Raw genomic sequence first — 288,358 nt, 5'->3', positions numbered from 1 at the left:
GTGCAGAATGATGCTGCCAAAATATGGTGATGTGAAAATTTTTACAAATTAACTAAAACCCTATTAGTGGTTTGAAACCTGTATAAGTGCTATAAGACGCTTACAATAACTGAGTGCATATGGAATATGATTGTGCTAGATATTATTTTCCGTCGGTCGAGTATTTTAGCATAGTGTACAACAGCTGTATTTTATGTTTACAACTGTAGTATTACTACTGTTCAACCATAGTGCGCTAAAGAGTGGGTTATAAGAATCGTGTATCACTGTGATACCCACTTTAAGATACTTATAAATACAACATACAACAGGGTTGTGAAAAACCCGTTTTTTTTTAAAAAAAAAAAAAGCTCAGCCCAGTGGGTCTTATTAAATTTTGCACATACATTTAAAGCCATATTCCTACTTAAAATACCATATGAGCATTCATGTTCTATTGTACAAACGGAACTTTGAAATTCCTCGTGGAGCCCCAGCGATTCAGCGCTTTTACCAAGTGCGCTTTGTAGTGGACAAATATCATGTGCATGTATTTTCTCGGGAATCTCCCATTTCCTCCCACTTTCATTATGTCACCATTATCATTCATCTCATCATCATAGTCTTCTTAGTCCCGGTGCATAATCATAAGAAATTGAACTAAACTTAAAAATAACAAAGAAAGAAAAAAGTCGCGAAATCCGTGAAGCCCATCTGTGTTTCGTGGGACACAAAGTGCACCAGTGACACTCGCTTATATTTCCCGGCGGGGACACTCGTTCGAAAGTGTAAAAGCTTTTTCAGACCAGCCATCCTGGGTCAGATTTTCCTGGGGTTTCCTCATTCATACCAGGCAAATGCCGGGATGATACCTAACATACACGTCCCAGGTCAACCCCAATCCTTTGTTCCCACCCTTTCCTCAGGTAGTGTGATCAGCTAGGGACGTCATCCTCATACGTGACGGGTTAACATGGCCATAGATGCCAAAAGCGCAGAAATCTAATTCCTAACCTAACTCACTTATATTTCGATTTCTAGAAAGAAAGAAAGAAGTGCACGATTTTCTAGACTAACAAAGTGGTGGATAATTTTATGTAATACAAAATAGGAATAAAATCCCCTCTTACATTCACGATTCAAATCCTTAAGCCAGCCGTCCTGACTAATGATTATTTAGTTTCCCTCAAAGCACGCCAGGCAAATACTGAGATAGTACCTGAAGTTCAGGAGCCAGAGATACAAATGGCTCTATTGAATGGATGTTGTTTTTCTAAAACAAATAAAAAAATATATATTTTTTAAGAACTGAAATGTTGAGAATGGATTTTTTTTCCTAATTTTCAGTTGCCAATTTGCTTTCTTACAATAGATTTTACGATTGAGGGGCTTTTGTGCCACACTATAAATTGCATTGTACTTCACATGCTCTACAGATAAGCAAGAAGAATTAGGGAGTTTCACGATCTGATTGCCGTTAGTGCTGAGAAGATAGTAATTTCCTTTTTCAACTGAAACGTTCACAATTTGTAATTAACTGACATGGAGAAAGTCATTTTATTATCTGTTTATATTAATACACAAGTATGTACTACAAAAACAAAGAAAATGCAATCACATTTACTTTTTATTCGATACCAGCTGAAATGACCATTTTTAGCACGCGGAGAATTAGGTTTACGGAAAATATTCGATCTCCCTCTCTCCCTTACGATACGCATATAAATTAAAGTATTGCAATAAAAACTCCGTAAGACTCTTTTTGGCATGAATTTTAAACCCCTTTCTCCCTTAGAATACGCTCTTTAAAGAAAGTTACACGATAAAATCCCAGCTTGAGGTACCGGTAGGTACTTAACTATATTGAAAAACTCATTTCAAACTGTTTAACCATTTTCCAGTGAAGCAATCACAAACAGGCATCGTCATTTTAAATCTGAAGAAAGAAATTATAGAAAATGCTCTCTTTCTTTCCTTCAGAAACAGGAAGTGACATGCCCCTTTATTTTTAATGACGTGTTTATATATCGAATTTCATTTTCTAACATGACTACTCTTGAGATACTGTAATTTTGGTTGAAATTTAGAACCCTTTCCACTTTCATTAATATACACCTTTTACGCAAAATAACAATATATATACATATATATATATATATATATATATATATATATATATATATATATATAACAGAAGCTTTTGTCTCTAGTTCTAAAAGTTGATACAGGTAAAGATAATTTCGTATGTAACATTTCAGATTTTTATCTTTTGATTTAAGGGTCCCAACTTTGAGTTAACAATGAAGCTATTATTGGCATATGATAAAAAGTAGTTTTTTTTCTGTTCAGTAGGTTTATTGTTCTAAAACATGCATTAATTTTTTTTAAAGAAGTATTACTTAATTATCTGCTTTCAGAAACGCATGCTTAGTATCCAAATTTCCTTCTTGATTCCTCGGATGAAGCAATCATTCCATGTCTGGCTTTATGACCAAAAACTTTTGTGGAAACCCTGGAAACTTCTTTTACGACTCGTTCAACTGCTTGTGAATGACATTGAATTCCTGTAAATTCCAGTGGTCCTATTTCAATCTTTGCCAGCGATTCTTCATCTGACATTGAGTTTACAAGTGGAGGTGGCGTTGTGACGAAAGCATCCCAATCAATCATCTTGTAGTAGTTTTCTGCTTCGAGATGAATCATAATATTTGATTTACAAAATTTTCTCACTCCAGTTTGATTGGTCGTTCTTGCAACAACAATCTTGTTTACTGCATCTTTTCTTACTTCAATGTCTGGATCTGCAACAGCTGCAAGAAGAATATTTTCACTGTGGGCAAAATAACAATTTAACTTTAGAGATCTTATTGCAGCTTCCTTCATCTCACTATCGGGTAAACTTCTAACTTTCTCCAAAATAAAATAGAAGTTACGTGATCCATCAATGCAGTTAGAATGGGTTTTTATCTCGAACCAACTTGGAGCATACACTCTAACGATGTAGGTTACAAGCTGCAATAGGTTTTTGGATGGATTTCTTGTGCTCATGAACAAACGAAGGGTTCGATTGGCGAGCGTCAACCACCTGGCGTGATTAAGGGCGCCTGGAGAAGCAGTTTGTAAAAATTTTATAACAGCAGCATCAGCGTTGTCCTTTCCCTTTTGTACTGCGATGCAAGCCTTCAGCAAATACTTTTGATCAGCGCTAAAATCTTTTGTGATATTCACACAAAATTCCTTGACATTTCCAGTGACGGGCTGGAAATCAACTATTGGAACATCCCGTGGATCAAAACTTAGCATCTTTCCGATATGCCCCGAAAATCCCTTTGGACCAGATGTTTTGCCATCAATATTTTTAAAAATTTCTCTTAGTGGAAGCTCATTCAGATGCAATATACAAATGAGCCACTGTACAGGTCGATTTAAAGCTGTTTCCAGTCGACGTATAATTCCAGAATGTTCGCCGGTGTTTGTATTTGTTCCATCACATACCACAGCACGCAAAGTAGCTGTCGAATCCGTGTCACGCATAACAGAGAGTATTTCATTTGAAATATCTTCTGCTTTGCCACTTTGTGGAGCAATATGATCCACGTATTGCTCACTAGGATATGCAATAATAACGTAGTGCTCCTCCTTCTTTCTTAGTTGTCCTCCATCTGGTCCAAATAGTCTGGTTTCATCTATGCGCTCATCAAAACCAACACAAATTAACCTGCGCAAGTCAAACGAACGAGATTCTGTTCCCTTGTCTCTCCAATAAATTCGCTGTCTCCGCAACTTTGTTGGTTCTAGTATATTTTCCTGTTTATCCAGTTTCAGGTCTTTCAGGCACGCATTAATTAATTTGCAACCATCTCGGTTATTAACGCCAGTTCTTTCCATCATTTGGCTTAAGTTCGGATACTGATGCCTATTTTGTGCTGGCCGTTTTTCGGAATCTGTGTTAGGATAAAAATGCGTTAATTGCATCGAACAAACATTTATTTTAAGCAAAACAAGAGAAAAATGAAAACATGTATAAACTATAATTAAAATATGTGGTAAGGAAATTCTGCAATTACACGCAAAACCTTTTGTTTTACAAAAATACACTGACATTTGTGGTGCCATCTAGCGAGAAATTGGAAAATTACAAAATAATAAAATTACTGAATTAAATTCCAGTTGCGACCAGTAGAAGTGTGATTTTTTTTAGAAATCATACTGAAAGTGTGCTTAGCACATGCAAGAGCAGCGATCTTCATTAAATTTGCATCAATTAATTTTTTTGACCCGCCTTAATATATATATATATATATATATATATATATAATAACTTATGTTCCATAATTCATTTCAAACTGTTCAAACGTTTCTCCGTGATGCGATCACAAACAACACACAACATTGCTTTCAATATGAACAAATGAATTATGGAAAAATTCCCACTCCCTTTAAAACGAAAATTTTCGAAATCGTTGGGACACATGCCCATTTACTTTTAATGAGGAGTTTATATACCAGGTTTCATCTTCCTAACTTGGCGGGCTCGTGACATACTGTATTTTTATGCATGATTTTTAAACCCCCTTCCCCTTGCGCAGTGATTTATTTGTGGATTTTGTAGAAGGGGGGAATATTTATGCAATATTGTGTTCCGTATAACAGAACAACTATAAAGTGGGGTTGGGACAACGTTATTTTTAAACCTATCTACTTTGAAATTATGGTACTAGTTTAATAGGAGACCCTCCAAGTTCATCATTTTTAAAACTTTTTTTTTAAAAACAATTTTATGATAAATACGGATATGTACGTTAGATAAGATTTGGTTAGGTAGATTAAATTGCATGCGTTAGTTACCTTACTACTTTTTGTCCTACTGCTGAGGACAAGTGTAAAAGCCCTATAATTGCGTTGCAATCTGCACACCTTGTGATAACAAGTGTCACATTCCTACGTAAAACGGTTTTGCTATGACAGGTAATTCTTAGTCTGTTCTAATTTGGTCCTTAAAGACCAAATTCCCCGCCCGAACAATAAATACAACAAAAGGTAAGAGTTTACTTTGGGCAGAACAGTGATAGGTGCACATATACTTGAGCCTAATTTTATTAAATAGAAGGGGAAAGACGCTACTAAATGTCATTCATCATTATTATAATTAAGTTTTCGTACCATTTTGTTCCTTGTACTTAATAAAATTAGATGCAGGGATGTGTGCACCTATTAATGTTCTGCTAAAAGTAAACTTTTGGCCAACGAAACATACTGGTGTTAAAATGAATCCAGAATTGAACAAAGACAGGGTTAAGCTGAAGCATGATTAACGCCATGCTATCTAACACTGTCTTTAGAAATTAACAATACTTTCACACCGTACCTCACTTTAGAGTAGTGTAGCAATACGAGGTTCTTTTACATCGGATACCGTTTTTCTCCCAGTTGGTTTGTTGGTAGTAGCATGATGTCCATTTTTTATCCAGCTGATGGCATACTTTTCTGTATTGAACGAGGTAATATCTGGTCCATTAACGTTTATGAAATGAATAAATTCGAGGGTTTTTACAGATAAATGGTTTCTAGTATCAGTATGCTGGAAAAGCCTCTCTTACACTCTGAAGAAAAAAACTGGAAGAACACTGATTTCCATATTAAGATTTTGTAGATTTTGGCCAATATTAGATTACATCTTATGCTCTCGAAATTCCTACAGAATTTTGGCTGAATCATCAGAAGAAAACTTTAATTCTTTTATTTTATTTTTGAAATTTGCATACTTCTTTGTCCCCGTTTAACTTTCTTGCAGACAATTCTTCTCGCCAATTGGATTGTAGCAAAACCTCGGCCCCACTGAACGTTTCGAGCGTATGTTATCTGCTAGACTCTTGCAATCTTATTTTCTGGTACTTCTCAAGAGAATTGTCTAAAGATTTTGCTAGTGAGACTCCACAAAACTGACCAGTTTCTTCAAACTGACGTAATTATTCCATGGACATGCCCCTTTTTCTTTCAACGCGTCCAGAACATTTACAGTTTTTCAATTTTGCTTATTACCTGTACAATGGATGCAGACTTTTCTTGTAGAAACAGGCTAAGAATATGTAGAGGTTCCAGCGCATCTCGAATCATGAACATTTCATAAACAAAGTTCCACTTAGTGAGTTTTACGTACAGATCTGAAAATATTGCACGCTGCTGAAAGCTTCTCTGCAAATTTGTAGAAGTTTCTCAAAAGTGTTCCACTACAGCAGGATAGGACTTCTCGCAATGCTTCTACTGAACGGTATCAAGAGCCTAACCACCATACATCAAAAACTTTAGTAATATTATAGAAGCGAATACTTAGTTCTCCTGATATTAATTCGATTTCTCTCCTGTTCTTCGGGGACATTGAGTAAACAACGTGCAATCGCTCTACAAGGCTTTGAAAATGAACCATATCTGAAATCGTATTTACAACGTTCTGAACAGCCAGTTCCAGCTTATGACTTATGCAGTGAAACACGAATAAATTGGCGTCTAATTCTCGCTGGAGTAAAGAAACGGCACCATTATTTCACCTTGCATGTTATTTGCGCCATCAATACAAACTGTTATAAGTCTTTCCCGTAATATCATTTTGGAAAGATTCATACTTTCACATATTTTAACTATGGAATCACAATCCTCTCTGCCTATTGTTACCTATATCTCACCTAAAAATATATTGCTACACACCTGATTAACTACAGTACGGATATACACAATGAAAACAGATTTATGAGATACAGTGGAGGATTCGTCCATCATTAGCGCGAAGGGTTGATCGAAATTCTCAAGATACTGGGTCATTTTTCGTTCATTTCTGTAGCTACAAAGTCAATAATATTTGAACACGTAACATTAGAGTAGAGAACTTGTTCGTGGTTCATTCCATTTATTTCTTACTATTTAATAAGATGCACGGTAAACGACAGACGATTTTGCGCAATAACATAGGCAGTTCTAAATATCACAGTTGTCTTTTTAACACGAATTTCATTCACAATTAACACGAAAGCTTCTTACTTTCTTACTTTGTGTAACGGAATTACTTGCCTTTTAATCGTCAGGAGCTTTTCCTTTATTAAAATATAGTCTAATATCCATTTCCTTATGTTCTTTTTAAGGTGCTTGTCAACAAAGAAACTATTAATTCACAACTGCAGTGACTGCTCACTACTAAATGAAAATGTTTTTATTATTATTATTATTATTATTATTATTATTACTGTGCTACTCAGATGAAGTATGATAATCAGTGGTATCAGTTGCAAGATTTTTCTTCGGAAAACAATTCTATAAACAAGACCAGAATAGCTCGCAACAATAAACATACTAAAAAATAAAGAATTGTTACTAAAATATGGAGTTGAATTATTGTACTTTAAAACCGATTGTATAGCCTTAAAAAGGTGGAAAATATCTTCCCAGACTGGGAAGATAGAATTAAACCTAGAGACATGGAAACCAAAAAGAAGGGGGGAAATTCCCAGGCTTCCCTGGCTACAAATAAATCCCTGCCCTTGCGCTCTTGAATCAAAATAATATGCTAAAAACCCAGATCAGGGTAAGTACTAACTACTGTATGTTCAAAAGTTAATTTCAAACTACTTAACCGTTTCCTCGTAATATGATCAGAAGCAACACGCAACATCGCTTTCAAATTATAGAAAGTGCTCCCCTTTCCCCACTTAAAATGAAAATTCTGAATAGCGCTGAGACACGGATCTACATATTTTTAAAGAAGTTTGTATAAATAGATTCATCTTCTTAACTTGAAAAGATTGTGAGATACTAGGTTCGTAACATAGATTTTGACCCCACGCTCCCTCGTAGAACATGATTAAAAACCCAGTTCGAGGTACGTGGTAACTACATCAGAAAATTCATTCCAACCAGTTGAACCGTTTCCCCGTGAGGCGAGCACAAAACAAGACATTTCTAATCTTCATTTTTATATAATAGATTACAGTTGAACACTGTTACAGCGTATTTGATCGAGTGCAAATAAAATTTGCTATGTATGATTCCGAAGCCTTGGTTTTTTTTTTTTTTTTTTTTTTTTTTTTTTTTTTTTTTTTTTTTTTTTTTTTTTTTCAATGGTGCCCTGTTCCGGTGATAAACACACATTTTAAGCTAATTCTGAGACTATGTACATATTAATAAGTACGATTAAAGACCGTAATTATGATCCAATTAAGGTTTTTTTTTTTTCAATTCATGTTTTGAAGTATATTTTTGAGGTGGGCTTTTTGGGTTTAATTTTTTTTTATGCGGGTTTTACCCCCCCCCCCTAAAAACACTGGGAAATATTGACTGGGAATAATAACAGCTGTATTTAAAGTTTACAAATGTTGGGTTACTAGTGTAAAATCATTACAAGTGCTTTACATGAATAAGATAAGTAAGTGCAAATGAAAGATAACTGTATTAGATACTATTTTCCACCGGCGGTGTATTTCTGCATAGCGTACAGAAGCTGAATTTTACGTTTAGAAGTGGAGCGTTACTAGTAAGAAAACGTGACATCGAAACATCGCCAAAACCTACTTTTTTTTTCATTACCCTTGCTCACGTGTATACCCACTGTACGTACCTTCTACCTTCGGACGTACTCCGGCGCTATCGTGCGGGTCCAACTGCTTCGTCCTGCCCTGAATTGGTTGGATAGAATTTGTGCTATTTAGTACCTATCTAGCATAGGTTGAATTGAGTTTCTTGCATTGTACTTTTTATGCCATTCATCCGGACACCGTATTTATGCGCAAATCGTAAAGGAATTGTAATCTTTAAAAATTATTTCTGGCGATCCCCTTGAATTTTATCTATGCTAAATGGCGCAATGTCATGTCGCCCACGTAAATCTTTTGGAGAACAATAAGAAGCAAATCAGTGAAAGAATTATAATTTTTCAACAATCATTTCAGCTTTACTGGAGCAGAAGGTTCTGCCAAATTTTAACATTTCTTACATTTTCAGGTTAGGTAAGAGTTTTATATTTCTTTTAGCAGAGAATGCACTAAATGAGGAGCTCCATTACTACTTGCATACTGACTTCAGAAGGACTTAGTATAAATACAGTGTGGACTTCTGGTATAAAATCTACAGTGCATAAAACACAAATTAACTTGTGCTAAGTGGCAACTGAAAAGCACGAATGCTACCTAACCGAATCAAACAGGAACGCAGCAGGGTAGCCCGAGCGGTAGCGAAGGGGTGCGTCCGTAGGGAGCAGGCGCATCAGGGACATGAGCTACACGCATAAACGAGGATAGTTGAAGAGCACACTTATACATACAACAACTTCAATATCACTCAAAATTCATTTCAATATGCTGTGCACGGGAAGGTTCTAGATTACTGGACCCCCATGTAGGTTAGTAGCTGGATGGGTTCCTTTCTGTACTAAAGTTTATACATTTAATTTACAAAGTACTGCGGAGCGAGCGTTAGCGAGTGAAGCCGGGTTAGAGCCCCGCAGGGCACGTTGTTTTCTGTCTTTATTGCTGCTAAGTGGGAAGGGGTACCAGTAATCTAGAACCTTGCCGCTGTGCACTGACAGTAATTACTTCACACTCAGAATATTCACTTTCTCATTCATTCACGAAAAATCTGCTCGAGTGGTGTGCCAAAAGTAAACGTGTAGTTTTTTTTTTTTTTCATTAATAATCGTCTTCATAGTACTCGAAAGAATTTCACTGCATTTTATTTTATTTTTTTTAATTAATATAAACCACGGGATAATAACCTTTAGAAATTTGTCATGGTAAACTGCTCATCCGTAGTACCTGACAACCCCCTGCTTCCTTTATACACCACTGAAATGCTATTTCCTCTAGTACAATACAATTATGGAATAAATTATAAGTAGTAAGTACTAACCTCATACTCGTCTATCTCTTTTCTAACTCCAGCCATTAATATGTACTTATGGCAAGATAAAATGATTGTGATCCAATTATAAACGATGATGTAAACAAACAAGCAGACACCCTACAGGGTATGCGGGAGTCCCTTGTTATCAGGGTTGCTAAACTCAAGACTCGCGATGATGCCAAACACGAACCTGAATTTTCCCCATTGAATTTAAAGACCCACCCCTACTTATCTTTATTACTTTAACCCCTTCAGACCTGAATTTGTTTTAAGCTTGAAAAAAAATATTTGTTGTGGTTTTTAAACGCATTGGAGTCTTCTGATGCCATTTTGCTTGAAATTTTGTTTTTGTTACCCATAGTTCTCCAGATATTTTATGTGCACAAATGTGTACATCTGGACTCCGCTGTCATATAAATTTTTAGTTTTTGTATAGCATTGGTGTCCCGTTGTACACATTTGTGTACATTAAATATTTCTACGTACTTGATTCGCTCCAATACGCTTTATTGTCCGATCATCTAAACTTTCTACAAGCGGTGAATCTTCCTCGGTTTCATCTTCAGATAAATCGAAATTAGAAATGTCACCTTTCTTCAACATATCTAAAATTTTCTCCGTGGAGAGAGATGGGCTGCTACCAGATGGTTTATCCATGATTCTAATTCGTGTACTATTACACACTAACTCAATGTACCATATAATTTATAAGAAAATTTTGGTCTAATGTCGTTGATATAAGTCCGATCGAAGCTAAAACAAACCAATTCTTACTAATATTATCACCCAAAAACACATACTCAATGAGCTTTCATTGATAATGCATTTGTTCATTACGATCCTCTTGGGCACAATTGTGTACATTATATTTCAACAACAAATAAAGTTATAACGAATTGCTTGTCATATTTGTAATTTTACCACAAAAATAATACAGATATTCACAAACACACGCAAGCACTTCATAAAGATAGTTCAGCAACGAGAAACTTCTAATTATTGTAATAAAATCGACGAGGTAGTACCTGTTGATAAAACTACAACACCATGGACTATTTACAATACTTTTATCACATACTACTCACTAGAATGCAGCAGCTACTTGTATAACAGTGAAGCAAAGCTACACAAATGTAAACAAATGGCCTGTATGCCCACAACAATGCTTTAAGTAGAATTAATGCAATAAAAATTTAATGTACACAATTGTGACCGCCAGGTCTGAATGGGTTAATGATATATTAACTGTATCCATGTACTAAAGAATTAATATGACCGTCACTGACGATAATGAAATAAATTTAGTAGCTAATGCATTATGTCTGTTCAGTTGCAGTTTGAATACACTTGAATGTATTTGTATCTTTGTAGTTTATACTCTTATCAAACACCGAAATTATAAAAGAACGGATATTTTTTAGAAAATAGGGTCCAAAAAATGCCATTCGGTTTTCTTTCATCCACGAATCCGCACTCACATTGCTAATGTCAATGGAATTAAATAGGATAGCATTCCAATAAAACACGAAATTCCTTAAGGTTCTGTATTAGCGCCGTTATTGTTTTAAATTACTTATAAATGATTTAACACTAAATATCTCAGCGAAATCCTTTCTTTATGCTGATAACACAACCTTGTTAAATACTAACAATAATCTTACGGAGCTAATTATATATAATGAGGAAACCTTTATAGATACCAAGAAATGGTTTAAGGCAAACGGATTTCTTCTTAATGAAAATAAAACTACTAGACAAATATTTTCATTGAATAATGCCGGCAGAATCAAAGAATGTAAAATTTGTTGGTATTATTTTTGATAAGCAATTAACGTTGAAAGCACATGTAGAATACGTATGTGTAAAACTTTCGAGAATAATAAGTTTAATACGAAATTTAAGAAGTGTAGTCCCGAATAACTACATAAGATCAGCATATTTTGCTTTTTTTTTAAAAAAAATCCATAGTATATGGCAGCGTTTCCCAACCGGTGTGCCGCGGCACACTGGTGTGCCGTGAAAGGGCCGCTGGTGTGCCGCGAGAAAATCGAAACAAAATTATTAATTCTATAGTAATCAAATTGCAAGACACATAAACAATGTATATTTGTATTTCATATTACCATGAACTTTTACAATAGAAAAATTACTGTAATTGTTGTATATTATTATACCTACAATACTGTGCAAAAGATAGTACAGTATTTCGGTAATAGAATGTTATTTGCCAGATCCCCATACACATTTTCACGGTTAGCTGCTACGTTACGCTTCAATTGAAAGTCCATAAAGAGAGATGGAATGAACTTTCAAATTTATACCGTTTTCATTTTGTAAAGCGCTCTCCCAAACAACTGAGGGATAAAATATATTTGATATAGTAAGTGATTATTTTGATGCATCAGGTTTGTCATGGAAATCTTGTTTGAGTGTTGGCACAGATGGCAATCCCTCTATGACAGGTTCCGTAAAGGGATTTTTGGCATTAGTAAAGCAAAAGAATCCGGAGATAACATTTACACATTGTTTTTTTCCGTAGAGAAGCACTTGTTTCAAAATCACTTGTTCCTGAACTTGCAAAAGTATTAAATCAAGTGGTAAAAATGGTTAATTACATAAAGCCAAGACCTCTTGAAACAAGACTATTTTCAGGTCTATGTTCTGCAATGAATTTTGAATACAGTCAGCTGCTTATTCACACAGAAGTAATTGGGCGTTTACACTTAGTCGATTTGCGTTCGATTCAGTTGAATTGACGTCACTTTCAACTTAATCGACCGTGTAAACGGGATTTCAACTTATTCGCTTGTTGATCAAAGGCGACTAATCGACTGGCAACTGAATTAAAAGACGTTCTATTTTCTGTGGTTGAAATAATTGAACACATCCATCAATCTGATTCGGCCTAGTTGCTTCAATTTAGTGGCAAACGCAGCGAGTCGATTTAGTCGTGCGACTAAATCGACTAAGTGTAAACGCCCCATAAGGTAATTGTCTCGTGGTCGCATTTTGTAAAGATTTTATACACTCAAAGAATAAGTTCTCCTATTCTTTCTGTCCGAAGAAAGTGAATATGCCGATTTCCTTAGTAATGATTCTTCTTGCAATAAAGTACCTTTTCTTGCCGACACATTCCAAACATTGAATACACTAAACCAAAGCATGCAGGGGAAAAAACGAAAATATACTAACTTTAAGTGACAAAATTAACTCAACTCAACTCAAAATTTGTTCATTTAGGAAGAAACTCTCACTTTGGTAGAACAAAATTAGAAAACACATCTAATGTGACATTTTTGAGCTTACAAAGTGCTGTAAAATTGACACAAACCTCTCAACAGTCATTTCAGACACACTGTCTTTGTTGCGTACCAATGTTGAGAAGTATTTTCCTACACTTCAGTTGACTTCATTTGAATGGGTGAGGGACCCCTTTGCGAATTCTCTCCTACAGTCAGCAGAATTAAATGTTCAGGAAGAAAGTGAATTGGTCGATGTGAGGAATGACCGAGGTTTGAGGCTCTAGCACTCACAGCAAGACAGGGCATCATTCTGGATTTCTCTCCAGCAGTCCTATTTCTACAAAGGCTGTGAAAGTTCTCATTCCCTTTTCTACATCCTTGAAGCAAGATTTTATGCATTGAACGCGATTAAGTGTAACAACCGAAAGATATGAGGCGGGTGTTTATCAACTATCCGTCCGCAATTGAAAAAGATCATAAAAGAACATCAAGCTCAATGAAAGATTGTTACATTACTGATATTGTATTATTTAACAATAACCTTCATATAATATTTGAAAATTGTCATGTATATTAACCATGTTAATAAATTATAAGTTTCCTATTGTGCTACTTTTCTGTACATTTTTAATGTTAAAAACAGTATTTACCACTATTATGACCATTATTGCTTCATTATTTGCAGACTATTTCGTGACTTGAAATTTTAAAATACCGCTAAATCCTTTCGACAAAGCAAACATGCATACAAATTGCCTACATTTGTGTCTTAAAAGTACAAGAGATTTGCTTGTTCGTTCGTTATTTAGTGATATTCCTTCTTAGTGAAAGATTGGATACAATTTTGAAAAAGAAAGTGCATTTTTAAAAAAACAGTCTATTTTTATTGCAATTATTTTCTATTTTTAAATTAGAATGAAAAATAAGCATATTGATTTACCATGGGAAAGAAACAGTGATCGAGCTTTCTTCTCTGCAAGAAAGAGATCAGTAATCACGGAAAAAATTGTATTTTATACTTACAAATAATAATAATAATATTTATGAGTGTGCCGCAAGTTGAAAAAGGTTGGGAAACGCTGGTATATGGAATATTGTTTTGGGGTAACAGTAACTACATAAATGAAGTTCCGCTACATTATCCATGAATATTCAACATGGAGAACACAAAATTGGAAGTGATTTTTTTCTTTATGAATTAAAACTCGACATTCTGCACAGGAAGACAAATAAAAAGTGCATTTGGTCCAGGAAAAGCGAATGAACTCACCATTCACCGTTAATTCGTCAAAGTTCGTGCCGGTGATACAGCATCATAGATGAACCTCATGGCATCGACAAACATCACTTTCGGATGAGCTCCTAGAAACACCATGGAACAAGACACTCAGGAAAATATTGGAGCCATTGCAGATTAGTTTCGCATATTTCATACCAGTGTCATTTGGCGACATCGTGTAATCAGTAAGTGAGAAACATAGGTGTTACATGAGTTGATACAGGCCAATAAGAATTGATCTCCGAATGTGTACAGATCGTGAGTGTAAGGCATGAGTGGGAAAGTTTCCTGCATCAGAATCTCATTTTAGATGAAAAATGGATCTGCTATGATAACTGTATATGCTCAGAATAATGATTGGATCATGACCAACGTCCAGAACGCTTTCCTAAACCAGCTCTACCCACAAAAACTATTTATAGGGATGGCAAAAATGTGTTGGTGCATACTACGATTATTTTAATTAGACAGGTATTGCAGTTTCTATTGATTTGCCTCTGGAAATGACCCACATGGATTGGATATTTCATTCGCACAAACCAAATACTAACCTCCCAAATTCGCACAAACCGCCTTTTGGTAGGTTCTGGGACTAATGAGGCTTTATTTATTTATTTAGATCAGTAGCGTATCCAGGATGTGTGTTTGTGGGGAGGGATCAAGTGCTGTTATAGGCACATATAGAAAAATTACAAACAAAAAAATATATAAACATAAAAATATATAAAAAATTACAAACATCAAAGTACCAAAGTACATTGTCGGACCTCTTTGGGGTGCCCGGCCCCTCTGGGCCCCCCTTCCCTACGCCACTGATTTAGATTTATGCCTTGAAATGTTTCTTCTACTTTTCTCGATCATCAGCTCCCTCTTTTAACTCCCAATGTTTTCTTCTATCGTTCAGTTTATCGATCACTTGTTGTCTTCTTCCTATTCCCCGCTTTTCTTCTATCTTCCCTTCTATGGCGGTATAAAGAAGACAATTTCTTTGCAACATCTGTCCAATCCAATTGGCCTTCCTACGAAGGATACTGGCTAAAAGCGTTTTCTTCTCTCCTATCCGTTTTAAAACATCTTCGTTTGTTGCTCTCTCTGTCCACGTTCTCTTCTCCATCTTCCACCAACACCACATTCCGAAGCTCTCTAAATATTTCTTCTCTAACTTCCGTAATGTCCGAGTCTCTGAACCATAGGTCTATAGTACAATATTCCATATATACGAGTAGCACTTGATCAACTTCTTCCTTAGTCTTCTTCTCGTGGAATACATTAAATAACCTTTATTCTCTTACAAGGGAAGAGAGGGAGATTATATATCGAAGTGGAAGATGGTTTAGACATCAATCGAAAGCACTAATGACACCTATTACGAAACTGTAATAAAAATTTTCCGAATGCATATACTGTGCGAGTTATATTAATATACAGGGTGTCTAGAAAATCCGTTGCAAGTTCCTAGAAATCTCAAACGGTACTACAGATGCCAAAACAGGAAAACACGTGTTTGATCATTTTAAAAGTACAATGTATCAAAGCAAAAATTGTTGTCCCAGGCCACCCGCAGGGCCCCAGGCGGGGTCCACTTCAAAATTTACAAATGGTGACGAGATCAAGTAGCGTATCATTGGAAAGCTGTTGGGAAATGAACAAAGACGAAACAATTCTCTACTCTCTACAATTGCCATGTGCAAAATGGTAGCCGGTCAAAATGTCAGCAAAAACGTCATTGTAAAATCTATGACAGACGGGGACTCCCAACTGAAAACTATCAAATTTCAAGGGGGGTCAAGTAGCATATTGTTTGAAAACTGCTGTTAAATGAAAGTAGATAGAAGAAGTCTGGACGTTCTACGATAACTCTGTGCAAACATCTTGCGTTTTAGTTCTTTTTTTCTGTAGTCGGGTGTTCGTTTGTTTTCACTTTAATTCGTGAACGCAACGTAAAGAAAGGAAATTCTGAGATTCTCCTCTTCGGGGCCCATTAATGTGTAAAGAAAGAAAGAAAAAGAAAAGAAACGACAAGAACAAAAAACGAAAAGGGACGGAGATTATTATATTGAAGTGGAAGATGGCTTATACACTAATCGAAAGCACCAACTATGCTCATTAAGAAACTGTAATATTATTATTGGTCCGAATGCATGTACGGTGCGAGTCATATGCGTGTTTAATTGTAAGTTTTCCCATTTTCACCGAATATTGTATCAGATAGCATCGGAAATGGTTTGCATAAAGTCTGAAACTGATTTTCTAGACATTTGTGTTTGACAAAAGTTCTAAATCGTAGTTCATTTTACATGCACAGTGAATAACTACTTCCATACACATGTAGTTGTTTCATTTAACAACAGCTTTCAAACAATATTCTATTTAACTCCCTTGAAATTTGAAAATTTTGAGTAGAACCCCGTCTGGGACCCTGTGGAGGACCCTGAGACAAATATTTTTACTTTCAATCATACTATTTTAAAAATGATGACTCACATGTTTCCCTGTTTTGACATCTGTCGCACCATTTCAGATTTATGAGGATGGCCATAGATTTTACAATGACATTTTGCTGACATTTTGACCGGCCACTATCTGCACATGGTAATTTTAGAGAGTAGAGACTTGTTTCGTCTTCGTTCATTTCCCAACAGCTTTCGAATTATATGCTACTTGATCTCGTCACCATTTGCAAATTTTGAGTTGGACCCCGCCTGGTACCCTGCGGGTGGCCCTGGGCCAACAATTTTTGCTTTGATATGTTGTACTTTTAAAATGATCAAACACGTGTTTTCCTGATTTGGCATCTGTAGTACCGTTTGCGATTTCTAGGGACTTGCAACGGATTTTCTAGACAAACTGTATATTAATATAACTCGCACAGTATATGCATTCGGAAACTTTTTATTATAATTTCGTAATAGGTGTCATGAGTGCTTTCGATTGGTGTAAAACCATCTTCCACTTAGATATATAATCTCCCTCTGTTCCCTTGTTAGTTTCACGAGAAGAAACTTTCAATTTTGACCATTGAACTTCCCTCACGAGCCGCCTCTGATAGTAATTTTGGTCCAGGTTCGTGAATTCTTATTGAATACTCTTACCAGTGTATCATTTGTGAAGTAAGATATCAGTTTAGAAAATTGTGGCACTTTAATTGATTTTGAACCAATTTTTACAAACCTCAATCATTGCATACGTACAGGAATTTGGTGTTGGGGAGAGAAAGAAACCTCTCCATATTTTCCTCCTTGAGGATCTACGGCTGAATTTTAAAGCCTTCGTTCCAAGAAGTCCTTCGCAGTATAAATTATTCCTAAACAATTTCTGTTCCATTGATGTTACATCACTTCATTAAATAATGAGAATTGAAATTATTTATTACACTGGAAATTAACCTGCAAGTGAGATACTAGTTTTTATGAAGAAATAATTGTTTTCTTCTAAGTTCTTTGGTTTAGGTTGCTTTCGTGTTTCGTCTTTAGTTATTAAAAGAAGAAGAAAAATCAGGTAGTTCATTGTGGTCGTGAGTTCTTGCAATGTTTATGGTTTAACATCGTTACCTAAGCGATTCTGTTACAAATAGTAATAATACATGTTGTTGTTGTTTGGATCAATAAGTCAATGATTAAGCTCTCATTTTCCCCTGTTCTTGTTTCATACTTTTAGTTTCTGGGGAATGATTAAAGGAGTAACTGTCTTATAAAACAAGTAAAGAATCAACTGTCTTTGTTTACAAGCAATAATACCCAATCCGAGGGTAATTAACGATTTCTTACAATTTTTTTTCTCAATGTAACCAAGTTTCCTATATACTATTTTTAAAAGAAAATATCATCTAATATGAAGCAGATAATATTGAATGAATGCCGACTAAACGGTCTACAGTACCATCTAAAAGACGAGCTTCTTCGTGGCTAAGTGGTTAGCGTATGCGCCTTTGGCGCGGGAGACTCGGGTTCGACTCCCGGCGGGAACTCAAGTGGTTTGTAGTCCACGTTAATCAATAGGTCCACGTCTCATATAGCCTCGCTACTGAACGAGACGTCAAACTTAAATTTAAACTCTGTTATAACAACATTTATATATATGTCTGTATTTTCATTAATTTCGATCGTGTCTGAAGAAGGATATGCTAGATATCCGAAACAGTTACAAATTATAATTTAAAATAAAGTAAAGTTTTAAGCTTTGGTCAGTGTCTCTTTTGTTAAAACAATTAATTCAAAGCCATGAATAGTCTTACTGTCAAACTTAAAATCAAATATTTAAAAGATCATAAATATTTGCGAAGTACCATTTATGATTTCTTTTTAAATTGACACTATAGACTTACGATCCCAAATCATTTGGTGAGATTTATAACAGATACATTAAGAAAAATAAAATTAATCAACTACTTGTAAAATCTGCCCGATTTTAATAAAAACTTGCTCCGTACCTTTCTCTAACCTTCTTTAACAATAATAATAATAATAATAATAATAATAATAATAATAATAATAATAATAATAATAATAATAATAATAATAATAATAATAATAATAATAATATAAAATAATAATAATAATAATAATAATAATAATAATAATAATAATAATAATAATAATAATAATAATAATAATAATAATAATAATAATAATAATAATAATAGAAAGTAAGACCTACAGCCACTAGATTTTGAGCAAAAATATATCTTCAACAGATCTAAGCGCGTACAAAGCATTTTCTAGATCTTTGACACGTGTTGTGTGTATGTACAGCGAAAATGCGAAAATGTATGTAAGTTTCTCATGATTTCTATGAACTCCTTGCCTGTATGCAACCCCTTTACATGTTAGGTGTGCGGACTTACATACCAGCAGCAGATAAATACTCAGACAAAGGACTTCTCTCCTTTTATACAGGTTCTGAATTATAAGACCCAGCAACGACAAGTGTTTGCAGCTAGAGGGAAATAAGCTTACTTGTTTGGGGTTAAAAATGCGTTATAAAATAAAAATGTAAAAGGGAGTAAAACCCATCTGACGTTGTAAGTTTGTACAAATACACAGTGTAATCGTAAAACAATTTTCCAGCGTCGGTCGCTGTGTCTCAATGCCGGTGAGTAAAAGTTAAGTGGCCTTAGGAGTGAGGCTGACGATCATGGTATGAAACTCATTAAGAGTTCGAGTTCTTTTGTAACAGCATGGGTGAATTTTTAGCTATTCTAGATGTTTCTGTGTTCGTCTCCCTGTTCAGGACGGTAGTCTTCAACACTTGAAAACAGACTCGGGATTTTTTTAAAATTTTTTTAAAGTAGCCAAGCGCTCATCTTTGGTCTATGGGGTTTCAAGTTTGACCCTACCTCACGCGCGGACATAATAGCAAGCGTCACTTAAGGTGAGATTGAGTTATTAGGTGAAATTGGTTGGAATCGAACCACAGGACAGTATATAAATATTTTAATTTCCTAAATGAACCCGCAGATGGCAGGAGAAGCTTGTTTGGTATATCATTGCATTGAATTCAGGGGCGTCATTTAGAGAGGGCAAGAGGGGCAATTGCCCCCCCCCCGATAGTTTCAGGGATACATATACTTTAGTCGATTGTCTACTAATATAACTACTAGAACAAAACGTAAAAGTCTTATGTTTGTGGTGCTCTTACACCCCCTCCGCAAGCAAAGTCTGAAATGACACCCCTGATAGAATTGCATGGGAATGTTGAACCTTGTTCTCCAGTTTACTCAAATGTTAGAAAATGTGACATACTAATATGCTTTCCCGAGCCGTTCATTTACTAAATTGTATATTCATACGTACGATGACGTTTATATACGTACGTTGAAATAATTCACGTGTACGATTACAAAACTCTCGACAATTTTTATCTTGTGCGATACAAGAAATAAAAATGTGAAGGTAAAATTAGATGAAATCTTATTTTAAGATCCCAAGGTTATACCTTGTAAAGAAAGTGGGCGATAAATCCAGCTAAATAGTGAAGGAAGAACTGTTAGTATATATTAAAAGTAGGAAATGGGAGAACTCAAAGAAAAACTATAGACCCTAGCATCACACTTGGTACCTCTTAGGTAGACTTATGGTCGGCAAGGATGGCAATTGGTAGGCAAATGGTCGACATGGTTGGAAATTGTTAGACTAATGTTTGCATGATTGGGAATTGGTAGGCTAATGGACGGCATGGTTAGAAATTACTAGCCTAATAGTTGTCGTGGTTGAGAATTGGTAGGCTAATAGTTGGCATGATTAAGAATTGGTAGGCTAATTGTCGGCATGGTTGGGAATTTTTAGGCTAATGGTCGGTATGGTTTGAAATTATTAGCGAATGGTTAACATGGTTGGGATGGTAAACTATAGTTGAACGTGTATATTCGCCAGCCAACAATTTGCCGTCATTTATCTCGCCAAAACGGCCAATTACAACGTAGTCCCAACTTTGGCAGTTGGTTAACCCAGACGTTCACAACCAGTGTATCGCGACACACTGGTGTGTCATGCTGTCCCGTAGAGAGTGTCGTGAAATTTTAGAATTTAAAAATCATGAAACAACTAATAATCAATTAAAATCAATTTTAAGATAGATTGTAACAGATGCTCAACAGTAACAGATGCAGTAACAACTCTCAGTACTACGTAGTCACTACTTCACAGACACTTATAGTCTTAAATTTAGCCTATATAATTAATAATAGAAATAATCAAGTGTGTGTGTTGTGATGTCGTGGATATTTAGTAAAGTGCGTAGTGAGTCAAAAAAACAATTTGGCGAAAAACTGCGTTAACTACCATTTCCGACCATTGGGCGTACAATTTGTGTTGTTAGAAAACACGCTGTTGTCCATCACAAATTTCTTTGACCTTAGAAATGGAAATAAGTGTCATGCCATTCCTACCATGCCATCTCCGCAGCGCTTTTTTCCGCGTCCATCTTGCCGTGAAATGTCAGTCTTACTTCAATACATTTTCTACAATGCAGATTCAGTTTCCGCGTGGTACAAAAAAAATAAATAAATAAATAAATAAATAAATAAAATAAAAAAATAAAAAGATGTTCTGCCAAGAATTCATTTTATTCTTAATTGTATAACTGATTCATTTTTGAGATAATCATCCAGAAAATGTCATTCATATAAATAAACGACCTCTTCTGGATTTTTTTAATAACTAATGAATTATGTCATATTACATACGTATTAATGAAACATTTATTTATGAAATACTAGCTAAAGTGCACATTCTTCACATGGAGAGGATAAGGTTTTTCCAAATTACATAAAAGTGACAAAGTAAGTGAAACCAACAAATAAAGAAGAGCAACACATTTATCCTTTTTGTTATGTAAACTCGCTAACAAATATTGTTAGTTGTGTACAGGCAATATGTATTTTGGAAACACCAAAAGCGTGCCTAAATTTTGATTTGTCCCTCCGATACCTCCACTGGAGCCGAAAATCAAAAATAGCTTCGTGCACGATTAGATATGATAAAGATTAATCTATTTCACAAAGTTTGGAGGCTTTAGGTGACTTCTTGTTATGCGAAAAGCTAATGACACACACACACAAACACAGTATTGTGTCAGTATTGCCTACTAACGTTAATAAACAAGTTTTCGCTTTGAAGACATTATAAGACATTCTTTAAATTTTGATGTGAGAAGTAACGTACGCAAGAGGGTTTCGGAGTTTAACTTTCCCTAAGACAGATATTATGCAAAAATCACACTTTCCTGTAAAGATGTGACATTGAGTGCTTGAACTACTCTGATGAAATTTTCCGTACGCCACTAGATGTGACGTACAAATATTACAGGAAAACTAACACCGACTTTCTCATTGCATAATCATGTATCCAGTATATGTGCCAAATACAGAATTATTTAATTTGATTTTGCATCTTTTATTTAACTTAGACCTTGAATTCAAGCTATTCAAAAAGTGGGAAATAATTGATGTAGCCAACAGTATTCAAACTACAGTATTTCTTCATTTGAAATTCTCAATGTATTCTGTAAGAATAACACATATACTTATTATTCTGTAAGACTTGCTGTAAGGCTTGCTAGTATTTCTTGCTAGTATATTCTGTAAGGCTTGCTAGTGTTTCGTCAATAGTTACTGGGGTAACAAAAATACATTTTGGATAAAAAGGTATACAGTGAATGTAAAAAGTATTCATACACCTCGCAAGATGGTAACATGTGACACATCATGATGAACAAGCACCACTTGAACTAAAAATTTGTATTTTATTTCTACAACTGTAGGAAGCAGAACACAAAAATACACTGATATGAAACAAATTGGGATTGTTGCAAACAAAGAAGCTAATATTCTTCCAGGAAATTCAAAAATGTATTGAAAAGGAGGAAATACCAATCAACAAAAAGTATTCATATATTTCACTTAGTGTCTTTGTTTTCGTCATATTGGGCAACTTTTAGTACTTCGTAGGATATCCTTTTGCTGCTATAATAGATTTAGTACGCTTTGGCATTGACGTTGCAAAGTCTTGGTTTTTGATGAGGGAATTTTCAGCCACTCCTCTTGCAGAGCATTTTGCAAGTTTTGTTTATTTGAAGTCGGTCGTTTTCTAATCTGTTTGTCAGGGTGGTCCCATAGAAGCTCAATCGGATTAATATTGGGAGATTGGAGTGGCGTTGGCGTGTACTTTGGCGCATTGCACAAGATCCAAAGGCGTGTGTTTAAAGCGGAATGCTTTGGATCATTGTCCTGCATGAATAAGAAGTTATATCTAATCCCCATTTGTTCAGCAGATGAATGGAGTTTCAATTTCAAAATGTCAATGTACTGATGATGGTTCATCGTACCATCTATAAAGTGCAAGGACCCTACACTAGATGCACTCATACACCCCCAAACAATGATAGAATTACCACCATGTTTTACTGTGGATTTTCGGTTTTCTTTTCGAAACTCTGTATTCTTTTGCCTGCACACCATGGTTCGTCCATCCGATGCAAAAATGTTGAATTTGCTTTCATCCGCAAATATCACACGGTTCCACAGTCCTTGTGATGTATTTCGGTGTGCTTTGGCAAATGTCAAGCCTTTTCTCCTATTGAATTCACTCACAAAGTATTTTCTTTGGGCTACCCGACCATCAAAGCCACCCTTTCTCAAGTAAATGCGAATCGCAGAATGTGATACATGCAATTTAAGTTCATTATAAAGCTCAGTTGCAAGCTCTAGCATTCTCAGACGCGGATGCTTTTTTATTTTTCAAACTATCAATGACTGACAACGCTTATTTAATTTACTGGACGACCTGTTCTATGTGCATTTTTCAACGTTTCTCTCTATCCACTCTATCAATAATACTTTGAATAGTCCCTCTAGGCTAACCAACAGTGCTTGCAATTTCAGAAAGTGACTTACACTGGTTATGCAGACGAATTATAATTCTTCGTTCCTCTCTGTAGTTTCACGACCTTTATACCCCATACTGCCGCACACCCGAACTCCGTAATAACCTTTTGAACTTGAATGCACTGCAAGGGAATATAGAGCAAACTAGAGTGCCTTTATACATTCGTCATTAGTTTCTGTACAATACGAGTGAGGTATTTCTATGGGAGTTGTGGTACTGTATGAATACTTTCTGTGCATGGATTTTCAGACCTTTCCCTTTTTCATCTCTGTAAACCAAGGTCTAAATAGCTTTTGTTGTTTATACTTCCCCCAAGTCTTCCTTTCGGAACACCTTTTTCTATTGGCCCAGTGAGTTGAATCTACATATAATGGAGATGGGACAAAACCTAATTCTTTACAAAAATATTGCCTGTATGAATACTTTTTACACTCACTGTATTTGAAGAACCACTTGTACAGCGGGGCACACTTCTAAATGGTACACCTTAGCCGTAAATCTCCATATGGCTGTACCATTTAGAAGTTTCCCCCGCTGTACCAGCTTGGTGGGATAGAGCACCTTGATATTAACCGTTAATTTCGTTCATTTTGAAATTGTTGTTTATTGACACTATATTCTCCTCTTTTCTCCTTGTGTCTCAATGTGTAAATTTGCACAAATATTAAACAAATCACGAATCCTCAGTTATATTTGCAACCTAAGGGAAAATACGCTTAGTACGGATAAGTTCTCCAACTAGTTTAAGTGTTATCGAATTTTGCATTTTTAATATTTACAAACAAATTACTGCATAATAATATTTAGCATTTTCAAAAGTCATTTAACGAATAATGAAATCAGACAATTTCTTCTTTCGAAGAAACATTACGTATCAATTAGTTGCGCCGGACCCTAGGAGCTCAGGCCCTGTAAGATCCCCAAAATTTTCATTAGGGGCTGGGTTCTTCCCCTGAATGATCAATCCATACTTTAATTGATTTCCAGCTAGGACTACTGTGAATAGTTTTAAAACTCAGCGCAAGGCTTTGTGTTTACTTTAAAAAAGAAACTAATACGTATACGCATAATCTATCCGTATATTATTTGATACGTATATATGCATAGTCATTTGAAGTAAGTTAACTTGTTTATATAATTCCTCATTTGAGTTAATTATAAGATTATTTAAGTCTCATCGGCGCCTCTGGTGTCCGTATATATATATATTTTTTTTTTCTGGCACTGTGCTATGTACTGTGAGTACAAGTATGCAAAAGCTCCCTTTTGTCATTTCATCAGCCAGCGTTTTGCCTCACTTCTGCACAAAAACATTCTTTACGATTTGTTCTTTTAACAGGTGTGGGCAACTTCATGCTGCTGTTCTAGTTGCTCTACCAGGCGTAATTAATCTAGGAGCGGACGTAAGTTGGGTTGCCTAACTCACGAATTTTGTACCTCAAGAATTTCTGTGGCCCACTGTACATAGTTTCCGCGATAGTAGAGCAGATATTGTCCCCTGGTGATAACTCTGGTGAATATTACGCGGGAAGTAGTCTGTGAATATGTTGTTTTGCAAGCAGGGCTAGAAGCAGACAGAAGATAGGCAGGTCTGTAACACCAGCCATACACTGACGTATTTTTCAGTCGTAGCCATAAAATTTCATGCGCTAGTCTTGTTAGCAGCTGTCAATACGTTAGTGTATGGGACCTGGCGTACGTTTACGTACCGAATTTTTATACGCTTGAAAAGTCTGGCTGCTTTTAATACCTGCCATACACTGACGTATTTTTCCGCCGTAGCCATAAAATTTCATGCGTTAGTCTTGTTAGCAGCTGTCAATACGTTAGTGTATGGAACCTGGCGTACGTTTACGTACCGAATTTTTATACGCTTGAAAAGTCTGGCTGCTTTTAACTTCGAGCGTAAATACGGCGCGTAAAAACGGCTCAGATGAAAGGGTTTTCGAGCAGCAGGTGGTCTCTTGCCCTTTCCACGGCCTTCTCCCTGGTCTGGTCTTATTGTTTTCAGAAGAGAAAGCCTGTTCTTCAGTTGTCCTCGCGAATCGTTGCTGAGGTTTGCTGGTAGACTCACCAGAAATCTTCATTCCAATCTAGTTTCAGTCTTTCTATACAATACATGATTTCGGCTAAATTAATATTTTCTATTGTACAAAACGAGATATTATTTCCTAATTAAAATTCATAATTAATTTTCAGTACATAGAGGAAAAGGTATTTAAATCCAATACTTTCTAATTAGAATTCCCAAATGATGAGAGCTTCTCCGTGGCTATATGATCAGCGTAAGCTTCTCCGGCGCAGGACATACTGTTCGATTCTCGGCAGAAGCTCACGCAGTTTAAATCTCACTTCTCATATAGCCTCGCTGCCTGAGAGGTCGTTAAATTCAAACCCAATCCAATCGAACATGATGTCTTTCGACTACGAATTTAACATTAAATTTAATATTTGACAATTAGCCCCCCCCCCCCCACACACAGAGAGGTCAAGATGGTTATAAAAATGAAGTCACACCTTTAGAGTTGCTCATATTCTGATATGAAAAAAAGAAGTATAACATGACTTTTAATAGCATGTGACCAATTCCAGCCAAACTAAAAATGCCATGCTATTTAGAAAAGAGAGAGAAAGCAAGAGAAGGGAAAGAAGGTTAGGGCAACCAACAGAAGAGTACGCAGGAATTTATTTCGGGAGCGGTCCAAACTCAATATGAGGGTATTTTATATTAAAATAAATAAATTGTCCCTAAAATTAGGCTAAATTTACACAAAAGTCGAAATTTCGGGGGGGTCCGGACCCCCAAGACCCACCCCCTGCGTACGTCCCTGGCAACCAACATAAAATGTTACTTCCATATGTAAGTGAACATACTTTCTCGTTCACTTGGTTCTCTCCGATCGGATATGAATAAAAATGTCCCCAGTAGCAAAGATAAATTACATTTCACTCTTATGAAGAACACTCCTTCACCAAATAATGTTCAAATTCAGCATTCTGATATTTTGTTTTGTCCCACGCTACCCGTACAATATTTTTGAAAAAAATCACTACCAGCATAGAGGCTATAGGTACCTACTAGGTATATTTAAGAATAAAAAGTAATAATCCTGACCTTCAACAAGATATTATCTCGATATCTGCCTGATAAAACAGCAAAAAATTGCGTTTGACTATCGAAATTCGGTGAAAATTTTTTGCTATTTCGACCACCTGCTGCTTGTTATTTTAAGTACTTTCTCAATTTTACAAGAACTTTAACAAAATAGGTTCAGAAAGTCACTATTTTTTTTCCCGTGATCTTAACATTACTCGTGAAAAAGAAAATGTGAGAAACCGCAATACATGGCCTAATGTTTCTTTCTTTGTGAATTATTTCAAACCTCAGATTGTACATATATTTAAATCTAATAGACCTAATAATCCTATTTCACCATTAATCCTCACATACTAAGTCTAAATAGCACAATCATTGTACTGCTCGCTTTAGTGTGCTTGCTTTTCAGCCTAAAAGTTCTAGTTCAATCCAGGGTACCAGCTATGTTGAATATTTTTCAACATTTTATTATATCTCGTCATGATGGGGACTGTACCAACACTTATTTGAAAAGCTTAAGTAGACTCAAAATAGAACATACCTAACACCAAAATTGAAATGACACCCATTTGCAGGAAACGGGATTACACTCATAATAGTTCATGTTAACTTGTAGTATACCATTTAAGCATTTCTCAACTTTTGTGGTGTGGTTACTATCAATTCTTCCCAGATAAACGTTAACTTAAAGTCTATTACCACAAAATATTAAATAACAATGAATATCTGACACTTAAATAATTTCTTTCAATCATTTTACTGAGCTCCTCTGTGGCTAAACGGTTAGCGTGCGTGTCTTTGGCGTGGGAGATCCGGGTTCGCTTTCCGGTGGGAGCTCATGTGGTTCGGATTCCACGTAAATCAGTAGGTCTCGTCTCATATAGCCTCGCTGCTGAAAGGGACGTTAAATTCAAAATCAACTCAACTTAATCGTTTTATTATGTTTATAAGTAGCATGTCCATCAGTGTCAGGAGAATTTATATAATAATTGACACAACTTCTTACTTAATAGTGTTATTTTAGTGTCATTTTTACTACTAGAGCTTCGAAATTAATTGATATTTAATTGTTTTCAGTTTCGTATAACATACAAGTTTGTTTACATTTTTCTTTTTACTTTCTGCTTAATTCCTTATAACTACGCTTTCTTACAGTGAAATATGTCTTATTCAATGAATACAAGAACTATGAGTATTAAAAACATACAATTCGACGGATCTTTACACTGAGAAAAATGAAAATTTAAAATAAAACAAATTGTTTATTTTCTGAACCAGTAAATGGAAACTCTTCCGACATAGATTGCTTCAAATCATTGGTTCATAAGTTGTGAAACAAATGTAATAATAATAATAATAATAATAATAATAATAATAATAATAATAATAATAATAATAATAATAATAATAAATTTAAACGAACGAATGGATTTGGTTCAAAGTGTGTTTAATGAGTTAACAGTTTAAACTTCATTTGAAAAAGAAATCTGAACTAAGATTGGGTAGCTCAGTTAATTTTAATAAGCAGTTGGATATTTGTACCAACATGTAGTGAAATTTAAACAAACCAGTCGTTCAGAATAGTTTAACTTTGTTTGAAAATAACCTAATCTGAGTTGAATTGGAGAATAGAGTGTTGTGAATAGCTAATGTTTGGACCGAATTTGACTAAGTTCGAAATTAAATAAATTAAGGTCTATATTATGGTAAAGCTTCGTGATAATATGCCAAATATCATAGCTACGCCAAATTCATGAAACAGCTATAATCATTTGTAACAACTTCACATTTTATTATTTGCAGTTTCTTATGTTTCCATATAACATACACGTGCAAACCCTTTTTTTAAAGACAAATTTAATATTTAGTATACTAAATAACTATAATAATTTTAATCAAGCATTAAATTTATCTTACTTTCCGTAATCAATTGTAGTCTCGCAAAAACACAGATCTATTCGCTTGCAATGGAAAGTACCATGTTTCTTATGTTTCCATATAACATACACGTGCAAACCCTTTTTTTAAAGACAAATTTAATATTTAGTATACTAAATAACTATAATAATTTTAATCAAGCATTAAATTTATCTTACTTTCCGTAATCAATTGTAGTCTCGCAAAAACACAGATCAATTCGCTTGCAATGGAAAGTACCAGTGACGGCAATTGGGTATGAACACTAAAAAGGGGGACAAAACACTACTAATAGTAAGGGGGCATGTAATTAGGTTATAGTGTAAAGTCAAAAAAGTGGGGGCAGCAATTACCTTCACGCCCCTAATCGCCGATGGACAGCACATTTGTTAATAATATTCCTAATTTAAGGGAATTTTAAGACTTTGTTGAGGTATAATTTTAGTAGTATTTAATTAGATCTACACGCTTTTATTTGAATCACTTCACTTCAGATTTACAATTAGTTTCATTATATTTTCATTAACTGTTAATCATCCAACGATGCGTTCAAACGTAGAATATTCACTAATAGTCATTACATTGGCCAACAACTTAAATTAATTTGTTTACAATTAGCTAAATTATTTTTTAAAAACCACCAAATTTGTTATATTTAATTTGAACATGTGGCTTGGTCCAGTCATTTGAATCAATCATTTTTTTTAAATTTAAAAGTTGATTTACATCGATCAAAAGTGTCTGCTTACTGTGTCAAAAGCTTTTCAGTAGACCTTACATTGAATGCTGTAAATTTCTTATATCTTATACATTAACAATAGAGGCGGACATAGGGCGTATTGTGAAATTATATACTCAGAAAAAATGTATGTGGCGTACTTAAAAACGTAGGTTACATGTGTAAATAATGTAGTTTTAGGACTTAACGTACAGCAAATGTATAACTGAAAAAAATACATTTTATACATACTTTCCGCATACATGTTTCGAATAAACGTACTTTCTGTACGAACGAAAGAACTGTATATAGGTGGTCAGGATCTCACAAACAGATATACGCATGTAACATTCAACTGGCGTATGTAACATACGTATACGTATGTGATATATGGAAGACTGTTAGATGTGATACATCCTGCAACGGCATGATGTAACATCTAAGCGGGGAATGTCTGTAGCATATGGATAACGTATGCTCCGTGCAGGTTTCTGTAGTAAACAAAATGATTCCGTATAATTGTACAATATACCTCTGTCCGGATAACGGACTTTTCTCAGTGTATTAATGAATAAGAATTTGCGTCCGGTGAAGAAGAATACTAAAAGTTCGAAAATTATATTATATTATATATATATATTACAATAATGAGGAATATCACAGTCGAATCGATAAGTGTTAGTAAACAATACATATATTTAGAAGGTGGATGAAAAACAGAGCCGTAGCTAGAGATTTCGGCGCCAGGGGCGAAGTAGAATTCGGCGCCCCTACACTCACCTTATCAAGCTTCCTTCCTTTATTTATTTATTTATTTATTTACAAATAAGAGAAACAGCTGTTCTTGTTATACTACGTTGAATTTTTATCATGCTGCTTGCACAGACTATTGCAACAACTGAAAGTGATCATTCTCTATTCTTTTACAAATAAAAGCTGTTTTCAAGAGGCTTATTTTGGACTTTTTGTTAAACTTACCAAATTGCCTTTGCTGTACACAAATCCACTTTGAGAAAAGTTATAAAAATTTACAACTTTTTACGTTTCATACTATATATAAGAAATGCAATTTTAATACGTTAGAAACTATGTGATTTAAAAATGTTCGAAATGGGTAACAGCATCAATTTCCAGTAATAATTGTAAACTTTTGTATTTTATTCTGTATGTGACCACATAAAGATTTTAATTTTGATCGTTTTACGGTCAAAAATATTTTGTGAAATGTAACGAAAACTCTGAAGAGACCTTCTTTGCAAATTTCTTAATATTGATCGATGGAGGTAAAGAATATGTTTAATGTTCGTACTTGAAATCCAAAATGTAGTTTGGCTACTACATACACTATGTGATCAAAAGTATCCGGACACCCAAAAAACATACGTTTTTCATATTAGGTACATTGTGCTGCCACCTACTGCCAGGTACTCATTATCAGCGACCTCAGTAGTCATTAGACATCGTGAGAAAGGAGAATGGAGCGCTCCGCAGAACTCACGGACTTCGAACGTGGTCAGGTGATTGGGTGTCACTTGTGTCAAATGTCTGTACGCGAAATTTCCACACTCCTAACCATCCCTAGGTCCACTGTGTCAGATGTGATAGTGAAGTAGAAACGTGAAGGGACACGTACAGCACAAAAACGTACAGGCCGACCTCGTCTGTTGACTGACAGAGACCGTCGACTGTTGAAGAGAGTCGTAAAGTGTAATAGACAGACATCTATCCAGACCATCACACAGGAAATCCAAACTGCATCAGGATCCACTCCAAGTACTATGACAGTTAGGCGTGAGATGAAAAAACTTGGATTTCATGGTCGAGCGGCTGCTCAAAAGCCACACATCACGCAGGTAAATACCTCGCTTGGTGTAAGGAGCATAAACATTGGACGATTGAACAGTGGAAAAACGTTGTGTGGAGTGACGAATCACGGTATACAATGTGGCCATCCGATGGCAGGGTGTGGGTATGGCGAATGCCCGGTAAACGTCATCTGTCAGCACGTGTAGTGCCAACAGTAAAATTCGGAGGTGATGATGTTATTGTGTGGTCGTGTTTTTCTTGGAGGGGGCTTGCACCCCTTGTTGTTTTGCGTGACACTCTCACAGCGCAGACCTACATTGATGTTTTAAGCACCTTCTTGCTTCCCACTGTTGAAGAGCAATTCGGGGATGGCGATTGCATCTTTCAACACGATCGAGCACCTGTTCATATTGCATGGCCTGTGGTGGAGTGGTTACACAACCACAACATCCCTGTGATGGACTGGCCTGCACAGAGTCCTGACTTGAATCCTATAGAACACCTTTGGGAGTTTTGGAACGCCGACCGTGCCAGGCCTCACCAACCTACATCGATACCTCTCCTCAGTTCAGTACTCCGTGAAGAATGGGCTACCATTCCCCAAGAAACCTTCCAGCACTGATTGAAAGTATGCCTGCAAGGATGGAAGCTGTTATCAAGGCTAAGGGTGGGCCAACACCATATTGAATTCCAGCAGTACCAATGGAGGACGCCACGAACTTCTAAGTCATTTTCAGCCGGGTGTCCGGATACTTTTGATCACATAGTGTGTGTGTGTGTATTTTGTATGTATGTAGATAAATAAAAAATATCACACAACTAGATACGTAAGCACAAAAAAGAATCCTGGCGATACAAGTAGTTAATGGAGAAATGATCCCAATAAATTTCTTTACATTGGAAGCATTTCATGTCAATGAAATAAAAAAAAAAATTAAAAAAAACACTGGTAGCGATCAGTCTTTGAAAAAGACGAAATTCGTGGAGTAAAGTTCTGACCCATTAAGACCCTATTCTACAACTGTTTCGAATTCAAGAACGTTATTATTCTCCTTGTTTACCTTCATTTTTAATATTCCCGCGCAAACAACAACTTGTGTGTCTCTTCACTCCTTTCATTTTTCATACCTTTATTCTCACCGTCATGATTAAAACGATTGGTTAGAAAAACGTGATTAACTAACCAAACTCATCATCATCAAAATGCCGAATACGTACGTATTTAAGACTGTGACCGTTTCTGATTTTGAAAACGCTCTTGTTTACACTGTAAGTCATTACTTGGCAGCATGTATGTCACATCGTCATTAAGAAATCATATATAATAGCTTTTTTTTTTTTAAAGTAATAAGTAAAAACTTGTTCTAACTCTTATTGAAACATTTGGATTGCGGGCGTAGTGAACAAGAAAAATTTTAACAACTCTATTTTCATATCCAATACTTTCCTTTCTTCTTGCTTCTTCGGCACCCTCTTGCTTCTTCGGCACCCTGGGGCAACCGCCCCGCTGGCCCCCCAACTTAGCTACGACTCTGATGAGAACTATTCTAAATATAAAGCAATCTATTCTACAGTTGCTAAATGGATGAGGGATAACACAAGCACTTATATATTTAAAAATTAGTTGTATTAAAAGATATTTTAACTTCCAAAAACTTCTTATAGCACGGCCAACAAGAGATGGTCTCTGACGTTTCTTATCACATGTGGTGGGACATTGCAGCCCCTACTTTGATACCAGTGTTACCAACCACAATCACTCTGTCTTATACCATTAATTAAATTGCCACTACAGTTCCACCGAAAAAGGCCTTGACACGCGAGTAGTGGCAATGTCACTGCGAGCTGTCAGAGACGTTCTCTTACTGGACGCACTATAGTATGAGCAAATGTAGCACGGTGCCAATGTAATGTAGCATGGTGCATTAATATCGTCACTGTTAGAACAAATGCTATGCTTCAAAGATTGTGAAAGAAAACAGGAGAGTGAATTAATAGCCGCATTTCATATTAGTAAAGTACAACAATACAATTGCTATTGTTTTCATTTGGTTATGTTATATCCCAGATTAAGTGTTAATTCGTTTTCTAAATATAAAATATTAATTATTCTAGATATTCTTTGTAACTTTTAAATAGCTTGTCAAGTCACACTTCGATATTAAAACTTGGTTTGTTTGTACTTGGAGACGGTTGACTTTCCTTCTTTTTGTTGACCCTTTCATTAAGGACTAGATTCTACAAGAGCAGCAGATGTGCTGAGCATATATTACCCAATAGCAGTGCGCGAATTAGGTTGTGTATATTTGAAGGGGGATAAAATAGTTCCTAACAGGAGATAGTTGATTGCTTTGTGAGGGACCAATGTTTCAATTTGTTGCTTTTGGAAGGGATTAAAACAAAATAGAAGGAAATTCTGCCCCGGGATTCGCACCCTGCCCTAAAGGCATGAGTGGCACAAGCTGGATGGTAGGCCCTGGTTCCATGAAATATGTTACGCCACAGAGGGTAGATTTATTTATTTATTTATTCGAGAAATCTAACAAATTTAGTGAGAAAAGTTATTAAATTGAATTACTGCTTTCGCAAAATCATGGATTTAGCTTTTGTTTTTCTTTCTTTCTTTCTTTTTTTAAATCTGTCTGATTTAACTTTGTTAAAACATTCTATGGGAATTTTCACATTCCGATACTATGAAAAGAAATAAAAAGTACTCCTACATTGAATATCACTTGCTAGTCCAAATATTTCTATTGTTTTGTTCTTTCTTTTTATTCGTTTCCTTAATAGCATAATGTTTATAGGACCTGCATTTAAAGCATAGATCTGTCCTGTTCAAACAACTTGAGCAAACTGGAAAACGACCGCGTGCTGAAACAACAGGCAAAAGGAAGAGCGAAAACTGACCGCTTCTTTTTCTTCTTCTTTTACGCGCCTATTTTTACGCTAGGTGTATGGGCCAACTTACGGACCGAAATTTACGACATCATTTTACGGACCGAAAATGCGCGCTGAAAATACGCTAGTGTATGTTGGCCTTAACTTCGAGCGTAAATACGGCGCGTAAAAACGGCTCAGATGAAAGGGTTTTCGAGCAGCAGGTGGTCTCTTGCCCTTTCCACGGCCTTCTCCCTGGTCTGGTCTTATTGTTTTCAGAAGAGAAAACCTGTTCTTGAGTTGTCCTCGCGAATCGTTGCTGAGGTTTGCTGGTAGACTCACCAGAAATCTTCATTCCAATCTAGTTTCAGTCTTTCTATACAATACATGATTTCGGCTAAATTAATATTTTCTATTGCACAAAACGAGACATTATTTCCTAATTAAAATTCATAATTAATTTTCAGTACATAGAGGAAAAGGTATTTAAATCCAATACTTTCTAATTAGAATTCGCAAATGATGAGAGCTCCTCCCTGGCTATATGGTCAGCTAAGCTTCTCCGGCGCAGGACATCCTGTTCGATTCTTGACAGAAGCTCACGCAGTTTGGATCTCACTTCTCATATAGCCTCGCTGTCTGAGAGGTCGCTAAATTCAAACCCAATCCAATCGAACATGATGTCTTTCGACTACGAATTTAACATTAAATTTAATATTTGACAATTAGTCCCCCCCCCCACACACAGAGAGGTCAAGATGGTTATAAAAATGAAGTCACACCTTTAGAGTTGCTCATATTCTGATATTAAAAAAAGAAGTATAACATGACTTTTAATAGCATGTGACCAATTCCCGCCAAACTAAAAATGTCATGCTATTTAGAAAAGAGAGAGAAAGCAAGAAAAGGGAAAGAAGGTTAGGGCAACCAACAGTAGAGTACGCAGGAATTTATTTCGGGAGCAATCCAAACTCAATTTGAGGGTATTTTATATTAAAATTCCTAAAATTGTCCCTAAAATTAGGCTAAATTTACACAAAAGTCGAAATTTGGGGGGGTCCGGACCCACCCCCTGCGTACGTCTCTGGCAACCAACATAAAATGTTACTTCCAGACATGCTTTCTCGTTCACTTGGTTCTCTCCGGTCGAATATGAATAAAAATGTCCCCAGTAGCAAAGATAAATTACATTTCACTCTTATGAAGAACACTCCTTTACCAAACAATGTTCAAATTCAGCTTTCTGATATTTTGTTTTGTCCCACGCTACCCGTACAATATTTTTGAAAGAAATCACTACCAGCATAGAGGCTACAGGTACTTACTAGGTATATTTAAGAATAAAAAGTAATAATCCTGTCCTTCAACAAGATACTGTATTATCTCGATATCTGCCTGATAAAACAGCAAAAAATTGCGTTTGACTATCGAAATTCGGTTAAATATTTTTGCTATTTCGACCACCTGCTGCTTGTTATTTTAAGTACCTTCTCAATTTTACAAGAACTTGTAACAAAATAGGTTCAGAAAGTCACTATTTTTTTCCCGTGATCTTAACATTACTCGTGAAAAAGAAAATGTGTGAAACCGCAATACATGGCATAATGTTTCTTTCTTTGTGAATTATTTCAAACCTCAGATTGTACATATTTGGTCTAGGAATTAATTCGTGCGGGTGGACAAGAGATGGCGCAACGAACGGAGTGTCCCACAGTTCCGTGTATCCACACATGTGTTGCAAACCCCTGTCATCGCGTATCGTTCGTAGTATAGGGCAATGGATTAAAGCGTCAACAACACCAGTTTGTAGTTAAGTGAACATGGCGCAATTTGTGCCTGATAAAGTGTTTTTGCGGGGTGTCCTGCTGCATTACTTTAACATGCAGAAAAGTGCGACTGAAAGTCATCGTATTTTGGTGGAAGTGTATGGTGACCATGCTCTAGCTGAGCGAACGTGTCAGAAGTGGTTTGCACGGTTTAGAAGTGGTGATTTCGGCTTGGCAGACCAAGAGCGAGCTGGACAGCCAAACAATTTTCAAGACGAAGAATTGACAGCATTGCTCGAGCAGGATTCGTGTCAAACGCAGGAACAACTTGCAGCAGCATTAGGCGTTGATCAAACAACAGTCTCCAAACGCTTGAAAGCCATGGGAATGATTCAAAAGATGTCACATTGGGTTCCACATGAATTGAAAGACAGAGACGTTGAAAGACGAAAAACCATTTGCGAATTGCTGCTTCAACGACAGAGCAGAAAGGGGTTTCTGCATCGAATTATTACGAGTGATGAGAAGTGGATCCATTACGAGAACCCTAAACGAAAAAAGGCCTGGGTGAAACCAGGTGAACCAGGTCCATCACAACCAAAACGAGATATTCACTGTGCAAAGGTTATGCTGTGCATATGGTGGGATATGAAAGGTGTGGTGTACTATGAGCTGCTGCAACCGGGTGAAACTATGAATGGGGAACGTTATCGACGACAATTAATGCGTTTGAAGCAAGCTCTGGCCAGAACACGACCAAAAAGGGAGAACAGACATGATAAACTTATTGTTCAACATGATAACGCTCGCCCACATGTCGCAAAACCGGTCAAAACCTATTTAGAAAATGTCGGATGGGAAGTTTTACCCCACCCGCCGTATTCACCAGACGTTGCTCCTTCGGACTACTACTTGTTCGATTGCATGAACAACGATTTGATTGGACAGCGGTTTACTTCTTCAGAAGATATCGAAACATGGGTCTCTGACTGGATCGCTTCCAAGGATGAGGACTTCTTTCGCCACGGAATCCGTACATTGCCTGACAGATGGGCGAAAGTGGTGGCTAGCGATGGACAATATTTTTCTTAAGGTATTTATGTATTTTGTGTTTGTACTACAGCTTCAATGTGTGCGTACCAACCGCACGAATTAATTCCTAGACCAAATATATTTAAATTTAATAGACCTAATAATCCTATTTCACCATTAATGCTGACATACTAAGTCTAAATAACACAATCATTGTACTGCTCGCTTTAGTGTGCTTGCTTTTCAGCCTAAAAGTTCTAGTTCAATCCAGGGTACCAGTTATGTTGAATATTTTTCAACATTTTATTATATCTCGTCATGGTGGGGACTGTACCAACACTTATTTGAAAAGCTTAAGTAGACTCAAAACAGAACATACCTAACACCAAAATTGAAATTACACCCATTTGCAGGAAACAGGATTACACTCATAATAATTCATGTTAACTTGTAGTATGCCATTAAAGCATTTCTCAACTTTTGTGGTGTGGTTACTATCAATTCTTCCCAGATAAACGCTAACTTAAGGTCTATTACCACAAAATATTAAATAACAATGAATATCTGACACTTAAATAATTTCTTTCACGAACAACTCAATCATTTTACTGAGCTCCTCTGTGGCTAAACGGTTAGCGTGCGTGTCTTTGGCGTGGGAGACCCAGGTTCGCTTCCCGGTGGGAGCTCATGTGGTGTGGATTCCATGTTAATCAGTAGGTCTCGTCTCATATAGCCTCGCTGCTGAAAGGGACGTTAAATTCAAAATCAACTCAACTTAATCGTTTTATTATGTTTATAAGTAGCATGTCCATCAGTGTCAGGAGAATTTATATAATAATTGACACAACTTCTTACTTAATAGTGTTATTTTAGTGTCATTTTTACTACTAGAGCTTCCAAATTATTTGATATTTAATTGTTTTCAGTTTCGTATAACATACAAGTTTGTTTACATTTTTCTTTTTACTTTCTGTTTAATTCCTTATAACTACGCTTTCTTACAGTGAAATATGTCTTATTCAATGAATACAAGAACTATGAGTATTAAAAACATACAATTCGACGGATCTTTACACTGAGAAAAATGAAAATTTAAAATAAAACAAATCTGTTTATTTTCTGAACCAGTAAATGGAAACTCTTCCGACATAGATTGCTTCAAATCATTGGTTCATAAGTTGTGAAACAAATGTAATAATAATAATAATAATAATAATAATAATAATAATAATAATAATAATAATAATAATAATAATAATAATAAATTTAAACGAACGAATGGATTTGGTTCAAAGTGTCTTTAATGAGTTAACAGTTTAAACTTCATTTGAAAACGAAATCTGAACTAAGATTGGGTAGCTCAGTTAATTTTAATAAGCAGTTGGATGTTTGTACCAACATGTAGTGAAATTTAAACAAACCAGTCGTTCAGAATAGTTTAACTTTGAAAAAAAACCTAATCTGAGTTGAATTGGAGAATAGAGTGTTGTGAATAGCTAATGTTTGGACCGAATTTGACTAAGTTCGAAATTAAATAAATTAAGGTCTATATTGTGGTAAAGCTTCGTGATATGCCAAATATCATAGCTACGCCAAATTCATGAAACAGCTATAATCATTTGTAACAACTCCACATTTTATTATTTGCAGTTTCTTATGTTCCCATATAACATACACGTGCAAACCTTTTTTTAAAGACAAATTTAATATTTAGTATACTAAATAACTATAATAATTTTAATCAAGCGTTAAATTTATCTTACTTTCCGTAATCAATTGTAGTTGCGCAAAAACACAGATCTATTCGCTTGCAATAGAAAGTACCAGTGACGGCAATTGGGTATGAACACTAAAAAGGGGGACAAAACACTACTAATAGTAAGGGGCATGTAATTAGGTTATAGTGTAAAGCCAAAAAAGTGGGGGCAGCAATTACCTTCACGCCCCTAATCGCCGATGGACAGCACATTTGTTAATAATATTCCTAATTTAAGTGAATTTTAAGACTTTGTTGAGGAATAATTTTAATAGTATTTAATTAGATCTATACGCTTTTATTTGAATCACTTCATTTCAGATTTACAATTAGTTTCAGTATATTTTCATTAACTGTTAATCATCCAACGATGCGTTCAAACGTAGAATATTCACTAATAGTCATTACATTGGCCAAAAACTTAAATTAATTTGTTTACAATTAACTAAATTATTAAAAAAAACACCAAATTTGTTATATTTAATTTGAACATGTGGTTTGGTCCAGTCATTTGAATCAATCATTTTTTAATTTAAAAGTTGGTTTACACCGATCAAAAGTGTCTGCTTACTGTCAAAAGCTTTTCAGTAGACCTTACATTGAATGCTGTAAATTTCTTATATCTTATACACTAACATGAGAGGCGGACATAGGGCGTATTGTGAAATTATATACTCAGAAAAAATGTATGTGGCGTACTTAAAAACGTAGGTTACATGTGTAAATCATGTAGTTTTATGACTTAACGTACAGCAAATGTATAACTGAAAAAAGTACATTTTATACATACTTTCCGCATACGTGTTTCGAATAAACGTACTTTTTGTACGAACGAAAGAACTGTATATAGGTGGTCAGGATCTCACATACCGATATACGCATGTAACATACAACTGGCGTATGTAACATACGTATACGTATGTGATATATGGAAGACTGTTAGATGTCATACATCCTGCAACGGCATGATGTAACATCTAAGCGGGGAAAGTCTGTAGCATATGGATAACGTATACTCCGTGCAGGTTTCTGTAGTAAACATAATGATTCCGTATAATTGTACAATATACCGCTATCCGGATAACGGACTTTTCTCAGTGTATTAATTAATAAGAATTTGCATCCGATGTAGGAGAATATTAAAAGTTCGAAAAATTATATATATATATATATTACAATAATGAGGAATATCACAGTCGAATCGATAAGTGTTAGTAAACAATACAAATGTTTAGAAGGTGGATGAAAAACAGAGCCGTAGCTAGAGATTTCGGCGCCAGGGGCGAAGTAGAATTCGGCGCCCCTACACTCACCTTATCAAGCTTCCTTCCTTTATTTATTTATTTATTTATTTACAAATAAGAGAAACAGCTGTTCTTGTTATGCTACGTTGAATTTTTATCATGCTGCTTGCACAGACTATTGCAACAACTGAAAGTGATCATTCTCTATTCTTTTACAAATAAAAGCTGTTTTCAAGAGGCTTATTTTCGACTTTTTGTTAAACTTACCAAATTGCCTTTGCTGTACACAAATCCACTTTGAGAAAAGTTATAAAAATTTACAACTTTTTACGTTTCATACTATATATAAGAAATGAAATTTTAATACGTTAGAAACTATGTGATTTAAAAATGTTCGAAATGGGTAACAGCATCAATTTCCAGTAATAATTGTAAACTTTTGTAATTTTATTCTGTATGTGACCACATAAAGAAGATTTTAATTTTAATCGTTTTACGGTCAAAAATATTTTGTGAAATGTAACGGAAACTCTGAAGAGACAGTATTTGCGAATTTCTTAATATTGATCGATGGAGGTAAAGAATATGTTTAATGTTCGTATTTGAAATCCAAAATGTAGTTTGGCTACTACATACACTATGTGATCAAAAGTATCCGGACACCCAAAAAACATACGTTTTTCATATTAGGTACATTGTGCTGCCACCTACTGCCAGGTACTCATTATCAGCGACCTCAGTAGTCATTAGACATCGTGAGAAAGGAGAATGGAGAGCTCCGCGGAACTCACGGACTTCGAACGTGGTCAGGTGATTGGGTGTCACTTGTTTCAGAAGTCTGTACGCGAAATTTCCACACTCCTAAACATCCCTAGGTCCACTGTGTCAGATGTGATAGTGAAGTAGAAACGTGAAGGGACGCGTACAGCACAAAAACGTACAGGCCGTCCTCGTCTGTTGACTGACAGAGACCGTCGACTGTTGAAGAGAGTCGTAAAGTGTAATAGACAGACATCTATCCAGACCATCACACAGGAATTCCAAACTGCATCAGGATCCACTCCAAGTACTATGACAGTTAGGCGTGAGGTGAGAAAACTTGGATTTCATGGTCGAGGGGTTGCTCATAAGCCACACATCACGCAGGTAAATACCTCGCTTGGTGTAAGGAGCAAACATTAGACGATTGAACAGTGGAAAAACGTTGTGTGGAGTGACGAATCACGGTATACTATGTGGCCATCCGATGGCAGGGTGTGGGTATGGCGAATGCCCGGTAAACGTCATCTGTCAGCACGTGTAGTGCCAAAAGTAAAATTCGGAGGTGATGATGTTATTGTGTGGTCGTGTTTTTCTTGGAGGGGGCTTGCACCCCTTGTTGTTTTGCGTGACACTCTCACAGCGCAGACCTACATTGATGTTTTAAGCACCTTCTTGCTTCCCACTGTTGAAGAGCAATTCGGGGATGGCGATTGCATCTTTCAACACGATCGAGCACCTGTTCATACTGCATAGCCTGTGACGGAGTGGTTACACAACCACAACATCCCTGTGATGGACTGGCCTGCACAGAGTCCTGACTTGAATCCTATAGAACACCTTTGGGAGTTTTGGAACGCCGACTGTGCCAGGCCTCACCAACCTACATCGATACCTCTCCTCAGTTCAGTACTCCGTGAAGAATGGGCTGCCATTCCCCAAGAAACCTTCAAGCACTGATTGAAAGTATGCCTGCAAGGGTGGAAGCTGTTATCAAGGCTAAGGGTGGGCCAACACCATATTGAATTCCAGCAGTACCGATGGAGGACGCCACGAACTTCTAAGTCATTTTCAGCCGGGTGTCCGGATACTTTTGATCACATAGTGCATGTTTAAAATTATAGTACTTACTTAATTTCTTAATGATTGAAAATTCTGAATTTAAGGTTACTTTTATTAATAAAAATATTAAAATACACACACACACACACACACACACACATATATATATATATATATATATATATATATATATATATATATATATATATATATATATATATATATATATATATATATATATATATATAATGTGTGTGTGTATTTTGTATGTATGTAGATAAATAAAAAAATCACACAATTAGATACGTAAGCACAGAAAAGAATCCTGGCGATACAAGTAATTAATGGAGAAATGATCCCAATAAATTTCTTTAAATTGGAAACATTTCATGTCAATGAAAAAAAAAAAAAAACACTGGTAGCGATCAGTCTTTGAAAAAGACGAAATTCGTGGAGTAAAGTTCTGACCCACCCTATTCTACAACTGTTTCAAATTCAAGAACGTTATTATTCTCCTTGTTTACCTTCATTTTTAATATTCCCGCGCAAACAACAACTTGTGTGTCTCTTCACTCCTTTCATTTTTTATACCTTTATTCTCACCGTCATGATTAAAACGATTGGTTAGAAAAACGTGATTAACTAACCAAACTCATCATCATCAAAATGCCGAATACGTACGTATTTAAGACTGTGACCGTTTCTGATTTTGAAAACGCTCTTGTTTACACTGTAAGTCATTACTTGGCAGCATGTATGTCACATCGTCATTAAGAAATCATATATAATAGCTTTTTTTTTTAAGTAATAAGTAAAAACTTGTTCTAACTCTTATTGAAACATTTGGATTGCAGGCGTAGCGAGCAAGAAAATTTTTAACAAATCTATTTTCATTTCCAATACTTTCCTTTCTTGCTTCTTCGGCACCCTCTTGCTATCAGCGCCCGGCGCAACCGCCCCGCTGGCCCCCCAACTTAGCTACGACTCTGATGAGAACTATTCTAAATATAAAGCAATCTATTCTGCAGTTGCTAAATGGATAAGGGATAACACAAGCACTTATATATTTAAAAATTAGTTGTATTAAAAAGATATATTTTAACTTCCAAAAACTTCTTATTATGAGCAAATGTACTATCCAATGTAATGTAGCATGGTGCATTAATATCGTCACTGTTAGAACAAATGCTATGCTTCAAAGATTGTGAAAGAAAACAGGAGAGTGAATTAATTGCCGCATTTCATATTAGTAAAGTACAACAATACAATTGATATTGTTTTCATTTGGTTATGTTATATCCCAGATTAAGTGTTAATTCGTTTTCTAAATATAAAATTTTAATAATTCTAGTTATTCTTTGTAACTTTTAAATAGCTTGTCAAGTCACACTTCGAAATTAAAACTTGGTTTGTTTGTACTTGGAGACGGTTGACTTTCCTTCTTTTTGTTGACCCTTTCATTAAGGACTAGATTCTACAAGAGCAGCAGATGTGCTGAGCATATATTACCCAATAGCAGTGCGCGAATTAGGTTGTGTATATTTGAAGGGGGATAAAATAGTTCCTAACAGGAGATAGTTGATTCCTTTGTGAGGGACCAATGTTTCAATTTGTTGCTTTTGGAAGGGATTAAAACAAAATAGAAGGAAATTCCGCCCCGGGATTCGCACCCTGCCCTAAAGGCATGAGTGGCACAAGCTGGATGGTAGGTCCTGGTTCCACGAAATATGTTACGCCACAGAGGGTAGATTTATTTATTTATTTATTCGAGAAATCTAACAAATTTAGTGAGAAAATTTATTAAATTGAATTACTGCTTTCGCAAAATCATGGATTTAGCTTTTGTTTTTCTTTTGTTCTTTCTTTCTTTTTTCTTTTTTAAATCTGTCTGATTTAACTTTCTTAAAACATTCTATGGGAATTTTCACATTCCGATACTATGAAAAGAAATAAAAAGTACTCCTACATTGAATATCACTTGCTAGTCCAAATATTTCTATTGTTTTGTTCTTTCTTTTTATTCGTTTCCTTAATAGCATAATGTTTATAGGACCTGCATTTAAAACATAGATCTGACCTGTTCAAACAACTTGAGCAAACTGGAAAACGACTGCGTGCTGAAACAACAGGCAAAAGGAAGAGCGAAAACTGACCGCTTCTTTTTCTTCTTCTTTTACGCGCCTATTTTTACGCTAGGTGTATGGGCCAACTTACGGACCGAAATTTACGACATCATTTTACGGACCGAAAATGCGCGCTGAAAATACGCTAGTGTATGTTGGCCTTGATGAGCCGTTTTTACGCGCCGTATTTACGCTCGAAGTTAAAAGCAGCCAGACTTTTCCAGCGTATAAAAATTCGGTACGTAAACGTACGCCAGGTCCCATACACTAACGTATTGACAGCTGCTAACAAGACTAGCGCATGAAATTTTATGGCTACGACTGAAAAATACGTCAGTGTATGGCCGGTGTGTACTACTACACGGCGCGAGTCTTTGGACTTTAATTTCTCATGTGGCTGTTACTCCTACGCTTCTATAGGTTGATGCAAGGGAATGGATCCAGCAGAGGAATAATGTTCAAGGTTTTGCGAGACGCCTTGCTTTCTGTCTTTGATATCGTCGAGAACAAAGGAACGTGACACCATTTTCGTAGGTTTACAGGCGAGAGGACAAAAATATCATTCTCTTAGAAAGATGTGTTTTAAGAAGATTGTACTTGAGCTACATTACAACAGATGATCGACAAGGAGAACAGATGGCGTTACGTTCATTTACACCAAGTGGGGATTTCAAAATCATGTCCAAACATGAAGAAAACGAAAACCGCTTTTTTTGAGTTACGTTCCTCTGATTCTCATGTGACGATATGGAATCATGTCCTAGAAAAGTATCTAGTTTCATCCCAGAAAAAAAGGAAATTGTAAATTCAGAATCTTTAAATTACAAAATTTTAAGTTAGTAATTTAGGCTTAATGGCTTAATACATATAAAATTCTTAAGGGTAGACGCTGTCTATCCTGTCTCCCCTTAAGCATCGCCACTGATATTTTCACAATGCATTGAAGTATTCGATTTCGATCGTTTCTAAAGCAATTGAGATTTAATTCAGCCATTCATTTTACAGCACCAAGACGTAGACTTACTGTTTAACGTACGTATAATGTGAATCATACGTGCTTCTACTGGGAATCGAATCTTGATATCCCGTGCGAACAGAGCTGTAGCAAGTAATCCAGTAACTTTAAGCCAAAAAAGGCTTGAATTATTGGGGAAAAAATAAAGGAGATATGAAAACTTTTGCAATAGTCTAGTCTCAGTTTCATATCCAAGTTAACATACTAAAAGTCCTCAAAGCTCCGGGCAGTGGAATCGGAGTTATGGCGTCATCAATATGGCCACCGTAAGAATTTCAAAGGTATTTTTAAAAGCCTATAAACTCACACAGAATTAAAGTAGAAAGGCCATTTTTGCACCATATTACAGAGAAATAACTGAAAAATGTTTATGTAGCAATATATTACATATACGTTGTGTTTGTTGTGTTTGAGTTTAACGTCCCGTTCAGCAGCGAGGCTATATGAGACGTGGACATACATCTAACATTTCTTCTGAGTTATTTTAACCAAAAGTGAGAAAGTGTCATTTTTTTCAATCTTTTTTTTTAAGCTTCTCTATAAATAACTAGGTAGTTATGGAACAAAATGACATATTTTTCGTTAGTTAGGAAATACATTCTTAGAGCTGTAAAATGGTACCAATCCGTTTGCTCTACCATTAATAGTAAGGGAGTTCTATGAATTTATTTACCACGAGGTGTGATTATTCACTAGCCAGGCTGCACAACGGTAATACAGTACAACTTTCTTATGTTAGAATTTTAAGAAGACATATTTTTAATCCCTGGTCAATAATTGTTAGTACACATTCTCAAGGGATAGTAAAATGCCTGTTCTTCTAATCATGTCACATGTCTCAACGTTTATTCTTAAAATTAAGTTTAGTATATCTAAATAATACAAAGCCCTAATTTGTATTTAAAAAACACGTAATGATAGGGATATATTCTTCTTTTTTTGTCTTATCAATTTTTCTTCCTGGTTAACAGTGAGACGTACATAATTTGAACAAAAAATAACCATATTGACAATATTATTTTCTTATTGAACCTGATAATAATGGCGCATTGTAACCAACAATAATGCAATAATTGTTGCAATACAGGTACATCCATTGACTCCACAACGGAGGGTATGGCCTTTCCCTAGCAAATAAATGAATAGTTTGTATTAAATTTCCGGGCATAAGTAAATATTTTCTGAATTTAATGCTGCAGTAGTTTCTTTCTTTTTCTTTTTTTTTACGTTTACAACTTATGTTGTAAAAATAGATATGTCCAGGGACATATCTATTTTTACACACACCCCTAGGCGTAAAAATATTTTTTCTTTGATTTTGTGTAAAAATTTATGTCATTATTCTGGGTGCAAACCACTTTTATTTTGAACACCCCACTTTAAGTAAACGAACTCCTTTTTGGCTGCATACGCGCCTTTGGCGTGGGAGACCCGGGTTCGATTCCCTGCGGAGCTCATGTGGGTCGAATTCCACGTTAATCATTAAGTCCCGTCTCATATAGCCTGGCGTTCTTACTGATTATGTCATGTGATACTACCATGAATACCGAAATGGTATCAAATAAATCAGCTTCACTGTTACTTCTTTGCAGTACCGGTACTAGCTATATTAAAATACAAAACCATAGGACAAACTCTGCTCTCTCCTGCGAAAAAAACCGCGCATTTCATTTTTTAAATCAGGTCAGGAAAACCGAATATGTACTAGTGCGTACTGAATGGGTGGCTGCTTACGAAGGTTTGTCTTCTAACTAGAATAATCCAATGGAAAATGTTATCCATCTTCCATCAATTCCTTAAGGTTTGTGATTGTCTCATCACCATTTTATTTTCTCTGCAGTCGATAACGATTTCAAGCTGATTATACCTTTCGATGTTCTCACTAGTGTACATTACGTTTTCCTGATTTGAATTCTTTCAAAACGATACAGCGTTAAGAAATCTTTGAAGCAATGAATTCATATCAATACGCATTTCAGTATGTCTTACAAATATAAACTTATGGAAACATAGACTTCACCACTGTATTTCTCGTAAAATTCTATCCCATTTTGATGTTTCAAATGATCCCCTTCCTATTTAAAAGAGTCGAGCGAGATACAAAATGGCTGCCATGATAAGAATTCCCTCTAATAGATGTCTACTTCCAGTGTCGGTTAATGTGTTTCTGTTTTTCATCCCTTTACACGTTTTGCAAATAAAATTAAACTTTCAATCTTAAAACACATTGTTATGGCTTATTCCGGTGGTTCTCAAAGTGGGGTCCGCAGGACCTAGCAAACGGGTCCGCGACGCCTAAAAATTAATAGGTCAATGTGTTTTAATAAAATGGAACTCACAGCTGTTATGCAAGAAGTATTTTTAAGATTAAGAAACTGCAGCTGTGGGCAGTACGAGTACAATACAATAACTATTCATCATTTCCAAGAATTTCATTGATTCTTCAAGTGAAAAACTCTGTGCTGAAAGGCACAAAACACTTGTAGGGCACTTTGAGAGCGTTACCTACAAATTATCGAGAATATTTCCCTGTCTCACAACCTGCTAATGGTTGGATTAAAAATTATTTCACTAATATAGAAATCAATTACATACAAGGTACAAATCTCTCTAACACAGAACAAGAACAGCTATTGAAACTAGCTGCGATACTCATGGAAAAAAAAGTTTTCAAAGAAAATGAACTTTGTGGTTTTTGGTTGCATGTGGTTTGTGAGTATGAAGAGTTGTCTAAAAAGGCATTGCGACATTTGATGCCTTTCCCTACCACTTACTTGTGTGAGCAGACCTTTTCTGCATTTGGCAGTATTAAAACCTTAAAGCGAAATCGTCTTAATGTGTAATCGGACCTAAGATTGATAGTGACAAAATTTATTCCAAATTTCAATGAAATTATGGAAAGACACAAAGAATTTCATTCCTCACATTAGTGTCCCCATATTTGAGATCATTGTTTATTAAGTGGGCTTCCTTTAACAAAAAAAAAAAAAAAAAAAGAAAAAAAGAAACGAAAGAAAAAATTATTTTCAGTCTTGAAAGTTACTGTACTTTCAATTGCAGTTTCGTTCATTAGGAAACAATCATATATCTTTGGAATAAATTACTTATTGCATTACTTTTCTTGATCTTTTTCTTGTCAGTGGTAATTGTAATTAGTACGGTATAATTTTTAATACCGTGTGAAATTTCAGATAGCATTGCAAAGGGGTCCCAGATAATTTTTTGAATGAACAGGAAGTCCACGTTATCGGAAAGTTTGAGAACCACTGGCTTCTTCTGATCAATTAGTTTTTGGCCACTACAGCTGTCTTTATTGACGAAAGCACTTTATATTTTGCTTACGCTCGTTTCTTGATATTCCACGCTTCCCTGTCAAGTTTGCTAAGAAACTAGATTTCGACATCGATAGGTTACTTGTAAGAGAATAAAACTATGAAATATTGGTACAGAACCTTCTTAAAAACTTGTGAGACACAAGGTGAAATATGTATTTTAAAATTCATTTACTGTCTGCATTTCCATTTGAGTTATTTCTATGAAAAATTAGTGGCTATAAGCAATGAATAGAAGAGCGTTCTCACCAGAACACTTTGCAGATGGAAAAATGTTATATGTTCATAAAGGGAAATGGGTTTAACCACTAAACCAGCATGCAAAGCACGATATATACATATATATATATATATATATATATATATATATATATATATATATATATATTTGGTCTAGGAATTAATTCGTGCGGTTTTACAAAAAGATGGCGTAACTAGCTTATTGTCCCATAGTTTCGTTGATCCAAACATGCGTTGAGAACTACTGTCATTGAGCATCTTGTTTAGTATATGTCAGTTGCTTGAAGCGGAAACAACAACATTTTTTCTTCAACTGAAAATGGCGCATTTTGTGCCTGATAAAGTGTTTTTGCGGGGAGTTATTCTTCATTGCTTTAACATGAAGAAAAGTGCTACCGCAAGTCATCATATTTTAGTGGAAGTGTTTGGTGACCATGCTCTAGCTGAGCGAACGTGTCAGAAGTGGTTTGCACGGTTTAAAGGTGGTGATTTCAGCTTGGAAAACCAAAAGCAATTTGGACAGCCAAAAGAATTTGAAGATGAAGAATTCAGAGCATTGCTTGATCAGGATTCGTGTCAAACGCAGGACGAACTTGCAGAAGCATTTGGAGTTGAGAAAACAACAGTTTCCAAACGTCTCAAAGCCATAGGAATGATTCAAAAGATGTCTTATTGGGTTTCACATGAATTGAAAAGAAAGACGTTGAAAGATGAAAAGCCGTTTGCGAATTGCTGCTTCAAAGACAGAAAAGGAAGGGATTTTTGCATCGAATTGTAACTGGTGATGAGAAGTGGATTCATTACGAGAATCCTAAACGAAAAAATGCCTGGGTGAAGCAAGGTGAACCAGGTCCTTCACAACCGAAAGGAGATATTCATTGTGCAAAGGTTATGCTGTATATATGGTGGGATTTGAAACGTGTGGTGTACTATGAACTTCTGAAACTTGGTGAAACTATTAATGGACACCGCTATCGACAACAATTAATGCGTTTGAAGCAAGCTCTGGCCTGAAAACGACCAGAATGGAATAACAGGCATAATAAACTTATTTATCAAGATGATAACGCTCGACCACATGTCGCAAAACCGGTCAAAACCTATTTGGAAAATGTCGGATGGAAAGTGTTACTCCACCCGCGATATTCACCAGACACTGCTCCGTCTGACTACTACTTGATCGATTGCATGAATAACGATTTGATTGGACAGCGGTTCACTTCTTCAGAAAATATCGAAAAATGGATCTTTGATTAGATTGCGTCAAAAGATGAGGAATTCTTTCGACACGGAATCCGTAAATTGCCTGAAAGATGGGAGAAAGTAGTGGCTAGCGATGGACAATATTTTTGTTAACGTATTCATTTACTTTGTTTTTGAAATAAAGCTTCAATTTTTATTAAAAACCGCACGAATTAATTCCTAGACCAAATATATATATATATATATATATATATATATATATATATATATATATATATAAAAGGCGCATCCAAGGGGAAGTTAAGGGGCTATAGCCCCCCTTGACGCTCAGGTTTACACTGGATAAAATGGACTTCAATCCTGCTTTACACTGGATAAAACGGCAAACTATGGTTTAGTCCCTCCCTTGGTCATATCCTGGATCCGCCACTATATATATATATATATATCAGGGGCGTCCGAAGAACATTTTCTAGAGGGGGGCCATCTCCATGGTTGCTATATTACGTCTAGTATTTCTGGTATTTAATATACGTGGTTTGCTATATTAAGTATACATTTTCGTGAGCCAGAGGGGGGCCCGGACCCCACCCTGCTCCTACCTTCGTGCGCCCATTATATATATATATATATATATATATATATATATATATATATATATATATATATATATATATATATATATATGTTGGTTCTACAGATCTAGATGCAAGTTAGTTGTGAACCTGGGGCCCCGCAAAATGTTCCCAATCGGGCCCGGCACCACCTAAGGCCGGCCCTGGTCACGTAATCCCATATGATCTGTCACGAAATCTTAGAACTTAAAAAATCACGTAACATTTAACGTTGGATAAATGGCGACAAAATGTTGGATAGTCAACATAAACTGTTGAATAAATGTCAAATTGTTTGTTGACTAACATAAACTGTTGAATGAATAAATGACGCTAAATTGTTTGTTGTCCAACCTAAACTGTTCGATAAATGACGGTAAATTGATTGTTAGCCAACATAAACTGTTGGATAAATGATACCATACTATTGGTTGGCCAATATACACTGTAAACTATATTGGGCTAACCTATTTTTCAATTTTGTTTTTCGCAATTACCAACTGTGAACAATGTCTACATTAGTTTACCTAGGATTTACTAAGGGATTATGCTTTAATGATGTTCAGGATAATCCTATTGGCCTTTGTTACCACTTTCTTCTCTGCCAATCCCTCTTGTATTGTCCGCAAACAATGGCAGGGGATGGTGGCTCAGTGGTAGAACGGTTTCCTCTGGGGCGTGGGCCCCTGGTTCAATCCCAGTCCAAGCAAATTTGTGGTGAATAATATCATGTCTCTCAGTTTTCTCGGGGTACTCCCATTTCATTCCACATTCTCTTCCAATAATTCTTCCATCATCATTCATTTGCCTTAACCATCCGTCTCCATTAGCCTAAAGGGCATAATCATGGGATGTTAAACTGAAAACTTTTATTTTGTACCCTAAAAAATTAATTACAATATATTCGTTTACTTTTAGTCAGTGGTATTTCTCATACCGGTATGTAATTAGAAAAGGAAATGTTGTTACGGACTTTGTAGTCACCCTGCAGTATGAATTTAAAAAAAAAAAATCTGCAAAAAAAAATGCCGTTTAACGCATTCCTATTGTAATTGTCATGGCTATTTTGAAATGTTTTCAGCGTATAAAGTCTTGATTCTACACAGACTAATTTATCAATGGAGTTTCCAACACATGGTGTGTATGTAGAAATTACGTGGAGCTGTCACATTAAAATGATAGCTGTGAAGATAACGAAACACGATAGCTTAAGATTATACACAGGCTTAAGAGAAACAAAAGAAGTCAAAGACGTTACACGAATTCTGGTACAAGTTGTAAGCCTAACACAAGAAGGAAAAAAAAAAAAGCATAACATCTATGGTGCTGGCAAATTCAATAGAGTGCACTTCATTTCAAAAGCCATTTCTAGTGTGGAAAAGTATTCTACTTATGAGTGTTAACTAGTTCTTGTTTAGAATTCAATAGAAATTCTTGCAAAATACTTTATCTAACACCAATGATGTAAAAATGTCACTGAAAAGTTTTTTTTTTTTTTCATGATTTAAAGGTAGGCCTATCACGTCTGCAGAGGATAACAAGTAATCAGAATGGTCAGGGATTTGAATCCTAAAAGAGCCATTTAAAAGTTCAATTCGTACGTTTTTTTTTTTTAATAGATGTATCATAAAGAGAAGGGTTGTATGACTTAAGTCATGACTATAATCATGACTCATAAATCCTAATCAACGTATTTCCAGAAGCCAAAAGTTATTTTCTATTCTATCCATTGTCAACAGACTTTCTTCCTGGAAATGTTTTTCAGCAAGGGTTCACGATGGGATCTACACTGTAGCACTATTTCCTAAAGGACATGCAAGGGCGCTGATCCTGGAGGGCCCGGGATCCCAATGCTCATGTGGGGCCCCATGTATTTTTATAAATATTTATTTTTTATGTGTATTGTTATATGTTCTTTTATGAATATACACTATTTGGCATAATTTAAATTTAATATCTCTTAAGCTTTTCCTATATGCTTTCTTAAACCCTTGTCTGCAACCAAACACACATCTGAATGCCCCCGCTCCTCCAAAGTTACTGAGAAATCGGTGGCCTTGAGGACATGCCCTGCACAAAAGTGGTATATAATTTAATTAATCATAGTTCTGGAAGAAAACTTGTTCACTCCGAAAAAAAAAAAACATACTTCCCAGATGTATGTATGCGTACACACAGATTTTTAATGTGCATAAAAATGATTTACTTACCTGTAATGGCCCTTTGTCAATATATAAATGAATAATCCATTAAACATGGACGCATTTTTATTAACATTGTCACATCAAAACATTCAACTGCGAAAGTGGAGGTTACTTATATTTTAGCACGGTATGTAAGTTTCAATTTCAATTTCAATTTCAATTTAATAAAGAAAGGGTTAAGGTTCATGCGCTACCTTTCACTCAATCTAAGACAAAGTTACATCAATGACAATAAAGAGAAAAGAAAATATTAAAGGAAAAATATTAACGAAGTATGACGGGTATATTGAAAAGAAAAGAACATTTTAAAAATATTTTTACAGTAAAAGCATTAACCCTTTTAGGATTTTTGATAACAAAAGTTACTATGGCGTAGTATTGTTTCTGACCGCTTATTTAGGTTCTATAACAGGTATTTAAGCCGGATTTTTTTATTCGTCAGGTCAAGGATGGACCAAAGAACACCCTAGATGTGTCTTGGAACCGGATGGACAACTTGGCGACTCCAAGTGGGAACGAAGGGGCGTGACTCGTTATTTTTTTTCTTAAAGCAAATTTTAAAACTTTTTTTACGCCTTTAGTTTTCAAGATATCAAATTGAAACTTTGCATACGGATTGTGTGTACCTTTGGGTATTTTTTTTTTTAGATCCCTACGCGAAACCAGGGCAGGGCCCGAGAAACGCAAGTGTTCCGAGGAGGTGATTTTTTCAGAAAAAATTCCGGTTTTCCCGATTTTTCTGGTTAAGATGTACGATACGGACATGTGACTGGCACCGTTGGAAAGAGCTTGTTATGCTGAAGGAAATGAAGCTTGAACCATGACCATTGGCGTCTCTGGCGGGGGGACGAGGGGGACGCGTTTCCTCCAATATTTTAAAGTACAAAATATTCATTATTTTATCTAATTTAATTTATTTACTAACGACAGAATAACATATAAATAATAGTCTAATAATTATATTTATTTGGAATGTATTATTCAGGCTGTGAAATTTTTAGCCGATTATAACCGAGTTCTTTATATACTTTAGGGAGTCTATGAAGGTAATGAGAAAGGTAACAAATGTTGTCGAAGATAATAAACAGGTTGGGTTAGGTAAAACCATTTAAATCACTTTCTTTGATGCCTCCCCCCCCCAAATTTTACATGCCAGAGACGCCAGTGACCATAACTCTAGGCCAAATAGTAATGACGCAGTAAATTTTCATTTATGTATGGCCTAACTTCAGACTTCCAGCAATTTTCCGCTCTTTGTTTTCCATATGCAAGATTGAAATTTTACATACGTATTATGTATGTAACAACGTATTTAAAAAAATCAGATCCCTACATGAACCCAGGCCCGCGCCAGAGGGGCGCAAAAATTTCGGAATTTTTTTATTCAAAAATTTCCGGTTTTACCCGATTTTCCCATTTCTGGTGTATAATAAGGACAAGCGAGTGGTACCGTTGGAAAGTAAGCCTTATCCTAAAAGAAACGAGGTATGAAACATGATCCTACGATAAATAGTAAGGAAGCAGGCAGTAGCTGTTTGAGTGAAAGATAAATTTTACCTCAAAAAGTGGAAATCCTAAATGAGTTAAACTAGAAAATAAAGAAAATAATATTTATGAGAATAATGACAGTTAGACAGAATACATAAAAAATACTTATTTATGGATACGGAAAAAAAAACTCGCGGCCAAAACATTGCCGCCCAAAATCTCGCGGACCAAAATCACTCGTGGCGAAAACCTTGCGGGACAAACTTTCGCCGGGCCAAAACCTCGCCGCCCAAAACATCGTGTGGCCAAAACTTCGTTGCCCAAAACCTCGTGAGCTAAAATCTTGGCCGGTCAAAACCTTTCGGACTAAAATCTAGCTTGGCCAAAAACTTGCGGAATGAAACCTTTCCTTAAAATTTACCCACTGAGTTTCTTAATATGCAATTCCATATTACAAATAATAATAATAATAATAATAATAATAATAATAATAATAATAATAATAATAATAATAATAATAATAATAATAATAATAATAATAATAAGAAGAAGAAGAAGAAGAAGAAGAAGAAGATGATGATGATGATGATGATGATGATGATGATGATGAGGTGGGCTTTCTCGGAGTATTCCCGTTTTCTCCCACTTTCTTCATTCCATCATTTCCTTCATCCTGATCATCTACGTCTCCTTTAACCAACAGGACATAATCGAGAGACGTAAAAACTCAGATATTACTTCATACTTTCATAAATATTATTCAGTTTTGATATAATTTCCTAAGATCACCGTCAAAGTGAAATAAAAACGTCCCAGGCTCAAACTCCATCTATGTTGAAAATTTGATCGAGACCGGTCGAGTGGTTCAAGAGTTCTTAGGGTCACAAACGCAGCCACTTTCATTTTTATGTACTTCTATATGTCTCCCCATTCCCCTCTGCCTTCCCGTCAGAGTGAAACGATAAACACCATCACAGGCCCAAACTTCATCTATGTTGAAAATTTGATCAAGATCTGTCGGGTGGCTCAAGAGGTATGATGTCACAAACATAGTCATTTTCATTTTTATATATACAGATTCTCAAAGCACGCGTTACAATATTTTCTTGTCATTACTTTAATACAATTATGTGTTATTACAAAATATATACATACAGAAATATATAGAGCATTCTGCATTGAAGAAATAGTCGTGACGAGGTTTTTATACTGACGACATTTCTTCCCGGACGAGATTACGTCCCGCATAGTTTAGACCAGGCGAGATTCTGTGTCTCGAGATCAGAGCCGCGAGGTTTTGGCCAGACGAGATTTTGGGACGCGAAGTTTTGGCAAGGTGAGGTTTCATTTTAAGAAATGTAAACAGTTCCTTGTATGTTCGTTCTATTTTATGTGGCATCAATGCATACGTGAGTGGTATAATTAATATCTTATCATGTGTGGTTCGTATAGCTGCATGTATGGTGTAAATTGGGAAAAATACTTGAAACTAGTATTAATTCAATTGTTTGTATTTATTTTAATTTGTGTTTGCTTTGTGTCTGTTCTTACTTGGTTGACATTTGTTCTGTCCTCCCACCCCCTATAGTGAAAGCGGTTTCAGGATGAATCACATGATTGACAGGTGGACCGTGTGAAAATGCACAACACCTACAGAATGATTAATCGGTGTCCCGACAAAACGTACCAGCGACAAAACGTACCACTTGAATTTTCGCGACAAAACGTACCACTTTTGACGACCTGTCATAAATGACAACCAGTCATGGATTAATTAAAGCATTTCTGATATTTATTCCACGACAAAACGTACCACTTATATAAATTACAACCTGTCTTGGACTAATTAAGACATTTCGGATATTTAATCCGCGACAAAACGTACCACTTCAAGCTTTTTTTTTTTTTTTCAGCGTGTTCACAGATTATTCTCCAGATCGAACAAACTTCTCTTAAAGGTTCTGTACGTGACAAACGTAACATTAAACACGTTTATCAGCGAGTAAGAGAACTCGAGCCTTCCAAAATACATTAGACCAATGTGGTGCTTACATATCTAACAAAAAAAGAACATAATGTTAAGGAACTACTTCCTCATGAGCAGGTAAAACAACGGCAGTATAAGGTTAAAAAGAACAGACAAGTAATGTATCGAGTTGTCAAAGTGTAGAAACTTATTGGTAAAAGAGGGCTCATTTACAGAGGAAATGTAGCAGCCTATAAACTGAAAGACACAGCTATAGATCATGGAAACTTTTTGGGTATTATTCCTTTCTTAAGCAAATTTGATCTTCCGCTTAAAAGTAATTTAGATAACGTCACCGAGAAGTCATATACAAGGAAGTAAGCAGGATAGTGGTCGCATAACTTTTACTAAACACGGTGAATTTTGTTTTGAATGCTTTCAACACACTTATCAGAGAAGATATTTCGAAAGAAGTCTCTCAAGCTTCAATATTTTCTGTTCTATTAGTCACTACTCAAGGTATAGTAGTTTCAGGCCAGTGCTCTGTTGTTTTACGGTATGCTGTTAAAATGGTTGTTAAACAAAGTATTGTTGTCATTGTAAAATGTATATCTACCACAGGCCAGTGTCCTTGCGGTTTTTACTGCTGGAAATTCTGCAGAAGTTGAACTTTGATATTAAGAAGTGTATTGGAAATTCAACCGATGGCTCAAGTAACATGCAAGGACAATATTAGTTTTTTTTCAATTCACCTATGATCAGTTACACTGTGATTCAGTTGATTTTGAGTTTAACGTCCTTTTTAGCAGCGAGGCTATATGAGACGGGACATACTGATTTACGGGAAATCCGAAGCACATGAGCTCCCGCCAGGAATCGAACCCAGGTCTCCCACGACAAAGGCGCATACGCTAACCGCTTAACCACTAAGAAACTCAGTTACACATGTTGTGTTACGCTCATATTCTCATCATGTCATATGTGATCTGACAAAAAATTACATTGATTCTGTGTCATTGTTCTGCTGAATGACTGTGCGATATTTATGCGTGAGTCTTATCAGCGAATGGACATTTGGAAGATCAAATGTTAACAAAGGCGTCTTACAGTTATTGCGGAAACAAGATGGTAGAAAACACACTGTTTTTCAGAAAAAGTTTGGTCATTTTTCGAACCCAGAAAGTGCTTTGTATATAGAGTTGACCATAATAATTAAGAAAATTGCTTCTACAGAAAATATCAAACCAAAAGCTAGGTGTAAAGCGAAAGGGTATATAAAAGATCTCAAGTTCAAAACAACTCGGACAGCATAAATGTTCCTTAAGATATTTCAAGTGACGACCTCTCTGTCAAACTATCTCCTAATAGAGGGTGCTGCTAGTGTAGTCCTATCGGATGGTGCAGACTACTCTGTTCCAAGTGAAAGAGTAGAGAGATGATTTTGAATCCGTTAAGAATGCAGCATTAAGCTTTGCAGAGTGGACCAATAACAAATTTGAAGACTTAGAACGTGATTTCTTTTTTTCTATTGACCTGTCGACAATTCGCCTTCAGAGATGGACAAAGATTTTCCTGTGAATATGAAGATGAAGCTGCTTCTATGCAAACCAGGTATTGCATCAAAGCATTCAACACAATATTGGACATTGTAGTTTCGAGTATTTCTTCAAGATTCAAGAAGCAATGTACTTTATGGATTATTTTGGACCCTAGACACTTCAACCAAGTAACAGAACTTCCAGACGCGCCTTTCGATAAACTTAGATTTTCTGGAAAACTTAAGTTAAGAAGTTTCCAAGGATACTATAAATGTATTCTCTTGAACTTTTGAAGGATGTGGATATCCTTGAAAGTCAGTCTTGATGACGAGCACAACCGAGGAAAAATGACTGTGCTGATGGTGCAAGTGATTCAGAATTAGGAGAAAACACATTTGTTTACAAGGAAAGCGAATGCAAAACGTGTTGCAAAATTGTCCAATGTGCTGCTTTTTAATTTTGCAGAATTGTAAATTTTGCAGTAATACTTATCCAGGTTTCCAGCATACAAATTTTTATTGACTTTGCCCGGAACTCAGGTAACATGTAAAAGAAATTTTTCAAAACTTAAATAAACTGAAATACATTAAAAATAGGCTAACGAGTACCATGTCTCAGGAACATTTGAAAACATTTATGTTGATGACTATTGAAAAAGATTTATTAAAAAAATATTTCGAATACAAAGGTGATAGATACAGTAGCATCAAAAACTAGTACACTAAAACATCTGCTAATTTTGTAATATAGTATACGTTCTCCTTGAACTTCATATAATATTTTGAACAATTCAGAATAATATACTGATGAAAGAATATCAGGTTTTAATTGTCAATTGTTAATACTATTGACTTACTGTAGAAAGAAAACTGTGCAACTTGATTTGTGATTGAGATGCTGGTGGCCCTTGTGGGAGAAAGTGCCCGCGCTCCTCTAATAATACCTATCCCTCCCTGGTCCAAAGCCTGGATAAAGTGTGATGGAAATCAGCAAATATTCAAATATTGCATATGCAAGATTCTTGCTGGTCTGGCGAGAATCTTGCAGGTATGGTCTTGGTGTTGCGACAATCTTGCAGTCATGGTCTTAGTCTTAGTCTTTGTCGTAGTCTTGGTCTTGCATCGGTACTTTCCTCACCACCAATCTGTTCAACTTTTAACCTTATTTTGGCCGATATATGTATATACTTATATGCTGTCCTATCAAGTGGTACGTTTTGTCGCCTGTCGTTATTTGATGGCTGATTGGAAGACTCTTCGCAAGTAGCCCTCCAGGCAAGTGGTACGTTTTGTCGCTTGTCATTATTTAAAGTGTTTTTAGAAAACCCTTCACAAGCATCCCTCAGGGTAAGTGGTACGTTTTGTCGGTGGTACGTTTGTCGCTAGTACGTTTTGTCGCGTATTCGATTAATCCGCTAAGGAAGACAGTACGAAATTGCTCAATAATAACCACGGTGCGAAATTGCACTTCATCTGGTCATACTGGCCAACCAGGCCAGTATTGGTGACAACTGAGTCTGCTTGTATGAGTCATAGATGTTAATAAAGAATACTGTACGTTTTTGTAGATAAAACGAAATACATCTAACATGTTTTATGTATATACAAGAGTCCAGGTATGATTATGGGCTTGGACATTTAATTATATAAAAATATTATGGGTGGGTTCGAGGAGATATCCTCTTCCTTGGGATGCTCTTTACATAAAATAAATGCAGTGGCCAAGGAATTTGGCTTATCCATCCTCATCTCAACACTTTTTGAGGCTGATGAACTTGGTTGCACTTTTTGCACTTCTGGTGTTTTTGTTCAGATTTCAGTTCTTTTTGTAGTTCGCCATGTCAAAATCGTATATTGGGGTTCTCAATTGTGTCATATTGCTGGATTTAAATTTAGAATTGTACATTTTTAAAGGAGTCATAATTGTCACATGCAACATTAGTTCCCAAGGGCTCTTCCACCGGGAATCAAACCCAGGATCCTGTAGAAGAAAGGCGAACATGCTAGCCACTAGACCAGCGGGAAGGATTTCTTCTATTAAATGTCTGTCAGAGAGTTATGTCCAAACGAGATTTTAATTCATTTACCCGAGCTACAAAAATCACGATCGCTAACATCTCATTTTTCATTGCCTAAATACGAAGAGTATCAACAGGGCCCCAAAACCCTTGATACTGAATCCTCGCTGCTACATCACTAGACAGACATGGCTGGTGTTTCAATATACAGTACTTAGTTGTTCTCTATCCTTTCACGTTGCGAAATTACGGAGTTCATTACCTGACGCGCACGTTGCGCAGTTTCATACTGCCTTGGGTTTTCCTTCCAATGATATACACCTTTCAAATAGCTTGTAAATTTAATTATATTTGCCATCAATATATCCTACATGAACTGACATAAATTAAAGGTGTGCTTCCGGTTGACATGGAAAGTTGAAATGATGAAGAGGGGATGAAGAATTTCCCTATGTTATTTAAATGAGTCTTTTTTTTTTTTAGCTATAATCTCATATTTTAAGAACTTGGAATTGGAATAAAAACTTGAAATTCGGTATGCTTGCTCGTTTTCGTTAACATTACCTAAGTAAATCAGTAAAAATAAAAAATTTCAACTTTAGAGTGGTTTTATGGGGAGCTGAAAGATCTTTCCCATGTTATTTATATGAGACATCTTTTACACCCCAAAATTATAGGACACTTCCTGTAAGGCTACAATGATTAAATTTGACATGATTGTAAATTTGACATAAAAATTGCCAAATGTCAATATTTTTAATTTTTAAGGAGTCTAAAGGGGGATGAAGAAATCCCCAAGTTATTTAAATAGGCGTTCTCCGGGGATACAAAATTTTATCTTTTAGTTAGTTGAAATAGGAAAAGAAACTTGAAATTCGGTAGAATTTTGGGCTTAAGAGGCGTGAGGCCGTAGGCCGAGCAAAGTTGAGAGTGTGGCGGCTAAGCCCCCAGTTGAGCAAATTAGGAAATATTAAGAGCAAATGCACGACATTCACTGTTGATGAAAAGGCTGATACTTTAGACATTCACAAACTGTTTACAGATATAGACACGAAGCATCAAGAACATTTTTACATAACGACTGTGGTAAGCATAATATAATTCGTGGTACCAATATATTTACGAAATCGGTTACATTTTGTTGCTAATCTCACATAAAAGTAGAACAATTGGATTTCTCATTTCTTGGAAAACTTCATTAATTCTAAATATCCTCACCTCCACATTCTTTTACTTATCAAATTAATTTCAATATCTATTTAATACCAATTACTGCAATAAAAAAATATTCACCGAAAAAAAAAATATTGACTTTCCTTGTCTGGGTTTCCAACCACGAAATTTACAGCAGTATGTACATGTCTTAGCCCAAGTTTTTAAAAGTTAATGAGAAGGTGCATCATTAACTTGCTTAACTACTTATTACTAGCTTTCACTTATTTTACTCACATACTGAGAAAAAAATGTATGTGGCGTACGTAAAAACGTACGTTACATGTGTAAATCCTGTAGTTTTTGGACTTAATGTACACTAAACGTATAACTGAAAAAGTATATTTTAAACATACTTTCCGTATAAGTATTCCGAATAAACGCACTTTATGCAGGGACGAAAGAACTGTATGTAGGCGGCCAGGATCTCACATACAGATGGACGTATGTAACTTATAGCTGACGTACGCAACATACGTATACGTACGTAATGTACGAAAGACTGTTGTCAGACATCCTGCAACGACATAGTGTAACATCTAAGCGGGAAAGAGGGCAGTACGTATGTAGCATATGGATAACGTATGTTAAGTATTGATTTCTGTAGTAAACGTAAAGATCCCATGTATATGTACAATATATCGCTATCCGGATAACGAATTTTTCCCAGTGAGCTTAGCTCGTTTTTCTATTAACCTAGAACGACAGGGACACGAACACGGAAACATCGAGGAGAGTTAAGATTCCAAAGGTTCTTCCACCGGGAATCAAACTCGGGACCTCATACATAAAAGGCACACGTGATAGTCAATAGACCACTCACTTGACCCCTCGAAAGGACACCCACTCGATCACTCGGACAATTGACAACATTATCATTATGTACATGATGTGTTGAATAATGGAATCGTTCCCGATTTCTGATTGTAAGGACAGTTTTTTGCCAATGAAAAATTTTCCACTGCATATTCCTCAAATTTCATACTCAAGCCGTTATAGGATATCTTCATGGAGAATTTCACATCTTTATCTCATTAACAAGTACCTAACGGCTATGAACAGTTTTTCGCCCATTGGAACCTTTTACTTACTCAAGTCATTACGTAAGGTAGGTACCATTATGCCGAGTTTCATATCTCTATTTCATTTGGAAGCACCTAATCAATGATGAGTGAGTGAATGAACCGATCTCTGTTTGGGTAAGGACTGTTTTTCGCCCATAAAAATAATAACACATTCCTTAAACTTTGGACATTTTTCATATTCAAGTCATTATAGACATTTACATCTATATTTGTGTAGACATTCATATCTTTATCTCATTGGGAAGTACCTGATGGCTACGGATAATTTTTTGCCTGTAGGAAGTTTCCCATAGCACATTCCTCTAATTTCGGACCTTTTCATTACTCAGATCACTATAAGGTACCTTTATGCAGAGTTTCACGTCTCTATCTCATTAGGAAATACCTAATCAATTTGATGAGTAAGTGAGTGAAACGATTTCTTGCTTGACTAAGGACAGTTTTTCGCCCATAAAAAAATTCCCATAGCACATTCTTCATATTTCGGACTTTTTCCATGCTCAGGTCACTATAAGGTACCTTTATGCAGAGTCCCACGTCTCTATCTCATTGGGGAGTACTTAATCAATTTGATGAGTGAGTGAGTGAAACGATTTCTTGCTTGGCTAAGGACAGTTTTTCGGCCATAAAAAATTTCCCATAGCACATTCCTCACTTTTCGGACCTTTTCCATATTTAAGTCATTACGGCGTACCATTATGCAAAGTTTCACGTCTCTACCTCATTGGGAAGTACCTAATTAATTTGATGAGTGAGTGAGTGAAATGATTTCTTGCTTGGTTAAGGACAGTTTTTTGGCCATAAAAAATCCCCATAGCACATTTCTTGCACTTCGGACTTTTTCCATGTTCAAGTCATTATAAGATACCTTTACGTAAAGTTTCACGTCTCTATCTCATTGGGAACTACCTAATCAATTTGATGAGTGAGTCAGTGAGTCAGTGAGTCAGTGAGCCTGACAACTGCATATTTTAGGGGTCCAATACTCAAATATGGTAGAAGGTAGAAATATGAGATTTAGTATATGAGCACATCTCTCGGATATCTCCTTAAATTCTAAATCCCATGTACATGATGTGTTTAATAGAATCGTTTTTACAGAGCCTCGAAATCGGCGATTTTACCCAAAACTCTTGTTCGTGTATAACATGCTTACGGCAGTATAGGTCAGTTTTCATTTTTTTCGCGGAACTTGGCTGCCATGCACTGCTGTGCATGTTGATTTTTTTAAAGTTTGTCTATTTTTTCTACTTTTTTTAAACCTCAGTAGTTACTTCGATACCTAAGTTAAATGATACTAACATTCTATAAAATGATTTGGTCTCTGGAACATGAGTGAACAAATATTAAAAAAAAAAAAAAAAAAAAAAATCGGTCAACGTGTTGCGGAATTACACGTGAATATACAAGGTGTGTTCAAAAAGTATTGAACCTTATTTTTCCCACGCAAACCAATGAGCGCGGGAGACTTTCTTCAGTGTAGATGTAGAGGGAACACTCATGCGCAGTCGTGATTTTTTTCCCGCCCGCAGAAAGCGTCAGTCGTTAGCAGTCGGCCAACGAGTGAAGACAAGGAGTGAGCGGTCATCGAATTTCAGTTATTTGTAAAATGACAGAAAAACTTGAGCAGCAATATTGCATCAAATTTTGCCAAAGCTTAGCAATACCCAAGCGGAAAACATTCAATCGGATCGGTACATTCAATTTTGAACGAGAATTTGGGAATGAGGAGAGTGCCCGCGAAATTTGATATAGGCTTTCATCGCCAAATACAGCATTGCTGTTTGTTGTCAGGCTCTGTACTCGCACCCAATATGACTAAATGTGACTTCTGATTATTTCCTGAAAATTCAACTAAAAGGAGCCCAATTTCAGTCAAGAGAAGACATAATGCGAAATGCGACGGCACGGTTGCTCACCATTGCAAAAACTGCGTTCAGAAAGTGTTTCCAACAATGGCAGGAGCGCTGGGAGAAGTTTGTGCATTACCAAGGGGCTTACTTTGAAGCGGATTAGTGATTCGGATTTCCTTTGTTGTCACCCGAAGGTTCCATAATTTTTGAACACCTCGTATACACGGTCTTAACATTATCAGCTGTTGAGAAGTTTCACATACTGTCTTCAAAAGTGATAAAATTTATATGAAACCTGCCAATATATATATATATATATATATACTGTATATATATATATATATATATATATATATATATATATATATATATATATATATATATATATATATATATAGATATATAGATATATAGATATATATATATAGATATATATATATATATATATATATATATATATATATAGATATAGATATAGATATAGATAGATAGATAGATAGATAGATAGATAGATAGATATGGAAATTTCTATTCTCTTTGTTTGAAACTAAGAAAGAACAATCCAAATCGGTACTCCTATTTTGAAGTTATGGGTGAACATGCACACAATGAAGTCAGTTAATTACGACATTAGTTCTGTCAGCCGCAGACAAGTTTCATGAGCTAACTCCAAAGATTTATCAAATACTAATGAAATTTATATGAAAACATAGTCTTCCAAGCCAAAAATATAAATAAAAAAAAGCTGGTGCAGGTATATCAAAGTTTATGCGTATCATACACGCAATTATGATAGCTGCATAGGAGTTCAATGGTTTAGCTGCAAAGACTATGGTAGATTCTCATGAAACCTACGTAACCACCGGAAAAATACACTATTTCAAATAAACAAACAAACCAACAAAAAATCATCAAAATCAGTTTGCCTGTGTTGAAGTTGTGTGTGAATATACACACATTAAAATAGGTTAATTATAGTTTTCACACTACAGCTCTTGAGTTGTTTCATGGTCTTCCTCGGAAGACTTATTACATCCCAATGCCACTTATAAGGGACCACTGGGAAAGTACACACTTTCAAACAAAAAAGAACCACATTCACAACGGGAAGTTAGAAAATCGTTCTTTTTTCTCTCACACTTAAACAGCCTTAAAATAATATTAAGTTGAGTAAATATCATTTTTTTTTTAATTAAAAAGTAACATTCTTTCTCGATTTTCTACACGACCAAATAAATAGCTGTTGATTTGAGAAAATTGTACTAATTTTTGGCTTTAGTTAATCTGTCAGATAGTCTTATTTAAGAAATTAGGTGAAAAAATATTTAAAAAAAAGAACAGAAATGTTCCAGATTCTCGAATGTTTGTGTAGGTTGTTGAACTACTTTGCTGGAATATCTGTATAGCTATACAAATTGGCGAAGGAAGGAACGGATACTCCAGAGTTCAGTGCGTCCAAAATCTCAAGAACTCAGGGGTAAAAGTGAGGGAGGACGTCGTCCCCCACTTCCAGAAAATATCCATGGCGTCCCCCCACTTTCTAAAGAAAATACAATGAGCAAAGATAGACACGGCGTGACGTCATGCGTCCTCTACCTTTTCAGATCCACTTTTACTCCTGCAAGAACTTATTATTTTTTCGTCATTTCAACGTCTTTTGAATTTGATTTGTATATTCCTTAGCTTTCAAAAAGCAAATTTACAAACTATTATTCTTCAGTATTTCTTGATTTATATATTTTTTAAATCTTGATTTTAGGAATCCATCTTTTTACACTCTTTTTCTCATGCCATTTTTTAAGTCTCAAGCTCTATAGATAGAAAGCGGAATATGTGCACATCTTGTCTTGTCCAAGTATGAAAACTGATATATATTTCTGTGTCAAATGTAGTATACATGTATAGAAGACACAAATTGCTTTATGCAGAATTAAACCAAACAAGATGGTTTTCTATAAATCTTTCTTCTACAGTACTTCAGCAACTATCCTTGCAAAACTAAGGTATAATAATGCAAATATACAATATCCTAACTTATATTCTGAAGTGCATTGTATGTAAATCATGCAAGCACACTGATGAAATAAAATAAAGAGGTTGTAAATTCTAATAGTGTACATGAGAAATGGAGTATTCGTGATGTTGCCAAGAGACGAAAAATAAACTTTTTCAAAAAACCAAGAGGAACATGACAATTCTCGTCTTAATTTCGAGACGAAACGAGAAGCTACACCAGCCTGATAAACACTAATTCACCCAAGTTTTGGAATTCAAACATTCTTTTAGTGTTATATGATTTATAGAATAAAAACTGCAAATATTGATAAAGTTATTGTAAATAATAATAATAAAAAAGCATTTTTGTTTTATGCCAGAACGGTCGACATGGGATGCAATATTCGTACTTAGGATGATAATGGAAAAGTACAGAAAATACCAGAAGGATCTCCATGTGGTTTCATCACCTAAGGAAAGCGTATGATAGAGTTACGAGATCTTATTTGGTGGATATTGAAGCAGAAGTGTTTTCCAAACGCATACATCTATATAATTCAAGATATGAATGAGGGATATAGAACAGTGGTGAGGAACAATTGTGAAATAACAGAATAGTTCACAGTTAGAGTTGGATTTCAACAGGAATCTAGTGTTAGCCCATGTCTTTTAAAAGTTTTGATGGACGAGCTTACAAATGATACCCGAAAGTTAGCACCTTGGAATACACTATTTGCGGACGACGTCGTACTGATGAGTGAGATCAAAACAGCACTGCAAGATAAATTAGCAGGAAAGGAGCATTTGGAAGGAAAAGCCTTAAAACTGGTAAAATAATGATAAAGTATTTGCATTGTCCTTTGAGGAAAAATGTAATCGAGAATACAGGAATACGACTGGATAAAGTAAAAGTTGTAATGACGAGGAAATTCAAGTATTTGGGATCAACACTGCAGGAATAGAAGATGTAAACAGCAGAATAAGCAGCGATTGGACAAAATGGAGAAAAAACAGCACTAGTATTGTGTGACCTTAGGGTACTAATACCCCTTAAAGGTAAATTTTACAAAACAGTAGTGAGACTTTCTGTATTATACGGAACTGAAGTTGGACTACAAAGAAGAGGGAGTGGAATAGAAGCTGCATGTTGCGGAGATGAAGATGCGTGCAGTGGATGTATGGAGTGACGCAGAAGGACAAAATTAAGAATCAAGTGACCCGAGGAACAGTAAAGATAAGACCAATAGTAGAAAAACTACAAGAAAGTAGAGTTCGATGGTTTGGACATGTAAGAAGAAAACCTTCGGACTACATAGCTCACCGAGTGAATGTCATACAACCAAATGGGAAATAAGCGCGAGGCCGGCCAAAGAAGAAAAAATGAGGAGATTGTGTTAAGAATGATACCTGTCACATCGGATATGACACAAGATAGAAATAAGGTGTGGAGGACAGCCGACCCCAGTGGGAAAAAGATTTAGGAGGAGAAAAAGAAGATAATCGTACTTCATTTCCTACATAATTGAAAATATCCGAATATATATAATATATTCTAAATATTTATTTTTTTATTGTAAGCATATTACCTAGGTAAATAAGAAATAGCAAAGGTCTGAAGGTAAACGCTCGTCTCGTATATCATTTCATGATTTAATAGTTGCAGGCTTAAACTATTTATGCAATACTATTAAACTATTAAGCTGCTTCAACTATACATGTGGTATTCAGACATTATTTATTGAGGAAATTATTTTCATGTTAAAAAATAAGACAGCCTATTTTCTATATGAATTAATTTTTCACTTTGCCCAATATTTGGTTAATTGTAGGTTAGAGGTTTAGTTAGTATATTTGTATTTTATATATACTCCAAAAACTTGTCTTGTTAAAATCAGTTATTAGTAATGCTGATGAGCTTTGAATAACTTTTATGTTCGTTTGGATGTAAACATTGATTAAGAAACCTAGATGATTTGTATCTCTTTTAATTACTGCTAAGAATTCAACAGTTGCCGCCATGTAGCATTTGAATTTCCTATTACTATACAGAGTTGGCGTGGGTCAATGAAAACTTGACCCACGACCCACTAACCCACCACCCACCGTGATCATCGACCCACTGACCCACCACCCACCATGACCCACTCTGACCCACGACCCACGGTGACCCACTCCGACTCACCACCCACCGTGACCCACCACCCACGGTGACCCACTCTGACCCACCACCCACCGTGACCCACCACCCACCATGAACCACTTTCATCCACTTTGACCTACTCTGACTCACAAAAATCCATCGTCATCATCATCAACTCTGAACACGATCCACGGCCTCTTCTGAACTAACTAAAGTGTTTACACTTGTAATAAAACAAGACTGTGAAATTGTCACTAATCGGAGTTTGAATTTCTAGTCAATCGCTCAAGCACCACTGTTACAATAACGGTGGATCTGACCTTTACGATATCAAATGGTAAAGTGTTTTTCAGTGAGGAAATTGAAACAGTTCGAGGTGGGGAGAAATTAGTGTGTGCCTAAAATATACTTGTACTAAGAGAGTATTCTTGCAAGTGTTAATTTCTGAACGCATTCCACAAGAAACTTCTATTCGCAGGAAAATACCCCTGTACAATATGGAAAAGGTTATGGTTTCTCAGTTCACAGTATTTTTCCCACAAAAGACTTGAAAAATCAGTTGTTCATAGTGTATAAACGTGCTCGGGTACCCTCTGTGAGAGCATTTCCATAAAGTATGCTCATAATTGTAATTTGTGTAATCACTAAAACAACACGTTAAATTTAAGTTACAAATATGCATAATTGCTATTATTATGAATATTTATTCAAAAGTAGTTTACCTAAAGCAAAGAAGAGACTTACTAAAAAGTAGGTACAAAGTTGAATAACACAAAAAAGCCATTAGTAATGCAAGGATACATTTTCCGTAACTCGTAATTTTCCACCTTAAAACAAATCTGAAATCGGATTTATTTCCTGTCGGTAACATTTCGGCGGTAAATCATCCGCAGTGGAATGATGTTTATCCTTCAGCCAAGAAATAACTAGCTCGTCTACTTTGAGCTTGTGTAGCGGTGGGCCATTAACGTTGATGAGCACCAAGTTAGACAATGTTTGAGCACTTAATCTATTTCTAATATCAGTCATCTGTAAATTCATAAGGAGAAATCCCCGTTCGCACTCTGTCGGGGAATTGATAATACTTCTACCCGATTTCTGCAACTTCTCATCGACAATCTACCTGTTAGACTTAAGTCTGATAACGTTTTTTCTTGGTCAGGTTTGAAATACTCAGCAAGAAGTATCATCTCTCTATCACCATACAACATCTTTTCCATATCGACCATGTCAGTTGGCAATGTCGACCCATGTAGAACAGAAACTTCATCTACCACGCCTTTGATAGGGAATCTTGTGAATAAATTATCAATTAAAGCCTGATAAACTGACGATTTCTTATTTGTTTATAAATTTAATTTTTGTAATTACACATGAAGGTTTGATACCATTACCAAGTTCCCTCCCCCGTCTAGAAAGCGAAAGGGAACGAGGTTTCTGGAAAGTATTCAGAGGTGAATGGGAATTTCCCTCCTTCTTCAACTTCAATTACCACACTGCTGTTTCCCATGTGCCAAATTACGATGAATTTCAATTAAATTATCATAGTATAATTATTTCCTTGTTGAATTATCAATACTTTTCAGTGGAAAAAAGGATGAAATTTCAAAGTTCCAAATCAAAGTAAGTAGACCAACGTAAAGGGAAAAAAGTGTAAAATTTTTCATACACTTATGCGTACAATCCAAACTTAAAATTTCCGTGTAATTAAGCTTACAGTAAAAATTTTATGCCTATTTTTCTCACAACTTTATGGGTTGATTGCCCTGTGCTGTGAGCGCTCCATATAATAAACATAAGCTTCAGCAATTATTATAGCAGAAAGCAATGGATATATGAAGCCAAGCACTGTATTTTTTTGTTTCTGATTTTTTTTCCTTAAATAACATCGATCGTTTTCGATCATTTTTACAAACCAACTCACTACCAATTTTCCATATATAGAAAGTGCCCCACCCCCCAATTAAAGGAGAATTTTAAAAAATGCTATGACACATTCTGTTTATTTTCAATAAAGAGTTAATACACTGAATTTCAGCTCCGTAAGTTTAACGGCTTGCGAGATAATCGTTTTTTTTTTCCGCAAAAATTCGGATCCTCACTACCTCCTTAGGATATTATGCATTATAAAAGCAATATAACATCCCAATTTGGATTAAGGCCTAACTATATACCAAAAGTAATTTCATTTGACTTTGCAATTTGACCGTGATGATCAGGCACACGTAGTTACATTCAATTTTTTATAAATAATTTATATATTACAGTGATTCAAAAATGTATTTTTTCCAGTAGTTAGCTCTAAAGACCCACAGGTCTCGAAAGCCAAGTTGTAGTGTAAGTCCTATTGCTATTACAAATATCAATATCCGAAAGTGCCTGAAGTTCTTTTTTCACTTGGTTAGATATACTCACCTCAGGTAAGTAGACAGGAACAAGTGGAAAAGAAAGGGAAATGAAGGTCTTGAAAGTAAAACGGAGACAAATTTACCAGTCTTCAGAAGATACTCTCTACAATGCAGTAAGCAGAGAGGGTCGGTAGATCATACTGAGTCGGTGGGTCGCAGTGGGTCACGGTGGGTGGTGGGTCACAGTGGGTCATGGTGGGTGGTGGGTCGCAGTGGGTCACATGCTGTTGACCCACGACCCACTGACCCACTCAGAAAACTTGACCCACTTGACCCACTGACCCACTCCATCTCTGATTACTAAGTACGAAATTTTACCAAATGAGAAAGTTTTTTTTCTTTTTTTTAATAAATAAGACAATGATGAGAAAGAATCTTTCTAGAATCGAGACGAGACAATATTTCCACAAAATTTACGAGACGAAATGGGACACACTTATTTCTCGTCTCGTCTTGTTTACAACATTAGGTATTCATGCGAAAATAGAGAGATTCGTTTCAATTAACGGATTCCAATTGTAAGGCATAATGAATATATATCTACATTAATGCATTTGAATCTTTATAGTTCGTATTTTCATAAAAGGCATGGGATGGGAATTCGAGACATAAAACAAGTTACTTAAATTTCAGGAGAGATGGAAAAAAATAGCTTTAAGTCATAATAAAACCGCCAGCCACGATGACAGGGATATATCACTCGATCAATCAGCTGATGCTTGTTCGTAAAATAGAAAAATCTGTCAATATATCAGAGTTTCATAGGGACAATGGGCAGAGCGATGGGAACGACAGCTTGGAAACAGCGCCACTTATCGAGTGTTCACGAACAGCCGTGGTTAGTGTTTTCCAAATGTGAGAAACAGCACCAAACCAGAAGACGTGGGTCGTTCACATTTTATTAAAGATATTTGAATTCATTGATTGTCGCGGTGGTAGGAGAATAGGATACGAGTTGTGACACAATTAACAGCTAACTTTAACATACTTAACAGTGGAAAAAGCAAGAGTATATCTTAGCTTAGGTATGGGTCTCTGCAATGTTAACCACACGACACAGTCGATTATTTCGCTGAGCAATGGTATGACGTTGCATGGTCTGATGAAACACAATACACTTTCATTACATCGGTGGCCGAGTCAAAATCCAGCGTTTTCCAAGGAAACAGCTCTCGAGACGTGCACAATAAGAAGAGAATAGGTCGATGGTGGCTTCATTATGACTTGGAGAACCTTTACATGATCATCTGTGGGCCCGGTAGTGCGTATGAAGAGAACCGTGATGACTCCTAGCTGTAGGCAGGTCATAGCTGGTCATGAACACACATTCATGTGGGCCAAATTTCCAACTGGGAATGACATCTTTCACCAAAACAACGTTCCTTGTTAGACTTCCAAATTGCGCTGCAGTGGTTCGAGGAGAATAGTGGTAAATTTCAATTGCTGCAGTCCTGCGAGCCAAAGGTGGATATACCAGAGATTAGGTAAGTGGTCATAACGTTTTGCCTGTGTCAGTGTAGATTTCACTGGACATATTATAGAGTTTATTTCATTCTTTTAGTTCCATATTCTGCAATATTATTAGCGTCTAACGAAAAAAAAAAATCCAAGGACGAGATATATATATATATCAACGAACAGACATCATTGAATTGAACGTAATGATATGGGTGAGTGTAAATCTCCATGCGTAGTTTTCGAAAAAACCCTGTAGAAATGATTTTTTTTTAAAATATAAAGCTAGAAATTGATAATGTACAATAACCACGTCAGCTATTAAAATGAAACTGATACTGAAGTACATACTTGTCAAATTTTTCATGAAACCTGTAAAATGGGAAGTACACAGTAGGATTAATGATTGTAGCCCGGATTTATATGCAAAATGCAGAAATGTATGGAAAATACAGTAGAGCGTCGATTATCCGAAGTAATTGGGGGACATTAGTGTTCGGAAAACTGGTTTGTTTGGATAATCGAACTGTACATGTTTATTTGCCATGCGCGGAGCGGCACGCCTCAACTCTAAGCTGGCGCAGCTGTTGCTGTGAACAGCTTTTATACTGCCGCTACTTCTACAGCCAGTGCCAAACCGACAGAAGTGTGCTGATTGTTGAAACACAGCGACTATGAAGGCCCCATTAGAAGCAATGTTCCGCCAGCGGTGGCTCAGTGCGGCGACTACTGTGGGAAACTTGGTTTGGGAGTGAGGGGGATGATGGACGGTAGGGTGGGAGAGTAACAGGTGCGAGCGAGTACACAGTTCAGTTAAGCGGTCGTTCGGTTGACCGACGTTCGGATAATCGACGCTCTACTGTAGTTTTTTTCTCTTTCTTTCCGACGAACTTGCGAGGATTCGTTTGAGACGCATGTGATAGTCCATATAAGTGCATATTTTGAGTGACTTTCGATGTGTATGCATATTTTGTAAACTTTGTAGGATACTGCATATTTTCGAATTTTATTGTTGCATACTAACATATTTCAGAGTACCGTATATCACAAGAAAGTAGGCTTCATTTAAAGTGAGCTGAATCACTTTGTAAACACAGTTGGAGGATAAACTGTTGTATAGAATAATAGAATAAAGTGTTATATTCTAACCTGACTTGTCTTGCACACCTAATTAGTCCACCTGACTTGTCTTGCACATTGTCTTCATCACCACCTGACTTGTGGTAGCAGAAACAATCAGATGCCAATATTCGGCAGTAGACAAACTTAAGGAATAATATGCAGCATTTACTCTTCTTGTTGAGCGAATTTATCGCAAACTTTGTCCAGTGAAACTCACGGTGTTACAAAAACAGCGTCAGATGAACTTTGCCAAGTATTAGGGAAAAATCCTGGGTACAAAACAATGTGCGACATTGCAATATTTCATAGTAAAAACATGGAATTGGAAGAGGACCTAACAAAGGGAGACATTTGATGTTTTTCAAGAGTACCAGCGACTTCTGCTGATATAGAAAGGAACTTTTTTGATCTACAAAACGTTTTTCACTGATAAACGCAGAGGGTTTTAGAAGAAAATCTAAGGAAAACGTTCATAGTTTGTTGCAACAGGGGTTATTAAAATAAAATATTTCTAAAAGAAATTAGCATTTTATTTTCTTAGTGTATATTTCAGTGCGTATATTAAAAATTTTAATGCATATTTTAGTTATATATATATATATATATATATATATATATATATATATATATATATATATATATATAAATTTCGTGAATATTTGCATGGATATCTCGGGGTTGGTATGTGTATGGAAATCCAGACTCTATTAATGAGATATAAACCAAAATTATAATTAACTCTTTCACTTATTTTTGAAAAATTATAATATTGTTCAAAGAAGAAACATATATCAATCGACAGACTACATTGACTTCAACAAAAAGATATGATTTAGGATTAACCCTCTCACTACCAAGGAATTTTATTGTAACACGGACTACCAAGGAGGGTGTCATTTTGTACGTATATCTCGTAAAAGAAACAAATTAGAAATTCTTACAAAAATCTACAGTAACTGAAGTGAACAAGTACACGGAATAAGACTAACAGATATTTATTATACTGCCATCTAGGAGTGACACTGCTAAATGTCAGTTACATCCACCACCAACGGGGAGGGGGTACTTTGTGCTCACAAACCTAAAATAGCAAATTTATGAGACCCACCAATATGCTTTAGCTAAACATGTTGAGCAATAACATTTTTTTTTCTTTTTGCAATTTTAAAGAAACAATTAGAAGAGTCATTACAAAAAATATATTGTGGTGAGCACAAAGTACCCCCTCCCTCCCTGTTGGTAGTGCGAGGGTTAATCTTGATGAATAGGTTTCAAAGAAACTGAACTAAACGAATTATTAAGGAGCTAGAAAGTATTCGTTGTCAATAATAAATGGCAATTCTTAATTTACTGCAATAAATTGTTATTTATTTATTTATTTATTATTTGCCTCTTCTTACTTGTGACGCACATATTACGTGTAAGTATGATACATATATTTACGTTATCTTTCTTATAGTTAACAATTAAAAAACAATCTCAGTTGGAGTAAGTATCGACTTTTGCTTATAAATAAACTGGTTATATGTACTACAAGGGCGGGGTGAAAAGTTCTCGGCCTGACAATGAAAGACTGCGAATTTCAGTTCAAAAATGATTTTATTTTTCGACATAATCTCCCTTAACTTCAATATACTTGGTCCAGCGTTTCTCCAACATTAGTATTCCTTCCGGAAGTGAGAAATTGTCATCCACGACTCTTTCAACTTCTTCATTCGACGTGAAGCGCTTCCCAGAAAGAAATTTCTTCAAGTTTGGGAACAGATAGAAGTCCGATGGTGCCAAATCAGGAGAATATGGGGATGGCCGAGCAAATCGTACCCCGAATCCCGCAATTTTCCCATCGTCAACGCAACCTTGTGCACAGGTGCGTTGTCCTGGTGAAAGATGATTTTCTTGTTCTTCAAACCAGGTTTCTTCTCGGGAATTTTGGCATCCAGCTGATCAAGAAGGTTGGATTAACATTCGCTTGTAATTGTTCTCCCTTTTGCAAGGTAATCAATTGACAGGATCCCTTTCGCATCTCACACACTGACCATGACCTTTCCGGCCGATACGATCGTCTTCGCTTTCTTCGGCGCTGCACCACCGGCTTCCACCTACTGCTTGGACTGCTGTTTCATTTCTGGCGTGTAGTGGTGAACCCATGTCTCATCCATTGTCACAAATCGCCGCACAAAATCGGTCGAATCCTTTTTGAATCGGCCCAAAGATTGCTGCGAAAATAGTTTTTGCATTTGCTTTTCGTCGGCAGTCAGCAAATGCAGCACCATCTCGCGCAGAGCTTTCGCATCCCTAGTTCTTTGTGAAAGATCCGTTCCTCGGATAGCCCCACACTCTCAGCTATCTCACTCACCTTCACTCGTCTGTCGCCCAACACGATATCATACACTTTTTCGATTGTTTTCGGTGCGGTTGCGGTTTTCGGTCTTCCTTTACGTGGGTCATCTTCGAGGGATGTGTAACCACGTTTAAATTCAGTTGCCCACTTTTTAACGGTTAACATGGAAGGAGCAGAGTCCTCGTAAACTTTTGTCAACTTCGGATGAATTTCCGTAGGGATTAATGCATCCAAAATGAAAAAATTGATTACCGAATGATATTGAAGTTTATATATTTTCACAACTAACACGCAAGATGTCTAACTGCAACAATACGTGCACACAAACTACTTGAGAGAACAAGTTGACAATTGTTATACGAACAACTGAAAAGCGCTCTAGGCAAGAACAATAAAATTTTGCTGATTGGAGCGCCATCTCTGGGTCAGGCCGAGAACTTTTCACTCCGCCCTCGTACTAATAATAAAAAAATAGTCGAGGACGTACACAATAATTTATTTTGAGGGTTTCAAATTCAATATGAGGATAAATTATATTAACATTTGTAAATTTACTCTTAAAAATAAAGCTAAATTTACAGAAAAGTCGGGATTTTGGAGGTCCAAGCTCCCAGGACCTCCCCTACGAATGTCCCTGAAATTAGTAACAGTGTTGCCAGATCAATCAGTTGGAAAAGCAGGAGATTCGAAGATAAAAAACAGGAGAAAGCAGTAGACACAGTGGTGGCGTTTGAATGTAAATCCGGGGGGAGGGCAATAAAATTTGCCATTATTAAGGGGGCAGTAGTCAAAACAAGCAGTCCAGAATTCATTTCCGATTAACTACGTTGAGCAAATAAAAGGGAAAGTCCCGATTTATATTAATATTATTTGATACACACGTGTGTGAAGTAAAACGTAGTGAAAAAGCAAAGTGGAGTGGGAAAATGTGTTTTCATGCACGTAGCGATAACGTAGCTATATGGTACAGTCACACGTGATCGTGGCGTGAGACGATTTCTTGCTGACGATCGTTGAGAAATGATCTAAGCCACTCTTCCAACCCAAGTCCCAATCTAAACAACACTTACTTGTAAATCTTACAGAAAGTCAGAATATAGACGAATCTTATAGAAGATGACGTACAGTTGTATTCTTTGGATTCATATTATATACAGTAAAGCTCTATAACTATATGCTCTACAGAGCTTTGTGCTATGACAGAAAAATTTCATCTTTTTATGTGAGGAAACATTGAAAATTCAATATTAATGAGTAATATATTTCTTCAACTCCTCGAAGTAAGGAAAAAGCAGGAGATTGTTCACTTTTCATTTTCTTTTGCAGTAGATCAGTAGAACGTAGAAAAAACAGAAGATATCCTGCAAAATCAGTAGATCTGGCAACACTGATTAGTAATAGTTCATCTTCAGCCGACGAACGGCTATAGCCAATCAGATGGCTCACTTTCAACTACTAGATGATTGTGTAAGCATTGCTTTGGTTTTGCAGCGCCATTATTTTTGGATTTAGGCGGCTGGGAAGAGAGAACACACCCTAACATTGTCGTTAGAACGCTCTGCAATATTGATCCTTTTAAGATCTCAAAAATAATCCCTAAATTTTAGTACTTAAAAATAAAAAATAAAAAAAAAACTAGAAAAACACTGTAATGATAGCAAGTAACTTATGAGAGACTTCAGAAGTCAGTCAAATATATCCAAACATAGGAAACAATAAATATACAAAAAGAAAGGGTTATTGTAGGAAATCTGAAAATCAAAGTTAATATGGGCGCAGCTCAGGCCCGTAGCCAGCCCAAAAATGTAGGGAGGGCCCGGCTGAAGTTAGGGAAAGGCCGATTCAACCATATTATAGTTCATCACCATATTATAGTTCATTTGCAAGCCTAACGTAAACATTTAAGGGGGGCCGGCAAAATTTCAGGGGGGCCCGGCCCCCAAGATCGTCCTAGATACCTGCCTGGTGCAGCTGCACCCACTGTGGCACCGCCTATGGTTTCTAGGCCGGAGTTCGCTACAACTTAAATCAGGTTAAGTTAACCATCTCACGATTTTTGGTCAATGCCGTAATTTCTCCTCAAAGAGAATCGAACCCAGAATCATGCTCATACAAGTTCGATTACACTGGACATTTATTATTATTATTATTATTATTATTATTATTATTATTATTATTATTATTATTATTATTATTATTATTATTATTATTATTATTATTACAATGCTTGAATTACATAACAGATTTCTCTCTAAATTTCTTCACAGAATTTTCACTTTTTTATGCATTAGCAAAAGAAAGGCCAAGAGGTATTTATTCAATAGAATATTAATTAATATATTACATTAAACGTGGTGTAAGGCACGCGTTTCGCACGTAAGAGCTATAATACCTTTCACTGAGAGAATAAAAAGCAATTGTAATTGTTGTTAAAACCAGGATGTCCGCTTTCACAATCAAACTGGCAAAGAGAGGCCTTTCTGTTTCTGGAATTGTTTGTTGTGTTTTGGCACGCAAAAGGCTACACCTCTCAATTGTACACAAAACGACCACAAAAGGTTCAAATTGTTAATACATACGGTTTTAAAGTTATGCAGGTCTAATCTTACAGAAACTCCTTTTTTTCTTTTTGAGTGTGTATTTCAAAAATTCTTTTGAAGTTGAGGTTATCAAGAAGGACAAGGTCAATCGTATATTTCTTTTTCATTTTTTTTTACTTCTTTTATTTTTTATTTGTTTTCTTTTTTTTGGTTGAATATAACAACTGGACTTTGTTACTAAAAGAAGTTCCTTTTATGTTTCACTGGTCGGTTGTAGTCTATTCTGGTTTGGCATTTCGATAACAAAATGTTCTCTAGTTTCTTCCGTTGGATATCTTATTCTAAGTAAGTCTAGCGTTCGGATTTAAGTAAGCGTCTAAATAGTATATATTTTTTTAGGTAAGTGAACTCACCTTAAGAAGTCTTTATTAATTTATTATTAATAATTGTGAGTTTGTTAAAAACAAAATAATAATGACATGATATATCTTATCTTATGAAGGTAATTATGGAACTGTCCGTAGGATTCTCATGTTTCTTGACTTTTTTTTTTTTATTTACTCCGAAAGTAATGTTGCCTAGAAGAAGAGACTAGACCAGAATTAAAGTTTCCTTATCTATTCTGGTTTTGTAAATTTATCAACTAAATTTGTGCCCTAATTTTTTCACTTAATTTTATCTACAACAGGGTCGGATCTAGGATTTTCTGAGGGGGTGCACCAATAACTACCAGTACATTTGAATTGAATTGGATATTTTTAAAAATGCCTTTAGGCATCTGTGAGATGAATGAGGAAATGCTCTGGAAATGCTAAGTGTCTGTTCTCGGTGAATATTTTTCTTTCAACTTATAGAAAATTGACTTAAACTATCGATTTTGCAAAACTTCCCTTTGTTTTGACAAAGGTAAACATGTCAGCAAAAATTTTCGAAAAGTGTTACTATTTTCACTGCTAGCTTCTCACTTTAGGTAGTGTATATTTACAACGAAAGGGGAAGGGGGAGTTCACGTGCACCTTTGCATCCCCCAAAATCCGACCCTGATCTAGAAGTTATGAGAATCCTTCCTTGTCACGAGAGATCCACAAAGGGTATGATATAACAACATTTTGACCATATTTGTTATTGGAGTAGCTATATTTTCTAATGACTTGCGTGTCTCGAAACGTTGATAAATACTCTTCATTGTGTTCACACAATCACTTTACCCATTTATAGTTGATTTATTTATTTATTATCATCAATCATGTTACACTAAAACAGTGTTTGACATCTAAAACTTGGGTGAACTCGTGTTCCTCACGGAAATCGTGAAATTTCTTGTCTATACCGAAACGACAATTTTCAACTTTCATCTCGCCGGTAACACCATTCGAAAGAATACAATATAATGTCAAGGGCCACAACAAAGTTGTTTTGTCTGCTTTTTTTCTCTTTTTAGTAGGTTATTTAAATGTGAATAGCTTAATGACAATAAAGAGGTGTATATACGTCATTTATGTGTATAAGACAAGCGCGCACCCAGAAATTTTTGTTCGGGGGTCCAATACTATAAGCCACTACATCTATAAGCGGGTATTATTCTGCACCCGAAAACACGATAAATAATTGTAAAATTTTCCACCTATATTTTCAGAAAAAAAAAATATAGAACACGATTGTTTTTATAAGAGAAAGAGTGCAGATGAAGTGTAAGATCAAATTTTCATGCTACATCAAACATTTTCCTGTTAAATAAGTATAATTTTATTAAGAAAGTGTACAAATTAGAGATGGGCACGAGTCGAGTCAAAAGTAACTTTCTCGAGTCGAGTTCCGAGTCGAGCCATTGTTTTGAGGTCAAGTTTCAAGCCGAGTCGAGTTTGATAAACGGCTCGCTTGTTCAGCTCGTTTTAACTTGTTTTGAAATCATTGTCTGGGTAGACTGGAAAGTGAAAGCCGTGAGAAATGTTAAGAAGTTATGTGGAATATTTTTAGTCTTACTTACGAGATTATATTTTTTTTTATCAAAACTAAAACAGTTTTGAACATGTTCGGCCGGCGCCCTATAACTTTTAACAATTTTTGGCTCGTGCCCGAATACTTGCTCCTCCGTAACTTAAACCATGAAATTCGTGAACGATGTCCTTGAATATTCTAGACTTCACGACTACCGAGGACAACTAGTTTTTTGCATTCAGATACAAACCACCTGTCTTTCATATTTATACACGGTGTTTTATAATAATAATAATAATAATAATAATAATAATAATAATAATATGGTAATGATGATGATGATGATGAAGAAGTAGTAGTAGTAGTAGTAAATAGTATCAGTAGTATCATTGATAATAATTGTATTGTCTCTGTAGGATGCTTGAAGAAAGTACTTGGAACTACACACAGCATTTGGCTCGATTTGGCTCGTTTTGGCTCGACTCGAGTCAAATTCGAGTCGAGTTTCAAGTCGAGTTGGAAGAAATATCTCGAGTCGAGTTCAAAGATGTGTGTTTCGAGTCGAGTAGAGTTTTAAAATGAAAACTTGCTCGAACTCGCTCGTGCCCATCCCTAATACAAATATATGTTGAGTTAGGATTTTTTGGGGGGGATACAGACCCGGTGAATCCCCCATGGGTACGCCCCTGATGTAACATCAGCATTTCATACTGCTCATAGGAAGAACAGTGTTCTCATACGAGTAGTATAAGCCTACCCTAGTAGCAAGAAAGCTTTCAGTCAGTTGGCGCGTGCTTGGCTTTTGGCTATTTACGCTTGCACTTAAAACACATGCTTTCATACAATCTGCCTTTTGTTGTACTTGCAAACGATGCTTTAGACCCTTCGCAGAGCGTCATAGCATCAGTGGCCGTTCATTGGCTATTGTAAAACGCTTGAGTCAAACTTAGTTACCCCTATGTAACTTCGTTACTGGAATCCAGCTTGTGGCATGCTTGCACGTTTTCCAGTCAAGCTGGATACAAGCTTGGCCGACTTGCAATTCAAGCTTGCAGCAAACGGTTTGCGAGTTGCCTCTGATACTAGGGTGATGTTCTATTTAAATTATTGAGAAAAGTCTGATTCAAAAAGCTAAATAAATAAATAAACTATGTCCTATTTCATTAAGAACGCTATAAAGTGTTTCATTCCATTAAAATCTCTATGTTGCATATGCTACTTCCAAATAATAAAAAAAGGGGTAGACTAGGAGTGAGTTTTCTTTGAAGTTTTCTGAGAATACCCATGATAATTTTCGTCGTATTTCATAAATAAATGTTTCAGTAATAACTGCAGCATGACTTGATATAATTTAATAAACGCGAGCGAGAAAGTTTAGTGCACTGGTCCGTGGCGTTTATTCCTTCTTGAGTTACTCAACTTGAAACATGTAGGTATAACATAATAGATGTAAATATATTGTTTCATCGACACTACATGAACGCAGAATGCTTTACTTATATCGGAGGAATATTATTTGACGTTTACAAGTGACAACCTTTGTAATGAACCCATAACTACCAAGTTTTTGTATACATGGTACCTCTACTCCTAATTCTCAATTTATCCGCTTATTTCCAGTTTGTCTAGCACTTTACAAACCATAGGGGAAAGAAACTGGTCATTCTATTCCTGTTCTCTATTGTTTAGAGGCTCTACCAAACTACTTTAGGATAAATGGGCTAGAACCTGCCTTCAGACAGAAAACTCTGAAAACAGTATTTGTAGAATCGTAATTATATTAAAAAGAAAGTAACATTGTTTATTATTATTATTATTATTATTATTATTATTATTATTATTATTATTATTATTATTATTATTATTATTATTATTATTATTATTATTGAGCTTATATTGGAAGAGATACTGACACTATTTTATCTTCATGAATGAATGGCTAATGCGGATACTTTCTATGCGCATGGTCCCATGTTCGATTTCCGGTCGAATGCTTGTCTTAGATGATACAAGCCCGGTAAGCAGTCGCATATCCTCAATGCTGGAAAGGCATTTGAAACTCAGTCATTCAATCTACTCGTTTCCATCACATTTATCTACGATACAATCATGCCCTTTAGGAGACCATGCTGTGGAATCAGTGTTTGGACATTGTTGAGAAAGGAGCTTTTAGGATTTAGGATTTAGATGTCTGGGCTTTCGGCATCTATTGCCATTTAGCCTGTCCCGTTATATATATATATATATATATATATATATATATATATATATATATATATATATATATATATATATATATATATACAGCCGCGGATCCAGGATAAAATCAAGGGAAGGACTAAACCATAGTTTGCCCTTTATCCAGTGTATATCTGGATCCACGTCTATATATATCGCCTGTTTATTTCAAGAACGGCATAACTCAAAAATCGCCCTTATTGACTTTATGGGCAAGAAAATGAAAGCTAATCTTTGTGTCTATCTCTGATAAAAGTTTCATAGATGTGATTCCAAAACTGGGTGCTAGAGAGCACTTTGTGTCGTTCTTGCGCCCAATTGTTTTCATTGCGTTTCGAAAGTTTAAACTCTTCTCATGAAGAGTCGTTCTTGAAATAAACAGACGACAAGGGCCCGATCCTGAGGGGGGCGAGGGCCCCCCAAAGCTCATGTGCCCCCCATTGTATTTATGAATATCAATATTTGGCATAATTTCAATGCAATTTGTCTTAAAATCCTCATATTTATGCCTTCTCCATCTGAATGCCCCCCCCCCCCAAATTTACAGAGAAATCGGCGCCCTTGACAGGCGAGATATATATATATTGTTCACTCACCTTGCTTTAGATGGTCATTTTCTAGCAATCGTACCTAGGAATTTCTGTTGAAGATCTTAACTGGTCGAAGAAAATACAGGTTGGTTTGATTTAATTCCAGGTTTAGGTAATTGTGTAGGGCTTTTCAAAGAGAGATGGTGGCCACGACTTTGGAACAAGACTGTATCTGTACTTCCGATGTGTCCAATGAATATACGGACAGAAAGGACTTCTAAGTGTGTAAACCATCCTAACACTATTTAAAAGTCTTTTATGCGTCCGTATACACAGAGAAAAATCCGTTCTCCGGACAGTGGTATATTGTACAAATATACAGTATCCTCTTGCTTACTATAGAAATCAGTACGGAGCATACGTTATCTACATGCTACATAGGCACTGCCCTTAGATGTTACATCATGCCGTTGCAGGATGTCTGACATCTAACAGTTTTCGGTATATCACATGCATATACTTATGTTACCTTCGTCAGCAATATGTTATATACGTCCATTTGTATGTGAGATCCTGACTACCTACATTGTTTCATACGGAAAGTACGTATAGATGAAACACTTATACAGAAAGTATTATAAAACATGCGTTTTCAGTTATACGTCTGCTATACGTTAAGTCCAAAAACTACAGAAATTACGCATGTAACTTATCTTTTTAAGTACCGCCACCTACAATTTTTTTTCTCAGTGTATTCACTAGGCACATCTGAAGTTCAGGTACATTTTGACAACACTCCTAGGGCGATTCCTACTAACTATTTAGAATGCACTGATATTCACTGCATATCAACTTATATGCACTGATATGCACTGATATGGCATATTTTTGTTCACTGGTAGAATAGTTTGGGATGTTTTGGGGTGGATATGTTAAACAATGGTCAAAGGTCCAAATTGCCAATGAACAAATTACAGGTAATTCAGGAAGTTAATCAGTAATGGAGAGATTTTGAAATTATAATCAAAGAATACACTGTTGATGATGGGAAAAGAGAAATAATGGATATTGATTCGTAACTAAATTGCTATGCTCTTTGTCGCGAAACAGGTTCTTGTTACTTATCTATTTACAAAATTACGTGTCACATTCATATGCATATGCATAATAAATTTCTGAAATTTCACAAAGAGTGTGAAGAAAAACTAGTTCGAGAAAATTTACCGCCCCCCGAAACTTGCCTACCCGGACCATGTTGGGCCATGCGTAAATAGGCTCTGCTTATAATACCACTGATAATCTGGGTGGCAGAATTTAATTAATCTTGAAGGCAAAGGAAACAGCGCTATTTAGAAAATCAATCAAAATAGGCTTACTCGTAACGTCTCAATCAAAATAGGCTGTAAACCGTCTATGTTAATTATTAGATTTTATTCATGAATTATGTTTTACCTACGCATTTTAGATACACACGTATGGCATTCCAAACATGTTATTTTATTGATGTTTTAAATCCTTCTATGAAAACGATAATTATTATCTTGATTTTGATCTACATAGTACTAATATTTCATTTATTTAAACATTATTCACTTGAGTGTTTGTCTGTTTAGTAGCTATATAAAAATAGGAGAAAAATACACTTATAACACTTCGTTCAGTGCTTGTACTTGCGAGGTTATGCGTCACCATATGCGTTGATAGAGAAAAACGCTCTAGTTTTCTGTGAAATACTGTCTTTTAACGTCACACAACCTGCCTAGGAAAGATAAAACTAATATTGTTCTTTCTTTGTTATCAATTCTTAGTGCACACAATCAATGTATACACAAGAAATCGCTCTACCTCCTGTTTCCAAATCTTTTCTTTGATTTGTGATTGCGAAAGTAAACATCAGCCTTATCTTTCAAACAACCATTGATAAATAAATGTATCAAGCTAGATTGAAAAATTATGAAGGTTTAAAACGTTTGAAATTCTAGGGTTAGCTTCTTTTTCGTTATATTTCTGACATACGTTAATTTTAAATCTTCTGAGCTGTTGATGGATCTGCAGGGTGTAGTATAGTTTAAAGGTTGATAAGAAGACATCTACGTATGTCGACATTGCCTTCGATCGATCAGGATCGAAGATAATCTCTATCGTTAACTCACGGCGATCATTTACAAGAATTCTCACAATGAATGTTTGAACTATGTTTCTTTGTTTCTAGTTTGTTTAGTTAAGTTATTTGCATATATATATATATATATATATATATATATATATATATATATATATATATATATATATATATATAAATCTTATAGTAATGCAAATAAGTAAATATTACTCCTCTTTCGGGAAAGACCGTGAACGCATAAGGGCTGTGTGTGTGGAGATAAAGGCAGTGGTGTTAAGTGGTGTTATTCTATTTTCTTTTTAAACAAACGATTTTTATATACATTACAGGGCGCAAAAATTTTCAGTCAGACGCACTCGCAAATCCAAAAATGATAGTCGCCAATATCTCTCACGTACAAATTATAAGTGTCTTCTCCCTCCCCATGTTCTTTTGTTTGATAAAGAAAGAACTTAGATTAGGGCATAAAATTTCAAAACCCAGACAATTAGATTCAGGATAATCAATTTTGAATTGGAGAATTCATATACATGTTAAAAATATCTTACCTTAAGACTTCACGTTTGGGTAACGCTTTCTCTCTGCACTGAAGTAGGCCTACCAGTTATCGATTACAGTTTTCGAATCAACGTCCGTAAGTGAAGGGCCATTGATAGAAATTGTCAGCAAATCATCCAGTGTGTCAGTATTCCGTGAATTCCTTTGGGAGTCTTAATTCTGTTAAGACTGCTGAAGCCTCTCACATGAAGCAGTACTCACAGGTAAAACTGCACAAAATGTGACAATTGGAAGCAAATTTGGAAATCTCGTAATTAAGTTTTCGATTGGGAGTGGGAAAGGAGGGTCAAATTACAACGTTGTGAAGACATCACTTTCCATATCCGTTGTGAAAACTTCACATTCCGTGTTTTTTCTCACTCACGGACAATTATTTTTGTGCGAAACAAAAACTGCACAGAGAGAGAGAGAGAGAGGAAGATAGATATAGATCTATCTTAGGAAACAAACGATACAAAGTAAACATTTTTTTTTTACTGGATACCATTAGAAAAGTGACAAGTAGGGACCTACACAGCATCCTAATACAAGGTGGTGTGACGAAATTAGGTAGCACTGCGAATATCTTGGAAAATTATCTAAGATAGATGGTTGTCAAAAGTATTGGAAAGACCTTAATCCAGTAATGGGTCGAGAATTGTTGATAATGGTACCGTATATATGCGTTTCAAATATAAATAACCCTCACCACTACACTCATATGATCCCAGTTCTCATTCTTGATATCTGAGCTTTTGAGATTAAGAAATAAGCGCTTATACTTTTTTTTTCTGATAAATCATATGTTTAAACCTCTAGCTGTAAGAATTTGTAAAAACAAAGAGAGTTAAACTAAAATTTACTGTTCCTGGGTATAAGTGGGTAAAATTACTGTTATATCTAGCTATAACAAACGGTTCTGGGAACTCGAAATATTTTAACAACCGATTCTAGCGAACTGCTGTGAACCGGCTGAATAGCACCATGGATAAATGCTCCATACTTTCTTTACTTTGGCACTCATGAGTACGGTATAGTCATCATCATCATGTTTCAGCCTTCCTTGTGTGGATAAAACGTATGTAATTCTCTGGGCGTTACTGTAAATTAATTTATTGGCAAATTCATTCTCACTTGCTTAAAAAACACACACACACAGGAACAATGAAGTCTAATGGTTCCTATACTATAGCAGTCATCTTTCTAAACAAAATATAGGGCTACAGCTGATAGACGATACACATACATACACTGGAAGGGTTGTAACTACAGAAAGAGCAACATTTGCGGTAGCGACATTTGCGGTACTTCGAGTATTGGCATTTGTGGTTCTGAGTCATTTGCGGTACTATTCATTTTTTTTTCCAAGCTGGGAGAGGATATTTTCTGATATTCAGTTAGAGGATAGGCACACAGTATCAACTGCTACACAAAGACAAAGTTTTATCACATTGGTGTAGTCAGCAAATTGTTCTAGGGGGAAATAACATGACGTTTTCAGGTGACCCAGATTTTCAGCACACTAAAAGCAGACTAAAAATCTTCTTCCAGAATAAGAAACCATCACCATACATACATACAAACCTTTCACACAGCACCTAACATAAGAACATGTAAACGAAAATATAATGATCAATTATACAGAAATGAAAGAATGGTTACATGGTAAACACGTCTGAAAGATTCAACAAGTGCTTCTTTGTGCGATTGGCCAAAACTAGAAAATGTAAACAAATCCTTATCTCTGATTGGTCGAACGCCCGACCATGATATTTTTTTAAAAAAAAACTTCTGTATATATATATATATATATATATATATATATATATATATATATATATATATATATATATATATATATATATATATATATATATATATATATATATATATATATATATATATATTTGGTCAGATCTAGCTCGAAATAAATATAAGAAACAAAGTCAAAATTAACGTTCAATGAATTAGTAATATTTATTTTCATGATTTATAATAAGAGTTCAATTAGTACATTAGTAGTTAGTTTCTCTTCTGAACAAGCAAAAATTACTCCAACTTTTGAATGTGTGCATTTTCCTCAAGAATTTATTGACATCTTTTGAGGATACATATTTAAGTTAATGCGTTTTCTATTCTTCTGTCCAATCTTATGTACTGACATGGTTTACGTTATGTAACGCAAGTGTCCCACTGCGTAAAGGAAAGTTTTGAACAGTACCCCAAATGTCCTAGAAAAACTAGTTTCCTTATTGTACCGCAAATGTCCTAATACCGTAAGTACAGGGTAGCTGGGCTGACAAATGTCCTAGGGGCCACCCGTGACTCGGTTTTTTAAATTCTTCGTTCAAAAAAAAAAAAAAAAAAAATCTTAACTTTGATGAGTTTTCTTAACATTAAAGGATAAAACACATGGTATTCATTTCAATAATTATATAAATACATGTCATTCTTAAGTTATTACTATAACGAACTCTTCAATAAGAGTGATTACTGTAATAATGAAACAATAATAAGTGCATACAATTACGTATATTAACGGATTCCTCTCTTGTTTATAAGCAATGGCGATTTGCATGGTACACTGGATGAAGAACTAGAAACTATAAATAAACATAAGTCACTTTGAGGTCAATGTTATAATGTGCAATTTACAATTCCGACCGTACAGAGCGTACATAAGCAAGAGAAATGTGGTAGTGGAAAGGAGTTGGACAAAGATCGGCTTTCGCTTATGATAGTCATAAAAAGTAAAAGTGTTCATAGAAGCCAGTATATCGTATGGATATAAAGTTCAAGTATTAAGCGTTACATATATGTAAGAAGCATGTGCAAAATATTGTAGAAAGTCACCTAATGAAACCCCGCAAACAAAGTGTAGTTGTTGATATTCTGCCAGTTTTAGACTTTTTTTTTCGAACTTGTAACAATACTTTTACTGTGAGATGTTTCATGAACTACACTACATGAATACTTATTAATAGTAAATTTATTAACGCTAGTCATCACGTACACAGGAAGTACAGTGGTGCATGAAGCACCTCATACTAAAATCGTTTTGCAAGTTCGAGAAAACGTCTAAACTGGCAAAACACCAACAGCCTTGCTTTGTTTGCGAGATTATGTGATTTGCTACAGTATGTTTCATATGTATCTTACATAGATGCAGCCTTTAATGTTTGAACTTCATACGATATACTGGCTATTATGAACAGTACTTTTTATGGCTTATGAACAGTACTTTTTATGGCTATCATAGGCAGAAAAAGGCTACCTTTCATTAACATTAAAGATTTGCTAGTCATGTAAACCAAGTATCTCTGTGTATGTAAGATGTTATACAAGAAATATTCAACAAATCACAAGAGGGAGGGGCCATAAAAGTTTGGTAGGAGCCTGCGAGCCTGAGACGTGATTCAATCTTATTACAGGTAGCCAATGATATTATAGAACGAACACTGCCAATTAAAATGTTAACACTGTTCAGCTATAATTAAATCGTTACAAAATGACCTGTAGCAATATTACTATTTTTAATATGAAGTATTCTATAAATATCATGGTTGTTTGTAATTAAGGTAAGCTATATAGTATCATAGTATCACTGTACATAGTATCACCTATATAGGCCTATATTATTTATAAGGATGATTTTATATATGATGAAGGTACTCCTACAGTATTCAAAAACGATACACTTTATTGTTTTCAAGCTAGTGGATATAATCAGGGATGCCTACAGGCGGGTTTTAGGGGTGAGTTTTTTTTGGGGGGGCAGGGGTTAGGAAATCAATTTTTCATTAAAAGTGACACAGTGCAACTTCAATTATACCATAATGACGCTCTTAAGAACGGCGAAAATTCTGTCTTGTTAGATGCTATTGGACAAATCTGAATGACCATTTCCTCCCCCCAAATAAAATTATACAAAAATCGGTGCTACTGCAGAATATGTTTCCTATCTTTCTTTCTTAGAAAAGAAAAACGAACTTCATTCCATACCGAGAAAATTATCGCATAAATTTTAGCATACCCAAGAACTAGCTTTGTACTTACCGGCTCCGACGTACAGTATCTCTGGGAACAGCAGAATCTTATTTTAACTCTTAAATAGTATTTGTAGATATTATCGATCTCTAAGACCGCTTGTGGTTTTAAAATTCACAAACTTTAGATTGTTTTCTTCAAAGAAAAATTTAAAATCACATTCAAAGAGGTCACTATAATATATATAAAGTGAGTTCAATAAGTTTAGCGCAAAATGGTTATAATATTGTTATTAGTTGCTATATGATTATGAAATTTTAGTGAACATACTTTGATCTTTTTGCTACAAGATCATGCCACTCAATGTAGCCTCCATCCAGGCCCGTAGCCAGCCCAAAAATGTAGGGGGGGGGCGGCTGAAGTTAGGGGGGCCCGATCCAACCATATGATAGTTCATCACCATATTATAGTTCTTTTGCAAGTCTACTGTAAAAATTTTAAGGGGCCAGCAAAAATTTAGGGGGGCGCCCCCCCTAGATCCCCCCTGGATACGGGCCTGCCTCCATCTGCTGTGACGCATCTCGTCCAATGTTCTTTCCATGCCTTGAATGCACTTTGATAAAATTCAGGTGGGTTGACTTTTACACTATTATTTCACACAAGAAATGAGGACCTTGTCACTGCCGAATATTTTTCCTCCCAGGTCAAACAGGAAGAAATATGAAGGAGCCAAGTCTGGACTATAGAAAGGCTGAGAGACAATTTTCCTTTCCATTTTCATTATTTTTCTTTTGTCATCATTGTTGTAAGAGATTTGGCATTGTCGTGATGGAGTTTGATGTCCGGTCTATGGGTCTGTCATGTCTTATCCAGTGACAAACACTAACATTCCTTGCTAATCGTGGAGCCATATTCCAAGAAGTTTTTGAAAATGACACTGCACTGATACTAGAAAAAGGAGGCCATAATTTCTGGTCTAATCTGGAAAGTCTAGTTCGTTTCTTTCTTTTTCTTTTCTTTTCTTTTTAACCGCCGCAACTAGTGTTGAATATTAGCGCGGTCTAATGCATGATTTCCATAAACTGGAAGCAACTTCCTATGAATAGATGTGGCTGATTCGTCACCACTTTCCAGTTGATTCCTGCTGATTCATCAACAGGCGTTCCATTACTGACCGTTGTCGGATCCTGGTGTCCACTTTAATGTCCATTGTGGTTGTTTACCAGTGAACAATAGGAAACAACAATTATACGATTATTATCATTTTGAAGCCAATTCATATTACACCCGTAGTTCACCCAAAATTTCATCATATATTGCAGCGTTCCCCAACCTTTTTCAACTTGCGGCACACTACGGGTGTAATATGAATTCTCGCGGCACACTCATAGATTTTATCATTTGTAAATATAAAATACTGTGGTATTCTTTTGTTATTACTGATCTCCTTCTCACAGAGAAGAAAGCTCGATTACTGGTTTTCACCCGTGGTAAATCATTATGCTAATTTTTCATTATAATTTAAAAATAGAAAACTATTGCAATGAAATATTGGATTTTTTTTTAATGCGCTTTCTTTTTCGAAAATTGTATCCAACCTTTCACTAGGAAGGAAGATCACTAAATAACGAACGAACAAACAAATGTATTTTATTTTTAAAACACAAATGTAGGTAATTTGTATGCATACATTGCTTTGTCGAAAGGATTGAATGATATTTTAAAATTTCAAGTTACAAAATAGTCTGCAACAATAAAGAAGCAATAATGGTCATAAGAATGATAACAAATACTTTTTTCAACATTAAAAATATACAGAAAAGTATAACACGGTACGAAACTTAAAATCGTAGATTCATAGTAGGGGTTCATAGTAATATGAAATACAAATATACATTTTTCCTTATGTTTTGCAATTTGATTGCTGTAGAATTAATAATTTTGTGTTGATTTCCTCGCTGCACACCAGCGCTACATTCACGGCACACCAGTGTGCCGCGGCACACCGATTGGGAAACGCTGATATATTGCAATTAATAGAAATATTATACCCGTTTCAGCACAAAACTTATTGAAACACAAAACACACATATATGAAAACATCATTAGCAGTCCGAGAGCACCTATCATTAGGTGTTGATGGTACAGCATACCATCTAAGGGTATGAGATAAACTTTTAGTAAGTTGAGAGTACAGGGTACAATAATTACCAGATAAGTTAATTGAAAATTATTTTTGAATTTGGACAAAACAAAGTACGTACATAATCACAGATGATTTTCTCATCAGTGTAGACATTTGGTGAATTATTATAATGACAATCTAACATTTTGAACATTTATTGTATTCATTTTTCATAACGTTAATATTCCGAGCTAGATTCGAACCCATGATAGACAAGCAAGCATAGACACCTCAAAACGATCAATATGCCAGCCTGCTGACATTCAACAGAAAATGCATTTTGTTTTATGTTATTGTTATCAATAATAATAATAAAGCAACTGGATCATGTGTGTGTTACAAAAAATATAATCTTTCCGCTCAATTTTGTTGAAGATATCCTGTTTCCTAACAGTGGATATAAAATTGTATCTGACAAAAAAAAAAAAAATAATAATAATAATAATAATAATAATAATAATAATGACAATAACTTTGCTGAAGTAAACTAAATCTATGATTCCTGTAATGTGACATACGTAAGTGTTATAGCCTATTCATTGGTACGGAAATGTCGGTGATGTAAATTGATTACTGTCACTTACTTTCAACTTCACATAGCAGTTTACCGGTAATAAAAATAGTACTAAAATAGAATGTAAACTCCAATTTGTTCACAACATTAGAAGTGAAAAAGAGCACTGCGTCATTTCCGGCACTTATGGAAGTAACAAGGATTTTTATTGATTGTAGATTTATTCATGATAAAGTTTCCAAGCATAAAAATCGGCTACCAATGGTGTGGAAAACAAGATTCGTGGAAAGGTAAGAAATCTGTTAATCAGAAAACTAGATAATTTATTTGAATATAAAATACAATGTGAGCATTGATATACACAGGGTGTCCCACATAAAACCAGTACGCCTCACGCACGAAATTCAAGTAACACTTTAAAAACAACAATAAACTAACAATGAATAGATAATAGTAACGTTAAACAGTTACTTGTTTATAAAAGATGCTGGAAGTGGTGGTTATGGGCATCCAGCATCGCTGACCTCATTTGATGATGTTGTGTGAGGATTGTCAGCATACACTTTGCTTTTCAATGTACCTCATAACTAAAAATCACATGATGTTAAGTCCGGGAATTTTGGGGGCCAAAGGCTTTCATCGAACACGTCGCTGATGTGCGCCATACTTTGGTTACATGTGTGGGCGGTTGCACTCACTGCTGAGTTGCTGCACTCAACTTTCCGATAAAATGCAGTGTAGTCAACTTTCGAGACAGTGTTGTCACACCACAAGCAATTTAACTAGAGATGATTTATATATTTATTTATTTGCCAAAGTTTCAGCCAGGCAGCCATTTTACACTGAAACTATATAACATAGAATATAAAATTAACAATAACAAGTGTAAACAAAAAGCTATATAAAGTTCCATAAGTGTAGCAATAACAAATTGAAATAAAACTAAGGTTCCATAAGTGTAGCAATAATTTCCCGTCGGAATACATTCTCAGATTTAAAAATATCCACGTCAGAAGCAATGGAGTTAAATTCAGAAGCCAGTCCATAGAACAAAGAACGTTTAATCGATAATCGAGGCGTGTTGCAAGGAAGTAGTTCACTATTTCTAGTTCTTCTTGCAGGTACCCGAATATTAAATTTAGAGATTAGTTCTTCAGTTCTAAGTTTCCCATTTAACCGGTACGTGAGGCGTACCAGTTTTATGTGAGACACTCATGTACCGGTATCTAATATATATTAAATGTAAAATCAAGGCCATCTCGGGATGAGGCAAGTGGAACGGTCGTCCCAGAAGGCTTTGCGCCGTAGGAATAAAAGTGTTAAGCCCTTCACTAAATGAAAAGTAACAAGTTTACGATTTTTAATTCATTCTTGGGTTTCAACTTACTTTGAAAAATGTATTAAATTTTCATGTTTTACGTCTTCATGCAGCACCAAGGTTATGAAGGACAGGGTCTACACTATTAATTTGAGGTTTGAAAAATGACCGAGGCTTGAATGCAGTTGATGTTGGGGGCAGACGATCATGCTAGATCAACTCTCAGAGTATATGCTGTTCCCAAGTATAATAGTTCGCCCTCAATATTTAGGGATAGTAAGCCATCTACAGAGGCGCGCCCACTTGGTAGGTCCACCGGGTCCGCCCTCCCCCCCCAAAAAGTCTTCCTAACTTAACATACATTTCTACACTTTCTTAATAAATATATAGGCCTACTTGTTTAACAGGGAAATGATTGTGTAGCATGAAAATTTAATATTACACTTAATCTTTACTCTTTCTCTTATAAAAATTATCTAGTTGTATCTTTTTTTTGTTTTTTTTAATACATGTGGAAGTATTTTACAATTACTTATCGTCTTTTCGGGTGGAGAATAATAGGCCTACTACATAGACGTAGTGGCTTGTACTATTGAGCATCATCCTCCAAGCTTATACCTCTTCCAACAAAAATTTCTGAATGCGTGCCTAGTCAGACGGCTTCCTAGATTATAAATTTGTTAGTAATAATTAATTTCAGCATTAATACGTGTACGTAAAAGAGGACCCGAAGGATAGATAGAAACCAAAATGGAACTTATCCGTGCAATACTTATCCCATATTACAAAACAGTTTTCTCCTATCTGTTATCGATTTCGCTCTGATATGCAATCAACAGAGAGACATGAGTAATAGGTCAGTAAAGTCTTTCCAGCCTTAGAACAAAGTAGACGTAAACAAAGCGAAATGTATTACTCTGCGGCTCACACGTGCTTCGGCAGTGAGAGACGTGAACAGCAAGATCGTCTGCTAGCTTAATGTCGTCGCATAATTTCCAAAGTGTAAGGCTCCGTTGGTTGTTAAATAATAAACGCACTGACACTGACTACTGTTATGTTGGAAATATGCATTTTCTTAAATCATTATATAAACGTTGTTTTATCTGTTTCTATTGTCCTCTTTTGTCCTTTATAGCATGAGACGAAAATGGATTATTGTCACTCATCGTTGTCATGAAACTCTGTATTCTACAATTTCAAATGAGCGGAGTCGGCGCGCGAACGCATACGCATGCGCAGTAAATACTATATGTCCAAGTTGAGTGAGATTGAAATAAAGTTACATCTGTTGTTAAATATTACATTTACTGCGTTTCTTATCACAAAATAAAGGATAAATTCAGATATTTTTATTCAAATTAATATTTTAGTAGGGATTATATTGCGGTAGGATACTAATGCAGTGAAACCAACAACCAATCACTAGTCATCGACCCATTGGTAGTCAGGTGTGTTTGTTTACATCTACTTTTTTCTAAGGCTGGAAAGAGAATAGTAATAAGCTAACTTTTAGTGTTAGGGTCTCTGGTTCGATAACCGTTTACATGAGTTTGTGGTGGAGAACATATTGTCCGTCGGTTTTCTTTGGAGGCTCTTCCGTTTCCTCCCACACTTTCATTCCACCAATTATTCCATACTCATTCATTTCCATTAATCCATCTCGTTTAGCTTACAGGACATAATCGTGGGACATTCTAAAGCGTATTTCATTTTTCAACAAACAAACAAACAAACAGACGAACGGTCTTAGTGATTCTACAGAATTCCGTATGTATGCATTGCTAGTTTGAAAGTACAAAATTTGATAATGTCTATATCTGTCACAGTAATAGTGGATATTAATAGCAAGGATTATCAATAAAGATCTCTGTGATTAGCTGTAGCTGTGCTGAATAGTGACCACAAAACTTCTAATTTCCTTAACATTGAAATTTGCATTAAGACATGTAACGCTATCAATTTATTATTAACAAGGTAAGACTTTTAGAGACAGTTTCTATGTGAGAAAAGGAAGAGAAAAGTTGCACTAAAAATAAGACGAAAAATGAGTAAAAAGAGGGGGAAATAAGGTCTGTTTTCTTTGTTTTGACAACTACTCAATATGAATTAAGTATATCTCCCTTATATATATTGAATAGGCTTATATTATTAAGGGAAAATATCATGATCCTTTTCTTAACATTAAACATATTGTAAATGTAAGTGTATATTTCTATTTGCAGAGAAAACGTCTTTGCAGATGCTAAATATTCTTTTCACATACACAAAGACCAGAAGGGCAAACATCGTATTTACTCAGGATGGCAGCACTGTTGATGTTACAAATTTGACAACATTCGGTTGTTTTGAACACTAACCTCAACTTTTCCATTAGCAAATACATGCCTCATTGAAGTACACAGCTCATTGTTCCTTTTTTTTTTTTTTTTTTTTAAAAAAAAGTGGTACCCGTTACATATTTGTGATTGTAGAAACAAAATAGTTCTGTGTGCAAATGATGAATCATCTCTGGCTGAAGAACTTGTGTAGCGTCTTGAAATTCGCATCTGCAACGTTTCGGTATAAAGTGCAAACTGCTTGATCTTAATCAAAATGCTCCCAGAAGAAACAGCACACTAAATCCACTATGCCCGGGAAATTTGAAATAAAACTCAAAGAAAGTAATAATACAGGAAGAGGAAAATAAATTTTTGGGGGGCAGATTAAGCCCTGCTTCACACGGACGGCCTACATTCTGTCCGAAATGCAATGTGGGGAAAATGCTGACACTTAGCGAAAAAAGTTTTACATCTAATTGTCCAATCAACATGAATGAGCTGCAAGTACTAAAGAAATGCAAGAAAAAGAGAATGTATTGGGTCTAGTATGTTTAGTGATTAAAACCAATAAAATACTCTATTTAGGGATAAATTATGAACCCCTTTATTCCCTTAAAATGCTTCCTTCAATCAAACTAATATGATAAAAACCTAGCTGTAGGTGGGTACTGACTATGTTTCAAAATTCATTGCAAACAGTTCAACCATTTTCCTGTCATGTGATTCAAAAAGCAGACAACGTCGATTTCAATTTTAAAAGAAAAAAATCAGGTAACTGGGAACTCCATCCCAAGATCCTGCATTTGCTCAGCCTACAGTGTCGCACTTCTCATATCCCTAACATACCTTTAATCTCAAGAGATTTCGAGACAGAGCCATGTTATTTTGACAATTGCAACCCCCACCCTTTCCCCCTCCTTTTCCATTCCTTCTAAGGGAAACATCAAAAATGCTAAAACACGTCTTTGATTAACATGTCTCTATTCTTAAGAGATTTCGTGATATGGCTATATTATTTTAACAGTGACAACCCCCACCTTTCCTTCCCATCAAAGGGAAACACCAAAAAACACTGAAACATGTCTTCTATTATTTTAAATTATGAACCTAAATACCAACTTTCACGCCTCTAATCTTGAGGGATTTCGAGATATGGCCATTTTATTTTAACAATTTCAATCCCGGCTCTTTTTTTTCGGATTTTTTCTTCCCATCTAGAGTAAATATTTAGAAAACCGCTACAATATCTACTTAATTATTTTAAATGAAAGATCTAAATACCTAATATGAATATGGAGATATGGTTTTGGAATTATAACAATTGTAACCCCACATTTTTTCTTCCATTCTAGGCCATATATATATATATATATATATATATATATATATATATATATATATAAGGTGAAACAGGTGTCTATTTTAAATTAGAAGTCCAAATACCGAATTTCACGTCTCTAACCTTCAGAGATTCCGAAATATGGACATTTTAAAATAATAATTGTCACCCCTTTTACATCAGTGGGACCCTGCAACTCAAAATCAAGGCCCTGTCCAAATTTCAAGTTTTCTAGCTTTAGCGATTTTGCCTGAGCGTTGATCAATCAGTCAGTTAGGACTTCTTTTATGTAGAAAACTTATTCGCTCTCCCTTAAAATGAAAATCGTAAAAAAATACTGAGACATGGGCTTGTAAGATACTGTATTTTTAGCATAAATTTTGAACTCCCTTCTACCCCTTCTACCCCCTGTGAATAGTCTGTTAATCGAAGTAACATGAAAAAGCTTGTGTTGACTTAGGAGGTTTTTTAGGGAGTCCAGACCCAATGGTAGTGGTCTGCACGGGCTCGGCCCGGCCCGTGGATTTATAATATTTTTCCAGACCCGAGTCCGAAATACTGTATGTTTTCGCCTTTAGGCCTGATCCCGGCCGGAGCTCGTGTGATAATCAAATAAGCCTGAATTACAGAAAATTAATAGTTAACGCAAAAATGTATTTTTATTTGCAACAATTAGAGGTTTAATTTTGTGTTTTAAAAGCTTGCATGATTCAGAGAGAATAACAAAATAAAGGTTACCCTTTACACTTATTAACTATATGAATTCCCTAAAGAAAGTGGTCATTTATATAAATTCCGCGTCCCTTAGCCTCGGTGCATAACTGTTGGACGTTAAACTAAATATTTCATTTCATTATATAAATTCTCATGAAATTGAAGCATGAATACCGCAAGTATTAAAAAAATGTCAACATGTGTAAATTCTTACGCAAACGGATGTGTACTTAACTAACAAGACAGTCCTCAAAGCAATCATTATCAATTGCTATGAAGAAAAAGAATGGAATCCACATTTTGGCTGCTCAAACTTTCACTCACAGATAAGCTAAGCATACTTGTTTCTGTTACTTTAACTCTTCTCTCCACCGCACAGTTAGCTTTACTCTCAATTACACAATGATAATCAGATTTTTAATGTGGGCTTCTCAAGTTACAAATTTAGATGTGCTTTAAAAGTTCTCTAGAAAGAACGGTCCGATAAATACCGTTGTACAATATATTTACAAAGTTAGACCCAAAAAGGCCCAAGAAATTTGATTGTATATTTGAAAATTTACAGCTCGAGTCCGGTCCGAACCTGAGGTGATCTATGCTTTGTAAGGCCGAGCCCGTGTAGACCTCCACCTGATGGGTGCGCCCTGACCCTAAATTAAGATTTAGATGAGATATGAAGGTGTACATATGCTTACCAGGCCCGAACCCTTCCAGTGCCGTTTCTCACCCTTTTGTATAACTAACGAAATATAGCATAAGTAATGGGGCCCTTTATATACAGGGTGTTAATGAACTATACCGACAAACTTTAAGAGGTCATATCAGAATAAGAGAAGAATTTCATATGGACCTATGACGAAAAGTGCATAGTTTCAGAGCTAGGGCTGTCCAAAATCTCGTAAAAGCCAAATTTCAAGAGGCCGTATTTCAAATTCGAGAGACTGTGGATGGTGGTCCTTACCAGCATAAAGGAACTCACTCATAAAATAGCATACGCAATCCAAAAGTGCATATTTCATTAATATTCAATTGGTGTACAGAGTATTCCCTGTAGGGTGAAATTCCCAGGCATGCCATCAACCGAATTTTGAGATATGCTCTGACTTTATGATTGGTCCAAGGAATCCTTTGGCGCGATGTTGGAACTGTTAAGAATCGTCAGCAGCACGGTTTCTCGTGCTCGGGAAAACGCATGGTGCGATGTTTTCTTTGACACTTATAAGTGAAGAAATCGTGGAATATACCTTGACGAAATACATATCATCACACGTTATTTCAAGCGCAATGAAACACGGAGCTGCCCATTCCTTACACTTCCGACTTCCCTCCGAAGCATTGGATGTCCATTGTTGTCAAGGTTTTCCTCCTGCCTCCATTGGAAACTTTTTGAAATCAGCGTATATCTAAAAACTCTATTGAAAACATTTGAGAATTACATCCTACGGAATAACCTCTACCCCAGGAATGCAAATAAGCAACAAAATTTTACTAGCCCAAGAAAAAAGCTACAAGCCCACATCCCACAATAGAAATCATTTACTTACCTTCGGTATGATATTAAATACTCGCCCCGCACCGATGAACCACTCGCCCCGGGCGAGTGGGTGAGTGCTTATTTGTATCCCTGCTCTACACCAATTGACAATTGATGAAATATACACTTTTGGATAATGCATGCGTGGCTTCCTTTACGCTGATAAGAACCACCATCCACAGTCTCTCGAATTCGAAATAGGGCCTTTTGAATTTTTTTCGCGATTTTGGACAGCCTTAGCTCTGAAACTATGCACTTTTTGCAATAGGTCCATATGAACTTCTCTTATTTTGATGTGAGGAATCACCTCTTACAGTTTGTCGGTATAGTTCATTAACACCCTGTATATATATATATACTAGCTGAATATACTCATTCTTCCCATGGGACAGATAAAATATTTATGTAAAATTCATGTAATATTTACGTATAATTATGTAATATTTATGTAACGAAAAACAATATCGGTAATTTTATACTTCTTTTATATATCCCGGTAAACGCCCCTGGTTCGGGCGAAAACTACGGTTTTGACACTGATATCGGTCATTTTGGATTATTTTTTACATGTCACGGTATGCACCCCCTCTCCCCGGTGACGACCGGTCCACATACAATGGTAGCTGAATTTGCAAGTCACCGCTAATGGAAGTGCCAGCATTGGTCTCAGCGACCGCGAAAACTATGGATTTGACACTAATATCGGTCATTTTGAATTATTTTTACATGTTTAGTATTCCCCCGGTAATCCTGGGTCACATACAATGGTAGCTGAATTTACAAATCATCGCTAATGCATTTGACACTAATATCGGTCATTTTCTACTACTTTTACATGTACCGGTAAACGCCCCCCCTGAGACCCCCTGGTTCGAATTTTGAAAAAAGCGCGCCGTCTTGGTCTGGGGTCTGGCCCAAGGTACTCGTGACCCAAATTTGGTAACTCTCGGTCCCCTCATCTGGTCCCCAGACTGCACACAGATAGACAGACAAACACACAAACTCTTTATTATATATATATATATATACGATTTTTCAATAAACCCTTCCGAAAATAAATTGTCTGCATTGTTTTATGTGCCCTAATGCATGGCCTTTTACTGGTAAGTTGTCACTGTCCACAGAACTACTACATGATGTTGGTGTGCATTTCTATATGGCGACGCCGATTTATCTGGTGATATAAATTATCTGGTGTGAAATCGTTCTAAGGACTTTTTTTTTTTCAATATCAAGATAAAGTTGTTCTACTTTATTTTTAAAATTAACTTCTCACATGACAACTTCGTTGATTAAACACTTGAGATTATTTTGCAACACTGTGCTTCACCTGAAAAAAAAACAAAGTTATTATTATTACTATTATGCGCGGCTGCTGTTATAGGTTGTACAGTTGCGGAACGCCTAGCATATAAACTTAAAAAAAAAAAGTTTTTGAAGTCTTAGGGTATAGTGTTTGAGTACAAATAAAACTTTAATTATAGAATATACTTTAAGCTTCACAATATATCCTACATTTCATTTATCAGATTTAATAAGCCCTTCTACTTTGACAAAATTCCATGACCCGAAGCTGCAGATTACTCGAAAAGTTTGGCTGAAATGTAGAGTTGCATAATGGTATAAGCTAAGATGATCTCATGTCCATTTTTAAATGAGATGTATAGAACATCTGCTCTTACTTAAATTTGAGTTCATTTCAGAAAATAACAATTACGAAAATCCCGTAAGGTGCTATGTTTCCATATCCATACTAAACACTAATGTACGCAGAAGGAAACTATCTGCTGAAGCTCCCTTTACTATTTTTTTAAAAATAGTTTTAACGTCCCACGAATATGATCTGACGCTTAGGGAGACGGTGATGATGAGATGGTGTTAACGATGAAATGAAGAAATGAGAGGAAACGGAAGAACCCGAGAAAACTCACATGTACGGTGTTTGTCCACTACAAAGTTTACTTGGCTCAAGCTCGAATCAAACCGGGGACCCTATGCTTCATAGGTTAGCACTCTATTACAAAACCAGCCCTCCTTTACTGTAGTGAATCGATAATGAATTCTGTTTACATGCAATATGTTTAATTTGTGATCTCGATGTTATATATATATATATATATATATATATATATATATATATATATATATATATATATATATATATATATATATATAATTTATCATGAAATTCAAATATTGTACATGGGAGACCCGGGTTCGATTCCCGGCGGGAGCTCATGTGGTTCGGATTCCACGTTACTCAGTAGGTCCACGTCTCATATAGCCTCGCTGCTGAAAGGGACGCTAAACTAAAATCAACTCAACTCAAATATTGTACAGTCATATTAAAAACAAATTGCAACAAACCCTGTCTTTGATCCTATATACGATTTAAGCAAATTAGTTATATTTAGCTATACTGCATTCTTCCGGTTTTTTTTAAAGCTCTTTCTCGATAATGACGTGTATCAAAACTTACCATCTGCGGGAGCGGATAGAGGTGGATAGTCAAGGGTTTAAACAAATATGCAGTATATAACTGAGCTTCTGCTTAATTAAATTGTTAGCGCGCGTAACACCGGTGTGTTTGCTAACGTGTTTCTATTCCCGATAGTGCCACTTACATTTTCAAGTGTTGACCCAAGAATATGAGGTAATTTGGAAGCTACATGAATGAGGGTATATAGTAAGCTGCAGCTCAAAAAGCTAGTAATAATGTCGTTTGTCTCGATGTGCTGACCGTTCGACACCAGTCGAACTTGGGCCATCTCGCCAGGCGTAGCCTTTCATGGGCTGTGATACGAGATAGTTTAATTTAGCACTTCTGTCTATTTGTTGGCTAACTTTATCAGTATTTTAATACCATGTAATTAATGAAAATTAAAAAGAATGCGACTTCTACAACACACCATTGATCCGTAGAGTTAGGAATTTTGTCTTTCTTTCCTTTTTATTTTTTATCCTTTCTTGTTCCATGATTAAAAAATGCTCAAATTAAAGAAAACATTAAATAAACAATCTTAAATGCGTTTTGGTTGCATTTGCATTTTTTTTATTTTTGTTTTTCGCTCCACCGCATTTTATTCCTATAATAATTAAACAAGGAACGCTGAATCATCATCACTTGAATCACTTCAGTGCAATCCCTTTGGCGAATGTTATTGAATAGGGAGTAAAGGCAGGTGGCAACATTAAACTGAATCACGGCTATCACCAATCAGTGTTGTTGAATGTTTTTTTTATTTATAAAAAACATTTATTTAGTGACCGAAAAGGCAGGTGCACTGTAAAAAAAAAAAGTATTAAATATTGTGTTTTAACAGTTTTCAAAACTTGTTAACTTAATTGAAATATTAAATGTTGTCCGTTCTGACAGTTTTCTATCTTGTGACTTTGATGACAATGTACTCTGAAATTTGTTTTAGCCAGGCTCTTTAATACATGTGTGAATTTTGAGTCATTATATATGACGTAATTAGTTTTCATGGTGTTTATATGATTATTTACAATTGAAATTTGCACTATCTTTTTTTTTAAAAAAATCTGCATTTTTTTCTTTTGTTACCAAAATTTTGTCCCTTTTCACCAAAATTTTGTCCCTTTTTAACCAAAATTTTGTACTTAAAATTCCTAGCTCTAGCTCTGTAATAAAAGCGTATCGATTTTGTAAACTTAAACTAGACTCACCTAACTTTTTTCTTTTTCTTTTCTTTTTTCTTTTTTTCTTTTCTTTCTTTTATTTGCAAAGTGAAGGAGAAAAACATCACTTTTCTATGTTATAAACAACATGTTAACATATAACTGATTTTGGGTTGAAATGAAGTCAAAAACATTGTTCTGCATTACGTAACTCTCTCACTTCCTCTTGTTGCGTTTTGTAACTCGTATATGCAAAAAATAACATGCTTTTTTTACTCGTATTCAAAATAATTGTTCTTTTGTTTTGTCATCCGGCATCAACGTACTTTAAATGAGTGTTAGCGTGAATTGTTAAAACTGAATTCAACAAGGATAAATTAGTAACCTATGTGTAATTAGAACATTTTGGCATATAGCTAGCTACTGTACATAAGAGGAAAAACCTGCCATATGTAATGTTTTAAATGAGTGGTTTCCAACCTGGGGCGATAAACAGTGAGCAAGGAGGTCACAAGCTGACAGAAATAAACTACATTCTTAATTATAAATAATATGGCTGTTGTAACAAAGAGTTGTTAAAGTAAATACCGTACAAACACAAAATAACTATTGAATAACAATTGTGGTTCCAATAATAAGAAGAGGGCACAGTGGATCAGTGGTACGAGCACTTATCTCTGGTGCATGGAGACCCTAGTTCGATCCCTGGCTAAGTACGTTAGTGGTGGACAACATTGTGCCCGTGAGTTTACTCGGGATACTCCCTCCCCCATTATCATTCCACCAATTCTTCCATCATCATTCAGTTGTCTAAATAATTCATCTCCCTTAGCCTAACAGGCATAAACGTGGAACATTAAACTAAAAGATTTCATTTCATTTTCCATTAAGAACAAAGCTGATAAAAAAATAATAGTGCATTATAATGATATGTAAAAGTTTTCTGGAAATGTAAATTTATTATTATTATTATTATTATTATTATTATTATTATTATTATTATTATTATTATTATTATTATTATTATTATTATTATTATTATTATTATTATTATTGAAGATTTGAGAACTTAATGCTACATCTAAAATTGCAAAAGGCGTTGCAACGAACAGCATGGAAGGGGACATGAATATGCAATGTCACGAGGATGAGCACCAGATAAGCAAGGTTGGGAACCACTGTTTTAACATACTAACAGTGTCCTTAGAGTTTTTTTTTTTTTTTTTTGTACGGCTAAAAAAAATGGCAACTCACTAGCAACACGTTTAACCTTCGATGGTTTCCCACATGCCTTCCACACAACTGTAATTAAAATTTTCGCAATTCTGTTTATGAATCTAGATCATCTTACATGATAAGCCATGTTCCATAAACATCAAGGTAATTTATGTAAAACCTACCTGAGCACTAGTGCTTGGATACTGCCTAGAAGCTTCTCAGCATTGCAATAGCATGGCATGAAAACGTGTCTTGCGGAAAATAAACGTTTTCAACGTTTAGGCCACGGACGTACGCAGGAGATGGTTCCTGGAGGTCTCTAGACCCTCCCTCCGAAATCCCGACTTTCAGGTAAATTTAGTCTAATTTTAGTGATGATTTTACAAATTTCAATATAATTTATCTTCATATTAAATTTGAATCCTCCTCAACCGGAATAAATTGCTGGGTACCTGCCTGCTTTAGCCAAATAGTTTAATTTTATTTTTCCTTTATTCCTCTTTCGTTCTTTTTCTTTCTTTTTTTTAACTAAAAGATAAAATTGAATAATTTCCAAAAGATTTTTGTAAGGAAAAAAGGAAGGAAAAAGAAAAGAAAAGAAACCACAACTAATAATACATCGTATTAGGAGTGAACTCAGCTAAATCAGAAGAAAGAAAGCATCTGAATTAAGAAGTGTCAAAATGTACTCAATAAAATCTAACAAGTTCAAATTTAAAAAAGAATAGCAATATGAAATCTGTACATAGGAAATCATTGAGACCAGAAGCCTCTTCGGATCGTAACAGGCCTGCAACCAGCCACAGAGGTTTTGGGGGCCCATGGATATGTTGTGAGGGGGACCAAATCATTAAACATTCTCTTATCAATAGCTAAATTGTGTCTTTTGTATTAATAATAGCATTTTGTGTTAAGGTTTGGAGGGGTCACGAAAAGTTTAGTGGGGCAGGCCCCCTAGCCCCCTTGGTTGCGGGCCTGGATCGTAACCCGACGCAAAATACATTTTTAAAGGGATTATGGTGACAAATTTGTCGGGGTGGCGGGTGATCGTAAAACACAAAATTTGCATTACTGACGACATAGTACAAAGCCACAAATTCAATACGTAGTACCAATTATTGCAAATGAAAATGCAAATTTTGCGTTGCATGGACTCAAATCATATATAGTATAATGGGCTTGCAGAGGTCAGCAGAACATATAGCTAAACTCCAAATATTGTGCGACTAGGCTATAGTGGACTTAATTACGGGTATCCTTGGCGCTAGCATTGCTGTCAGTGTTGTTAAGCAGCTGAGACTAAAATGTGTTGGTAACAGCTCAAGTTTCAGTTGATGATAGCTGTGGAGAGGGATTAGAATGCTGCATGTTGTGTTCTGATGTTCTCTGTCTACTTTTAAATAAACCAGACGACCAAACAAACAACGCCTGAAATACAATATTCATGCGAATTACGTACATGCATTGGCTGGCCAAAATGAACAAATGAATAAATTAAATTAAACAATCATTGGATAATTTGTCGCTGAAAGTTCGGTGGTGCTATGTGTTTCTTGAAGGATATGTTCATCGTATTGAGAGATATCAACATTGAGAGATATCGCAAAGCTAAGCACACGGGTGCATACGATGTGTTAGGGGACTTTAAAGATTGAGATAAGGACTTGATGTCAAGTAAAGCGGTACGTTATGTTAATTTTGATATTTCGTAGATATATTATCGGTTATGTCATTCAAAGTAATTAACAATGGGGTCGATTATTATTATTATTATTATTATTATTATTATTATTATTATTATTATTATTATTATTATTATTATTATTATTATTATTAATTTACTTTGCCATAATTAATTATTAACAACTATATTAATACTGCTATTATAGATCAGTGACGTATTAAAGTTTGAGATATACAAGTGCCATTTTTTCACCTCCGTTAACTCACCAGAGGAGAACCAAATGGGATGACGAAACGGAGATGAGACAATTGTACTCTAGATATGATCCATTCTCCACACTGATAGACAAATTGTCGTTGAATTATTATTGTAAAGTAGCAAGTGTGAAAACATATCTATTGCAACTGAAGCGCTCGTCAAGTGTGAACTACGTGATTTAACTCGATTTCACCAAGAGGCAGCTAAGCTCCCTGAAATTCCAAGATCAGGCAGTTCAGAAATCATAATCTACACTGTTCACAAACCCTATGATTCACACCTTTATCATGTCGTCTCCCGCCACAAAATTCGACCTTTTGGCTCCTCTCATCATTTATGTCGGTAACTCCTTCAAACTTCCTGCAACACTCTTGCACACAGCCATTAACTTTAAAAGTTCACGCCGTAATCCTTACTCATTCGACAACAAATTGTGGTTGTATTTCGCCCTTCTTCCTGGAAAAATCGAGAAACATCACATTGTTCACACTTGGCGGGCACGACGATTGTACTTGATACGTTTTCACGCTCGCTTTTTACTATAAGCTAATTGCCAAATTTGTCCTTTGTAGACTTCTAATAGATTTGGTCAAATGTTTAATGTCAGGTCTATAAGCTTGAACAAGTTTGCATTTACATGGCTGCAGACCTAACAAAGGCTATAGCAAATTTGCTAGTTCCTCTATTGCAAACTTCTTTCAGACTTGACAGTAATACATAATATAAGGCTAGCCTTAAAATTCCTCTAAATTGACACACCTGTCAAGCATGATTTAAAATTTACAGTTGACAAAGTCATGCAGAGAGAACCTCTAAGGCTAACATGCAAACATTCTTACGCAACATTCATTCTTACATCTAGTCTAAGCATACGCAGGTTTATACGTCAAAGTTATCTGGACTTCAGAGATGACTTATAATTTACACTTGACAAAGCCATACACAGAAGAATTTCTAAGGTTAAGTATATCAAGGAAAATTAAGGCCAAACTTAGATTTACTGTAGATGTGCTTGCTTACTGGGGTCTATTAGTGCAGAGAATGAGTGACGAACGACTTTGTTTTATCCCCGTTTTGTCATCCCCTCCTAGCTTACCAAGGGTTGAAAAAAAGACTTCGTAATACATTTTAATCCAGTGTCTCCCAACCGGTGTGTCGCGACACATTGATGTGTCACGCAGCCCCATGGTGTGCGAAATTTTAGAATTTAAAAAGCAATATGGTATTGTCATCCCTAGTGCCTCAAGACTTTATACGACACATTTTATTTTTACCATGAAGCCTTTAATAATGAGTTAAAAATCACTTTCGAGACAGACTGTCTATCTATCAAAGGTACCAACAATGCTCAACTCTATTTGCGGATACTTAGGTACTATGTAGAAATGTATAGTCCTATCAGTTCCGGATTTAGGTTTAATGAGGTTCTAAGCTATTGAAAGGGGCCCTTTATAAGTCAAGCTTTCTTTTACGACAAAATATCGCCCTTTTTTTTTTTTTTTTTTTTTTAGGTTTGAGTATATGCTATATGCTAATTTATGGACCTATGGGCATTTAAATGGAAACAAGAGCTAATTACAAGCAAGGCTGGGAAACGGGGGCTCCATTATAAGCGAAACTGGATATCAGGGGCCTCATTATAAGTGGGGCTGAGAAATAAAGCCCTATTATTTGCTTCATAAAAGCCTAGTACATAATAATGCAAAACACCAAGTGGGTGTTATCTTATTTGACTTTTCTTGTTATTTGGAAATTACAATGTTTCTTTTTCTTTAAATTGTTTTGGCCCCCAAGCGAGTGGAGCCCTAAGTTATAGCTTGTTTAGCTTATACGTAAACCCAGCACTGAGTCCTATACTAATACATATTAGTACCATTAATTTAAAAAATCTAATACGTATGTTGCAATGTTGTGAGGTTCTCTAAAGTGTATCGTCATTCAAGAAAGATTGAGAATCATTGTTTTAATCAATAGTGTAATAATTTAATAATGGACACCTAAATTTTGGGAGGATACATAGGACCATCTTCCTTAAATTTTGAAAATTGACAAAACCAAACATTTGGAATGTAATATAGGATGGGGATATGCACCTCTATAAGTTTTGTTGGTCTATCTCGTTCCCTTTTATGAGTAAATAATAATAATAATAATAATAATAATAATAATAATAATAATAATAATAATAATAATAATAATAATTGCTGAAAACTATGTAATGAATCAGGGACGTACACAGAGTATGAGTCCTGGGGTCCAGACTTTCCCGGAAATCACTACTTTTCTCCAAATTTAGCTAATTTTAGGAGTGATTTTACAAATTTTAATGTAATTTGGCCTCATATTGAATTTCGACCCCCCAAAAGCTTCTGACTCCTTCCGAAATAAATTCCTATCTACCATGAATACTTGATGGTAGAGTACCTTATGAATCAGTCCTTGGACGTTTTCTTTCCATGGCCTCTTCTCCTATCCCGAGTGAAGTCTTATATGCCAAAAGAATATTTAAAAAACTACAAAGTTTGCTCTCTCCTGCGAAACATACTGCTAATGCCCCTATAAACAACCCACATTAATAAAAACCTTTATATGAAAATGCGAGTGATAAAAGAAGTAGTAAGTACCCACAAAAGAATGGTATGGGTATAGAAGCAAACATTTCACGCTATCTTGTAATAATTACAGATTTCGACACCTAAAATCGGAGCAGGGGCGGATCCAGAACAGACTTCTGGGGGGCGGTGGGTTGTAATACTGCCACTTAGAGTTACTTTTAAGAGCTCCAAACTCTGGGATGGGTTTTGTTTATATATAAAATAAGAAAAATTTCCCTTTTCTGGGAAGGGGCGATCACCCCCTTGGATCCGTTCCTGAATCGGGGTACACAAAAATTTCTTTCCTATACGATGCCATCTTGAAAACAGTCTTGTGGTCCCACAGCACGAAAAGCTTACTAACGCAAACGCATCAGATTCTTGGACATTTACTGCTTCTGACGGTGTATACCGAATCCATGTAAGATGAGAAATATGTTTTCCAATAAATAAACTAATAATAACAATAATTGAAAAAAAACAATTATTTTGTGAATACTCTATTTTATTTTCCTCGTGTACCGTTTTAGCGCTTTAAATTCCTTCGTTGGTGGAACAACTTTAAAAGAGTTTTTAGTGGCAAGGGGAGGTGTTACCGCTGACATGACATTGAAAACAGACGAATGAATCGAGGAATCCAATTGATATTTCTTTTCTTTCACGAGGTATAGGAGTTACAACCATTGTAGACACTCCAAAGGTCAGACAAAGGGAGACGTCCCTCTTTCAGAGCCGCTAAAAACTAGTATCGTCTAAATTACTTGTAAAAAACAGTCCTTTGTGGTTGAAATTCAATTTACTTTTCCCAAAAATGTGATTGCCTCAATTTTTTCTTATTGTTAAACATCATTAAATAACAAGAGCTTGACTTATTAACTCTTTAAAGATGAAAAACTGATGGCCTAAAAGATAAGATCGTGTAATAATCTCCTATTAAATTACTAATTTGACAAACTAAATGCAAATGAAAGTAATAAACCACACCCGTCATATCTACGTACATGTGTTTATATACCAGACTCATGTTCAACGAAACAATGGGCTACGTGTGTTTATATGCCACACTCATCTTTAAAGGGTTAAGCACGTGTCTTAATAATATGCCACACCCGTCTCTAAAGGGTTGAGTTGATTTTGAGTTTAACGTCCCTTTCAGCAGCGTGGCTATATGAGACAGGACCTACTGATTAACGTGGAATCTGAACCACATGAGCTCCGGCCGGGAATCGAAACCAGGTTTCCCACACCAAAGGTGCGTACGCTAACCGCTTAGCCACGAAGGAGCTCTCGTCTCTAAAGGGTTAAGCACTTGTGTTAATAATGATATGCCACATCCATCTCTAAAGGGTTAAGCACCGGTCTTAGTAATAATCAGCCACACCTGTCTCTAAAGGGTTAAGCAATTATCTTAGTAATAATATGCTTCACTGTCTCTCTAAAAGGTTAAGCACGTTTTAGTAATTATATGAAACACCCGTTTCTAAGACTTGAAATACCTGTATTAGTAATATGTTTAAATTTTGTGTGTCAAACTTTCTTAAGGATCTTTCACTGCGCTTCCTACTTCTTCATTATTATAAATATAATTATTATCATTACTTATTATTACTACTACTATTACTGCTTCTATTAATACTATTGCTACTAGTACTACTACTAAAATAATCTCAATAACTAAAAACAATGTGGTAATTTTTACAAGTGCAACACTTAATATTTTTAAAACTTTATTAAATGAACTTATGTACTAGTTATCCTTAAGACCTTTCAAATAACCAGTGGCAGATCTAGCCCGGGGCCGGGGGCCTAGGCACCCAGTTTTTTGAGTGATAAAAATGCAGTAATTGAAGCTATTATTTATATATTTTTGACAGTTTATTGTAAAATTATGATATACTTATCATAGTCTAGGCTCTGGTTGCTTCGTCTCCCCCGTTTTTACCTTCTAGATCTGCCTTTGCAAATAACACTGCAAGGAACTCGAAATTTCAGTGCTCCACAATTATATGATGCCGTAAACTACTCATCCAAATTTTTGGACTTCAACAGAAGACCTGGAAACGGTTATTCTTTTATTTCGCAGCACTTTAGCTGTATTATCTAGCTTACTTCTCTTGCATTTAGGGCTACCAACTCTGAAAAATAAAATTACAAGCACACGCTCATAATCCTTAAAACAGATCAAGAATAATCGTATTTTAAACTTCCAATATTTAGATGAGCCTGATAAAGTACTAGTCAGTTGGCAACCTTACTTACATTAATAAATAGGGAAAATGGGTAGCAGCGTAGGCTCTAAAGAGTAAAATCTATGTTGAAATGTCTATTTCTAAATTTGAAGACGTAATAGAATGTATCTTGCAGAGGCGGTGCGTGAGGAAAGCAATATGTGTAACGCTTGAAGTTTTATCGCTTGAAACTAATAGAATAAAGGCTATCCAATGTGTTAATTGTTGTATGTAACAATTAATAAATTAAGAGTTTTCATCTTTTAATTTCAAGCAGAAATCTTTATCTTTATCGATGTTTTATTTATTTAACAATCACCAGATAAAGCTCAAAGACCATTTTATACTAAATATCTAATAATAACAATAACAATGGAAAGGATTTGCGAAGGTATCAGCCAGGGCCTGTTTAGTCGGTACCATTCCGGCATTTGTCTGGTAGAACTGAGGAAAAACTTGGGAAATCTCAGTCAGGATGGTCGGCAGCCGGAAACGAACCCACGACCTCCCGAATGAGAAATCAACGCTCTAGAGCCTTTCTATTTGAACTGTGCCCCTTCTGGCGCTGCTGTCGATGTGTGTTTTTCCCGTATCTCCCTCGAAAGATGAGGGACAAGTTCCTGCGGTCCAGATCTTTCAATTGTTGGATGTGGAAGCGTTGCCACAATTAATTATTTCACAGACGTCGCTGTGCTCTATCTTGTTACACATTTTAAGTAGCCTACGATCTTCACTCGTCAAGATCAAACGATTGAAGGACAAATTGGCAACACAGCTGAGGTCATTCACTTCTTTTCCTTAAGCAAAGGGAGGGTTTCCTCCGTCAGAGGATGGTGGGAGTGGAGCCTAAGTATGTTTCGCATGTTTTTCGAGGTTACATATGGAATAGATATTCTCTCGCTCTACCACTTCCCTCACGAGCCGCTATCTTGAATTTGTAACTGAATAAATTCCTATCACTGCGGACAATACAAGATGCATGGGTTAGTGATTGATTTTCTTGTGCAGTCATCAGGATCTAGTAGGAGCTTGAAACCGGTGGATGATCAATTTAGAAAAAGGTCTTTTCAGGATTCTTCTTTCATTCTATCAAACGAATTCCGGGATGGAAACTTTAAACGTAGTCTCTGCTACGTCACTTCCTTTCTTATTGTTGCCAGTTGTAATAGTTGTGGCTAACGCGTATACTATCTGTGTCCTTGGTCCCGGGTTCAATTTCCGAAGGAAGCACTTGCTCCGGAAACAAACCAGAGCAGTTTGAATCCTACTTTAGGTACCGTGTCACATAGACCCGCTGCTGGAAAGATAACTTGAAATCAATCAAATGAGTACTTAATAATTGTATTATAAATTTTCCTTCCGTGCTGAATCAATAAGTTCGTTAAGTAAATAAATTAAAGGAATCTTGTGCAGAAAGCGAGCAAGAATTCATGTAATACGTGATTTTATTCAATAACAGGTATTGTTTTTCTTCAAATGTTTTTCTTTACTCCCCCCCCCTCCCCGCCTCAAGGATAACCACTTCTTTCTTTCTTTATTCTTATTTTTCTTGTTTTCTTTCCGTTTTTCCTGTTATCATCATTGTGTTAGAATTTGCTCTTATTGATAAGGAATAATAATAATTTTGTGGTATTTTATAACATTATGATATATTGATAACACTCTAGCAATATATTAATTTTTACTTTCTTCAGAATAGAAGATGTTTCAATCATCATTACAACTTGGACCTTGCTGCTTTAAAATATGTATTTGACCCGCTTAAAAATAATCTCTGAAATAGTGCGAAAATTGAAGAGAACGAACTTGGATGAGTTCCCTGCAACCAGCATCCTAAATAGCGAGAGGGACTTGAACAACAGTTCTGTGGTGCCTAGCACTTACTTTCATCTACCTTTGATTCAAAATACAAATCTTGGGGCCACACTGGCTCAGTGGTAGAGCGTTCACCTCTGGTGCATGGGGTCGCGCGTTAAAAAACCCTGCTCCTGTCAAGTGAACTTTGTGGTGGACAAACACCGTGTGCGTGAGTTTTCTCGGGGTTTTCCCGTTTCCTCCCACTTTCTTCATTCCACCATTTCATTCATTACTCATCATCACCGTCTCCTTTAGCCTAACCGGCATAAGCGTGGGACGTGAAACGCAAAAAAATCATTTCATTTTTGAGCTCTCTCGTGGCTAAGCGGTTAGCGTACGCGCCTTTGGCATGGGAGACCCGGGTTCGATTCCCGACGGGAGCTCATGTGGTTCGGATTCCACGTTAATCGGTAGGTGCACGTCTCATATAGCCTCGCTGCTGAAAGGGACGCTAAACTAAAGTCAACTCAACAACTCATTTCATTTTTTTCAAAATACAACTCGTACGCCTTTTTGACGAGCGGGGAAATGGGATGTCTTTGGGATTTTGTCGTAAACTCACCACACACATAACAGAAACTATTTGGTGAATTATTCACACATTTTCTAGACACACTACAGGCATATACACTGCGCATGGGCGTCCGAAGAAAATTTTCTATGGAGGGGCCCATCTCCCTCGTTGCTATATTACGTTTGCCATTTTTATTATTTATATTAAGAAAATCTTAAGAAATCTAAGTTGTTTTCGTGAGCCGGAGGGGGGCCTGGGCCCTACCCTGCCCTCACCTTCGGGCGCCCATGACACTGCGTGATTCAACTAGCAAATGAGTGACGCAAACCAGTGCAATTCCACCACACCGTTACCAAGTGACTATTTGGTACTTATCCCTTCCTTCTTTCCACGCAATGTCACTAACACCCTAGTATACTTCGACTCACCCGGCGTATTATGTTAACACCCAGCTGATAAGCGCTACGCCGTAAAAAAAAAAAAAAATACAAAAAAGCATACAGTTTACGCTGATAAACTTGCGTTTCCAGAGAGAAGTTTACCTGGTACGAACAAACGGTTTTCACTATCTTCATTAGGGCACTGAACTTCATAGGAATAACAGATGTTTGTTTTGCAGCAATTTTCATTGTCGCACAGTGTTATCAATTTAAAATTAACAAAAATTAATTAATTTACTCGTTGATTTTTCATACAGGGTGAAGCATTTAAAACTGTTCTTGGAAATATATACATAAGTTTAAGCATGCGAAATAAATATTGCTTTCTCTAGATTTTTTTTTTTTTAAATTCAGATCTCTTTATTAAATTAAATTCAGATCTCTTTCCCTCACTTGTTCATTCCTTGTGTTCAAAGATACAAAATACTTCTTTGTAGCTAGATCACTCTCCTTCGCTCCCGAGTTCGAAGACCTAGTTCGATCCCAGCTCGCACCATGTGAACTTTATGGTGGACAAATACCGTGTGTGGGGGATTCCTCGGGGTTCTCCCGTTTCCTCCCACTTTCTTCATTCCACCATTTCATTCATTTCTCATCATCACCGTCTCCTTTAGCCTCACCGGCAAACCGTGTCTGGCTTTACTGGCGCTGCTCCTGCCATGGCAGAAGAGCTGTAATCTGTGTTGTAGTGCAGATTTTCTGTAGTGTATTGGAAGGAGTACAGCCTATATGGTATATGTACTTGCTTATCTTTGTACGTAGGTTCCGTACAGATTTTCTATTTATAGTTGCTGTTAAGTACACAGGTTTTCCCCATGTTTATTTCCGGCCAGAAGAAAAATCAAGATCCTACACAAGAATAGGACTGTGTAACGTAATGTTTATCAAAGACAGTCATTTCCTGTATCCAGCACGTGCCAACCGAGGACACACATGATTTCCGTTTATTTGCGGCTTTGCAAATTGGTGTATATTCAATTGCATGGTTACTCGTTACGGTCAGTGCAAGGCAGTACCCCTCTCCCAGAAAATGTCTACAGAATAAGTATCATTATCAGAGGAACTTGAAAATGTCACTTATTTAGTATCTATAAAATTAAGCACTCAGAAGGTATGACATAATCCGTGTCGTCCCACTTGCGACATTCCTATTAGCGACAGGAACTGTTAACTGTCCTATGAGCGACCGATTCGATCTGTTAACTGCTCTATGAGTCACCGATTCATTCATATTAAGATAATGGAAGAAGACAAGGTTCTCTCTTCTTTAACTTGTTTCATGCTAATGCGATTTAGAACCTAACAAAATGTACTATGAAAAATTTCGCTCTACCTGAATTTAATACGTGAGACTACTCTCATTACACTAACAATATTTTCTACGTTTTTCCTAAATATTTTTGAGTTACTTTCTATGAATGCAATGACTATATCAAGAGGAAAACTAACTAAATATTTAGAGTAGCTCCACCTTTGTCTATGATTCTAATATAATTAAAAATTTCATGTTAAAATGATGCGGAGCATAAGTTTAGATTGAATATGTTTATGGCATAAGAAAGAAATCAGAAAGAGGTAGGGGCGCCCGAAGAAAATTTTCTAAGGAGAGGCATCTTCATGGTTGCTGTACCATGTCTGGTATATCTGGTATTTAATATACGTGGTTTGCTATATTACGTATACATTTTAGTGAGCCAGGGGGGTGATCCCTGCCTTCCCATCGGACGCCCATAGAAAGAGGGTGTTCACCACTTGAGGATATCAAAGAAATCTAAAAAAAAAAAAAAATGTATTCGAAGAAATTATTACACAAGTTACAAATCTCTCGCAGGACTTAACAGTTCGTCTAGTTATAGTATAAGGGATTACTCGTATTTCAGATTGCTATACGGCAAGCTTTTATGTATAACTCAAAACAAGGAAGGAAGGCAAATTAAGCAATTAGTTTACGTTTTTGTAGCTTACAATAGGGAGAAAGGTAGTTTAAAGAGTTTGTTTACCTTTTGGATTGTTTAGAGTGAACCAGTGGCGGCTAATGTTAGTGTTGCAGCGTTGCGCAACGACCAAAGTATTTCAAGAAAAAAAAATTATTATCAATAATAGTAAAGAACAGAAAAAATACTTTTTAATACTTGCATATATACACTTTAAATAACATATTTTTTTTACTTCTGTAACTGTCCGTTCCGTTAATCCGTTTTAAAAAGCGAAAAATAATCCGTCACAGAGTCTCTAATTTATATTGTGTTGCAGCGAGCATGCAACGACCAGATTCCTTCAGCGCGGCAATTGGAGCAAATGTTAAGTCTCCTTTCCCCTATCTCAGAAGTTAAACGGACTGGTCGTTGCAGTGCTTCTGCAACACAGGACGGTTTCCAGTGAACGAGAAGGTTTTTCGCGCTAAATAAGATTTCTGCATTTTCTTTTACTAGCAATTAACAAATGGAATTTGTTTTTATGCGTTCATATATTTAAATTACGGGACCATACTGAAGCAAATCAATATAATGACAATTAAAAAAAGTGGTTGCAAAATCACAAAATAAGAAAGAAAATATCTAGTAGAGGAGAAAACAAATGAAAGTAGATCCGCATTTACAAGTTAATTCTTAGCTTATATTGATAATGAAGGCTTCTTCTACAGTAATTTGTAAATCAAATATTAATAAGTCTGTATACAGAATCGCTCCCCCCCCTCTGTGGATAGTATTTTAGTATAAACATATTTTTTTTATATAAAATATATTTTATACTCTTGATAATTTTCATATAAAACTGTATGATGGGGAACGCCACATTGAATTTGGGACTAGTTAGCAATGCTCAGGGGCGTAGCCACGAGAGGGGTCCACCGGGTCCGGACATCCCAAAAATTTCGAAACTTGACTAACATTTGTAGATTTTCTTAGCGAACTATACTTGTTTAACAGAGAAACGATTGATGTAGGTTAAATATTTTATTTTACGTCTCATCATGTACTCTTATAAAAGTAATCGTTCTATATTTTTTTCTAAAAATATAGGTGACAGTAAGTAAGAATTACTTATCGTCTTTTCGGGTGTAGTATAAGACAGGTTCCATATTATGTAGACGTATTCGACCTTCCTCAAATACTTTGGACCCCTCCCAGTTAACATTTCTGGGTGTAGAACTGGTAGTGCTGTTTGTTTTGATGTTCTTTGATTTTTTTGGCTTTTGTTACATGCTGATCCTTCATCTGGCGGGTTTCGAGGTTTCCTTTCCAGAACATATCACTTTGGTAAGCATTGTTTCGCCTCATGTGCAAGTATATTGTGTTCATCGTGCATTGTGTAACAAGTAAGACGGATGATTAGGAATGTAGTTTTTCTTTTACGCACATGTGGCTGTGTGTTGATGTATGAATATGTGATATTCGGAATTCATATACCAGTACCTATTTTGTATCAGCTGGTTTGGCTTTTAATTATTAGGTTTAATTTTATTGTGTGTGCTTTAATTCTGTAAATAACCTACAAATTCTGAATGAATTGTGTACCATGACTTCTGTAAATAACTTACAAAAAACATTGACCAGCTTTCAACTGAGGAAAAATTTGCAATTAAGGCTTAGACAAAACAAACAAAGGGCAATTCAGAAGAGTGTTCGAAAAAAAATCCAGTTTAAATTTACAGGATATCTTATGCAGTAGTGTTGTTTGCACCAGATACATTTCCTCAATTTATTTTAAATTTTGCTGGATAAACTGTGAATAAAGTGTGTTCAATGTACATTTTTTTATAACACTAATCTCTGCTACGAACTCTCTTCAGTCAACGCTGAAGAGGAATTCGGATCACTGTCAGGGACTGAGTTTGCTAGAATGAATCGTTCGAAATAATCTAGAAAAAATATTTAGTGAATCTACAAAGCTTCTGAAATTAATATTAACTGTACCTATGGCGTTAGCAAAAGGCGAAAAGTTTTTTTTCCACATAAGAAAGAATTGACACTTTCAAGGAATTGAATGTCCCAAGAAAGGTTATCACCATTGGTTATGCTTTCCATCGAAAAAGACCTGACAATAAGAATACCAGAGTTCAACCAGCATGTATTAGACAGATTTGCTCCAATCAAAGAGAGGAGAATGAACTTACTAATTAATTAAGGTGATTAATCGGATAAAATGTTCTGCATTTTTTATTTTTAAAAAACAGAATTTTATTTAATTTAACATGTCACATAGCATTTGCATCTAAAGTTATGTTGATTAGTCAGTGAGTCAACTTTATATCTTCTGTCTCTTATCGTTCGTACTGCAACACACGAAACCACAATCCACCGGCCGCCACTGGAGTGAACTGCATTGTAATTGGTGAAATTGGTTGAGAATTGCCAATCAGATGTAAAGGATCTCAAAAGCTGTCTTTTATCATTGACTTTTTTCATTTTATTCAGTGTCTTTGGAAGTCTAAAAAGTAGATAGTTAGCGAAACTGTTACACGTTTAAGTTTTTCAAAATAAAATATATTACTGTGCTTAGTGAGTAATTAGATTTGAATCAAATTAAGTACAGAAAACAGAGCTTTTGAAGAAAGGGGATATTACAACTGGATTTTCAATAATTACATAAGAATATACTTTTCATGGAAATGTCCCTGTTGTCTCGCTAAGTTATATGATATGTTTTATATCAAATCTAACTCAAAATTAAAATAAGTTTTATTTGCACTCACTGTAGAGTGAAAATATATTTGATGAACTGTATTACTGGCGCGTATATTTTTCGTAGCAAGATTGTTCGGGCGCTAATAACGCCAGAAGCAAACATATTTCACGAGAGGGAATCATATCATCTTCCATCATCTCAATGTAAATGAATCAGTCGCTCATAGGACAGTTAACAGTTCCTGTCGCTAATAGGACTGTCGCTTCTGGGACTAATTCGACATAATCAGGGCCGTATTTACGAACGAAACAGGCAGGGGCTCGAGAAAGGGGTGACAAATTACAAGGGTGGCATATTTAAATAAAAATAGAGATTGAAGTATGGTATGCAGAAAAAAAGAGGCTATCTATGAGTAAGAGAAGTAAAGCAGATTTATGTATACAGAAAACAATGTTGGTGACACAGCGCGATCTAGTTTCGTCGTCACCCGGCGCTAGAAAGAGCTGATATTCTACTATTGCTAGACCTAATATTATTTATTGGTTGCCAGCTTAATTTGTACATTTGATTCTGTAAACCCTGCCACGTTGCTGCTGATTCAATGTAAGTGAATGCGGCTGTATTTTTAGACTTATACCGAATACAAACAAATAAGAGGGATAAGCGTAAAATTATCTTAGGGCTAGAGTAGGTTGCACATAATTCTGTTTGAGTCCAGGGGCATAATATTTCTAAATACGGGCTTGGTTGTGATTGCTATTCCGCCTTTAGTAGGCCTTAGCTGACGAGAGAAGGGCGCGATGCCACTCAGAGATAATTCCACCAAATTTGGTGTAGGAGTAGGTAATGAGAATAGGAAAGAACGTGTGGAAGCATTCGTTTCACAGGCGTTTGGAATCAGAAATAATGGACCCTACAGTTCTGAATAAGTATGGACTATCAATCAGATATTTATGGGGCGGAGCGTTTTCTCGCTGTTGCCGCAAAAGCAGAAGTTAAATAAAGTAGAATGAAAACAGAAAAGGTGAGCTGAACAGAAAATGCTCCAATGTCCACCCTCAGCCCCACCAGACGAATGCCAGGGTACAAAATCTATCAACTGCCTTTCCCTTGCATTTACCATCACTATAGTTAGCTTAATGAAATATTTTTAAAAAATAAAGAAAATATATACGTAAATTAATCATGGGCGTCGCCAGAAGTTTTCCAGGGAAGGGGTCGAAATGAAGTTGCTGTATTTCTTCACACTATACTAAGATGCTGTCAATACGTAAGTATTAAATGTTTGAACCCACCAATATTAACTGGTTTCATTTGTACGGGTGATTGATATTTACGACGTGGCGCCCATCAAAATTCGCATGCGTGTTTGTGGGCGAATTTAAATATATATATTTCGAGATTAGTGATGCTTAAAATGGGAACGACTGTGGACGGCCATAACAAAAATAACCATTTGAATACATGCAAGACTATTATTAACACAAATATGTTAACGCAAAGGATAAAGGACATATTTGAATTTGGTCTACTCACCACTGGAAAGCAGCAAAATGTATTGGACAGAAACGGCCTCGTAACAACTGCGTTCAAGACTCCAAATATAACTCACGCATGTTTCACAAACATTACACTTTAATATTATGAACACAAAATGAACATGAGCGTTTTACTTCTGTTGACTAGCACACATGAGACAAAACGTCTTCACTGTCTACACACATACCATGTTCGTAAAGTTAGCTTCCAAATTGGTCTCAACAAGATTAGAAAATACCGTAGTTAACCTTAATATACCGTACAGTGAGTTATATACTGTTTTTTTGACATAATGAAACAGTTAACAGAAGCATTACAAACATAACAGGCACACATAGAACCAGGAACTGTATTCAAAACAATAAATATGCTAAAAACCAACACATCTTCAGTGTGAAACAGATGAGCTTTTTTTTTTTTTTTTTTTTTTAATGTACTTCAATTTCTCTTTACAGTGAGAAGGTAATGGTAAGAGTAGTTGATGATTCAGTATCCCGGCATTCACCTGGTGTGACTGAGGTCGGACATTGAAGCATTTTCTGTTCAGCTCATCTTTTCTGTTTTCATTCTACTTTATTTAACTTTTGCATTGGTCGCAACAGCGAGGAAAGGCTCCGTCCCATCAATATCTGATTGATAGACCATACTTCTCCTGAACTGAAGGGTTTATTATTTCTGATTCCTACCGCTTGCGAAACGAATGCTTCCACACGTTATTTTCTATTCCATTACCTACTCCTACACCAAATTAGGTGCAATTATCTCTGAGTGACATCACGCCCTTTCCTCGTGAGTAGTGCTCTCAACGGGTCGGGTCGGGTCGGGTTGAAGACCAACCCGACCCGACCCGTGACCCGAATTGACTGACCCGACCCGATGACCCGACCCGACCCGACTGACCCGAACCGTGATCCGATCTGATTGACCTGACCCGATAACCCGACCCGAGCTGACCCGGTTGACCCGACCCGACAACCCGACCCGAATAACCCGACCCGACAACCCGACCCGAGCTGACCCGATTGACCCGACCCGACAACCCGACCCGAATAACCCGACCCGAGCTGACCCGATTGACCCGACCCGACAACCCGACCCGAATAACCCGACCCGGCAACCCGACCCGATCTGACCCGACTGACCCGACCCGACAACCCGACCCGAGTAGCCTGACCCGACAACCCGACCCGACTGACCCGACCCGACAACCCGACCCGAGTTGACCCGACCCGAACTGACCCGATCCGAGTCGGGTCGGGTCGGGTCACGGGTCGGGTCGGGTCAACCCGACCCGTTTGAGAGCACTATGGTCACGACACTGGGTGAACGCCAAAATGCACTCACATTGGGAAACTAGTTTTAAAAGCATAATTTTAGAAAATAAAGCATAAAGCATAATTTAAAATATATAGCACAATTCTTGGAAGATTCTCTTTAACTGAAAGTTTAACATACTGTGTTAATATTTTTTAAAGCCAATATTTACAATGCAAAATCATTGAGAACATAACAATGCAACAATGAAAAGCTTATTTTCATTTCTGTAAACTTATCGGTGAAATCCTTTGATGTGGAGAAAAGAAAAAAGTAAAAGAAGAATTTTTTCTGCCAACAATGAATAGTATGCAAGAACTCCATACTATATTGTTACAGTGACGACGCCAGCTTTAAGTTCTTAGGGGGGCAAAGGAGGGGCAGATACATTTTCGGGGGGGGGGCTATTTGCCATACCAAAAATGACATATTTATTACTTTTGACTTATTTTACATTACATTGTGTATTTCGTTGCTGTTTTTATGTTAGATCTATATGATTATAAATTAAACTTATTTCAAATAAAATTTGTAACTAACAAATAAGTAACGTCTGCACATGAAATATTTTTCAATGAAACTTTTGAAGCCTAAACATAAATTGAATTACTTTCGCGTAAGCTACAAGTAACACATTCGTCTATATGCTACGTCTCTCTCTCTCTCTCTCTCTCTCTCTCTCTCTATATATATATATATATATATATATATATATATATATATATATATATATATATATATATATAGCCAGAGAGAGAATTTACGAGGAGCTGCTGAAAATGTCGTAGTCCAATCCAGAAGGAGTGTAGGTACTAGGTAGAAAAATGAAACCGTAGTTTAGAAAAACATATCTATGTATGTACAAATATAAATTTTCATATTAATAATGAAATTCTTATTGTTTCTCAGGCCTCTGAAGTGATTATGTGTGCCCAAACAGATAATTTCACGAACATCCAGATCCTTACTGTTATAACATTTTTGTTCCAGCAAGGAAAGTCACCGAAGTAAATTAATGAGGAAATCAGTGAAACACCACGGGACTCTCCTCCGTTATATATGGTGGTGAAGAAGTAAGTGGCTTAGTATAAACGTAGCAATTTCTCAACAAATTATTCTTTACATCCAGGATGATTAAAAGCAATGACTCTTCCTGGAATCATGGATGCAATTTGTGACATTATTCTTGAAAATTGCAGCATTTCACCCAGTGGTGGATATAGCCCGGGGCCGGAGGACCTAGGCCACCCCAGTTTTTGTATGACAAAAATAATTTAAGCAAAATATAGGCCCTATGTCAGGAGAATAAAAGGGTAACGGCATTAAGAGAAGTCTTCTTCCAATTTGACCGTAATGCTGATCAATTTCGCTGACGAATAGTAACCATAGATGAAATATGATTGTACCACTATGATCCTGAATCGGAACAACAGTCAATGGAGTAGTAGCACTCATTTCTCCATCGCCCCAAGAAGTTCAAGACACAGAAGTAGGTTGAGAAACTGTTTGGAACATTCTTCTGGTATAAGTATGGAGTGGTAGACTACCTCCTCAATGGTCAGATATTTAATCCAGAATCTCTACATTACTTACAAAACTGAAAGAAAAATTCAAAGTTCAACGCTGCGGAAAATGAAAAGAAAGGAATTCTGTTCCTTCAGGAGAATACACCTGTCCATCAAGCCCCTGCGAACATAACTGACATTGCATAATCTAGGATTTCAATGTCTAGATCATCATTCTTATTCCGCAGATTTAGCTCCGTCTAACTATTACGTGTACTTATTTCCCAAACTTAAGTAACACTTGAAAGACGCCATTTTAGATCTGATAGGGGTAGTGCTACGAACAGTGGTGCGAGGAAATCTAGATTTTTTTAACTTTTCTGCAAAAGCTGGAACACTGTACAAGGTAGTATATTGACTCTCGGGGGAAAAGAAGAAGAAGTAAAACTTCACCAATCCACGTGCACTCCTTCTGGGTTGGGCTACGAATTTTTCAGCAGTTCCTAGTCAATATGGTAGACGTCACGTCAGTACTTTGAAACAAAATAAGTAAAGGAGCACTAGTATAAACCAATTACTAACTAAAGATCAGCACTCTGACAATACATTTTATTGGGAATCAATTTCTTCCATAATTTTATTATTATCATTTGCAGGAAGCGAAAACACAACTCTTTTTATCTCCTTCAAAAAATTAAGCCCTGGTAGTTGCAAACTAAGCTGTTATAAGCACATCCTCTGAATATTGGAAGCCGAGAATAATGTTTCAGAAAAAATAAGTTTTAAATAAAACAAAATATGAAACTGAAAACTTCAAACCTGGATAAATACAAACAAGTTACGTAACTGGTTTTACCTTTCTTTTGTTTCCAATCGAAGTTGATCCAATGAGAAGAAAACAAGTCGACCAAATCTACTATTGTTCGCTAGGCACAATTATTAAAAATCATAAGAAAGAAGTATAACTAAAATTTACCTCAAAAGGGGCTAAATTAGAAAACAGAAATATGCGTGTATACCCAGACGCTCAAAGAAGAAAGCTTGAGGATTAATCTGCCACATAGTAAATTCATGGAAAGTAGACTACAATTTGTCAATGAGATTGGTTATGATACTGATATAAAATACTACGTGAAGAATGTTTAAAGATTGTACGAGTCTGGAGGGGCAGTCTAGGTGGCAGTCAGGGGGGCAGAAGTAGCTACTAGGGGGGCGCTCTCCCCCCTTCTCCCCTCTGGCGTCGTCACTGTATTGTTATGTTTACTTTTTGAACTTAAGCACTTTCTGTACTTTTTGGTGGCATCTTTTACTTTCCCTTTCTGTATATATGTACACCTTGTCTCAAAAAGGTTGAGCGCATTCTTTACTGGTGTTTTGAGGCAATAATTTTCTAAGTCCAGCTTCGGGTATCTTCGGGAAAAAGTAAGCCAGGTTCGAACCTCCAAGCCAGCCTTTGCAATCGGGAAAAAGTTTGCAGATGTGTTTTTCTTCTTTTAAATATAATAAGACTTGTTACCAAGTGTTAAAAAAAAGCAACATTGATTGAAATACTTAATGATACAATATTTCGAAACCTTTTTTTTCAATCTCAGCACATGCTTGTTTGTCATTTAGCTCTCCATACGTAATGGAACATTTAAATACGTTAACGAATCTTTCCATATGCAAAAGAATGCTCAAAGTTAAGAAATAGAACATAATTATCGCCTGAGTACTAAAATAAAAGTCAAAGTAGAACAGAAACGGCGTTTGTAATGGATATGAATGTCATAATTATCTTGAGATCCGTTATACACCGCTAGAAGGTTGTGTTAGCTCATTGGTAAGCTGTCGGGTTTCAAATCATAAGGTTGAGGGTTCGAATCCCGTCTAGGCTAATCCTTTTTTTAAAATTATATTTTCCGCAATGCATGAAAAATTATATAAAATAATTACATTAGAATACATAAGTTGTGTATATATAACATAATCATTGCAGAACATAGTAATTATTATGTTTAAAATATAACATCTGAGATAATTTTCACAGTAGGTCGGTATTATATATGAGGATGTAAATACAAGTTAAGAAACTCGTTCAATAGCAATAAATAAATCATGTAGTGTATTTATTTGCAGCTATTTGTCATATAGAGGGTAATTCTCAACATTCATAATACAGAATGTCATTTATGTTTTTGAAAAGTTATTGGATGCATAAACAGAAGGTATAAACAGAGAATCCAAAGTCGGAACGCTCGCAAAAAAATTCATGAACCCCAAAGGTCACGTGAGCAGACTGGAATTGTCCTTATGAAGCATGCCACAGCAGAAAGTCTTTACATAGATTTTCAATTCAATTCCTGATATATGCTTTTGCAATGTGGAGGTGGTGATGCCTTGAGTCGCCCTCTCTCGCTCGCTCGCTCGCTCACTCTCTATTTATACAGAATATAAAAGTGGATTTATGTGTGTATTTCAACATAATTCTGATATATCTAGAGCAATTTTAACTATATTTCTTACAGTCTGGAAAAAGAGTACTGTCGGGATACATATCAAAAATGCTAGAAACGGGTCGATATTAGTATCGAATCTATAGTTTCGTGGTCGCTTAGGTGAATAGTTCTACTTTCAATTCAAGTCCAATTAAGCTTCCATTAGCACCCAGGGTGGTTACGTAGCGACATAAAGATATCGAAATCATTCGATATTAGAATCGAATCGTAAGTTTTCAGCGCCGCTAACAGTGCAGCATTTCCCATTAGTCCACATTAGTCCACATTTCACATTAGTCCCATTGCCTAGAGGGCAACATATTTGCAGAGTGCAAAGTTTAAAACTTGAATAATATTTTAATTTTTCCGTATGAAAAAGTTATAAATCAAGAGCAAATATACTATTTCACGAACAATCCTCTTTTACTATTTTAATATGTTTAATAATAGCATAAGAAATCTAATAGTAATTCAGAACATGTTTCACAGTTGTTATTTTTTGTTACATAGTTGTAGCTGTAGCATGTAGTGAGTGGAATTTAACTGTAATAAATTCACTAATTAACCATATTCGAATTAAGTTTTATTTTTAAGTTCGGGATGAAGGGGTGGAGAAATATGTAGTTATTGGGGGCACCGAGCTTTTCTACATTTTACTTTCAAGATCTCCATTTTTCTTTTGTCATTTGTTTCTAATAAAAAAAAGTTCAGTCACTTTTGGATTGTCATAGGATAGTAGGAGTTGGATTTTGGGATGCAGCCTGTGAGATTCCAGAGGAGCTAACTGCTTGAAAAAATATTTTTGAATCATCTGTAACATATGAAATAAGGATATGTATCATAAAAAATTGAAAGTAACTATGTCTGCGTAATCATCACGGTCAAATTGCAAAGTCAAATGAATTGACGTTTGGTATATAATCAGGCTCCATTCCCAACTGGGAAGTTACCATACGCGTGTCACTTTCATTATAATACATATCCTTAGGGGGAGTAGAAGTCCGAATTTTTGCGAAAAATTTAGTATCTTACAAGCCGTTCAACTGAGAGCTGAAATTCAACATATAACTCTTTATTAAAAATAAAGAAAATATGTCCTGGCATTTTTTAAAATTATCTTTTATGAGCGGGGGGACGGGGGTGCATTTTCTATATATTGGAAATTGGTAGTGGGCTGATTTGTAAAAATAATCGAAAACGATTGATATTAGTTGAGAAACAAATTGAGTAATGCAAACTAAAGTTCTTTTTGAATTTTATACCCACTGCTTTCTATTTATAATTGCTGAAGCTGGTGCCATAAAGTTAGAGAAAAATGGCCATAAAATTTGTATTCTAAACTTAATTACATTGGCATTTTCAATTAGTACGGCATGCTTAATTATATAGAAAATTAGTTTCTCTCTCTTTTTTTTTTTTTTTTTTTTTTACGTTGGTCTACTTTTCCTTGATTTGAAACTTTCAAATTTCACCCTATTTTCTACTGAAATGTGTCTGTAAGGCAACAAAGAAATATATATATATGATAAATTTAAATTCATTTTAATTTGGAAGATGAGAAACACTTTGCCATTATATATCGTAAAGGTCAGACCCACCAGTATTGTAACAGAGAGGTGCTTGAGCCATTGACGGTAGAAATTCAAACTCCGATAAGTGATAATTTCACAGTCTTGTTTTATTACAAGTGTAACCTCTTTAGTCAATGGAGAAGAGGACGTGGGCCATCGGTCAGAGTTGATGTCGATGGGTTTTGGTGGTTCGGAGTTGGTCGCAATGGTTCAGAGTGGTTCATAGTTGGTGGTGGGTCAGAGTGGATCACGATGGTTGATGGGTCAGAGTGGGCCAATGGGGCATTTGGGTGGTGGGTGATAGTGGGTCATGGTGGGCCGTGGATCAAATTTTCATTGACCCACACCATCTCTGGTTAAAATTGTACTAAAGATAAGAGGGACCGAAGATGTATGTCGGCTATTATGCTCAAATTTTGCTCATGGATAGTACTCCACCAGGAAGCAATAAATCTGAAACGGTTCACGGTATCACCTTCTAGAACTCGAGATGTAGGGGTTTGTCTGATTGGCTAAATTAAGACGTCAATGATTTATCCTTCAACAACCAAGCTTTTTATGATCGTTTCCGTGGGGAAGTCAGGAGAACACGTGCCTAGTAATCGTAATATTGATAGTTTGCGTCCACCCCGGGTATTTGTTTTGTGTTTTTTTGATTCAGCTAAATATAAACAAAACACACATATAGGCATTTTGACATATTTCGGGAGAGTAATTTTGTGGTTCGTTGGCGTTTCATCGCGTCTCTGCTGCTGGTGGTAAAGTTTTCAAAATGGAACTTGGGCCACCACGGATCGTCGCTGCGGGGCCACCAATTTCTGGCGAGAGGTCAATAGTTGACCATCTGTAGTCCACCGACGCTTACAGCTTAGAGTAATGAACGATGTCTTTGCCTTGTAGAGTTCATGACTACCGACGTCGGCAGTCAACTAGCTTTTAGTATTCCTTTACTAACCATCTATTGTTCATGTTTGTACACGGTGTTGTCATAATAATAATAATAATAATAATAATAATAATAATAATAATAATAATAATAATAATAATAATAATAATAATAATAATAATAATAATTATTATTATTATTATTATTATTATTATTATTATTATTTGTAGTAATAGTAGTATAATTGATGATAGAATAATTATTGTCTATGTATTGTCTAGGTAGGACTACACACAGGATTTGGCTCGTTTTGGTTCGACTTGACTCTAATCCGAGTCGAGTTGGAAGATATTTTTCGCGCCGAGTCCAAGAGTAGACCTCAAAGATGTCTGTTTCGAGTCGCGTCGAGTTTCAAAGGAAAGTCGTTCGTGCCCATCCCTACTAATGAGAGCTTAATCGGAGTTAAGCGAAATTGAAAGTCTCACTATTTATCTAAGCGACCCCGAAAACTATGAATCTAATATCGATCATTTTCTAGCAATCTTTTATATGTATCCCCCTCCCATTCACCATAGGTAACCCGACAGCAATCTTTTTGAAACTATAAGAAATGTGGTTAAAATTACTCTAGACCAGTGGTTCTCAATCTAATTCCTATCACGATCCCCTTTTATCACACGCTCTTGCCAGCGACCCTTTTATAATTTGTTTTACCTATTTCTATAATGGTAGAATCCATTTTTTTGTTTATAGTGAACAGTGCCATGGAAAATCAGTGCCCGGGGCGAGAGTATAGTACGATGTCACCGTATATATGAGTGACGTCGACAGACTAGCTACGAAGCGCCACCATGGTTGGCACGAAGCTCAATAACATTTTCAAAATAAACCCTACCTTTCCTTAATTTTGAGCACATTTTATTACGTTTTTCCTTCTATTTTACACATGTGCACATGTACTTTCCTAACATGAGTAACACACTTCCTCCGAAATGTGTGGCCCCTTTTTTCGGCGCCCGGCACTGACAGTGGATACAGTAACTGTAATATCTATATTCCCAATGTCGAAGGTGCTGGTTCAAGATGGATGTTAAACTCCTTCATTGAAGAGGCCATTAACGTATCCGATCTAAGCCCACAACTTCTTGACCAAATAATAGAATGATCATGCGACAAGTCTTTGCAACTGTAACGAGGACTTGGACTTTTTTGTAACGAAGACTTGGACAAGTTCTGCCTGATGAGGAGAGAAGAATATCCTGGTCTGGGGATTGCTGCTTTAAAAGTAATAATTCCATTTGCTATATCGCACTTGTGTGAAAGTGTGTTTTTTTATGGTAAACATTAAAACAAAGATAAGAAATCGCTTATCAGTTGAAAATGGTTTGATAATGTTCGTCATGAAGATTGAACCGGACATTGCTGCACTAGTGAAATTACACCATGCTTAGGTATCTCATTAGGTTTTAATTTTAATTGTATTTCAATGTGCAGGTTTTGTTGCATGTGTATTTTTCTAGTATTTCTATATACAGTTCTCATTAGTTTTATATCATACCTCTTTGATTTAAATTCATTTTTAAACAACTCTACTAACTAACTAACTCTATGGCCTATGGAACCCGGAGGTTCAATGCCGCGTTCACAAAAGCTCTGCACTGACTTCTATCCTTAGCCAATTGGATCCAGTTTCTACTTTGTATTCTTATCTCAGCGAGATCCATCTTAATATTGTCCTCCCATCTGCGCCTAGGTCTTCCTAATGGTCGTTTTCCGATTGGTCTTCCAGTCAAGATTTTGAAAGCGTTTCTACTTTCTTCCATTCTAGCTACATGACCTGCCCACCTAAGCCTTCTAGACTTGACAATGTTGGGTAAACCGTATAAATTATGTAGTTCCTCGTTATGAAGTTTCCGCCATTCCCCATTCCCGTTCCTCTTGGGTCCGAATATTCGTCTAAGGATCTTGTTCTCAAATACTTTCAGTCTATGTTCTTCCCTCAGAGTAAGCGACCATGTTTCGCAACCATACAGAACAACAGGCATGATTATCGTTTTGTATATTTTAAGCTTCAAATTTCTCGACAGAATTCGCGACGACAAGAGACTTTGAACCGAATAGTAACACGAATTCTACACCCTTTGAAAATGTTCAGTAGACTTATTTTTTATTGTTCTTTACAGTGTGTATAAAAAATAAAAGTATGCTTATCAGAACAAAATTAAAAATAATATTTAAAAATAATATTTAAAAATAATTTCTGGTATTAGATTCTAACTACATTTATCTCTTCCGCCTATCTTCGCGATTCCCTAGGGGCCGCGACTCCCAGGTTGAGATACCCTGCTCTAGGCATACATGAGTTATGTTGGAACATACATACATACACTTTTATGTGTATAAATGCAGATAAGAGAGAGATGAGAGAGAGCGATTAAGGAATTGCCGCTTTACTTTTGCGGTTCGCGAATTTCTTGCGTGACAGTTTGGGGCTAGCTAGTTTTTTGTCTTGGACCACGATCCGATTTTCGATATGCTCTACCTAAATGCTGTAATGCGAATATTGAGAAGTTATCTGCGATGAAAGTAGCTGCAAATAAATACATTACATAACTTATTTATTGCTATTACACGATTTTTTAAATTTGTATTCAATATTCACACATAACACACCGACGTTCTGTCAATACCTCAGATGTTATATTTTAAAGATAAGAATTACTTATGTCGTGAAATGATATGAATATATATATATTCAACTGATATATACAACTGATGATATGAATATATATATTCAACTGATATATACAACTGATGAATTGTAATGTAACTATTTTACATAATTTTCATGCATTGAGGAAAGTAGAATATCATAAAAGAATTTCACCTGAACGGGTATCGAACTCACGATTTTAGCGCTCGGTGGTGTACCACTGAGCTAACAGGACCGCTTTTCGGAAGCTGCTTCTGAAATATAACTGAGCTCATACGTAAATGCTCTTTTCCGTATGGAAATCACAATGACGAAACGAGAGTGTGAATACATAGTCTCGAAATATTGTATCATTAAGTATTTCAATGTTACTTTTTTCTACACTTAATACCATTTCAACATGTCTTATTATATTTAACAGAAGGAAAAACATATCTGTACATCGTTTCCCGATTACTAAGGTTGGCTTTGGAGGTTCGAACCAGCAGCTTTAGTTTACTGTTTTCCGAAGATACCCGAAGTTGGACTTCGAAAGTGTTTGTCTCAAAACAGCTATCATCATATTGCTCAATCTGTTTGGTATATGGTATATGTTTTTATACGTGTAAAATCAGTATAACAATTCATTCTTTAAACAGCTTTTCGTATGTATTAATATTTCTTTATAAAAACTGTTTTTAATATTATTATTACGGCGCACCATTTTCAGATTTCTTTCGCGAGTCGTTGACCAAGTCGTTCCCCACCAGCGTTGCCAGACTCACAGCTCGGAATTATTCCAAAACCTGATCGAACTTATGCTAGATTCGGTCAAATTATGCTAGATCCTCATAATTACTAATTCAGGAGTTTGAAAAAACGAAGTTGAGATACGATAACGTAACTTAAAATACACAGAGAGCAAGAATGCATGGATAGAACTCAATACTTCACGCACCAAAATTTTAACTCAACTAAATTAATGCAGTCGTTGCCAGATTCAATGGCGTATATGTCGTATAAATGAATGCAAAGTTTTTGTTTACATATTTTGAAAGAAAATTACTTCGCAGCATAAGCGGAGTTGGGAATCGTCTGCTGGGGGGGGGGGCAGATTTTTGGTCGGTCTCGGAGCTGTCATTTCAGGAATAAATATGATCATGAAGTCAGAAATAAAGATGAAGTTGTCAAAAAGTTGGGGGGAGAATGGCCCCCATAGCTCCGCCCACGCGTCGGAGTTAAAGGATTAGAAAACCCTGGGTGGAGCCACAAAAAAGCCCAAAGACGTTTCGAACTTACTTCGAAAAATAAGACTGCCTGTATGGTTTACCGACTGTATGAATCAATGGAAGAGGATACATTTCTGCCGTTCTTTTTCTTCCCACGACCAACTTCTTTCTCATCTCCAGGTTTTACGGCTTTTCGATAAACTTGCTGAAATTGTGCTAGATTTGGGCAGGATGCTAAAAGCAAAATGCTAGATGCTAGAGACATGCAAATTATGCTAGATCTAGCATCATTATGCTAGATCTGGCAACGCTATTCCCCACAATAGGCGTGTCGTGCAAGTAACCAATCACACGTCAGGTACTAGCTTTTACCTATTGCTTCCTTCTCACAGCTCAGAACATTGGTAACTATGGATAGACGTACAGTAGTAATTACTTTATGGAGTTGGAAGGTTATTCTGCAACTGCAGCTAGCAAGCGAGTAGGTGTCCCGGCCTCTACAGGAAGGCGATGGATTCGGAAATATGGTGCTACAGGTCAGACTGATAATTTACGATCTCCTGGTCGTCCGCATGTGTCAACCGAAGCCCAAGATGCGAGATTAGTAAACGAAGCCCGGTTAGACCCACTAAGGACGTCTAGACAGCTAAGGGAAGTTTCTCTCTTTCCTGGTAGTAAGCATACAGCTCTGCGAAGGCTTCTTCATGCTGGGTTACGTGGCCGTGTTGCTGCCGTGTAGGAAAAACTCTCAGGCGACCACAAAATTTACCGTCTCGCGTTTGCACAGGCGAATGTGGCTCTCAATTGGGAAAACGTAGTTTTCTCAGATGAGTCCATATTCACAACATCAAAGGAGGGACGCCGTTTTGTGTATCGTCCGAGAGGCACCCGATATGACCATGGATATGTGGCTGCTTGCAATCGCAGTGGCCATGTATCTATTTTATGTTGGGGTTGGATTTCTAGTCGCGGAGCAGGACAGCTTCATAGAATTGAAGGACATCTGGACAATGCTCAGTACTAGACATTATCAGTAATATCATGGTGCTATCTGTACGAGTATTTCAGCCTGATGGTGTAATTCAGTTCCAGCAATACCAGTCGCCAATACATACTTCCCGTGTGATTCAGGAATGGTTCGCAGGGCACCCTGAGATTGATTTAATCGACTGGCCGCTCGTGGAGCAGACCTCAATCTCATGCAAAATATGTGGGCAGAAGTGAAGCGTACTCTAAGGGAAAGTTGGCCTGAGGCAGATCCACCAAGAACTCAGGATGACCTGTGGCATCTTGTTTCCGAAGCATGGCTGGAGGTAGGGGAAGGAGATAGATTTGTCACCCATGTAATAGATTCCATGCCCAGAAGAATGGAGCGTGTAATAAATTCAGAAGGGTCTTGGACACAATATTAATGTCCCCGCCTTAACTCCCGAAAACAGCCCTTTTCAGGGCTACTTAAACGCTTCTGAAAATATTTCTAGAAGTAAACCACTCCTTGTATCCGATTTCTGTGCAATCCTACCAACAAAAGAATGATAATTAGCTGTAGGCTTTGAACTCAAGACCTCTTTATTGGCAAGTCCGTACTCTACCAGTGAGCTAACATGAACACGCAAACCCAATCTGAAGAAACACGATTTTCAATTTCTGGTATTCGATGACAATGGGTGATATCAATAAAAATAAGTAACTACTCCTGAGAAGTCCTGCTCGAGAATCGGAGTAACTACAGCTGGAGTAATCTCCTCCCTCAATTTCGTATCAATAAAACAAGCCACTACTCAGGTCTAGTCTGCTCCAGATTTATGAACGTTTACTCGCGCTTCCTCTGCACGTAGCACTGAGTCGTATCAATAAAAGAAGTGATTACTCATTTCTCCCATTCATCGCGCAGTCATTTCGTTGTTTTTAATCTATGGCGTAGTATCTTAAAAGCCATGGAAGGGGCAAGTAGCAACGATAGCTTCAATCAAAGTGCATTTGTGGATATTGTAAAAGAGTTTCCAGTGGTACTTTCAAAGTCACAGCTACCAGAAAGTAAACGAAGGAAAGCCGAAACTTTGAATGTAATTACAGTGAAATGCACCGAAATATCAAATACATCTACGACTGAGACACAAATTCAAAAGAGAATCTTTAATATTCGAGCGAGAATAAAAGAAAAATAAAAAAGAAGAAAACAATTAAAAAAAAAAACGGGAAAGAAGAAAGTAATACTAAAACCATGGGAATGAATCTATTTGAGCTGATGGATGTTGATTGGAATCCAGCAATATCAAGATTAACACGACAAGCGCATATCACGTGTTATCCAAGGTCTTTGTAGATTGTTTGGCTTTAAGAACGAAATCAGACACTTGGCTCCTTTGTTTTCTTTTTTAAAAAGTCCAGCCACCCACGTCATAAATCACGTCCATCTGATTGCGTTTTCCACACCATACGTGTCCCCTTTCGCCTTGACATAAACTAAATACATTCTCATGTATACACCCTTATACACCCTTTCTATCAACGTTGAGTTGAGTTGATTATTAGTTTAACGTCCTTTTCAGTAGCGTGCCTATATGAGACAGAACCCACTGATTAACGTGGAATCCAAACCACATGAGCTCCTGCCGGGAATCGAACGCGGGTCTCCTATGCCAAAGGCATGTACGCTAACCGCTTAGCCACGAAATAGCTCTTCCTATTAACGTATTACTCTTCAAAATACTAGGTTTCTTTAATGCCACTTGTGTATAGTCAAGTGCTCCGATAGCACCCGGAAATGTATATTGTTCTTGCCACTCTGCCTTTCCTGTTTGTATATTACGCACACTTCCGGAAACAATCCATTTTCAGGTAGTCATAGACAGTACTTTGAGCCATACCAGAATCCCCTGACATTCCGACCTGGAATCCCGGATCACTCACGTAACGCAAGAAAACCCAGGGCACCGATTTCTCTGTAAATTTGGGGGGGGAGGGCATTCAGATGCAGAAGGTATATATATCAGGATTTTAAGACAAATTGCACTCTAATTATGTCAAATATTGTATATTCATAAATACAATAGGGAGCCCACATGAGTTTTGGGGAGCCCGGGCCCCCTCAGGATCGGCGCCCTTGAAGAAAACCCGCATCTTTTCATCATTACGTAGTCTATCACCCCGAATTTCGGTTGATGATGCTGATATACTTGGCAAATGTTGTATTCAACTTGGGATATTCCGCAACACACACACACACACACACATAAACAAAGCGAAAGAGAGAGAGAGAGAGAGAGAGAGAGAGATGAATATACAAAAGCATATTCAACGTATTCGAATGAGACTCTAAGTAACGACATTCCGTTCTAAAGAGAATTTGTGTTTCTTCCCGTGACGTTAAGGGGATCGGGAAAAGTTATGTGTCTTGAAGCAGGATACGACTTTGGATACTCTGTTTATACACTTTCTATATCCGTAGGAATATATTGTATTTCACGAATGTAAATGACATGCTGTAATGAGAATATTGATATCATTCATGAGAATATTTGTCATACATCTGTATGACAAATAGATGCAAATAAATACACTACATAACTTATTTATTGCTATTAAATGATTTTCCTAACTTGTATTTACATCCTCATATATAATACCGACCTACTGTGAAAATTATCTCAGATGTTATATTTTAAACATAATAATTACTATGTTGTGCAATGATTATGTTATATATACACAACTTATGTATTCTAATGTAATTATTTTATATAATTTTTCATGCATTGCGGAAAATATAATTTTAAAAAAAGGATTAGCCTAGACGGGATTCGAACCCTCAACCTTATGAATTGAAACCCGACAGCTTACCAATGAGCTAACACAACCTTCTAGCGGTGTATAACGGATCTCAAGATAATTATGACATTCATATCCATTACAAACGCTGTTTCTGTTCTACTTTGACTTTTATTTTAGTACTCAGGCGATAATTATGTTCTATTTCTTAACTTTGAGCATTCTTTTACATATGGAAAGATTCGTTAACGTATTTAAATGTTCCATTACGTATGGAGAGCTAAATGACAAACAAGCATGTGCTGAGATTGAAAAAAAAGGTTTCGAAATATTGTATCATTAAGTATTTCAATCAATGTTGCTTTTTTAAACACTTGGTAACAAGTCTTATTATATTTAAAAGAAGAAAAACACATCTGCAAACTTTTTCCCGATTGCAAAGGCTGGCTTGGAGGTTCGAACCTGGCTTACTTTTTCCCGAAGATACCCGAAGCTGGACTTAGAAAATTTTTGCCTCAAAACACCAATAAAGAATGCGCTCAACCTTTTTGAGACAAGGTGTACCTGTAAGGCGCACACAAATGATAGAAAAAATTTATTCGAGCAAAGCACATCTCTTTACAATGAATTAAGTAGAAAGTTCATTAAATATGAGAGAAACTAGTTCCAAAAAAATATCAATAAATAGATTAAGATATTTAGAATATTTAATGTATAATAAATATACATTATACACGATTAATGTAAAATAATCATTGAAATTAACAATAAAGCATAATTTTAAAAAAAGCATAATTAAACAAGAAATAAAGCATAATGTGGGTTGCTCTAACAATTAAGTTGTATGAAGACGAGAAGAAAACGAAAGCTGATTCCTTAACGAATTTCGTTGATCTTCTTTGTGTCTACAAAAACGAATTCCTAGAAACCTACAAGCTAGGTATCATCTCTGTGATTATATCAGTTTCTAGTGCTACATGTGAAAGGTCATTCTCTTCTTTGAAAAGATTAAAGACTTGTATACGCAAGTCAATGACTCATGATAGGTTGAAAAACTTAGTGTTACTTTATATTGAGAAGAAAATTGCTAAATCGTTAGATCTTTAACAAGTTGTGGATATGTTTGCTGCTGCCCACACGAATAGAAAGATCCTCTTCAAGTAGAGGCATGAACCTGTAAGTTATTTTCTTTACCTGTAAAAGTGTATTTGCTTCCACTTAAGTCAACCAGCTACACATATTTTAAACGCCATGATTAAATAACTATTTACTTATATTAGAAATCAATTGCATTAATGAATCCTAGTTGTTTGAGGTACTAAATTCTTATATTTTCACTGTTTTCCAAAGAGTAAAATCATGAACAATAAAGATGGAAACATTCACCTTGAATACACACACACACACACACACACACACACATATATATATATATATATATATATATATATATTGGAGATGTCCCCCTCAAAATCCTCTTGGGCCCTTCATTCCCCCCCCTGAAAAAAAACTCTAGCTACGCTACTGGACACCATGCACCAGAGATGAATTCTCTACCACTGAGCCACCGCGGCCCTGCTTGGGCTTGGTCGTCCATATCCAATATCTCTTTTGGCGTTGCTTAAACAGTTTTCTTCTAAATCCAGAGTCCATATTGGCGTAGATATTAATATTACAGTCGATTGGTAAAATCAATCTTCCACATTTAAAAATTAAAGTACACACAAGTAGAAAAATAAGCATTTATCATAAAAACACTAGCTGCAAGTGTTCAAAATAGATTTATGGTTTCTATAAAATCAATTGAAAATTGCTATTTTTAATTAGGCAGCTAGTGAAAAACAGCAGCTTTCGACTCCAGCCGAGTTTAAACTCAACCTAAACTCAGTTGACCAAAGTGAACTGACCCGACTAACCCGATCCGACAACCCGACCCGATAACCCGACCCGACAACCCGACCCGACTGACCCGACCCGACAACCCGACCCGAGCTGACCCGATTGACCCGACCCGACAACCCGACCCGAATAACCCGACCCGACAACCCGACCCGAGCTGACCCGATTGACCCGACCCGACAACCCGACCCGAATAACCCGACCCGACAACCCGACCCGAGCTGACCCGACTGACCCGACCCGATAACCCGACCCGAGTAGCCTGACCCGGCAACCCGACCCGAGCTGACCCGACTGACCCGACCCGATAACCCGACCCGAGTTGACCTGACCCGACCCGACCCGTAACCCGACCCGATCTGACCCGACCCGACTCGGGTCGGGTCGGGTCGGGTCAACCCGACCCGTTTGAGAGCACTACTCGTGAGTATATAAACCTAGAGATGCAAGGGCTCGAAAAAAAAACGGCTTTTTTGAAAAAAAAACTCGGTTTTTTCTGCTTCGCTTTTTTGCTTCGGAAATTTTGGGCTTTTTTCAAAATTCTGCTTTAAATCGATAAAGCAGACTTTGTTTCGCTTCTCTATAACACAGAAAGTCATTTAATTAGTGGTTGATGCCGATAATAATATAAAACCTCGAAAATAAACCATGAATTTCGAAAAGATATTTTAAACAATTTTACTTCAACATTTTTACATTATGAATTCCAAAGGATTAACCAATGTATATAATAAACACATTTTAACCTCCTATATACAAAAGTAAGCAGAGTTGGCAAGAACCATGGTTGTTTCTGAAAATGCCAAAAAACCCGTTTTTGGGGGGCAGTTTAAACCAGGCTTTTTTGGGGTTTAAACCAGATTTTTTGATTTAGATATTTTGCTTTATGTATTTATATTACATATTCACAGAAATAAGTTTGTTTCGCCTTGGTGTTATTATTCAATAACGGGGTTGTGCTGGAAGAGGTCCCATAAGCTTAAAGAAGTCCGGTTAGTAAATTTCTTAAATTGAGAAACTCCCGCCCTAGCCATCGGGAAAATCCCGTCATTCTTTTAAATGTAAAACAATAACGGGAAAATCCTGTAAAATTTAATTTGCACGTAAAATTTAAAGGTCAACGTATTATAATCAGTACGCTAAAACTGAGGTATTAAATTACAAATTTAGTATGTAGGTATCATTGAAAGTCCAATCCAAGCTAATGTTGGAAGCTAAGTAGGCAATCGATAAATTTTACCAATTTTAATCAATATATTTAAGCAACCTTCGCTTCTTTATAAAACAACAGACATGCAGAAATATATATAATTTGGTTTCGTTTCGTATGTTTAGGCTTAACATCCTTACGTAATACCGAGGTTATCAAGGAGAAGACTTTCGCTTAAAGTGACATCCGAAAGAGTACTTGGTTTACACATGAAAGATGGGTTGTGGTTCGACCGAGAATTGAACATGGGACACCTTGATTAAAAGGTGAAAAGGAAATAAGACTAATGCAGATGGTTTGACATGTGAAACGTCACCATGAAGTTCACACGATTCGCATTTTTGTTCTTTTAATTTTTTTTAGTTTAAACCAGTTATTAAAAAAAAACAGCTGGTGTAAATGAGCCAACCCTAAGAGTAAAAACTTCTTTTAAAAAAATACACAAATAACTAGCAAAATTCTATCTAGTATTTTTACTTCAAAATATTCCATACCCTCTTTTTGAAACAAAATAAAATTAAAATAAATCATAAGAGAATTACTTAGATTTATATGATACAATTAAAGGCTGCACATCTGGAACTTTTGGTTCTGTATATTCTTGAAATTCTACAGTCAAGTTTTTTATAACCACCATCAAGGGCGCTCATCAGGGGGGTTAAGAGGGCGCTTGCCCCCATAGACGAAAATGTACTTCAGAATATTGAAAATCCAATAGGATTTTTACATTAGTTGCAGCAAAATTTGAAACTATTTTTGAAACGTCGCTTATACTTGCCCCTCCTTGGAAACCACAACATGGGCGCCCTTGACCACCATCACGGTTTACCCAGTCCTCAAGTTTTCTGAATTTTTAACAAGAGGGATTCAACATATCATTACGGAACTTAAAAAAAAAAGACTACGGAATATATTTAAGTTAAGCTAAATACAACTGCACAACAAACGTGACTGAGTGGTTGGCTTTTGCGCTTCTATCGGGAAGTCCGGGATTCAACCCAGCATTCGACCATTCTGACAAAGCCTTCCTTCATTCCATCTGAGAATGTAGAAATAGTGCGTGTACTGGCCGACTGGCCGACTAGGAGTGTAGGAGTTGGCTGACTTCCTTTCTTATTGTTTTTAAATCGTTATTATTACTAATTACCAGCAGTGACGGTTTTGCGAAGGTTAGAGGATCGGTCTTTCGGACTGAAGCCTGTTCTCCAAAGTTGTGGAATGTCTAAAACGAACTAAATATCTATTATTTATGCCTTTACTCATAAACTTTAAGCTCCCGACAAATAAAAATTACGAATGTTTAGAAAAACTAAACATTAGTAGTAAGAAAACCCCTCCCAAAACATTATTTTTTAAATTCGCCACTGATTCTCAGTATAAAATGATCTTCAAGGTTGTATCCGGAAGATTATTGCTAAACATATAAACGAAACGAAATATTAGTTATGCCTGTACTCATAAACTTCAAGCACCTCCCAAATAAAATTAGGACTTTTTAGAAAACGAAACAATCAGAGAAACCCCTCCCAAAGTACTTTTCTAAATCCGCTATTGATTATTTGTATAAATTGGTATTCAAGGTTGTATCTGGAAAATTATTGCTAAATCATTGCACAACTACAGTATAACAGAAATGTGGAAATACGGTTTGACGGAAATATTGAAAAACGTATGCTTTGACGGATATACAGAAAAACGTAAGTTTAACTTTCGTGCTAGAAGCTGGAGTACTAAGCTCTTAGAAATGAAACACGGATGACAAACTAAAATGATCTAGAGAAGGAAAAAAATGTCGAAAATTCAAAAGTTAAAATAAAGTTAAATAGCCTGTAAAATTGCCTTCAAATACTACATTCTTCATGTTAGCTTTAATTCGTAAAATATGTGCTCCATCCATCTTGATGGTGAATTACAGAGCTAAATATTTCATTCAGGTCGTGGAAATCTTATCTAACTATAGAATATACTATAAGAAAGCTATTTGGATAGAAAAATCATGAAAATGAAAAAAGCCAAAATTTCCAAAATTCTCGGTTTTTTTCCAAAAAAGCCGGCTTTTTATGTGAAAAAAACCATCGATTCAAAAAAGCCGGCTTTTTTGCATCTCTATATAAACCTACTATAATGAAGTGAAATGTTCTGAATGTGAACCTTTGATATAGTGCTAGTGCTAAGACAGACATGTTGCGAATATTTAGGTTTCGATTCCTAGTGCAGATCAAACTAGCCGATTGTCGGTACTTAAATAAGCAATATTCCTAGATGTTTTTTCCCTCCTGTCCATTGTTCAGAAGAAGTAACGATGTGTGTTAGTAGAATGAGTATAATAAACGGTGTAACTCCCTATATATATATATATATATATATATATATATATATATATATTATAAGGCTCTGTAATCAGGGTCATGGATTTGAGGAGGTTAAGGGGGAAATTGCCCCCCTGAGCTTGAGAAATATATATTTTTTAATTGATTTTATGCTTATAAAAAACATGAAAATTTTATATCTATGGAGACTCTTGTCCTCCTGGCAAAATCTGAAATGACGCTCTTGTCTGCAGTGACGTAACTAGGGGAGCAAACGGCGCTTCTGCACCGAGCACTTTATTGGGAGGGGGCAAAATTGGGCAAATATTTGGGGGAGCGTTTTGGTTTGATTGGTCATGGGGAGAGTTAAGGCGAGTTCTTGGCCCGGGTTACAACTAGCGTAGTTGCTTCACTCCTTGTCTGTAATCTTTACAAAGTAACTAAAATTACGACAATAAATCTGACAATTTTGCTTTTCATTATTTAGTCTATTTCTGAACTTAATGAGTGAAACAACTAAAAGATTATCTTCCACATGGTCTTCCTATCTCTTTCGAGGTCAAAAGGTGAAATAAAAGAATGTTTGATTATATATATAAAGTGCAGTGCATTTAAAATAGCAACACTTTTACTACAAGGTCATCAAAAGGTTATTTTCGTATCTTATCCAGTGTATATATATTCTAATTGGCCTGCTGAACTAGCGCTAGGCGGTTAGATTTAATTGACCTTCCGCATAGTCATGTACGTGACGTGACGTCATTGATTTTATTACTTAACTTTTCTTTTTTTTTTTTTTTAAATAAGAATTGCGCAAATGAGCAAAAGAAAGGAAAGTGAAAGTCAGAATGTAGGAAACTATTTTATGAAGCAATCAATAACTTGAGGAGGAATGCCATTCATAAGAATCATAGATGACGAACTGAGCACAGGCTAAATGGAAATATAGAACTTTTTACCAAACTAGGATTCAATTATAGCGAAATCTGTCAATCTTGGCTACCATTGACTCCACTGAATAGGCAAATAAGACAAGGGAAAGACAATGACAAATTACATACAGACCGCATACCGTATAACAGTATTTGATTTCCGTTTCATCCACGCGTTGGCGTCTTTCCGCTCTGGAATTCCTCAAACAGTGCATGCTGATTCTTTGTATTCATGTCTTTCATTCTATTGAACCTATATGTAATGTTATTGGTTCAATTGCAGATCACGCACACGACACTTTTTTGAGCCTTGCATAACTTCGTTTTACTGGGCAGTTGGAGCTCCACGCTTCTCAAAATTCACTTTGCTTCTTTTTCTCCCCGCCATCTTCACCTACTACAAAGGTAACCAAGAAAATTCACCCATCACCTTCGAACATCGATATGTCACCTAAGACGTATCTGGAAGATCAAAAATAGTCCCCAGCAGCATCGACGATCTTCTGTCAACGTTCTGGAAGGCCATGGATTCCATCACCGTAGAACTTGGTGGGCCGTGAAGGGAAGAAGGTATCAAGTGCATTTTGTACCTCTACTAGGATTTGAACTAACGTCCTCTAAGGTAATTGTCCAAGGAATGGAACAGGTGATAATGGATGGTGCAGTGTCCGGGGAGTACGGCGCATGCAATAGTGTTTCCCATCCAAGGCGTAGAACGGCAACTAGATCGACGGCAACTAGAACGGCAACAATATTATGTTATTTGCAATAAAACAACTAGATCGATTATCTAGACCGAGTTTGTCAGTGGAGTTAATTCGTTAACAATTTAATGGGTAACGGTGGCTATCGATATCACGTTGAAAATCTATATTTCCTAGATTTTATGCAACCTGCACAGTAGCAAAGAAATGTTGGTTGCCTATAATAAAAAGGATGTGTAGCTTTTCTCGCTAAAAAATGCCCCTACGAATATATCTCATACATACATGGAATAGCATGATCTTCTATTCTGTCTTTGCTGGATTTATTGATATTTTGAAAATTTTTCACAGATTCTATTAACGCGTGTGTTAAATTTCCATTTTCATCCAGCCAGGTGCTAGTTGCTCACCAGATTAAGTTTTTAAACTTTTCTTTCCCCTCTAAATTAAATGAAATGAAATCTTTCAGTTTAACATGATGTAAATAAATAAATAAATAAATAAATAAATAAAATAAATAAAAATAAATATAACATACCATTTACGGCGTATAAAACGTTAAGGTTTATTCTTTATTTCTTCCACTTATGACGATGGTTTGAGATAGATCCTCAGTTTCTAGAAATACTTAGAATTGTCACTCTATTTTACCCCATCCGCTAGAAAACCAAAGGCGGCTCTTAATGGTGCATTGTTCATTCAACCTACTGATAAGAATTGCCTGGCAAGCAGCGGAATAATAAGAATTGGGTTGTTATCTTTTCAATGGTTTTTACATTTTGCAACATGAATCCGATCGTCATTTACTAGTGAACTGATAGTACCTTTGCACAGAAAAATTCTTAGAACACGCGAAGAAAACAAGGAAGCATACATAGCTCAATGAATCGTCTAGAGTAGGCTACCAATAGTATTTAAAATACAGTATCTTCGTATACTTACCGACAATAGACATAACAAGCAATAAACAGTACGATCGTCTGTTCACCTCCTATACTTTTAGACTAGTCTCTTTTTATGCACAAATCTATCCCCTTTCTACGTTGAATCATATTCTGGACCATATGTCCAAATGCCAAAATACGGACATATATACTTCCATTTGACTAAGTCGTGCCATTGTATAATTTCCACCAAAAAAATGATAAGTTTTATTTTCAAGTTGTGTTTAAAATATTATGAAAAACATATTGAATAATAGTGGCTGTAGAATTCTATAACAGGGAAGTTATGTAGACAATGGCAATAAAACTGACTTTGTACATCCTTCCCCTGTCGCAAAAACATTCCCTGGCTTTGGGACCTCCACTGTTGTTTTACTTTGAAGACAATTCTTTAATTCTGATATTAAGTACAAATATTGCAGGAAAAATGTGATATTATATAGTCATATATCCATCCTCGTATCCTGGTATGTCTTACGTACAGAATTATATAACTTTATTTTTCAAAATTACATACTTTATTCAGCATAAATAATTCAAGTTATTAAAGAAGTGAAAAGCACAGTAGCGGTTTTAGCAGGTAGGCACTGGCCTACCCAAAAATTTTGAAAAATATATAGCTAAATGATAAAATATACAATAAAGAGTAAACATATTTTCCACTATTTATATTAATGGTAGGTAATTATTTAACAAACAGCATCAACCACTACTGTAAAAGTAATTTCCCAATGTCATTAATCGATGAAATGAGCATACAGGGGCGGATCCAGGACCGACTTCTGGGGGGGCGGTAGGTTGTCATTCTGCTACTTTTAAGGGCTCCGAACTTTGGGATTTGTTTTATTTCTATATATAAAATAAGAAAGATTTCTCTTCTGGGGGGGCGGTCGCCCCGATCGCCTCCCCTGGATCCGCCCCTGTGAGCATATGTAACCATAAGCGAGGGAAAGGGCTTAACCAAAATTAAAATCCTGCAAAAACAATTGATGTTGTCAACATTACTCAACCTTGAGCTCCTTCGTGGTTAAGCGGTTAGCGTACACGCCTTTGGCGTGTGAGATTCGGATTTCATTCCCGGACGGAGCTCATGTGGTTCTTATTTCACGTTAATCAATAGGTCTACGTCTCATATTGCCCCGCTACTGAACGGGGCGTTAAACTCAAAATCAACAACTATTCAACCTATTTCTTCAACTGAATTTTTCTCGATCGATTCTGTAAATGAAATGAAATTTTTAGTTGCACGTCCTATGCCACTGCCTTTTAGGCTAAATTAGATGGATGAATTAATGAAAGTGAATTATAAATTAATTGGTGAGTGAGAATGTGGGAGGAAACGGGAGAACTCGGAGAAAACCTGCTGACACGATATTGTCCAACAGAAACTCGTGTGGGCAGGGATAAAACCTGGAACTCATATACTAGAGATGATCATTCTATAGCTGAGCCATCATACTTTCTCACAATTAATTCTGTAAATATCATTCGGTTACATACCATATACACACTTACTTAACAGGCCGGTAGCCAGCCCAAAAGTGTAGAGGGGGCCCGGTAGAAGTTAGGGGGGGGGGCGATCGAACCATATTATATTTCATCACCATATTATATTTAATTTGCAAGCCTTTCATGAAAATTTTAGGGGGCCCGTAAAAATTTAGGGTGGGCGTCCCCCTAGACCCCCCTTGGATACGGGCCTGTTACTTAAAATTGTAATTTGAAAGGAGACGAGCAATAAGTAGTACTGGAAAGTTAAGCTTCGTTTATCGAATAAGTATTTATTACTTCTTAAAAAAGACACGGAAATATTTTCGTAATGCATTCAAACAAGTATGCATTCACTTTCGATCGTTTCTAAACCAGGCCCGCAACCAGAAGGGGCTAGGGGAGAGCTGGACCCTCCTAAACTTTTCGTGGCCTCTTCAGATCTTAACACAAAATGCTGTTATTAATACAAACAACACAATTTAGCTATTTGTAACAGAATTTTTAATGACTTGGCCCCCCCTAACATATTCATGCCCCCCAAACCTCTGTGGCTGGTTGCGGGCCTGTCTAAACCAAATGAGTAAATTCATTCAACGGTTCATTTTTAACATTAAGACGTAGACCGACTACCTAATGTACAGTCTGATTGACACGTATAACCATCGAAAATCGAATACTGGTATTCCATACCGAAGACTCATTTGCAAACCATATTCGCACAAGCAAATTTCAAAATATGCATGAAGTTCCGGAAGTCTACCAGGGACTGAATTTACTGACTCTGTCTGCCTACCTCACATGACTTGATAATTGACTATTCTCCACTTATTGTTATTTTATAGTTTTGAATTACAAATGTTACAAGTACAGAGTGATTACAAATTCCCGTTAGCCCTTATCGCGTGTCTATATAATGGATGGTCGCATTGCATTAATGCGGGATCATGGCGGAGAACAACTTTGAGATAGTGTGACTATTCTGTACTATTTATATTCCAGAGTGTCTATGTGTACACCATTGTTTCCATAACAGAGTATGATTCTCCTCAACGTACGACGTAAAATTTTCCTCAACATTGCTGGCCTGAAAGCCGTAAATGCATGTCGAACAGCATCCTTAAGTTCGTCAACTATCTTGTAACGTATGGCAGCAACCTTTTGTTTTATGAACCCCCGTAATGTATTATCGCAAGATAACAGATCAGGACTTTCGGGTGGCCATTCCAAAGGTGTAGGCAAACGGACAGAACCGCGTCCAATCCATTTATCAGGAAATACCTCATTGAGATATTCTTTAATGGCAATAGCATAATGGGCTGGTGATTCATCCTGCTGAAAACATACACAACCGAGCAGTTCCCGATCTTGCTGATATGGAATAAACTAATGACGTCACCAATCACGTGAGATACGCAATGTGATTCACAGCACCGTTAGGTTGCGGACATTGCAGTCCATATCATGACATGTGGTGGGTTGTGTTCAAGTTCTTCATAAAAATAAGTGTTTTCTTTACTCCAGAAATAAACGTATCTGGCTTTTGCATTGTGATATATTGCACACTAGTCCGACGAAAACACTTTTCCCCCTTGAAAGAAGAATTGTAAACACATTGAGCATTCGATCACAAGCCTGCTGATGTTTCTGCATGTCACTATCACTCAATTCGTTTACAAACGAAGGTTTAAATACCTTAACTGCGAATCATTCTTCATATGTTTTTGTAATGCCGAGTATGGAACATCCAATTCCTGTGACCGCTTACGAATGGACCTTTTTGGGGAACGCTCGACAGAGGCTGTCCAGTCTTGTTAGTGATCGTCCTGAGCAGGGCTTACCTTTCATGCAACTAGCTGTAAAGAACTTTTTCTTCCATCATAAAATTGTTGGTTTTAGAGGAGAAGGCTTCTGAAACATTACAGCGAAATCATGCTGAATATCTCTAATTGATTTTCCTGTATGGGGTTGTTCGTGAGCCCACGTGTTCATTACGATCCGTTTCTCCATGGTGTAAGTGGATCCATCAGCCATGATTTAGATGTATATTAGCATCTACAACAAATCATTAACATCTATGTAACACATTGGGTGTAATGGGACTTTGTGATCACTCTGTACATATTTGTCTGTGGCTTCGCAGGTTTCTTTTCACCAATATTTCAGTGATAAATCAATTTAAAATGTAGTTCAAGAATAGTAATTTGTTTCCTAAACATTTGAAAAAAATCCGTAAACAGACATCAGATGTTATTAAATTCCCAAATTATAAAGTACACTAAGAAAGTGTTCTTTCTTCATAATAATGTGAATATGAGCGTTGCAAACAAACACTGATTAGAAATTCTACTGTTGTTTCTTCTCATATTTGATATAATATGAATTATATTTTTGTGTGTGTACGAGAAGCGGAACAAATTCATCTCACTTCACTCGGGTTAAGTGCGTCAGCATAACCACAGAGCTTAGGCTCCGCCCTATTTCTTGTTTTCTCACAGTCCCGTCTGCAGGTCGAAATGGGTTCTTTTTTTCGGTCACGAAAAATGTGTATGTACTGTACATTGTACTTAAGGACAAGTGCTTAAAGACTGCCTTGCTTCTAAGGTACGTAATCACTAGGAAGAGCCAAGCCAGAACACGTGAAAGAGAGTAACATCAAGATCGTGACTAACACTGTGTTGTCGAATCTCTCTTAGACATCAATCAAAGTTTCAAACTCCATATCAATTGAGGTAAATCCCAGGCGCCATTATTTCTGGCTTTCTGAAGCAAAGTTTGCTTTATAATAATTCAGCTCAATCTCCAATTGCCTCATTGTACAGGATCAACATCCCAAAGTTGTGGTGGTCCCATCAAAATAAAACCAATAGCTACGAACACCAAAATCGCGCGCACTAACAATTCGGGTAAGGAGAAAGTCTGTACAGCAATATTAAAAAACATACATAAATAAATAAACATCCACTTTCTTTTTTGTGCTCTGTAATTTTACGGAAGATTTTTAATCTTATTTTTATGTTGATCAAGCTACACTCTATCACTAGTCTTGACTTTTTGGTCATTACGTCATTATTGTGGCATACATACATACATACAATATAAAGCTAATTTATAAATGGTAATGTTCTTTCATAAAGGAATAGAAAGTAAATTTACTATAATTTTTTTGTAAATCGCCTACACAACGCGCATCACCGATTTTATTTTAACAGTAATTAATTCTACTTTAGTTTTAGACGGAAGCATTTCTCGTAGCATTTCTCGTAGCAAAAATCGTATCATCGATATCCTACCGTGTAAAGTAGCAAATGCTATAGCATTTCCCATGCCATGGCATATCCTATGGCATTTCTTGTCGATAGGACCTGCTCTATTTCGTAGCATTTTCCCCAGCATTTCTGCTCCGATTGCAGCGCCGTGGTGTGTTAAAAGGAAGCGATGTGTGGGAAATTGAATTGTAGTAAAGAAAAATGAGTTGGAGTCGAAATACTATTATTATGTTGATTAAAAAATATGAGGAACCTCCTTGTTTGTACAAAGTTAAAAGCGTGCAGTTTCACTATACGGATACACACAGAAATTCATTAAAAAATCTTTCTCGTTTCATTTATTGGTGTGCTCTTGCATTCTCCGGTGCAGGTTCACTTTAACAGGTGGTAACGCGTAGTTTTACTATACGGATCCATAGTATAAGTAGTAGTAGTAGTAGGAGGAGGAGGAGGAGGAGTAAGTAGTAGTAGGTGTATTCATAGTAGTAGTAGTAGTAAGAGTAATAGTAGTAGAAGTAAGTAGTAGTAGTAGGAGTACTTAGTAATAGTAACAGTAGCAGTAGGTGTAGTAGTAGTAGGAATAGGAGTAGGAGTAGGAACGGGTAGTAGTAGTTGTTGGAATAGGAGTAGTAGTGGTAGTAGTAGTAGTAGTAGTAGTAGTAGCAGCAGTAGTGGAAATGGGTTAGAAGCTCCGAAGGGGATGGTTGGGTTCTGTTTTCGATACAAAATGGGGAAATTACAAACTTGCCAAAATTTTATGGCAGCTTATTGAAAATTACGTGCATTTCAGGTTCGACTTTAATTTATATATTTCCACATAAATACGCATCTCAGATGTAAGTGCACACCATATTTCCATTACTTATACACTACTCTATTAAAACATTAGAAATTTCTTCTGTAAATTTTAAAATCTATGGATCTGTATAGTATAACTGCACCGTTAAAAGCCCTTTGTATCATAACCATATGCGAAAAAGGGCTTTAGAAGAATAGTGACTGAAATATCTGTTTTTAGTTTTGGAGCCATAATTGCGCTCCTCTCCAGTGATTTGTTTGCTACGTCACGACAAAATGCTTATCAAAATGCTACCGTGTAAGAACACAGTATATTTTTGATGCCATAGAATATTATATGAGATTTTTGGCAGCACATCTGCTACGAGAAGTGCTACGATAAATGCTTTCGTCTAAAACTGGCCTTAGTTTTTAATTTGTATGGTACTTAACGACAGATAAATATATTCTTCTTATTCGTAGTTGCCTCTTTTCCTATGTCTTTCGCTGTTAACAAAACGAAGCGTTTGCCGACCCATGCTCACTAGAATAAAAGCACTGGGAGCTATTTAATGTTCAGGCGATACCCGTTCTGTATGCATGGAAAGTTTAGCCCTCAATGTTACGAATAACATTCAATGCTTTAGGTCAGGGATGCAAATAAGCAACAAATTTTACTAGCCCAAGATAAAAGCTACTAGCCCATATCCCACAATAGAAATCATTTACTTACCTTTCAAATAAATAATAGTGTTATTAAAAACTCGCCCGCACCGATGAACCACTCGCTCTGGGGGAGTGGCCGAGTGGTTGTTTGCATCCCTGCTTTAAGTCTTACTATCATTTCTTCATTTTATCCTTTTTAAATATTTTCTCCTTTTAAGTGCATTTATGATAGCATTATTTTTTATTTTTTAACGTTATTATACGTGATTCAGGTACACTACTACCCTAGTATATAAAGTTAACTCATAACTATGCACAGACATCTCCAGTTCCGATCTGAGCACTTTTAATTTTGATACGAGGTGTAATCAAAAAGTACAATGAATCATTTTATTACGAGCAAAGTAATAAGCTCAAATCAAATATGAATCAAGTTCCTTCGAAGTACTCCCCTTGGCTTGCGACACACTTATTCCTACATTGATTCCACGATTGGAAGCACCTCTGGATGTCTTCTTCTTTCAGGGTCTTCAAATGCGCCTAATTACCCTCTCAATTGTCGAGAATGGTGCCAAAACGCCTTCCTTTACACAGATTTTTGGGAAGCGAAAGAAGTCATATAGTGGTATACACAAAGATTACGGAGGATTACAGACGAATATTTTTTTCGGCCAAAAACTCGAGATCAAAAGAGAGGTGTGGAGAACAAATTCCGCATTCACTTTTTTTAAATTTGCAAATCGGTGGTTAAAATGCCTTGCACGGACTCGTGCGTGATATTTAGTTATTCGGAAAGCTCTCAAATAGTGATTTGTCTGTTTGAAAGAATCATTTGTACTACTTTTTGCACGTTTCCACCTGTTTTTGACCTTTGAATGACGTCCCAATCATTGCTTGTATTCAACTGGCTGATTGCAGCTTTTGAATCGCTCATACCACTTGTAAACAGTCTTCAATGCCACTACTTTATCGCTATACACTTAGTTTTACAAATTTTGTGAGCTTCTTTGACACTTTCTTGCAGCTTAAAACAAAACGTAGTTTTTTTACGGGTTGCTCGAAATTCATGATGCGCGACAGACACTCTTAACACGTCCTCACTGCCTCTGGAAGCCAACTAGCATGTCACAACTCGTTTAATCTCTACATTGATTGTCCAAAGGTTCAAACTACCGGGTTTACTAGTTGAAATGAATAACACGTCGACAGGTGGCACTGTGCAACCTCATTCACCATACTTTTTGATCACACCTCATATATAGCATAGATTTGCAAGAATATTATCAGACGTTCGTCCATCTTGTAAAACTTTGCAAAGTCCATCGCTCGTCTAGTATCATATTTACTTTTGAAGCGTGTAAACAAGGGCCTGGTTTCAAATGAATCTGTATTGATTATTTTATATACCATCTCGTTTAATTTGAAGGCACATTGATGATTCTTCGTGTTCATGTATCCTTCTCGTACTCCATTTCAGAGAACAAACTCCAAATAATCACCCTAGTAATTGTTACACTTCAACTTGGTTAAATTGGCTTTGTCTCATATAACCTTGGTGCTGATAAGGAAATTTTAATTCCAATTAATCATTCAATGGATATAAACAGGATTTTCTAATAGCTAAAACCTTGCTAGCTGGCTTTGGCGTTTCCTAGTTTGGGAATCACTGTTTTTAGCTTCCAAACTACTATGGATAAATGTCGGAAGTCTTATAGGACAGCTCTGCCCATCTGATGACAAGTGTCAGAGCAAAAACGTAAAAAGATATCGAGAAACAGTTTATTTTAATTGATTCAGCGTCCCAAGAATAGGTATCATTTCTTCCAAAAACCCTCTATTCAAACCGGAAGTAGTTCAAATTAGCTATTTCTAGTTTTAACATTTATCGCCACAGAAGAAGAACGTAAAGGATAACGAGAAACGGTTTCTTGCAAACTATTTCGCATCTCAAGGCAACATTCTATGAATATTCATAACACTTTACCAAAACCGGAACTACTTCAAATTTACTATTACTTTCGATTTAAATATTGGTAAGTGGTATCGAAGAGCGGTTTCTGCAATCAATGCAGCATCCCAAGAATAGGTTTTTATCTTTCACGTTAACCTTTTAAGTTCAAACCAGAAGTAGTTCAAATTCGATATTTCTGGTTTCAATGTTTATCTTCGTAGAACGAAAATGGTAATACATAGCGTAAAACGATTCCTCGTCTTAAAGCAACATACTGCAGCTATCAGATACGTTGTACCAAAACCGGAAGTGGGTCAAATTTGTTATTACTTCCGGTTTCAATACTGATTTCCATAGTTGAAAACAATAAGAAATATAGGAATGGATTTTTTAAAAAATTGATTCGGCGTCTAAAGAATAGGTTCCAACTTCTGCATTACTCATCTATTCAAACCGAAAGTGGTTTAAATGACGTATTTCCGGTTTTAACACATTGCCATAGAACAAAAATTATAATAGATAGCGACAAGTTTTTTTTAATCAATTCAGGGTTTCTAAAGAACATCATATTACCCCATTACTAGTGGTCAAAGTGAGACGGTATGCGGTGGTATGCCATACCACCTCTTGTTTTTCAGTGATGAAGGTATACCGTCTCCGGATTTCCAATGACATACCGTCACTGCAAAGTAGATGCTAAATACCTTTAATAAATGCATTTTTATACACAGTAATTGACGAACAGCTTTGCACGTAAAAGGTTTTATTTCTTATGTAGAAGTAATTTCCAAGTTGACAACACCGACATTTTTCTTATCTTTTTCCTACCTTTTGTTTTTACCATGAGGTGCCTGCAAAGAAGTTCACTTAGTTTATATTTTGAATTGTTGAATTGTTTCTTTGTTATATATGTTTGTATATGTGTGTCTTCTTGCCTTAATGCATATAAATGCCGTGTTTTGAGCATGAGCGGGTTTAGGAGTTGTCTGCTGTGGGAGCGGACCTTGAGGTGTTTGGAATACCCCACAGTCGAGTGGGGGACCAGGAGTTTTCCCACAGGAAATTATTAATATCCTCATTCAGTTTTTGAGCATTTTCGTGTATAATTCTCTATAATACAACATAAGGGAATATTTTGTTCCAAAAAGTTGGAGGGGATCAAAGTCTCTCCATGCTACAGAGAAGCTCTCCAATGTTTTTCAGTCATTATGTAAATTGAAATGCAATCTTTTCGGCAACACACCCTCACTGCATTTCAACATTTAGGTGGCCGGTATATCAAGTCAAAATCGTAATAAAACATACCGCCTCTGGTTTTTTCCCACTTCGAACACTGTTCAACACCCTCCAAATATCAGAAGTTGTTGAAATTTACTACAAGTACCGGTTTCAGCACTGGTTTCTATAGAGCAAAAACGGTAAAAGATATCGGCGCGTCCGAAGAAGAGGCTCCAATTCCTTCGTTAACCCTCTAGTCAAATCAGAAGTGGTTAGAATTTACGATTTCAAGTTTCAGCCTGTATCGCCATAGAAGGAAAACAATGACGGATAGCGACTGTAATGACTTTTTGATATGGATTTAGCATCCGAGGAACAAGTTCTATCTGTGATCTTATTACTCAATTGGAACCAATAGTTTTTAGATATACTACTTCAAATTTGAGTATTGAATTCGTATAGTTTGAAAGTTTACCGAAATTTTACACTGTGAAACGAAACTCATATGTTTAGTGCAAAAATTTTATGTCTTCAAATAGATGTTTTAATAAATTAACATTATTCTAAACTAAACAAATACTTCTTCTAGACTACAAAGGAAAACGTAGAAAATCCAACAAGGAAAGTAATAATTTAGTATTTAGAAACTATTGCTTTTCCTGAGCTAAATAATTTGTTTTATCGTTTTAATCTATTCATCATAACAACAGGAAGGAAGGGACACTTTGGCTTAACTTCGTGACATATCTCGTTTTCCTTTTATACTATTCATACAGGTATGCAGTAGTCACTTCCACAAGTGAAGAAAAAGCTTAGGTTTATTCAGAATTAGAGAAAAATATAGCTAATCTTCCTTGAAAGAAATTAAAAACAACTGTTGTTTCCTATACACGCACTTCCTGAATTACTACATAAAACAAATGGAATGTAATTTGTTTGAGTGTTGTTACAAGTATCATATGACAATAAGTGAAATGGTGGGATGAAGAAGGTAGGGGGAAACTAAAGAACAAGAGAAAAACCCAAGCAATTGTGGATGCCCCTCACAAGGCCCACTTAGCGCGAGCTGGAATCAAACCAGGGACCCCATAAACGAAAAAAGAGTGTTCTACTACTGAACTATCGCAACACTTCAAAATGATGAAAATGAAATTCTTCAGTTTTACGTCCCACGATTATGCTGGCTAGACTAAAGGAGATGGTGATTCTGAGAAATGAATGAAATGGTAGAATTAATGAAGGAGGAAACAGGAGAATCACGAGAAAAACCACGCACGCGGTGTTTGTCCATCACCAAGTCCACTTGGCGCGAGCGGGGATCGAGCCACCGCGGTCCCATTCATAATGGTGAATCAACACCACCAAAAAAAGTTAGTGGTCCAATTCGAAGTAGAACTAAGGACCATGCAGGTACTAACAATTCAACTAAGCAGGTCTATAAATTTTATTAATGTTGAGAAAGAGCACCTTTCCCCCAAAAGAAGAGAATTCAGTAGGGATGGGCACGAGTCGAGCTAAAACTCGACTTGACTCGAAACTCGAAGCGAATTCGAGTCGAGTCAAAGGTAATTTTCTCGAGTCGAGTTCCGAGCCGAGTCACTGTTTTGAGGTCGAGTTTCGAGTCGAGTCAAGTTTGAAAAATGGCTCGCTCGTTTTAACTCGTTTTGAAATCATTGCCTGATTAGACTGGAAAGCTAAAGCTAAGAGAAATGTAAGCAGTAATGTGGAGTATTTTTAGTGTTGCTCACGAGGTGAGACACTGCTCGCATCTCGCCTCGCCTCGATTAACAAGACGACAATAGATTTTTATAACGAGACAGTCACAAATGTCGTGAGCACTAACATAAGTATATACTGTAGTTCTCACCACCAAGGCTGAGACCTGCACGGTGAAAGTTTTCAGTCGAAGCAGAAGCCAAACCCCTGTAGGGATGTTAACCAGCTTAGCTCGGTTCAACTAAGCGAACAGCTCGAGCCGGCTTGGTTGAGATGAGGCACCAACTCGGATTGCACGGGAAAAACCTCTGATAGGGAACCGTAATGCTTTTGCTTGATACCAGTGGTGTCACGAACACGTAGCATGGACTACTTCTGATAACCAGAAATGTGTGGTATGATCGGATAAGTTATTTCAAACCATCTGCTGTTTAAGTGTATCAGACACCCAAAGAAGCGTATTATGCGCAGTATCTCCTCCCAACCGTGAAAGATCGCGGTGACTCTATGATGCTGTAGACTACGATATCCTGGTTCTAAGTGCGTCCTGTGCTGACGCTACATTCTCTATCCATTCTCTTTTCACATCCATTCTCTCTTCCAGAACTGAGTGATACACTGCACACGGAGTGGCATAACATTCCACTTGTTCTTGATTCCAAGCTCGTGCTAATATTGGACAAACACAGCATGCCTGTTTTTTTCCGTTGTTTTCCCGTTTGCCCCTACTATCTTGAATCCATAATTTCATTCATTCTTATCATCACGATGTCCTTTAACCTAGCCGACATAACCGTGGACGTAAAACTTTAGATTTCGTTTCATTCCTATGACTCCACTTCATCGCTTCAGAGCCAATTTAAGGGAGCAAGGTGGTCGAACGCCATATTAGTCTGGTATCTTGTACTGTTTTCAAGTGTTTCTATTAAATAGTAGATAAATATCTGTATATGCTATAAAAATCATGAGCTTCGATGCTTGAATCTCCCACCTTGATGATATTGTATACGCCACTGATGATGGAGTAAGAATGCGGTTCGTATCTCCATACTTTTCATCACGGCCTATAGTAGATTGGAGTCTAGGGAGACATATTTGGCTCCCTCTTTCCAGCCTTATATATTACATAATAAATTAATTCATTATACTAGAAAATGTCTCCTAGGTAGGAGGCTCTGTATTACAGACACTGTTTCCTTTTTCGATTGATCCTGTAATACAAATGTGTAATTTTTTGTAGCCGTGACTGAACATTAAATCCATTATCGACAATTTGGTCATTGCAATTTGTAATATAAGAACTGCATTTTTTTTGGGGGGGGTGAAGAGAAGGGGGAGGGAGTGGCTCCTGAAGTACGAAGATTGGAACTTTAATAGTGATTTAGCCGTGCTACGCAACGCCATCAAATAATGTCTCTCGTTACCACATGTTAGCTACATACTATATCTATTTCACTTCAGCAAAAATGAACTCTCTTTTCCGACCTCACGCGTAAGGGCCTGAACGAGAACAGATCCTCGTGTAGCGGACGCTCTATGTTACACACAAACATGCACACGAGCGGTGTAAGGCAAAGAAATTGTTGTCACGATGTTTACGAAACAAGAACAACGGGGTTGGATAAAAAATTGAAAGTGCCAGAGGCCGTACAACACAAGAGTGTCATCAAGGTCTTAAGATGCTTGCGAGAAATCTGGATTATCTTACAGAACGGTGCCAAGGAGAGAACGCCGAAATGTGGAAGACTTGCAACGACTGATCGTCTCCGTGTCAGTGAAGAAGATGTGAATTCTGTTACTGCGTCACTGGACATTGATCGACGTCATACTATTTTGTGAGCTGGCCCAAGAGATAGGATTAGCACATACAACTGTTCTGTACATTCTGAAGGAATGCTTGGCACGAGAAAAATTGCATCATGATCGATTCCACATAACTTGTAAATGTAGAAATGGATATGACACGATGCTGCTCCTATCTACTTAGAACGCTACGAGCAGGAAAGAGAAGCATTCTTACGTCGTATCATTACGCTGGATGAAGCATGGGCCAAATGAAACACCAATCAAATGAATGGCGCCATAATGGGCTACCGCAAAAATCCAAAGTTCGTCAATACCCCAGCAATGTGAAAGTTATGATTAGTGTACAATTGGGATTGTATAATCCTAACACATACCATTTCTCCACTTCAGGCCATTAATGCACAGTATTTTTGTTCCATTCTGGAACACGACTTACGACCAGCATTGAGAAAGAAGCGTCAACACTTTTTGCTGAACTTACCTATTATTTTGCTGGGTAACGCTCGTGCGCATATAGTGCAAAATGTGACTGATTTGTTCAGTCGATGGGGGTGGAGAATGCTGTATCACCCACCCTACTCCCCGGACTTAAGCTCTTATGACTAACTTGATTTCTAAGATGAGGGAACGTCTTCGTGGCATTCGTTTCAGAACTGTGCAAGAGATTCTTTAGGTAGTAGACCGGTACATTAGAACTATCAATACAACAGGTGATGCTACAGGTATCCAACGACTTCCACATCACTGACAACGAGTCATATGCAATACTGGTGCTAAACGCCAATCTAAAATTAGTGTTCCCTGCTCACCCCAAGTGAACTTTGTGGTGGACAAACACCGTGTGCGTGTTTTTTTTTTGGTGGTCTCCTGTTTCTCACTTTCTTCATTCCACCAATTCATTCATTTCTCATCATTACCATCTCCTTTAGCCTATACAGCATAATCGTGAGACGTAAAACTGAAACATTTCATTTTATTTCATAAAATTAATGTTCTATGTCCTATATAGAGTAGATTTTTTTTTTAAAATTATATACTTTCGGAAATGCGCTCCAGGCTAGAGAAAAATCATGCACATCAGTGATTTGTGTTATATTACCCTTTGAATACCATTTGCTCTCACTTTGTTTTTCTTATTTTTTTTTCCCTCTGAGATGTTGCTATATTGGTATTCAATTTGATTGCATTCAACGTTCAGTATAATTTATTATCTTTCACGACACTGAGGAGACTATTAAAAAAAAGAAGAGAGAGAGAGAGAGAGAGAGAGAGAATCTATTTTAATTCTCATTGGAAATTAAGTGTGAAAATATGTTGACTTATGAGATAAATTCCATGATCAGATCTCATGAACTAGGAATTTCCTTCTTCGCTCATCCTATCAAATTATCAATCAACTTTTATTATGTTATGACAACGTAAATGCAGTCCTTTACTTCGTACGATGGTAAGAACGTAGCTAAGATTCTAGTTAAGACTAAGCTGAAGTTTTATTTTTAAATATATTTGAAGAGTAACTTTCCTTTTTAAATAAACAAATGAATAAACATTACTTTTGTTACTTTTGTTTCCCAGTTCCCACTTTACTAGGAGGAAGATACTCGCATTCTCACATGACAGTGACGTCGCACAGTGATAACAGCTATCCTATGAATCATGTTTCGTTTCGTCACTGTCTTATAAATGTATATCAATTTCCGGTAGACATTTGCTTGCAGTTGCAGCAGTGTGCACAGCTAGTGCCGGTGTGAACTGTAGATTTAGGCTTGAAGTAAATGTGTTAGGTGTGATGAAAGTTTACTTTTGAAACGTATTTAACAAAATAATGGAAGCAGAATTAGCAAAATACAGAGTACATAAAAGAAGAATGGAAAGTGGGAAGAAAGTTAAAGAATCCGTATACAATATTCTAACCTTGAAGTTCAGTGGAAGCAGGAAGGACGGAGAAACGTCGCCTTCAGTGAAGAATGTTAGTAGTTTTCTTTTTTCTGTACGGTATTATAGAAGGTAGCACTTTCTATAATTTTATAGGTAGTTTTATTTTTATATTTACTACATAAACTTGGCATGGGGAATTAACGAGAAGAAAGTACGGTAATGGCAAACGGTAACAAATGTCTCACAAACAATTATGCGCTATGTTTGCGTGTGACAGCTATTGCTTATTTTTATATTTATCATGTTTTAAGTAACTTAATCATAATTAGTACATCATTTGTGCACTAATTTATAATTTAAAACGGGAAATACCGTAATTGTATGTACGGTATGATTTATTTTAGATCGCAAATGCATGATATTACAGATTGTTCAGATTCATTTATTTACACACTGAATAAACAGTTAGGCCCTATATAGTATATAGATAGATAGTGCTAATCAGAATGGGTGGAAAGAATTGCAATAGAATAGTTGAACCAGGTTTTGATGAGACGTTTAGTGAACATGGTAAGGAAGAGCTTTGCTTGCCATGTGCAAATTTATCTGGTTCCCACGATTTCTCCTTACTTTTTTTTTTTTTTTTTTTTTTTAATTTTTTGAGTAAACTGATGTGCATCACAACCCAAAACCTTCATCTGTAACATGATTGCAAAATAAATATTTCATGGTTTGGGCAACGAATAAAGCAATATCATGCGCGATTTCTATCTGTTTCCGTTTGCAGATTCATTTGTTTAGATGATCTCTCACTGTAGAAATTGCATTTTGCCAAACGCACCCAAAAGATAAAGACAATATTTGTTTTTGCTTGAGACATTTTCCGTTCTGCAGTCTCTTGGTAATTGTAAGTGCAAGGGAGAACACTTATGTGAAGTATTTGACATAATAGGTAGATCTTTTTCGATTTTTCTTAACTCTTCGATAAAGGTACGACAAGAAGCCTTCCTATATGTAGATAAATATGTATATAAACGTATGCCACGATTGAAGAAATGTACAATATTGGTGCACAGTGTTAACCACCACAGGCTTTACCCTTTCCTTAAAATCTTTTGTTGCGATAATATTTAATTATGATTGTACATTTATGAGGAAAACTACCAAAAGTGTGCACATGAAATGCTTTGGGGCAGCACAGCAGATATGTGGTGCTGCCTTGCTTAATCATTACAGACTTTTCACATGCAATTTACTAAGTATATGTTTGAGTAAAGGGATCGGGGTGCAGATTTATTGTTTGGATTCTTATATATAAATTCATTGTATAGGCTAAATAAGGCATTACTACTGTATCGCCGGACCACAGGAAAATCGGAAAAAAGGAATATTGTTTAGTTGCTCCTTCAAAATGCTAGATTGTGACCCTGGCTCGGTTGGGAGTGATTGTTGTTCGTAATATAGTGTGCATAAATAAATAGTGCATAAAACATGAACCAACTCGTACTATGTGGCCACAAAAAAAAACCCGAATACCATCTAACCGAGTAGGAGCCCACCAGGAGTTGTGTCCATAGGGAGCAGGCGCGTCAGCGGCGGCGGGTGTACGCATAAGCGAGGATAGTGGAAAAGCAATTTATATCTCGTAAAATGTATAGCTTACGTATTGCACAGCTTTGGGGGAAATACTAAGTGCCATCCGAAGTGTACTTAATGGGTTAGATTCGGTTAGATGTTCCACTTCCTTTCTGTAATTTCAGTTCGTTTCCGCACTTACAATAAACAATTCGCCTGTTTAGAACACCGTGACTTTCACACAATTTCAACAACTTACACTCGTTATGTTTTTTGTAGAAAACTCAAACACGATATATCATAATCTGGTCATTTACGCACCATTTCCACACTGCCTTTTCCATATATCATAAGTCTACCTCTCCGCCAAATAGTATCTTCCGCCTCCATATATAGTGCCGCTTAACCCTCGGACTTCTATATGTTTATATGTCATAAGTTAGCACACGGACTTCAGATATTTAACTTTACTTTGTATACTGTGCTTAATGGCCACCTTATGGACGAATTCGTGCTTAATAGTTTAGATTTTCTTCACTTTGTTTCTACGTAGGTATACATCTTGCAGGTAAGAATACAATATATTTCGATTATTTACACACTAGTCTATTAAAATATTACTACAAATGTTCTGTAAATTGTACAAATATATGAATCCGTACAATAAATCTGCACCGGGGTTTGTTTCGCCACAAACTGGAAGTGTCTCAAGCGTGAGTGAACGAAGTTAGGGTTAAAGGGTTAGCGAGGGGACTGCGTGTGGAAACGGTTAGGACGAAATTGGTGGGCCGAAGGGTAAGGAGTGTTTATTGGCTGCTTGAATATGAAAAATTAGAATGGCTAGTTCGACATACCTTCATGACTAACACAGTTTGCTTTTCCATTATTTTAATTATTTTGTAAATAACTAATTTTCCATGTTTCACACGTAGTCTGTATTTTCACAGTTTGCGCATTGATCATTCTTTGTTATTATTGATCATTCTTTGCTGGTTCGATCCCAGCTCGCGCCAAGTGGGCGTTGTGGTGGACAAACACTGTTTGTGTTTTCCGTTTCCTCCCACTTTCCTTATTCCACCGTTGCATTCATTTCTCATCACTGTCTTCTTTAGCCTAGCCAACATAATCGTAAGACGTAAAACTGAAAGATTTCGTTACATTTTCATTTTTAGCTTGTTTATTGCGTCTTTAAGAACTTTCGTGATTGGTTGTAGTTACTTGTGCCGTGACTTTTTCCAACAGATAAAATCACTCAAGATCGATTCACTTCATGAAGAATTTTGCTGTTAAGGGTTCTACAGTTGAAAGTTGAATCAAGTTACCTTTTGATAAACTTGTTCCTGTAGAGGGGTATTCTTCCAGAGATTCCTCGGTGGAAAATAGGAATTTTTTCAGACCTAAATATACAAGCTCTTAGTGAATTTAATTTAGATGACACTTCTTCTTTCTTAAGTATAATTTTACTCTCTGTAATTGTGACACATAATTAAAAAGTAATAGGCCTACACAAAGTGTACGGGAAAATATAACTGGGATTAATTGTTAGTGTATACGGTAAGTTAGTGTGTAATATTATATAGTCAATAAATATCGTATACTAGTTTGGTGATACTATCAGTTGTAGGAAATTAATAATTATTCTGTTAATTTTGTGTTATATGTAGATGTGCAAAATTATCTTCAACAAAAGCAGTATCGCCTAAGTGAAACACACACACACACACAGTTCGGGTTTTTAAGTTTGTAAAATCTACAGTCTTTCACCAACGAATATGCAAGAAAGATATTTTCATATAATGACATGATCTTCATGAATGACTTCACCTGTTGAGAAAGTTGAGACGTTTTCTAGATTATTACAAGCACGAAGAAAGGCTATACGAAAACGAAGAAAGGAGATGGTTAAATAGAACTGATGATTCTCATATACATCAACCAGGGAGAACATTATGTTGTATCGAGAATATTATGAGCTAGTAATTTTATTATTGTATTTAAACCATAATTTGTTGGAAATCTAATCTTCTCTAAACTATTATTACCCGGTTTAAAATTGTCACCCAATCTCTCTTTGTGTCCCATCGCATGGGGATTCTCGTTTCGTGGGTGCTGTGACCTTTCGAGTTCCTCACCATTAAAAACTGACTTAGGGAGGAATATTGAGGAACATCGGTCAGAGTACAAAAGTTAGTTTATGAATAATTCTGTTCTTCAGAGGTAGACTATGCTAAGTCACTTCTGTTCTAAATTGAGTTTGAATACTTATCTTAATAATTCAAGTATGTTCTTTCTTGGGTTTGATAATGTAAGTTATATTTTTATTAATACAGAAAATTACATTCTTACAATTAGTCTAATTGAGCATCTGAGTTAGAGATAAACTGTGCTAAGTAGCAAGTTTCATACACTTGTGAATATAAACCAAAATGCTTTGCTTAGGGCCATACTCACTTGGGAGTAGATTCCCAATATACCATTAAACCTGTGAGATAAGTTCATCCGAATTTTGCTTTAATTATACCCTGGGATTTCAGCAGCTGGTTAGAAGTTGTAGGGAAAAGAATCCCTTTATTGTTCTCAATATGGACATGGAAAATTTAAATCCCCGCTCAAGCCAAGTGAACGTTGTGGTGGACAAACACTGTGTGCGTGGGTTTTCTCGAGGTTCTCCGGTTTCCTCCCATTCTCTTCACTCCACCATTTCATTCATTTCTCATCATCACCGTCTCCTTTAGCCTAGCCGGACATAAGCGTGGGACGTAAAACTCTAAAGATTTCATTTGGAAAATTTAAAAAAACTTTCAGGCATTATATGATCATCGTTTAAGTCATTTGCGTCCATGCAAGAAAGGTGACAGTGAACTGGCATGTAGACCTATATCAAAAATTGGACATATTCAAGTGCTACAACAATTATTTTTGGAAACTTTACTTTAAGAAAAGGTTTGCAGAAAAAAAAAAAAAATACTTGTATGTGCTTCAATAAAGATACGCAAGATTTCGTGAAGCTATATGAAATTCGTTAGTTAAGTGATGAATGAGATCCTGTATGTTTCGCGAAATAGAGATATCTCCTCATATTACTGAAATGAGTTTCAAAAGTTTAGCACGAATATTGTACAAGAATGTTCCTACCACATGCAACTAGCATCAGTTCTAAGACCTGGGTGATATATTTGCTTTTTATATCAAATTACACAGCATTTTTCAGTAATCTGAGAAGTTATGGTTAGGTGAGCTTTTTTCAAGTTTAAGCAGTAAATCTATGGTAATATTTAACACAAAATTTTATGGTAAAGTATTCTGAGTCATTTTACTCTGACACTAGCAAAACCGTTGTTCATAAAAGCAGATAGCTATAATATTCATGACATAACAGAAAAAGATTGAGTTTGTACTTTTAAAGCATATACTACTTCGTGAGTATTAATATAACGTTTAAAAATATTTCCACAGATTCTTATTTTTTTAAAAAAAAATGAATTTATGACTTGGTTTAGCTTACCTCTGAGGTACAGAATACTGGTAGAAACTATAGGCTACATATTATATAAGAACCAATGACAGAATTTTTTACCGCTGGGTTTTAATATTTATGTGGTAAATAACCTCGATATTTCGATCCACTTTGGAATAATTTCCTCTGCTTCACTGAAAACTCTAGTTTCTCCATCCTTTGCTATGAAAGAAAAATTGAGACCCACAAGGTATTCCGAAAAAACGTGACTACATAGCTGTTTATAATTACCTTACCTGATTTCACATCTGTCTACTACCAATTTGAAGAGAATTGTAGTTCACTAGTGACGGTTTTCGTGTGTTTTCTTGTGAATTTTATTTATTTACTTACGAACACAATTCCAGATACAGCTGAACGCCAGTTTATACTGGAATACCTAACAAATCGAAGAGATGAAGCATGATACAATAATAATAATAATAATAGTGACATAGGAATAATAGGAACAACAACAAAATAGCAATATGTAAATGATAGCAAGAAGGTTGACAATAGCTGACTAAAGCTTATCCAGCAAAATGAAGTCGTAGTGAGAGTTATATGCAGCTTCAGAATTAAATAAATCTATGGATGTATGTGACATTTCATTGTATAATTTAGGAAGCCTGTAGAACAGAGAACGTTGAACTATTGAAAGTCTAGGTCGTACTGTATGAAAAAGATGTGTGTTGGGTGTTTGTTTGATTCGGAAATACAATTCTGAGAGTAGCGTTTCGGACCTGAGTTGACCATGTGTGAGTTTACTGATTTTATGATGAGTGTCAGGTAGTTGAATATTTAGTGTTTGTAACAATTCATGTTTTGTCATCACATATGTGCGAGGTACTCTAGGCAAGGATGAAGTTTAGAACTGAGTTCAGCCGGGATAGGTTTGTAGGAGCTGCCATTGTCCAGATAAGTGAACAATATTCCAATTTATGAGAAATTATTGTCTTATAGAAAGTTAAGGAAGAGATGTTCCGTATTTATTTTAATATGCACAAAAGTCCTAGAAGACGCATCGAGTGCTTAGTAATAGTGTTTGTGTTCTGTAAAAGTTAGTTTTGCGTCAAAAGTAACTCCGAGATCCTTATGGCTATTTACTCTCGTAATGGGCAAACCATTCATGTTGTATGAAGTGTGTACAATATTTTTCTTTAGGGAAATTGTCATGAATTTACTCTTATCGGGATTAACTTTTAGAAGACATGTTTTAAACCAGGAGGAAAAGTTATCTATGTAATTTTGAAATAGCTCAGAATCTTCTATACTGTTTACTTCTCTGAATATTTAGCAGTCACTTGTAAATAATGGAATTTGAGTTCAAGCAACTAGTCATGTAATCCATGTGCAATATGAATAGAAGTGGTCCAAGTACACTTACTTGTGCTGCTCCGGAAGTTACAGGTAGAGGGTTAGAAATCGATCCCGCCAAGACAACTCTCTGGGTGTGACTTTGTACGTAACTATTCAGCAAAGATAAGAGTGCCCCATGAACACCGAATCTATTGGAGATTTTGTAAATTAGATAGAATGGTTAATGGAATCGAAGGTATTAGATAAGTCGAAATAGATGGTGTCAAGTTGTGCATTGTTGGGAACTCTATTTATAGCGTGATTAAACAAATTACTGAGGTTAGTGAGGCAAGAGCTATTTGACACGAAACCATGTTGGGCTGTGTTAATATAGAAAGAAGTGTATTTCAAAAGTCTGTCTTTGATAATTTTCTCGCAGACGATGGATATGTTTGAGAGTAGCGAGATAGGCCTGTAGGATGACACACGATCTTTCGGTCCGGATTTATAGATGGGGAAGACATGTGCTGTTTTCCAAGAAGAGCGAAAATAGCCTTCTAAGAAACATCTATTAAAGATGAGCGAAATAGGAAAGAAAATAATAGATACTGTGGAACGCCGAAAGATCGAGCTTATATTGTCAGGGCCAGAGGCTCTCTCGGGCCGAAGAGATAATGAGAGTGACTCAACCTCTGGTGCTTGGAGTCCCGGGTTCGATCCCAGCCCCGGCCAAGTGAACTTTGTGGTGGACAAACACCGTGTGCGTGGGTTTCCTCGGGGTTCTTCCGTTTCCTCCCATTTTCTTCATTCTACCATTTCTTTCATTACTCATCATTACCGTCTCCTTTAATCTCACCGGCATGAGCGTGGGACGTAAAACTCAACCTCTGTTGGAGTGATAAATACATGAGATAACGTAAATGGCAAACAGATTGAACAGGGGAGTGAGTGAGTGGTGTATTTGCGTTTGATAATTTGTTAGAAAAGAATTCATTTAAAAAAATTCTGTTCTTTCGTCATCTTCTGCACTTGATACATTGTTGTACCTAGATCTGATAAGAGACCAGAATTCTTTAGGGTTGTTGATGCTGGTGTCGGAAATTTTTGATCTGATATGACATAACGTATGTAAAAACATAATTTCGACATTAATTTCCATCCCAGTGTGGATCGAAGTATTGAGGTTACTTAGTACATAAGTATTAAAAACCAGTGCTACAGAGATCTGTCAATTGTCTTATTTTGTGAACAGGTTAGAAAATAGTGCTGTATACCAGATTTCTGCTCATGTCAGATGTATATAGGAGAAAGTATTGATACTAGAATCGAGAGGCATTTGGGAGACTAAAAGATGAACACACAACACTTAAAATGTGAAAAAGGTAATGATATAGTTATGTAATTGCAATAGTAATATTAAAAGGCTTCCTTTTTGCTTTCTTAAATAACAACCAAGAATCCGAGAATAAATTTAGAAAGGGGACAGTTGGACAAAAGCTGGATTCTAATTAAAGATATTGCTGCAAAATGTAGGAAGTGTGCCAATGATCTGTTTACTGTCAACTGTGATTCAAAGCAGTAGAGTAGGAAGACGACATGTACAAAGGCGTCGGACGCGTCTTATAAGTAATTATCGCTCTACCTTTTTCTTTAACAAGTTCACACTTAGAAGTAGGTAATGGGCGCTCTTCAGGGAAGTCGCGTCGGTTAAAAAAAAAAAAAAATCGTACAAGCAAAGGAAAAAAAATACAGCTTTCTGAAGCTGAATACAAGATGTAATACATGAGATAAGCTTTCTTCCCTTAGCATATAGCGATGATAAAAAAAATACTGATGTGACTTCCCTCAGCTGTCGTCACTGATATTAGGTGTTCTTTTATATACTGCTGTTATAAATTTAATGTACTGTTTCGGTATTCCCTGACACTTTCCTCAGCAGATCTATGAAACTCCTCACTACTTGGAATTTTATGTTGCACTATTTTGTATATACGGTGCACTTCTGTTTGCTGGATTAAAAAATCAACTGCAATGTTACTTCGTAGTAAATTGTTAAAATATTTATTATATAATGTAAACATATACTGTATATGTTTTGAACAATTTCGCCAAGTTAAAGAAGTGTGTGCAATAATCGAAGTTTAACATAAGATAAACGTTTAATGTAGATTTGAGCTTATTGCATCATCTTCACAAGTGCCTGTTCGAAGTGAGCAAGATTTTTATAGACTAGCACAAAATTACATGTTTTCATAAGAATCTACATAAGTGTTTTCTCAGCAATAAAACTTGGAAGATTCTAGTACAAGGAAGTGACAGAACAGTGCAAGAGAGGATTGTAAGAAGTGTGATGAGTTGCCCAGATCTGCTGAAGAGGCTGTCAGGGAGCATCGAGACAATACAAATGACAATATATTAAAAACTAAGCGTATTAAATAGAAGACTACGATTTAAATTATTATGAACATGTGTTAATTCATATACTTAAATAACAAAATATTTACCTGTGTTGCATTGTTTATTTATCTCATACATTATTTTGTTATCTAACCTTTCTGATAACCTCTTCAGTACGTTTTTCTCAGAATATCATTGTACTGCTTCTATTTATATTCTTTCTTTCTTTCTTGGTGGTAGAGCGTTCACCTCTGGTGCTTGGGGTCCAGGGTTCAAACCCTGCTCCTGCCACGTGAACTTTGTGGTGGACAAACACCGTGTGCGTGGGTTTTCTCGGGGTTCTCCCGTTTCCTCCCACTTTCTACATTCCACCATTTCATTCATTTCTCATAATCACCGTCTCTTTTAGCCTAATCGGCATAAACGTGGGACGTAAAACTTATATATTTCATTTCATTTTCTTTCTTTCTTGGTATGATATACGGGAAAGTAGTAGTCAGAAGCAGTTCAGTGTTATTCAGAGAAAAATCTATCAGAAGAAGTTACCAGGAAAGTTTAGATAACGAAATAGTGCAGAAGATTATAAATAAACAACGCTAATAGGTAAAATCACAATTTTGTAATTTGATACATAGAAGTGCGTTAATGTTTAAACCTGAAGATACTAGTTGAATTACGCTAAAGTACTCAGCTTAATATTAGATAGGTAGAGGCACGAGTTTTTCTCAATGCGCGATAAAACGAAATACGTTAGAATCAGGTAATTTTCAGTTTCTTGACGTTTTATAATATTCTATGTATATTTTCATTGGTTTCCGTTGCGCGATAAAACGCGAAACTGGCAGATTTGCGCGAAATTTGAAAATACGTTTTCATTAACTTAAAAAAACGCCAGTTTCCCACTGACGGAATGGTATAACGTGGCATGAACGGTGCATTTTGGGTGATTCGGACACGACTATAGAGAGCATGTTGCGCGTAAGCTATCACCATCGCAGCTGGATGGGGAGAAGCCGTTTTAATTAGCTAGCCAATGGCATGGACTGGTGAAAAGTGACAAATGTACAACAATGAAGGTGGAAAATGTGGAAACATGTAACATGCTTATGTTTAATGCTTAAATGTAACTTGTGCCTATGTGTTTTCAGAAGACAGCAAAACTTTCCTACTCATAGTAATTTTAGTTCCGATTTTCCTTCAGTTTGATTAAAGGAATGTAATTTTCTATTAGTGAAATTTACAATGTCAAGTGAAAAGTTCAGTGTATTTTGTTTTTAGGCAATTAATGGTTTATTTCTGTACTGATCTATTAATAAAAAGGTAAAACTGTCAGGGAATATCTTTTCCACAAGATCTACAAAATGCGAAACTTTATTTGGAAAATGCTACAAAACGTGAAATTTTCAAATTCTTAGTGCGAACAAAAATGACTGACTGTCGATTACTTATTTATTACTCTCTTAGTGCGAAAAACTCGTGTCCCTATAGATAGGATATTTCGGGCGAACAGTGTCTTAATTAATTGGTGAATATAAACAGCCATTCGTGCGCAATAATTTGGAGGATTTTTTTTATTAATAATAGAATTTTCTTGACCAAAAGCATTCCATTAATTAATTAATTAATTACATATTTAATTACTGGATGCACAGAACTCATTCTACATGATTTAATACCGTGCATATTAAACACTTTTTTTTTCTTTTTTTTTTAACCAAAATATCAAAATTTCAATGCAACCGTGAACATTTCTGCTAAAGGTTATTGTCGCCTTCAGGGCAGATTCTTTAAGAAAATAGACGTTGCTTGACGAACTATATCATTGTTGATTACCTTTCCCGGTATACCGTAATTAAGGAATTCCCCACGTAATCTTTAAACGAAATTCTCCTTGTACTTTTATAACTCCTCTCCTTGTGCATTCACCGGTATCTTATAAAGCTGGCGGTTGAATATTAATGCAGCAATGCTGTAAAGTTTCATTATTATTAACTGTAAAGTTAATATTATTTTTATTTTGCCGAAGCCCTTCGAAACATTTGGATTTAGGCCAGGGTGTATGTTTGAAAATAAAGAGTAAAATGATATCAAAGTGAATAAAGAATTCACTTAATGAAGCAATTTTCTTAAGTTCTTAAAAATAAATTTTTCGCTCCAAATTCAGTAAGCTGTAAAAAGCGAAGGTGTTCATTTTTGCAGTCACTTAACTTTGTATATCTTAAACTTTCAATTGAAATTTCTCTTCGATGATTTTCCTTCCATAAAAAGAGAAATTGAAACGTATACTGTTGACAAAGATTATATTACCCTTTTGTCATTAGCATCGTGCCTGTTAGCCGAGCGATATCTAATAGAAATGGCGTGTGCAGAAATCCCTCCCCATCCTCTTGAGTATGTCACTGTATATCTAGGTAGTAATGTTAGTCCTGTCGGCTCTTTTTATTGTCCATTTCCGTGAGTGAGGGGAATCTTAATTCCTGTTCGTGTTGAAACAGTAACTATAAGCATTTGGAGAGCACGATCAATTAACAAGTCGGTGGCACTACCACTGCTACAAACTGGATATTACTTTGTTACTTGTATTAAAAGGTTTAAAATTTCCTTTTTTAATATTTTAAGTTGGATTCATAGCATTCAAATAATAAACCTTGCATATTTTTTCCTTCATGAAGCAAATATTTTACTCATTCTGGTTCGTTTTTAGCCTTCATTACAGTTTGACGGAGACTTAAATTCTGTTCAAAAGGCTTATGTGCTGTAAGTGCAGTAATTGTGTTGTAAAAATATGGATTTAGCAACTTCTTAAGGGTGTTCTTATGTTTCGTGACAAGAGCAAAATTTACTTCACTGATAATACAAGAATTTAGGCAGGTTTGAATTGTTACTTGCACGGTACTGACGAATCTGAAAATCAGAGAAATCCTGGAAAAGAAGTCAGGAAAGCGTTACTTAAGCTGGAAATCGGAGAAAATTGTAGATTTTCCTTGGAAAATGCAGTCAAAGTTATTGCGTTACTTAGTAATTACAGTAGTAATTTACATCTAAATCTACTTTTTACAAAGACTGCTGTAAAGTTTCTGCAAATTACTGCTTACAGTGGCAATAGTATACCGATATTGTAAAATTCGTAAGAATAGACCTTTCTTTGTTTAAATTATTTTCGTTTGATTAAACCTATTCGTTCATTTCTCACAGAAGTTTAAAGAAGTACCTCAGAACCGCTGTTTGGAATGAGTTAACAGCTGTTTTAGGCAATACAAATCGCTCACCAGGCATCTTTATTTTGATTAATGGAAACAAAACTGGAGTCAGTAGGTGTTAAATCATGTGCGTACAGACAATGAATCATTAATTCGACATTTTTACTGAAAAAATCAACACCGGTGTGCTGAGTGGAAATTGGCGTTGTGGTAGTAAAGAATGATGCGACGATTTGGGTTTGTTTTACGCAATTCATTGATGATCTCTGGCAAACTAATTGTTGTCTATCACTTAGGATTTACAGTCCTTCTATCTTCTAAAGCTGTGGTTGTCACATGTCCAGGGTAACTGAAGAAACAAGCTGTCATTTGCTTGGCAGCACTTCTCGAATGAACAATTTTTGTTAGTTTGGGCTCATTTTGATACACCCAACAGTAAATTTCTGTTTTGTGTTGGATTTATGTGAATAGATCCAAGTTTCGCCCCCTTTACACCAATTGATACAAGCTTGTTTTGAGCTTCGGTCAAGTTGTGTGGAATCCAATGGCTTGCAAGTTTCCGTACATTCAGGTGACTATTCGAAATCGTGTGTGTTGCTTTCATATCAATATTTAAGGATGCCTGAATCCCACGGTATGTCACATGCTGATATATATCATTTCACGTTGAGTATTTATGTTGACAACAGACGTGGATGGACGATCTTCACAAAATTCACCCTGAAAAATGAGAGACCACGTTGCAATTCGGAAAAACAATTGCAAAGTGTATTGAATGTTGTTTCATCCCCAAAAGCCAAACAAAGTCGCCCGATGCATTGTTTTGGTATTAAACGACATTTGAAATAAATCATTGCCCGAAAAAGTTCACGAGTAATTTCCATTTCTCGCAGATAACTAGTACTTTAAACTGCTGTGAAAAATAAATGAATAGACTCAGATAAAGAATCCAAGATAATTTGAATATAAAAAGCAGGGTGGAAAAAAATCATGATTTTTTTAAAAAAAAATCATTTTTGTTGATTTTTTTGATTTAAATCGATTTTTTTGATTTAAATCAAATCTTTCTCCTCGTATAATACAAGTCGCGAATTGAAGAAAAAGCATTAGGAATTAGTATTAAATGCTAATTATGCCATTTAAATGAAAGTATTGGGGTTGAATTTTGAATTATCCCCAATCGTTAACCTATATCAATCCCAAACAATGTTTCTTAACCCTTTTAAATTATGGCTCTTTTTAAAGGTAAATTATAGACTTTCAGTCAAGCAGATACAGCATCATCCCTATTTATCCTAGGATCATGGTACATACATCACTCTCTTTAGAATAGAACAGCCTTTGAAACGGTAACATTCACATTTCCCTATCATGTCCCTGAAGCGGGAAATTTTGAGAGTAATCGGCATCTTTTTAGACTTTTTTTTAAATTTTGATCCCCTCTGGATTCCCCTGTGTTAACGCACAGATCTCAAAATCAACTGAGAAATACTAAGGGGTGCATTAAATGTGTGTACAAAATTTCAATCTTCTATCTTGAGTAGTAAGGGTGAGGAAACTAACAATGAGCTAAGAACATTCCCACAATGCGCCAGATGACCCGAATGTAATATAACCATTTCCTCAGACATCCCTATTTATCGTAGGATCAGGGTTGGCAAAAACTATGATTTTTATTGAAAAAACAAAAAGAAAAACAAAAAAAAAAAAAAACGGTTTTTTGGGTTTAAACCCGTTTTTTCTTTTGTTTTGTTTAAACCAGGTTTTTTTGGTTTAAATAATTTGCTCTATGTACTTATACCACATGTGGACAGAAACAAGTTTTTTTTTTCGCCTTGGTGTTATTATGCAACAACCGGGTTATGCTAGAAGGGATCACATAAGCCCAAAGTGGAATCCAAACCGCTTCTCGGCTTACATCCGAGAGAAATTATCCTCCGTTTGAACCCTGAACCGGGAGTAATTGGCCACAAATGCGATACGTCTGCCGACTCACTCACGAAGGACTCCTGATAAAAAAATGTTGTACTAATCTTTGCATGCTTGTTAATATAACTGTCTAGTCATTTCAGAAGGGAAAAAGAATCAGTTGCACAAGTGAAACCATTACACAGAATTACATATGGACAATTTCAAAGTACTGCAAACTACAGAAGGACTAATTTAGTCTAAGTTAGCTCACTACGACTTTTATTAGTCCAAGTTAAAGAAATACAACAACTTAATTTGCATATCAGTAAGAAAAGTGAATAAAGATACGAATTATTTGAGTCCACTTTGGTTCTGACCCATTTATACATAAATAGTTACAAAATATACTTCTGATTTCAATAAATGCCTCTCGTGGAGTTTGTATACCCCCCTCCCAAAGGACGGCATTTCAATGTATTTTATCAATAGTAAACATTATTAAAACGAAACAATATTTAGAATTTATTTGATTGCAATTGCATAACAATAATAACAAGCTCTAAAAAAATCACAAAAGAAACATTCATAAACTTTTAAAAACGTTGCTTTTGTAGTATAATCTCTTTGAGTAATAAATGGGGAATTTAGGTCTGAGTATAATACGAATAATATACGGGAGTGAAACGTGATAACCCACAAATGTGTGTTCATCAAGATTTTACGAACATTTTTAGTTTTTTTTTTTTTTGGTTTAAACCAGCCAACCCTGTCTAGGATTTTACATTATTCTCTTCAGAATAAAACAAATTTTCAAACGGTACCCTTCAGATGTCTCCGTCGTGTATCTGAGGCGGGTAAATCACGAAAAAAGGAATTCTTTGTTAAAAATACCTTTTCTTTAAAAAAAATTACCTCTGTGGACCCCTCTTCCTGTTTTAAGGCAGAGATCTAAAACAAATCTGAAAAATACAGAGGGGTGCACTGAGTAAATGTGCAAAATTTCGATCTTGTAGGTGCAAAAGTAAGCCCGCGAAAAATAATATTCCCCAAATACCCCAGATTCCCGTATAAAACAGGATCTCAGGTAACAGTTTCCTGAGACATCCCTATTTATCATAGGAGAATAGCACGTACATCATTTTCTTTAGAATAGAACAGCCTTTCAAACGGTATCATTCATATGTCTCCATCTGAGGCGCGAAAATCACGAAACACAGCTATTTTTTGTTAAAAATATCCTTTTTTAAACATTTTTGCCCCTCTGGAGCTCGCTGTTTGCACGCAGAGATCTGAAAATTATTAAAGGAAGCACTGAACGAGTGTGCAAAATTTCAGTCTTCTGAATGCAAAATGTAACCCGCCAAATAATAATAATAATACGTATAACAAAAAATAACTTTTTAAATTTATGACGTCATCTCACACTATGCCTCAACGCAGAAAGGCGTGAAAGCATATGTAACGTGTTCTAAAATGCCTCCAGTCTTAAAGAAAACGAAGAAAAAAGCCTTATTGGTACTTTTTTAATCGAATAATGAAGATTCTACCTTATCACCTAAAACTAGGTGATATCATTTAAAAGGTCAAGCATTAAGGAAAAAGTACAGCAACGTTTATCAAAATGACACTTTTTTCACAAAAGTTACTAATATTTGGCAGGGGTCTATTTTTAAAAACTCAGAACTAGCTTGCGGCATGAAATACATAAATTTCGCCTAAAGTTATAAAATTAACAGAAAAAGAAGAAGAGGGTATAAGACTCCTCTAAATACGCCCTACTATCTGGGAACAGACAGACACGCACAAAAAAGAATTTTCGTCTTAAATGTCGATGGTGATTTCCCCGTGGGAATAGTTAACGATTTTAAAACCGAAACCCAATGTTACGAAAAGAAGAAGGATTGCTCCTTTACCTGTTCAAAACGGTATTTTCCCTAATCATCCTCTGCATGACATTTGCTTTCATAATATACTGTACATTTGAGTCTCATTGTATTATGATTATTAACTTCCATAATCGAAATAACAGAACAGAAACGGGATTTTACTTATTTTCACTTTAAATTAATTTATTTCGGAATTAGATTTAAATCAACGATTTTTATTAAAAAATTCAAGTGATTTAAATCTTGATTTAAATCGTGATTTAAATCATACTGATTTAAATCAATCCACCCTGATAAAAAGTCTCTTCTTCTGTAAATAGTAGTTTGCAAAAATTTTTCCAGCAGCCTATTCATTTACGTGTATTTAAGTTCCTTATCCTTTGATTTTTACATTTTAACGTTTGGTACAATATAGTTCCTCTATTTAACGTAATAAGAAAATCAACAAAAAAGTTAGACAATTGGTATGGGCAGTTGTAATACTCCCTCCCTCAAACTTTATTATGTCACACCTTTAAATACTTGGGTGTACAAAAACAAAACATCCATTCAATATCTTATCTGTATGGAATTTGGGAGAAAATTAACCTATCTCATTAAAATAATTGTTTTTCGTTATTAGTTACATTTTTAAGAACTCCTCTCATTTTCTTTGAAATTGACTGAAGCTTATTGAAACTTTTCTGAAAATTCTAATGTTACTGTTATTCGTTGGAGAGAAGAGTGATTAATTTCTTTTTTAAAAATGTATTCAGTTGATCTGTATTAATGTAAAGATGACTTATATTTTTTTTCAGTAGCTCAAATAGCATTTTTTTTTTAAAAAAAATAAGAAAATATTTACGTATTTAGGATATGTTTATTTTTATTAGATCTTACAGCTTCCTGGTATCTTCTGTGAAGGACTTATTTTTGAGTGTTTAAATCGAGTAGAGTTACATGATGCTTTTACCACTATTAAACGGACACGACTTCTCAGAGTCATTGCACACTTTCCTCGAACTAAAATTGTGACATAAAAATATGTTCGATAATTGTTAAGAATAATAAAGTATTTTCCTGCACATATATATACATGTCTAAACAATTTTCGAATATATCTTTATGTGACAGTTTTAGTTTTAGGAAAGTGTGTAGTGACTTTGAAAACTTGTGTCCATCAAATAGTGGTGAAATGATTGTGCAACTCTACTCGATTTAAACACTCAAATGTGACGTCTTCGTAGAAGATACGAGGAAGCTGTAAGAGATGTCGAATTTATAAGGATTTAATTCAATCAAGCATACGCTTCATAAATAGTGGCATATAAAGTGAATATTTTAACAAATTTTGTTTGGTTTACATGTTTGCTTATCCACTGTTTTGAATCAAACTTTTATTTAGCTCTTACAGGCGTTATGTATTAGTGGGTCTTTAATGTATTAAATGCCGCGAGTCTGGGGAAATAATTAATCTGGCACTTGTAAATCAGGGGAAAAAGTTAAAAAAAAAAAAATATTTCGTATGAACCTCTTTCCTGGCTGTTTTCATTTATTAAAACACGGACTTGACAACAGTGGAAATTCGTGTAATTTGTCTGAAGGCCCATGAAATCTTTGGGTTGCACTTCGGAAGTGCTTGTTCTACGCACGGAAAGCATAATATATGGAAAATAATTTGAAATATATATATTTGAGTATTCTTTCCTTCCTTAGGAAGCGTTTTTAAATAAAAGTGAAATTATAAAAACTCAGCTCCACCTAAGTGCTGAATATGTTAAAAAATTCATTTCAAGTGGCGCATCTGTTATTCTTCATGAAAAATTTAGTTCCTCTTCCTTAAGATACACAATTCAAAGTGTAATGATAAAAGCTCAGGTAGACAAACAATCTGGGATGTGTGTCTAATTATTTTGTAACTGGCTGTAAGGACTCGGTCGTTGCCGGGTCTTAATACAGAACCTGGATTTAAAACAGTAAGCATCCGTCGTTCCGACTCTTAATTCAGAACCACGATTAAAAGACAGGTGAAGAAGTCTTTATATCATTCTCCGTTATTTATCCTATGCTGCTATGTAAGCTTGCACAGCTATAACGTAATGTGGGTTGCATACAGGCAAGACGTTCTTAGAAACAGCGAGAAATGTGTATAAATTTTCACCTCCTTCCGAGTCGAAAATCTAAAGAAGAGCTTCCTACACGATTAGATCAGGTGAATATCGAACTGCGTACAAAATGTTGTATCTCTAGGCGGTTCCTTTATATGGGAAAATCTGTGCAGGCACACACACGGAGAAACACATTTTTTTGTTGTTAAGACAGATCAGGAGTTTGTGTCTTTTTAGTTTCAAGGTATCCGGAGATACTGTATAACTTCCCCCTGTTCCTTAGAAGACTCATTATAATGAAAATTATGGGGCCGCGATGGCTCAGTGGTAGAGCGCTCGCCTTTGGTGCATGTGGTCTCTTGTTAGATTCCCTCTTGAAGTGGGGTTGGTTCTAAACAAAAACGGTCTGCGTGGATTTTCTGGGGACTCTCCCGTTTGCGCCTGCTTTCTTTATTCCACAATTTTGTTCATTGTCATCATCATAGTCTCCCTTAGCCTCGGAACATTTGTATTCAGGGTGTCTATCGGTCACGAAAGTCGCGAAAAAGTCATGAAATCAGAAAACTGTCATGAAAGTCAATAAAAGTCACGAAATTTAGCTTTTGGGTCACGATTTTTTTTATTTGTACAAACAAAAGTACAGACTGAAAAATTTTGTTCTATAAAACGTAAAAATTCATCACCAAAGATATGTATGATCGGTTTAGACACTACCAAATCACAAGCAAAGCACGCTTCTGTCTCATGCATGAAAATCCACCTAATTCGTACCCAAATACACTCTTTTAGAATGTTTCGAAATTCTATGGTTTGGTAAAGAAAAGGTCACGAAAAAGTCACGAAATTTCATTTTGGAATTTTAGTAGACACCCTGGTATGTGAGAAAGTAAGAAAGAAAAAAAAAATCAAATAACATAATAAAAATCTCTCCTGAGGTATGTACCAACTATATTCCGGAGTTAATTTTTCGGAAAGTTCAACGGCGGGGATTTATATAGGGAGAAAATTCGTACGATTATTCAGCGTTGTAAGATTCTGACATCATGCTAGTCAGCAATCCATATCTTGAATAATGAGTTACAGTAATTCAAAGAGGTCAGGTGGTATGTAAAGAAAAATGTTACTTAAATGAAGTTAAACTAAAGAGTGCGATAAACCAGGAAAATGCTTAACACGTTACGCATTTTCTTTGTTCGTATACAGGACATAGCTTTATCGGAAACTGAAGCGATTTAATTGCCTGAGCGAGGTAATCGTTATCATGTGGACTTTGACAACAGGAAGTCACTACTAAGCGATACCTTTTCACTTCTCTATATTATGATTACGCATTGGTTTAAAAATAACACGGTACCGATTAATAATAATAATGAAAAAAAGAAAAAAGAAGGAAAAATCTGCCGAAATAATTGCGTCTGAACCTATGAACAGAACAAAGACCCACATTGGAGTACATGCCTGTTTTCTCAAGGGGAAAGCGCTGTGTATTCGTGTGTCGTTCAGCCGGTTTCACCGAACGTTTTTTTTTTTTTTTTGTTTTTGTTTGTTTGTTTTTAAAGTGTTCTCAGTACCGGTTATTAAAATTGTCTTTCCAACTGTGGATCCAGTACTTACAAACAAAAATTAATTTTCCTTTGGCGTTCGATTACTGGCACGACCTCATGTGGTTCGTATCCTACGTTAAGCAGTAAGTTCACGTCTCATATAGCCTCGCTTCTAAAAGGAGCGCTAAACTAAAGTCAAATAAAAATTTAATTCTACTATTTCTAAAAGTTAATATACAAATTATCAGTATAAAGATGCTATATGGCTTTATCAGAATCACTGTTACCACTATTATTCAAATAACAAATAAATACATAATTACATAATCACACAGCAATGATATGAATATTTTAAGTCAATTCATTATGCTAATTGAAGCTTAAAATATACAAAACGATAATCATGCCTGTTGTTTTGTATGGCTGCGAAACATGGTCGCTTATACTGAGGGAAGAACATAGACTGAAAGTATTTGAGAACAAGATACTGAGACGAATATTCACACCTAAGAGGAACGGGAATGGCGGAAACTTCATAACGAGGAACTACATAATTTATATGGTTTACCCAACATTGTTAGGGTCGTCAAGTCTAGGAGGCTTAGGTGGGCGGATCATGTAGCTAGAATGAAAGAAAGTAGAAACGCTTTCAAAGTCTTGATTGGAAGTCCAATCGGAAAATGACCATTAGGAAGACCTAGGCAGATGGGAGGACAATATTAAGATGGATCTCGCAGAAATAGGAATCTAAAGTAGAAACTGGATCCAGTTAGCTAAGGATAGAAGTCAGTGGAGAGCTTTTGTGAACGCGGCATTGAACCTCCGGGTTCCACAGGCCATAGAGTGAGTGAGTTAGTTAGTTTATTATGCTAATCATTTATTATACTAATGGAATGTTTATAGATTGCAGGAAATAGCTGCTTGCTATGTGTTAACGTTTGTGCTCTCTAGTGATCAACGTTAAAGTCAGGAATGGTTGATTTCTACCACTTCCGGTGGATGAATCACTTCCGTTAACGAATTCGAGTCCTTACTTTTTACCCTTTACGTTCTCGCTAAAATTGATAGAGGTCCATCAGCTAGTTCTTGAGATTTTCTTTCTCCCGGACGGAGACACAATACAAACAGGGTAAATACGTATATGTAAAGGAGTTTCTGGTAAACTCCTTAAAAATAATAGATGTACTTTAGAAAAGTTCAGACGGTCCCCAAATTGACCCGTTCATTCAGAAGTTACTGAAAAAAAATCCATCACCTAAACACCTTTTAATATAACTGTTCATTGTGTTACTGAACGCTTTTTAAATTTTATCTGCGTACTGTGATATGCTGCAAGAATTCAACCTTATTAAGTACGTTAAAGAGAAAGAGACTTTTAAAAAAATATCACAAATTGTAAACAGTTTTATTGAAGCCTTTAAGTTGGTTGAATATCTTAAACTGGATTCGATTTCGGCCTCAGTTTGAAACATTGAATGATATGTGTCGACTTAGAAGAGTTAGCTGGAATTTTACAGATTATGAATTTAGCGAAGATATGTTTGACTTATGCATTTTATCTATAAAAATGGATTGTAGTTTGCAACGTAGAGATTCGGATTTTAGGAAGGTTGCCTTAGTTGCAACCAGTGACGTCAGCTGTAATTGTGAGGGAGGAGGGACAAACGGAGAGGTATAGAAATTGTGATGTTATTGTTTAGCGTAGGGGATATTTATATATTATTGGATCTGCATTAAAATACATGTTTGGATAGCAGGCTTAACCACTAGGTGATGGCCGTTTTCTTGTTCCACTTTGTATTGTCACTGGTTGCAACCAATCAGAATGTTTGATTATAAATACTGTAGAATACAATACTCAAATATAAACAGTCATGCGTAAAACTAGGTAAGACTGCTCATATATGAGTTACATATCTTATAGCATCCATCAGCATATTACTTGTAGTTCACTGACATCGCACACTGTTGTTACATTTTCTTAATGTTAGGTTTGAATGAATATCCTGCGAATTTTGGAATTTTTTGATATTTACTTTAGTGGTTCTCTTTTGGCAATCTTCGTATTTGTGATACTTTTATTTCTGAAATTTAATTACATGAGAATTTTTTTTTTTTTTCGTTGTTTATGTTCCATTTTAGAATTTGAAAACCTTTTTTTTTTACTTTTATTAAAAAAAAAAAAACAATTGGAGTGTTATAAAAGTGGAAAGAATTTGTGCTTCTTTTACCAACACACTTTCTATAAGTGTTCTTTCAAGTTATATTTAATGTAATATATCTGTACGAATAAATGGCATCTGAGAAAGCAAACTCTCTGTTTTCACAACTTGTTTTGAAGTGCAAAATAAAATAAGCAATAAAATTCCAAAACAGAGCCGCGGTGGCTCAGTGGTAGAGCGTTCACCCCATGGTGCATGGTGTCCTTGGTTCGATCCCAGCTCGCGCCGAATGAATTTTGTGGTGGACAAACACCGTGTGCGTGGGTTTTCTAGGGGTTCTCCCGTTTCCTCCCACATTCTTCATTCCATCATTTCATTTATTTCTCATCATCACCCTCTCGTATAGCCTAGCCGGCATAACCGTGGAACGTAAAACTAAAAGATTTCATTTCATTTCAAAATTCCAAAACAATAATAGCCAATCTGTAATAATGTAGTAAATATTTGGGTGGGACGAGATAGGAAGGAACCAATCTATACTGGAAAGACGTAGTGTTTCTCAGTCATTGAAGTAGCTTTCTGTCATTACAGTTTTGTTATTTTAAACTTAACACACAACTAGTAGGTTTATTTGTGTCTAGGACATGTATTAATGGAGATTAAACAACGAACAGCTTAATTGATGATAGATGCTGTGGGATACGTGATGAACAAGTGAAAATACCGTTTTATATTGTATGACGAAATTGTATTTTAATCAAGCTGTTTCAGTGTGTGCTGATACCTTTGACGATTCTAAAAATTGCTAAACCAGAACACATGTTCGAAATTTTGTAGCTATCTGCGGAACCGTTCTAAAAGAAAAATGAAACAGCCTCACCGCTCAAAACCAGCGAATTAGGCTTAGAAAAGTATGAGGCACGGTTTATAGTCTTATCAGTGATATTAATTAGTTATTAATAAGACGTTGTTATTAATTAACGGTAATATTGTCCCAATTTTACTCTTAAGAAAGACAACTTATTTGTATCATTAATAAAACTAGACTGTATATCATACTTTTTGTAAGAAGTGTAGTTCGTTACAGTTTTGAGAAGTAAGATTATTTTACTTTCCTTGCAGAACACACATGTCTAGTCCATCAATTTCTAGCAGTTATCGATAACGGTGTTAGTCCACACTGGAGCTGTTAGGTTAAAATACAGCAATTTTCTGATAAAAAGTAGGAGTAAGACTATATTTGAGTCAAAAATAGCTTAGTTCTTCCTATGTAACAGTTCACCGTGGCGTTATATCATATTGTATAGATTGGTTTCCTTTATACATAAATGCTCTTCCCCTCTCACTGCTTTAGCATGAATGAACACTTGATATCCCTGTATGTATGTATTTTGTATTTAAGTGAGATTGTATGTAATTAACAATATAATATATTTGAGGAGTACATTTAGTGAAATATGTTTTTTAGAAACCAGTGTTTTGGAATTATCTGCTAAAAACCTTTTCTTGCTTTAGGAGGAGGTTGTTGGCATCGCTGCTTTGACATGATGGTCCAGTTTGGTGAAGCCCTGCGTGAGGAAGAATGAATATCTGTATTTTGTATCTTTAGTGTGAAAGGATAAGAAAACTTTATAAATCGTCCGAACGGGGAGCAGTAATGGCATGACAGAATTTTGGGAGTTGGTGTTTGTGTATGGGATGATGAAGAGAAATGATGGAGTTAGTATCATACGCTTTCTTATCTATGGCCACCGCCATTGTTATTTTCTGGTCAGGATTCTGGGTGGTTCATTTAATGGCACTCTTTTGGGGGAAGTATAAGCTACACAAGAAGGTTAATCAGGTTTGTGAGACTCCATATCCAGGTGTATCAATATTGAAACCTTTAATGGGAATTGATCCAAATTTATTTAGTAATCTGGAAACTTTTTTTACAATGAATTATCCAGTGTATGAACTTCTGTTCTGTGTTGAAGATGAGAGTGATCCTGCCATTATGCTAGTCAAACGATTAATGGAAAAGTATCCCAATGTCGATGCCAGACTGTTTATTGGAGGCGCGAAAGTTGGAGTAAATCCGAAAATAAATAATATGCATCCAGGATATCATGCAGCAAAGTATGGTCTTGTTGTTATATCAGATAGTGGCATAAGAATGAAAGAAGATACTTTGTTAGACATGGTAAATCACTTGACTGAAAATGTTGGACTTGTACACCAGATGCCTTTTACTTGCGATAGGGAAGGTTTTGCAGCAACGCTAGAAAAGATCTTTTTTGGTACAATGCAAGCTCGAATTTATCTTGGGGCGGACATGGTTCGAGTGAACTGTCATACTGGAATGTCAACGCTGTTTCGAAAGTCTCTCATTGATGAAGTTGGTGGACTGGAAACTTTTGGCTGCTACTTAGCAGAAGATTTCTTTCTCGCAAAATCCATTACAGATCGAGGTTGGCGGTTGTGTATTAGTAGTCAGCCTGCTTGGCAGAATTCGGGATTATGTGAGGTGTCTAGTTTTCAAGCCAGATTGACAAGATGGGCCAAACTTCGAGTAGCCATGGTGCCTCATACAATTGTCTTGGAACCTTTAACTGAGTGTTTCATTATCGGAGCCTGTGCTGCGTGGGCTGTCTCATTCCTTTTCCGATGGGATCCCTTGGTTTTCTACTTAGTTCATATTTTAGTGTGGTTTCTTCTAGACTGGATGTTGTTACATGTTATCCAAAATGGTGGCGTACCATTTAATAAATTCGATTTTGTAGTGGCGTGGCTATTTAGTGAGATTAGCGGACCCTATCTATTTCTCAATGCCTTGTGGGATCCTGTTATTCGGTGGAGGTCTAGAACCTTCAAACTGAAGTGGGGTGGTATAGCCGAAGAAATAAAGCCAAAAGTTAAAGTGTGATCTTTGGGAAGTTTAGCTCAAGAATTACGTTTGCTAGTCGTAGTGCCGTTGTGAATGTAGTTTTGTTTACCTTTTTTCCTCCTCCTCGTCTTGCAATTTCTTTCCTTATAATTTCTGCCGCCGATGCAATCACTTAGTCATAGCTGGTATTTAGTCTTCGAAATGCTGCAAGAAGCTCGGAGGAGGAGGAATGTCAGTGCTGCGTAGCACAACTGACATAAGCTAATAAATAGTTGCCAAAAATAATACTGTGTAAATATATATACATAATATAGAAGAAAGCAGAATGTAACCTTTATCACATAACGTCATACAGGAAACAAGTGTTAGTAATTCCTGCAATTCACAGTTAGATACATTTATGTAGACCATTAGCTAACTTGACAGTTGTAGATATGCATGTGTGTATTGGTCAGATACAAACAAGTTACCACTTTTTTTTTTTTCCGTATTGTACTCCTCAAAGTAAATATCCTTATACCGGATATGGAAGTAAGCAGTATGATTTCGAAATAATTTCAGATTTCTTTGGGTAATCTGTTTCAAAAGGAAAGAGCAGCTTAAAGTATTCAAAGTGAATTTTATAAATCATAGATTTGAGTCTGAAATATTTTTGTTTTATTATGCTGTGGCTAATGAGTTATCCATGTTTATATTATTAGCATACTTTTTCTCAAACATAAAGTGTACAGTATATACACACTATGTAAGTGTCTCTACATGTTGTAACAGAGTCATTTCACTTTGCAGCTTGTTTTTGTTTCGTATAGCCAAAGTAGAAAATGAGGAAATTTCATGATAGGGTATATATATATATCATGTGTAAATCTTGTGATAACATGATTTTTTGGAAAATGTGATGCACAATCAACTTCATGTATGTCTGTATTGTTGAATGTAAACTTCATAATTATGTATGAATACTAGTAATTGCTGACACATGTTGTAATTGCTTTGTAACGGATATATATATTTCTTCTTCTTCTTCTTCTTCTTTTTTGTACTTTTATTTCTTTTACACGGTTTCATTCATTCCAGTGACTTTTTCGCTAGCTTTTGATGTACTGTGCCTGCAGTATTAAATTAATTTATATATATATGGTACGAATAAAGTGAAAAGATGTGATACTAAAATGAGAAATGAAGAAACCTTGGTGATAATGTTCTTCATTTGTAAGAATTCCTTTCTAACAAGGCAGAAGTTAGTATTTTAATAACTTGATATATATTGTTCCAACAAAATATTCTTTCCACGGAAAACCCTGGATCTTGTGTGTTTCTTCTTTTCTTATTGCTTAATGTAGTGTTATTGCTTAAGTACTTTTTTTATTCAGTGTAATTATTATTTGATACATTTTTTATAATGTAATAGAAAGAAACTGGAGAAAGACGAGCTGTGAAAGAGATGAAATGTTCTTTTGAGTTATAGTAATACTTTTATCTACTATTTGTTTCCGTATGTATGTGTGTATACGTGCGTGCGATTATGACTACTGACTGTTAAGTAAGATGTTACTAAAAGAATTGCCATGATTTCTGTTAACGGAATGAATAAAAGATAATAATTGATTGCAATAATTGCTTTTGGTTTATTTTGTACATTTGGTCAATGTTAAGTATAGTTTTTCGTATGTACACTGTGTTTTCATGTTACGTACAATGAAACATTCTTATATAGAACACTATACAATCTTTGTTGAGAAGAAGCAAACAATGAATGTCTGGTGCCATTGTTTTACCAGTCTTCTGTTCAGGCATAGCTCCTTGAGGGTCTGACATAATGATGCATACCCTTTTTAAAATACATTGTAGATTTTGGTTAACATTGTATTTTATTATCATACAAACTAATATTTTTAGTTACTAGAAGAAACTCTTGAGTCTCCAATGTGTTTTGAAGATAATATCGTCCAGATATTTATCTACCACAATGGCGGCGAAATTGCACCTGTGAAACAGTCACGTAATCACCATTCTAGAAATAGCTCTCCAACACAAACACTTTATGTTCTACATTCCACATCATGTTCAGAAGTAAAATGTCTTCGCTTGTACTACTCAAGAACAAACGACTCGAATGTTGTCTGCGAATACAGCGCTCACCGTGGCTAATTTAAAAAGGGTATAAAATTTTGCTGGACCCTATATTATCAGTTTTATGCTAGTGTTAAAAATGAGATTGCAAATGGTCTATTGCACACTATCTGCGTCATAGTCGAAATCTAGCTCATGTATGTTCAATTTTATCTCTTTAGTTGACACAGTGGAATTGATTAGAAGCTAGTTATTTGCTTTCCCGTTTGGTAGAAGCGGAAAACATGGACATTTCAATAGTTTTTATAGGAAGTTAAATTTCGAACAAAGCATTTTTTTAACCAAATTCTTTTTTAAGTAGGAAATAATTTTTTTAAAGAAATAACAATCACTAAGCACTACTGCGATTCTCAGTTTTGTGTTGTGAAGCTATTAAGTAATATGGTGGTACATTGAAATTGATGTATATATATATATATATATATATATATATATATATATTAAAATATGGATAACTTCTCTCAGAAGGATTGTCGTGTTCTGTAGTCGAATCTTGCACATGGACGAGACTCCGATTGTTCGAGTTCAGCGCTTACTTTTATATATAAAACACATTACATCAGAAGAAAGTTACAAAGATCTGACATTTCCTGTATGCATAATGTCGGAGAATTTGTTCGTATATTCCAAAGAAAATTTTAAACTTGAGAAGCAGAGTGAATAGCAGAGAACAGTATAACATAATTCTACAACTGGATATATTTTGTATGAATACATTATTCTTTGTTATATAGTAATGGATTTAAAAAAAAAAAAAATATTTACAATTTAAACTTAAAAGTAAGTTCGTTTTCTCAAAAGAATTTTCATTCACTTCCTACTAAATAGTTTGATTTATTTGTATTTTGTATTAATGTTTTGTCGATATTATAGTTTAGTTTGTAGTAAATTTTGAAGTGGTCAGAAAATGAAATCTTCGTTTACCAGTGCTGACATTTTTGCCTATTACGGTAAGTACATTATAAAATATTGTATTCTCTTCTGTAAAAGACGGCCAGTAGTATGATTATTATTTCCTGCAGCAGGAATTTCTTCATTAAAACTTGTAATTTTTTTATGTTGTCAGCGGATAAATTGCAGGATGAAATGGTATTGGTTACTCGAAGATAATAAGTAGTGTGGCTACTATGAGGAAAGAATTAACGTAAAACTTGTACCGATAAACTTTAGGTGATTTGAACTTATTTCGAAAGGCAAGAAAATATGCTTTCTGTGTAATGTTTCATTGTAGTAATATCGTAATGACAATTTGAAAAAAGTACTGATGTTTGAGATTCAAGAAAATTAGAATTTAAGCTACTTTAAATGTAAGGATTTCAATTCTTGTAATTAAAATTCCTCTGAAGGAAAAGATTTTTTTTAAAAGTTAAAATTACAAACTACATTTATATCTTTATTCTGTGTGTATTTGTGTATAAATGCATACATGTGAAATGCGTTAAGCAAGCATACCTATTACTTAACACGCGTCTTTGTATTTAGACAAATATATTTTTCAAAAACTGTATTTGTAAATTACTGAGATCTTGGTGTTACTGAGTTAGGGCTTATCAGAAAACAAACGTGAGTATTATGGGATTATACGATTCTTATGAAATGTCAGATTATGCCAATTTGAAACATGGTGGTGGGGGAAGTAGATTAAACAGTTCCAGTGGAAACAAAGGAATCGTGAAGGACTACAATCATATGTACGCAACAAAATCGAAGTTGAAATTTTCGTGTTTTAATATAGTATCTACACTCATTAGTTCTAAAGAACGTTGAAGTATATAATAATAATAATGAAAATACCGTAGTGTGTTTTATTTATTTCTTAACCATTATTTTAATTTCAGTTATTCTGAAGTCTTCATTGGGGATTAATTACCGTAAGATTCAATATGGGGAATTTTCTATATTTCCAAAAGAACCTAAGGAGACTTGGGGGATTAGCAACACTGTACAAACACTGCAGACTTTCGTGAAGATAGGAAATAGTGTTTAGGCCTACATGGCCAAATATATATATATATATATATATATATATATATATATATATTCATTATTTTACCTTTCAAATTTTACAGGTTAAGAATATAATGAGAAAAAGTACGACCCTTCAGTCTATTTACTAATTTCTATAGGTTCAAGATAAAACGTAACTCTAAGAAGGGTATTATAATACGTTATCTAGATAAGCAGTTAGTTTTCTTCTAACACAATTAACTCCGAGGAAAACTTGAGAATAATTGGAAGTTGAAATATTGGTTAAAGAATAAATAAAACGCACTTAAGGTATTTTTTAAGTACTTACACTCAATATGGAAACTATCGTCTGGTTTAGGCCATTAGTGCAATTTATGCCATTTCATATTCATCATAATAAATGTAATGCTACCGATAGTATTCAAATTTAGAGGATGTAGTGGTAAAGATCATAGGAAGTACTATGAAACAAAATGGTAAAGAGCATTGGACGTGTTGCTTTCAGCATCTTCCCATGTGAATGATGTTTCGTAATCAAGTGTAAGCCAGAATTATGATCCTTCCACTCACTACTCATATATATTTGCAACCAAACAATGACGTTTCAAACGTACATGAGGTTCTTAAAGGTATATTCATGTTTAATTTGAGAAATAAACTCTGAATCGTAGTTATCCAAATTTTAATATATCATTTTATGTTACACTCATTGTGGTAGAAGCATGAAGTAAGAGTAAGGACAAATTGTATTGCATATGACTTCTTCTGCAGTGTTCAGCAAGCTGTCATTACAACTCAAAACACTTCACTAGCACGATTTGTTGGAACAGAAATGAAATTCAAAATTAATCTTGTAACTTTATAATAGTGTCATATTCGTTATTATAATATATTTAACCAATTATTTGTTAAAGCCTGTGATAAAAACATTTTGTTAGTGAGGATGAAACTGAAAACAGTCTCACAAATGTTACTTACCGCATGGATATCGTTTCTAATGTATTTATACGAGGGTGACAAAACATGATATGTACAGTTCCACAGGCAAGCAAGTTTCAACTCTATGAATTAAATTTAAAATACATTCAGTTCACTGGTAAAAACAGTTATATATACGTGCTGCTAAATAGGGGCTTTTTAATTGAGCCATTATCAACTTTTTTCCAGTATATTGATCTAAGTGTGATCAATGTCCTAAAACGTGACGTAGCATGTTTTTCCATCTTCATATTATTTGATTCATGAAGTTGAAATCCACTTGCTTGTACAAATCGTGTTTTGCCATCCTTGTATACAGTTGGTATATAGGAACACCAGTGTTCATATCCTCACAAAGAAACAATTTCATAACTTTTTACAATGAAGTATACGTTGGATCGAGTTATTGCAAATATCACCAATCAATATATCAACTTGAAATAACGATATTTTAAAATATATATTAAATCAGACATTCCAAATGAAATATGTGCATCACTTCTCTTTCCAGCATGTTCATTTGTCTAGCTGTTAATCACTTTTTATAGTAGAAATGTGTATATATAATAATATTTCAAGTTATTTTCCTATAATGTTGTCATGTAATCTGAATGGATAAACGGTTGTCATACCCTTTCGTGAAATTTCACAGTAGCTGTTGCTTCGCAGTACTGCTTTAAAGCTGCGTCTCTGTAAGAAAAGAACCACCATATTATTCTCATTTACTTTCGATAGACAACATATCAAGAGTGAAAGTAACGAATACTTCATATATTCATGAGAAAGAGTGATTATGTAATAAAGTTGAGAAGTAATTATTGAATAAACGGAAACAAAATGGAGATAGTTATTGTCGCATTCGGATTAGTCTGGACATATACTGTGTTTCAGAAGTTTGAATGACTTACTTAAACAACTACTTCCTATAATTATGTTCTCACTAAGCTCATACCATTCAAGTTATAAGAAAAGAAAAATTAATAAAAGGAGAAAAAACTGGAAATTGTGCAAGTGGGTACCATATTGGAATGGATCCCAACATCGTATTCGATTTTTTTTTTTTTTTTTTTTTTTTTTTTTTTTTTTTTTTTTTTTTTTAAGATTCTTCTGTCCTTTTTAACGTTTCTTGCTCGCTTCTTTCCTCTCTTTATCTAATGAAAAGTTTTAGTGAAAGCTCTTTTGTGTAATACTTTTCATAATGTGATTGTTTTCCCTTTATTATATATAATAAGCTTTTACCAAGTTTGAAGCACAATGCTTCTTCCTCGTTTCTATATGGTTAACATACGGCACGGGAGGACAAGGTTTGGACTCCCAGTAGGAGTTACTGTGATTAGGATTCTACGTTAAGCTGTCGAGAACTGACTTCAAAAGTGATAGAATGTATGGCTGTTCAGGGAGTGGACTGGGTAGCTCAGTGATTGACGCATCGGCAGAGTAAGCTAGAGACACGGGTTCGAATTTCGGTCCAGTCGTGCATTTTTTTCATTCTTTGTATATTATTGAATTTGCACTTGTAGTGTGAAATAAAATGGATTATTTCCTCATCTTATCATATATAGTCTCGATACAGAAAAGGACTTTAAACTAACAGTCGTCCAATCAGGACTGAAGCATTTAGTTGTAAGATCTGTTTTCGTAAATGATTGAATCTATAATATATCAGCTAGTTACTGGATTGTTGTAAAACTACAGACAAAAATGCAGGATACTTGCTGCAGCCATGATTTCTTTGATGTCATCCTTCTGGTAATTTATTAATAACTTCTTATTTGTGCTTGACCACCGACTTTAAAATTAATGAATCGTTCATAAACTATTGTTTGAATTTTATTATTTGCATAAGTTGAAATATTTGTTTTTAAGCTTCCTTTTCAGTGTTTGGGCTGATTGAAATTCAAAGTGTGAAAATTGTGAATAGCGATGTTCTAACCCGAGTCTCCGTGTTACCGTGGCAGTATACTAATTACTAGTCGTCTTCCTCAAACTAGTACCTTATTTCCACTTTTTTTAAGTCGATGCTTAGCTAGCATTTTGTCATGTGGGAAAACTTTCTTTTCAAAAATGTTTTATAAGTTCTTCAAACATGCAGGTCTGAAAGCTTGGTGAGATGAATGAATTACAGGAAGTAGTTCTCCACGTAGAAATACTCTTTAGCCCCATTATGTTTACTAGATGCTACAATGTCAAATTTATATTTAACGAAAATAATTCTGTAACGGAAATAAAAATAGTTTAATGTAATAGTGTTCTCGGAATTAGAAATACTGAAATTGGCACATTAAAACTGAAACTTGTTAGAAAAAGATAATTTATCTTTCTTTCTTGGAAGCATTGTGTTCGCGATAATATACACAAGGATAGTGGTATGATGAATGTCTTCGTTGCCTGCTTAACGTAAGTGTTTGAGATCTCTGTAAAAATTTGGTGATGAAGCTTATATTGATACAAAAATCATGTTTGTTGAAGTTTTCCTCTGTCAATTTACTTTTTGAAGGAGTGTGTTTTGTTCGAAATTATCATTACGTGGCAAACAGATGTCATTTTTATTTTATTTTTTTAGACACATCAGTAGTTGGTAGCAGTAATGATTCTTTTAGTATCTCTTTAATTTTTACAGTTTGCAAATTTAGAAGATAACATAATTCAAACAAACCCTTATTTAAAGTAGTACAATCCTGCACGAAATTCTTGTGTAGATTTTGAGTAAATCAAATTGTTGGGACAGTAATTATTGCGCTCTCTGATAAAGGAATGGTGTTACGTCAGCTTTAATAGAAAGTTTTTTCTCCCTTTGAAATATATGAAGTGGATCTGTATAATAAGTTTGTAGATTGTGTGAGTGTATGTTTATGGTAAAACATGTCTGAGTGTGGAAACCATTTATTTCTTATGCTATAATTGTTCAAAGAAAATTCGATAGGTAGCTAAAATTATTTTCTCCAAGTGTATACGTGTATATAATGTCTATACTGTACAACGCGCTGTTACTTTACTGTGATCATTAATAATGTATATGTTGTGTTAATTACTGCTTCGCTATATTTGGATTTTATGATTGACATCGTTGGTACTCTAAATTCCTTATCTGTAATTGTGTAGTGTATTTTAGTGTGTTTGTGTAGATGTATATGTGAGTATCCAACTTGGGTTGAATGATGTAACTGCTGGTGAACCGTGTTTCACCACATCGTTTGAATGGATCCAAAATAAAGAAGTACATAATTTTACTGCTTTCGAAATTATTTTTCTTTATTATCGCAATGTGAAACAGTGATTAAAGTGGATTGCTTTACAGACATTTGTCTCAAGAGGATATGATTTAAAAAATATCGTATCATCATTATTGTGCTGTCATTTTACGAGGGTCATCCAGAAAGTAAAGCACATTTTGACATGGTTAAATAAAAACAAAAGATATCAGTACAAAAGCCACAGGACCTTACTCTACATTTTCTATGTAATAGCCATAGTTGTCAAGACACTTGTTATAATGTGGGACCAGTTTTAAATTGGCAATGTTATTTTCACCTGCCGCCGAAGATTTGAGCCAAGTTATCACTGCTTGCTTGAGTTCTTCATCGTTTGCATGTTTTCCACCAAAAAATTCCTTAAGTTTTGGAAATAAGTGAAAATAACTTGGTGCCAAGTTAGAGCTGTAAGCAGTTTATCCGAAACAAGTGATGGCTTCCCACTTCGATCTTCATCATGCACGCTGGTCCTTCCTTGACTAAACATAATGCACCATATCCTCACTGATAATTCGTTCATTACACCAGCACCATAAATATTCTTTATTTGCCTATACATTTCAATAGGCTTAACTTTTCGCGCGTTCAGAAAACGAATAACATTCCGTACTTCACATTTGGCGGGATTTTCTATTGGCGGCGCCATTTTGAATCGCTGCAGTAACAAGTAGCGTGACCGCACAGCATTGAGACTCGGCTCACACTGAGGTGAAGGAAGGAGCTAACTGTTGCGCACGCGATCGCAGTAGTGAGGGGACGGCGCCGCGTGCGATGCGCAATCGTTTTTTTTTATTTTTTACTTTCTGGACGGCCCTCGTGTATTGTAAAAAATTAGTTACGGAGCCAAGTAGATATGGCAAGACGCAGTTTCTTGCGGGTACACTATCGTGATAACAATAATGCTTACGATGAATACTGTTACGTTAATAACTTAAGGAACTAAACTAGCTCATGATTACGAATATTAACTTGGACTAACCGTGGTATATGTTTATTTTTTAGTAATTGCGGAAGTTTTCAGTGGGAACTCAGCGTTTTCTTAATGCATCAACTGCAAACTTATACTCACACCTTAAAATGAAATGAAATCTTTCAATTTAACGTCCTCGCGATTATGCCCTTTTAAGTTAAGGGAAACTATGATTAAGGCAAGTGAATGATGATGGAAAAATTGGTGTTATGAGGATATGGGAGGAAAAGGGAGTACCTCAGGAAAACTTACGGACACGATGTTGTCAACCACTGCTCACATATTGTGACGTCAATTGTTGTTACATGGAAGTATCAAACAAAAACCTAGACATACATATATATATATATATATATATATATATATATATATATATATATATATATACACACCGCTGTTATAAGTAAATGTTGCAATCTTAAATACGTGAACTTCACAGAACGGTTGAAATTTTTCTTGAAATTACTCAAAACTATCCAGATTGGTGCAGATTTAATAAATAGTACTAATCGTCTATTTGTGAATAACGTAATGCACTCAACAGTTTTCCTACTGCACTTGGCTTGTCACAAGTACCCACAAACTAACACTCAGTATCACATTTTCTTACGTATAACACCCACGCACACACAAAAATAAAAGTTCTGTGCACCGGACCAGGGTGAAGATTCGATGTATTTTGTTACACAATCCAAATTTCGAAACCCCAGGACTATCGATTTTTTTTTTTTTTTTTTTTTTAATGCGTGAAAAGCTTGAGCAATTTTAGGTAGGGAGAATACACGTAACACAACCATACAAAAAACAAAAGTTCTGTGCAGCATACCTCAGGGTATGAATTCGATGTATTTTGTTACACAGAATCCAAATTTCGAAACCCCAGGGTGATTGACCGTGTCAGTGTTGTTTTATGAGCGAAAAACGTATGTTCTGTGTTACGTAACAAAATTGCTGAAGTTTTTCGATCGTCTTGGGGATTCGAAATTTGGATTCTGCGTAACAAAATACATTGAATCCATACCCTAGGGTCCACTGCACAGAACTTTTTTTTTTTTGTTTGTTTGTTTTGTTCTTGTATCGCTCTTACGTGTATTCTCCCTATGTAAAATCGCTGAAGTTTTTCGCCCATAAATAAATAACGGTCTATTTTCTTGGGGTTTCGAAATTTGGATTCTGCGTAACAAAATACATTGAATCCATACCTTAGGGTCCACTGCACAGAACTTTTTTTTTTGTTTGTTTGTTTGTTTGTTTGTTTGTTTGTTTTGTTTTTGTATGGCTCTTACGTGTATTCTTCCTATGCAAAATCGCTAAAGTTTTTCGCCCAATAATAAATAAATGACGGTCTATTTTCTTGGGGTTTCGAAATTTGGATTCTGCGTAACAAAATACATTGTATCCATACCCTGGGGTTCGGAGCACAGATCTCGTATTTTTGTGTATGTGGCTAATTAATTGATACGTTTCCACGTGTTCTTCAAAATGTATAAATTGGAATATCTTCAAAATAATTTCTCCGCACATTTGCAGATGTTATTTTGTTGGATTGTATGTTGCAGTGCGTGGTCCAAGGTTTTCTTGAGTTTTATAAAAATTTTGGTGTTAAAATTGAAAGTAATTTTTGAGTTATTTAAAAAGATAGTGAACTTTATCAATCTAGAAAACAAGAAATAAATGTGTTGGAAACCGAGGTACTGATAGGATTGCCGTATTTATTTTTCTTTAAAGAGAAATAAATGTGGGTATATATGATTTACGAAAAATAGCAATATAATTACTTCTGTAAAAGCTAGTTGAGTTAGCTGCAACTCTGGAGTATAATAGATGAAGGGTAACATTAACCTACATCGCAATCTCGTACTCCCACAATAGAATTAGCAAGATGCGGTAAGAGCAGTGAATAATGTAGACAGACTCGGCGAAATTTTGGGGATTTCTGATAACGGATTTCACCAAAGATAGAATGGTCTGCGACATAAAGTAACTTTAAGGTGCGTTCTGTTGTGTTTCCGGTTGGTGTACTTGCCTTAGATTAAGATAATATAAGAATACTGGAGAAACATACAATCTTTCAGACAGTGACGACATATAACCTATTTAAGCATGCACTGTGTGAACTCTTCATGAGGTTTCAACGGCATTTTTTCTTTCTTTATTTTGTCGAAAAAAGTTAAGAATTACAATAGTCAACAAGCTAACAGTTCAAAAGTATTATTTTGGTGCCACTCGAGCACGAAGATGCTCAAACTATTAAGATTCTTACTTTCGACCAAAGCTCATTGCAAGGTTCACTGTTACTCTTTAAGATTTACTCTTATTCTAATGCACAAGATACTTATTCATAGCCGCTTCATCCATTTTTTTTTTTTTAACTGATTCAGAAGATTTTGGTATTGAAGCCTGTGTGTTACCGCTAACACATGAGTATCAAAGGTTGCTTGTTTGCAGGCTTGAAGGTTTATCAATAAAGCCCGGATTGATAAGCACAATGAAACAATAAAATAAGCGAGCAAATATGTACGATAAATTGAATAAGCAAAAACAAAATACACGAAATTCAAATGAAATATTGGTTTTTGTGAAATCCCACTTTATTCGAGGGTGTTTCAGTATATAATGGTCATTCTGAGATTTTTCTTGTGTGAAACCCCTCAATCTGTCGCTGAAAAATGAGTTACAGTGAAAATGTTCTGTTTTTGTTACGTAGCATCACAGAGGCATGTAAAAAGCAACACAATTCTTCGGTGAATTACACTTTAATATTTGTTTCTTTAGTGGAAATCTTTCCGTAAATTTTTTGTCTTTTGAAACCAGGACTTTTTAGTGATATGTGAGTAAGCTTGTTGAATGCAATTTTAGCAAAATATGAGACTCTGAAGACAATGTTACCGAAAATTCTTCTATCAGAGAAAGTGAATGTATATAGAACGAGCTTCTGTTTTGTAAAATCGAGTAATTTGGAGAAGTGGTTACGAATGTGTTGCAGAAAGTACTGAATCTGTGATAACGGGAGTGCATAGGACTGCAATATGCAGTTCTAATGTGATTTTTTTTAAGTAAGCAATTTTAATTGAAAACCGTAAAATAAGGAAGCTTTTTTTTTTTTTTTCTTTCTTTCTCAGAATAAGCATTTTAAGTGCTATCAATTATGGTTCAAATTGCTTGTCAGGATGTGTACTACGAAGTGCAATATTTGTACGTACCTTTAGAAGTGTGGAAAGAAATCATGATTTTGCTTAGAAATCTGGGCTCTAGTTATCAATAAATTCAAATATTTTAAGATGATTAGCCTTAATTTAGGATCTGTTTATTATTATTATTATTAAGATTAACAAGTACTGTTCTTTAATTTAAAATTGAATCCTACTTCATTCGCAGTGAGGCAAGGTGAATTCAATTTTTAAATTTTGTGCATTAGGAACCGAAACAACTTAATTTTCCATCAAAACTTGTGGTAGACCAGAAAAGCTTATTTACTTCGTCGTGCGTGCGAGGTGTGATCAGAAAGTACGGCGAATAATTCTATTAGAAACAAAGTAATAAGCTTATGTGGAATGTGATTTAATCTCCTTCAACGTACTGTCCTTGGCTAGCAACGCACTTATCCCAACGTTCAATCCATGACTGGGAGTTTTTCTGGAAGGCTTCTTTTAGAAGGTCGTTCAGCTGCTCTGTCGTGGCCCTCTCAATCTCAGGAATGATGTCAAAACTTTTTCCGTTAAGCACCGTTTTAATTTTGGCGAAAAGTCAGAAGTTGCGTGGTGCTGTAGGGTATATCCGGAGAATACTGTAGATGTGAAAGAATACCAATATTTTTATCGACCAAGAGGTTGCTGTTCGTCAGTCGAAAGTCGGGGAAAGAATTTCGCACCCACTCAATTTGCAAATTGGCGGTTTTAAATGCTTTGCACGAACCCGTACGAGATGCGAAGTTCTTTAATAAGCTCTCGAATATCTAGATAGTTATTCACCTGTTTGAACGAACAATTTTTGCCCTGTTTTTCAGGTTAATGGAGTCCCGAACGTTGCTCATGTTCTACTGACATTTCAGCTTTTAAATCGGTCATACCACTTGTAAACAGTCTTACAGCATTATCGACATGCACCAATTTCAACATTTCATGAGTTTCATTGGCATTTGTTTGCAACTTGAAATAGAACTTAATGTAAACACAACCTCACTCTAGTGGCTCTGGATCTGACTGACAAGTTAAAACGTGTTCCAACTTGATGTTGCCTGTCTCAACGGATTAGGCTATCGGATAAATTACATCAAACGGTTGTAGCGTCTTCAGTTGCTGCTGAGAAAGTTCATTCACCATGCTTTTTGATCATATCTTGCCCTACAAGGATAAGATAAATTTTAGTTTTTGTATGAATGTAAAGAGTGTCGTCATGTCACGAAAGAATTCTGCATTATTCCAGAATCCCAAAGTAGTCAAAATACAACGACTTTGAGTTTTTTTTTTTTTTTTTTTAATATCAAATAGAGTAATTTGATTTAGGTATTCGTAATACCGAGCTAGAACTATTACATTAATTTGGATAAGTAACAAGTGAACTCTGGTCTTCCATGAACTCTGTAGCCCATGTAACAATCCTATATTATCAGTATGTGTTCTCTAACTGATTCAATTTGTCGTCTTCGGTCCATTCTTGTCAAAATTCTATATTCCCTATGAAAACAGAACCTTGAATGAAAGAGAGAGAAAAGTATTCGTTAACAGCCTGACGTACTAAAAATATAGTATTTGGTCTAGGAATTAATTCGTGCGGGTGGACAAGAGATGGCGCAACGAACGGAGCGTCCCACAGTTCCGTGTATCCACACATGTGTTGCAAACCCGTCATCGCGTATCGTTCGTAGTATAGGGCAGTGGATTAAAGCGTCAACAACACCAGTTTGTAGTTAAATGAACATGGCGCAATTTGTGCCTGATAAAGTGTTTTTGCGGGGTGTCCTGCTGCATTACTTTAACATGCAGAAAAGTGCGACTGAAAGTCATCGTATTTTGGTGGAAGTGTATGGTGACCATGCTCTAGCTGAGCGAACGTGTCAGAAGTGGTTTGCACGGTTTAGAAGTGGTGATTTCGGCTTGGCAGACCAAGAGCGAGCTGGACAGCCAAAAAAATTTCAAGACGAAGAATTGACAGCATTGCTCGAGCAGGATTCGTGTCAAACGCAGGAACAACTTGCAGCAGCATTAGGCGTTGATCAAACAACAGTCTCCAAACGCTTGAAAGCCATGGGAATGATTCAAAAGATGTCACATTGGGTTCCACATGAATTGAAAGACAGAGACGTTGAAAGACGAAAAACCATTTGCGAATTGCTGCTTCAACGACAGAGCAGAAAGGGGTTTCTGCATCGAATTATTACGGGTGATGAGAAGTGGATCCATTACGAGAACCCTAAACGAAAAAAAGCCTGGGTGAAACCAGGTGAACCAGGTCCATCACAACCAAAACGAGATATTCACTGTGCAAAGGTTATGCTGTGCATATGGTGGGATATGAAAGGTGTGGTGTACTATGAGCTGCTGCAACCGGGTGAAACTATGAATGGAGAACGTTATCGACGACAATTAATGCGTTTGAAGCAAGCTCTGGCCAGAACACGACCAGAATGGGAGAACAGACATGATAAACTTATTGTTCAACATGATAACGCTCGCCCACATGTCGCAAAACCGGTCAAAACCTATTTAGAAAATGTCGGATGGGAAGTTTTACCCCACCCGCCGTATTCACCAGACGTTGCTCCTCCGGACTACTACTTGTTCGATTGCATGAACAACGATTTGATTGGACAGCGGTTTACTTCTTCAGAAGATATCGAAACATGGGTCTCTGACTGGATCGCTTCCAAGGATGAGGACTTCTTTCGCCACGGAATCCGTACATTGCCTGACAGATGGGCGAAAGTGGTGGCTAGCGATGGACAATATTTTTCTTAAGGTATTTATGTATTTTGTGTTTGTACTACAGCTTCAATGTGTGCGTACCAACCGCACGAATTAATTCCTAGACCAAATACAAAATTTGCCATTTTTCTTTTCCGTGTTTTTCGTAAGTGAAAGGAGATAATGAAATGCAACTTATCACAATCATAGATAATGTTATTGTACAACAGAAAATATAAACCTAAAGAATTTTCAGTGTTGCCATCCATAGAAATTACAGCGTTGCCAGAATAACATTTCCCCTAAACTTAGTTAAGGCAGCGAATAGAGGAACGAACTCAACTGCATTTGATTACGTATCATGTTGTATTGGCATCCTGTAAACTACTTTTTAAGTAATAGTTGTATTTAGTTTATAATAAAATAGTTTTAACATACAGTTATTAATATTTAATAATGTTACTTGAAAAGGTTAAGCACAAATTGTTCTCACTTAAATGATGCTCCATTAAGCTATATACTACAGTTAAATAAAAAGCATTAGCCTTGTATCCAATGATTTTTTTCGTGTATCATTTCGCTCTTTATCGGGCTTTCGTAAGTAATGTTTCTCCTTCTGCTGCTTTTCTTTACATATTCATCATCGAAGAGAACTTTTTTAAAATGTTAGAACACTGAATTATTCGAAAAAAAAAAAAAAAACACATTTAAATTTTGTAGGTTCATTTCTGGATTCTCAATATCTTCATTTGTTCTTGAAAATTAATCTTTTAGAAAACTATTTACAAATATACAGTATGCTACTTATAGCATATTTTGGGCATATCTTGCCAGTTTTTGGGTTTTAGGTATTTTTTCCAGATTTAAGTCAATTTTAGGCGCTTTTCTTAAACTTCGATGCTTTTAACTTTTTATTGTCATTTTTTTAAAAAAAATTGGGAATATGCTTGTGACTTTGCACAGAGGTAAACACATCTTCTCATAAGATGAAAATTTGCAAGTAAAAGAAAGATACTGATCTACAGATGTTAATCTTTGTTCGTATGTTGAGAAGCGGAAAGTATCAAGCATCTTTGTCTGGCTCAAACTCAGATCCAAGAACAGATGAGATATTGGACTTCAAGTAATCGCAAGGAGTCGTGAAGCTTGACATAGATGTACCGTTTACACCATCCAATAGAACATGAGAATATGTTTCGATCGGCAACTCTCATTCATTTAAAATCAAACATATATTTCAACAGAAGCTATCCCATTTTGTATCGCGGATACCAAACCCATCATTTGGTATGTTTATTATACTCTTTTTAAGCTACTGTTACAAATTAAATTGTCTTTTTCACAATTTTAAGGCCATTTTCCCATGTTTTTATGGCATTTTATAGGTCGTATACAGGGCCGGATTAAGTGAGGGCCTAAGGGGAACTGTAGCCCCGGGCCTCCAGGTGGATAGGGGTGTCCACTGATCAAAATCTCAGCTGGCTGCCTAAACAGAATCATACAAAATACAGTCATTATCTTAAGAAGAAATACAACCAAAAATATGAAACATATTCCCTTAACTTTCCTACTGTACTTTCACAGAAGTGTATAAGGCGAAGTCATCAGGGGTCACACATTTTTTCAGGCCTCCAGATATGCTAATCCGTCCCTGATCATATATCTGTATTTTTTAAAGTCAAGAACTTCCGCTCCCTGGTTATGTAGAATCGAGTAATTTGACAAAGGATTTTACAAAGTTAGCAGGGAAATCTTCGTGATACATTCGGCTCTTAAAATAAGATTTTATTTCACGCTTTGCTGTTCTCAACTTCATGTTTCTGACTAGTCGTGATTTGATTTCTCTCATAATTTACCATGCATGCACTAAACTAAACATACCGCTCTGTTTCACTGACCTTAAGTATGTGGAAAGTCAAGCTAGTTGGTTCTATTGCGTCAAAATATCCAAAACTAGGCGGTTTTTTTTTTTTTTTTTTTAAATCTGTTTCCCGTTTGTTCCCGTATGTCCATTCATCCTACAATTATTAACCATCATGCTATAATTAAGCAATTACAGATAACGTACAAAATAAAGCTTAAAAATTGTAGATTATGTGAAACATGTCTGATGCTACATTAAATAATAGTTGTGATTAACAATGTGTGATAAGGATGAAAATAAAAGAAATGAGGTTTTTCTTGTATAAATCAAAGTATAAGCTACTTGAATGGTTTTCTAAGATTTATGAGAATACACATGAAATTAATTTTGAAGTTCCATAAAAAAAAAAAAAAAAAAAAAGTAAATTTATAGTGTTTAATCTAGTTTGCCAAATCAGATTTTGAAATTAAAAACACGGCAAATAGCTAATGAAGGCAAAAATGTTACAAAAACAGCATATTACAAAGGAAAACAGTAGATATTTGACATAATGTTATTCCAGTTTATAATCGCAGTTCTTCTGAATGGAACACTATGTTTCTGTAAAATTTTAGTATTCTGAAGTCAACAGAAGTGTCCAATTCATAGGCGGAAAAAGCTAACGATTTTTTGGAAGCAACGTTTATATTCTTATCCTCCAACTGGTCTTCTACACTAGCACGAAGGTTACGAACTATTCATCGTTTTATAATTTGACTTCTTGTTGATATGTGTAAATTCTTGAGGCACGCATGTTCATAAGCTTGACCAAATTTATGTATTTATTCAAGAATTTTCATAGCAATAATGATTATTCAATTACACATGCTTATCTCCAGATTAATTTAATGAGTGAATTTCTCAGTCATGATTATCATGAGAATAAAAGTCTAACCACTCATTTACAAGAAAACTAGCATCACCAAGAAATACTTCAATGAAATAATAAAGGAAAGGAAGACGTAATGCAGCACATAAAAGCTTACCTTGTTTATCAAAAAGTAAACCTTATCAAAAACTGAAAAAAAAACTGTTTGTAGATGATAAAAGTACAATGATTTATAAAAATATAGAGTTTCATATTATGTTATCATGACTCCCAGAATTCTTAAGTATATATACGAATCTGACCCAAAGTTGGTACACAAGAAGAAGGTGATATCTGGTAAGTGACCTCAGCATATACCTGTGGAATGTTTTAACCATCTTATACAGCGTATACAAAAACGTATATTATCATCTTAATAGCACGTCTACCTACTCCAAGCAGCTCAGCGTACTGAGTCCCCGTGGTTGCATGGAAACGCGCGGTATTTGGGTGGAAGAGGGGGCTCCACGAAATGTCAGATAAAGGCGGACAACAGGATTGACAATATATGCACTACTATCCATTTCATAAAGATAGCCCCTGACTTCGCGGTGCTACCGTGACGTCCAGTCAAAACTTATATTGCATTGTCGTACCTCGTTGGAATTGCTGGAATGTTGTCTTTTTAATACTTAAGACATTAAAATTTTCTTTGTACTATGTAGTGAGAAAAAAATAAAAATTAATGAAAAAGTGCGTATTTTTTCGTACTTTTTTGGTAGATCAATGTTTATAGAGCTATATCTCAGAAAAGAGATCACGTGAAATAATTTCCTGTGTACAATATGTAGATGCATCCATTAACTGTAAGTTGTGAAAAGTTCAATTTTCATCACTTGATATTTTTTGTGTAATTAAAACAAATGTGCGAAGCTCTGATCTCCTTTACCATGATAGGTAGAGAAACGTACAAAATACTGTTCGAAAATTTGGAAGTCTAGTGTTCCAAATATTTGGAACTATTAACAAAAAAGGGTTTAGTTGGTAGAGTATTTATTTTTTAAAAAAATATGTTTACTTCAACATGTTCTCTGCGTTAAGCGGTGAGCCATGTTGCAACCCAATCTTTAAATTCCCCGCGCTTATATGAAGAAACAGCATACAGTAAATGGAAGTGCGGCAACGCTGTCGTGCAGTGTTGTCGCGTTCAGGAAGCTTGTAGCGCGAAGCCTACTTCATAAGAATGTAATAGGAAAAAGTATTTATTATAACCTTTCACAACATCATAAAAACATTAATGCATGTACACTCATGTCTAAAATTATTGTCGCATGTCTATAAATATGTTATTGTAGGAATATAATTTGATAACGAATTCGCCTGGTATTTCTTATAATGTTAGTATGTGTATAATCGGCAAAGAGATGTAGGCTATGTGGAAAATTTCATGTCAAAAGAGCAGTAAATAAGAACAATAAAACGAAACTAAAATTTTCTTATCCATTTAGCAACATTTTGTTTTACTCATGCTAATTTTCGTATTCTTTTCCTATGAAATTTACCACAAATATACATTTCCCGACTCTACATATAGTATCAGTATTAAAAGTACCCTGCAAAATCATTATCAAATTATATTCTTACAAGAAGACAGTTATAGATATGCGACAATAATTTTGGACATGAGTGTACACATCTCAATGTAATCGAAATAAAACGTTGAAGTAACACATCCAAAAACTCATCTCTTAATCTATTTACTTCATTCACTTTCGTCATGACTGTTGACTCATCGCTGCTCCTGCTATCTTCCCTAATATTTATAAACAATTGCTCCATTTCTACCTCAAGATCTTCACACTCTCCAGCTTACGAACATGTTAAAGGTTAAAAAGAAATGTGCCTTGGCAATCACGTGTTCACCCAAGTTCTGCGATCAATTCCCTTGCCGAATGTACAGTAACACAGAATGGGTCCTTTGTTTTCTTTCAACGACTCTACAAGGTAGGTGACGAGGGCTGTATTTGCGTCTAATCACGTCGCACTGATTAAGTCTTCAATACTTCCCTTCGGTTCGTAGGCGTCAAAAACTTACACACGCATTCATATCATATGGGTTCATTGCAATGAGACGGACGAACGGGCATTTATATTTTCGTGAGTATATCTTGTGCTTTTTGATTAAAAAAAAAGTGGATATTCCTTCACGAGCGGTGGTATTACAAAAAGAAGATTGATTGATTGATTGATTGTTGAGTTTTACGTCCCGTTCAGCAGCGAGGCTATATGAGACGTGGACCTACTGATTAACGTGGAATCCGAACCACATGAGCTCCCGCCGGGAATTGAACCCGGGTCTCCCGCGTCAAAGGTGCGCATGCTAACCGCTTAGCCACGAAGGAGCTCTACAAAAAGAAGAGGCAAAATGTTTAGCGATAATGAAATTGCAGAACTGATTAATGACTCTGACTCAGACGGTTATGAGTTAGTAATTAATAGTAAGGACATTGCTTATTCTGTGCTCTGGCGTATCCGGGAGTGAACAAGATAGTAACTCTGTTTCAAGTAAACCTGAGGATTTTCTGTGAATTGTAAACTCAATATTACATATCAACTAAGGTTGTATCATATAATAAACTTTGTGCGTGTTTTTGTTTCTGTGCAAGTGTATTTTGTACTGCGTGCAATAAGTGAAGAACTGACAAAAATCAACAAATTTTCGAGGACCATCACATGCAAATCCAAACAAGATAAGAGTTCGCTTTTCTAATTTTGAACACTTGGTACATTTACTGTATATCCTGTTAATTTCTAAGAAATTGGTTTAAAATCTGTGGAGACATTACATTTTTAAAATATCTCTAAAAAGTGACGGACAGTGCGTAACAAGTTTAAATACCCGTCCGGCTGAGAGTGTATACGCGTCAGGAAAATGTGGCAACGTAGCGCTCCGTATAAACTGCGATAGCGAAGGGCGCAAAGCAGAGAAAATCATAATGTCATATTTGTGATTGTTTATCTTTTAAAACAAGTCAAAACAGTTTGGTTGAAAAAGCTACTTTAAGATCTTTCTAAAAGTTTTTTCAGATTGTTAATACACCGCCGCAATTCAGAGATAATGATGTCTCACTTTTTGCTGAATAACAAGAAAATTACTACGTGTTGAGTAATGAAATTTTCAGAACTTGCAGGTAATATATGCATCTACATATCTTGCACAGGAAATTATTTCATGTTAACTCCTTTTCGAGATATAGTCCTACAAACATTGATTTACCAAAAAAATACGAAAAAATACGCACTTTTTCATTAATTTCTATTTTTTTCTCATTATACAGTACAAAGAAAATTTGTATGTCTTAAGTATTAAAAAGACAACATTCCAACAATTCCAACGAGGTACGACAATGCAGTATAAGTTTTGACTGGACGTCACAGCAGCACCTCGAAGTCAGGGGCCTATCTTTATGAAATGGATAGTAGTCATACTCGTCTGAATGTGGACCAGAGGCGAGCAGAGTGCATAGCTTACCGCCCTTCTACACAAGAATTCCAACTGTGTTTCGTGCATGGCGAATGCGAACGCATGCTGGATTTCCCCACTTTTTTGCACGTTTACGGACGTGGATACGGCCCCGTCACTGTTCGCAGCAAAACACTGTCATTAATGAATGCCATCTCACTTCACTTCGTAACTTATCTCCCCCGACACTATTAACCGTTTGGGGATCCATGGTGCAATTTTGTACCACGCGGGTGTTTCATGGTACATTGCGTTATAACTCTTCTATTTGAGCTTTTTCGTCCAGGTTTGTTTGTTTGTTTGTTTTTAAGTCTAGAGGCATTGTAGAAAACCTTACGTATGGTTTCACACCTTCCTGCGTCCAGACATAGGAGGTGATGACGTCATAATTTAAAAAAAATATATTTTCTCTTATTAAGCCTATGTTCATTATTTTTTGGCAGGCTTATTTTTGCACGTAGAAGATTGAAATTTTGCACGAACTTTCAGTCCACCGAGTAGTATTTACCAGATTTTTTTTTTTTTTCAGATTTCTGCCTTTAACCTTTAGACGACGAAGGGATTTAAATGCCGCAGCCCCTTTTATACGGCGCCATTTAAAGCGTTTTCGTAAGAGTTTACAAACAAGTCCATATCTTCACCCCTATTTATCCTAGGATCATGGTTCATACCTCATTCTCTTCAGAATGGAGCTGGCTTTCAAATGGTACCACTTGCATGCTCGTACCATATACCAGGAGAGGGGAAAATGATGTTAAAGGGAAAATTTTGGGGGGGAAATTTTTTCCCCACACTTTGGGCTCCTCTGGAACGGCCCTGTGTGAACGTAGAGATCTCAAAAAAAAAAAAAAATCTGATAAATAGTACTTGGTATACTGAATGTGTGTGCCAAATTTCAAGTTTATATCTTGAATACTAAGGTCGGGAGAAATTTTATCAAGAATTCCCACAATGCCCCAAATTACCGCAAAACACCATGATCTCAGGTAAAAAAATTCCTGAAAATCTCTATTTACCCTAGAACTATAATCCGCCAATCATTCTCTTCAGAATAGAACTGCCTTTCAGACGGTACCATTCACATGTCTCCATCATGTATCTAAGGCGGGAAAATCCTGAAAAAAGGAATTTTTTGGTGTAAATATCCCTTTTTTCAACTTTTAGCCCCACTGGCTACCCCCTGTTTTAACGCAGAAATCTGAAAAAAATATTCTGTTAAATAATACTCGGTGGACTGAATGTTTGTGCACAATTTCAATCTTCTAGGTGCAAAAATAGGCCCGCAAAAAATTATATATACCGACAATGTCCCATATTCCCCTATACAGAAGTATATTTTGATAAAATTCCCTGACACATCCCTAATTACCCTAGGGGCATGTTTTGCCCATCATTCTCTTCAGAATAGAACTGCCTTTCAGACGGTATGACTCACGTGTCTCCATCATGTATCTAAGGCGGGAAAATCCCAAAGAAAGGGATTTTTTGGGTCTAAATATTCCTTTTTTCAACTTTTTGCCCCTCTGGAACCCCCCTGTTTTAACGCAGAGATCTGAAAAAAAAATCTGATAAATACTACTAGGTGGGCTGAATGTTTATGCACAATTTCAATCTTCTAGGTGCAAAAGTAAGCCTGCCAAAAAATATATGTACCGACAATGTACCATATTCCCGTATACAGAGGGATATTTTTGAAAATTCCTTGAGACATCCCTAATTACCCTAGAATCATGGTTTGCACATCATTTTCTTCAGAATAAAGCTGCCTTTCAGCGGGACCATTCACATGTCTCCATCGTGTATCTAAGATGGGAAAATCCCGAAGAAAATGATTTTTTGATAAAAATATCCCTTTTTTCAACTTTTTGCCTCTCTGGATCCCCCCCTGTTTTAACGCAGAAATCTAAAAAAAAATCTGATAAATACTACTAGGTGGGCTGAATGTTTATGCACAATTTCAATCTTCTAGGTGCAAAAGTAAGCCTGCCAAAAAATATATGTACCGACAATGTACCATATTCCCGTATACAGAGGGATATTTTTGAAAATTCCTTGAGACATCCCTAATTACCCTAGAATCATGGTTTGCACATCATTTTCTTCAGAATAAAGCTGCCTTTCAGCGGGACCATTCACATGTCTCCATCGTGTATCTAAGACGGGAAAATCCCGAAGAAAATGATTTTTTGATAAAAATATCCCTTTTTTCAACTTTTTGCCTCTCTGGATCCCCCCCTGTTTTAACGCAGAAATCTAAAAAAAAATCTGTTAAATACTACTCGGTGGAGTGAATGTTTGTGTAAAATTTCAATCTTACGTGCAAAAATAAGCCTGCCAAAAAATAATGAACATAGGCTTAATAAAAGAAAATATATATTTGAGAATTATGACGTCATCACCTCCTATGTCTCGACGCAGGAAGGTGTGAAACCATACGTAAGGTCTTCTACAATGCCTCTGGACTTGAAAAACAAAAATAACCCGGAAGAAAAAACTCAAATAGGAGAGTTATAACGCAATGTACCATGAAACACCCAAAGGGATTGAGTGTGGACTGTCTGGACAGAAACACACACACACACACTTTTTCCCTTATCTCATCAACATCATTGGTAATAAACACCTCGAAGTGTAAGCTGAGTTCCTCTCAAGAGAAACAATCTCCTCGTGTCAGCAGAAATAATTGATAAGCAAGCGGTCACAAAAGCCAACGTGAAGAAATGAAATAATAATAATAATAAAGGGAGGAAAAGTAACCAAGTTTTTGGTTTGTTTGGATTACAACTGGTGAATCATTTTTCTGTCACGTGTTCCTTTGATCGTTTTAGAACACACAAATGCTAGCAGCGGAAGGTTTGATGCAGGATAGCCAGTGCTACATTAGTTATTGGTCTGAATATTTTTTTTGGTCGAAAAGGACCAAACCGTATATTCAGCCAAAATCGCTATTGGTCGACCAAGTTCGTCGTGTAAAGGTTAAACAGGGGGGACCCAGAGGGGCAAAAAGTTGAAAAAAGGGATATTTAGACCAAAAAAGTCCCTTTCTTCGGAATTTTCCCGCCTTAGATGCATGATGGAGACACATGAGTCATACCGTCTGAAAGGCAGTTCTATTCTGAAGAGAATGATTGGCGAAACATGACCCTAGGGTAATTAGGGATGGCTCAGGGAATTTTAAAAAAATATACTTTTGTATAGGGGAATATGGGACATTGTCGGTATATTTTTTTGGCGGGCTTACTTTTGCACCTAGAAGATTGAAATTGTGCATGAACATTCAGCCCACCTAGTAGTATTTATCAGATTTTTTTGAGATCTCTACGTTCACACAGGGCCGCTCCAGAGGCGCCCAAAGTGTGAAAAAAATTACCTCCGAAATTTTTCCTTTGACATCAATTTTCCCTCTTCTGGTATATGATATGGGCATGAAAGTGGTACCATTTGAAAGCCAGCTTCATTATGAAGAGAACGAGGTATGAACCATGATCCTAGGATAAAAAGTGACGATGCAGTAGCTGCTTGACTGAAAGTCTAAAATATACGTCAAAAACCCCGGATCCCGAAAGGGTTAAAGTCGTTTTCGCGTTGTGCAGATGTCATCAGTAATTGTGCAAGAGGAATGCGGAAATCTAGGTCTGCCTTGAGCAATCGATTTTTCAGTGTTCGTGTGCTCAAACGAGAGACCATAGGCCTTTGATAATTGTACTAGCTGTCGCCTCCGTGCTAGGAGAACCTTCTGTCCAGGCATTAGGCTGTGTATCACAGGGAAGGGAGAGCGTCTGCTGAAATAACCACCAGTCTCCCATCGTGAACAGCCACGCTTGAAGGCTCACAGTTGCACAATAGACGTTTGTTGGCTTTGTCCAAGCATTGCAGACAGGCTGTGATCCATATAAATACACTCGTTGTCTGACGATTTTCATTGCAGCATTCCGTCTGCAGCAAAGTTGCCACACTCGAGACTCGCAGTTACGCTAAACATGGATCCTAAATTATAATAGATTTTCCTATATAATACTAGATTTTCAAATAATCTTACTGAACTAACTTTAAAAGATTCCCTTTGTCTTTATTATTTCTGTGTACTATCCAAGGATGTTATAAAATAAAGGATCTGCCCATATGTATCTTCATCCTATTAAATCAATGAAGCCAAAAAAACGAGTGTCGGCACGTCTGATTGGCTACTCTCGTTTCCGCCATCGTCTGATTGGCTACTTTCGTTTCCGCCATGATTGTTGGCTCAAAACATTGCGATCCTATTGGGCGGAGTGGGCAGGGTAGGGGTGGCGAAACTGTGACGTATGGCTTCAGAATTTTGTTGTAAGGGCAGATCCTCTATTTTATAAGATCCTTGGTTCTATACGTACTCAGTAGGATAGAAAAACCCAAGATGCTGTCGAGTACGACAATAATGGGAGATAACACATATATACAGGAACGTACGCAGGAAGTGGCTACTGGGGAACAAACCCCCCAAAGTCCCGACTTTTCTGTAAATTAAGTCTAATTTTGGGGGTAATTTTACAATAATTTATTCTTGTATTGAATTTTAAGCCTCGAAATAAATTCCTGCGTACGTGCCTGCATATGTATGAACATACACAAGTACATTGTTCATATTTAAACAGCACTTCCAAATAAAACCCACGCTTCAATTAAGTTCGAGTGACAAATATCTCAATTTTCTCTGAACATGTTCAGGAAAAGAGCCGAATTCCGTTTATTGAAAATTAGGAAACGGAGGAAAAATTAATTTATTTTGTATAGAAAGAAAACATTCTAAGCAATATACACAAAACAATTGAGGTGATGAGGTGATTTTGAGTTTAACATCCCTTTTCAGAAGCGAGGCTATATGAGACGTGGACCTACTGATTAACGTGGAATCCGAACCACATGAGCTCCCGCCGGGAATCGAACCCGGGTAGCCACGGAGGAGCTCACAAAACAATTGAGTTTTGGACTCCAGAATGAAGCATTCCTTCTAGTGGTGTATTACTTTCATTTCCACCACCTTCCTTAGGTTGTAAGATGAAGAGGAGCAGAAACATCTAACAACCTTTCAATGCAGTTTCACTTGGCAATAATAAATCTAATTGTGTCACGTTTTACTTCGTGAAATTATTTTTGAACATATCTGAGACATTTAACAATACAACACAGCGGCCCATACTGACCATTTTATTATTTAAACTATCTTGAGTTTTCGATTTTGTTTCTCCAAAGGAAAGAACGAAATAATATTCGATTTGGTCGGGGTGCTAAAACCAAATGCGAGACGATAAGTGCGTCTAAATTATGGCAGATTTAGCATCAAGATGGCAAATATGGCATGGCTTTACTGATCTGCAGACACTACGATCAGCCTGTCCTCTAAAGTGGCCAATGTTTTAGGACTTACAAAGCATATAGTAGTAATATAAGCATTTCTACTACAGCACATTTTGTGTTGCAGATTTCATTCGAATCAGAAGAAGCACATGGAGTGTTCTTAAAGATGTTCCCACCAGCATACAAGGTGTTAGAAATGGTAATTTACAACACCCGGGAGGTGATTCTACTAACAAAATCAAGAAAACAATTCTAGTAAACATGTTCCTCGAATAAACTTTTTGCGGAAAAGTAACTTTGAAAATTAAAATAATTAGCCATAGAACTGAGTTAGCATAATACCATCTTTGAGTTGTGATCTCTATCCAAGAATGCATGGTTCAGAACCGTATAATAATGGCATAAGATAATCCCGAAAGGAGGATTCCGAGATATTCCGTTACGCGAGGCACCATTGATGTATGCAGCGACATCCAATAAGTAAGAAAAGTTTAGGACAGGACGTCAGTATCTCGAACAAAATCAAAACGACGACTTTTTTTTTTTCCGTCTTATAGAGATAACTTAAGTGCAGCAGTGGAGTGTGTATCGGACAAAAGGAGAGTAATATTATCTTTTGTTTGACTATGATCATGTGCCTTGTGGGCTAAAGGAGACAAGTGGTTAATGAAAGTACGTCATAGTTATGGAAGAATTAGTATAATAAGAATTTGAAAAGAAAGTATGGGAGCATGAACTTTCGAGGCGAATAGCGGCAAGGAGAAGGTGGTTTACGGTAGAGCGCACACTTCTGGTGCAAGAGGTCTCACATTATATTCCAGGCCAAGTGAATTCTGTGGTTACTTTCGTTTCCTCGTACATTCTCATTCTACCAGTACTTCAAAGTCATTCATTGTCATAAACTACTTATCTCATTTAGCCCACAGGACACAATCTTAGTGTGTAAAACTAAATATTTCATTTACTTTCATTTTGTCCGCTTCACTCATTCATTGCAGTAGTTAATGCAAACCACACACACACACAAAGTAAATAAATAAATCCGCCACCATCTTCATTCTGTTCGAAATACTGACGCCCTACCAACGAATTTTTGTTACTGGGACGTTGTTTCACACGTTATTAATTGGATCCGTCTTTTTTCAGGGAATATGCTGGAATCCCTCAGTTAATTTGAGGAATTTTCACCGCCATTAGATGATTCTAAATCATGCATTTTTGAGTAGAACAGGTAACAAGTCTAAGACGGTAACATGCCGCCTTAGCTCTACGGTTAGCAGTTTTGGAGTTATTCAGGTTTAAAGTTAATTTTCTCATGGTTTCGACAGCTTGTATCTCTGAAACAAAGCTATTCCGAGGACATGTTTACTGGATTTTATTCTTGTTTCTATGAGTAGTATCACCTTTTAAGCGTTGTAAAGTATCTTTAGAAACACTCTGTATATAGGTATCGTCTTTCTATCAATTGTCAATTGACGACGACACAACTGTCTTGAAAGCTTAGAAAGTACCTTGCGGTTTCTTTAGTTTTATATATATATACTTAGGTATATATAAAACTAAAGAAACCGCAAGGTACTTTCTAAGCTTTCAAGACAGTTGTGTCGTCGTTAGAACTTAGAAGAAAGAAAGAAGGGCGAATGTTTTTTAAAAAAATGGATGTAAGAACTCATGAATTAATATAAAATTTTGTTTTTAAAAAAATAAGCTGGGATAGAAAAGTGCTGACGGAAATGCAAGAAATCTTAGGAAAAGAAAGAAAGAAAGAAAAAAAAAAGAATGAAGTAAAAGTATAATACTGAACGCGTTGTTATTGGTATGAAAAGTAATGAAAATTCAAGAAGCAGTGAAATAAATAATACTAATAGTGTCCGTCGTCGTCATCACATCATTATCAAAATTAATTTAAAAATATAAAGGCAAGAAAACAGTATGGGAGAATTACAAGCGATTTAATGCACGCTCAGGTTGCAGACTTAATGAAAATATGTGTGTGTTTTAGTTTCTTTTTGAAGATAGAAGAAAATTGGAATGGAAGAGTTTTCAGATACAGACGCCAATAGTCGCTGAAGTTTGATTATGATATTGTGTATGTTTTGAGTATGCGTAAATGGAGACTCTGGTTATTGCAGGAGTAATACTGATTGATAATGCGTGTGTGCAGAGGGGTTAAGGTTTCTCCAATATAGAGTGCAGGACAGAAGCTGCATTTTAGAATATAAACTAAATAGTAGGAGTCACAGCTGCCAGAAGCAATTTTTTTTCTGGGAATTTGAAAGGTTAAACGATGTTCAAAATATGGCAGGTTTGCATCTAGGCTTTTGGTATTGATTCAACCCCGTAAGGATCCCAGGATCCAATTCTCGTAAGGAGGATATGCAAGTTGTGTAGTTGATGTTGTGGAGCGTGGGAAAGGGTGTTTAATTCATGATAGTGAAGAAAGTATAAGGAAAGCGAGATTTGTCAGTCTCTCGAAACAACGGAGGCTAAAATATTTAACAGAAGAATCGGAATTGGGTTAATTTTTCAAAGGTGCAAACTTAGTCTTACTTAGGTTATTCGCATTATCCACTTATTTGTAGATAAGTTTAGGAGAATATTTTCGGTTCATGAGTGCTAACGATAGATTTAGGGTTGTTATCTAGATCAAAGGTTCCCAACCGGTGTGTCGCGACACTGGTGTGTCATGCAGTCTCATAGTGTGTGTCACGAAATTTTTGAATTTAGAAGTTATGAAGCTTTTAATAACTGGTTAATTTCAATTTTCAGACATACTATACCAGTCAATGCCTTCAGTAACAGCAATAGTGCTCGGTGCAACATAGAGTCACTAGAAACTTGTAGGCGTCTACTATTATACTTTATATAATTATTAATGAAAAATTAAACAACTGTGTCGCGATCTTATTGTTCAGTAAGGTATGTAATTAGTCAACAGAGTTCGGAAATCACTCATTTCGATGACATTATATAAAACATGATCTAGAGATTTTATTTATTTATTTATTGCGCTTGATCAACTTACATGTTAAGATAGGGACTCTGTTTTGTACACTCTATGGCTTGCGCTAAAAGATTTAAAACGTACACAGTTAGGTTTATATGAAGGCCATCGAGATTAAAGGAATGTTTTGCTATGAAACAAACATAAATGATACATGCAGTAGATTAATGGTACAGGACCTACATATCTTTAAACATACTCCCCACAATCATTCAAACATTTACCATAACGCGATTGCAAGTTTCTATGTCGTCATTGCTCTCTGTTGCCAGGCGAATTTGAGTTCACCGGTAGCGCTTTCTGGACAGAGTCTTTCAATTTCCAGAACAAGTGGAAATCAAAACTATATCACACTCCGCACCAGTCAGAGTTACCAGAACTCTGAATTTTGTCGCATATGTTTCGAACTCACAAGGCGTTTACGTTTCTATCTCTACCGTCTCGCTGCTTGACTCAAATTGAAGGTCGTTAGCGGAATCTGCTCTCGAGTGTTCCTTGTATTCCGAAGGCACTTTTCAATTGCTGATGAACTCAAAGACACTGTCACACATTGTTAAATACATTGTAAGGTTCCTACAAACTGGAAAGTCAGAGAAATTAAAAATGTCCAGGGAATGTCAGGAAAATTAATTGAAAGGGGAAAATTTGAAGCTTCGTCGAAAGTTTTTGTTTTGATAAATGGAGAACACTTAAAAACATAAGAAATATCTTTAACGTAACTTCAAAATTCTTTGCACGTACGTAACGTCACTATGAGTCATTGATTTATTGTATTCTATCTCTCAAGAGGTCACATCTTGTGAGTGCGTGAATATGCCGTTCACAGGTATCTGAGCTGAGCCTGGCATTACTCCCACTTACTTAGAACCCTTTTCTGTCTAAAATCTTTTTCTCAACTCTTTCGTACTTTAGTTTCTCTTTATTTGTGTGTTTTAGGATTGCTATAATTAAACAGTAGGAAACCTTGTCTGTAAGTACTTAGTTTTTTCTTAAATCGGAACTGTGATTTTTCTGCGTATGTGTAATACATTCATTGTAATTATTTGGTCAGTCAGCATTTTCAAATTGGTTTAATAATTATAAAAGTCAGTGAAGAATTTGATCTTGGTAGATCTCGCTACATGCTCGTTGTACATTATCCATGGCACGATGGAAACTGATGTTGATCGGAGAACTGTAAAAACTTGTGTGTAACCTACTGCGTGACTTGCACTAATTATTCAGTAACTCTCCAGTTCGTTGAAAGTTTACTGAGATCACGGGATGCACAAAGTTTTCTGGTGGTGGTTTCCTGTGAAGTTCTGCGGCGTTTGCTGGCTGGAAAAGCAATTGTTTTCAGAGGGCATTGAAAATTTTGGACTACGTAATTATTTCTACAACAGCCAACGCAGCCAAACACCCTGTGGAAACTCTGAAGGCAACGAACTATCCATTTATCTAGTGCAAATTGGCTTTCTGCAAGATAATAACTATTGAATGAGTAACTATATAACTATAAGTATTCATGAGCTCTTTCTCCATAGATTTCAGACTTCGTGACTAATGGGCCCATTCGTCTTTGATGCTGTAAGAAACTCACGCGATCTCACGAATCGGTAAGTGAAACCAAAACTGCTGAAATTTATAGATACAGGGCTATTGAGTATTGATGTGACAAAAGCAGAAAATATTTTTTTAAGCAAAAATATCTACATTCGATTTGCTGCCAGACGTTTTCTCGGACAAATAAGAACAGAGGCCAAGAAACAACAGAGACTGGAATTTTTACATGACTGCCGCTGCATCCTAACTTCTATGATTGTCAAATTTCAACAGAGAAGCTTCTAAAATAGAAAACAGTTAAAGGTTAAAATCTTCAGGTAATTCAGCATTCGTTCCATGTAGGTCAAAAGAGGCTATTTTCTTCTAGACGAATTGTTTGCTGAAACTCTAGAAAAGAATAAATTTCTTTCTCCAATCTAAACATAACTGAACTTCAAGAAGTCTAACAGAGTTGTAGCGAATTAGAACTTGATGCTGCTTACAGCAAGTTTCTTGCTGGCACTGAATAACATAATCGTTTATGGAAAATAGTAAATATTAGACTGCCATTCTTGTATGGAAATGCAACAGTCGAAGCAGCGGTTTCCATTAACAAATCACTCGTAATGGAAAATATGCATAAATAGACCATTGTAGTACAAAAGTGTATTCATAAAAGGCAAAGGCAGTAGGTATTGAACACGTGCAAATCACTACAATGATGTTTTAAGTGAAATGTGAAAGGCTTTAGGAGATGCTACGAAGAGTATTTGCACCAGCAGAAGGAAGAGGTAAGTGAACACATTAAGGAAACTGAGAAGATAATGTTGGGTGCACAACACAGAGACTTGGAGCAACAGAGTTTATGTAGAGATACATAATCATTTTTGTAGACAATTGTGGAGTCTTTTTAAAAACGAAACAAATAGTGACACTATACTGTATTTGAAAGTAAGAAGAAAATCAGTACAAAACATGCTGAAGAGGAATTGTCAAATATGTAAGGAAAGGTCGGCTATAGGGAGGAGGAGGCCGATTCCACAAAAAAATTTATGGTCATGGAATTCTTGTGAAGATTCAGGGAATTAATTTTACCAGAACTTCAAGGAATCCTGCATTGACGACAACAAAGTACAATGATGGTACAGAAAAACTGATGTCACGTTATGATAAGGCTTGAATGTCTGTGATGAATATATTTAAAAGTAGATTGGTTAGTTGAATTAGAGTTTTGCGTCCCTTCCAGTATCGATGCTATGTGAAACAAGGACTTACAGCTTAACATGGGATCCGAAACTTATGAGTCCCCACTGAGACTCGAAGCTGGGTCATCCGCGTCAAATACTATGTAGCCACAAGGGTGCTCATATTGAAAAGTAAGAGTTGATATACCTAGTTCACTATAAATCTTTTGCATACACACCAATATATATATATATATATATATATATTGTATGATCCTTGTATTTCCTCAAATCGTGAAATTTTATTTTACATTTTATTTATTTATTTCAAGTGGCACAGAATAGTCTCCACTGGGAGAGAGATTGTTTCTTTGGCATTCAATTTCAGGGTTTCTTAAACTATTCGGGTTAGTAAGAAGCAGAAACTATGAATGGTAATTCCTGACTGACAGGGTTTCTAGAATTTTCTGATCAGGTATTCATGCCTTTTAATAATGTCGAGTTGTAACCAGATCCGATTTGTTGTTTAATTTAAAATCTGGCATTTTCTTTCTTTCTTTTTTTAGGTGGAAAGTTTAAAAACTGTTCTAAAATTGAGATGTGAAATTATTTACAAAATTTAATTCTACAAAAATAATGAAATACCTTAATTATAAGTTAGCACTCAATGAGAATTACAATATATCCCGTAGACATACAGTATACACATCTATTCTAGTACAACATAAAAAATATCTAGTACAACAATGTGAAATATGTGATTTTTAAGGCATGGAGCTATCTACCTTTCAAACTCAGATAAAGTGTTGCATGTGTTTAAATATAAAAGTGTAGCCATCTTTTCAAAGTGTCGTAGTTTTAAATATGGCTACTGAGTGTCATTGATTCCTCCTTATTTGATATTCTTTCCCTTTGGGACACAAAAGCTTCGATATATATATTTTTCAGCGGAACACAGGTCTATGTTTCTAGGCTGACATGTTGGTGCAACGTTTACAAGAAGTCTTGTACAATTAGAGAGAATATATCACTAACTGATTCATTAAAAGTAAACGAACTTATCTGACAACCCAATACTTTTTTCATTTTTTGTGCTAACGATAGGTTACAATTTATGATGGCATATTTAAGTAGAAAATGTAATAAAAAAAACTTAAGTAAATCGTGTTATCATCTTGGAACAGTGTTGGCTGTTAGTGCTGTAGTGTTGCGCAACGATCAAAGTATTTCAAGAAAAAATAAATATTATTAGCAGTAGTAGTAAAGAACAGGAAAAACTACTTTCTAATACTCCCATATACTTTAAATAACATATTATTTTACTTCTATAACTGCAAAATCCATTAATCCGTTTTAAAAAGCGAAAGACAATCAATCACAGAATCTCTAATTTAAGTTGCGTGGCAGCGAGCATACAACGGCCAGATTTCTTCGGCGCGCAATTGTAGCAAATGTTAAGTTTCCTTTTCCCTATCTCAGAAGTTAAAGGTTCTGGTCGTTGCAGTGCTTCTGCAAATAGGCAGCACGGTTTTCAGTGAACGAGAAGGTTTTTCACGATAAATAAGATTTCTGAATTTTGTTTTACTACCAATTACAAATTGAATTTATTTTTATGCATTCAAATTTATAAATTACGGGACTATACTGAAGGAAACCAATATAATGACAATTTAAAAAAGCGATTGCAGAATTACAAAATAAGAAAGAAAAGATGTAATAGAGTAGAAAAGAAATGGAATTAAATACGCATTTACAAGTTAATTCTTAGCTTATATAGATAATGAAAGCTTCTTGTACAGCAATTTGTGAACCAAATATCAATAAGTCAAAATATAGAATAACCCCTCTGTGGATAGTATTTTAGTATATAGGCCTATTTGTTTTATAAAATAAGTATATTTTATACTCTTGATAACTTTCCACATAAAACTGTATGATGGGAAACGCCACACTGAATTTGGGACTAACTAACAATGCTCAGGGGCGGCAGCGAAGAGTGAGGGGTTCACAGTGTCCGGACCTCCTAAAAATTTCCAAACTCGACTAACATTTGTAGATTTTCTTAACGAACTATACTTGTTTATCAGAGAAATGATTGATATAAACTAAATATTTTATTTTATGCCTCATGTATTTTTTTCTTACAAATTATCGTTTTATTATTTATTTTCAAAAAATATAGGCGACAGTAATTAACTACTTGTCGTCTTTTCTGGTGCAGAATAAGACAGATTCGATATTACATAGATGTATTAAACCCCCTCGAATACTTTGGACTCCTCCCAACAAACATTTCTGGGTGTAGAACTGACAATGCTGTTTGTTTTGACGTTCTTTGACTTTTGGCTTCTGTTACATGCTGATCCTACATCTAGCGGGTTTCAAAGTATGCTTTCCAGAACGTATCACATTAATAAGCATTATTTCGCCTCGTGTGGAAGTATATTGTGTTCATCGTGCATTGCTTACAATCAAGACAGATGATTTGGAATGTAGTTTTTCTTTTACGCACTTGTATGGGTTGGTGTATATGTGACATTCGCGATTCATATTCTTTTGTATCAACTGTCTTTTCTGAATCAGCTGTTGTGGGTTTTAGTTATTAGATTTATTTGAGTTGTGTGTGCTGTAATTCTGTAAATAACCTACAAATTCTGAATGAATTCTATACCATGACTTCTGTAAATAACTTACAAAAAAGGGGGGCATATTCCCAGCTCTCCACTGAGGAAAAACTTACAATTAAGGCTTAAACAAAATAAGTAAAGGGCAATTCAGAAGAGTGTTCGAAAAAATCCGGTTTAAATTCACAGGACATCTTATGGCAGCAATGCTGTTTGACTTATATATATTTCTAAAATTTGTTTTAATTTTCCTAGATAAACTGTGAATAAAGTGTGTTCAATTTACATTTTTTATAACACTAATCCCTACCACGAACTGTCTTCAGTCTACGCTGCTGAGGAATTTGGATCACTATCAGGAACTGGGTTTGATAGAATGAATTGTTCGCAATAATCTAGAAAAAATATTAATGAATTTACAAAGCTTCTGAAATTAATATTAATTGTACTTATGACGTCAGCAAAAGGAGACAGGCGTTATCCCACATCGAAAAGAATTGACACTTTTAAGGAATTGAATGTTTGAAGAAAGGTTATCACCATTGGTTATGCTTGCTATCGAAAAATACGTCATAATGGGAATACCAGAGTTCAACCAGCATGTATTAGACAAATTTACTCCAATCAAAGAGAGGAGAATGGAGTTACTAATTAAATACGGTGATTAATCAGATGAAATGTTTTGCATTATTTTTTTATTTTTTAAAACTAGAATTTTATTTAATTTCACATCTCACATTGCATTTCCATCTAAATTTATCATGCTTAGTCAATAAGTTCAGTTTATATCTTCTGTCTCTGATCGTTCATACTGCAACACCCGAAACCACAATCCTCCTTCCGCCACTGTCTTGGAATATTAAGAACAAATGCACCATTTGAAGCGACAAAACAAACTATACTGCAGTAGTTATTTCAATAGTTTTCTAAGATATAATGTTTACAGCTCTTTACACAACACGCTAGAAAAGGAAAATATTCAAGAATAATGAGGTACAAAATTGCAACTTTTGTAAAGAACATTTAACCAACAGAGCTTACCTACTACTCAAGGGCATGGGTTTGTACTAAATTTTACGTTATACATATAAAATATTCATAATAACAAGTTTGAAGACATTTACAGCTAAATAAATATAATATAATATACTGTAATATACAAACTACATATATATAATCTCTATGTATGTAAATTATAATATACAATTATTATTATTATTATTATTATTATTATTATTATTATTATTATTATTATTATTAAGTATTCTGCCTTTTGGCAGGTCCTGGAACTAATGAGGTTTTTTCTTTCTTTTCTTCTTCTTAATTTTCAGTTTGGTCCTAGAAATGTTTCTTCTATATTTCTTGATTTTCAACTTCCTCTTTTAACTACCAATATTTTCTTTTATTTTTCAAATCATCGATCATTTGTGTTCGTCTTCTTCCTATTCCTCGCTTTCCTTCCATCTTTCCTTCTATGGCGGTATGAAGAAGAAGACAATTGTTTCCCAAGTTGTGTCTAATCCAATTGACCTTTCTACAAAGGATGGTGGCTAGAAGCGCCCTCTTCTCTCCTATCCGTTTTAAAACATCTTCGTTTGTTACTCTCTCTGTCCATTTTATTTTCTCCATCTTCCTCCAATACCACATTTCGAAGCTGTCTAAATATTTCTTTTCTAATTTTCGTAATATCCAAGTTTTTGAACCATAAAATCCGGTCCTCCATATGTAACACTTGACCAACTTCTTCTTAAGTCCAATATTGAGCCTGCTAGTTAAGAGTGATCTTTTCTTGTTGAATGCTTCTTTAGCTATGGCAATTCTTGACCTGATCTCTTTGGTTCAGTAAGCGCCTCTCATTAAAATACTTCCTAAATTATCTACCTCTTCAAGTTCTCTTTGTTCTACTCTGACCCGTAAGTGCGTGTTTCCACGGGATATTCTTATGACTTTCGACTTTTCGATGTTAATTTCCATTCCATATAGTTTTCCAGTGTCAACTATTTTGTCAATCATCTCTAGTCCTCCTTCGGTTGTAGCTATTACAACCGTATCATCTGCATACCTGATCTTGTTAATGATCTGCCCTCCAATCTTGAAATATCCAATTCCCATTAATGTTTCCTTCATTAAACATTCACTGTAAATATTGAATAATTAGGGCGACAAATTACATCCTTATCTGACTCCTCTTCCAATCTCCACACTATTGGTTTCTCCTTCATTCAAACGCACCTTGACTCGTCCTATGTACAGGTTGCGAATGAGCCGTCGGTCTTTCCAGTTGACCCCAATTTCTTTATACAAATATATACAATACTAATTATGGTTGGCCCGAAAATATTAGTAGTGAGATCGCAAAATGGTTTTATGGCTCTAAACGATGAAGTGAAAAGATTTGAAATTAGAATTTAGCTATTTTCCTTTTTTATTTACAATAAAACGAAAAAGATTAAGCAAGTATAGTACTTCTTCCATTAAATAAATAAATAATAATAATTAATGCTGTCTGCGTTCCTCTGGGCCTTGGATTACCTGATTCTGAGTCTAAATTATTTTATTTTTAACCTTTGTCTGGTCTATCAAGATAAAGCAAGACACGATGAAAACATGGGCATTTTGCCTTTTCGTTATGACAAAACTAAAGATGCCTAGCATAGATTGATAAAAATTGTAAATGCCATAAAAGTTTGAAAACAACAAGGTATAGATTTTTAAAAAGCTACAAAAAATTACTTATTAAAATATTAATTTGTAAGATAGTATCCAATACAATATATTAATTTGTAAGTGTTTAGAGCAGAATACTTAGATTGGATTTAAATTAGATTAGATATTAATCATTCTGTAGATCATACATATTACATGTGCATTTGTACAGTCCGCAGCAAAAGACCTGCAACATGAGCATGTAAGTTTATTGTGAAACGACGAAGTCTCTTGGTCCAAAATAAGTGTGCAGGGGAGGACGGCGATGTTTCTTCTGGCGTGATTTGTGCCATTTGGGCGTCATGTTGATTTCCTGCGCTGTTAGGCGTAGTTTCACAATAAATTTACATGCTCATGTTGCAGTTTTTTTTTTTTTTTCTGCGGACTGTACAAAACGGTATAGAACTCGTCAGTATTTAAAATAGATGCAATACTTAGAACAAATACAATGCTCATGCTTTTAACAACTTGTGATAATGTATATAGGCTAAACAATTCCACAATCTATATAACAGTGATATACACACACCTGCATATGGACTTAATTACTATTTTAGTTACTGTATATATATATATGTGTATGTACGTTAGTATTTACTATGATATATACAATAAAGATTTAATTATTTTTCGAACTTTCACAATGAACTACTTAGATATTCATCTACTGTATGAACTATGTTATTTAACAGCAGTTTGCGCACTGAATTCAGAAAAAAAAACTCTTTTTATGAGTATTTTTTATGTGCACAGGTAGCTTATTATACAACTTTACACCCATATAGATGTGTCATTTTTCGTATGCAGATGTTCTATGATACATAGATAAGTTATCTTTTCCATGCGTAAGATAGTTGTTAGTATTGCTGTCTCTTTTAATATTATCCAAGTGATCGCAAGTAATTTTGAGAAGTTGAAATATGTACAAAGAAGGAACTGTCGTCATATTCAATGATTCAACTAGTTTATTGCAACCAATGCGTTTCGGTGTTTAATATTAAACTTCCTAAATATATATTGAAACAACTGTACTCAGTGTATACTATATTTGTGTCTAGTACGATTGTAAAGAAATTTGTACTCTGATAAATTTGGTGATATAATTTCATGATTAAATGGATACAATTACATACCACTACAATATATAAAAATGAAGTTTTTCAGTTTTACGCTCCATGCTTTTGCGGTATAGGCTAAAGAAGACTGATAATTAATGAAAGTAAGTGACAATGAAAGAATGTGATGGAAGTAGGATGTGGGAGGAAACGGGAGAACCTCGAGAAGAACCACAGATACAAAGTTGTCCACGAACTACTATATTTAGTAATGGTCAGAAACACAGTTACAATGCTAATTCAATCCAACTTCATAGAACATTGCGTAGTAGCTAACAAAATACTATAGAATATCATGTCCTTACATTTAATAATCTTGAAACGAATGGAATATGTCTTGCAGAGAATTACGTATGCTCTATACCAAACAGTATTCGACTGAAATTCTTTTGATTTGAAGTTATTGGCAAAAGGATATTATGGATATTATAAGAGGAAGTATCGTCCACTTTTGCAGAAATATATATATATATATATATATATATATATATATATATATATATATATATATATATATATATATATATATATATATATATAAATTACGTCACTTCGTACAACAAATTTCCAAAATAAAAAAGGACGTCAAAAAGTTTTGTACAATGGGCCATAACGTTTAAGCAGTAGCACTAAAATCATGAAATTTTGTGTGCATGTACTTGTGTTCTTTGTGTACATACGTATGTTACTCAATGTATCCTTCATCCGCACTGACAAATTTAGCCTACAGTTGTTTCCATGCCGTAAATGCACTTTGATAAAATCTCTGACGCTGACTATTACACGAGTTTTGCACACACGCAGTGAGATCTTGGTCACTAGTAAACTGCCTACCACGATGTTGAGCCTTCAGGCGACCAAACAGAAATAAATCGGATGTGATCAGATCCTGACTATAGGAGGATTGAGGGACCACTTCCCATCCCATACTTCTGATTTTCTGCTGTATGTGATTGACAGAATGGGGCTGTTTCTGTTTCTTTGTGAGCAGGTGCGGCACTCAACAGGCACAAAGTTTTCTGTAAGCTAAAGACTGTATTAATGTTTAAACAGAACCCACAGATAGCTCAATCGCTTCAATAAGCTGTCATGTGGTTACATATCTTTGAATATGGTCTTATTTAGAACTGGAAAATCTACACAAAATTTCCAATCGATCAGTAAAAACGTCATCTTTCTAGAACCTGTAGTTTCCGAGATCTCATTGTCGAAAGATTGACCACAAACATATAAATATAGTTTAAAAGAACTCGGAAGATGGAAGCACAATTCACATGCATTGATTTTAGAGAAGACTTATTAAAATACAAAGGCTTTGAACAATAATTTTATATCATAAACTTTATGAAAAAGATATAGTTAACTAATTTAGACTATTTAAAGTACACATACTTAAAATGTTTGTCTCTGTTAAACGTGAAACCACACATAACCGTAAATGAAAGATTTGAAAGCTAAAGTTATAGGTTGGAGCTCAGGCGCATATATATCAGATGAGCATTCGTCCCATCCTGATGTATGCCCACCCTGCATGGCAACACGCAGCAAAAACCCACCTCAGCCAACTACAAGTCATCCAGAACAGAGTAACCAGGGCTATCACTGGACACTCGAGAGACACTCGCCTCGAGCAAATACATGAAGATTTGGAACTCCCATTTCTACATGACTACAGAATTCACAGATCAGCCAACTTCTGGAGGACAATCAGAGCCTCGCCACACCAACACATAGCCACCATAGGAACGGCCAACCCAAGAAGACGAACTTAAAGATGCCGCACCCCTAAAACGCACAACCACTAAACTGACATAGGAACAGCAAAAGAGGAGCGCGACAGTTGCGTCCTCTCTCACAACAAATACGCACGCAAAACAAACGACAGTCAACAACACAAATGGAAGGCAAGGGCCCAAGCCCGGTACTTAAATCAACCACAAAAACCGCCAAGAAATCTCTGCTGCTCTGCATTTAATTGCTATTGTAGCATTTTAATAGATAGACTAGCTGAACCTGCGCTGTTTACATAGCGCACCGTTCTATTATGAATGTGAATCTCCTTGCTTCTCACTATATCTGTAGAAGTCCATTTATAGACACAAATAAAAGACAGGAAGACTCTCAAAGGGAGTGAGTTGCTATAGACATACATATAAATGTGGTATTTTAATATATAGAATGTTGGGTTGAGTTTGTGGCAAAGTTGGATAAATGATGGATGATACCAAATCCAAATATTTTTTTTTCTTATAATTCCATATTCTAATACGCCTCATTGTGGGTCCACAAGTGTTCGAAGTTGCCAGCGTGCAATAGGTTTTGATGTTCAGATTAAAACAAAGCGCCTGAAATGTCCATCAACCCGCTATACGTAGGTCCTCTACCAGTTGCCTTTCACAAAGGTATCAACCTTAACATCCTAGTGACAATATTAAACTAATAGGGTCAAAACGACGCATAAAATGTGGAATAGAAATCTACTACTAGCAAATTTACATAAAATTTAGAGTCAACCAGCGAAAACGGGACGTTTCTAGAGCTTGTGGTAATCGGGATCTCATTATCGAAAGGAATTGGCCGCAAAAATCTAAAATTTTCTTGACCACAAACATATAAACCTAGCATTTTAATATATAGACTAGCTGAACCTGCACACTCTACACAGCGCATCATTCCCATATGAGCATAAATCTCCTTCTCATTCCTCACAACGTCTGTACATGTTCCTTTACCGTCACAAGTGAAAGATGTTTTGATAAAAAGAAAAAAAAATAAAAAAAAAACAAAAAAAAAAAAAAACGGCAAATCGTATCATAAAGGGGAGATTTTTTCGATTATTTTTTCTCAATATCTCGCACCGTTTGCAAGATTTGAGCCTACTCCCGGTTGGAGTTTCTAATTCACACATGACCAGTGTTTACTTTCTTCTTGCATGCTGTATGTAATAAGCAAATACATTACATACACAATTAATTATAATATCAGTTATATATGGTGTTCATTGGGCAAAACACTCCAAAAATAAAGATTTATCTTAGACTCGAGAAATGGTTATCCTTCCTTTTTCATTATTATTTTTCCATGAAACAAACGCCTGAGATATATACAACCCCTATACACAACAATATGGTGTTGGAATATATAATGCGTAGGATGTGATGCTTTAGTATTTTTTTAAAATTTCAACACTTCCAGTGTACCCTTAAAAATGCAATAAAGAAGTAATGGTCATTTTTTTTAATATTTAATTAGAAATGGACAATCTACCCAAAATTTCCAATCGATCAGTGAAAACATCATCTTTCTAGAGCCTGTACTTTCTGAGATCTCATTGTCGAAAGGATTGGCCACAAACATATAAACGCCCACAAAATTATAGTTTAAAACACTCCAAAGATGGCAGCACAATTCATTTGCATTTGTTTTGGAGAAGACTTATTAAAACGCAAAGACTGAAGAATAAAAGTTTTAAGAAATAAACCTTGTGAAAAAGATCTACTTAAATAATTTATTAAAAGTACACATAGTTTAAAATATTTGTCTTTTTTAAACGTGAAATTACAAATAACCGTAAATCAGAGATTTGAAATCAAAAGCTGGAGGTTGGAGCTGAGGTAGAGCAGCCATCCAACAACAGTCTAACACCTGCACTGAACAACCTGCTGCAGCACCCAACATGAAACCTCAAACTGCTTATAGCCCTTTAACGGCTCGAAAGCCAAGTTCCCACCCGCCAACAAGATCACCTCCTAACCATCAGAAACAGCCCCGCATCAACCGCATAAGAAAAGTGCCAGTGAAACTAGTGACAATGCAACCAGTGACAGTGCTAAGATTACAACAAACACCCAATCAGAGCGACCCACGGATACCACTGCCAAGCATTCCCGTACTAGCCAACAGACCATGCCTCCACCTGCAGAAACCAATCCAGCCAACGAACCCTCGCTGGCAGCCTCTATCAAAGAGCTTCTAGATCTCTTCAAGGAACTGAACCTCACATCCATCATCGAGAAACTGAAGAAAGGTTTAAGAAAGATAGTTGCAGCCACAGATCCCATCACCAAAATGACTACTGTCTTGGAAGTAGCCGCAGACCTTTCGGATGATGGAACGTAATAAATTTGCTATTACCCTTAATCTGATAGCGGCATGCTGGAACTCTGCCGGCATAGCAGACCAATGTGAGGAACTCCAGGATTTCCTCACCCGAGAAAGAATAGACACGGCCCTCATCAGGGAAACTCACCTGAAGCCCGACAAGGAATTTACTGTCAGGAACTACACAACATACCGCTCAGACCGGCAAGGACTCATGGGCGGTATGGCCATTCTCATAAAGTCGCACATTGCCCACGATCCTCTCCCCACGCCGGCACTAACCTCACTTGAAACTATAGGAGTCACGGTCCACTCCCCGGATGGCCAACTGCAGCTGATCTCCGCCTACAAACCTCATAATGATCCTCTTCACCCGCCAGACCTCACTCTTCTCAGGAGGCTGGGACACCGAGTGCTGGTTGGTGGAGACTTAAACAGCAAACACCCACACTGGAACCCAAGAACCTTCAACCGAAATAACCGCATTCTCTATCAGGCTCTCCGTGGCGTCGACTTTCTGCCTTCCGCGCCCACGGAAACCACGCACTTCCCCCGGAATGGCGGACAGCCCGATATCTTGGACATGGTGCTTAGCGCAAACATCGCCTTGACCGACGGCCCCATGGCCATTCCGGAACTCAGCTCAGACCATATCCTCATCAAGCTACCAGTGGACCTGCGCACACATGTTACTGCAAGGCAACTACCTACACTGCGGAAGACCAACTGGCAGCAATACACGGACCTTCTGGCAGCGTTGGTGGCATCCTTAACCTCCAACATTCTCACTGCGATGGATGTGACCACCACCACCAGCAACAATCCATCTTACCAGCAGCAACTAGGCCTGGCAGAGACCCGCACATCGGCACTCATCCATCTCAAACGAACAGCACGAAAACTTTGGCAGAGAACACGAGACCCAGAATACAAGCGTGTATGGAACTAACTTTCCATAAGAATAAAGAGACTGCTACGCAGGCGTCTGCAGAAGTGGAATAACACCCTACAGGAGATGGACACACCTTCACGTGACTTCTGGCGACTAGTCAGAACATTCACCCGACCTACTGGGCCATCACGTGCGTAAACCCTCAGAGGTCCACAAGGATTGGTGTACAACCTGGAAGAGCAAGCCACCCTCTTTGCAGACTACCTGGAAGGTGCTTTTCAACCCAATAATATACAACCTGACGCTGAGACGCTGGAGGCAGTTCAGCACTTCATCCACACTGCCGATCACCTTGAATGGGTGAACCACCTCCCACTGGTACGCCCAAGAGAAGTGGAACAAATTGTAAAGCATCTCCCGACCAACCGTGCCGCTGGGCCGGATCGTATTCCACCCCCAAGCGCTCAAACACGCGCCAAGGAAAGTCATAGTGCTCCTTTGCCGTTTGATCAACGCCATCTTCAACACCGGCCACTTCCCTCCAGCCTGGAAGGACGCAAGAGTCATACTCATCTCTAAGACGCTGGGCAACCGATCTGAACTAAAAAACCACCGCCCCATTAGTTTATTTCACCTCAGCAAACTTGTTGAAAGGTCATTCAACGGTGGCTGCAGCAGCATATCACAGACCAAGACATCCTCCCGCCGCATCAATTTGCTTTTCGATCAGGACACGGCACGACAATCCAACTGGTGCGAGTGGCAGATGACATCACTTTCAGATTTAACGAACGTGGGTACGCTTTAGACCTTTTCTTGGACATAGAAAAGACCTTTGACAAATTGTGGCACGAATGTCTCATTCATAAACTCATGCAAGCGAGTTTCCAACCTACCTCGTGAAACTGTTATACAACTATCTGCAAAACAGGAGTTTCCATGTACACCATGCAGGCCACACCACTACGTCAAGAAGTATTAGAGCGGGAGTTCCGCAGGGTTCCTAGCTCTCCCCCATTCTCCACAACGTATATACCAGCGACATCCCTCAGACCGCCAACGCCACCACTGCCACATATGCCGATGACACCGCACTGCTTACCAGCCATGTGAATGGTCATTATGCAGAAGTCTATTTACAGCGACACATACACATGTTGGAAAACTGGACATAGAATTGGCGCATCAAGATAAATCCCAACAAGACCACCCTGGTGGACTTTACAAAAAATAGGAAGCAGAGACCCATGTACCTCTCCCTATAAGGAACCAACCTCCCACTCAGTCCCCAAGCAAAGTACCTCGGAGTCATCCTCGACAAGAAACTTTCTTTCATCCCCCACCTCTCCACGACGGCGAGGAAGGCAACACAACGCTTCCGAGCACTCCTTCCACTCTTCCTGAGCCCCCAAATTACCCATGAAACCAAGCTTCACGTCTACAAGATGTGTGTCAGATCGGTACTGCTGTACGCCCAGCAAGCCTGAGGCCACGTACCACACACATCTCCGCCAGCTGCAAGTGGTTCAGAACAAAGCTGCGAGAGTAATCACAGGATACTCGTAGGACACCAGGGTGGCTCAACTTCATGAAGATCTCAACCTGGCGATGCTGAATGAGGTCCGACAACAACAATCAGCTTCCTTCTGGCGCCAGGTCAGAAGTTCTGCATTTCCACACATTGAGAACATCGCCATCAAAGAACCAAGAAGACATTTGTACGGGATACCTCGCCCCTGAACATCCCAGATGACCAGCATGGAGCCAGCGACAGTTGCGGTCCGAAAGAACAGTTACGCCACTCACAAACAAGCCACGCCGCAGCAAACATGGAAGGCAAGGGCTCAAGCCCGTCACTTCACCACTCAACCACAACTACGACAATGATTGACTGACTGACTGACTGTTTTAATTGAAATTGTAGCATTTTAATAGGTACATTAGCTGAACCTGCGCTCTCTACACAGTGCATCATTCACATACGAGCGTGAATCTCCCTGTTATTCCTCACATCTGTACATGTTCCTTTACAGACACAACTGAAAGACTTCTTGATAAAAATTGGCAAGAGATACCATAAAGGGGAGATTTTTTCTGTTATTTTTTCAATATCTCACACTGTTTGCAAGATTTGAGCCTACTTCTGGTTGGAGTTTCTGTTTCATGTATGATCAGTTTCTATGATATGTTTGATATGTTTGATGTCATGTATGATATGTTTTCTTTTGTCTTGCATGCAGTATGTAATAAGCAAATACATTACACACATAATTAATTATAATGTCAGTCATGTATGGTGTTCATTGGGCAAAACACTCCAAACAATAAAGATTCAACTTAGAGTGGAAAAATAGTTATTCTTCGTTTTTAATTATCATTTGGCCATGAAACAAACGCCTGAGAGGTATGCAACCCCTGTATACAATTATGTGGTGTTGAAATGTATAATGCGTAGGATATGATGCTTTAGTTTTTTTCTAATTTCAACACTTCCAGTGTACCTGTAAAAATGTAGTAAATAAATAATGGATATGTTTTTTTTTTTTTAAAAAAATATTCAATTAGAACTGGACAATCTACATAAAATTTGCAATCGATCAGTGAACACATCATCTTTCTAGAGCCTGTAGTTTCCGAGATCTCATTGTCGAAAGGGTTGACCACAAATATATAAACGTCCACAAACGTATAGTTTAAAAGAACTCCAAAGATGGCAGCACAATTCACTTGCAATGATTTTGGAAAAGGCTTATTAAAATACAAATGCTTTGAACAATAATTTAAAAAATAAACTTTATGAAAAAGGTCTATTTAAATAATTTATTTAAAGTACACATGATATAAAACATTTATCTCTGTTAAACGTGAGAAATTACAAATAACCGTAAATCAAAGGTTTGATATCCAATGTTATAAGTTGGAGCTCAGGCGCTTTTGTTGGTATTGTAGCATTTTAATAGATAGATGTTTTGTGAAACCAATCTCTGTAGGATTGCCACCTGTTCTGAATTAGGCGGAACATCCGAATTCTAAGAAAATTTTGTGCGTCCTGTCCTGAATTAAATATAAGAGGGATGGTTAAATTACCAGAAACCCTTACAAAATATGCGAGTGTAAGTTTCGATTTAGGATGTATATCTATCGCTATGGAGATATTGATGTGGCTCAGTAGCTAAAATTTTTCGTGTTGGTAGGCCTAGCAGTGAAATCACCATCAATGATGATATTATTTGTTTGTACCGACTCATTAGTTCATAACTTCTGTTCAACTAACCTGCGACAAACTGACGCTACGAGTTTTCTGTTTCGCGTATTTTTGAATTTAACTTTTTATTCATGGTATCTCTTTCTATTATTCTTAATAAACTGTCCTACATGTACAAATTTCGGGAGGAGGAACGACAATCTGCACATGTTTGACATATGTGTCTTCCTTTAGGCTCACCCAAATGTTAATATATATATCTTGGGGCCTTGTTATGTATCAGTTTTATCAAAATTTGCGGATTATAACGCAGAAAAAAAATGAAGTAAGCAATTATAGCTGTTACATTGATTATTGCAACCTGAAAGGCAATGTTTACGTTGCATTGACGCAAACCGATACGTAATGAGGATCCTGGTCACTAAAGTGTTTGTGAGCCTTTTAAATAACAAAAAACTTATCTCACGACATTAATGACCTTCTATGTAATCTTCAGGAACAGTGATGAAGCGTGCTGTAAAAAACTGAGTAGACAGACACAAACACACACACATTTATCTATCTATCTATCTATCTATCTATCTATCTATCTATCTATCTATCTATCTATCTATCTATCTATCTATCTATATATATATATATATATATATATATATATATATATATATATATATATATATATATATATATATATAAGTTTTGATTTTTCGTACTCCATAGAGGATGCTGATATACACTAATCACTATTCCAAGTAAGATGATCCCTGACAATTAATAAATATAGTATTAATGTTTGAGTTTTTAATATTCTTTGCAATATTTGCTTACTCTGTTCCTTTAAGTAGAAAATTTTATAATTAATTAAATTTGGTGTATAGTATTTTTTCCGAAGTATAGATTTCTGAATGGTACCACATTTGCTAGAAATGGGGGCATTACTTCCCCGTACCCTCTTTAAAGATAGTCATGTCTACATACCTTAGAAACGAGCTGTAAAGTAAAAAAAAAAAAAAAATAAAAAAAATAAATTAGAAGTAAAACACCTTATAACACTTAAACTAATACAAAATACCTACCTAATACCTTACAGTCTTGTAAATGAGCTCTATACCCCGAAATTAAGAACAGTCTCACTAATATGTTTCCTTAGTATGGCCCAACGTTGAACTAACAGAGAAAAAAGTCAAAAACTTTGTTAACTATATAAAAAATGAAACGGCGTACTGAGATGCTGTGGCTGCATCGTTGAGACAAGATTTAGTGAAGGAGCATAGAAGGCTCGGGAATTTATTTCTTAAATTCTCTCCTGAATGTTTGCCTTTCATATTGGAACCATTGTTGTATCCTTGGTCCCTCATGTCTTTGGTAGGAATTTTCATTTCCTTTAACTGTTTAATTATTACTTCTGTGAATCCTAGACTAGTGATGTCTGTTACCGGTACGAAACCAAGAAAATGTTCGCAAATTTTTACAAGGCATTCTCCACTACTGTATGTAATTTGTACAAAACGATCGATTATTGTCATTTGCTCAGTAAACTGGTTAACAACTCGCTGCTAGAACCTAAATGTCTCCAGAAGCTTAGGCTAGAAAGGCCTGCTTTCAAGTGGGAGTGTACCTTTTGCATACTTGGAGTGGAGCGTTAGAACATTGCTGAATAGAAAAAAAAAATAAAAGAAACCTTGATAGTCTTATCCACCCTAGATGAATATCTTATCTACGCCCCTGTAAGGGAAATATTGAACGAGATACCTGTGGCTAGTAGTTTGATAATTGAAAATGGAGAAGAATGCTCCGAGTTTCCTTACTGAATATTATTTCGAATGTGAGTGAAGTAAGTTCAATTACATTCTCAGGTGAACACAATTTTATTTCTTCATGTGGACCTATTACGAAGCATTATATTTTGATAGTATACATTTTTTTTTCAAATTTTGCCGCTTATTGGACTTGCCGCCCTGGCCACCGCCTTCGCGCCGGCCCTGGGAAAGGTGGATATCAAGTCATTCAGTTTGCCTGTCGTATGGAAGAATTTGTTGATACATACGAAATTTTCTATAATTTATTAGTTCTACAATGTCCAGGTTTTTGTATTTTTCAAATCTTTCATCTGCACAATTATTGAGCGAAGAATCTAATATAAATAAAATAGAGTTTGTGTGTTTGTCTGTCTTGGTGTCTGTGTGCAGCCTGGGGATCAGACGAGTGGACCGAGTTATCCAAATTTGGTCACGGGTACCTTGGTCTAGGCCCCACACCAAGACGAAGCGTTTTTTTAATTCGAACCAGGGATCACGGGGGGGGGGGGGCGTTTACCGGGAAGTACTTGTCACTCTCGCGAAAAACATAAAAGTCATAGAATTACCAATACATCTTAACTTTTCGTTAGGGCGGTCTTCTTCTTTTTTTTTTTTTTTTTTTTTATTCTGATGTTGGAGACACATAGGGACAAAATATATATGCTAATGTTCTTCAAGAGTACGTTATAACAATTTAACATTTTATAGAGGGAGCTTGAAAGATGGTTTAAAATAAAAACAAATAAGAAATAGCGGTCTGTTTCTGTCACTTACAAATTCAACTTAAAATAAACAAGATAGGCAGCCCTGTAAGCGTAGACAGAACAGCAATGTCTTTTCAAACCTTTCATCATCAAATCTACTACTACACAGTACGAGTCTTTTGACTTTAACTTGTCACGTGACTGTTTCTTCTACGCTTCTATAGGTTGATGCAAGTTAAATGGATGCAGCATAGGAATAATGTTCAGGGTTACGCGAGACGCTTTGCTTTCTGTCTTTCATATGAAATCATTTTTTAAAAAAAGCTCAGAATAAATTATAGGAAATTTTAAGTTCAGAATCTTTAAATTACAAAATTTTAAGTTAGTAATTTAGGCTTAATGGCTTAATCATATAAAATTCTAGAGGGTAGACGCTGTCTCCGTCTCCCCTCAAGCCTCGCCACTGTTCAGGAAGGTTTTATACTTTTTTTTTTTTTTTTTTTTAATCCATCTCGTTGGTTTGTCTTCGCTGGCTATTACATATGAAAGGGTTTTTACCTCTTGTTGCAGCAACGCAACAAAGTAATATTTTGTATGTATTTATTTTATTATATGAAACACACATACCTTCTTGTCTGTACGCAAGAATAGACTAGATTAGTTTTATTAATCGTTCTCTGGACCATGCTACATGTACATTTGTACAAAATGGTATAGAACTCGTCAGTACATAATGTCGATACAATATTTAAAACAAATATAATGCTCTTGTGTTCCACAACTTGTGAAAATAGATATAGGAGTGAAAATAGATATAGGATAAACCAATTCTACAATCTATATAACAATAATATATACATGGACTTAATTACTATTTTACCATAAATAGAAGCTTTGCTTTGTTATAATTAAATATCAACTAATTATTTGCTGAGCAAAACTATATATTTTCATTTTACACGTGTTGAATTTTAATGAAAATATATAGTTTTGCTCAGCAAATAATTAGTTTATACTATTTTAGTTACTGTATATTTGTATTTACCATCTTAACTATATATAAAACTACATGAACTGACATAAATCTAGTATATACAATTGGAATTTAATTATTTTTGGAAGTTTCAAAATTTGTTGCTAAGATATTCATTTACAGTATAAAATGTTTTTTCTAATAGCAGTTTGCGCACTGAGTTCACAAAGAAACTCTTTCCATGACTATTTTTTATGTACCCAGACAGTTTATTATACAACTTTACACCTATATAGATGTGTGATTTTCCGTATGCAGATGTTCTATGATACACAATGGATAAGTTATCTTTTCCACGTGTAAGGTAGTTGCGAGTATCACCATCTCTTTTAATATTATCTAAATGATTCCAGGTAATTTTTAGAAGTTCAAATATGTATAAAGAAGAACCTGTCATCGTATTCAATGATTCAAATAGTTTCTTACAGCTGGTGCCTTTGGGTGATCTAGTAATGGTTCTTAAGACGCATTTTTGTTGTTTAAATATATTCTGAAGCTTCGACGAAGACCCCCAGATCGCAATTCCGTATTTAATATGAGAAAAGAGTATGACATAGTACAGGGATAGAATTGATTACAGATTAAGTATTGGAACTAGAGTTCGTATTATGTACATAACCTGGGCTAATTTTTTGCTTAGTTTCTCTACGTGTTCTTGCCATGAAAAATTATCATCCAAATACATACCTAAAAATTTCACAGTATTAGTAAATGTACATATTTCATTATTCAATGATATCTGTGGCAGTTGGTGTGATATTCTGTGAGATAAATGGTATATAAAACACTTTGTTTTATCTGAATTTAGTTTTAATTTATTTGAAGAAAATCAATGCGTAAGTTGAGATGTTGTAAGATCAATGGTTTCTTGCAAGCTATCTCTGTCTTTCTCAGTTACAATTACTGTTGTGTCATCAGCAAATGGGAGTAAATTACCCTTCTCTATATTTAAGGATAAATTATTAAGATATAGAAGGAAAAGTATTGGTCCTAAAACTGATCCTTGTGGAACACCTTTTCTATTTATTTGTTCATTTGAGTTTATTTTGCTCAGACTTTTAGTTGTTTCGTCCATATGGAGAATTTGTACGATTTGTTTATGATTGTACAAATATCGATTTGAACCACTCCAAAGCAATACCCCTAATGCCATATTTTTTCTAATTTACCAAAAAGTATATCATGGTCTACACAATAAAACGCTTTGAGATATCATAATATATGCCTACAGTATTGGCTTTCTGATCAACAGACGTTATAGCTACTTTGTTATGTTCATATATGGCAGTAATTGTGGATTTGCTTTTTATAAATCCGTGTTGCGTTTTCGTGATTAAGTTGTGTTCATTAATGAAACTTAGTAGTCGCTTACATACTAGTTTTTCAACAAGTTTTGAAAAAACAGAAGAAAGTGATATGGGATGGTAGTTTTCGATTTCGTTTCTACCTAGGTACATCCTTTTTTGAACAAGGGTTTAACGACTGAGAGTTTTAGTGCATCAGGGAAGATTCCTTGGGAAAATGACACATTAATGATGTCTGCTAGTGCAGGTGCGATAATATGGATACATTTCTTCAAAAAATCCATTCCTGCGGATTTTTTATTATCAAATTTACTTACTGCTTCCATGATCTCATGTGAGGAAGTTGGGGTAAAGAAGAATGACCTACTGATGTACTTAAGCGGCTGTAGTCTATTTGTGTCACTTAATATAGGTATATCACGTATAGCTTTCTCTGCCACGGTACAAAAGTAATTATTTAAGTACTCAAAAACCAACTTTGGGTCATTTGTAGTTAAGTTACTGCCTTTTATACGTAACTCTATAATTTTGTGCTTTTCATCTTTCTTTCCTAATTCACACTTTATTATTTTCCACGACTCTTTGCTTTTATTCTGTGCATTGTTTATTTTATTACTATAATAGTCCCTTTTGGCTTTATTAATAACTTTTTTGTACAGGGATTTATATTTTTTTAAATAGTAATCAAGAATTCCTATATTATTTGCTTATTTCTTAAGTTTGAACAGCTCTTTTAGTTTCATACTAGAAACCCTAATGCCATGTGTAATCCACGGTTTGTTACGTATGTTGTTTACTTTTCCATTAGATAAAGGAAAGGCACTTTCAAGTAATAGTTTAAATTTATAAATAAAATATCTGTATATGTCATTAAAGTTAGAATTGACAGTTTCGTCATTTACAAAATTTTCGCTTTCAAGCAAAGAGAGAAATTTTGCTATTTTGTGTTCGTTATAGTATCTTTTCCCTAACATCCTTATAGTTTGTTCGCTATCTTTGGAAAAACGTGTCAAATACAACGCTTGTCCTACGTTGTTGTTCAATGCCATGTTAAGAGTGTGGGATCTGTAACAATTTAGATGAATATTTGTAAATATATTGTCAATTGAACTGCAGGAAGATCTCGTGAAATGAGTTGGTTCAAATATTGTCATATGTAAATTGAAACTTGATAAAATATTGAGGAATGTATCACGCGTTGTGGTTGATTCTTTTGTATCTATGTTAAAATCACCACATAGTACAATTGTATCATATTTATTGGTGACTTCACTTGAAACCTGTTGTAGTTTTTTTGAAGAATATACATACTTTGGAGTCTGGGGTGTGATACACTACAATAATAATTTGATTAGTTTTTTTAATTTGTAACTCTACTGCAGTGTATTCAAAATGTCTATCAATGCTTTCTATTTTATCAATTACTTTGGGGCTTGAAGGGTTAAGTGTGTTTTTCATTAATATACAAACACCCCCACACTTCATTGTATTTCTAAAATAACAAGAAACCAAACTATAATCCGAAATAATTATTTGTTCATTTACTTCCAGCCAGTGTTCTGAGAGACATAATACATCTATATCATATATCTCTAACATAATTTCTAGATCAATTTGTTTATTCCGAACTGATTGTGTGTTTTGATGGACTACCAATAGTTCATTGAGCTCTTTGTTTTTAATTGAAACCTGAAATTTATTTTCCATTGAATTATTTTCGTCTCTAAGCCTCTGAATTGAACTCTGTACAAAGGACAATTCAGAGATGTTTACATGTTTCCCTGTTTCTGCCAAGAAAGGGGGATAGGAGAAATGCAATTTACACTATTCTTCTGTTTGTTCAAAATAGCATGGAGACCTTTTGCAATAACGCTCTTACCTGATTTATTTAAGTGTTGTCCGTGGCGTGTGAAATATTTTCTTTCTACTGACTCTGTTTCCAAAAAGCTTCATTTTCAAATTGTTTACATGCCTTTTCTATCTTATTGTTTGTGTTTCTAATAGCAAGATTAACACAGGAGTTTTGTAATAGATCATTTCTCAGTGGTAGACCAACAACAATGACTTCACTTGTTACATTTCTTTTTAGAGTGGAGAGTAGTGCTGAAACTGCCTTATTTCCTTCATTATGGGCGACATCATTTGACCCACTTATAATAATTATACAGTCAGAAGGATTCCTAGATGTATCAATACCTTTCATTACTTCATTACTTCTAGCACCTGATTTCACGTACCCAGTTACAGATACTGATGGGTTTTTTTCTTGAATTATCTTGGCCAGACCTCTACCATGGCTATCGGCATAAACACTTATGCACTTCTTTCCTTTATCCTTACCTTTTCTTTCATTTTTAGATTTCTGACTACCACTTTCATTACCTAACACACCATCACTTTTAATAAAGGAGCTATTTCTGTTACTACTCACGGATTTACCACATGTCACTGTGACTGCTTTCTTAACAGATACTTTCTTTCCGGAACCAGACTCTAACCCATTTTGCACTCCAGTTACCTTGGTTTTTGCTGGTGGGATTTCATTGCACTCTTCGTTGTTTAAAATCTGAAAACGATTTGAATGGAAGGAGGAGGAAAACTTTACACATGAATAGTTCCGAAATGCCTTAATATTGATGTACATTGTAGAGCCGGAATCTTATTGTTGCAGTGAAGACCACTTGAATAAAGTAAAAAATTTCCAGAAGAAAATTGGATGGTATTTTCTAAAAGTAAGAAAAGGGCTTAACTTTATTAATTGTCGTGAGCTGCTTTTATGTGAAGCTTTTAACAGGAGAGAATAGTGGCATAAGATTGTTTACATATATATATTTATAACAGGACATGGTATTATATTGTATTATATTTATTGTGTCCCAAAATGCAGTTATTGGACAAGTATATATATATATATGACCTTACAATAATCTCGTATACATATACAATATAGAATGATGATTTCAGACACCAAGATAAGACAAAAAGTATAGACCAACCTGCGTGCACAAATGCTTTCTTTCGGACTTATAGGCTGCCGAAAGCATGAAAAAATGAACTTTAAAAGTCTATAGCTCCAAAACTATGGGACCTACCGTAGTCGAGTCAAGACTTCACTTAGGAACTAATATGTGCGCTATCCAAAAATACATGTTTCAGGATATTTGTATAGGGCACATACTTATTCCTAAGTGAAGTCTTGACCCGACTACGGTAGGTCCCATAGTTTTGGAGCTATGGACCTTTAAAGTTCATTTTTTCATGTTTTCGGCAACCTATAATTTCAAAAGAAATCATTTGTGCACCCAGGTTGGTCTATACATTTGAAACACCCTATATATATATATATATATATATATTACGTTTTCTATTGTAAAAAATAGATCTGATGATGTAAAATGAATTCGGTAAGTGATATCTAAGTAGTAATGATAAATAAAATAGGGTTCACTTACCTTTTTCGTCTGTGTTTCTTCGTAACTTATGTCAATATTTCGACATCACCAATTCCTGATGCCTTCCTCAAGACACATTAAATTAGAAGATGCTCACCGAGTTGCTGTGTTGGATTTATATTTCCAATTTATTACTTCTAAACCATTTTGACTGGAAACTTAACTGCTGCTAAAACACTCACAAATCTTGGTCTTCACCTATAACTACAAAATTCCAACATTATATATGAAAGTTGAGTACTTTTGCAAAAGTGTTTGAATCTACTCTGCATAAACGGATTGAAAATCAGAACTCCAGCATGGTTTCGTCCAGGATAGATCGACATAGTCAGGAGAGTGTCTATCGGAACTCATTCTGATCACTAATCGAGGATGATCTGATGGATCAGTCTTATAAGTATGGCTGGTCCGTTAAGTGCTTACAAGGGACCTTAAAAGAAATCAAACTGCCGGATCCCCAGTCATCTGACCACATTATCCCTTACAATCTAATAGATTTTTCTAACGAGTGGAGATCTATCATCATATGCAGTGATTTTAAAAGAAATTAAACTGTCGGATCCCCAGTCATCTGACCACACTATCACTTACAATCTAATAGATTTTCTAACGAGTGGAGATCTACCATCATATGCAGTGACAGCATTTGAGGGTTATAAGTCAAGTCCCTCTTGGAGAACATAGTCTCAAATTACTATAGTCTACGGGAAACACTGGGCTAGATGTTGCCCAATATTCAACTATATCTAAAAAAAAAAAAAAAAAAAAAAAAAAAAGGAGTGTATGAGATCAATATGTGAATGTAATGGGGGCATGTGGGTATGTCCAAACGGAATTTTAAGGTAAGGATCGAAAACCATGCCCAAGAAACAAAAAGAAATAATATAATGGTTTCAAGTTTATCCATACATTTATCTCACGTGTGGTTGCCAACGCTTCCACCTTTGGTGCAAACGGTTTCAAGTTCGATTCCCGGTGGAGATACTCGCTCGAAAAAGTGTAAAACCATTTAAAGGCCAGCTGCCCTGAGTGAGGTTTTCTTTAGTTTTCCTCATGTACACCAGGCAAATACCAGGAGAAACCTAGCATAACGTTCCAGACCGCTTCTTCCCTTTCTTCCTTCCCAATTTCCTGGGTAGTGTGATCGCCGAGGGAAGTTATTTCTCATACATGACGGACTAACATGATGATAGATGCTGAAAATCCAGAAATCTAATTCGTAATTCTAATGCTAATTATTTCAAGAAAAATACAAAATCGAGAACTTTAAAGTCGAGAACTTTACACAAATAAATCTGACAGTACAAAGAAGAAGGGGTATATTTGATTCTTTTCTCACTGAACTGTAAATTTATCTCTCAATACATAGAAAGAACTTAATTTATCAAAAGGGTTGTTAATTTCAACAAAAAAAGAACAATAGCACACACTAATAATTTTGTATCATTTTTGCAAACAAAATATTTGACTTAATAATAGTTACACTTCAAATTACTTTTCCATTTTCGTTTAATGAGACACTATATCTGGCAAGATTTTCTCAAAGTTCGTTAGTTTTAAAAGAGTTAACCTATATATTATTAATTTTACATGTAAAACACGCATGTTGCTGCTCTTCTTCTAACTTCTGACAATCAACAAATCTCAAATGTAAGTAGTGTACAAAAGCTCAGGAGTTTACAGGTATGTTTTATAGTATTGCTATTGAGGGAGTACTTACAAAAATTTGTTTAGTTACAAATATGCTTTATATTTTATTATGTAGTTGCTGTAATGGTTTCTGATATATAAAGTTCATTTCAAAACATGACGTCCTCAGCACCAGGGGACATTCGTAGAACTCACTTGCCGGCATTTCTTAATACTGAGTAAAGTAACAAGAATTTTACGAATGATCAAAAAGAAATGCATCAAAAGGTTGCGATCTTGGCCAATAATTAGTTTTTGGATCAGGGGCCACAAAATTTTTGAACGACCCCTAAATCGAGTTTTCGTATTTTCTACGGAATAAGCACATTATATTGATATTTTGGGTTTGGCTATGCTATATATAGTTCTCCAGATATAAGGCCTACAAGAAAATTTCTGATTGAAATATATTGGATTTTTGATCAAGCAAATAAATAAATAAATAAATCGAAGAGCGACCCTTAGTTGAAGACCTACTAACATCTTATAGTTATGTCCCCAACATTAATATAGCTCTCTTCAAAAGAAAGTATATAACGAGGACTTCATGTTTTCAAGTAGATTATATATATTTGGTTTAATTATTTGATATCTTCTATAGATTAGCTACTGATTATGTATCTGCGACTATTGATAGTGCTATTAAAACACGAATAGGATGGGACATGTCAAAATTATGTTACACAAAAAGTATTGATACAGTACAGATGCTTGCTGTACGTAGCCTTGCATTGCCATACAAAAAGAACGATGCCTCGGGACAGAACTCCACGTGGATTGTCCTTAATCTTCGTCCCCAAACATTCCAGCATTTTGCAGTAGCAAGCAACGTTCACTGTGGTACTTTTCGGAAAGCGATCAATGAGGAAAGGAAAGGGTCAACATAACTTTTCCAGCAGTGGTGCACACAGCTATTTTTTGAGTGATGGTGACATAGGATCCATTGCGAGCTCATCGAGGATCCGGATGAAAGTGATAGCACTATGATTTATCTTTTGCGATCAACAAATTCTGAAAACATGGCCAATGCCCATGCATGTGTTCTCCTGCGACTCGATAAACACTGGCACTCATGTAACATCCATCTTACAGTATCCTAGTTTCTTTGTGATAATGAAACAAATATATACTGTATAATATAAAGAAGAATTAAGCAAACTTTAATACTTATTTTTCTTATTGTCAGTCTAACAATAGAAAATCTTCTTAGGAAAAAAATCATCATAGAATATTAAGACACCTTCTTATGCAAGTTATTAAATATACCGTAGTACACATTCAGTTTTTTCTTCTGTAATTTTTATTTATTTATTTTTTAAAATTATATTGATGGTACATATTTCATTCTCTGAAGTTCTAATGTGTTTCAATATTTTGCTACCGTCTCCTTTAGCCTAACCGGCATAACCGTGGGACGTAAAACTCAAAAATTTCATTTCATTTCATTTTCAATATTTTGCTAACTTGTTTCAATATTTTTCAGTGTATGTTTCTAAGTTCTAAACCCTTCTGTTTTTATCAAGCTTCTTTCAAGATAAACTCAACCGCATTGGAGGAGAAATTAGAGGAGCCTTACTAGAACATAAAAAAAAAAAAAAACAACCTTTTATTCAAATGTTTAAGATTTAACTGATGTTCTGACTTCACTGTACAACTTTAAATTCAAACGATGTGTTTATACTCATATGCCCAAAAATTACCGATGTTTATCATTTGCATTGTAGAACTTTAAATTCGCCACTGTGTTTTATTCATGAAAAATTCACGCCAACTTGAAACTTTAACTTTCAGTCGTGAGGCTAACAGTTCAATACAAAAAATATAATTTTAAAGAATGCGTACTTGTAGAAGTAAGGACATTTAAATTTCGAAAAATTGCCGTACAGGAATTTTACTGTGATATAACTTTCAAGATATACATAGAGTACTCTTCTAAATTTTAAACGTTTTATCACATTTAGATGTATTTCTATAAGATGTAACACCATATTTCAATGATTCAAATATGCTGTATTTTATTATTACCACCACTCTTCTTCTTCTTCTTCTTCTTCATTATTATTATTATTATTATTATTATTATTATTATTATTATTATTATTATTATTATTATTATAGGAAGAAGAGGAGAAAATTTTGAGTAGCGGATCGGCATCGGAGATTGAAGAAGTCGAAAGTGAAGCATCAGTGAGCCAAGAGACGGAGCAAGTGGAGGTTGTGGCTGACACTGGTCATTGGAGATGGGTCACCTATTCCCTATATGCTTTATTTTGGGCTACAATGTATGCTATCGCTCTGAAACTTGAGTTTGGTGCAGTATATTTTGTGGTATCTGGTTTATATATTATGTGGGCCAACACACGAACGGGTCCCAAGAAGAAGAATGAAATCAGCGCCTATTCAGTCTTTAATCCTAACTGTGAATCAATTGATGGAACTCTCAAAGCAGAACAATTTGAAAGGGAAATTAGGTTTGGAGCTTTATAAAAAGTGGAATCTAAACGTTATTTATTGTCGAATTATTCAATGACAAACTGGAGTTCGTATTTCTTGAAAATATTGTAATGGTCATATATTTATTTCTGAAATTTATAGACCAGTAAATTCATCATAGTACACTATTGCAGGTTGGTTATTGTAAATAAATTTATTTTGTAGCACACATGCAATATTGATAGATCATATGAAGTAAGATTGACGCCAATCTTTGAAAACCCGCTAGAGTGATAAATCAAGGACATAAATTTTATATATATATATATATATATATAAGTATGTAGATTTCAAAATATTTTAGCAGAGAAACTTCAGAAACCAAGAATGAAGTACTGATTTTGATGTCAACAAGTAAAATCACCTGAATCTATTTTTGGTGGAAAAAATTAAACCGAAGAAGTTCAGTAACATATCCTGAATACCGTTCATTCTAGCTTTGAAACGTCGTTGCCTTAAATAATATAAAAATCTGACGAAAGCAAATCACTTGTAATAAATAATAGTGTTATTACTATTAACAATATTATTAATAGTAATAACACTATTATTACTATTAGCAATCAATTACTAATAGTGTTAATTAATAGTATTACCACTATTATTTGTGTTCAAAGTTATTTGCTTGGATTAGATTTTACTATTCTTCAAGGCAACATATCCTGATGTAATGAAATATTATTTTGGTAAAAAAAAAAATAACTTTTTAAAACATGTTATGCTTCATGTCCTTGGCTAGGTGACGTTCTTTCTTCGTTTTCGTTTTCAGTTAAAAAAAAATCAAACATGAACACATGATAGAATAATTTTCGTGGTGAAGACAAGGAAAGTTATTTTTTTTTTAAAAAAATCAATAGTGAATAGAACTATCTTGGGCGTGGTCATTCCTTTACTCATATGCTCCGCTTCGATGTGTGTTTGGAATATTTTTTTGAGAATGTTCATTTGAGATATCTCTCCTAATCATATGGAAGTTAATACTCGCAAGGAAAACTTATGTGTTCGCTAAGTTTCACCAAGGAATTATGGCTAGAAACATCGAATTTGGTATTAATATATCGGTATACCAGTGAGATACCTTCGCGTAAATACTTAGATTATCAGCTGTGAAAATATAACCATGTTAAATTCTTTAAAAAGAAACAAACAGTGAATTATGAAGTATATAACACTTCTAAAACTAGCTTCAATGAAGTCTAAAGTTTTTTTTAAAGATATTTTTACATAATTGCTCATGTTAACAACAATAAAAATACTTTCAAACAATGATTTTTCTTCCATCTTAGTCTGTCACATTTTTTTCGTCATTTTGTCAGTATTGAAAGAATAAGCAGGGGGATCTCCATTTATATTCGTATGTATACTTTATAAAATCATAATGACCGGATGTTTTAAACTAATTTGTTTAGAATGATCAACTACGTATGCTAAGGTTTTGGGGATGTATGGCGAAGAATTGGCTTCACTAAATTTCTGCTGGTATCGATCGATCCTTGTTCTATATCGATATTTAAATGATACCTCTTCCTGATTCATTGTTGCTCATCCATAAATGCACAAACCAAAGTTTGAAATCTCATATCATACACCAAGCGTTGCGAGTATGTTTGTAATGGTACATGGTTGTAATTAACCACATATTAAGTTCCATAAAAGAATTGCTAAACCATACAGATATCCTAACACAGAAATAAAAACACAGTTGCACGTTTTCTCAGTTGAAATAAAGTTGATCCAGTTTGCTATTGAATATTCCCAATGGGACTTTTTCTATGCATCTTTTTTCGTATTTGAGTGTGGTATATGTATGATCACAGTATATATTGGTGAATTAAATGTTTCTGTTTTTCATTTCCTCTATGCAAGTTTTATTTCCTTTTCCATTCTTATATTAATATTACTTTAGACATCTGCGAAACATAACTGCGTGGTTCAGAGGTAGGGAGCTCACCTTTTGTTTCTCCACACTTGTTTTGTTCATAAATCCAGGTTGAATTTAGACAAATAATAATGTTTGGACATACAATACGATTGTATAACAATTTCAACAATAAACAACTGGTCTAATGACAATATTTAGGTCACCCTGCGTGGCGTAGTCGCTAACGCTCTCGCCTTCGATGCGAGCGGTCCCTGGTTCGATACCCTGTGGGGGCACTCGGTGGAAAAATTGTAAAAACTTTTTCAGGTTAGCCATCGTGAATGAGATTTTCCTGAGTTTTCCTCATTCACAGTAGGCAAATACTAGGGTGGTACCTAACATGTACGTCCCAGGCCGCTTTCTTCCTTCCCCAATTCTTTCCTCCTTCCCTTTCCCCGGATAGTGTGCTCACCGAAGAACGTCATCCCTCAAACCTGACGGGTTAACATGGCCATAGATGCTGAGAACCCAGAAATCTAAATCCTAAATCCCCTAAACAACATTTAGTAACTTTTTTTCACAATAGTATTACGTATTTATAATAATGGAAATTATTCAGAAAATTGAATATATAATGTCCTCTGTGAGTATCAATTCTAGTAACTTACCAAACTCTGCATGACCTTAGTGGGTCTGACAACATTGTCAGGGACGCGTATTTTCACGAGTCTGTGCTTATTGTTTTAATAATATAAATATATTATGATTTTTACTTATTTTTACTTTCCAGCGACGATAGGAAAGAAGAAAGTGTGATGACCGCGAAAAAAAATCGAATTCGAGATTTCAATGAATTTACACTTTTCATGCCATCTACATACCTAAAAATTGATTTTTAATGTCCGTTCGAATTTAACTTGTTCACTCGTCTAGAAATCATATCGTTCAACCAATCCGAACCAAATTTTAAACTTAAGTTTTTATGAGATCCTCCATAGGGGTTTCTTGAATTTTCTTCCTACCCCCAAAATAAGGGTAGTTTACTCAAGGCTGAAAGGAAGGAAGAATGTTGATGATGACTGAAGGGTGAAAATAAAGAAAAGTGATTTTCTCTAAAACAGCCTAATGATTTTATTTTCTATGAATCAACATTTTATTAACAATCTTATATTATTCTGTAAGTCATTTTTCTAAAAAAAAAGAAAGAAGGGATTGTTTACTGTTGGTAAGTTTACTTCGGGCGATTTTCTCAAAAACGATTCAGGAGATTTTGTTTATATTTTATAAAGAAATGTTCCATTAGAAAACCTACAATATGTATAAATTGGTTCTCATTTAAAAATTTAGGAGAGGTAGTTTACTTTTGGGATGAATTTTTCCCGGACGATTTTCTCAAAAACAACTCAGAGAATTTTGTTCATATTTCATAAATAAATGTCCCACTAAGAAGCCTACAATGTGATATAAATCAATTTTCATTTTTAAAAAATTACAAAGGATAGTTTTCTTTTGGAGATGAGATTTTTCCCGGGTGCTTTTCTCAAAAACGACTCAAGCAAATATGTTCATATTACGTAAATAAATGTTCCATTAAGAAACCTAAAATATGGTATAAAACATTATTCATTAAAAAGAATCAGAGTGGAGGTAGTTTACTCTTAGGAGTGAACCTTGCCCGAAAGATTTTGTCAAAAACGACTCGGGCAATTTGTTCATATTTTATAAATATACATTCCATTAAGAAACCTACAATATGGCATTAAAAAAAAATAACAAAAAATTGGCTACTTACTAATGAATCCTCCATTGAAAAATTTAAAGATTTTGACGTTTCGGAACTCTCAGCTGGTTCCTTCCTCAGTGGCAAGGTAAAAAGGATTAAAACGAAAAGGAGATAAAAGGAGTAAAACCAAGAATACATACCACTATATAAAAGTAACGTACAAAAAAGATCCTGAGATGAACAGAGCAGAGTGAACAAAGAATGAACTGAATAAAAAAGAACGCGGTGTCTATGTTAGGCTACTATTGCCAGATCCAGAGTATGCATCAAAGGTAGGTACCCAAGTTCGATCAATGTTGCCAGTATCAAGGTTCAATGCAGGTTTGTATTTATGAATAAAGAACGATTCTTTAATTTCACGTTTTTTTTTATATTTTTTTTTTTTTATTTTGCTTAACCTATTACCTTAACCTGTTTCATATTATGTGAATGTTGTTTTAGATGAAGCGTTAAACCCGACATGCCTTCTTCTTGTGACTTTTTTGATTGTCTAACATGTTCCTGCACACGCGTGTTAATATTACGTTTAGTTTGGCCAATATATGAGGAATCACATTGATTAATTAATTGATTTTTGAGTTTTACGTCCCGTTCAGCAGCGAGGCTATATGAGACGTGGACCTACTGATTAACGTGGAATCCGAACCACATGAGCTCCCGCCGGGAATCGAACCCGGGTCTTCCGCGCCAAAGGCGCGCATGCTAACTGCTTATCCACGAAGGAGCTCTATGAGGAATCACATTCGCAATGGGCGCGGTAAATACCTGCTTTATTTAATGGATCGACAAAATAGCTTTTAAATGCAGTGAGATGTTTTTGTAAACTTTTTGGGGGAATACTTGAAGAAGATATGTTATGCTTTGCAAGAATACGTTGAATTTTTGTTGAAATATGTGGAAAATAAGGAATTCCAATCCAAGTTTTAGCTTCTTTTGAAGTTACAGTTTTGGGACTTGCAGCGATCTATGTGTTTGATTAAACCATTTTTGTAAAATACACAGCTTATAAGCGTTTTCTTGTCCTATTTTATATAAAAACTGTATTTCTTCATTAAGATCTTTTTAACGGTCACAAATTAATAATGCTCTACGAAAGAAGTTCTTCCAAATATTGGCCTTGTACATTGGTGGATGAGCTGACTGTTGATGTATGTAAGTAATGCCTGCATTGGGTTTTCGGTATACTTTTGTAATAAATTTATTATGTGATCGGATAATCAATAGGTCTAGAAATGGAAGGTCGTTATCAGATTCACGTTCAAGGGTGAACCTCAGCCTAGGATGCTGATTGTTGAATTGTTCAAATATTTGTGTTAGTGTTTTTTCGTCATGAGCAAGTAGTAAAATATCATCAGCACAACGGTATTATCTAACGTGTTTAAATGTGTCCTGCCGTAAAATAGACGTTTCAATCTGGTTTAAAACGATATTTGACAATATTGGGGATAATGTGTTACCCATGGCTAAGCCATCATTCTGAGAAAAGTAATGATCTTCAAATTGGAATATATTAGTTGTTAAACCTCAAGTAATTGTAATAAAAAATCAGTTTCATAGGTAGAAGCGCCATTTTGTAATAACCAGGATCGAGTACTATTGATAGTAAGTTCCATGGTATGGACGGATACATATCAACAACGTCTATGGAGGCAAGTAAAATGGTATTGGCATTTACAAATGATGATAATTGTTGTTTTACGTCTAGATTGGTTTTTACATATTTAAAACCACTATTGTAACTGCTGAGTTTTTTATATAACCATTTTGATAGTAAATAAGCTGGATGATTGAAACCTGATATGATCGGGCGAAGGAGGATGTCAGGCTTGTGCACCTTCGGAGGACCAAAAATAATGGGAAGACTAGGTGCATGTATTTTTATCATATCTTTTTCAGTGTCAGTTAAAAGTGGTGAAGAATCAATTGTCGACTGCACCTTCTTAATAACCTGTGGTAACATATTACAGGGATATGAAACAAAATTACATTCTTCTGCTATTTTTAAAATACCGGAAGCATATCTTTGTTTTGGCGTAACAGCAAGGACAACATAACAAATTTTTTCAAGGGAGGATTCATTGGTAAGTAGCCATTTTTTTGTTAATTTTGAATATCCCCCCATGCGCCCATGTAATTATAATCACAAGAGATAGTTTACTCTTGGGGATAAGTTATTCCCCGGACAATTTTCTCAAAAACGAATCAAGCAATTTTGTTCATATTACATAAATAAATATTCCATTAGGAAACCTCAGTATAACATAAATCATTTATCGTTAAAAATTTCATAAGGGTAATTTACTTTGGGGGTTAATTCGTTTTCAGACAATTTGATTAAAAACAGTTAATTGATTTGTTCTAGTTTCATTAAAAAGAACTTAATTAACAATTCTATAAAACGGCATTACTCATTTTGCATGAAAAAGTCCACAAATGGTAATTTTACTCGTGAAGGTGCTTTTTGTGGACAGTTTTCTGAAGAACGACTTACAGTAGACAATTTTGTTCATATTTCAGAAATAAACGTTTCTCTAACAACCAGGTGAATCCTTTGGGGAGGAAAGGGGGCAATTGCCCTTCCTGAGTTTGAAAAACACGTCCTTTTTAAGAAATTATATACTAATATACTAACAAATACATGACACTCTGTTAGTGGACAATTTTGCTCTCCCTGGCAAAATATGAAATAACGCTATTGCTAACAACCCTAGAATATAACATCAATAGTTTCTCATACAAAAATCCACAAGGGTTAGTTTGCACTTGAAGATATATATACGGTTTCCCGTAAGCGCCTATTGTCATTTTGTTCATATTTCGTAAATAAATATTTCAGTAATAATTACGGCATGCGGCATGCTATGATTCAATTTAAGAAGTGAAAGCGAGAAAGTTTAGTATGGTGGCCCGTACCTGTTATTTTTCAGTGGTTTCTGTATATTCTCAACTCAATCAAAATAATTTTAAGTAGTATAATTAAAGGATGAAAATCAGTATATACTTTCTGAAAACTATCCTCCGTTTTTACGTTCTGAACTTAGGAGTAGTGTAATTAGAAGAAGAAAACGACATATTTAATTTGATCTAAGGTGAATAATTTGTTTACACATTCAACAATTAGCATCTTTAATTTGTAACTGTAATAAAGATACATGACTTTAGGATGGGAAAAGCATTTAGCACAATGTTTCGCGGATTGAGGAAGGTGATACTCTTCATTGAAACAGCATTGGATCTCAATAAATCGAGTTGCATTCATTTTATTAATTTGGAAAGTTGCAGTTTCAGAGGAGAAATTTTAGCGAGTACCTGTATAAGACGAATTAACTCATTAATGAAGACCAATTATAAACTCCTGGTTTGGATTATGATATGTGTGGTAGTATTAATTAATTTATTTTTTAAGAAGGTGGTACAGTGATCTCCATTTGGTTACTCAGGAAAATTGTTAAAAGAAATATTCTGTAAAATAACCGGGTAAAAGTATTTGTTTCGCTAGTTTTGTTTCCAAGAAGTCTCGTTATTAATCTAAAGTATAAAATAACGTATAATATATGAAGGGTTGGATGCAAGAACCAGTTTTTTTCTTTTTTAGCGAATTTGAGATTTTCACATGTTCCAGTAGGAAAAAGTCCCTGTACATTGTGTGCAAGAATCATGTGGACCCGATGATTATATTCCGTGTTATAATGCAAAGGAGGTACCTACATACATTGCTCATCGTGAAGTTAGAACAAGAAGCAGGCAGCTCTGGAAAAAATATTCTAAAAGTGGACTTACCTGATTCTTGCATCCAAACCTTCATATGTTCTCATTTTGCTTTGATTTTTCAGTTAGGATTTGTGACAAAGCTAGAATCAGAGATTTCAAAGCGAAGTGAAAATTAAAAATTAGGGCACTCGGAGTGATAAAAAGTGACATTATGGATAATAATTAATAAATTATTTCTCAAATTGCCATCTATTTTATTTACATGCAGTTGTCCTTTTCAGTCTATTTTGTATAATTTTATACAGCTACTGTGTATAATGTATCGTAAACGCCCCACCGGAAGTCAAGGAAGGTACTGTCCCACTAATTAGATGATTTAACAAGAAGTAATACTTCCCCGCATCATAGCAGCAGCCCGCACGACACATACATAACGGCATGTGGTTAGATTGGATACCCCCTTAGGCAGATATAGTAATTTATTGACGAGATAATAAGAAACAAGTAAACAACAACAAATATATATATATTTATATATATGAGAAGCTCATATAGGAGTTGAGTTGAGTTGATTTTAGTTTAGCGTCCCGTTCAGCAGCGAGGCTATATGAGACGTGGACCTACTGATTAACGTGGACTCCGAACCACATGAGCTCCCGCCGGGAAGCGAACCCGGGTCTCCCACGCCAAAGGCGCGTACGAAGCTCATATAGGATAAGATATATATATATATATATATATATATATATATATATATATATATATATATATATATTCTCAAATTTCAATTTCAATTAATCTCTTTATAGATTTACATAACACGGTAGTAACAGTAGGTTATAGGAAATTAACAAAAATAATTGCATTTAATTATATATTAATTTAACACTACTTTTACCTGAAAAAGAAAGGGCAACTTCAAATGGTCAACTCGGGAGCGAACGATGGAAGGAAGTTTTCACAAGCACAAAAGAGCATATATTAAAAAAAAAAGAACACTGGAGAAAGAAACTACATATATATATATATATATATATATATATATATATATATATAACACACGCACACACAATTACTTTACAGAACTAAATAACTGAACACTTCCGTCTTCAATTCATTTCCTCGTTGTCCATTGAATTGCAAGGCACAATATAACACACACAAACAAACAAACTCCAACCAATACGCACCCAATTTGAAGTCAATCTGACTAGAGGCAGGAGGACTTCAAATCACGTTGCCAGATATGACGTCATATCGTATACAATAATACCAGAACAATAAACCAACAGAACACCTGAATTAAAAAAAGGTAATTTTAGAGATATTAAAGTAGAATGCACTACATGGTGGGTCCCCCCGGAATTCAAAAAATGTAAGAAAAATTTTTGAATTACCAGAAATATGAAACACTTATGGAAATGAAAACGATTTTGTTAGTAAGGGTGATAAATGAATATGAAGTATGAAATGACGCAACAACAAATCATAAATAAGTAATGAAAGGGACCACCAAACAATATATACAACTATATAAATCTCAAACAATATAGAGCCAAGTTAACAAAATATATACAAACTCATCACTAAATATGTTGAAGTTTGGTAAAACATATACTAAATACAAAAACCAGAGTAGAGTCATACCATGTTATAGAATGTAAACATAACATAGGCTTGAATAAACCTCAAATATCCATAGATAATGAGATTCAAATCCATAAGGCGCAGAATGATATATATTTCAAGTAAAATGTAGACTGGCCAGCCTTTACAAATGGGAACAAACATTTTGTTATAAAACAAACTGCTTCCTTACACCTGAAAAAGAAATAAATGTAAGAACCTCACACATATTACACCAAAATTTACAATTCAGATTCAGGAGTTTCACGCATTTCATACTTTTTTAATTGACTAACATGAGAGGAAAATTTTCGGTTTTTACTTTCGTCTAAAAGAATTACAGTATTCGGACCAGCAAAGAAGTCGATGCGATAAGGACCAAACCACAGCGGCGACAAAGATTTACTAACTATCTGTTATGGATGATTTAAAATGAGATTTCCAAAGAACTAACTGGCCTATCTGGAAAGTAACTGGATCATATTTTGTAAGGCACTGGACCATACCTCCACTGAATTATGTAAGTGAAGGTCGGAATCCTTTACAGACCATTTAACTAATAAAGGATTTAGGGCTTCACGTCCCATATACAGCTCAAATGGTGATGCCTTTAGTTCGCAATGTTTAGAAACATTAAGAGAAAATTGAATCGGATTTAGAAAATTTCTCCATACTGTCTGATTCTCAGAGCAATAACATCTCAAGGCATTCTTTACCGTTTGAACATATTTTTCAGCTGCGTTTCCAGACCCAAAGTAAGCTGAACTACATATATGTTTGATCCCTAGTCCAAAAAGAAAACGACGAAACTCCTCACTACAAAAATAACTAGCCCGATCCGCGGATAAAGCAAAGCAATGACCAAAACGAGAAAATATCTCCTTCATTGCTTTAATAATAATCCTACTGGCCGCATTACGCAATGGTATTAAGTGCAAAAAACGGGAAGCGTTATCCACAAGCAACATTATATTGCTTGGGATTAATGGACCGGCCAAATCACAGTATAAAGTCTCTGGGGTTGTGTTACATATTTAGAAGACAAGAGACCTTGGGGCTTTTCAAACTGGGGTTTCGAAATCTGACATTCATGGCATGAGCGCACATACTGATGCACATCATGAATCAAAGTAGGCCACGTAAAATAACGTTTAATTTTACAGTGTTTTAAAATTACTCGTATGTGTTCCCACCAAAGTTCCAGAATGATAATATTCCAATACTAAAGTTAGTAAAGACTTAGGCAATAGAACTCTGTAGGGATTATTCCGTGCTTTTGTTCTTTTATATAATAAACCACGGGACAAACGATATTCTCTCCAAACATTTCCTGAAGCTTCAGTTTTCTTATAAATATCTGAGATCTCCGGATCCCTTATTTGCTCTTCTTTTACACCATAAAATGCTAAAGGAGTATTCAATAGGCTTTAGCCAAAAATTTACGTTGGTATACCTCCTCATCTATAGGTTCATCTATGAGGTCATACAAACGTGAATCATGTATCCGACCTAAAAAAAATCGGCGTTAATCATCTTCTTGCTCGGTACATGTAAGATATCAAATTTAAATTCTAACAATCTATGAATCATAGTACTATATCGTGTGAATTATTTAGGGTTACTCAAGACTGAAGCTAAAGCATGGTTATCAGTTAATATTGTAAATCTTGAAACAAGATAGTGCTGAAAAAGAGTAATAGTATTATACAAACTAGCCAACTCCAAGGCAAGTTCCTTTCTCCGTTTTTCGAAGCTACCTTAGAAAATAAACACCAATCGCAATATGAATCTATCTTTAACAATATGTGCTCTCTTCTTAAAAATTATAATAAGTTGAACTTTTAAGGATACTCGCAAGTATATAAGATTTTACTCTATGGATTTTCAGATTTCATTGAAGTAATATGGAACAATACTTATACATAGAAAATTCTGAAACCTTCCTATTCAATTTGGATAAAAGATATCTTGATAAAGACTGGCTGCATTTTGGATTATTAACTCAAGAATCTTTAACAGTCTCTTGAAATCACATTTTTTTCATTGATTTATATAATTAATTTTTTTGCTATATAATTCTTTCTATACTTTAATTATTCCTTTTCTACACTTCTAGCACCTTCGGCTGATGCTTAGTGCTCCTCCTTAACACTACTAACAGTGAAGAGGTGAAGTGAAGTGAAATGAGTCATATACGATATAGTTATAATAATATGTTATGAAATAAGTAGTTAGGATCATATATATTAGTATATACTAGAATTTCATATATTTATCCCACACATATTTGTATATTAGTTTTATATGAAAATGTTACCTGTAGCCATGATAATTCTGTAACTGTAGTATATTTCTTCTTTGTACGATTAACACGTCAGGGAATAATGGAACCTGCAGGCAATGTTGTATATCTGCATATGTTCATGACTGTTAATACTTCAAGCTACATGCAAAATACATCCCTATTAAATAATATACGACGAAACAGAGCACAGAGCTATAAAGTATTATTATACAAATATTGATGTAAATAAAGTAATCGATGATTTGATTTATATTAATTGAGGAGTAATATTGTGTACTAGGGAATCGATCGTGCGAGGAAACAAAGTTGTAGTTAATGAATTAACATATGAATTTATAGCCTAGTATGCCTACTAATATTTGATATATATTATTCTACATGTATGCCATTATCTCTTTTCCATGCCTTTGACGGCTTTCCTGTACACCGTACTTGCAGTCTGTAGTACGGTGAAAATATCTCTGAATCGACGTGTTTGTGTAATGCAAAGATGACAACACATGATTCAGCGTATGAGAAACTATTTAAAAAGAAAGGAATTCAGTATAACTTTCATAATAACTCTTTCATATTTTCAACATTTTATTTCATGATACTGTGTTACATGAGTAACACATCTCTTGGTATAATTATAAATTTAAATGAACTCTTGTCGTTTATTTGGTAGTCGGGGGTTATGAGATGATGTTGGAATATCAATTGATGACAGGGTTGGAAATGCAAAGCATACTTTCAGTGTTTACAAGATAATTTCATTCTCGTAAAAGTAAAATCGAAGAGGAATTACAATCTGTATGGGTAGAGTATCAGAGCACAAATATGAGAACTGCTGAACCTGAAGTGGTTTTGGTTTCATATCTTGAAACTACGGTAGATTCCCAAAGTAGAAAAAATAAAGTTGACAAATGGCGGATAGTATTCTAGTTCGTGTATAGTGCTGAAAGTGCAGTGTGATTGCAATTTGGTTGAAGGTGTTGTGTTGAGTGTTGTATTTGGTGTTTTTTTCTGTGTTCTAATTCATTATTACTTTCGGCTTTTCTGCATATATTGTGTTATTTTGTTCATGATTCATATCTTGCTACAGCATGTCATCACGATGTGTTTCGCCCCCGTATAATTTACTTGCTATTTTTAAAAATATTTTTTGGTCTGCTCTTTGCTCCTACTCCAAGATAGAGGAGGATGACAATGCCGATGCTAATACTGGAGATGTTACTAACTATATTGCTATGGAAATACAAGTACCTCTGAATTCACCTACTTCTACCAACTCTTCCTCCACTGTAGCAGTTTCGACTAATATTCAATCAACTTCTATATCTTCTTCCACTCAGAAATCTACCATTGTGCTTCCAGCTGATAATCAGAATATGCTTTTTCTCCATCCTGATAAGAATTTTTACAAACCTACTCATCTTGCACCGTATGTTGTCTATGTGAAGTATACTACAGAAGATTTAGGTAACAAACATCCCACGTCCATCAGCCGCAAATTTTACTTGGCTGAAATATCTGGTATTCTTAATATTAATATCATCGGTAGAAATTTACTTAAACTTACTTTTCAATCAGTTAAGGACGCCAATAAGTTCCTGGATCATGACATTCTTCAACTTAATAAATTGGAAGCATATATCTCTAATCATGTTTTGTACACTACTGGCATTATCAGTAACGTTGAAACGGACATCACAATGGATGAGTTATTAAAAAATATAAATGTGATTTTCCGATTACCTCTGCACGTAGAATCTTTCGTTATGATCCCACAAAAGGTCGGCAGCCTACTCGCTCGGTTGTCCTAACCTTTGATTCCCAAAATTTACCTAAAGATATTAAAATTCATCATCAATCAGTTCCAGTTGAAGCATATATTCCAAGCATCCGTCAATACAAAAATGGCTGCTGGAAATACGGACATATTGCCCGTTTCTGTAAATTAAAACATAAATTATGTAAAAAATGTGGCTCTTATGCTGATGGTACTGGATCTTGTGCTCGTGACCTTCACTGTATTAACTGTGGTGCTTCACATGCCGCGGATTATGAACAGTGTGCGGAACGACACAGACAGAAACGAATCATGCAACTGATTGCGGTACAATGTCTCTCGTTCAATGAAGCAAATAAACTTGTTAGCAAGGTCCCTACAATAGCTTCACATACTCCGTCCTTCTCCGCCATACTGCAGGATCCCTCTACCGTACCTAAGGACTATACTAATCTTCCTTCATCTCACCCCTAAGTTGGTGATAAAGTGTCTACCACACAAATGAAAAAAAACTGGTTTAACCTCTGATCTTGATACACACCCGGAAAAAAGAGAAGCTTAGGTCATCCACCGGGATCTTTTGCACCATCGGCTTTTTCCTTTCCTGCTCCGCATTTTTTACCTTCTTCGTCCACTGTAACGCCATCTCGTCTTAAGAAGGATAAGCCGTTTTAGTTCGATTTACCACAATCTTATAAAACAAGAAATAAACTGGATTCAAAGCTCACCTCAGGTAAAGCGTCGAATTTCACCTTGCCGGACCCTCCGAAGCCTGGTACTCCTCTAAACCCTCCTAAGACCTTAGCCGACACTCGGCTCTCTTCCATTTCCACTGACCACCCTAATTTTACTTCTTCCACTCTTACATCTGATACGACTATTAACTTTACACCTCTGAAACGTTAATCTTCCCCACCACAATTATCTCCTAAACATACTGGAGCATTGAAGAAATTGTTGGCCAAATATAGACGCTTCCCATATTTTCTTGGAGAATCTGGTTACACAAATCTACAATACCTTAAATCTTTCATAGACACCTAGTATGGAAGTTAACAAATTTCGTCCACTCTTCATCATTCAATGGAATGCTCAAAGCGTAACAAATTATACTTTCTATATAATCTTATCATCTTTTTCGCTCCTGATGTCATCATATTGCAGGAAACTTGGTTAAAACCGAACATACCTTTCCGTCTCAAGAATTATCATATTCTAACACAAAACCGGGCAGATGGATATGGTGACATTGCCTTCTGTATCAAAAACAATCTCTCTTACATCACCAATCATCTTTCCATCCCATGTCCGGATCTTGATATCCAACTTTTATCTTTAAATATTCAAAATTCAACTTCCTGAATATTTACATTCCTCCACATATTGTTTCTCATGCAGACTTTTGGGAAGCTATTTTTTCTGATACTCATAAGTTTGATTACATAACTGGAGATACTAATATCCAATGCCAGTTATTTGGAAGCTCTAGAAATAATACTACAGGAAACAATCTTCTCCAAGCATTACCTGCTTCTCACTACATTGCAATGAATGATGGCACTCCCACACGCATTACCCAGCATGGGACGAGTGTTCCAGACACAACTCTTATGCAAAATACGTATTATATCTATACTACCTGGTCTGTGTATTTTGATCCGTGAGGAAGTGATCATTATCCTATCTTATTCTCCACTCATCCGGTAGTCATCATATCTCCTTTTCATAATCCTATTGCAAATGATTTCAAATCGAAATTACAATCCATTACCCTTCATCTCGATTGGGATACACATCAACATGCTATCGAAGATTCTTGTCACCTTATCAATAAAGAATCTCTTTCTGTCAATACCATACATACTTTTATCAAACACGCTGTATCAGCGTCGAAGACAACTTCCACTACTTCTCCACCTCGGAAACTGCCAAACCGTACCTCTACATCACATTATCCACATTGGTGGATTGCCAAATGTCAACAAGCAGTCAATAATTGTCAAAAATCTCTGAAATTATTTTTCAAGACCAGAACAAAAGACGATTTTCTTCATTACCGCAAATGTAAAGCCATTGTTAAAAGGATCACCTTACATTACAAAAGGAAAAGTTGGGAACGTTTTTGTAATAATCTCGCCTATCTCACTCCCAAATATAAGATTTGGAATTTCTTCAAGCACCAAATTCATCGTTATCATAATTTACGACCGTAGTTTATGCATCGCTTAGATGACCAGCAATGGATCACCGATTTTCACCAACAATTGGCTCCTTGTACTGTCAATAATTCTCGGCGTCATCTTTTACCTTTTATTCTGTCACAAGGATCTTCTGTTTTGGAAACTAATTTTTCAGAAGTGGAACTGGACGTTGTCTTTCAGCATCTTCGTACCAGCACCTCTCCTGGCATAGATGGTATTTATTATAAACATTTTACCACTCTTTCTGTTCGTGGGAAGGCTCTATTATTACAAATATATAATAAAATTTGGGACACTGCCCATATTCCATCTCAATGGAAACAAGTTCTTATTGTTCCTATTTTAAAAAACAAACAACATAATGGCAAAGCGGACAACTATAGACCAATTGCATTACTTCCTTGCTCCCTCAAGATATTTGAAGACTTACTTTTATCCAGATTACAGTGGTTTTTGGAGCATAATCAAATTTTTCCTCCTACTATCACCGGCTTTCGAAGAGCCACCTCTACATACGACGCACTTGGGCTTCTCATTCTTGACATTTTTCAGGCTTATCTTGAAAAACAATTTGTTATTGCAGTTAGCGTTGACTTGAGAAAAACATACGACTCAATTATCTTAGATCTTCTCTGTTTCAAAAGCTATACCTGTTACAGTTACCTTCCAAATTTATTAGAATCATTCATAACTTGCTTATCAACAGAAAGATTTTTATCCAACTTAACAAACATTACAATAAACCTATAACTACATCGGTTGGCTTACTCTCTTCAATCTCTATATATTGGACCTCATAACAGAACTTAATCATGAAGTAAAACTGTATTTGTATGCTGATGATATTATTTTAATACTGACTACGGATGATCTTCACCGAGGGACAATTCTTATTGAACAAACCTTACAGAAACTCTTACGTTGGTCTATGAACAATGGTATCGACATGAACTGAGAGAAAAATGTATACTCCGTCTTCACGCGAAGACGTTATACATTCTCTACCATTCATGTCGACGATCGCACGTTACACAATTTTATTGCCACTTCAAATACCTTGGGCTTTATTTGGACACAAAAATGACTTGAAAACCTCACTTAGCTCAGTTGTCAACCGCCTTAAATTCGTATTAAAACATTCTCAAAAGCTTAATTGCAAAACGCTGGGGACTCAATCCAACTTGTGTCTACAAAATTATTACACGCTGTATGATGGCAAAAATTATTTATGGAAGCATCTTTTATGAGGAGAAGATGAACTATTTTTACCAGCGAGTAACCAAACTTTTATATGATGCACTTAAAATCATCCTTTTCCAACCTACCTTCTGCCCGAAAAATGTTCTCTATGAGGAAACTGGTATGATTCCTACAGATTTACAAATCTCCAAATTGGCAGAAACTTTTCTTTTGTCACGAATGGCGAAAAGAAAGAATCCTCTTATAGCACAGCTTCATCAGATTAAACATATATTGGAAAACAAACATCAGAAGGTGCCGTTTAGAAATAACTCACCATGGCTAGTCAGAGCGTTTTTTTAAAGTTCACATGTACGAAAGAATGATCGTACAATCTCGGGGCCGCGGTGGCTCAGTGGTAGAGCGTTCACCTCTGGTGCTTGGGGTCCCGGGTTCGATCCCAGCCCCTGCCAAGTGAACTTTGTGGTGGACAAACACCGTGTGCGTGGGTTTTCTCGGGGTTCTCCCGTTTCCTCCCACTTTCTTCATTCCACCATTTTCATTCATTACTCATCATCACCGTCTCCTTTAACCTAACCGGCATAACCGTGGGACGTAAAACTCAAAGATTTCATTTCATTTTTTCCTACAATCTCCATCACTACCGTGCTACATATTTCATTATACAACGAGTTTGTTGCAAATAATGACAATTCTTCACCATTATATCTCTTCTTTGACTTCAGGACATTTATCAAGTATTAATAATTACCTTTGGCACTCTTGTGTGGATCAGTTATCTTCAAATTGTATGCTTGTTTTTACAGATGCATCTAAATACATACATCAGAATGTCGTCGCAGCAGTTGTTGTTCCTACTCTTCATATTACCAAAAAAATTCAAACTTCCTCAATATTTTACCATATTCGAAGGTGAGGCCTTTGCCATTCGGCAAGCTCTTTTATTTAAAAAAAAAAAAAAAAAAAACTTTCCGATGCCTGTATCTGCTCTGATGCTCTCAATGTCCTTAACGCTATGAGACAAACTCATTTGAATGTTAAAACTACTTGGCTTCTTTTAAATATAAAATTTTTATACTATCAACTTCACGAGCAAACATATTTTATACACTTTTTATACACGAAATCGCATTCTGATATCAAATTCCACGATGATACCGGCCTAGCTGCAAAGTGTTCATGTACTGATGGTCAACCAGCTTTTATTAAAGTTAGTCATTTAAACTTCATTCCCATCATCAAACGAAATCAAGTCTAGACGTTACATGCTTGGAAACCCAAAAATAGGCTCGGACCAGGGCGACACTATTGACAAATCATGTCTCTCTCTCAACCCAAACCATGGCTTACTATACATAATTGGTCTCGATACACAGTAATTCTACTTTACCATCTTCTTTTTAACACCGCCTTAATGCCTTATAAATTATATCAAATACATAAATCGGCTACACCTTTATGTTGATGTCAGCATGATGTTGGAACTTTAAATCATTTAATTTTTGTTTGCAAACAATTTACTAAAGGCAGATTTTATACGATCAAACTCCACAGAGCACTTGGTTATTTACCTTTTTCTGTCGCACAAATTTTAGCTACGACCTCTTGGACTTTCATCCAATTATTGATTGAATTTTTACAGATAAATGGTACCCTCTCTAAAATTACCAAACTAGGTGCACATATACTCTTAATTTCTACGTGAATACCATAAAAAAAAAAAAAAAAAAAAAAATCACTTGAAGGCATTTGATGATATATCTAGCGAAAGTGCTTCTGGATATTGACATACCGACTTCGCCTGTGATTTTTTTCCTTCCCAATTTGACTTCTTACGCTTATCGAAATACAAAAGGCAAGACCACCAATACATAAAAAAACTGATTCAATTCTTAGCGAAAACACTCATGATATTGCTAGACAATCTTCGTGATCTACATTGTCCCGTTATGCATCACTCTCATCACCGGAGAACTGTCCGTTATCTACTTAACATTTTCCATCTCCCCACCAGGATAATTTTCAAGATCATTACTAATATAGTTTTCTAAGTTCATCTATTCTCTCGAGGACTCGTCTTCAGCGCACGCAACATCTACTTTCTTCAAGGATTTTTACTGGACGCAAGGAGTTACAAATGTACATTATGCAATGCCTTTAGCAGAGATTTATCTATTTGTTATCTTTTAACAATTCCAGGGCCATAGCGGACTTAGCTACTACGGCTCCGCATCTCCTCTTTTGTACAACCTCTGTGTGAAGTTACCAGAACAAGAACAAGATTTCCAAAGTATGGGAATGCAATAGTAAAATCATAGTGGATGTATAACTTCCGGATGCATTAGAAGGGTATAATATGCTTAGAGATGGAAAATGTTCTTCTGACGGCGATCCAAGTCAAAAACATTTCTCGCTATTTCTTACAGGAAATCAATATTGAAACCGGAAAAGTTCACTAATTTATACTACTTCCATTTTCAGTAGAAGAATAAGAAGAAGCCTATTTTTGAAATCCTAAACACACACAAACACACACACACACACACACACACACACATATATATATATATATATATATATATATATATATATATATATATATATATATATAACCATTGTCAAAGGTCTGAGCACACTAGCATACTATTGTATTTTTTACAATTTCCCAAATAAAAGACATTGTGTCTACACAAAACTCTTTATTGGTCTTGTTTTGTATAATAAACAACATTGATAATATGAGGATACGAAAATGCATGATTCTGTTCACATTAAGACACATTTATTGTGGAAAACTGCTTTGTAGTAAACAGATAATTAACGAGAAGACTACTAACATCATTCGTTGTCTGTTCATAGTTCATTTCAATGACATTTAGTGATGTTTATACGAAACCCTATCAATAGTTGTCTCTGTTTACTACAACGGACAGTTTCGGGTGCTGTTCAATCGTGTCGTATCTGGATAAAATTCTGGGCGAATGTGTGGGATGAAATCGCGCTGTTTTCATTCGCATGAATCAGTTAAATAGTATGAAGAACGCGCATTTACCATAAAATGTGGAAGAAAAACTATGAACTAAATGTCGAATCATGTGTTCAAGTGGTTAGTTTCAGAGACGGGAGCTATTCTCTGCGGAGAATAGCTCAATTGCTGCAAATATCAGTCGCGGCAATACGTCCGACTCTTGAAAGACAGTCACAAACTATTACAAATACAGAGTGGACCAAAAGTAGGTATACAGTCCTGTATGTTTTATATATATATATAGGTCTATATATATCTACTTTTGGGCTATTGATTATCCGGAAATAACAACTTCTCAAAAAGGACAAATTCATCAGAACTACAAGCAAGCAAACGGAATAGACGTTTAGCCGCTCCGGAAGTAGCAACAGAGCTACGGAGGAGCAGTTCTCAATCGGTATCAGATAGGATGGTATTCCGAATTTTGTAGATTTACAGCCTTGGGCGTACGGTTGCAGTAAAGAAATCACTCCTTCGAGCAGAAAATATTTCGAATAGGTATACTCGTGGGCAAAAACATAAAAAGTTAACTGATAAACAATGGAAAAGGGCACTTTGGACGGACGAATCTAAATTTCAACTTTTCAGTTCCTAACATCAGAGGTTTGTTCACCGCCTTTTCCTTAAAGTTATTCATTCTGACTATGTAATGCCTACAGTCAAACACAGAAAAGGGAATGCCACTGTGTGAGGATGTTTTACAGGGATTTAAGTTGGTGATTTTATTCAAATCAACGAAATAATGAACAAAAACGTGCACCACAACATTTAAGTGACATGCAATTCCAATAGCAAGGCGAATTTTGGACCGTAACTTTGTACTATAACAACATAACAATCCCAAACATTCTTCCGAGTTATGCAGTGGGCCTCGGCATTAAATAAAACAAGTGAGTTTCGTTACATTGTGTGAAACCACTGTAAACTTCCTTACTATGGGAGTTCTATACTCAAACTTGAAGTAGTAAATATATAACTACTGGTTGCAATAAAGGAATAAAATATAATTTGTTCCTCGGAAGCTAAATTCATATCAGAAGCCATTACTCGTATTGGTTTACTGTTTTTTTCCTATGGCGAAATGTTGAAACCGGAAGTGGTTGTTTTGAACAACTTCTGATTTGAATAGTAGGTTAAAGGAAGAGATAGAACCCACTTTTGAAAAGCTGAATCGATTGAAAAAAAAAAAAAAAAAACTGCATCTCGATTTATTTTACCATTTTGGTTCTACGGAAATCAGTATTGAAACCAGAAGTAGTAGTAAATGTTAACCACTTCCACTTTTGGTGGAGTGTTGTGAGTTGTGATGGTATGTTCTCTTGACGCCCTGAATCATTTGCAGGAAACCACTTGTCGCTATCTAATAACATTTTGTTCTATTGGGATAAATGTTGAAATTGAAAATGGTTTATTTAATCACTTCTGCTTTGAACAGAGAGTTAACGGAAGACACGGTACCTATTCTTGGGATGCGGAATCGATTGCAAAAACTCGAATATCGATATATCTTACCATTTGTGTTCTATGAAAATCAATATTGACACCAGTAGTAGTAAATTTCAACCACTCTCCCGGTTTTGGTAAAGTGTTCGGAATAATCATGATACGTTGTCTTCGTTGTCTTGAGACGCTGAGTCGTTTGCGAACAAATAACTTGTCGCTATTTGTTTCCGTTTTAGTTTTATTTTGATAATCGTTGAAATGGGAAATGACTAACTTGAGGCACTTCTGGTTTGAATAAAAGTTAATGGAGAGGATGAGATCTATTCTTTAGAAGCTGAATCGATTGCAGAAAACTGCATCTCAACATCTCTTACCGTTTTGGTTTTGTGGAAATCAATGTTGAAACCCGAAGCATTTAATATTAAATTTTAACCACTTCTGGTTTTGGTAGGGACCTTTGGTACACCTGACAACGTTCCTCACCGGCGAACGTTACAGGAACCTTCTGGCAGATCATATTCACTCCTTTGTTTGCCCCCAGCACCTGTAGGCGACCTCTGTCTACAGTAAGACAACACTACAACCAATCGCTCCCAACTTGTGGCTAACAGATCCAACGGGCGCTCAACGGATGTGAAAATGCTTACCTGGCTCCCGATCTCAATCTTACTAAGCACATCTGGGATGCTGTCGAGAGAAATGAGGTGTATGACCTAGACCCTGCACCTAGTCTTTGTGGATTATGAAAGGCTATGCAGAGGTAATGGATCAGTACGGCTCCCCAGTGCTTCTAGTAGCTTGTGGAGTTTATGCAATTTCACAGCGCCGCCGTCATCAAAACAAAAGGGGGTGAAATATGGTGCTAGACAGGTTTCTCTAATTCAATTGCTCGTAAGTGTATACAATGATGACAAGAGCGTTCAGAGAGTACCGGTACAGACTTCCACCAAGGATAATGAAATCAAAGGGGAAAATGTCCTCTACATAGCTTAAATAAAATCAGGTGAAGCTTCGTATGTGGTTTGTGAAATTTATAGACCCTATACTTTCTGTACAATGTCAGTGGTAAATCACACACTCATACTTCGTCAAAAACATAGCCTTTTTGGCGGAAGGAAAATAATAATAACAGTAATGATAGAGCCAATAATTAAAAATAGTAATGATTAAAGATGTAATCAAAGCCTTTGCAATTATTAAAGAAAAGAAAAAAAAATAAGAAAATTTGTCAAATAGAGGGTGTTTCAAAACAACGCCGACAACGTTTGGAAGGTGATTCCTGACACCAAGATATGACAAAAAGTATAGATCAACCTGGGTGCACAAATGTTTCCTTTCGGAATTATAGGGTGCCGAAAACATGAAAAAAGAACTTCAAAGATCCATAGTTTCAAAAGTATGGGACCTACCGTAGTCGGATCAAGACTTCACTTAGGAACTAATATGTGCCCTATCCAAATATCCATGTTTCAGAATCCTAACATACTTCCGCAACAATTTTTATAGAGGTAATTGGTGAGTGCTTCAAATTATATTCCCGTAGCCAAATCCCTCGATAAAAGTTGTCGCGTGAGTACCTTAGGAATCTGAAACATGGATATTTGGATAGGGCACATATTAGTTTCTAAGTGAAGTCTTGACCCGAGTACGGTAGGTCCCATAGTATTGGAGCTATGGACCTTTGAAGTTCATTTTTTCGTTTTCGGCAGCCAATAACTCCGAACGGAAGCATTAGTGCACCTGGTTGGTCTACATCTTTTCTCTTATCTTGGTGTCAGGAATCACATCCCAAACGTTGTCGGTGTTGTTTTGAAACGTTGTCCCTGTTTAAATATAGTGTAAGTATACAAAAAAATAAACATTATTTTCCCTCTTACTGTGAATTTTGTTTAATTTCGATAAATACAATTTTACTTTATAGTTTATTATTGTTATATTTTGAATTACATATATATGGGGGCACAAAAACCTTTTAAGTGCTTAGCACCTCTGAGGTTCTTAATCCGGCCCTACACTTATCCTTCTGGTACTGAACCAACAAGGAAAAAAAAAACGGCTGCTCAGTCTTTTATTGCTTTTTTGCACTATGGCGATTAATGTTGAAACCGAAAATCGTAGATACATACTCATTTCCGGTTGAAATAGTGGTCAAGATCAGGGCTGTAGTCGAGGGTAAACGGCGGTACACGCCGCCCGCCGTATACCGTTTGCTTAACTTGGTCATCAAAGGGTACCTTCTGCTTCAAAGTGTATAGCACTTTCTACTTATGTTTCCTTTATATTTATTTCATCGAGGCATGACTCCAATGATAAAATGACTATATCACGTTTTTTTTTTTTTTTTTGTTATATTCTTAGCAGGTATTCAAATATGCGAGTCCTTATTATATAGGAAGGAACCAAAACACAAGATTGTTAGTTTTAAGATGAGGGGATAGATCGACGCATGTTTGTTCTGACAGGATATCAAAGCGTTTTAAGGTGATATTTCAATTGCTTAATACCTTGTTCTATACGGAAGGAAATCAAACTTGTTCGATATTTTAAAACTAAGGTATGAATATTTTCAATGTTATGCCGATGGTAATACGTAACTTTGAGCAATATAGAATCTATTGTTGAAAACAAAAGTCTTAATAATTTTATCGAGTTAAATTTATAGAGTTAATTTTCTTATTTCTGACACATCGGTCGCGATTTTTTGTTTCTCCTCGGAGTGGGTTGGTTCCTTCCCCATCCATTTATGTTATTAATACATCAAGAGAATATCATGAAATGCTTTTGACTCTAATACGTAATGTATCCTTTATATTTTAAATGAATTAACTAATACATGCATTTTAGATTGTTCATTAAGAAAATACCTTCTATGTCTTTATTGATAATCATAGATGATCAGAAAATAGCGTATACCCTCTGAAAATTTTTAGGACTACAGCACTGGTCAAGATGAAAAACTCTCTCTTACGGTTTTTGCTCTGATACCTGTTGGCAGACGAGGGAACGGAAATAGCCATTCTGTAAGATTTTGATACTTTTGCATACCATAATTTAGGATTTTTAAAATCGTTTCTCGTTATCCTTTTACTATTTTTCGTTTGTGACAACCAATATTAAAGCCTGAAATATTATGCTCCTGTCCAGGGTCGGATCCAGGATTTTCTGAAGGGGATGCACCAATAACTACCAGTACATTTGAATTGAATTGGATTTTTTTTAAAAAAATGCCTTTAGGCATCTGAAGTGTGAATGAAGAAATGCCATGGAAATGCTAAGTGTCTGTTCTCAGTGAATCCTTTTCTTTCAACTTTTACAAAATTGACTTAAACTATCGCTTTTGCAAAACTTCCCTTTGTTTTAAGCCAAACGAAAACACGACAGCAGAAGTTTTCGGAATGTGTTGCTATTTTCACTGCTAGCTTCTCACTTTAAGTAATGTATATTTACAACAAGGAGGGAGAGCACGTGCACCTTTGCACCTCCCTAAATCCGGCTCTGCTCCTGTCATTTTTGATTACAACAAATGGATTAGAGCCGAGACGGAATCAATTTTGGACTCTAAATTCATATAGCCTTATATTATTTAAAAGAAAATGTTTCTTGCTATATATTTCCTTTTGTTGTTCTACATTGATTAACATTGAAACCGGAAATGGCAGATTTCGACTACTTTCGGTTGATGTAGAGACAGAGACGGTACCTATTCTTGGAACACTAAATACAAATCATTTAACTGTTTCTTGGCATTTCTTCCCGTTTATGTACTGTGGGATCAATATTAGAATATTTTGTTTGGTAGAGTCTAATAAAAGTCTGGGAACCTTTCACCGTTTTTATTGTAAAAATAGTGTCTTACAAAATTTACAAAGTTCTTGTAAATAATACAAAGCTTATAAGATGTTTTGTAGTGTGGAAACAAACCTTCAACACATGAAAAGTAGCTTCAGATTGAAAAGGTAAAATGTCCTAGCCCACAGTGGCGTCGGGACGATGATTCAAAGGGTATCACTCTTACTCATCACAGTTTCAGGAGATAACGTAGTTAAGGATAACCCCTTTGCTCATTGCAGTCTCCGGAGTAGGTAGTTATAGGAATACCCCTTTGCCCATGGCAGCTTTAGGAGTTGAGATTTATAAAAAAAATTCGTAATCCAAGGCTGTCTCGGGAGATAGTTTAATAAGGTTAGTGATCACCACTGGTTCTGATGCCTCTGTCCACTTGATTTCCTCGTTGATGGATGTCCTCTGAAGGGGAGGTCCCTGAGGAGAGGGTCGGCCATCTTCGGTTTCCTTCCGATCCAACTTCGTGTCTTCCTGGTATCCTCCTTCCATTATCTGCTGATGATTATGTTTTGAACACAATAACATGTGTTCGTGATTGAAGCATGTACTTATAGTAGTTGCTTACACGTGAGGGTATGGAACCTTTCAATATTTGAACCGGAAGTTCGAGTTAATTTCAAACGCTTCCGTTTTCGTTGAGTGATGTGGGTGAGTGATAGTTGAGAGCTATATTATGAATTCCGTCGCAGGTATCAGTACCGTACGCGCTTTTGGTGCGGAATACCTGGGTTCGATTGTCTCATATAGCCTTGGTGCTGAACAGGATGCTAACCTCTAAATCAACGAACCAATCAAGCTACAAATCCTAAAAGAATGCTTGTCGCTATTTTGGACTTTTTTCGCTCTATGGGGATTAACATTGAAACCGGAAGTGGCCGAATTTGATCACTTCTGATTGGTATAGGAGGTGACGACAGATATAGGACCTATTCTTATGGAACGCTCAATCAATATTAGAAAAGAAACTGCTTTATGATAATATCTTAATTCCCGATTTTGCTCTGATAACGTTACCTGTCAATGGACGGCCATAGCTGTTCATTATGACTTCCAATACTTATCCATAGCATAGTTTAGAAGTCTAAAAAACAGCCTCGTCTAACGCATTAATAAGGGGCGGACCAAGGACAGGGCAATCCGAGGCGGCAATCAGGATGGTGCCAAAACGAACTTCAAAAAGTCAATTTTATAATGTGTTTTCTACTGACTTTTTGGTTTATATTCTTGTAGCGTCAATTACATCATCTTTTTCCATTCTACCATGGAAGAAGAGAGTTTCAGGGAAACTGGAGAGAGAGTGGAGGGGAATTGGTATTGTTTATAGCAGGTTTTAAGCTTTAGTCTTGTAAGAGTGTTCAGCTTTTGTACAAATTCACGAGATACATTTTTTTGAATGTTATGGACTTCAACTGCTAGGACCTACATAAAAAGGGTTGTTTATATTGCTGTGAGTAAAATACATTCAACATATGTAAATAGGGATGCGCACGAGTCGAGACACATTTTAAAATTTGAGACGAGTCGAGACAAACGTATTTCTCGACTTGAATTTTCGAGTCGAGACACGAGTCGAGTCGAGACAGCTCGTAAAAATCTCGACTCGACTCGAATGTCTCGAAAATCTTTATAATTTTTACTATTATTTTGAAGAAAGTACTCACTTAAAAACACTCGACATGAGAATTTCGGAAACTGCAGGACTTGTCAAGTGTTGGAGGAGTGCTGTGGTGAGTGTGTTCAACAAGTGGCGAAACCAAGGGGAAACGACGTCCAAACGTCGAGGGATTGGACACCCCTCTTATTACATATGTCGGACGTCGTAGGCTGGGCAGACTGGTAAAACAGAACAGGCAGCGAACTGCGTCGGAACTAACATCAGAGTTTAATGCTGGGCAAAATACAAGTGTGTCTGAATTAGTGTTGTAAAATTTTCGGAAATTTTGAACCTGTTGGTAAAAAGTTTTTTTTTTCGATTTCTTTCCGGAAAAATTGAAAACATTGAAAAATTTTTTAAATGTTTGTATTAGGTTAATTTTGCTAGTAATGATATCCTGTTTTTTTCAAGCGCCTCAAAAATATAAATTCAAAAACTTCAAATATTGCGGATATTAAAAAAATACCACTTGAAAATAAAATTATTCCAATTATTATATGTATTAAAATACTAGATTTACGCGTATATGTTTATTTGTCCCCACAGAAAAGTTTATATGTTTGTCTCCAATCCTTTCGACAATGAGATCTTGAACCCACAAGTGCTAGAAACGTTCCGTTTTCATTGGTCGATTCTAAATTTTGTGTAAATTGTTCAGTTCTAGTGAATATATATTAAAAAAAAAAAACATTGGTCATTAGTTCTTTATTAAAATTTTAGGGGTACACTGGAAGTACTGAAATTTTTGAAAAAGTAAAGCATCATACACTACGAGTTATATATTCCAACATCACATAGTTGTATATAGGGGCTGTATATCTCTCAAGTGTTTGTTTCATGGCCAAAGGATAAGAAAACGAAGTATAACCATTTCTCCAGTCTAAGATGGATCTACATTGTTTGGAGAGTTTTTCTCCAATGAACTCCGTATATCACTGACGTAATTAATTGTGTGTGTAATTTATTTACTTATTACATAATGCATGCAAAAAGAAAGAAAACACTGGTCATATATGAATTAGAAATTCCAACCACAAGTGAGCTCAAATCTTCCAAACGGTGCGAGATATTAAACAAATAAAGAAAAAAATCACCTTTATGATACCCCTTGCCGATTTTTATGAAGGCGTCCTTCACTTCTATCTGTAAAGGGACATGTACAGATATGACGAATGACAAGGAGATTCATGCTTATATGTGAATGATGCGCTGTGTAGAGAGCGCAGGTTCAGCTAGTTGAAAATTAATAGTCTGTACTTATTTCTGTTATGTCGTTTATTCGTGGATGTACATTAATTACAGAACTAACAGTTACAGTTACATACATTAATTACAGTTACATACAAGCCAACCAACATAAAGTGTTCTGTTGCAAGAAATAGGTCTCTTGAATGAAACTGGGTTCTCAATATGCTCTTTGGTCTGGTAAAGTTTATTTAATTTTAACCAAATTACTTCTTAAGAGAAAGAGCAGTAGGCAAATTCCACTAATATTCATGCCTAAAACATATAATTACTATTATTTAATATAGACATTTATATAAACTTTATGTACTAAATCCTGTATGTAAACAAATACATGTTTTATAGTGTGACAGATAATATATTACAATCAAAATGAAAGTGACTATGTTTCAAACTTAATAACCCTTGAATCATCAGAATGTTCTCGATAAAATTTTCAACATAGACGAGGTTCGGGATAGTTTTTATCATTTCACCTTAAAGGTGCAACTTGAGGGAAGGGGAGAGGGGAATATGACAGATATTAGTGCCGATTCCATAATTTTCGAGGTCGCTTTAACAGTGACACTTCCGATGTCGTTTAAATCAAAATTGAGCCCCACAACTTGGCGGAAGTGGGAGAATATATATATATATATATGGCGGCACACAAAGGTACAGCATACCGGCACATCTTAATGGTAGCGGAATATTTCCTTTCCTGTCTTAAAAATGGGTTGAAAAGAAACTTTAAAAAATACCAAATAGTAAATGTATAGGTATATTGCAAATCAGAGTTTTTTTTTTGTTTGTTTTCGTTTTTCTGGAGAAAGAGCTACAAATCTTTGTTCGTTCTTGAAGCCAGTAAATAATATTCAGGGATCTTTCTCTCGCTGGTATATCCTCGAGCTTCCCTTTGTTCATTCCTTTTTTATAATATAATATATGGTAATATAAACCATAAAGGATCTGGACCGACCAGATTTTTTTTCCTGAAAAGACTGACGTCTCTCAACAAAATAATCCTAATATATTTGTCTGTCGCTAATTCAATGGCCATTAGAGAAGGAAAGTTGAGGGTTGGATTCCGGAGATAAATAAAGCAATAAGGCAAAAGTGGACGGTGAGCAAGTCAAACTCTCTCTTTCTCACACACACACACACACACACATACACACACACACACACACACACACACACACACACACACATATATATATATATATATATATATATATATATATATATATATATATATATATATATAATGCATACACGACATGGGCATTCAGTAAATAGAAATGTGCATTCAAGATGCAGAAATACTAGAAAATTATCTATACAACCGGCTACGAGTCTTTTGTTTTGGCCACGGGTGCAATCCAAACTACCCTTTCTTCCTACCAATTTTACAATTTAGGATTTAGCTTCTTACAGAATGTGTGGCCTACCGAAGGACCACATAAATATTATCGAAACTATTGTCCTATTGTTTCTTTGTATGCTTTGGCAGAAACTCCTTTAGATAACGAAGCCCGCTCACTTTTTTTTACTTGCGGACACTAAACCAAGCTTTCTGCATAAAATATTAGGTTGTTTTTTTCGCATTGGGAAGCAACTTAACCCGTCGTCGCTCTCGAGTTTGTGCTCAATAACAGGTGGAAAAGATTGAAGTTCCGACCACAGCGGCTCAAGAGATCATGTGAATCTTAATATTTTGCAAGCGACTTCGGTTTCGGGGACACTAAAACGTCATGGGATGGATTTTCAGCAATGAAGTATCTTTCATTTAGTTGGTCGTGTGATTTGTTGTGTGATGTGGCAGACAAGAAAGCTGTAAATATTTTCGAATTATGAAAATTTTAATTGGATCTTAAACGTGCGTATAAAAGTGCAGTGTGTAGAGAAACGTTGAGTAGTTATCTCCAGATATGACAAAAAAATACAGTAACTTTTCGAAATTGACAAGGAATTATTATTATTATTATTATTATTATTATTATTATTATTATTATTACCCTGGAAGGTATGTAACCAACTTTCCAACTTTTTAACCATTGTGAAAGTAAAAAACACTATATATATATATACATGATCGAAAATGGCGGTCGAATCCATACTTTTCGGGGTCCCTGAGATGAATCGAAGATGCTGTTTAAATCCACCAATTCAGTCCCATTAGTACTCCTAAGGAGGGACGGGAACAGGTAAAGGTAATTGAAAATTTAAGACATTAGTGTCGAATTCATAGTTTTGGGGCTCGATAAGTTCATTGGTGACAGTTTTGGTGCTCTTTATAGCTAAAATGAAACGTATTCTCACCGTGCAAGCTATTCGGCTAGTCTGTAATAATAACGAACGGAAGTTTCACATATCCCTTTAATATATTTCTCGCTTCTCAAATTTACTCACTTGTGCGGTATATGTGTGTATATGTAAATAAGATCATCTCTCTTTTTGAGTTATTCGAAAAACATACAAATAATAAAGAGAGAGGATTTTACCAGAAATCTGCAAACTAAAAAAATAAAATTAAAACCTGTTGCTTCAAGTATTTTTCCTGTTAGCAAAATATATTGTAGAATGCTGGAAACTTATTACAGCAAGTAAGATTATTAGCATCAGACGAAGAAAGTTTTTAAATTATACTTTCCGGTTTTTGCTAATATTTCCAAACAAATTATTTTTTTTTATTAATGGCTTCAAAATTTTTGGAAATTTTACCGGTCTCGATAAAATTTTCAACATAGATGAGGTTCGGAATGGTTTTTATTATTTCACTTTGAAGGTACAACTTGAGGGAAGGGAAGAGGGGGGAAATGACAGATATTAGTGTCGAATTCATAGTTTTGGGGTCGCAGAAATAAACAGTGACACTTCCGATGCCGTTTAAATCCAAATTCGTCCCCACAACTTGGAGGAGAGAGAAGATATATAAAAATTATTGAAAATGACCGATATTAGTGTCGAATCGATAGTTTTTGGGGTCGCTGAGACGAACAGTGACACTTCCGACCGTTTAAATCTAATTTCAGTCCCATTAGTACTCTAAGGGGGGATGGTGACATGTAAAGGTAATTGAAAATTACCGATATTAATGTCGAATTCATAGTTTTGGGCATCCATAAGTTTATTGGTGACAGTTTTGGTGCCCTTTGTGTCCAAAATGAAACGTATTATCCCCTTGCGGAGAACGGGTATTCTGCTACTCTGTGATAATAACGAACGGAAGTTTCACATACCCAACCCTTTAATATATTTCTCGCTGCTTAAATTTACTCACTTGTGCGGTATATGTGTGTGTATGTAAATAAGATCATCTTTCTTTTTGAGTTATTCGAAAAATATACAAAGAATAAAGAAGACTTTTACCAGAAATCACAAAACTAAAAAGTACAATTAAATCCTGTTGCTTTTAGTATTTTTCTGTTAGCGAAATACATTGTATATACAGCAGGACGTCTATAATCCGAACGCGGTTTCTAGAAGCTTTTTACATTTTGTCTTAATATAACGCTAGCGACAAACAAACAATAGTGTGTCCGTCGACGTTGTGTGAAGTCAGTGTTTTTACAAAAGTTCATTCATCCGTAAGTGTTTGTCATACATATTTTCATTTTTTGTTTTCTCTTAGGCCTATAAGTTTTAAGTGTGACTTAAAAGATCAGTGTAATTTAGTGTACGAGCAGGTTCTTCAGAAACATTAAATGTAAGTAGCCTTACGTACGGTATTGTAATTACTGTATGTACTGAATAACCACTGTATCGATAGAAGAACATACAGTACAGTATATGTAAGCCTAAATGGCATTTTCTTGGTCATTTTCGAAAATCCGAACAATTTGAAAATCCGAACTACCTGTGGTCCCAATTAGTTCGGATTTTCGACTTCCTACTGTATATGCTGCAGACACGTTACAGCAAGTAAGATGACTAGCATCAGGCCAAGAAATAGTTTTTAAACTATATTTTCCTGTTTTTGCCAATATTTCCGAACAAATGATATTTCCGAAAAATTGATTCAAAATTTCCGGAAATTTTACATAGAACAAGGAAGACATCTCTATAAAATATACACTATGTGATCAAAAGTATCCAGACACCCCGAAAAACATAACTTTTTCATATTATATGTATTGTGCTGCGACCTACTGCCAGGTACTCATTATCAGCGACCTCAGTAGTCATTAGACATCGTGAGAAAGCAGAATGGGGCGCTCCGCGGAACTCACGGACTTCGAACGTGGTCAGTCAGGTGATTGGGTGTCACTTCTGTCATAAGTTTGTACTCGAGATTTCCACACTCCTAAACATCCCTAGGCCCACTGTGTCTGATGTGATAGTGAAGTGGAAACGTGAGGGCACACGTACAGCACGAAAGCGTACAGGCCGATCTCGTCTGTTGACTGACAGAGACCGCCGACAGTTGGAGAAGGGTCGTAAGCGTAATAGGCAGACATCTATCCAGGCCATCACACAGGAATTCCAAACTGCATCAGAATCCACTCCAAGTACTATGACAGTTAGGCATGAGGTGAGAAAACTTGGATTTCATGGTCGAGCGGCTACTCATAAGCCACACATCACCCAGGTAAATGCCAAACGACGCCTCACTTTATGTAAGAAGCGTAAAAATTGGACGATTGAACAGTGGGAAAACGTTGTGTGGAGTGACGAATCACGGTACACAATGTGGCGATCCGATGGCAGGGTGTGGGTATGACGAATGCCTGATGAACTTCGTCTGTCAGCGTGTGTAGTACCAACAGTAAAATTCGGAGGTGGTGGTGTTATGATGTGGTCGTGTTTTTCTTGGAGGGGGCTTGCACCAATTGTTGTTTTGCGTGGCATTCTCACAACGCAGGCCTACGTTGATGTTTTAAGCACTTTCTTGCTTCCCACTATTGAAGAGCAATTCGGGGATGGCGATTGCATCTTTCAACACGATCGAGCACGTGTTCATACTACACAGCCTGTGGCGGAGTAGTTACACGACCATAACATCCTTGTAATGAACTGGCCTGCACAGAGTCCTGACTTGAATCCTATAGTACACCTTTGGGATGTTTTGGGAACACCGACTTCGTGCCAGGCCTCACCGACCTACATCGATATCTCTCCTCATTTCAGCACTCCGTGAAGAATGGGCTGCCATTCCCCAAGAAACCTTCCAGCACCTGATTGAAAGTATGCCTGCGAGAGTGGAAGCTGTCATCAAGGCTAAGGGTGGGCCAACACCATATTTAATTCCAGCAGTACCGATGGAGGGCACCATGAACTTGTAGGTCATTTTCAGCCAGGTGTCCGAATAGTTTTGATCGCATAGTGTATGTTTGATTTGACATATTAACTAAAATGATTCTGTCTCCGTTATTTTAACACTTCCCTGCCATCAAAGGGGAATTTCATACGATTGCTCAAGGTAATTTTAATGCGTCTATACTAATTAAGCTAACTAGGATTATATTTTAGTTTGTTTTGTATCCATAACTCCATTCTATCACGGTGCTAACTTTGAAGTGTTTGGATGAGTTGTGCACAAAATTTCCCCATTCTAATACAAGAAACATAAGTACCCAATTATCTTAACTCCAAACTAGTAAATACAAATTAGTTTCAATTTTGAAAGCATAATATAACAAAATATTCGAAAATTTCAATTTTATCCAAATTTTCCGTTTTTCCAAGTTCGATAAAACCATAAAAACTGTTTTTTGAACCCAAAATTTCCGTTTTTTTCCCAGGCCTTCACAACACTAGTCTGAACACAGTGCACCGAACAATCCTAACCATGGGCCTCCGCAGCCGACGACCCATTCATGTGCGAATGTTAACACCACGATATCGGCAAGTACGACTAAAATGAATACGTGACCATCGCCACTGGACCTTGGTATAGTGTCAGAGCGTTGTATTGTCTGATGAATCCCGATAACTTCTTCATTATGACGATGGGTTGGTGCGAATCCGTCGTATTCCAAGGGAACAGCTCCTTGACACCTGTACTGCGGGGCGGAGACCAACTGGCTGCGGCTTAATTATTATCTGTGGAACATTACGTGAGCATCCATGTGTCTAGTGGAGCTCGAGCAAGGCACCATGGCGGCCGAGGCGTATCGCAAACTGCTTGCAGATTACGCACACCCCTTCATGATAACCATGTTTCCCAACGATAGTGGCATTTTTCGACAAAATAATGCACCATATCACAAAGCCAGGAGTGTGATGGAGTGGTTCGAGGAACGCAGAAGCGAGTTCCAAGTGATGTGCTGGCCCCCCAACTCGCCGGATCTGAACCGAATCGAACACATCTGGGATGTGATTGAACGTGACGTCAGGGCGCATCGCCCCTTCCCCGGAATTTATGGGAATTAGGTGACCTGTGTGTGCATATGTGGTATCAACTCTCTCCAGCGACCTACCAAGGATCATTGCGTGCATATGTGGTATCAACTCTCTCCAGCGATCTACCAAGGATCATTGCGTGCATGGCAAGACGTGTCGCCGTTGTTATCCGTGCCAAAGGTCGACATACTGACAATTAGGTAGGTAGTCATAATAGTCTGGCTGATGTGTGCGTATATTTTAACTTGTATACTTTGTCTCGACTCGAATTCGAGTCGAGTTGAGACAGAGACTGTCGAGTCGAGACAGGAACATATTTTCGAGTCGAGACACGAGTCGAGACACGAGTCGAGACAGGCTTAAATCTCGACTCGACTCGACTTGTGCGCATCCCTATATGTAAAATGTATTTATTGGTACTTTACGTCATTAGAATAGATTGTTATGTAGTCGGATATATAGTAGAATGACTCCTGATGTTATAAGAAAACAATTTACAATATAGCAGTAATCATGTCATCATTAGTAGTATTCAATAAATTTTATTCGATTGTTTTTAATAATACATATCGGTACATAAATAATAATAACAAAATACAATGTAATATGTATTTTTAAGTATTAAATATACCTACACCGTGTATGCCATGTTTGAGTATTATCTTTTGCTTTTTGAAAAATGGGTGTAAAATATTAAAATCACTGTAATAAAATATAAAATATAGGATAGGATTAGGGGGGATGCCAAAAAGTCACTTTCACCGGGTGAAAATTTTGCTTTGGTCCGCCCCTGGCTCTAATAAACCAATGTTTTTTTTTTTAAAATAGCTAAACTTTTATTTTAACTGAAAGTCATGAATACTCACTTTACTAAACCTTAAATATAATGTGCTATGATTTAATCGTATATATTTAAAAAAAAATGAAATCTTTAAGTTTTACGTCCAACGGTTATGCCGGTTAGGCTAAAGGAGACGGTGATGATGATAAATGAATGAAATGGTGGAGTGATGAAAGTGGGAGGAAACGGGAGAACCCCGAGAAAACCCACGAGCACGGTGTTTGTCCACCACAAAGTCCACACGCCGTGAGCTGGGATCGAACCAGGGACCCCAAGCACCGGAGTTGAACACTCTAGCACTGAGCCACCGCACCCCCTCGTTTATATTAGAATTTGTTGTAAAGAGAAATTTACAGTGTACAGAATGACACTATTTATAATACGGTAAAATCATACGATAGGCTATTTTACTTGTTTTACGATAGGCTATTCTACGTATTCGATTACCCAATAGAAAAAGGTAGAATCTCGATAGGATTGGCTCGCTTCACAACCTCCTCATACTCATTTAATGAAAGAATTTTAAAAATTAACTCTATAACGATAACGAATGAGTTTTTATTTCTAGAAATTCAATTTAAAAAGATTAGTAAAATTGCAAATTAAATATAATTAGTTAACATTAGCAGCAGGAGTGGCTAGTAATAGCAGCAATGTCTTCTCAGCGAATTGCTGAGAAGTGAACATTTAGATTTTTACTTGATACTGTCTCTCACAAGAAGTTTCCCTCCCTGAAAGTTCAACGACCTTCTTTCTCCTTTTCGTAATTGGTAAATTGGTTGGGAGTAAGGGAATTTGTTTTGATTGTCTTTGAGCTTAAGTGGAATGAATAATAGATTAACGACGGATTTCATTAAGCTTCGTTGAACACCTAAAATATTTCAACATCACGTTAAATGACACCGTTTTACTTTCATAAACTGCCAGTAACTGTACTCTGCCTTCATAAGTCAGGCAATTTATATTACTGTGTGATTTGTCATAATATGTCTACTATCTTATTTCTAAATACAAGGGAAGGATATTTTTGTATTACTTTCTGATTTGTATGTAGTAAAAGGTTTTTTCATTATGTGGTAAAAGCAGATACATAATTGCATTAACAATTTCTCTCCTTTTAAGAAGAATTTATTTCTTGTTGAACTTAATAAAAATTTTCTAAAAGTAACGTCTTGATAAAAATCGGCAAGAGATACCATAAAGGGGGAGATTATTCGATTATTTTTTTTTCAATATCTAGCACCGCTTCCAAGACCGAGCCTACTTCCGGTTAGAGTTTCTAATTCGTGTATGATCAATGTTTTCTTTCTTCTTGCATGAAGAATGTAATAAGCAAATACATTACATATATAATTAATTATAATATCAGTGATATATTTCGTTCTTTGGGCAAAACACTTCAAACAATAAAGATTCATCTTAAACTGGAGAAATGGATATCCTTCGTTTTTCTTTATCATTTGGCCATGAAACAAACGCCTGAGGAATATGCAATCTCTATACACAACCATGTTGTGTTGGAATGTATAACTCATAGGATATGGTGCTTTACTTTTTTAAAATTTCAACATTTCCAGTGTAACAATAAAAAGTGTAATAAAGAAACAACGGCCAGGTTTTTTAAATATTCGATTACAACTGGACAATCTACACAAAATTTGGAGTCGACCAGCGAAAACGGCACGTTTCTAGCACTTGTAGTTTTCGAGATCTTTTGTCGAAACGATTGGAGACAAACATAAACTTTTCTTTGGAGATAAACATATAAACTTTTTTTGGGAGACAAACATATAAACTTAGCATCTTAATATATAGCTGATTCGGATATATGAAAGCCCATAAATATGCAAATTACCCGTATGGGCCGCTAAAATTAGTAAAATACAAATTGGACCGCGGAGAATTTTGCATTTGAATCAATGTTACAAGAACCCCGAGGGGACATAGCGAATGTACCTTGTGAGAAGGAAAGCAGAACACTATAACGTTACAGACCATTGCAATAGACGCTCAAAATGATAATCACATATCGAACACTATTACCGGCTACGTCAAATAAAATTCAGTGCGTAAGTTAAATTTCATCCAAATTAGAATTATTACTTTAGTTCATGTTCAGGATATCGCACATAACAATTCTCAATTCTCTCTCTAAATAATATTTATTTTAGAAGCAAAACATGCCAGTCCTTGCGTAATGCTCATTCCTGACAGTAGCGTTAATAGGTATCGATACCTGTGCTACTTGCCTGGTGGCAATAGATGTCGCTACCATGTAGGCAGTTTACAGCCTTAATACTATTGGGCCTTATGCAGAGTCGCTTTGAATACGATTAGAGTCATACTAAAGGCCTGACTACTGCAGGAAACATATGTTATTCGAACTCTTTAGTATGGGACCAATCACGCGTCAGAACGTCTCTGCATAAGGCCCATTGTGTCGATACAGCGAGCCCAAAGACTTGACCACAACAACTAGTAACATTAATTCAAACTTAATATCTCTGCCAATTGGTTCGATTTAACACTTTTGATATTTAAAAAAATCATTTACAAATAAAGATCCTTTATTTTTGTGCTCATACGACTTTGTTTCATGAATACCAATCAACACATATTAAATCTTGGTTATTATAATATCCGGGCATTTCAAGTCAGTGTGTGAGCGCTTAACTCTTTACTAAAAGAGCCTGATGACTCCACTAATGGAAGCCCCTCGTACATACAAAGTCGGGTATTATTATCTGTTCTTATAATGAAATTTGACATTGACCTTGGGTTTTCTATTGAAAGAGGGAGAATATAAATAATGGGAATGGTTTTGGATATACTTTTTTTCTATTATTACGAAAATCCATGAAATCAGTTACAAAGTATAATACTTTTGTGTGCGCGCGCAAGCCAGTTTGAATTCGTTGTCTACGTCTAATCTATATGCATTTGCCAGCTCCATCGAAGAAGTTATTGGGTACATGAGAGGAACCTGTAGTGGTTTTTTTTTGGGCAGTTGTTTGTATGTACCTAGATATTGATTTCGGGCGAGAGGCCCACCAGTCTGACGCCTCCTGTGAGCAAAATGTCCGTTAAACCAGTTGGCGGCTGGGAACTTTTGGAGACCAAGTTTCACTGGACGATTAATTCTAGTAGGAGACAATAATTAGCATGAAGCACAACTACAAAGAGAAAGTGTGTGAGAGAGAGAGAGAGAGAGAGAGAGAGAGAAAAAAAAAAATGAGAGGAATTGTAGCATTTTAACAATGAAGATATTCTTCTTTTGGACACGGAGACATTTTGTAGAAATAATTTTGTTTGACACAACGTTGGTGTTTTAATAGAAATGGATTGTTAGGAAGTCATGACATCATTAATTTAACCCAGCTTTTAATTTGCATTCATAAACTAAACACTGTGGCGTTACGATCCAGAACTAGCCTACTTCTAAAAATGAAGAAATGAAATGTTAGTTTAACCTCCTCGGTTGTACCTTTTAGGAGATAAATGGTTAATGGAAATAAATTATTATGATATTATTTTTTCTGCACTCCCACCGGGCATCGAATCCGGGACCACGTACACAAAGCCTCACGCTTTAGCCACTTTTTTTTTAAAAAAAGAAAGTTAATTGATTTACCGAACATACCTCAGTAACTTAAGTACCTATTTACCATATTTTACTTGTTAACTCATTTTTGCTTCCTTTAACTCGTTTATCCAGTAATTAATAACGGCAGGGACACGAAAATACAAACATCGAGGATAGTTAAAATTACAAATGCTTTCCCACCTCGGAGCCCTGGGAACCCGGGACTTCGTACAGAAAAGATGCACTTAACTACTAGACCAGCGAAGAGGGCACCACTAGACCAACAGTAGGGCTACAATAACCTCTAGTTGTAGTTGGGTAATGTGTAATCAAACCAAATAATCGACCCCGTATTCAACCTATTTCTGATTTCTATACTACTAGCAAAATGTTCTTTCTTCGCACGGGGAGAATACGTTTCATTTTGGACATGAAGGGTACTAAAACTGCCACCAATCAACTTAGGGACCCCCAAAACTATGAATTCGACACTAATATTGGTCATTTTCAATTACATATATACACTATGTGGTCAAACACGTTTTTCATATTAGATGCATTGTGCTGCTACCTACTGCCAGGTACTCATTATCAGCGACCTCAGTAGTCATTAGACATCGTGAGAAAGTAGAATGGGGCGCTCAGCGGAACTCACGGACTTCGAACGTGGTCAGTCAAGGGATTGGGTGTCACTTCTGTCAGAAGTCTGTACGCGAGATTTTCACAATCCTAAACATCCCTAGGTCCACTGTGTCTGATGTGATAGTGAAGTGAAAACTTGAAGGGACACGTACAGCAAAAAAGCGTACAGGCCGACCTCGTCTGTTGACTGACAGAGACCGCCGACAGTTGAAGAGGGTCGTAAAGTGTAATAGGCAGACATCTATCCAGACCATCATACAGGAATTCCAAACTGCATCAGGATCCACTCCAAGTACTATGACAGTTAGGCATGAGGTGAGAAAACTTGGATTTCATGGTCGAGCGGCTGCTCATAAGCCACACAGCACACAGGTAAATGCCAAACGACGCCTCGCTTGGTGTAAGGAGCGTAAACATTGAACGATTGAACAGAGGAAAAACGTTGTGTGGAGTGACGAATCACGGTACACAATGTGGCGATCTGATGGCAGGTTGTGGGTATGGCGAATGCTCAGTGAACGTCATCTGTCAGCGTGTGTAGTACCAACAGTAAAATTCAGAGGTGGTGGTGTTATGGTGTGGTCGTGTTTTTCTTGGAGGGGGCTTGCACCCCTTGTGGTTTTGCGTGGCACTCTCACAGCGCAGGCCTACGTTGATGTTTTAAGCACCTTCTTGCTTCCCAGTGTTGAAGAGCAATTCAGGGATGGCGATTGCATCTTTCAGAACGATCGAGCACCTGTTCATACTGTACTTCCTGTGGCGGAGTGGTTACACGACCATAATATTCCTGTAATGGACTGGCCTGCACAGAGTTCTGACTTCTATCCTATAGAACACCTTTGGGATGTTTCGGAACGCCAACTTCGTGCCAGGCCTCACCGACCTACATCGATACCTCTCCTCAGTTCAGCACTCCGTGAAGAATGGGCTGCCATTCCCCAAAAAACGTTCCAGCACCTAATTGAAAGTATGCCTGCGAGAGTGGAAGCTGTCATCAAGGCTAAGGGTGCTTGAACGCCATATTGAATTCCAGCAGTACCGATGGAGGGCGCCACGAACTTGTAAGTCATTTTCAGCCAGGTGTCCAGATACTTTTGATCACATAGTGTATATCCTCCTCCTCTTCCAAGTTGCGGGGCTGAATTGGGATTTAAACGGCATCAGTATCATTGTTTATCTCAGCGACTCCGCAAATTATGGATTCGACACTGATATCGGTCATACTCCCGCTCCTCTAAGTTCTATCGTCAAAGTGAAATGGTAAAAGCTATTCCAGGCCCGAACTTCACTTTCATTTTTATATTTATAAGAGTAGATTTCTTTATGATCCTGAAATAAAATGAAATCTGTAGTTTTGAGTTCCATAGTAATCTGGAAGAAACAAATGGTCAATGAAATGAATGATTATGAAAAAAAATGATGGAATATGGGAGCAAGCGGGCGAACCTCGACAAAACACACAGACACAATGTTGTTCACCACAAACTCACATGGCTTGGGGTCCAACCAGGGACACCACGCACCAGAGGAGAACTTTCTACCACTGAGCTATTATATCCCCAATTTCTGGAACCTTGTGCTTTCGTTGCAACTGCAAATGACAAAATTACTTGACTAATCCATTTGTTTAGTTTTATAATCTGTGCCTTGGTCTACTTTTACTTATTACGTTTATCAATTATATGGATAACAATTCTATACTCTGTACCTAGACCTTTTCTACTTGTATACTCGTCTTGCATTGTACCATTTCTCACCACCATCATCGCAACTATTTAAGCATATTTTTATTACAAATTAATTGTGATAATGTTGGTGAAGTAACCGACTTTGAAACTTAATATTTGTAAATCTGTATTTTTCTTACTGTATAGTGCTTCGCACTAAGCTTCACCATCGTTCCATTAAAAGATATGCAACTTTAATTACAGAAGACAACAGGTTTGCAAATGTCTTGTAAATGTTTACTTTCCTAACTCCGTTTCGTTCCGTACTGAATGTATTTGTATAACTCAATGTTGGTAGAGCAGCAATATGCTTGAATAAAGCATTTTTCCAATTCAACTCAATTCAATACCAAGTTTGGCCGTAGATATAGGATGCGAAATCCTAAGGCGATGGGGGAAATTCCCCCACTGAATATTTTGGAATAAAATTCATATACGAATAAGTTACTGGGTAATGAATAAAGTGACACTATTGTGAGAATTTTACAAAGTATTATACTAGTTCGTACGTAAATAACATCTATTTTATATGCAATTAACAGACGAACTAGTGAACAACGGTATCCCTAACTTTATATAATTTAATTTATTATGGATGTTCAAATATGTGAATTCTCGATGTGTACGCATTCCAGTGAAGGCTTTTTTTTTTTTTTTTTTTTTTTTTTACGCTACTCTGTTCTTTCAGCGGCTGTGCGTAAGTTTTACTAGTAAGTAAAAATTTCCTAGGTATATAAGTAAAGAAAACACTTCTCAAATTTAAGGAAATATTTTCAACAGATACCGGTACAAAGTGACGCTATTGAGTATAATTTCTTTTATGTGGCAGCAATTATAATGACATTAAATTGTTCCAGACTAAATTTAGTGTATGGTACAGATTTGTAACAATATTAATTTTAACCATGCAAAAGAGTTCTCTTGGTAACGGAACCTTCCTTGTAATTAATGAACTTAAAAAAAAAAAAACCTCTGATTTAAACTTTGTTTTCATTGACTCTGTAAAACTACAAAATCCAAAGTTTCGACTAATTTACTGTAGGTTTAATAGCGCACGAAGTTTTTATTTACCATAGATTATAGGTATAATTAATGGTAACCTTTGCACCGTACAAATTAACTTCATTAAGCATATGACAATCTCTTCGTATTCTAATGATCTAATTATTAGGGAAAAAAAACTCAATAACTTGTTACGATAGACTTCTATCAGTTCTATTATGACATAAGATAATATGTGAATTGTTTCTTTTTCTATACGAGAGCTAAACAGATTAACAAAGAGGAACTTCTGTAATACAACATCCTAATATAATACACATATCCTAATGGATATGAAATCCTTATCTAGCATCCAAGCAGTGTTAGTGATATTGAGTATTCAAAATAACTGGACACTTTTACACGATTGTTGGATTTTGTGTATCCATCCATGTTTAAAATACAATAAAGTTTCATGGGTGTGATTTATCGGAATTTGAATCAAAGGACTTTTCTGACCAGAAAGAAAATCTTTTTTCCAGAGAGATTAGTGAAACTCATCTTTCTTAACAATACGGATATTGCATGACATAAAACTAGAACCAGTGATTTAGTTGGACCGGAACACACCAGAATGTTGTTTTGGTAAATATTTGTCTTAGGTGTGATACAGTTCAGTAACAATTGGCTCGTGAGCCATATGCTTTATAGCCGTGCATGTAAATATTTTAATTCAATTAAATCACTACATAAAACCTGTTACGTCCTTTTTTGTACTGTTTTTTTAATGATCATGTTATCTAATACCATACTCTTTAGATGATAAAAATTGACTGGATCCACAGCTGTATGGTATCAGGTTGATGGAGCTTCTGTCTATTTTGCCATGGTAGGCCGCTCCAGGCTGAAGAGTATTTTCCAAATTGATAGATTGCACGGCTTAACTTCCCTTATCTACAAGAAACCCCTACAGTGCTCTTTGGAGACTCATCTAGTAAAACATGCCAACTCATAGCTACGTACTATTATAAGAACGCACTCAGGTGAAGCAAAGTTGAAGAAAGTTACTATAGCCATTCCTTCAAGCTTCAGGACAGAGTGGAGGAATGTAGCGCCATAGTAATAAATTTACTGCACTTACCTACTAAACGAGTGTTTCTTCATAATCTCAGCACAGTGCTATGAGATACGACGTCACATTCCGACACTGTCTTGAAGCTTGGTTGTAGTAGCTTCTATCAAGATTGTCTTGCTTGAAGGCATAGTTAGAATGGTACGTTCCTATGACTTCGCACTTCCTGTTAGATGATTCTCCAAAGAGTATTGTGAGGGCTTGTTGCAAATCCAATGAATAAAACTACAATTAACAAAATTACTCATGGATTTGGCATCGTTCGAACACAGCGATGTTTGAGACGTCATTCTGTGAATTCAAAGACAGAATTGGTTTAGCATCAGGATTCTTGACCGGAATGTTAGGAAAAGTAAATAATTGTAAGTAAGGTATATATTGTAGATGAGGAACCCTTAGCCTACCTGAGTCATGAACTGTATAGTTTAACATTGATTCTTTCCATTTTGGAATCGTTATAATAGTTATTATAAATGATCATTATTCCAATTTTATAAGTATTAAACTTATCTTCTCTATCAATAAACACTATATTTTCAGATGTTTTGCTAGCAATATGTTTAAAACTGTTAAGAGTATCTGTGTCACTGTTAGAGGTAGACAAAGAACAGTAGATAAGATGTGTCTTTCTTTTTCTTTTTCTTTTCTTTTTCTTTTTTTTTTACTTTCATATAGACCATAAACAAATAAAGAATATGTAACCAGCAGGATAAAAGATGTTGGTTATTATTGACAATAATCATCACACTTTTCAGCACTATAAAAAAATATTTTTATCTATTTTCACGAAAATTGTCTGTCATACGTTATCGTTAAGAATATCATTTGGTGCAGTTCGATGTGATCTCCGAAGTGCTATGCGCTTCATCTTTGGTCAATATTTTAGTTACACAGAAATTAAAATTTAAGAGTTCACGATAACTTTGAATTAGTGTTCCCAGAGTGCTGGTTTAACCGGGACTGCTCAGATTTACATAATGTGTCCCCCCCAAATTATTGAAAACTCCAAGTACCCCGGCGACACTTCTTTAAAACACAAGTTAATATCATTCTCGTAATACGGATACTCTACTCTCTGTCACCCACTTTTGGTAAGTGTTAATCTATTGTTTAATGAATTCTGACCTGTTGTGCTGTATGGTTCAGAAACATGATCACTTACTTTCAGGGAAGAACGCAGAGTGTTGATAAAATCCTGAGGTAAATATTTTGACTCAAGAGGAACGGAAATGAAAATTGGTGGAAACTTCTTAACGACAAAATGCATAATTGAAGCGGTTAGGGGATAAAGGTGATACGTAATAAATTGTACGTTTCGGAAAAAATTGACTTTCACAACAATGTCTGTTAACATACACTCTTCCCGTTTTTAAATATCTTCACTCAGACAAGGATTCACTAAATGATGTGATTTTGTAGCATGACTAACATACAACACATCCATGAACTGTCAGAATTTAATGTTTCGAAAAATGTAACATAACACTTTCATCCTTTAAGCGCTTCAATTATTACTGTTTACAAAACGTTGTTTGGGTCATCAAGTCTCGGAGGGTTACGTGGGCAGATCATGTAGCTAGAGTGGAAGAACGCAGAAACACTTTCAATATTTCAACTGGAAAGTCAAACGGAAAAAGGCCATTAGAAATATCTAGGAACAGATGGGGGACAATATTAAGATGAACCTTGCAAAAATAGGAATACAAAGTAGATATTTGATCTAGTTGGCTAGCAACAGAAGTCAGTGGAGAGCTTTTATGAATGTGATATTGAACCTCTGCGTCACGTAGGCCATAGGGTTTGTTAAGTAGATGTTTCAACAAAAACTCAAGAACATGACTATGGCCATACTGTAAATTTTAATACTGTGTCCTGGTTTTTAGTGTAAATGTTCATGGATATTTCGCTTATTTAGTCTGAAAATCTAGGAGTCTTTACCTATATATCATTAACTATACTATGTACTGTAGTCTTTTGTCACAATGAAACGCTGAATGAGATTATATCTCAGTAAAAATTATATGTTAATTGCTGTAATTTTGGTACAAAATCATTTTTTAGATTTACAAAAACAACAACAAAAAAAACTTTTTTCGCGATCACTACGCTTGAAAATTTCCATTAATCTATTTCACATTGTTCAGCTTAATGGGACCTATGAATTGGTGTATGTATAATCCTTGAAGTTCTTTTTACGCCGAGCTCCCTCGCGGCTACGTGGTTGCCGTACGCGCCTTTGGCGTGGGAAACCTGGGCTCGATTCACGACGGGAGCTCATGCGGTCTGTATCCCACGTTAAGCAGTAGGTCTCCTATAGCCTTGCTGCTGAAAGGGAGACTAAGCTAAACTACATTACACTAAACTAAAACACATGCACTAGACTACTAAATTAAACTACATTAAACTAAATTACACTATGCTATACTACATTAAATTAAACTACACTAAACTACATTAAACTATAAAGGTAACCAAGAAAGTTCTGTCGCTTTTTCCACCCAGCACCTTCGAACATCGATATATCACCTAAGGCGTACCTGGAAGATCAAAAAAGTCCCCATCAACATCGATGATCTTCTGCCAACTTTCTGGAAGCTCATGGATTCCATTGCGGTAGAACTCGCTGGCCCGTGAAGCGAAGAAGGTATCAAGGCATTTTGCACGTCTACTAAGGATTTGAACTGGCATCCTGTAAGGTGATTGTCCAAGAAAGGAACAGGTGATAATCAGATGGTGCAATGTCCGAAGAGTGTGGTAGATGCAATAGTATTTCTCATCCAAGGCGTAGAAGATGTCCCGGGTCATCCTAGCCACGTGGTGTTTAGCATATTCCTGTAACGGAAGGACCCTTTTGCGATTCAGAAGTGCTGGCTCCAGAGTTTTGAGTTTTTCTTGAATATGGCTCAACTGCTGACAATACAGATCGCATTGATGCTCTGACCAGCTGGTAGCAGTTCTTGATTTACGATGCCGCGAGCAGTCCACTTAACACAGAGGAGGACCTTCTTCTGGTGAAGTGCTGGTTTCAGCTGTTTTAGAACCGGTTCATGGGATGCTAATAAATGATGACGGCACCGTGGAACTTCTTACAGGACTCGCTTATGGTCACATGTCAACACCCTATCCAGGAGTGGCTCCATCCTCAGACGAGACAGCAAGGGAACACAGGTGTCTGCTTCCAGTTGCCATCTGGCCCGGAGTCAAATCATGTGAGACCCATGGACCCAACTTGTAGTGCTTCCCAAATTGATGGAGATATCGCCGAATGGTTTCTCCACCTCACACAGTCCCAGTTCCTCACATGTCTACTGTTCGCCTCAATTGCTGTCTGAAGATCTTTATTTTGTACATGTCGGCACCTGGTGCGTCTTCGAGTGTTTCGTCACCGTCCTTAAACTTGCTAAACTACCGCTGCATTGTCCACGTAATCACGATGCCCTCGCCAAAGGCCTGTCATATCTTCCGCCTCTCTGCAGCGGTGTTTGACCCCAGTTTCAACTCGTACAGCATACACGCTCTTATGACGCTCTGTGGAGGTCCCATGTTCACTCTGTAATTACGCAAGTTCACGGTGTAACTGAACTGCCACAACCAGGTAGTATGTTGGATCATCGTAGCAGGCGATGGTTGGATATACCCGCACCTACCCGCCCATCGC

The 288,358-nt window shown here is 35.8% G+C and overlaps 2 protein-coding genes across 9 annotated transcripts in view; one reads left to right on the top strand and one right to left on the bottom strand.

Annotated features, from left to right (window-relative positions):
* The window catches only part of LOC145664137 (putative FERM domain-containing protein FRMD8P1), a 180,947-nt gene extending 170,919 nt beyond the window's left edge, over nt 1-10,028 (bottom strand). For all 4 annotated transcript variants that reach the window (XM_081730533.1, XM_081730535.1, XM_081730537.1 and 1 more), the window contains exon 1: nt 9,871-10,028. The gene's annotated coding sequence lies outside the window, so the exon portion shown is untranslated. The remainder of the gene's footprint in view (nt 1-9,870) is intronic.
* Nucleotides 10,029-77,959: 67,931 nt separating this feature from the next.
* On the top strand, nt 77,960-241,557 carry GlcT (ceramide glucosyltransferase). Of its 5 annotated transcripts, XM_081730531.1 has the most exons (3): nt 157,748-157,870; nt 165,402-165,531; nt 180,852-190,523. In XM_081730531.1, exon 3 carries the CDS (start codon nt 181,048-181,050, stop codon nt 182,239-182,241), a length of 1,194 nt encoding a protein of 397 aa, XP_081586657.1. In that variant the 5' UTR covers nt 157,748-157,870; nt 165,402-165,531; nt 180,852-181,047; the 3' UTR covers nt 182,242-190,523. The 5 variants fall into 5 exon arrangements, 4 of the variants coding, with proteins under 4 accessions (XP_081586658.1, XP_081586655.1, XP_081586657.1 ...); XR_014127328.1 differs by lacking the exons at nt 157,748-157,870; nt 165,402-165,531; nt 180,852-190,523 and adding exons at nt 77,960-78,092; nt 241,425-241,557; XM_081730532.1 differs by lacking the exons at nt 157,748-157,870; nt 165,402-165,531 and adding an exon at nt 78,074-78,092.
* Nucleotides 241,558-288,358: the final 46,801 nt, after the last annotated feature.

The sequence above is a fragment of the Thermobia domestica genome, chromosome 11 (assembly GCF_964235325.1).
Source record: "Thermobia domestica chromosome 11, izTheDome1.hap1.1, whole genome shotgun sequence".
NCBI lineage: Eukaryota > Metazoa > Arthropoda > Insecta > Zygentoma > Lepismatidae > Thermobia > Thermobia domestica.
Note: the sequence above shows the minus strand (reverse complement) of the source record. Positions and strands in the feature narration are given on the sequence as shown.

What these genes read in the sequence shown, in the direction of transcription:
- GlcT (XM_081730532.1), top strand. Translation starts at nt 181,048, where the DNA reads ATGATGGAGTTAGTATCATACGCTTTCTTATCTATGGCCACCGCCATT.